At 45.9% G+C, this 288,358-nt stretch overlaps 5 protein-coding genes, 1 long non-coding RNA gene and 2 pseudogenes across 9 annotated transcripts in view; 4 read left to right on the forward strand and 4 right to left on the reverse strand.

The window, feature by feature from the left end:
* Nucleotides 1–55,342: 55,342 nt before the first annotated feature.
* Nucleotides 55,343–175,495, forward strand: RCAN1 (regulator of calcineurin 1). 3 transcript variants are annotated; one of them, XM_027538390.1, is made up of 4 exons: nt 55,343–55,719; nt 167,646–167,819; nt 170,380–170,539; nt 173,716–175,495. In XM_027538390.1, the coding sequence occupies exons 1-4, from the start codon at nt 55,474–55,476 to the stop codon at nt 173,886–173,888; spliced, it is 753 nt and encodes a 250-aa protein (XP_027394191.1). In that variant the 5' UTR covers nt 55,343–55,473; the 3' UTR covers nt 173,889–175,495. The 3 variants fall into 3 exon arrangements, with proteins under 3 accessions (XP_027394191.1, XP_027395542.1, XP_027394723.1); XM_027539741.1 differs by lacking the exon at nt 55,343–55,719 and adding an exon at nt 88,707–88,723; XM_027538922.1 differs by lacking the exon at nt 55,343–55,719 and adding an exon at nt 164,135–164,461.
* On the reverse strand, nt 77,346–77,928 carry LOC113892060 (annotated as a pseudogene).
* Nucleotides 154,685–155,780, reverse strand: LOC113892618. Its single transcript, XR_003511137.1, has 2 exons — nt 155,539–155,780; nt 154,685–155,186 (listed from the first exon to the last, which is right to left on the reverse strand). It is a non-coding gene; the product is annotated as an uncharacterized LOC113892618 (long non-coding RNA).
* Nucleotides 175,496–213,494: 37,999 nt separating the features above from the next.
* On the forward strand, nt 213,495–220,362 carry KCNE1 (potassium voltage-gated channel subfamily E regulatory subunit 1). 2 transcript variants are annotated; one of them, XM_027543576.1, is made up of 3 exons: nt 213,495–213,850; nt 214,829–214,923; nt 219,660–220,362. In XM_027543576.1, the coding sequence occupies exon 3, from the start codon at nt 219,706–219,708 to the stop codon at nt 220,093–220,095; it is 390 nt and encodes a 129-aa protein (XP_027399377.1). In that variant the 5' UTR covers nt 213,495–213,850; nt 214,829–214,923; nt 219,660–219,705; the 3' UTR covers nt 220,096–220,362. The 2 variants fall into 2 exon arrangements, with proteins under 2 accessions (XP_027399377.1, XP_027398746.1); XM_027542945.1 differs by having other exon boundaries at nt 213,496–213,850; nt 219,656–220,362.
* A 14,201-nt stretch (nt 220,363–234,563) lies between these two features.
* On the forward strand, nt 234,564–234,896 carry LOC113897409 (annotated as a pseudogene).
* Nucleotides 234,897–249,213: 14,317 nt separating this feature from the next.
* LOC113898348 (small integral membrane protein 34A-like) lies at nt 249,214–250,605 on the forward strand. The gene has a single exon (XM_027551383.1). It carries the CDS (start codon nt 249,338–249,340, stop codon nt 249,764–249,766), a length of 429 nt encoding a protein of 142 aa, XP_027407184.1. The 5' UTR covers nt 249,214–249,337; the 3' UTR covers nt 249,767–250,605.
* Nucleotides 250,606–271,937: 21,332 nt separating this feature from the next.
* FAM243A (family with sequence similarity 243 member A) lies at nt 271,938–274,262 on the reverse strand. Its single transcript, XM_027544706.1, has one exon. It carries the CDS (start codon nt 273,449–273,451, stop codon nt 272,696–272,698), a length of 756 nt encoding a protein of 251 aa, XP_027400507.1. The 5' UTR covers nt 273,452–274,262; the 3' UTR covers nt 271,938–272,695.
* A 1,984-nt stretch (nt 274,263–276,246) lies between these two features.
* SMIM11A (small integral membrane protein 11A) overlaps nt 276,247–288,358 on the reverse strand; it is a 15,509-nt gene continuing 3,397 nt past the window's right edge. Inside the window, exons 2-4 of the mRNA XM_027545742.1 lie at nt 285,509–285,607; nt 278,914–279,091; nt 276,247–276,429 (exon numbers count right to left, since the gene is read on the reverse strand). Coding sequence (XP_027401543.1) covers nt 278,927–279,091; nt 285,509–285,520 — 177 coding nt within the window. The 5' untranslated portion in view covers nt 285,521–285,607 and the 3' untranslated portion in view covers nt 276,247–276,429; nt 278,914–278,926. The remainder of the gene's footprint in view (nt 276,430–278,913; nt 279,092–285,508; nt 285,608–288,358) is intronic.

The raw sequence follows: 288,358 nt of genomic DNA on the forward strand, positions 1-288,358 counted from the left end.
GTTTTGTTTACATAGGTTAGGGGAACAATGTCTGAGTGTAACATACTGGTTTGTCAAGTAGGTTCTGAGCCATTAGGCAGAACCGACTTGAAGACAGAGTCTGGGGTAAATGCATAGTATATTAACATAGCTTAAAACAAACATTTCCATAAGAAAAATGCATTGGTTAACTCAAGGTTTGAGAATAGTTAACTTAAGGTGAAACCAGGTGTCATTATGGCAACACAGTATTTTAAGAGAAACCTTCTTTTAAATTTGTATAGAGAAGGAAAAAATATAGCTAGTTTGTTTCCTCCTGCCGCTTAAGAGAGATAAAAATGTCTGACACTTGCAGGCTATTTCCTCCATTTGGAGACCCCTGGCCTTCCTGCCTGTTACCCTCTCAGTGGGTCGGGAAGATCCGCTGAAGAAGGATTAGGCTACCCACTCCAGTATTCTTGGGCTTCCCTGGTGGCTCAGCTGGTAAAGAATCCACCTGCAATGTGGGAGACCTGGATTCGATCCCTGGGTTTGGGAAGATCTACCAATCCTGCATGCTGGCCTGGAGAATTCCATGGACTAAAGAGTTGGACAGGACTGAGCAAGTAACATACACACCCGCAATCACATTCTATTTCGGGGTTATAATAGAGCCACTTTCACTTTTCACTCTTTTAGAAACTTGAGTTTCTTTTAACTCTTTCGAACCCTGCGTTTGTGATCTCCTGTCTCCAGAACTTCAGAACCCTGTAATCAATGGTGACGGATGTGATCTGAAGAAACAGAGCTTGATCTTGATCACTGAGTTTTAACTGGGGGCAGTTTTGTCGTGGGACATTTGATAATGTCTGGGACACATTTTTTTGGTTGTCGTAGATAGGAGGGTGCTACTGGCTTCTAGTGGGTAGAGCATCAGGTATTGATAAGGTTTACTCCTTTATTTCAAATGAGCCAAGAAAATGACTTATTCGTTGAAAGAAGGAAAAGAGAGAGGAAGGAAGGACAGAGAAAAAGAAAGGGAAATAGGAAGGAAGGAAGAAAAGAAAGAGCCTCTATATGTGTGGCACACAACAAGCAAAAATCTTAAAAGCAAACTGGTGACTGTGAATATTGGGAGGAAAACAACAAAAATATTTTGCTTTATTTTATTACATTTACTTATGAATTAGCACAATAATATTGAGGCAAAGCCCCATATGTGAATATTCAGGCGGAATAATTTAATACAAATGAATTATATATAACTATTTATTATATATTACAACTACCCATATTGCAAATAAGGCACATGTGTGTGCCATGTCTGACTGTTTGTGACCCCATGGACTGTAGCCTGCCAGCCTCCTCTGTCCATGGAATTCTCCAGGCAAGAATACTGGAGTGGTTAGCCATTCCCTTCTCAAGGGGAGCTTCCTGAGCCATGGATCGAACCCAGGTTTCCAGCATTGCAAGTAGATTCTTTACTGTCTCATCCACCAGAGAAGCCCATATAAGGCATAACTGCATCAACTAGAAATTTATGTGGTCCTATAATTTCTCTTCTTTATACTTTCTTTATTGAAGTCTAAAGTAGGTTTCAATTCTTTCATAATTTTTTTTTCCTGGTGTGGTTTCCAGAAATAGTATTAAAGTTCTTGTTCATTTAAAGTTAGTTTTGCAGGAATGGCAGGGAGCTGACTCCTTGTCAGTGGAGTTAAACAGAAAAAACGCAATGAATAGATCCCAGCGCTGAAGGTGCTGGAGGGGAAGAGGCCCCCTGTCCCCAGGGATAGCACTTAAACTTTTGCCTGCCACTTTCCAGGCAGGTGTGTTCTAATGGCCAAGCACATGCTATATGTATAACAAGCGCACAGTAAAGATCTCACACCCGCTTAGAACACAAATCTTGAAAAGACCTTAAAGAGTACTCCATCTAGCTCCCTCTTGTAGATAGAATGTTTTGCATTTTGCCACTATAAAGTTCTTACACACAGGTATTATTTTTAAATCATTTAATGTTCTCTTTAATCCTGGGAGGTGGTCACTGCCCTGCAGCAAAAGTGGGGGATGCCGTAGAGTGAAACAGCATGGAATTGAACTGGATTCAGCGTATTAAAAAGCAGAGGCATCACTTTCCCGACAAAGGTCCATCTAGTCAAAGCTGTGCTTTTTCCAGTAGTCATGTGAGAACTGGACAATAAAGAAGACTGTGCGCCAAAGTGTTAAGGGAAGCACACTGATTGAATCTGCCCACCCTGGCCAGGCACCATAATAACCATTTGCATGAGTTGTTTTATGACAGGAGATCCTGATAAGGAATATGGAACTAATAAGCCGCCACCAACCAGAAGAGTTCGGAAAAGGTCGAAAGGAGACTCCGTGTCCATCCACTTCCCAGAATGCCTCTCGCTAGCATCCATCTTGGCTGAGCGATGCGTGCGCCACCAGGAAAGACTCTGAATTAGAATGATTGGCCAGAGACCACCCGGAAACGAATCCCATCACCATAAAACCTGAGACTGCAAGCCATGTGGCAGAGCTGTTCTCCTGGGTTCCCTTACCCTACTGCTCTCCACCAGGGTGCCCTTTCCCAGTAAAATCTCTTGCTTTGTCAGCACACGTGTCTCCTCAGACAATTCATTTCCGAGTGTTAGACAAGAGCCCAGTTTCGGGCCCTGGAAGGGGTCCCCCTTCCTGCAACAAAAGGATTGATGCTTTTGAACTGTGGTGCTAGAGAAGACTCTTGAGAATCCCTTGGACTGCAAGGAGATCAAACCAGTTAATCCTAAAGGAAACCAACCCTGAATATATATTGGAGGGACTAATGCTGAAGCTGAAGTTCGAATACTTTGGCTACCTGATGCAAAGGAGTGACTCATTGGAAAAGACCCTGATGCTGGGAAAGATTGAAGGCAAGAGAAGAAGGGGACGACAGAGGATGAGATGGTTGGATGCCACCACTGACTCAATGGACATAAATCTGAGCAAAATCTGGGAGACAGTGAAGGACAGGAAAGCCTGGCATGCTGCAGTCCATGGAGTTGCAAAGATTCAGACAGGACTAGGCGACTGAACAACAACAATAAATTGAGTTGTGAAAAACTCGTTTAACATGATTTTTTCCTGAAATATTTCCCATGAAGACAGCTTGATCACTTTTGGACCTTATGATAAAATGCTTATAGTAATAATCTCTGACAATCATGAAATAAGTTTTCATGCTCCACTTCCTTCCCTATTTTATTGAGTATGATTGACATATAACAACATGTAACTTTCAGGTGTTCAGTTACGATGATCTGGAACACATGCACATTGCAAAATGATTACAAGGAAGTTACTTAATCCTGCTATCCTCTCATATAATTTCCATTTTGGGTATGTTGGGAATATTTAGGATCTACTCCCTTGGGAACTTTCAAGTATAACAATCCGGTTTTGTTCATTATAGTCACCACATTGTACATTAGCCCTGAGGAACACTTTCATCTTGTAACTGAAAACCAGTACCCTTTGACCAACATCTCCCTGTTTCCTTCACCCCAGCCCATGACAGCCACCATCCTACTGTTTCTATGAGCTTACTTTTTTGGATTCCATATAGAAGTTACTGGGCTCCACTTTTACGTAGAACTCTATCCTGGAAGCCTGGCTCCCTCTGTGCAGGAGGCTGGCTTTGGGTCACAGCCTCCATCACCCAGGTTCACCTTGATGGCTACAGCCCCAGTCCCACCCCCACCCCTGCCATCTTCCCAATACTGCTGCTAAATTTTGTTCTCCTTTAAATTGGCTTTTCTTTTGTTGTTATTTTTTTCTTCTTAAAAACAGGGTCAACTGGTAGCCCCAGAATCTGAGGCCCTGTTCTTCAAGCTTGGTAACAGTTGCCCCACTCAGAGCAGTGATGAGAGGCTCCAGGGTTTTCCCCACTCCCCATACTGCAGCACTAAAAACAACAAAAAAATGCTGTGGAAAGATGCCCATGCCAGAGGTGTTCCTGGCAGGAGAATTTGAAAACCAAGGGATGTGAAGGTCTCCGTGGTGTCTGCACTCTTTACCTGTCAGAAAAGCAGCAGGTGGGGTTCTGGGGAACACTGACTCTGGTGTGTGATCTGGCTGCCTTCTTACCAGCTGTATAACTTGGGGCAACTCACTTCACCCCTCTGTGCCTTGGACTCATCTTCCCACCCCACAAGAGGGATGTTATGAGTCAATGGGTATAAAATATAGTCAACTTCGTTCTTCGAAGTTTCGAAGACTTGATAAAAAATCTTTTTATTTCTGTACACTTACAGTCCCACTTACATTGTAATTATTTGTAACCCCAAATCAACACACGCTAGTGGGGTTTTAAAACATTTTTATTTATTTAATTTTTGGCTGCACTGGGTCTTTGTTGCTACCTGCGAGCTTTCACGATAGTTCTATAAAGTTGCCATGAATACTGAATTAGGAAATACAAAACAGCTATGGGCGGGTGCTACTCTTTGTTGTGGGGCAGAGGCTCCAGGAATGTGGGCTCAGGAGTTGTGGCACGTGGGCTTAGTTGCCCCATGGCATATGGGATCTTCCTGGACCAGGGTTCGAACCCGTGTCCCCTGCATTGGCAAGACAATCCTTAACCACTGGACCACCAGGGGATTTCATTCCACAGGGCTTTTGTGGTCATCCTCAGATATATACATAGGGCAGCAAAAAATTAGTCGCCCAATGTACATGTTTCCAACTGAGGTTGTATAAAGGCTATGACTCTGCCTTCTTATTCCAAGTCTCATGCTATAAACAAGTGTCCTTTTGATAGTCTATTCAACGCCAAGGTTTTTGTGCTTTTTGTTGATTTTACTGTTCAAAATGCACCCAAGTACAGTGCTGACCTACCGTCTAGTGTTCCTTTGCACAAGAAGGTTCAGATGTGCTAGAGAAAATACATGTGTTAAGATTTGTTGAGGCACAATATATATGAAATAATGTCTTTGGTAGCTCAGACAGTAAAGAATCTGCCTGCAATGTGGGAGGCTTGGGTTCAATCCCTGGGTCGGGAAGATCCCCTGGAGGAGGGCATGGCAACCCACTCCAGTACTCTTGCCTGGAGAATCCCCATAGACAAAGGAGCCTGGCAGGCTCTGGGGTTGCAACGAGTTGGATATGACTGAGTGACTAAGCACACACAGAGAAAGAAACACACTTAAAACAAGGTTATTTATTTGATTAGCCTATGAAAAAGTTGTGACCAAAGACTTGTAGGAACTATGGCATCTGGTCCTATCACTTCATGGCAAATAGATGGGAAAACAGTGGAAACAGTGAGAGGCTTTATTTTGGGGGGCCCCAAAATCACTGCAGATGGTGACTGCAGCCATGAAATTAAAAGATGCTTGCTCCTTGGAAGAATAGTTATGACCAACCTAGAAAGCATATTTAAACGCAGAGACATTACTTTGCCAACAAAGGTCCATCTAGTCAAAGCTATAGTTTTTCCAGTAGTCAGGCATGGATGTGAGAGTTGGACTATAAAGAAAGCTGAGCACTGAATAATTGATGCTTTTGAACTGTGGTGTTGGAGAAGACTCTTGAGAGTCCCTTGGACAGCAAGAAGATCCAACCAGTCCATCCTAAAGGAAATCAGTCCTGAATATTCATTGGAAGGACTGATGCTGAAGCTGAAACTCAAATACTTTGGCCACCTGATTCGAAGAACTGACTCACTGGAAAAGACCCTGATGCTGGGAAAGATTGAAGGTGGGAGGAGAAGGGGACGGCAGAAGATAAGATGGTTGGATGGCATCACTGACCCAATGGACGTGAGTTTGAGTAAGCTCCGGGAGTTGGTGATGGACAAGGAGGCCTGGAGTGCTGCAGTCCATGGGGTCACAAAGAGTTGAACACGACTGAGCGACTGAACTGATCTGAACTGAACTCAACCCTGTATTTCTCCAGTGTTAGTTGTTCTGTATTTTCTAATTCAGTATTCATGGAAACCTTATAGAACTATCATGAAAAGTAAGAATCAGCTATACTTAGAAGGATACCTGACATAGCGTAATGCCCTGGGAGTATCACCATTTAATCCTTATTATTTGTAAACTAATACTTGTAAATTAATTGTAAATAATTCAAAATTATTGTTGTTGTTTAGTCACTAAGTCATGTCCAACTCCCAAGACCCCATGGATGGTAGCCCACCAGAGTCCTCTGTCTATGGGATCTCCCAGGCAAGAATACTACAGTAAGTTGCCAGTTCCTTCTCCAGGGGATATTCTTGACCCAGGGATCAAACCTGCATCTCCTGCATTGCAGGAGGATTCTTTACTGCCAAGCCAGTGGGGAAGACCTAAAAATTGATTGTTATTTGTAAATTCTTGTAGTCAGTGTTACTGGGTTAACAGAGATTGTCAGCTGTAAAAACCCCATAGAAATGTACTGTCTACACATCATCTAAAGGTTGCCTTGATTCACTTTCATCATGTAGTGAATGGCGCCACCTCCATCTCTATCCTGGAGCACTGCAGTAGCATCCTGACTCTTCCCCCTCATCCCCTTGGATAGATTCTCAATTTGGCAATTTAAGTCATCTTTTTAAAAAATGTTAGCTGAATAATACCACTCCCTTCAAATCCTTCCACTGGCTTCACTTTACACCTAGAACAGATCTGAAGCTCTTCTGGAAACTCTGACGGTGTATGTACAGTCATCTCCACTCCTTCTCCAACCTCCGTCTCCTGCCTCGCCACACGAATCTAAACCAGGACCCCCACATGAAACTCTCTGCCTTCAACTCACATAGCTCACACTCTGACTTCGGTAAGGTCCCTGCTGAAGTCACCTCCTCAAGCCCATCTCCCCTGATTGTCCTGTGCAAAACAGCTTCACTCCCCTCCCTTCTTCTCCATCCTCTTCCTCAGCTCTGTTCTATTTGTCTGATTTCTGTCCGCCCCCCCGCCCCGCCCAAGACAGGAAGCTCCAGGAGGGCAAGGAGCCTGCCTCTTGTTCCTTAGTGTTTCATCAGCACCCAGAATGGCGCCTGGAGTCCAGGACGATCTTGATCATCCTGTGTTAGGTGAACGAATGCTACTTTGACTGAATTGACTTGACTTGCTATCCAAGTTGACTGGATGGTTTTGGACTGTTTGCACAGCCAGGGCTTTTTCTAGGGGAATAAATGTCCTACTCAGTCAGCCAGCCATCAGATATGTTTTTTAATAGATTTTTAGAAAAATTTATTTTGTTGCACAGGATCTTAGTTGTAGCACGCAGGATCTCAGATCTTGGCACACGGGATCTTCAACCTTTGTTGTGCTGAGGGCACTCTTAGTCGCGTCAAGTAGGTTTTAGTTTCCCAACCAGGGATGGAACTCAAGCCTCCTGAAGTGGGACCTCAAGTGTGGAGTCTTAGTCGCTGGACCTCCAGGGAAGTCCCTCAAACATGGTTTACTTGGCAGAGTTACTCTGTAGTTCCTGCTCAGGTTCAGTTCAGTTCAGTTCAGTTTAGTCGCTCAGTCGTGTCCGACTCTTTGTGACCCCATGAACTGCAGCACGCCAGGCCTCCCTGTCCATCACCAACTCCCGGAGTTCACTCAGATCCATGTCCATCGAGTCAGTGATGCCATCCAGCCATCTCATCCTCTGTCGTCCCCTTCTCCTCCTGCCCCCAATCCCTCCCAGCATCAGAGTCTTTTCCAATGAGTCAACTCTTCGCATGAGGTGGCCAAAGTGCTGGAGTTTCAGGTAGAGGTGAACTAGTAACTTGGTGAACTGTCTATAAAGTCAAGATTGAAATGTAACCACCTCATTTTTCTTCCCACAGACTCATTTGCCTCATTAAAAGGAAGCCAAATGTCTTCCTCTTGAGACCATCTGCTTCTTTTGATTTGCCCAGAACCCCAGACATTTCTTCTTGCCAACAGGGGGCAAAAGCATCTCCGGTTTCCCACCTTCACCCGGTGCTGATGGTCAAGCCAGAGGCCCTTCTCCTCTCTTCAGGGAGGCCTCATCCCAGTTCCCACACAGCCCCAGGGGCTAAAGCTTGGAGAGGAGACAACTCCAAGACCCCGAGTTCTCCCGGATGAGTTCGTACATCCCAGCTCACAGCTAGTCCCCAACAGGTTCACCCCCAGCGGGTTTCACTCCCAGCTCCCATCCGGGGAGCTTCCCAAGTTGCCCCCAAGAGCCTGAGGTTGGGACACTGTTCAGTTCCACCCTGCCTCGCTAGTGTGGGGTAACTTCTTCTTTAGCCTCAAAACAGAAACATGCCAACTCTACTCCTTCCCTGGTAACCCAGGGCAACCCCGCCTGCACCTGGCTTTTGATGAGTCAAAAACAATTGACCAGACTGACCAGCCCTATGTCTTCTGACAGGTAGATGGTGGCTTCTCTCACCAAGAAAAATAAAAGAAGCACACTTTAATTTCCATTGTGACACCCCTCTGGAAGGCTCCCAACCACATTTGTAAATGAAAACTTAAAAAAAAAAAACAAAAAACCTCCATTTCAGAGTAGCCTGGTGGCTCAGTGGTAAAGTATCCACCTTACAGTGCAGGGGACCCGGGTTCAATCCCTGGTCCCAGAAGATTCCACATGTAGCTGCAACTAACACTAAATACAGTCAAATTAAAAAAAAACAAAAACAAAAAAACTCCGTTTCATACTTACATCCCTGATTTCACAGATGCCACTCATGACGTTTATGAATATAGAGGACTGAGTTCAATAAAATTTTAAAACAAGCCAAGGGGAGGTCCAGCCCTTCCATCTGTCTCCTTTCCTTGCCCTTGGTATCTGGGTGTCTTTGGATATGTCCCCTAACACTTTCAGCCCTTGGTTTCCCAAGCTGTACTTTTGGGAAGTGATCCCTGTCCTGTTCTTACAAGGGTATCTAAGGACTGAACAAGGCGTCTGTGTGAATGGAACCCATAAACCGTGGACACACAAAGGTAATGCATCTTCATTAGACCTTCAGTCCATGAAGGCAGTGGAGTCGGACCCCAGCGTGCATCAGAATGACAGGGGAGAACTCCAGGAGACAGTGGAGGACAGAGGGGCCTGGTGTGCTATAGTCCACGGGGTTGCAAAGAGTCGGACATGACACAGGGACTGAACAACAACAAGTTCTATCTCCAGAAAGGATTTTTTATGTCCATCAGACTTGAAGTCCTGGTGTCTGTTCCATAGATGCTGAAGGGATATCTCATGCTCTTCCAGGTTTCGAAAGATCCAGGCTCAAAGATCAAGCATCATACTTTCATGGGAACTTGGATCAATGAGATACCACTCCAAAGAATATTTGTACATGAAGTCCTATCTCTATTTGAGAAATAAAAGCTTTATGCTCATTGTCATTTTGTCTATACCCACAACTCAGTGAGAAAGCTATTTTTTCAGGTAGTTCCCTGAAATTAACCTAGGTGGGACTTTTGTCAAAAGAATATAATGTTATATTTGAACCAGATATCTTTTCATTGGTTTCATTACTATTTTATTTTATTTATTTTGCTATACAATAGGTCCTTGTTGTTAATCCATTTTAAATACAGCAGTGTGCACATGTCCCTCCCAAACTCCCTAACTATCCCTTCCCCTCATCCTTCCCCCTGGCAACTATAAATTCATTCTCAAAGTCTGTGAATCTCTGTTTTATAAGTAAGTTCAGCTGTATCATTTCTTTTTATACCTGGTGGCTCAGTGGTAAAGAATCTGCCAGCACTGTAAGAGATCTGGGTTCAATCCCTGGATGGGGAAGATCCCCTGGAGAAGGGAATGGCTACCCACTCCAGTATTCTTGCCTGGGAAATCCAATAGACAGAGGAGCCTGGAGGGCTACAGTCCATGGGATAGCAAAGAGACTGACAGGACTGAGAACTAACAACACTCTCTGTTTTACAAATACGTTCATTTGTATCATTTCTTTTTATATTCCACATATAAAGGAAGTAAGTCAGACAGTGAAAGAAAAATAAAGAATCATATGTGTTTTCATAGTGAAGGAGCAATAAGGAAATTGGTAGGTCTAAAAACAATTTGGGCACACAGTAGCAAGGGGGAAAGTCTTATTTTTATTAATGGAAGTGTGACGAAAAGACTCCAAAGCAAACTTATTTGGAGATTTTTTAAATATATAGATTTTTTCTCCTTATAAATCTAATTGATTTTTAAGGCATTACTGGTCTGTATGTCTCTGGTGCACTTATATCCACTCCATTTGAAAATAAATCCTGTTGGGTGAGTGTAGAAATCATATTACATTTGATATATGTAAAAACTTGAAAGCTCTTTTGTAAGCCTGTCTTCAAACCAGGAAGTTGAATTTTCCCAGAATCAAACTGGCTCATGTTTCAACAGAAACTCAGAGCTTGCAAAATACTGGCTGTATTTTTCTATTCCTGGCTAAGACTTGTCTTGCCCTTTCCCCCCCTCCTTTCACTCTAAGTGTGTCACGTTGCTATAAATTCAGGTGGTGGTTCTCCTAGGTTGGGATAAAGCCAGACATTTCACCTGACTGAGGACTTTGGGGGCTTTGTTCAAGTTTCTGCCACGGGATTTGAAGGCATAATTGTTAGATGGCTGGAAGTAAGCTGAGAAGTTTCTGAAGTCACAGGAAAAGACCAAGGATCACATACCTGCTGGAAATAGGCAGGTTATGCACTAATTAACAGCTGTGAGTCAGCAGAGAAAAAGACCTGGATCTATCTTGGTGGATGTGAAAGTTGGCAAAAATGAGTTCCCACCTACCCTTTTAACCTAGGTGGGACTAGGTGTCAGCAACAAAATTGAGTTGGATGAATGGTCTAATTACAGCATGGGACCTTACTAAGTGGCTCAGTGGTAAAGAATCCACCTGCCAATGCAGGAGATGAGGGTTCAGTATTTGGGTTGGGAAGATCTCCTGGAGAAAGAAATGGCTACCCACTCCAGTGGGAAAATCCTATGGACAAAGGAGCTTAGCACAGTCGTGGGTTCACAAAGAGTCAGACACAACTGACCACATGCATGTGCACGCGCGCGCGCGCACACACACACACACACACACACGCAATCCAAGTCCTCAAAGATGGAGTTCAAGAGATTCGTGGGGAAAATTCCTATTTTTATATTCATGAAACTCAGATTGAAATTTGCATTTCCTTCAATTGTGAATGAGGGGGAAATGGTAATGATTGTATCTGTGACTGTGTCCCCAGTTAAAATCACAAATATTTTTACATCTCATTCCAGTTGTGCATGTGCGAGCTAAGTTGCTTCAGTCGTGTCTGACTCTTTGTGACCCCATGGACTGTAACCACCAGGCTCCTCTGTCCATAGGATTCTCCAGGCAAGAGTACTGGAGTGGAGTACTGTGCCCCCCTCCACGGGATCTTCCCGACTCAGGGATCAAACTTGCGTCTCATGTCTCCTGCAGTGGCAGGCGGGTTCTTTACCACTAGAGCCACCAGGTGTAACTGAGCTCAAAGTGTCACATGTGCTCCTCACAACTTCAAACTTTCAGTAGTTCTTAGATCTGTTTCTGGGCTTTATTTGATGTGTCCATAAAGGAATACAGATATTACTTCATTGCTTCTTAATATTTCTTCTTAATCACATATTTCTTTGTAATAATTGATAACTGTATTTCAGTTTGATAACTGGCTTTCTTTGATAATCCTATGCATTTTATTCTATATCAATACATTAACAACAGTATTCAGAGAAGAGTTCGCCTGACCAGCGAAGGGATCCATAGCTCAGTAATGGTTAAGAACCCTTGAATTAGAATTTATTTCACATGAAACCTATACATCCTAAAATGTTCTTATTCTTGAATTCTCTTCAACATCGATATGAGTTACACAGGTGTATTTAATTTGTCAAAATTATAGTGAATGAAAACAACTTAAATGTGCTTTAACTAGGGAATGGATAAAGAAACTGGTGTGTACATGCTTAGTCGTGTCTGACTCTTTTGCAACCCCGTGGATTGTAGCCCCTCCAGGCTCCTCTGTCCGTGGAATTCTCCAGGCAAGAATACTGGAGTGGGTTGCCATGCCCTCCTCCAGGGGATCTTCCCGACCCGGGGATCAAACCTGGGTCTCCTGCACTGCAGGCAGATTCTTTACCACTGAGCCACCTGGGAAACCCCAAAGAAACTAGTACATCCATACAATGGAATACTTCCGAAGCTACTGAAATAAGCTACTGAAACATGCAGCAACATGGATGAATCTCGAATGCATGGTGAAATTTGGAAGAAGCCAAACTTAAAAAGGCCACAGACTCCGTGATTCCATTTACATGACACTATGTCCAAGTCAAAAACAGACAAACACAAAACAGATTAGTGGTTGGCTAAGGGTAGGGAACAGAGTCTAGAATTGCTGACAAAGGGCACAGGAGATTTTCAAGGGCTGATGGAATTTTTGTAATTCAATGCATGTTAATTTACCTGCAATTAATAGTGCTGCAAATATAACCTAAAGCTAGTTTCATGAATATCCTCTATCTTCCAACTCCCCCCAAAGAGGTAGGTGGCTGGATACCCCATAAGCACAGAGTGCAAGCCAGCATCTCTTCCTCTGTCTCTGCCCCAGTTGCACATGGTCCCTTCTGGCTCTGAGTGCCTGTGTCTGTCCCACGTCCATCCCATTTCTACCTGCTGCTTTCCCATCATTTCCTCATCTCAGCCCAGCCTCTTTCCCTTGGTTTTTTCAAACATAGCAACTCACAGAAAGTAGTTGGCATAACTGGGACATAATTTATAGCCCAAACTTGGATACTTTTGAAAATGAAGTTTTTATGCTATGGCTACAGGTATATGGCTCCTTGGAAGAAAAGTTATGACCACCCTAGACAGCATATTAAAAAGCAGAGACATTACTTTGCCAACAAAGTTCCATCTAGTCAAAGCTATGGTTTTTCCAATAGTCATGTATGGATGTGAGAGTTGGACTATAAAGAAAGCTGAGCACCAAAGAATTGATGCTTTTGAGCTGTGGTGTTGGAAAAGACTCTTGAGTCTCTTGGACTGCAAGGAGATCCAACTGATCCATCCTAAAGGAAATCAGTCCTGAATATTCATTGGAAGGACTGATGCTGAATCTGAAACTCCACTATTTGGCCACCTGATGCAAAGAACTGACTCATTAGGAAAGACCCTGATGCTGGGAAAGATTGAGGGCAGGAGGAGAAAGGGAAAACAGAGGATGAGATGGTTGGATGGCATCACAGACTCAATGGACATAAGTTTGAGTAAGCTCGCTGCAGTCCATGGGGTCACAAAGAGTCAGACGCAACTAAGCAACTAAACTGAACTGAACCGAACAGGTATAAACCATGAGATTGTCCTGGCAATCTGGCTCCATGGTGTGGGAGATGTCTACTTAAGATGTACGGCTCATCATATGCAGTTGGTTACATCAGAACCACAAGAAGGAAATAAATGACAAAAACTGAAGATTAGACATATAGATTCTTAAGGCCCTTAGCAATTCCTGGTCCCAAGAATTACTCCTGTAACAGGGGTCCCACTCTCCGTCTCCACCTTAACTGCTCACACAGTGATTTAGCCATCCTCCTGTTTCATTCCTCACCCAATCTGCCTATGTCCTGAGAGCTATTGTTCCAACCCAAATGGCTCATCGGGGGTGCTTTTGCTAATCAGTTCTCTCCCCTGATAGGATCATCCCATCTGCTGGAGAATGAAACAGGGGCAGTAACATGAATAATGACACGTGAATGAGCTAAATTCTGCGGGTGGCTTATCTCGCTCCATCCTGTCAGAGCCTTATGAGGTAACTGAAATTATGATGCCCACTTTAAAGATAGGCAGATTGAGATTCAGGGTATCAAATAAATCTGTAAAGCAATGGAGCCAATGATCCAAGCCGGATCCCTCAGACACGTGGGCGACCCTGGGGACCGCTACAGTGGGTCACCGTCAGCCTTGCCTTGTCCCAGGTGCCTAGCACAGTGGTCAGGCAAATATTTGCTGTCTGCCTGGCTGCCTGCCTGTCTGATGTAATTGTTTAAACAACCAAATTAACTCAACAGCTCCCACCGCATTCTCAAGCTGCTTGAGCTCAAATAGTCAGTAAAGGTCAGCGTGAGCTGATGGGCTCACAATCGAGGGTCAAGAAAATGCTCCTGTTCTTGACTTCTCCTCAAGTGGAGATAACCTTGTTCAGAAGTTCAAAGTCATTTCCCCTTTAGACACCAAGACCCAGACTTAACACCACACCAGGTGACTTCTCTATGACTTTACACCTGTGAACGTAAAACTGAAAATACAGATGAAGAATTCATGCTTTGTAATATTGTAAGTCAACTACATACAGCTGTGCTGAGTCCCATTGGTCATGTCTAAGTCTTTGCAACCCCATGGACTGTAGCTCACCATACTCCTCTGTCCATGGGATTCTCCAGGCAAGAATATTGGAGTGGGTTGTCATTTCCTGCTCCAGGGGATCTTCCCAAACCAGGGATCGAACCCTTGTCTCCTACATCTCCTGCATTGCAAGCAGATTCTTTACCCACCAAGCCACCTATTGTACATCAACTACAGTTCAATTTTTAAAGAATAAAGATTCAGATTTTGGTTAACTAACCCATGGCATAAATACAAAACATTAGAAATATCCCCCAACACAGACAGGAAATTTCCATTTCAACCAAATGTTTGATAACAAGAAACTGCCATGGTTTTACATAATCGGTAGCCCCATCTTTTCTAATGGATGTGTTGACAAGCCAAAGGGAGGAGTTTTAGAAGCATTTTTCTCATGGACACGTTGTGATAAATGGCAATTAGGTATCCAGAGACAGTTCCTCCTGTGAGTCCAGGGGTGGGAGAGCTGAACACCAGAGGAACAAGTTAAGAAAGTTTCATTCTTCTTTCCTGGACCAAAAACTAATAGGCCATCAATTCTCACAAAATGAGTGAGTTTCTGGAATCCTCCCCACCTCTTCTGCTTCCTCTCTGAGGTCCTAGTGTCATTCCTGACAATTCCAGATTCTTGGTTTCCTCCTTTATTGACATGAGGACTCCAGAGCCTCTACGTCTCTGCCTCTATCTTCATTCCAATCAGCTACATCTCCTTCAAAGCAAAATCTTATCCCCCTTAGTGTGAGTGATTTCTAATAAGTGTTCAGAAACACTAACAGCAAGCTCTTATTTAGTGCTAACCGTCTGCTGCTGCTGGTGGTGGTGGTGATTTACTTGCTAAGTCGTGTCTGACTCTTGCAACACCCCCATGGACTGTATCCCTCCAGGCTCTTCTGTGCACAGAATTATCCAGGCAAGAATACTGGACTGGGTTGCCATTCCCTTCTCCAGAGGGTCTTCCCAACCCAGGGATCGAACCCATGGTTCTCCTGCATTGTGGGCCGATTCTTTACCCCCTGAGCCACCAGGGAAGCTCCATATTAACTCATAGCAGTAGTAGTAGTCGTATGCATTGGAGAAGGAAATGGCAACCCACTACAGTGTTCTTGCCTTGAGAATCCCAGGGATGGGGGAACCTGGTGGGCTGCTGTCTATGGGGTCACACAGAGTCAGACACGACTGAAGCGACTTAGCAGCAGCAGCAGTAGTAGTAGTAACAGTGTTAGTTGCTCAGTCATGTCTGACTCTTGCAACCCTATGGACTGAAGCCTGCCAGACTCCTTTGTCCATGGGATTCTCCAGGCAAGTATACTGAAGTGGGTTGCCATTCCCTTCTCCAGGGAATCTTCCTATCCAGGAATCCAACCTGGATTTCCCACACTGCAGGCAGATTCTTTACTGTCTGACCTACCAGGTATATGGTGCTTATAATAATTCTTAAGATAAATACTGTTATTACTACCTTGCACAAAAGAGGAAGAGACTAGGAGTGTGGCTCCTTCAGGGCTAAAGCTGTGTGGCTTTGTCAGCCACACTAGCCACACTCCTGCAGCCATGAAATTAAAAGATGCTTGCTCCTTGGAAGAAAAGTTTTGACCAACCTAGACAGCATATTAAAAAACAGAGACATTATTTAGCCAACAAAGGTCCATCTAGTCAAGAGGAAGGAATAGAGAGGGTAAGTATTTTGCCCAAAGGCACCCAGTTGGAAAGCAGCACAACTCAGCGACGCACCTAGACAGCCTGGCTCCAGTCAGTGAACTTAATCCTATGAACCTGACCCTTCCTAATACTTGGGAGGCATAGACCTGGTGCCAGTCACCTGTATGTATTGAGGAGATATGCCCTAAGACTTGCCGGCGTGCCAGTCACTGTGCTGGAGCTGGAACACAGGGCTGACAAAGCCACACAGCTTTAGCCCTGAAGGAGCCACACTCCTGGGAGGTCTCAGACTGTTAGCCCAGTAATGGCAAGAGCAGAGTCGGGGAGGGAGGCAGTGAATGTTGTATTAGGAGAGGGCAGCCCATCTAGGAGCACGTACGAGCAGTACCCGACCCTTACTTGGGGCTGAATAGATGTGCAGTAAGGCTTGGCAAATAGTTGGGGAAACAATGGAAACAGTGACAGATTTTATGTTTGGGGGGTTCCAAAACCACTGCAGATGGTGAATGCAGCCACGAAATTAAAAGACGCTTGCTCCTTGGGAGGAAAGTTATGACCAACCTAGACAGCATATTAAAAAACAGAGACATTACTTAGCCAACAAAGGTCCATCTAGTCAAAGGTATGGTTTTTCCAGTAGTCATGTATGGAGAGTTGGACTATAAAGAAAGTTGAGCACCGAAGAATTGATGCTTTTGAGCTGTGGTGTTGGAGAAGACTCTTGAGAGTCCCTTGGACTGCAAAGAGATCCATCCAGTTCATCCTAAAGGAAATCAGTCCTGAATATTCATTGGAAAGACTGATGCTGAAGCTAAAACTCCAATACTTTGGCACCTGATGTGAAGAACTGACTCATTGGAAAAGACCCTGATGCCGGGAAAGATTGAGGGCAGGAAGAGGAGATGACAGAGGATGAAATGGTTGGATGGCATCACCGACTCAATGGACATGAGTTTGAGTACGCCCCGGGAGTTGGTGAGGGACAGGGAGGCCTGGCATACTGCAGTCCATGGGGTCACAAAGAGTCAGACACAACTGAGCGACTGAACTGAACTGAACTGGAGGCTTGGCCAGGTGTAAGATTCACCGGAAAAAAGAACAGAAGTTTAACTGGCAAAAGCAAAGAAAAAAAAAATGAAGAGAAGAGAAAAGCAAAGGGAAAAAAGAAAGGAGGGAGGTGTCACTTGCAGGAGGTGAGTGAGTGTGAAGGACATGGCTGAGGCCCAGGGGAAGGCCCTGGCTCTCACTCCCTAGATCTCATGCAACTGCTTCCTGGAAAGTGGAGGGTCCGACCTCATGAAATGCAGGACTCTGATGGCAGCCCCAGGCTCCACAGCAAACAGTCACCGGGCAGGGGTGTGGTTCCTGAAAAGGAACCACCCAACTGTAGGGTTGTGACTTTCCAAGCAGTAGTTCTCCACTGAGGGGGACATTTGGCCAAATCTGGAGGTATTTTGGTTGTGAAAGCTTAGGGAAGTACCACTGGCATCTAGTGGATGAACCCCAAGGGGTGCTGCTAGACATCCTACAAGACACAGGACAGCACCCCAGGCCAGAGACTGCAAATGTGCCCACAATGAGAAACCACAGGCCAAAGAGATGACCCACACAAAGCAACCCGTGAGCAATTCACAAGTGTCCCATGGGACAAAGATGGAGAAACAGGGCTCTCTGAAGTGGCTAACTTCAATAGGAAATGAAACAAGGCTTTTAAGAAATTCTAACAGTGCTTTAAAAAAATAAAGAAAATAAAATGTTAGGAAGCCCCTGTGCCAGGCTCTAAGTCCTGGGTTCAGTTTCCTAACTCCCTAGAGTAGGTCTGCATAGGGGTGGGGTCACACCCTGGCCCAGCCCGTGCAGACTGGGTGATCCTGCACCTACCAGGGAGCCTAGTCTGATATATGAGAGGCTGATCCCTGGATCCAGGATGAAATGAGCTGATTGTGTGCTGACCAATGACGGCTGGTCAGCTTTAGCCTTTCCCCACTTCCCTTGCTCCATGAGTCTGGGATGGGAGATGAAGGCATCTGAGACGGGGATCTCTCATCTAACTCCCTTTCTCCCTCCAGGACCAGTGGTCCACAAGAGGGTAGGGTGTCTACACCCCAGAGACAAAGGAATAAATAAAAGCACATATTCAGAGTTTTTTGGTATTAACACTCTTAATACCTGCTTTTTGTGTATGTTTTAGAGTGTAATATTTTATAATTAATATATAAAATTTATTAGTAAAGCAAATATGCAAATATGTGGCTTATATCCAGAGAAAAACCATAATCAAAAACATAATTGTATCCCATTGTTCTTGGGCTCCCCTGGTTCCTCAGCTGGTAAAGAATCTGTCTGCAGTGCTGGAGACTTGGGTTTGATCCCTGGGTTGGGAAGATCCCCTGGAGGAGGGCTTGGCAACCCACTCCAGTATTCTGGTCTGGAGAATCCCCGTGGACAGAAGAGTCTGATGGGTTACTGTCCATGGGGTCACAAAGAATCAGAAATGGCAAAAGGACAAATATCGTATGATATTGCTTATACGTGGAATCTAAAAAAATGGGTTCAAATGAACTTATTTACAAAACAGACTCACAGACTTGGAAAACAAACTATAGTTACCAGAGGGTAAGGGGGGAGAAGGGATAAATTTGGAGATTGGGATTGACATAGAGACCCTACTATATATAAAACAGATAACTGATAAGGACCTACAGTACAGCACAGGTAATTTTACTCAATACTCTGAAATCACCTATATGGAAAATAATCTTAAAAAAAGAGTAGATATGTGGTGAAGGACAAGGAAGTCTGGCCTGCTGCAGTTCATGGGGTCGCAGAGTCAGACACGACTGAGCGACTGATTAACAACAAAATGTGTATGTATAACTGATCCACTTTTCTGTACAGCAGAAACTAACTCAACGTGGCATATTAACTATACTCCAATAAAAAGGAATTTTTTTAATAAAATAAATATGCAAATGCATGGCTATTTTTAAGTTAATATGCTTACATGAATTAGGATATTGGGAGTACAAAAGCTCATAAAATGTTTGAGGTGCATCATCGAACACTTTTGCTTTGGCTATGGTCTATTTGTTAGCATGGACTCTGAAATGGGGTGACTTGGGAAGTTGCTCTTTTTCTTTCAATGTTTTAAAAGTTTTAAATTAATTAATTTCTTTTTAATTTTTAGCCATGCCTTGTAGCACATGGGATCTTAGTTCCCCAAACAGGGATTGAAACCATGCTCCCTGCACTGGAAGGCAATTTTTTTTTTCTTAACCTAAACAGAACACAAAATTTCATTCACATGGTTTCAGACTCCACTTTGTAACGACCTTTAGAAAAACTACTTTCTGTCAAATTTGGGTTTAGTGTCAAAGAAGAATATCCACAGTAAAAAGGGTATGAAATTATTCCTCCCTTCTCTAACTATATAACTGTGGTGAGGCATGATTTCCTTCATAAACCTAAACAAAAATAGTATAGGGAGGCAAATTCTGAACTACTGGTCTGCCTGGGAAATCTTTAACATTTTTTTTAGACCAAAGGTTTCTACTCTCCCCAGATTGAAGTTCTTCTCTTGGGAACTTTTTCAGTAAAGAGGGTTCGAAGCGGCTGTGCATAGAAGGTAGGTTTCCAACAATCAGCCTGGGTCCGCCTCCATCACGGCCTTAGGGACTCACTCTACTTCGGCTGGAGTCTGCTCGGCAGACAGTGAGGGGAACCCTGTGCCCCCACCAGTGGAAGGGAGCCTGGGTTAAAGATGCTGTCTCCTGGCCAGAGATGGAAAGGATCGTTAGTTCATCAAGTTCTTCTCTTCTTTGCTTTCCCACATTCCCAGGGCTGGCTGGTGTCTCAGTGCAGGAAAAATAGCAATAGACAGTTACTAGATGAGAGCGTCAGGGTGGAAGTGAGTTGTTTCTCTGAATACTTGCTTGGTATGGCTTTGCCTGGACTTCCCAGTGGCTCAGTAGTTAAAGAACTTGCCTGCAATGCAGGAGACCCCGGAAATATGAGTTCGATTCTTGGGTTGGGAAGATTCCCTGGAGGAGGGCATGGCAACCTACTCCAGTATTCTTTCCTGGAGAATCCGCATGGACAGAGGAGCCTGGCAGGCTACAGTCCACAGGGTCAGCAAAGAGTCGGACATGACTGAGCATGCACTCGTGGTTTTGACTATTGACTCCTCTATGTTCAATTTATTATGTTTAAAATTGAAAATATTAAAAATTATGGTTGCCAATTCAGAGATTTTAAATTAGTTTTTTAAAAAGAGATAAGCAATTCAGATTGCCAAATTTCTATCCCTCTGGACTTTATTTGTAAAAGCCAGGTTTCTCTGAAGACCGTTTTTCTTTTAATAAATCGGTGGCATCTTTCTCAAAATATCACGCGGGCTGATATTCCCTCCCTGTGAAATTTACACAGTGCATGTGCTCCAAATTTCCTGTAAAAGACTCAACCTTTGGCTCAATCTTTCCTTAAGCCAAATAGTCTGGTTTCAGTGAATCTTCTTTTGTTTCAGGACTAACCTGTGAAACACATTTATTCTACAGGGAAGCTTTTAAATGAATCAATCACCGGATCCCTCCTGGGAAGCTTCTGAATGAATCAATCACCTGATCCCTCCTGGTACCCACAGGCGGCTGAGAGCTCAAGGCTCCCTGTTTTCCTCCACTGTTGCCTCTGTCCCTTCCTACGCCTTTTTAGAGGCCGCTGGCTCATTAGGAAGGTGGATCACGTATCTGAGCTGTGTAAGCCCTCCTTTCAGGACATGTTTACCTGTAAAGGGGATTTTGGCAGGTGATCAACTCCCCAAAGGAATTTGAAGCCTCTACTTGCTATCCGAAGTCCCAGATCAAGGGGCCCAACTCCCTGATGTGGAGGGGCAGCCCATGGAACTTATGACGCACCAGTCTGTATCAGACAGGCAGGCATGCCTCCACCACATCCAGATAAAAGGAATCAAAACCCTTCCCACAGTTTCAGCTGGCTGGACCTCAGCTGGCTGTCTTTGGAGGTGATGTGATCGAGGAGGATTCAGCGTGCTGGCTGGACCCATGGAAATAAGCACAGAGGGGACCTGATGCAGAAGGGAGTTCAGTGTCCAGAGCAGGAGAGCATCTCCTTTTTGTGTAGGACCTGAGGGACACATAAGGTGACTAGGGGACACTCTAGCACCAGTATCCTTCCCCCTGAAGACAGCATGAACTTTTTTTGTTGAAATAATTTCAGAGTGTGATAGTTTTTATGATGCTGAGACTATCAGACACTAATACTGGAGATATGGCATTAGGGCACCTTTGTAAGTACCTAACCAGGGAGTAGCCAAATTGGCTTGTTTTCATGCCTAGTAAAGACAATTCAAAGGGCTTCCCTGGTGGCTCAGTGGTAGAGTCTGCCTGCCAATGCAGAAGATGCGGGTTCAATCCCTGGGTCAGGAAGATCCCCTGGAGAAGGAAATGGCAACTCACTCCAGTCCTATTGCCTGGAGAGTCCCATGGACAGAAGAGTCAGGTGGGCTACAGTCCATGGGATCGCCAAGAGTCGGACACGACTAAACAACAACAAAGATGATTCAATGGACATGAGTTTGAGCAAACTCCAGGAGATAGTGGAAGACCCAGGAGTCTGGTGTGCTGCAGTCCATGAGGTCTCAAAGAATCAGACACAACTGAGCAACTCAACGATAACAACCACAACAATTTCACAGACATGCTGAAAAAAACCTGTAATGGAAACTGAAAGCTTACTTCCATCGCGTAATTTTTTTTTTCATTAAAGGGTGTGAAATAATACAAAAATACTGGTCGTTCACCCTGGTTCCTGCCTCGGAGCTCCTGAAACCCTTGTAATTTCCTGGGTGCTAAAAGTGTCTTTTGTTCTAATGAAGCAACTCTAAGTGGGCTCCTGGAGGCTCCTGGGTGACTGATGGTCATCACACACACAAAAAAAAACAAGCCATGATGAGAAGCTTGGAATTTTCAGCACCACTTCCCATTCTCTTTGGAAGGGAGAAGGGCTGAAAGTGAAATGAATGATTAATCATCCCCATATGATGCAGCTTCATGAAATCCCAATAGTAGGAGGTTTAGAGAGCACCTGAGCTGGTGAGCACGTGGAGGTACTGGGAGAGGGCAGGGACCCCGAGACCCCCTCCCCTCACACAGCTTTCTCTATGAACCTCTTCCATCCGAATGCTCATCTATATCCCTTATTATATCCTTTTTATAATGAACCAGTGCATGTAAGTAAGGGCTTCCCAGGTGGCTCAGTGGTAAAGAATCTGCCTGCCAAGCAGGAGACTCAGGTTTGATCCCTGGGTGGGGAAGATCCCCTGGAGGAAGACATGGCAACCCACTCCAGGATTCTTGCCTGGGAAATCCCATGGACAGAGGAGCCTGGCGGGCTACAGTCCATGGGGTCACCAAAGAGTCTGACACAACTTATCGACTAAACAACAACAAATGTAAGTAGACTTTTCCTGAGTTCTGTGAGCAACTCTAACAAATTAACTGATAGTTCAGAGGCGCTGGTAACAACCTAGACTTGTTATTAGCATCTGAGCTAGGGCAGGGGGAGGGAGTCTTGCAACACTGAGTCCTTAACCTGTGGGATTTTAAACTGTCTTTAGTAGATGGTGTCAGGACTGAGTTCAATGGTGGGACGCTCACCTCGTTGGGGACCCTTGGCATCAGAAACAATATTCTGTGTCTTATAATCATGGTACGTGGAAAAGAATATACATGTGCAGATAGAACTGAGTCACTTGGCTCTGCATCTGAAACATTTTAAGTCAACTATACGTCAATAGGAAAGTTTCTTCTTAAGTGATGGAGAAATTTGAGTCCTTCTGATGGTTAATCTTATGTGTGGGTTGACTCCCCATGGGGTGACCAGCTCAAACATTATTTCAGGGTGTGTCTGTGAGGGGGTTCCTGGATGAGATTAGCATTTCAGTGGGTGGACCTCACCCAGTCCCAGCAAACAGTCCTCCCCAGTGTGGGTGGACATCACCGGGTCCACTGAGTGCCTGAATAGAACAGAAGGTGGAGGAAGGAGCCAACATGCCTGGTTGCCTCAGCTGGGAGTATTGTGGGATTCCACCTATGTGAGGTACCGTGCATGTGTGAGTGCTAAATTGTTCAATTGTGTCTGACTCTTTACGACCCCATGGACTGTAGCCTGCCAGGCTCCTCTGTCCATGGGATTCTCCAGACAAGAATACTGGCGTGGGTTGCCATGCCCTTCTCCAGGGGATCTTCCCCACCCGGGATGAAATTGCATCTCCTCTTTTCTCCTGCTTTGGCAGGCAGGTTCTTAACCACTAGCACTACCTGGAAGCCCATGTGAAATACGTAGAATAGTCAAATTCACAGAGACAGAAAGGACAAGAAGGGTTACCGGGGTCTGGGGGGAGAGAGAGAGAGTGATTTGCTGTTTAATGAATACAGAGTTTATGTTGGGGTGATGAAAACGTTTAGGTGTAGACGATGCTGCTGGTGATACAACACTGTGCAATCATGTACTGCCAATGGGTTGTATAGTTGTTGCTGTTCAGTCACTAAGTCATGTCCAACTCTTTCCCCATGGACTGTAGCTCACCAGGCTCCTCTGTCCTCCACTATCTCCTGGAGTTTGCTCAGATTCATGTCCATTGAGTCGGTGATGCCATCCAACCAACTCGACCTCTGTTGTCGTCTTCTCCTTTCGCCTTCAGTCTTTCCCAGCATCAGGGTCTTTTCCATTGCTTACCTATCCATTGTTAAAGTGATAAATGCTACGGATATTTGACTGTAGTTATAAACACACAGAAATAGATTCTTTCAGAATTCTGGAGGCTAGAAATCCAAAATGAAGGTATTGAGGGGGAAAAATAAGGGAAAAAAGTAGGTGAGAAATTTTACTTTTTTAGTGAAGTTTATATAATCTACTTCCCTGATGGCTCAGACAGTAAAGAATCTGCCTGCAATGAGAGAGGCCCAGGTTCGATCCCTGGATCAAGAAGATTCCCTGGAGAAGGGAATGGCTACCTACTCCAGTATTCTTGCCTGGAGAACTCTATGGATAGAGGAGCCTGGTGGGCTACTGTTCCTGGGGTCGCAAAGAGTCAGACACGACAGAGTGACTTACACTTTCACTTTTTTTTGTATACAATCTACTGTGATAGAGCCAACATCTTAAATCCCATTGGAAGAAAGTGGGGTGTAAATACATGCATATCACTTCCTCTAAGATATGGGATAGATAAGACGTTCTCTTCCACATGCCGCTGTCTTCCCTTCACTGACTCATGCTCTCTGCCACTGAGTCTTCAGGGAGCACAGCACTGTGTAAACACGCCCCTCTGCTCCATCCTCCTCTCCTTCACTGGGCCATGCCCAGGTTAAGACACCCGGGGAAGGTCTTTGGGACCTCTAGGTCTTGGGTAGCTGTTCATCTTCCCAGATGTCTTTTGGGCAAGTGGTGTGAGAGTCCCCATCTGTTTCAGGCAGCGTCCCCTTGCAGTGGTAGGAACCAGGCTAGCTATTTTATGCAGAGATAGATCTATTAGCCGATTCATGTGCTTGTAGAACTTTCAGAATGGCTACAGAAGAGGCAGCAGGTGAGGTTCCCAGGAATGACTCAGAGAACTAACCCACCAAGGGAGCGGCCTCTTTGGCATCCAGCAGAAGTCCCAGAATCAGGAGGCTTCTCAGTATGGGAACCTCCGCCTCCAGGGACAGAGCACCCAATAGATAAATAAACAGGTGCACCCGACTGCTGCCTCTCTGTGCCTTTAGTCCTCTTCAAAATTCAACTCTCTCCCAGCCCCATCTAATCTGCACCTCATGAATCATGTTCATAGGCCTGTTGGCAAGGCAGGCTGGCAAAGGCAGCTTTAGCCTCTGCAGACTCTGCAGAAAAGAAAAGCCCAGTGGAAGCAGGGTGGGATGAAAGAATAAGATCACACCTGCCACACCACTTCATGGAGGTGTTGGGGGCAGTCTAGACAGCATATCCTGACATCCTCATCATTTCATTCATTATTTATTGCCATTTATTGTACCAAGGGAGGACTTCCTAGGTGGTGCTAGTGGTAAAGAACTTGCCTGCCAATGCAGGAGCCATGGTTTTGATCCCTCAGTTGGGAAGATCCCCTGGAGGAGGGGATGGCAACCCACTCCAGTATTCTTGCTTAGAGAATCCCATGGACAGAGGAGCCTGGTGGGCTACAGTCCATAGATTGCAGAGTTGGACACAACTGAAGCAACTTTCACTCCAATCCTAAAGAAAGGCAATGCCAAACAATGCTCAAACTACCACACAATTGCACTCACTTCACACACTAGTAAAGTAATGCTCAAAATTCTCCAAGCCAGGCTTCAGCAATATGTGAACCGTGAACTTCCAGATGTTCAAGCTGGTTTTAGAAAAGGCAGAGGAACCAGAGATCAAATTGCCAACATCCACTGGATCATTGAAAAAGCAAGAGAGTTCCAGAAAAACATCTATTTCTGCTTTATTGACTATGCCAAAGCCTTTGACTGTGTGGATCACAATAAACTGTGGAAAATTCTGGAAGAGATGGGAATGCCAGACCACCTGACCTGCCTCTTGAGAAACCTATATGCAGGTCAGGAAGCAACAGTTAGGACTGGACATGGAACAACAGATTGGTTCCAAATAGGAAAAGGAGTATGTCAAGGCTGTATACTGTCACCCTGCTTATTTAACTTATATGCAGAGTACATCATGAGAAATGCTGGGCTGGAAGAAGCACAAGCTGGAATCAAGATTGCTGGGAGAAATATCAATAACCTCAGATATGCAGATGACACCACCCTTATGGCAGAAAGTGAAGAGGAACTCAAAAGCCTCTTGATGAAAGTGAAAGAGGAGAGTGAAAAAGTTGGCTTAAAGCTCTACATTCAAAAAACAAAGATCATGGCATCTGGTCCCATCACTTCATGGGAAATAGATGGGGAAACAGTGGAAACAGTGACAGACTTTATTTTGGGGGGCTCCAAAATCACTGCAGATGGTGATTGCAGCCATGAAATTAAAAGACACTTACTCCTTGGAAGGCAAGTTATGACCAACCTAGATAGCACATTAAAAAGCAGAGATATTACTTTGCCAAAAAAGGTCCATATAGTCAAGGCTATGGTTTTTCCAGTGGTCATGTATGGATATGAGAGTTGGACTGTGAAAAAATCTGAGCGCCAAGAATTGATGCTTTTGAACTGTGGTGCTGGAGAAGACTCTTGAGAGTCCCTTGGACTGCAAGGAGTCCCAATCAGTCCATCCTAAAGGAAATCAGTCCTGGGTGTTCATTGGAAGGACTGATGCTGAGGCTGAAACTCCAATACTTGGCCACCTCATGCGAAGAGTTGACTCATTGGAAAAGACTCTGATGCTGGGAGGGATTGGGGGCAGGAGGAGAAGGGGACGACAGAGGATGAGATGGCTGGATGGCATCACTGACTCGATGGACGTGAGTCTGAGTGAACTCTGGGAGTTGGTGATGGACAGGGAGGCCTGGCATGCTGCGATTCATGGGGTCACAAAGAATCGGACACGACTGAGTGACTGATCTGATCTGATCTGATCTGATTGTAGAATATGAGCTTCCCAGGTGGCTCAGTGGTAAAGAATCCACCTGCTGATGCAGAAGACATAAGAAACGTAAGTTCGATCCCTGGGTCAAAGGAAATGGCAATCTGCTCCAGTATCCTTGCCTGGAAAATCCCATGGACAGAGGAGCCTGGCGGGCTACAGTCCCTGGGGCCTCAAAGAGTCGGACACGACTGAGCGACTGAGCACAAAGTAAAATGAGGTCATGAGAATAGAGCCCTAACTTTCCAGAGTCAGATAGCATGATCCAGCCACCTCTTCTTCCCCAGACTGAGGGGGACAACCATTCTGGTTATCAATGATGTAACGGGAAAACTGTACAACAGGCTGCAGACAAGCAGACTTTCAGCAGCTGGCCCTTGATTGGGGCAGAAACAACTGAGCAGAGACCCTCCCTAACTTAATGGAGCCCAAAGTCACAGACACACCGGACCAAATGCAGCTCTAGTGCACAGGGCAAGGATGTCATTCCTGATGGGCTGTTCTATAAAGCAACTCAGGCAGAGTGCTGTGGACTGAAAGATGACCTGTTCCCAAAAAGCGCAGGTTGAAGTTCTAAGTCTCCTTCCCTGTGAATGTGATCTTATATTCGGAAGTAGGGTCACATTTTGCAGGTGTAATCGAGTTAAGGCCAGGTCATAAGGCCAGGGCTCCGAACGCAATGACTAGTCAAGGCTATGGTTTTTCCATTAGTCATGTATGGATGTGAGAGTTGGACTATAAAGAAAGCTGAGCACTGAAGAATTGATGCTTTTGAACTGTGATGTTGGAGAAGACTCTTGAGAGTCCCTTGGACTGCAAGGAGATCCACCCAGTCCATCCTAAAGGAAATAAATCCTGAATGTTCATTGGAAAGACTGATATTGAAGCTGAAACTCCAATACTTTGGCCACCTGATGTGAAGAACTGACTCATTTGAAAATGCTGGGAAAGATTGAAGGTGGGATAAGGGGACGACAGAGGATGAGATGGTTGGATGGCATCACCGACTCAATGGACATGAGTTTGAGCAAACTCCAGGAGTTGGTTATGGACAGGGAGGCCTGGCATGGTGCAGTCCATGGAGTCACAAAGAGTCAGACACGACTGAGTGACTGAACTGAACTGAATGCAATGACTGATGCTGAACTGAAGCTCCAATACTTGGACCACCTGATGTGAAGAGCTGACTTACTGGGAAAGACCCTGATGCCAGGAAAGACCCTGATGCCAGGAAAGACGGAAGGCAAAAGGAGAAGGGGCAGCAGAGGATGAGACTGTTAGATAGCATCACCAACTCAGTGGACGTGAATCTGAACAACCTCTGAGAGAGAGTCAAGGACAGGGGAGCCTGGCACACATGGGGTCGGACATGACTTAGCAACTGTTGAACAGCAACAACAATGCAATGACATTTTTTTACAGTATTGTGTTGGTTTCCGCCATACAGAACATGAATCAGCCACAGGTGTACATACATCCCCTCCCTCTTGAACCACCCTCCCACCTCCCAGTCCATCCCCCACCTCTAGGTTATCCCAGAGCCCCGCTGTGAGCTCCCTGCATCATACAGCAAACGCCCACTGGCTACTCTACACATGGGACTGTATGTGTTTCCATGCTGCTCCAAAAGGGAGATGCAGAGACAGACACTCAGAAGAGAAGGCCAGGTGAAGACGGAGGCAGAGGCTGGAGAGACACGGGCAGTCACCAAGGAGCGTCTGGAGTCACCGGTAGCTGGAAGAGGCAGGGAAGACTGTGCCCTTAGAGCTTTCAAAACAAACACGGTCCTACGACAGCCTGATTTCTGGCCTCCAGAATGGTGAGAAAGCACATTGCTGGTGTCATAAGCCTTCGTGTCAGCAGCCCTTGGAAATGGATACACAGGGCAACCTGGAAAAGAGCAACAAAAGATGACACTCTTCCTGCAGTCCCTTCATAACAGGAGTTTTCCTCCACTAAAAGCCAGGTTGCCTAGAATCAGCCTCCCATTCACCAGCTAAAACGTTTCACTGGGGCTGCTGAACTCTGCTGCCTGGAAGCAAAGCCAGGGAGTGGCTGACTCGTATTCGCACTGCCTTCCTGCTTCTTACTGTGTGGGTCTCCCCTGCCCCTGGTAACTGGGGTCCCTCTACACTTCCTCTTGGCCAGAAGTCCTGGTTCCCCTTCATCTAGCTTCAGAGTCTGGTCCAGGGGGTGCTCAGTCATGTCTGACTCTTGGCAACCCCCTGGACTGTAGCCCACCAGGCTCCTCTGTCCATGGGATTCTCTAGGCAAGAATACTGGAGTTGGGTGGCCATTTTTTCCTCCATGGGAATCGTCCCAACCCAGGGATGGAACCTGGGTCTCCTGAGTCTTCTGCATTGCAGCCAGATTCTTTACCACTGAGCCATCGGGAAGCCCAGCTCCAGAACATCCCACCAAAGTCTCCATTCCTACACCCCCTTTGGTAGTCAAAGGGACACATCTCTTGGCACCAGAAAGGTACCTGCTCTCAGATGACACGGGACATCTGAGTTTAACATCTCTACCCCCAACAAGCCCACAAGAGTACCTGGCCCAGAATAGGTGCTCTAGAGATGCAGGTTTGATCCCTGGGTTGGGAAGATCTGCTGGAGGAGGGCATGGCAACCCACTCCAGTATTCTTGCCTGGAGAACTCCATGGACAGAGGAGACTGGTGGGCTACAGTCCATGGGGTTGCAAAGAGTCAGACACAACTGAAGCGACTTAGCACGCACACAGAGACCTACTGAATGAAGGGTAGCCCTGCCTCTTGGACTTCTGCACCTTGTGGGCATCAACATCAAGAGGTGCAGACAGCCAGGACTAAGTGGCAGAGATGTTTTTAAGCAAGCAGATCCTGCAGTGCCTTTTAAATCACTCTTATCTGTGTAGGGCTTCCCTGGTGGTTCAGATGGTAAAGAATCCCCCCACAATGCAGGAGACCTGGGTTTGATCCCTGGGTCGGGAAGATCCCCTGGAGGAGGGCATGGCAACCTACTCCAGTATTCTTACCTGGAGAATCCCATGGACTGAGGAGCCTGGCGGGCTATGGTCCATGGGGTCATAAAGAGTTGGACACGGCTGACTAACACTTTCGATATCTGTGCAGGAGCCTCTGGGTTCCCCAGAACTGATCCTTCTGCCAGGCTTCATCAGTCTGATGGAAAACGCTAGGTACCTGACCAGGTGGGCAGCCCTGGAGGGCCTCTTTGTCCTTTACATTTGCTTTCTCCCTCACATTTGCACTCTCCCTTCCCCCATTTCTTCTCTCTCCCAGTTTTTATAAAGGGGTGTGGGCCCTTGCCCAGTCAATGTTAGTAATATCATGGCAGAATCTGACCTGTGCAAAGCCCTTGGCCACGTTTTTGCAAGTCCATAACATAACACTAGGTGGCAGTGTTTCCACGGCTTGCTGTCCCTTACCCAGCCAGGGTCCTCTGTCCCTGGGATTCCCTAGGCAAGAAGACTGGAGTGGGTTGACATTCCCTTCTCCAAGGGATCTTCTTGACCCAGGGACTGAACCTAGGCCTCCCGCACTGCAGGCAGATTCTTTACCGTTTGAGACACCAGGGAAGCCCCCTTCACCTTGAAACTTGCTAGAAACGCTCCCACAGACACAGGAGGTTGTTTTCAGGTTAAGGAGGGAGAGACCCCCCCCTCACAATTAGCTACTCTAAAACCAGATGATTCCTTTGACCTATGTTTTCCAATATTATCCCAGAGAAGTACAATTTGCAACTTGTGTTTTGGCAAGTTTACTTGACATTCTTGCTTTAAATCAGGTGCTTTGTGTCCATATTATTAGGCAATTAAAAAAAAATGTTATTTTAAGATCAGTTTTACCTTTATAGAAAAGCTGATCAGAAAGGACAGAGAGTTCTCTCTTATCACTTAAAATCACCTCCACACAGCCCAGTCCCCCTATTGCTAACATCTTGCGCTGGTGAGGTACATTTGTTGCTATTGACAAGTCAATATTGACACATTATTATTAACTAAATTTAATATGATGATTAACATTATATGTTAATTAATCAACATTATAAATTAATCAACATTAATATGATGATTAATTTAACATGATGATTTCAACAGGAAAAGCAGACAGGACTTGGTGATTGGTCATCTGGAGTGAGGGATGGGTTAGGGATGTGTGTGTGTGTGTGTGTGTGTGTGTGTGTGTGTGTGTGTAACACAGAGCAGGCAGCCTGTGGGATTCCTGACTTCCTCCCTGGTCACCAGGAAGATTGCATGCAGGATGCAAATTAGAGCAGAGTAGGATGATCATGTTCGATGAGAAAGGGGAGGACTTAAGTTTTGGCCTTTTGAATTTGAAGTGTTTTGAAGACTAGCCTGTTTCTGACCCTCGGTGATGAGCTGGGAAGAGGGGTGAGGGTGAAGGGAGCAGAACTCAGCAGTAAAGCCCAGTAAGCCCCATGATCAAAAGTCACAGGTCCTGGGTCACAGAGACAGGGAGACGGTCCAGGTGGAAGGGGTCTTGTCCATTGTGCTGACTTGCCCTGCTGGTTCAAGACAACTCCCAGGGCTGAATGAAAAGTGTTAGAACTTTTGTTCTGTTGGTTTCTATCTTGAAAGAAAGAGAAGAAGGAAGGAAGGAGAGAGAGGGAGGAAAGAGCAAGGAAGAAAGGAGAGAAAAAGAAAAGTGTGCTCTGTCCATCTGCCATGTGGGTTGACCGAGGCGCACATTCTCACTGCAGGAGCCAGACTGGCAGGTGTCATGGGGTGCGCCAGGCACCTGGATGGGAGCTCCAGGTGGTGTGCATTGATGCCACTTCTCAAACCTTCCTTGTTCCAGAATTTTGCTGTTATTGAAGATTCCAAATTCCCATGAAGAGAATGTGCAGATTGTATTATCTAGCTTTTAACTAAATGAATCCTCATGAAAATGGACAAAGATGTCCACTGAACAAGGGCGTGAAGGCATTGCTAAGGCAGCACGCAGAGGTGGACAAGAAGGGGGAGGGCTGGCACTTTTCTACTCCAGGGATGAGCCACCGCCAGCCAACTTAGAAAGTCTGAACCTTGACAGGAGTTTTAAATAAATGAACAGGTTTAACCCATACATTCAAGGTCAAGGTGACACTTCACTGTGAGTGAGAAAGTAACCACTGCCAGAAACACGTGCTAGGATGAGAATACTCTGAAAAAGAAATTGGGAAAGGTTTCTATCATTAAGTGATTTTATTGCAGACAAACGAAGTGTGAATCTATAAAAGCTCTCATATCTCACATTTTAAAACTTGGAAACACGACTTTCTAATATGTTAAAAAGCTTCTGAGGGATTCTCTGGGTTTTAAAACCCATTTGTGAAACATATAAAAACAGAGTTTCCTATTAATTTGCAAGAACCATTCTCTGATAGCAAAGAGCATGGAAATATACTAACTGCACCTCAACAACAATAATAATAATAAACTTTTGCATACTTGGGAGATGGGGTTGAAAACTGAATATTCTGAGTTAACAAGCAGAGCACACAATACCCACTATGGTTTTCCAAAAGGATGAAGCATGTTCAATCACACTGAAATGAAGCAGGGCCCTGTGGTCCTTGACCCCAACCGTGTCTCCTGCCTGCCTTTTGTCTGTGCAAAGCTTTAGTCACAGAGCAAGTTTGATCAGAGGAGTGAGAAATGCAGAAACGAAACAGTCAAAAGAGACTAAATGATAACAATGTAGTCATTAAGCGCAGTCAAGGACCTTTAGTTCCCTCTCAAGGGCTGTAGATAATATTCTGCGCCACATCCTGGGAGCTGTCTTATAGACACCAAAACACCGGGTGGGGAAGCTAACTACATGACGACCAGACGGTACCCAGGAGACGAGCTGCCGCAATTCCGAGAACTGATCGCATCGTAAAGAAATGGGGGGAAATGCACCCTGGAACTGAAGATTAGCTGTACCTGAAACGAGCTGATGCTGGTGAGACCACTGATGACCGATTTAAAGATGACTGCTAGAGACGACTGTGTGTTTCTGCACGTAGCCCCCTGCCCCCTCTGTCTATAGGAGCTCTCGCCTCCTGCTTGTCAGGATGGGGGAGTGGGCCTTTGGACAGACATCCCCCTGCCTCAGTTGCCAGCGTCTGAAATAAAGCAAACCTTCCTTTCCACCAACCTGGCCTCTTTATGGGCTTTTGAGCAGCAAGCAGCCTGACCCACACAATCCTTTTGGTAACAGATTTTGGTGCCCATCTCTTAGACATTATTAAAAGTAACTGAAAGTAACAGAAGATTTTTGAAAAAACAAAATCATTTTGATTGTTGGTAAAGGCTTTGCCTTCGTTTATCTTCCAAACTAGAGGAGATGAAGATGAAAAAAATATAATAGACATTTAAACCTGTGTTTATCACTCCTTTTTTCATACTTTTAAAATTTCTATTTCTGTGTATATTTTATGATATGCATAACATGTATCATGGATAGAGTTGGGGAGACAGATAATTCACAAATAAATGTTTTTAAATGTATATAACATACAGCTTTGTTGTTGTTTAGTTGCTATATCATGTCTGACTCTTGCGACCCCATGGACTGCAGCCCGCCAGGCTCCTCTGTCCATGAGGATTCTCCAGGCAACAATCCTGGAGTGGGTTTGCCATGCCCTCCTCCAGGGGATCTTCCTGACTCAGGGGATCGAATCTGCATCTCCTGCATCTCCTCTGTTGGCAGGTGGGTTCTTTACCACCAGCGCCACCTGGGAAGTCCATACACAGCTCAGTAACACATTATTATGCACATTGTCTGCATGTGTTTCTATATGCATAGATGAAGGAACATATATTCACATATAGTATTTCATATAATATATACTAGATATTGATTGTGATAATTTTATATTACATGTTACATTATATATTAGATATAAATACTACATTTCTTTATATTAACACATATTATAATTGTCCATATGTATTTACATACTGTAATTTACACATACTACATCTGTGTGTATGTGCAATCCTCCTACATTTTCCCAGTCCATTCATTCTCCCACCTAGAAGAATTCTCCACCTTTTCTTAACATGCCTTAAACTCTCCATGCCTCATCCTCATCCTCACTCTCAGCTGATGGCATTGCTTCCTATTTCACAGAGATCAAAGCATCCACAGAGAACCCTCACCATCCCCATCATCCTCACCATATCACATCACCAGCCACCAGCCACCAGGCATCTGTGCTGAGCTTGCTGCCTTCTTTCCACAACAGTGAACAGAAGCAAGTCTTCCATCCAGGGCCTGCCTCTACACTCCTGTTCCAGGTGCCCTCCCCTCCTATCTGCACAGAGAAAGCTTCAGAAACCCTCCCATCCCATGCCACCCAGTCAGTGTACAAACCTGGGGTTTCTTCTCCCATGTGTAAACGTACAACCAAAACCTCTTCCCCTCCTCCCACTTCTTCCAGCTTCTGTCCCATTTCTCTGTGCCCCTCAACAGCACAACCTCTTGAGTCACTTAAAGTCATTGCCTCCAACTCTTCTTCTCTAGGGCATTTGTGCATGCATGCTCGGTCGCTTCAGTCATGTCCAACTGTTTGTGACCCCATGGACTGTAGCCCGCCAGGCTCCTCTGTCCATGGAACTCTCCAGGCATGAATACTGGAGTGAGTTGCCATTTCCTTCTCCAGAGGATCTTCTAGACCCAGGGATCGAACCCTCTTCTCCTGCATCTCCTGCCTTGCAGGCGGATTCTTTACTGACTGAGCAACCAGGGAAGCCCATTTACTTTCCACTCTTTAGGGCATTTACTTCCCACTATTTTGCCAAAATTTCTCTTGCTGAGGTCAGTAATGACTTCCAAACTGTGAAATCCAAAGCTCACTCACTTCCCAGGGGTTCTCAAGGTCAGCCAGCAAGCCAGCTTTGGACACGGAGGACCTTTCTCTGCTTGAAGCCCTCTCTGGCTTGGTTGCCAGGACACCCCACCTGTGGGTGGTTCCTGTATCTCTGACCAGCCTCCCTGGGCACCTGCTGACTGATGACTGAGCTCTCACTTCTAGCCTCAATCTGAGGCAGTCTCTCTGGACAGCCTCATCCTTTTACCTTCCACCTAGAGTTGCATTCCCCAGTGCAAGACCTCAGCCTTTCCTGCTGAACTCCAGACTCACTACCCAACTGCCTCCTTGACAACCTTCCCTTTCAGGTCTAAGTGGTCTCTCAAGGTTAAGTTGCCCCATTGTGAGCTCCTGATAAATGTTTCCCTCCCTAAGGTTGGCTGGTTCACTGGTGGCTCAGATGGTAAAGAATCTGCCTGCAATGCAGGAGATCTGGGTTCAATCCCTGTGTTGGGAAGATCCCCTGAAGAAGGAAATGGCAACCCACTCCAGTATTCTTGAGCTTCCCTTGTGGCTCAGCTGGTAAAGAATCCACCTGCAATGTGGGAGATCTGGGTTCGATCCCTGGGTTGGGAAGATCCCCTGGAGGAAGGCATGGCAACCCACTCCAATATTCTTGACTGGGAAATCCCATGGACAGAGCAGCTTGATGGGCTACAGTCCATAGGGTTGCAAAGAGTTGGACAGGACTGAGAAACTAACACACTCGAGGGCTAGAGCTAGTTCCTTCCTGATGGTTGGGCAATCCACACCACAAGTCTTATGGTTGAACTTGACTCCCTCCTTTCTCCTAGTGTGGTAGATATAATAACGGTCCCCCCAAAAGATTTCCAGATGCACAAACCCAGAACCTGTGACTATGTTATCTTTCAGACAACAAGGACTTTGCAAATGCAATTAAAATTGGGAGAGGATCTGTATAGATAATTCAGGTGGACACCACAATGTTATCACAAGGGTCCTTGTAAGAGAGAGACCAAAGGGTGAAGGTCAGAGTGGGAGATGTGATGGTAGATACAGAACTTGGAGTGACACAGGGTCAGAAGCCAAAAAGTGTGGTCGCCTTTAGAACTGGGAAAAGATAAGAAAATGGATTTCCTTCTAGAACCTACAGAAGAAGCACTCATTTTAGAGGTCTGACCTCCAGAATGGTAAAATAATTTGGGGGTGTTGTTTAGCCACCAAGTTTGTGGTGTTTTGTTACAGCATCAATAGGGAAGGAATAAACTAAGGAAATTCTGTTGTGGTGTTGGAGAAGACTCTTGAGAGTCCCTTGGACTGCAAGGAGATCCAACCAGTCCATCCTAAAGGAAATCAGTCCTGAATGTTCATTGGAAGGTCTGATGCTGAAGCTGAAACTCCAATACTTTGGACACCTGATGCGAAGAGCTGACTTATTTGAAAAGACCATGACGCTGGGAAAGATTGAGGGCAGGAGGAGAAGGGGACAACAGAGGATGAGATGGTTGGATGGCATCACTGACTCAATGGACATGAGTTTGAGTAAACTCTGGGAGTTGCTGATGTGTAAGGAAGCCTGGCGTGCTGCAATCCATAGGGTCTCAAAGAATCGGACATGACTGAGTGACTGAACTGAACTGAAGTTTTAAAATAAAGCAAGAATCTTACTACTTTTTCACCACTTCAGGTCTCCTACCCTTATCCAAATCCCTATCACTTCTCACCTGGATTATTGCAGTAGCCTCCTGACTAGTCCCCAGCTTCCACCATTCTCCCCACACAGGGAACTGGGTATGTAACTCCTGAGCGAGCCATTCTGACAGTCAAAAGAAAGTCAGATCACATTAGTTGTTTTCTGTTCAAACTCTTCACCAGCTCTCTCTCTCAATGGGAGTGAAAGCCAGAATCTTCACTGTGCCCAACAAAGCCCTTTAGAATCAGACCCTTCCACCTCTCTGACCTCAGTGTTACTCATGCCCCGACCACTCACTCCAGCCACACTGGCCTTTGAATGATCCCTTCAACAGCCTAAGCAGCCACTGCCCCAGGGCCTTTGCACTTGCCCCTCTGCCTGGCATGCTTTCTCCTAGAAGTGGGCATGGCATCTGTCGCAGTGAAAAGTAAAAAAAAAAGAATGAGTTTTTCTCTCTCCCTTTCCTAAGAACAAAGAAGACAAAGTGAACAGTGAATTGGCCTGAATATTACTAGTTTTTTTTTTACTTTCAGTTCAGTTCAGTCATTCAGTCGTGTCTGACTCTTTGCGACCCCATGAATTGCAGCATGCCAGGCCTCCCTGTCCATCACCAATTCCCGGAGTTCACCCAAACTCATGTGCATCGAGTCGGTGATGCCATTCAGCCATCTCATCCTCTGTCATCCCCTTCTCCTCCTGCCCCCAATCCCTCCCAGCATCAGAGTCTTTTCCAATGAGTCAACTCTTCGCATGAGGTGGCCAAAGTATTGGAGTTTCAGCTTCAGCATCAGTCCTTCCAAAGAACAACCAGGACTGGTCTCCTTTAGAATGGACTGGTTGGATCTCCTTGAAGTCCAAGGGACTCTCAAGAGTCTTCTCCAACACCACAGTTCAAAAGCATCAATTCTTTGGTGCTCAGATTTCTTCACAGTCCAACTCTCACATCCATACATGACCACTGGAAAAACCATAGCCTTGACTAGACGGACCTTTGTTGGCAAAGTAATGTCTCTGCTTTTGAATATGCTATCTAGGTTGGTCATAACTTTCCTTCCAAGGAGTAAGCGTCTTTTAATTTCATGGCTGCAATCATCACCTGCAGTGATTTTGGAGCCCAGAAAAATAAAGTCTGACACTGTTTCCCCATCTATTTCCCATGAAGTGATGGGACCAGATGCCATGATCTTTGTTTTCTGAATGTTGAGCTTTAAGCCAACTTTTTCACTCTCCACTTCCACTTTCATCAAGAGGCTTTTGAGTTCCTCTTCATTTTCTGCCATAAGGGTGGTGTCATCTGCATATCTGAGATTCCAGCTTATGTTTCTTCCAGCCCAGCATTTCTCATGATGTATGTAGACATAGAAGTTAAATAAGCAGGGTGACAATATACAGCCTTGACGTACTCCTTTCTCAATTTGGAACCAGTCTGTTGTTCCATGTCCAGTTCTAACTGTTGCTTCCTGACCTGCATATAGGTTTCTCAAGAAGCAGGTCAGGTGGTCTGGTATTCCCATCTCTTTCAGAAGTTTCCACAGTTTATTGTGATTCACACAGTCAAAGGCTTTGGCATAGTCAATAAAGCAGAAATAGATGTTTTTCTGGAACTCTCTTGCTTTTTCAATGATCCAGCAGATGTTGGCAATTTGATCTCTGGTTCCTCTGCCTTTTCTAAAACCAGCTTGAACATCTGGAAGTTCACGGTTCACATATTGCTGAAGCCTGGCTTGGAGACTTTTGAACTAGTAAATTTACTTTACTAGCGTGTGAGATGAGTGCAATTGTGTGATAGTTTGAGCATTCTTTGGCATTGCCTTTCTTTGGGCTTGGAATGAAAACTGACCTTTTCCAGTCCTGTGGCCACTGCTGAGTTTTCCAAATTTGCTGGCATATTGAGTGTGTCACTTTCACAGCATCATCTTCCAGGATTTGAAATAGCTCAACTGGAATTCCATCACCTCCACTAGCTTTGTTTGTAGTGATGCTTTTAAGGCCCACTTGACTTCACATTCCATGATGTCTGGCTCTAGGTGAGTGATCACACCATTGTGATTATCTTGGTCGTGAAGATCTTTTTTGTACTTTTTTTTACTTTAACTGCTCCTAACTCAGCATGTCTGTAATGAAGTTTACTTTTCTGCCGCCTAACTCTGCAGGAGCTACACTTCACACCTATTTTCCTTTGACTCTATGCTAAATACATCCCCTATCTGGTGTTTACCCTTACATTACCCTTCTCCTTGTAGTTACAGATCAGAAAGAAGGCTGCAGAGCCACTGAACTGCCAGACTCCATGACCGGGTTGCTGATGCCAGTCTATGACTGTCTTTGAAACTATGCAAGAGGAAGAAATCAAGATCCTATCACCTTTGTTCCTCATCACCGACTCCTGACTTTGAGCCCTCTTTTTAAATAAGCCCGTAGACTCCTAATGGGCGGTGTGTGTGTGTTGGGGGGGGGGGGGGCACAGTTCTTGAGGCATGAGCCTACTGTATTCCCCTCTCTGCTGGCTGAGAATTAAAGTCACCTTTCTATTTCCTCCAAACTCTCTCTGAATTTTTTATTCCTCTTCAGTAGGCAGAGAAAGCCAAGATTTCGGCCATCAACACACCCTCTTCCTTTCTTTACTCATGGTTTTCCCTGGCTGACCTAGCTGAGGTCCTTTCCTCTGTCCCCCATCTCTACACACAGTTTCTGATCCCTCTTCCTGCTGCATTGTTTGCTTCTTAGTACTTATCATTGGATGGCTTACATGTTATATTTATAACCAACAACTACATGTTTTCTCTACATATCTTCTTTACTGCCCACCCCTCCCCCTAAAAAAAAAAAGATCACCACTAGAAAGTACATTTCATGAGGGCAGAGGGGTTTTTTGTCTGTGCTGTGTGCACCCCAATGAGAATGGGAGCCCCCAGAGTCAAAGTAAGGGTGGGACTGGGCCTGAACAAAGATGGCTTGGTGCTGTCCCTCTAGCCCTCCTCCTGGTGAGCTCCTGAATCCTGAACACTCAGTTGCTTTATGCTACACTCCAGGCACTGTTAGATGTCACAGGCAAATATCATATGGCTCCTACAGTACAGGGAACCCATCACAGTGGTTAAAACTGTTGGGGACGTTTGTAATTTCCTTGGTTTTGTCCCATCGCAACAAAAATTTGAAGTGACAGATGGAGCAGTGTTACAGCCCCGTGTTACAGCTCAGTTTTATTTAGAAAGTTAAGGAAAAATACTGTTGGTAGCTTGATAGGGATTGCACTGAATCTATAAATTGCTTTGGGTAGTATACTCATTTTCACTATATTGATTCTTCCAATCCATGAACATGGTATATTTCTCCATCTATTAGTGTCCTCTTTGATTTCTTTCACCAGTGTTTTATAGTTTTCTATATATAGGTCTTTAGTTTCTTTAGGTAGATATATTCCTAAGTATTTAATTCTTTCTGTTGCAATGGTGAATGGAATTGTTTCCTTAATTTCTCTTTCTGTTTTCTCATTATTAGTGTATAGGAATGCAAGGGATTTCTGTGTGTTGATTTTATATCCTGCAACTTTACTATAGTCATTTATTAGTTCTAGTAATTTTCTGGTGGAATCTTTAGGGTTTTCTATGTAGAGGATCATGTCATCTGCAAATAGTGAGAGTTGTACTTCTTCTTTTCCAATTTGGATTCCTTTTATTTCTTTTTATGCTCTGATTGCTGTGGCCAAAACTTCCAAAACTATGTTGAATAGTAATGGTGAAAGTGGGCACCCTTGTCTTGTTCCTGACTTTAGAGGAAATGCTTTCAATTTTTCACCATTGAGGATAATGTTTGCTGTGGGTTTGTCATATATAGCTTTTATTATGTTGAGGTATGTTCCTTCTATTCCTGTTTTCTGGAGAGTTTTTATCATAAATGGGTGTTGAATTTTGTCAAAGGCTTTCTCTGCATCTATTGAGATAATCATATGGTTTTTATTTTTCAATTTGTTAATGTGGTGTATTACATTGATTGATTTGCGGATATTGAAGAATCCTTGCACCCCTGGGATAAAGCCCACTTGGTCATGGTGTATGATCTTTTTAATGTGTTGTTGGATTCTGATTGCTAGAATTTTGTTAAGGATTTTTGCATCTATGTTCATCAGTTCGAATAGCCAAAGCGATCCTGAGAAAGAAGAATGGAACTGGAGGAATCAACCTACCTGACTTCAGGCTCTACTACAAAGCCACAGTTATCAAGACAGTATGGTACTGGCACAAAGACAGAAATATAAATCAATGGAACAAAATTGAAAGCCCAGAGATAAATCCATGCACATATGAACACCTTATCTTTGACAAAGGAGGCAAGAATATACAATGGATTAAAGACAATCTCTTTAACAAGTGGTGCTGGGAAATCTGGTCAACCACTTGTAAAAGAATGAAACTAGAACACTTTCTAACACCATACACAAAAATAAACTCAAAATGGATTAAAGATCTAAACGTAAGACCAGAAACTATAAAACTCCTAGAGGAGAACATAGGCAAAACACTCTGACATACATCACAGCAGGATCCTCTATGACCCACCTCCCAGAATACTGGAAATAAAAGCAAAAATAAACAAATGGGACCTAATTAACCTTAAAAGCTTCTGCACATCAAAGGAAACTATTAGCAAGGTGAAAAGACAGCCTTCAGAATGGGAGAAAATAATAGCAAATGAAGCAACTGACAAACAACTAATCTCAAAAATATACAAGCAACTCCTACAGCTCAACTCCAGAAAAATAAATGACCCAATCAAAAAATGGGCCAAAGAACTAAATAGACATTTCTCCAAAGAAGACATACAGATGGCTAACAAACACATGAAAAGATGCTCAACATCACTCATTATCAGAGAAATGCAAATCAAAACCACTATGAGGTACCATTTCACACCAGTCAGAATGGCTGCGATCCAAAAGTCTACAAATAATAAATGCTGGAGAGGGTGTGGAGAAAAGGGAACCCTCTTACACTGTTGGTGGGAATGCAAACTAGTACAGCCACTATGGAGAACAGTGTGGAGATTCCTTAAAAAACTGGAAATAGAACTGCCTTATGATCCAGCAATCCCACTGCTAGGCATACACACTGAGGAAACCAGAAGGGAAAGAGATACGTGTACCCCAATGTTCATCGCAGCACTGTTTATAATAGCCAGGACATGGAAGCAACCTAGATGTCCATCAGCAGATGAATGGATAAGAAAGCTGTGGTACATATACACAATGGAGTATTACTCAGCCATTAAAAAGAATACATTTGAATCAGTTCTAATGAGATGGATGAAACTGGAACCTATTATACAGAGTGAAGTAAGCCAGAAGGAAAAACACCAATACAGTATACTAATGCATATATATGGAATTTAGAAAGATGGTAACAATAACCCTGTGAACGAGACAGCAAAAGAGACACTGATGTATAGAACAGTCTTATGGACTCTGTGGGAGAGGGAGAGGGTGGGAAGATTTGGGAGAATGGCATTGAAACATGTAAAATATCATGTATGAAACGAGATGCCAGTCCAGGTTCGATGCACGATACTGGACGCTTGGGGCTAGTGCACTGGGACGACCCAGAGGGATTGTATGGGGAGGGAGGAGGGAAGAGGGTTCAAGATGGGGAACACATGTATACCTGTGGTGGATTCATTTTGATATTTGGCAAAACTAATACAATTATGTAAAGTTTAAAAATTAAATAAAATTGAAAAAAAAAAAAAGAGAAAGTAAAGGAAAATACATTTTCGTGGTGAGGGGAGAGGGGCTGACCCAAGAGCTGGGAAGAGAAGAGAAGCCCCCCGGCCCAATTTTGGCTCCTCTTCTTATATGTTCTTTTCTTCTCTCCCTGGGCCTGCCCTATGTAAATTGGGCTAGCCAGGAGGCTGCATGTTTTACCTGAGGTCCTCACTCCAGTCCTCGGACCTTCCTTTGTTCTATTCTCCCAGGCTTTTCCCTTCTTTGTCTTTTAGCCACAGCCATTCTGAACTTCTTTTTCTTATTCTAACTACCTAACAGACCAGCCCAGAGAAAGGGCACTGGGGAGAGACACCAGTGATGTCCTACCCCCACCACTAAAACAAAAAATGATGATGCCAGCTAGATCTCAGGACAGGCTTGCGCACACAGGTGGCTTCCCAGTAAGGCAGGGGGCAGATGGGCTCCAGGCGAGACATTTATAATCAGCCTCCTGTTTACATTTCCTGAGGAAGGAGGCAGGTGGGCTCGAGGCTGGGTGTTTACAATCAGCTACCTGTTTTGAACTTCAAAATAGAAATAACAACAGGAACAGGGTGAATAGCCAGGCTTTGTCTCTTGAGGACACTTGACGATAACAGTCTTAGCAGAGACAGAGAGGCTAAACCCTGTTTGAGTAGAAGATAAAGTGGTCACATATTTCCCCTCCTTGGGGCAAGTGAGACACTGCACAGGTACAGGAAAGGCTCCTTGGGGGTCAAAAAGGAGGGGGCACCATCCCATAATGTGTGATGCTAGGGCCATCCCATAGGCCTCTGGGCTGGCATTCATCTCAGGAAAAAGTTGTACACACATGTTGGGGAGGGTCCTAGGGCCAGCAGGTATGGAAAAAGAAACCACAGAATTGGCCAAAGGTAAACAAAGAGCCAGAAAAACTGCCCTATATAAACGACTTAATCGCCTCTTTACTGCTCTCCTCATTAGCGGGGAGGCCCATACCCTTTCTCTCTGGGTGTGCATCTCTGTCTTGTTTCTGTCTTAACTGTTTCTCTGTGTGCTCTCCCACTTGTGCTGTGTCTCTAATAATAAACTTTGTACCTGCTTTTACAGTTTTTGCCTCCTTAAGAAATGCATTTTTCAATGAGGACAAGGGTCAGGGGGAGTTTGCTTCTAGCCTCTAACCCCTGGTGGTCTAGTGGCTAGGATTCCTGGTTTTCATCCAGGCTACCCAGGTTCAATTTCTAAGCAGGGAATTAAGATCTCACTTCAAGCCACGGCTCATAGCTGCCTCTCCAAGATCACCAGGACAGGCTCTCGATAGACTGGGCATGAAGTGGAACAAATCGTTAATGTACCATCCGGTTCCATCCAGTTCACGGTCTAAAGAAGGACTCATAACAATCATAACAGGTAACTTGTCCCTAGACCCAGCCCCTGCCCTGATTTCATACCCTAGAAGCTGGCCAGAGGGGAAGAGTGATTTACCTGTTAGCCCTTTGTTAAAAGATTTTAACCCAGAAGAGAAAGGGGTCTCCAAGTGGGAGATCAAGGGTAAAACGATGATCTTTCCATGTGTCAGGAAGAGGCTGCACAAGATATCTAACCCATGCAACACTTCTGAAAGGAAGCAATTTCCATTGCTTTTCTATACCAGAGAATTCAGAGACTCCAACAAGTCAGGTGACTTCCCCAGCACCATGGAGATAATAAATAAAGGACAGAACTGGAATTTAGACCAGATCTACCTGGTGTCTGGAGCTATAGAGGAGACTGTGTGATATTATTACAGGAGTGGTCATTTTACATCAACACAAAGGGAGACATTTTGAACCATGAGTGCTCACTGAAAATGCACAACATGTGAACTTTCAAAAGTGGACACACATTTGCTTAAGTGTCCATCCCCCATCTCTGATGGCCTCAAGATGGCCCCCAATGGCAGCCTGGTTTCTGGATAACCACTGCGGTCTGGTTTCCAGGACCTTCCCAGGGCCTGGCTGCATTTTTGCCTTTGGCTACCCTGAGATGCCCAACATCCTGAATTTAAACCAGCTCCATGGGTTTTGGTTAGTTGCAACCACAAGAATCCTAAGTCACATAAAAGGCATACGAGTGTCAGTACTTCTAAAAGAGAACTTAGACTCTTGAGAGTCCCTTGGACTGCAAGGAGATCCAACCAGTCCATTCTGAAGGAGATCAGCCCTGGGATTTCTTTGGAAGGAATGATGCTGAAGCTGAAACTCCAGTACTTTGGCCACGTCATGCGAAGAGTTGACTCATTGGAAAAGACTCTGATGCTGGGAGGGATTGGGGGCAGGGGGAGAAGGGGACGACAGAGGATGAGATGGCTGGATGGCATCACTGACTCGATGAACGTGAGTCTGGGTGAACTCCAGGAGTTGGTGATGGACAGGGAGGCCTGGCGTGCTGCGATTCGTGGGGTCGCAAAGAGTCAGACATGACTGAGCGACTGAACTGAACTGAACTGAAAGGCCACTGAAATTTCTTTCTAAGCTTGGAAAGGCAAAGTAACCAAATTCCTTTCTCCAAAACATGATTTATAACTCTGGCTTTCTGATTTAAAAGGCACTTAGAAGACCATTAAAAAAATAAGGATTTTTAAGGGATTAAGAAGTACAAACTATCTTGTACAAAATAAGCTACAAGGATATATTGTACAAACCAGGTGCACATAACCAATAATTTAAAAAATAACAGATTTTTAAGAGGGGATTTTAAGAATGAACCTTGAGTAGGAAAAACATTCATTTCTCTAAAATAAACAACAACAACATATGTATTTTCATTCATTTGACAAGACATAATAATAAAACAGACACTTTCAGTTGGGTTATTTAAAGTGTTTACTCGTTTGAGCAGTCTTTGGAAAATTGTATTTTTTGTAAAAGCAAACACTCAGAAAGTCAGCTATTTGCCTTCTATCTTAAGTTTTGAAGGGCTTTCCTGGTGGCTCACATGGTAAAGAATCTGCCTGCAATGTGGGAGACCTGAATTCAATCCCTGAGTTGAGAAGATCCCTGGAGAAGGGAACAGCTACCCACTCCAGTATTCTGGCCTAGAGAATTCCATGGACAGAGGAGCCTGGCAGGCTATAGCCCATGGGGTCGCCAAGAGTCAGACATTATGGAGCAACTTTCACCTTTACTCTTTTAAGTACCTGTATGTAATTTCCCAGAATGTGCAGAAATGCCTTTGGTTCATTTAATAAGCATTCAGCAGGTGCCTCCTGCACAGAGCCCCCTTCATTTTCCAGAACAGTATAGAAGCCATCTCAAGCAAGTGTCCTACAGCTAAACTTTCCCACATGGCAAATGAATAGGCTGCTCTGTCTGCCTATAAACACAGGCATCTTTGCGTAACCAGTCTGCAATCAGAGATAAGAGACAGGTACTAAGAACACAAAGAACCAAAGGTGGATTTCTCAGCACCTCTTCATCTTCTCTGTGTTTTGTAATTGTGAAGGCTGACATGAAGGAAGTGTGAGGGGAGAAACATGAGTGAGAGGTGGTGGGATACACTCATTGAAACATGCACCCATTTCAAAAAGACAAAAATCACTAAAAACAACTCTTTACTCATGTTGGTTCTCCTTGAGAAATGGAATATTGCCTGCCAGATCAGTAAACAAAGGATGTCACAGTTAGCAGTGATTGCAGCCACCCTTGGACGAGCTGGTGAGCCCTGAGGGAACTCAGGAAGGAAGGAATACCTGCCATCTAGCAGCCATCAGACTGCAGCCACTCCCAACGGTGAGCTCTGATGAAACTCAGGATGTAAAAACACAGGATGTTGGGCCCTAGAGAGCTGAAGTGCTTATCAAAGGGGATTTCAGTGAGCCCACACATAGAAAACTGCTCAATTCCTTAACTTGGGATATCTGGTTTTCTTTAACTCACAATCAGCTTTTTGATGCTCAGACTACCTGCCATTTGTTGCAAAAATTCTATATAACCTGGCTCCTTCCCTCACATCCTCGGAGCAGTTCTCTCAGGGTTACTTGAGATGCTGCCTCCCAAGCTTGAAGTCCTAAAAATTCCTGCCAAATGAAACAGAACTCAACTTTTCGGTTGTGAAAATACTTTTTAGTCGACACCTTCCTCTCTGGGTATCTGAAGATTTGGATCAAATCTGCTCCTTCTGTTGCAGGAAAGGGGAACCTCTTCCAGGGCCCAAAGGGGGCCTCCTGATTAACACTCGGAAATGAACTGCCTGAGGAGACACACATGCTGACAAAGCAAGAGACATTGGGAAGGGGCAGGAGGGAGAGCAGGAGGGTCAGGGCATCCAGGAGGACTGCTGTGCCACGTGGCTCACAGTCTTGGCTTTTACGGTGACAGGATTAGTTTCTAGGCTGCCTCTGGCCAATCATTCTGACTCAGGGTCCCTCCTGGTGGTGTGTGTATTGCTCAGCCAAAATGGATGTCAGTGAGGAGGATTCTGAGAGGTGGTAGGACACTTGGTGTCTCCATTTGACATTTTCTGAACTATTCCAGTTGATGGTGGCTTATTCATTCTGTTTTCATTATCAGGACCTCCTGATGTATAATAACTCATGGGAATGGTTACCATGGTACATGGTCAAGGTGGGTGGTTTCAGTCAGTGTTTGCCCTAACACTTTGAACCCATGAGGAGGGAAGTCTCCCTAGTTACAGTCCAAAGCAGGAGGCAAGGATAGATCCTAGATTCCACTGCCACTGCTCAAAAAAGAGACACAGCAGTGAATTCCCAAAGGATACATTAGGAATTTCATACTGGCTTTATGGTGAAATAGCTTTCAAAAGATCACTCTCAAATTTAATTGATTTCATCCTTATAAACATCCACACTCATATGTAAGCAGCCTGTTTTGCTTAGTTTCTCCCTGTGCTGTTGGCAGCTCACGTTTTCTGTTTTTTTCCCTCCTTGGGAGAGACCATTGATCACTGTTAATTTTTAGAGTTGGTGGTGAAGGGACAGGCAGTGTCTACCTTTCTTAAAGATGTAAGATACTATAAATTTTTATTTTCTAGACAGAAAGAAGTATTTGACCTTTTATTACTAAAGATGTCACCTGCAAGAACCTTCAGTACCCAGATGTGGAAGGCATGACAGTAATCCTGTTTGTGGAGAGTGTCAATGAAAAAAAGTTGCCTGTCATATCAGTAAACAAAGGATGCTGCAACCACCAAGCCACCAGCTGACACCCACCCCAAAGGTGAGCCCTGAGGAGACTCAGGATGAGAAAGCACAGTACACTGGCCCCAGATAGCTAAAGTGCATATCAAAGGTATGATCTTAGGGAGCCCAGAGTCACTTGCATCTTCTCATACACAGAAAAATGCTCAGCTCATTAACTTAAGAGGTCTGGTTTTCTTTCTTCAACAGCAGTAATCTTTTGATGTTTCAACTGAGGAAGGAGGTAGATGCCCCCCACCCCCAACCCAGGGTAAAGCAATTGGAGAGTCATTCCCTGTGGATCAAAACTCCAAGATGAGAATAGTAGGACAGTTAAGGCGAGAAGGCTGGGCCCTACTCGGACCACTTATTTCTTGTTCTCGAAGTCAGGAGACCTCCCTGACCACACATGGGCAGAAAAGGCTCCTTGCAGGTCAAAGAGAAGTTATGTCAAGGGGTGTTCTATTCAGATGCCTTTTCGGTAAAATCCATCTTGGCTAAGAGACGTGTGTGCACACATGGAAGAACCCTGAGACATACCAAATATGGACTGTGAACCAGGTTAATTATAATGATTGACCAAAGGAAAACTCAGAGGAAATGCCCCATGAGAGTAACCCAAACTGCCACAAAGGCAAGACTCAGCAACTCAGGAACTCGCCCTCTGAGTCTGCCCATGTGTCTATCCACATGTACTGTACTCTTTTCCTCTTAATGAATACTTTACCTGCTTCACTACTTTCTGTCTTTGTGGAAACTCTTCTCTGTGGAAACTAGAAAATAAAAATTTAAAGTATCTTACATCTTTAAGAAAGGTAGACACTGTGCCTGTCCCTTCACCACCAACTCTAAAAATTAACAGTGATCAATGGTCTCTCCCAAGGAGGGAAAAAAACAGAAAACGTGAGCTGCCAACAGCTCTGCTTACATAAGAGTGTGGAAGTTGAAGGCCAGAACCTGAATCTGTGCTTTCCCCACTGTGACCCAGCTCAATCTCTGGCTGGGAACCCAAGCCCTGCTCCAAGTCATTGCAAGTGGAGGCCACTTGAGATCATATCTCTCTGATCTTTTTTTTCAAAGACTCCTTTATATTCTGGTTCCTCCCTTATCTCTCATCAAAACAGTCTCTCAGAGCAATCTGAGAGGCTGTCTCCCTGGCTGAAATCCTTAGTATGTTCACTGAATAAAACGTAATTCTCAAGTTTTAGGCTGTGCTTCCCTCCCGCCAGCCCCCTCCCGCCCCCTGCCCCGCCCAGTAACACAGAGCTTCCATTATTTCACTCTGATATATTGACAGCTCTCTCAATGGACATGAGTTTGAGCAAACTCCAGGAGATAGTGAAGGTCAGGGAAGCCTGGTGTGCTGCAGTCCATGGGATCACAAAGAGGTCAGACATGACTTAGCGACTGAAAAACAATAAGAACAACTTCTTGCCTCAACCAGCTCTCCCAATGCTGGCCCTGCATCTGTGAGAATGGGCCCTGCCTGGCCAGCTCTCTCTGGCATCATTACTTTGAACTGACACCACCTCTTACTTTCTATTCTCAACCTCCTTTCCTCTCTCTTTCCCCTTCTTTTTCTCTGTCCTTCTCTTTATTTTCCATGTCCTCTACTTTTCTCTGCCATGTTTCTTTGGTTCCTTTCCTTTTTCTGTAGTCCCTACAGCACAAGCTGAAATCAAGATTGCCGGGAGAAATATCAATAACTTCAGACATGCAGATGACGCCACCCTTATGGCAGAAAGAGAAGAAGAACTAAAGAGCCTTTTGATGAAAGTGAAAGAGGAGAGTGAAAAAGTTGGCTTAAAACTCAACATTTAGATAATTAAGATCATGGCATCTGATCCCATCACTTCATGGCAAATACACGGGGAAACAATAGAAACAGTGACAGACTTTATTTTGGGGGGCTCCAAAATCACTGTAGATAGTGATCGCAGCCATGAAATTAAAAGACATTTCTTCTTGGAAGAACAGTTATGACCAACCTAGAAAGCATATTAAAAAGCAGAGACACTACTTTGCCAACAGAGGTCCATTTAGACAAAGCTTTGGTTTTTCCAGTAGTCATGTATAGATGTGAGAGTTCAACTATAAAGAAAGCTGAGTGCTGAAGAACTGATGCTTTTGAACTGTGGTGTTGGAGAAGACTCTTGAGAGTCCCTTGGACTGCAAGGAGATCCATCCTAAAGGAAATCAGTCCTGAATATTCATTGGAAGGACTGATGCTGACGCTGAAACTCCAGTACTTTGGCCACCTGATGGGAAGAAGTGACTCATTGGAAAAGACCCTGATGCTGGGAAAGATTGAAGGTGGGAGGAGAAGGGGACGACAGAGGATCAGATGGTTGGACGGCATCACTGACTCAAAGGGCATGAGTTTGAGCAAGCTCCGGGAGTTGGTGATGGACAGGGAGGCCTGGTGTGCTGCAGTCCATGGGATCACAAAGAGTCAGACACAACTGAGCAACTGAACTGAACTGATAGTCCCAAAAGGCAGAGGCAGTGCTGGGATGGGAGAAAAGAAGCTCGTGTCCTGATTTGCCATTTGCTGTGTATTTGCTTGTGGGAAGGTCATTCCATTTCTTTGAGCCCCAGTTCTACGAACCTGGAGTAATAAAAACTGTTTGTGAGAACCTGGTGAACTGGCTTAGGTTCATCTCATTAACTATTTAAGATCCACCCAAATAAAATTGATGTCATTACTGGAGTCATATAAACAACTCCACAGTGATACCCTCTTTACAAGGGAGAGGAGAGAGAGAAAGACAGGAATCTGAAATCACCGAAGGATTGGGTGACATCGTATCTTAGTGATGATTCACCACATTCCATAGTCAACTACAGGTAACTTTGTCTTCACCACTTGCCTGAGGTGGAACTTGCTCTTTTTGTAACAGGGAAGAGTGAAATCTGACTCCAGGTTGGTTCTATTTCTCTTACTTTAAACCTTGCTTTTCCTTGCTTTTATTATAATCAATGGAAGGATGCTGTCTATAGCTGCAAACACTCACAATGGCCTGTGTGGGTGGGAGGGAACCTGCCCACCTGTGAATGGCTACAGAAAAGAAGGAATTAACAGATCCTCATCCCAATGCTGGCCAAGCCAGGAGATATTTTGCAAGACTAATGGTCTTTTTACTTTACTTCCTCACCTCCTCCTGCTCTCTGTTCTATAAAAGAAACTGGTATCCAGACCCCAATAAGATGGTACTCTAGAGTGCCATCTTCTCAGACACCTGGCTTTCTAAATAAAGTGGCTATTCCTTGCCTCAATATCTCATCTCTCGATTATTGTGTGGTAAGCAGTCAGAGCTTGAATTCAGTAGTTTCCTCTTTTAGTTTCTTTCCTTTGCACTTGTTGTCCAGAAGGTCCAGTTTGCTTGCCGTCAGTGGTGCAGGTAAGGCAGGATTGAAGGAGCTTGCTGTCCTAAGGGTAATGACCACACAGACCTAACCACAACTCAGCTGGGTGTAATTTTTCAAAACTGGTGTCTCAGCCACTTTGTTACCTTTTTCCTCATATCTGGCTGAGTTTTCAGTGGGTTTTTCACTGTGATGTCACCCACTCTGTGACACTCCATCTCTTCCCTCATGGCCTTTATCACAGTCTCATTTTGTAAATATCAGCTTTATTGAAATATAATTTATGTACCATAAAATTCTCCCTTTCAAGTATAATTCAGTGATGGGTGGTATATTCATGAAGTTGTACACACATCATCACAATCCAACTCTAGAGCATTTTCTTCACCCCACAAAGAAAACTTGTGCCCTTTAGCAGACTTCTGTCGACTTAAAAAATATTCACAACTGAAAGTTATCCACAGCCTAAAAGTTGAGAATCTTTATACAGCAGGAATTTTTACAACTTCAAGCCTGGGAGGCAGCACCTCATGTATTTCTTGGAGGACTCATCCAAGGAGGTGAAGTCAGGAAGCCAGAGTTTTGCAACAAAGGGTAGGTAGTCTAAACATCAAAACGTTACTGCTAATTAAAGAAAACCAGATATATCAAGTTAAGGAATTTAGCATTTTTTAATATATGAGAAGACCAAGAGTCTGGGCTCACTGAAATCATTCCTTTGACATGCACTTCAATTCTCCGAGGCCAGCCCCTTGTGTTTTCACACCCTGAGTTTCCTCAGGGCTCCGTGTAGGGAGTGGCTGCAGTCTGGTGGCTGTTAGACGGCAGGTATTCTTTCTTTTCTGAGTTCCCTCAGTTCAGTTCAGTCACTCAGTTGTGTTCCACTCTTGGCGATCCCATGGCCTGCAGCACGCCAGGCCGACCTCCATCACCAACTCCTGGAGCTTACTCAAACTCATGTCCTTTGAGTCAGTGATGCCATCCAACCATCTCATCCTTGTCATCCCCTTCTCCCACCTTCAATCTTTCCCAGCATCAGGGTCTTTTCCAATGAGTCACTTCTTCCCATCAGGTGGCCAAAGTACTGGAGTTTCAGCTTCAGCATCAGTCCTTCCAATGAATATTCAGGACTGATTTCCTTTAGGATGGACTGGTTGGATCTCCTTGCAGTCCAAGGGACTCTCAAGAGTCTTCTCCAACACTACAGTTCAAAAGTATCAATTCTTTGGTGCTCAGCTTTCTTTATAGTCAAACTCTCACATCCATATATGACTACTGGAAAAAACCATAGCTTTGACTGGATGGACCTTCATTGGCAAAGTAATGTCTCTGCTTTTTAATATGCTTTCTAGGTTGGTCATAACTTTTCTTCCAAGGAGAAGTGTCTTTTAATTTCATGGCTGCAGTCACTATCTGCAGTGATTTTGGAGCCCAAGAAAATAAAGTCTGTCACTGTTTCCATTGTTTCTCCATCTATTTGCCATGAAGTGATGGGACCAGATGACATGATCTTAGTTTTCTGAATGTTGAGTTTTAAGCCAACTTTTTCACTGTCCTCTTTCACTTTCATCAAGAGGCTGTTAGTTCTTCTCTTTCTGCCATAAGGGTGGTGTCATCTGCATATCTGAGGTTATTGATATCTCTCCCAGCAATCTTGATTCCAGCTTGTGCTTCATCCAGTCCAGCATTTCTCATGATGTACTCTGCATAGAAGTTAAATAAGCAGGGTGACAACATACAGCCTTGATGTACTCCTTTCTCAATTTGGAACCAGTCTGTTGTTCCATGTCCAGTTCTAACTGTTGCTTCCTGACCTGCATACAAATTTCTCAAGAGGCAGATCAGGTGTTCTGGTATTCCCATCTCTTTCAGAATTTTCCACAGTTTGTTGTGATCCACATAGTCAAAGGCTTTGGCATAGTGAATAAACCAGAATCAGATGGTTTTCTGGAAATCTCTTGCTTTTTTGATGATCCAATGGATGTTGGCAATTTGATTTCTGGTTGCTCTGCCTTTTCTAAAACCAGCTTGAACATCTGGAATTTCACAGTTCATGTATTCCTGAAGCCTGGTTTGGAGAATTTTGAGCATTCCTTTGTTAGTGTGTGAGATGAGTGCAATTGTGTGGTAGTTTGAGCATTCTTTGGCATTGCCTTTCTTTGGGATTGGAATGAAAACTGACCTTTTCCAGTCCTTTGGCCACTGCTGAGTTTTCCAAATTTGCTGGCATATTGAGTGCAGCACTTTCACAGCATCATCTTTTAGGATTTGAAATAGCTCCACTGGAATTCCATCGCCTCCACTAGCTTTGTTCATAGTGATGCTCCCTAAGGTCCACTTGACTTTGCATTCCAGGATGTCTAGCTCTAGGTGAGTGATCACACCATTGTGATTATCTGGGTCATGAAGATCTTTTTTGTATTCTGGTTCATGAAGATCTTCTGTGTATTCTTGCTACTGTTGTTAATATCTTCTGCTTGTTAGGCTCATACCATTTCTGTCCTTTATTGTGCCCATCTTTGCATGAAAAGTTCCCTTGATCTCTCTAATTTTCTTGAAGAAATCTTTAGTTTTTCCCATTCTGTTGTTTTCCTCTATTTTGCTCAGGACTCACCAATTCACTGTCAGGTGGTGGTTGCATTCCTGATGACTGTGACATTCTTTGTTTACTAATCTGGCAGGTAATATTCTATTTATCACTTCCCCTTCTTTATTCTCCCATTCCCTGGCAACTGCTACCTACTTTCTGTCTCTGTCAGTTAGGCTATTTTGGACATTTTATGGGCTTCCCTGGTGGTGCTAGTGGTAAAGAATCTGCCTGCCAATGCAGGAAACATGAGTTCAATCCCTGGGTTGGGAAAATCCCCTGGAGAAGGAAATGGCAACCCATTCCAGTATTCTTGCCTGGAGAATCCCATGGACAGAGCAGCCTGGCGAGCCACAGTCCACAGGGTCACAAAGAGTTGGACACCACTGAAGTGACTTAGTACGCATGCATGGACACTTCATATTAAGGGAAACATAGAGTAGCTGGACTTTTGTGACTGGCTTCTTTCATTATCATGTTTCAATGTTCATTCATGTTGTACATGAATGTACATGAATCAGTACATCTCTTTTTATGGTTGAATAATATTCCATTGCATGGATCTACATCTGGTTTACCCATTCATCATTTGATGAACATTCAGGTTATTTCTACTTTTTTTGCTATTGTGAATAATAGGGCTATGAACCTTCCTGTGTAAACTTCTGTGTGGATACATACTCCCATTTTTCATGGGTCTTTACACAAGAGAGCAACTACTCGGTCAGGTGACAACTGTGTGTTTAAGTTTTTGAGTAACTGCCAATTTTTTTTCTAAAATGGCTACATCATTTTACATTCTCACCAGCAATATGTGATCGGTCCAATTTCTCGAGACCTTCAAATGCCATTCTATTTTATAAGCTGTCTCTGCATGTGTATCACTGTTCCTCTTGGATTTAAACTCCTAGAGGGCATGAACTGCACTGAGGCTGTAAAAATAGCAATCACAGCACAGGCCAGGTTCTGAACAAATCTCACTTGTCAGTTGGATGAACTTTTTTAATTATAATCACTTACAGTTTCAAACTAGAGGGTAGGCTTGCTTTAGGAGAAAGTACAGGTCTAATTTCACATCTTCCAAAGACCTCTACACAGAAACCCCACTTATTGCGCCCTTACAGGATACTTGCCATATATGATCTTATTTTTCAGATGAGGAAACTGAAATCCAGGCTACTCTTCCAAGTAATTAAGGGCAAAGCTAGACTTTGCTGCTGCTGCTGGGCTGCTGCTGCTAAGTCGCTTCAGTCGTGTCCAACTCTGTGCAACCCCACAGAGGGCAGCCCACCAGGCTCCGCCGTCCCTGGGATTCTCCAGGCAAGAATACTGGAGTGGGTTGCCATTTCCTTCTCCAATGCATGAAAGTGAAAAGTCAAAGTGAAGTCGCTCAGTCGTGTCCGACTTTTAGCGACCTCATGGACTGCAGCCTCCCAGGCTCCTCCGTCCATGGGATTTTCTTTAGACCCAAATTTTCACTGAACCACATTGCCCTTTACGGTGAAGAAATTCTACCTATTTTGTAATAAAGGGGGAGGGGGCAGGGGGGAGAGGGAGAAAGAGACTTATTTAAAGACCTTTTTTTCCCGCGTCCATAAACTCCCCAAAGGCAAGGACCAAGATTTTGTTGCTTTTGTTATCTCCTACTGTACACCTGGCTTCTCAGGTGGCGCTAGCAGTAAAGAACCTGCCTGCCAATTCTGGAGACGCAAAGAGATTTGGGTTCCATCCCTGGTTGGGGAAGGTCCCCTGGAGGAGGGCAGGGCAACTCACTCCGGTATTCCCGGTATTCTTGCCTGGCCAATCCCTTGGACAGAGGAGGCTGGCAGTCCATAGGGATGCAGTCAGACACCACTGAAGCGACTTAGCACGCACGCAGGAACTCGGTTCATAGCAGTAATTCAAAGACTACTTCTGTGAACAATGATATAATGACTAATAAGCTAAAAATCTAAAAGGAGGGTATTGTTAATAGGGGTCTGGTTCAATACCTTATTGCGCCTATATCTGACAATATACGGTAAGCATTTAACCACTTGCCGACGGCAGCAGCCAGGGCTATATCTCGCTTAAATCCCCCAAAGTTGGCCTCTGAGCCTCAAAAACGTCACCAGATGGGACCCACAGAAGCGCTGCCGCTCTAGCTGTCATCCCTGTGCGCAAAACACTGCCCGGCGCCTTGGGCTGGCGTCCGCTGTCAGAAAAGCGGAACTGGGGAAGGAGCTCTTGGCCCCTAACCAACATGGCCTCTCTGAGGCTTCAGACTGAGGGCGGCAGCCTGCGGATCACGTGAGGGAAATCGCGCTCTTCTATTGGCTTCCTCTGCTGGACGGCCACCGGGACAATAACCCACGTGGGCCGGCCTTAAAGGGCCCGCGGCTGTCTCCGCCGTAGCTCTGCCCTCGGTGGCCGGGGCCCCCGAAAGGAAAGGCGGCGGGCGGGGCCGGGCGCGCTCCCGGAGCCGCGGTGAGCGCCGCCGGCTGCGACGCGAGCCCCGAGGCGGCGGACCAGAGAGGCGCGCGAGGATCCCGCGTGGGGCCGCGCGGGCGCGGGGTCATGGAGGACAGCTCCACCGGGCCCCGGCTCGGGGCGGCGGCCGAGGCGGCCGAGGCGCGAGCGCAACCAGGGTACACGCTGCGGCCCTTCGCGGCGTTCTCGGGGGCGGCCGGGCCCGACGAGGGCGGCAGCGACTGGAGCTTCATTGACTGCGAGATGATGGAGGAGGTGGACCTGCAAGACCTGCCCAGCGCCACCATCGCCTGCCACCTGGACCCGCGCGTGTTCGTGGACGGCCTGTGCCGGGTGAGGGCCGGGCGCGGCGGCCCGTCGGGCGGAGGGCGGACACTTGTTGCCGGGACGAGGCGGCGCCGAGGTCCGGGGCCGGCCCGGGGCAGCCTCTTCCAAGCCGGGTCGCCGGCGGAAGAACGCAGCGATGTCCCCGGCCACCCTGCCTCGGTCCCTCTCTGTCCCGGCTGGGGTGGGAGCGCCCTCCCCGAGATCCCGGGTCCCCTAGCACCTGCCGGGCCGCGCGCTGCCCGCCCAAGGTGGGGATCTTCATAGGGGTTTGCCTTTCACCTAGGCTGGCTGGTAACCACCTCCCAGCGACGCCCCTGCCCTTCGCCCCCGGGTGTGAACTGGGGTGAGTTAGAGGGGCGACATAGCAGGAGACGATCGGAGCATGAATTAGCTGCCCAGATGGCCGGGGATGCGCGTACCCTCACCCTGAGGCTGGGGTCGTTCCGGGCACTTTACTTAACTCCTTTGAGGAGGGGTCGCTTCATTCATAGGGAGGAGGAAACAGAGACATTTATCCGCGCGTCGTTGACTCACTATACATAAATAGGAAGGTGTCTCCGCATTCTCAATCTGTACGCCTAGGAAGGAAAGCCAATGTTTGGGTGAGGAGCCGCGGTGGCTCTTTATCCAGCGCTTGGCCAGTTTTGGTCGAATGGTGCTGGGGGGAAGGGGCCATTTGCTAGGCCTTGAGGATAGTTAGTCTGGAATCCCGCTCCCTGAAGGGGGGTGGGGGGCGGGCAGGGGACAGTCAGTAAAGGGGGAATTGGATTTTGTTCTCTGTTTTTATTTTCCCCTCCAGATCCCCACATTTTAGACACGTTGGAGAGTGAGGGGGCAGGTATGAGTAACAGATGGTGGTAGGGAGGAGGGATTTATTTCTGATCTGCAATCAATGTGCAGAATAAAATGTGTACCTCGGCCAGCGTTGCAGGATAAAGTCTGCCTTTGAGAGAGATGCCCCATTAGGGGAGCAGCTATCAAAGAAAGTGCTGCTTTCGGATGCTTGGCTCTGAGTCCGCAGTTAACTGTCAGTGAGCTGGAGTTGAAGGCGGCTGCCAAGAGGGACACCATTGGAACAGAGAATGGTGCCCTTAAGACCCATGTGTTTATCAGGTACAGGCCCATCTACTCTCAGAAAGGATGTCCAGTGTTATGTGCTTAGATAAGGGTCCATGCATGGTTTCTAAAGCTACAGTTGGCACAAATACAGGGTCTAACTCCTTTTACTCTAAAACCTTTTCTCTTGAGGCTGAGGTCTGTCAGCATATGGAGTCTCTTTCTTACCGGTTCTAGGCTGTCATGCCAAAGGAGCAAGATTAGATCATACAAGATGCCGCTTGTGTGCCTAGCAGTCTCATAGTTTTGCAGTCTTCCCTGTGTCAGAGACCATCCTCAAATTGCTGCATCTGAAATGTTGCCCACCTTGCAAGCTCTTCACTTTAACAAATGGGTAGAGATTCTGCTTTGAGCCAGGCACTCACTGTTCTAGGCTCTGAGGGCACAGCAGTGAAGAAAAGAGCCTTCCTGCCTTCAGGACTGGCATTTTTGTTGGGAAAACAAGACAATAAACAAATATATATGAAATAGGTCAGGAGGTGATGGTACTATAGGAAAAAAATTGGCCTTAGGAGATGGGGAGGGGAGATCGTTTACCAGAAAACGATTGGAGAAAGGCTCACTCACAAGGTACTGTTTTGAGCAGAGACACCATTCATTTATTCTTTTACTGTTTAGCGAATGCTTCCTGTGCTTCAGGTGCTGTTTTAGGCCTAGTGTACAGAGTGGCGAACACGATGAGCTTTCTGCTTATGTTCTAGCAGAGGCTGAGGAAGGGGGAGACAGTTTTAAAAAGGGGGTGCACAGGTGGGAATCAGGCTGATGTGATAGGGAGTGGCCGAGGAGAGGACAGGGAGGCCGTGCCAACCAGAGCCTAGCAGGGACACTGCGGTGGTTCCGGAGGTGTAATGAAGAACCGGTTGGTGGGGGCAGGACTGAGGCAATCAGCAGAGAGTGTTGGATGGAGGGAAGTCCTGTTGCTGGGACCTTAGGGGAGGAACCTTCTGGCAGGAGCTACAGACATAGAGGGATGGAACTGAGGTGGTGAAGCAGCGAGCTGCAGGTTAAGAAGTACCTCAGCTTGCCCCAGCTTTCTGATCTCATCATTGGCAGAACCAAGCTGGCAGCCAGGAGGCTGGGGACTCCAAGCAATGCAGCTGGTAGGTGGGGTCAGGCTCAGAGAAGGTAGAGGGGGCAGAACACAGCTCTGGGATCAGTGCCAGTAAAGAGGACCTGCAGAGAGAGTCAGCCTGCAGCCCATTTTACACCGAGTGGCCCCAGAAGGCCACTCTGCACTGCTTGGATGTGGCTGGCAGGAAGAAGCTCCTCATGTAGATGTTGTGTGGTGGGCATCCAGGCAGCGGGCATAGCAGATGTGAAAGTTCCAGTGCAGGGATGGACGAAGGCCTTTCCAGGGCCCAGTGAGGGTGGTGGTGGTGGCCGAGGTTGGATGCAGCCAGGGAACGGTTCTTTGGGAGCCTGGGAAGCCCTGGGAGGGTTTCGGGTCCTGTTCTAATTAAAAGCTAGCTGGAGAATGGCTTTGGGGAGGAAGGTTGGGTGGGCAGGAGAGGCAGCAAGGAGGCCCCTTGTGAGGATCTTAGCTTGGGTTGTCAGGGGAGCTGGCCAGGTGTTTGCACTAGGTTGGTGGGGTTGGAAACCTTGCTCTCTTCTCCATTCGGGGCTCAGGAGCCTCCGAATGTGTGCTGGGGGAGCTCTGTGCCTTGGTTGCCCATCTACAGGGTCCTTCAGACCACTGGAGAGCCTTCCAGTAGAAAGCTAGTCTCTCATTTAGCCAACACCACCCCTCCAGGTGGGAAGATGCGGCTTCTGAGATTTCAGTTGGACAACTTTATCATTTTGGAATGTCACCTTGGGATGCTGTAGTGAAAATGTGATTCTACTTGAGGTCGGCGGTGTCTGACCCTTGAGTAGGCAGACTGTTAACTGTGTTGCCCACAGAGGTCCCCTTTGTGCTGGTAGTCTGGCCACATGGGTATCTTTACCTAGTCTGTTGGAGGGTCACCTGGGTGAGTGACAGTGTCTTAACCCGTTAAAGCTACTGTAACAAAATACCACAGACTGGTGGCTTCTAAACAACAGGAACTTATTTCACACAGTTGTGGAGGCCAGCATGGCTGGCTGAGGGCCCTCTTGTGGGTTGTAGGCGCCTCGGTGCCTTCATGCGGTGGAAGGGAGGAGAGAGCTCTGTGGGGTCTCTTACAAGGGCACTAATCCCATTATGAGGGCCCCACCCTCATGATCCTTAATGACCTCGCAATAGCTGATACCATCATCTTCGAGGAGGAGGACATCAATCTATGAATTGATTGGGGGAAACAGGCATCCAGAGGGTGGCAGGTGATGTGAAGGAAAAAGGCTGTGTCAGTGTTTTTCCCATGTGTTCATGTCATTCTCTGACCTTCATCTTAAAGGAAAGAAAGAAATTGACCTGAACTATCAGTTCATTTCCTGGTGGCACAGACAGTAAAGAAGCCACCTGCGATGCAGGAGATCCAGGGTTTAGTCCCTGGGTTGGGAAGGTCCCCTGAAGAAGGGAATGGCAACCCACTCCAGTATTCTTGCCTGGAGAATTCCCTGGACTGAGGAGACTGGCAGGCGACAGTCCATGGGGTTGCAAATTGTCAGACAGGACTGAGCAACTAACATCATTTCATTAGCGAGTTAATATTGGAAGCCCATTTTCTAGCTATCACAGTTGGATCTGATGTGTAAAATGTATTTTTGTTAGCTGGATCATCATCCAGTATTGTAAATTATTTATAATCAACATGTTCATTAATTGTTTATCTAAAAAATGAAGCCATATCATCATTAATTTCAAATAATATTAGTCACTTCAAGTAATATATTAGAGAGATTCACACCATTACAAATAAATGAAAACTTTTATTAAAATAAGATTATTTTTCTGTTGTACAAATGTTTGCTTAGCATATTCCACTGCCATATTCTTTTTGTGAACCTTTTTGCTTTTTACTGAGAAAGCAGAGCTGTGCTTTGCACCAGTAATTACCTGTGCTTTGGATTGTTGGCAGCGGTTGGCTGGTTCCCTGGAATAAGAGTTCAGTTAGTTGTCACCAAGCTAACCAGAGGTTTAGAGTTCTCACATAATATTGTTAGTTTCCAGGCAGTAGAGATGGTTCCATAGAGTAATGGAAACGAACACCATGTTGTCTGAGCCATGAATGTATATTTGATCGAAAGGCTAATTTGGATAATGCTAATCATAGAAAAATTCACTCTCCTAGTGAATAAACTCACCTTTCTTAAAACAAATGCCCATGTAAGATTTGTGATACTGCCATGCTGCTGCTGCTGCTGCTAAGTCACCTCAGTCATGTCTGACTCTGTGCGACCCCATAGATGGAAGCCCACCAGGCTGCTCTGTCCCTGGGATTCTCAAGGCAAGAACACTGGAGTGGGTTGCCATTTCCTTCTCCAATGCATGAAAGTGAAAAGTCAAAGTGAAGTCGCTCAGTCGTGTCCGACTCCCAGCGACCCCATGGACTGTAGCCCACCAGGCTCCTCTGTCCATGGGATCTTCCAGGAAGGAGTACTGGACTGGGTTGCCATTGCCTTCTCCGGATACTGCCATAACTTTCCTTTAAAAACATGAAATATCCTGATGGTCATGAAAGGAGTTGGAGTGGTGTCCTTAAATTCTTTTTATTAGTGAAAGCCCCTGAGCAGCTCGGGAAACGCCTGTGCCCAAGCCCCTCCAGACCAACTCCAGTCTCATCCTGGGAGTCTTGGCCTGGGAGACTCCCCAAGGTGGTTCTAACTGGGAGACAAGATTGAGGATCATTGTCTAGCCAAAAGGGGTCTAGCCTGACCAGAATCGTTGTCATATCATGAACATATCCTTGAGTCATTGATCACTGGTTCCACTCTCAGCCAGATCTGTGCTTGGTCTCCTCCAGTCCAAAATGAGAGTCAGGGCCATGCTCTGGGGCCTCCCTTCTCCTAAGCGCCATTTGACCTCGTGGCTGTAAAGCAGGGTGACTGGTCATCAGCCCGAGAGCCCAGCCTTTGGGACAAGAACAAGAACACCTCCTTGAACATGGGCTTGCCTTGCCTGGCCGCCATCCTCATCCACTTGTGCTGCTCCTCGCTCTCCTGCTGCTGCTAAGTCGCTTCAGTCGTGTCCGACTCCGTGCGACCCCATAGAGGGCAGCCCACCAGGCTCCTCTGTCCACAGGATTCTCTCCACCAGACATCAGATCCCAGACTTGTCCTCCCAAAGCCTGTAGTTTGGTAGTAAACAAGTTATCACTCAGCAGTGATCTGATGATTGAAACGTTGGGGAGATCCCAAGTGGCACAGCTGAAGTGCGTGGTTTCCACTTGTGCGGCTGTTATGTGCTTGGCCATGTAGCTGTCTGTGCCTGTCCCGAGTCAGTTTGTGGCAGCGTGCTGTCAAATGTGACACTCCGGAAGCAGAGTTGACAGTTGGGCTCCGTTGCAGTGTGGCACCCCCACCTGCACAGACCATTGGCACTTCTCAGCCTAGTGTCATCGGCTTTCTCAGACTTGAACCGACCTCACCTTTCCCCGTAAACCTCCTCAAGTGTGGAGAGATCTTAAGCCAATATGGTATGCTTTAGTTTATTTGGGAAAGTTCAGAATGTTCTAAGTTTAAGAAAAGCCCGCCTATTACATACGTGCAAAGTTTACAGTTATTCACCGTTTCCCTAATTTCAGAATTTCTGGCTCATGTATAAACAAACAGAGAGTATATTAACATCCACAAGGTTCTTTTGATCTCTCCTCCCTGTTCCCCTCCCTCGCAAGCATTCGATCCCCTTTTCAGCTCAACCCGTCAGCACCCTTCATTCAGTGCTCAAAGCACGTCTTCTTCAGTGCAGTCGTTTTCAGGACTCTTGTCAGCAACTACAGACATTTCAAGCCCCAAGACAATTACGTAAGAGAACCGGAAAAAAAAAAGGCTTTGTGATAGAACAGCTAAAGCAGAGGCTGTTTGATTCCAGTGTTTATATTTCAGGCTCTACTCCTTTTAAAAAGGCCAGCAGATGACACGGTCCATTCTTTTTGCCTACAGGCCACCCCCTGTTCTGTGCCGGCCCCTCTCCTGTCATGGTGATGGTGCTTGTGCACGTCAGTGTGTGTTGGGGGTGGGCTGGGGAGTCGCCTCCTCGGTGTATGTTTTCTGCACACAATTGTTAGGACCCGTTTCAAGGGCTGAGGAGTGCTAGTCATTCAAAATACAATTCAGTTGCGACAGAGAATTTTGTCCTTTGTAAATACTAATCAGCACATGGAGACGCTGGCACTTAATGAAACTGTAAGTGACTCTGCTCTGTCCTCTGAGCTGCTGCTGCTGCTGCTAAGTTACTTCAGTCGTGTCCAACTCTGTGTGACCCCATAGACAGTAGCCCACCAGGCTCCCCTGTCCCTGGGATTCTCCAGGCAAGAACACTGGAGTGGGTTGCCATTTCCTTCTCCAGTGCATGAAAGTGAAAAGTGAAAGGGAAGTCGCTCTGAGCAGTGATGGGCTCTACCATGGCCATACCGGAGTGGGTTGCCATTCCCTTCTTCAGGGGAATCTTCCTGATCCAGGGATCGAACCTATAATACTATAAAAGAATGCGATTTTAGACTCCACTACTTAATGTAAGTAAAATACCTGATTGATATGTTTACAGCAACAGCTGTCAGTCCATATACTTCTGAACTGAATGTTCAGGAAACTAAAGCTTTTTTTTTTTAAACATTGGGAAGGCTCAGTACTTTTCCTTTCATTACTGATTTCACCAGGTGCAATATGTAGTTCCCATGTGTAATCATAATTAACACCAGAGAACAAGGTGTTTGAGGTTGGCCTGAATTCAGAATTAAAAGACAAAAATGTTATTGGATTCAGAAAGCTAATATTGGAGTTTTTTTTTTTTTTTTTTAATTCAACAATAGCTTGTTTTACTTTGTCACCTTTATCATTTTTGTTAAATTTTCTGCTTTACCTTACTGATAATAAAATAGTTTCTGTTCATTTACGTGAATTGCTTTCTGTGTAATATATACCATTTCATCATTTTACAAGAACTCTGTGAAATTGGTACTATTATTCCCATTCTACAGATGTGAAAACTGAGGCCAGGAGAGGCCAAGTAACCTGTCCCAGGTCACATAGTAAGTGCTGGCCCTGTGATGCAAACCTGCTTTCGTGTTAATTGCTCAATCATTTCAGACTCTTTGCGACCCCATGGACTGTAGCTCACCAAACTCCTGTCCATGGAATCCTCCAGGCAAGAATACTGGAATAGATCCCCTTTTTCAGGGGATCTTCCTGGCCCAGGGATCAAATCCCAGTCTCCTACATTGCACAAAACTGGTTTTAGCCAACTCCAAAGCCTGTTCTGGAATCATCTTACAGTATGCAGTAATGCACGTGAATTTTTCATATCTTTCACATCTTATTTCATCCCTAGGATAGCTCTATGAGTAAAGTTCTTTTATCCACAGGAAACTGAGGTTCCGATGAATTACAACTCTATTATTCTCTCAGCCATTTATGTTTAACAGATATATTTGAGTGCTTTTGGTACATCAGTTGCAGCCCTGATGACATTCATGGGTTCAAGCAGAAGGCAGTACCTGGGTGCTGGAGCCAGACAGACCTGGATTTAAATCCTGGCTCCATCACTTCACTCATTTATTCATTCATTCAACTCATTCACTCCTTCCTTCAGTCATTCATTCATTCACTCGTTCAACAAGTATTTTTTTAGGTAATATATTGTTTGAATTTTATTTTTATTATTGTCATTGAGTTTATACATTTTAATACATTTAAAAAATTTTTTTGAATGTAGTAATACATTCACATTGTTCAAAACCCAGAAAGTATTAAAAGGTATATAGTGAAAAGTCTTTCTCCAATCTTGATAGCCAGTCCTCTAAAAATTAACTATGATTTTTGGTAAATTTTCTGCTTCCAGAGTTTCTATATGCATATTTGAATATAACATAGGTATTTCACTAGACTTTCATCTCTTTCCCCTTGACACACTAAAGTTGCATATTTGCTTACTGTTCTGTATCTTTATGTTTTCCCCACATAACGGTATAGCTCAGAGATGTTTCTATAATGGTACACAGAAAGGTCTCATTTTTTCCTGCTGCATAGTATTCCATTGCACACATACTATACTTTGTTTGACCAGCCCCTATTGGTAGATATTTGGTTTGTTTCCTTATTTTTCCTGTTACACATGACTTTTCCATGAGTCACTTCAGATGGGTGGCAGAGAATTCGTCTAGTCAAAGGGCATATTCATTTTAACACGTGTTTCTCAGGGCCTGCTGTGTTCTGAGCACTGTGCTGGTGGCAGGGCCCTCTATAGGACCCTAGATGAGTCAGTCAACCTCCCCAGGCCCCCAGTCTGCCCAGTTGCAGAAGGAGGACAGTAACCCCCCCCCCCATAGTCTCGGTGAGGTCAGTGTGAGAGGTCACAGCCCTCGGTGAATGACAGACAGCAGCCTTCCTCCTGGTGCTCACAGGCCAGCAAGGGAGGACACGTGATTGTTTTTTTTAATTGTATATGCTATGTAAGTCGGAGAAGGTGATGGCACCCCACTCCAGTGCTCTTGCCTGGAAAACCCCATGGACGGAGGGGCCTGGTAGGCTGCAGTCCATGGGGTCGCTAAGAGTCAGACACGACTGAGCGACTTCACTTTCATTTTTTCACTTTCATGCATCGGAGAAGGAAATGGCAACCCACTCCAGTGTTCTTGCCTGGAGAATCCCAGGGGTAGGAGAGCCTTGTGGGCTGACGTCTATGGGGTCACCCAGAGTCGGACATGACTGAAGTGACTTAGCAGCAGCAGCATGCTATGTAAATACAGCCTAAGGGCTTCATGGGCTTCCCAGATGACTCAGTAGTAAAGAATCTGCCTTCCAGTGCAGGAGATGTTGGTTCGATCCCTGGGTCAGGAAGATCCCCTGGAGAAGGAAATGGCAACCCACTCCATTATCCTTGCCTGGAGAATCCCATGGAGAGACGAGCGTGGCGGGCTACAGCCCATGTGCTCGCAAAGAGCTGGGCACAACTGAGCACACGTACACACACACACGTGCAAGGGCTTAACAGATCCATAACAAACCACCTGCCCTTGGGCAAGATGTCCACCCAGACCTCCGCCGCTTCATCTATGAAGTGAGCAGGTTGAGCTGGATCAGCTCAGTGAGGTTGCTTCCAGCTCTTCCGTTGGTGGAGTGCGGCCCCTTTGCCCCTTGCTGCCCCATAGGATTTCCGCAGCAGGAACTGGCTCAGCAACAGAATGTTCCCTAGTGTGACCGTGACTCTACTTCTCTTCCATCTGGCTTTCCAGCCTCGCGCCTGTAGGGGAGACAGAACTCTGCCTCTGCCTGTCCTAGGTTTTCAGCTGTGACTCTTTAAGAAAAAGATGGATTTCAAGAGAAAAACAGTTATTAATGAGTGCAGCATGCATCAGGGGGGAGAACCCTCAGCACGACAACGTAGAGACTTAGAACTCGGCTTGTACAGCCTCTTCAACAAAGAATAAATTGATAAGAGAAACGGTAGGAGGGAGGGAAGCCGTTTCAGGCTTCCAGCTCACTGCAGGGAAGTCAGTTCATGGGAGGAAGCTGATGGGCACGTTGGCACACTCCTCCATGAGAGTCTGGAACATCTCCATTAAGAGGGTCATTTATGTCCTACCTTCAGGCAGGAAAGAGAGGGAAGATGGAGGTTTCCGGCATATGTGTTTCGTAACTGCCTTCAGCTCCAAATAACTTTTATGTTGAAGAGGCATACTTAGGGGGTGACATTCTGGCTTCCCCATCCCCACACTCCTGCCTTACCCTGCAGTGGTCCCTGGGAAGCCTGTCTGCCGGTTTGTGGAAGAGAGAAGGTCAATTTCAGTCACTTAAGGCTTGTGTCTGTAATTGGTCTTGGAAATTTCATTGCTCCAAGAGGAACCTGTGTCAGAGACACTCTACTTGACCCCACAGCCAATTCTGTCCAGTTGCCATTTGAGAGTTTGCCAAAGGTTTATCCTTACAAAGCCAGAACACTTGAGTGGAACTTTTCTTTTTTTAAAAGTTTGTCCATTACTAGGGGCTTTTCCAGATCCCCTGATAGTCATTTATTATTGACAGGGTGACCGTATGCTCCAGTTTGCCCATCTCGTCCCAGGAAGGTTACTAGTAGTCCCTTCTTTCATCTGAAGTTTGAGTGATCTATTATATACGTACTTAGTAATTATACAGTTTGTGATAAACACCCTGTTAGTGCTTACTGTTGGCCAAATATTTTATGTACATCATTAAATTTCATCCTTCTTGAGCCTAGTTACTCAGTTGTGTCTGACTCTTTGCAGCCCTATGTCCTGTAGCCTTCCAGGCTTCTCTGTTTGTGGGATTCTCCAGGCAAGAATACTGGAGTGGATAGCCATCCCTTTCTCCAGGGGAATCTTCCCAACCCAACATTGCAGGCGGATTCTTTACTGTCTGAGCCACCAGGGAAGCCTACTCATCCTTCTTACAACCTTCTGTGATCGATACTGTATTTGCCCATTTTATAGATGACAACATCTTTCTGCTGCCTTTGTGAAGCTTAATCAGCACATAGAATCCTGTGGCAACTGGGCATCAGATTCTGGGCACAGCTACAGAACCATGGCAGAAAGAACCTTGGGCTCAAGCTTTCTTCATTTCTGCAGGGAGGAATCAAGGCTCAGAGAGGTGCTGAGGTTTCCTAAGGGGGAACTCACTACATACTGGCAGAACTAGAATTTTCTCCCAGCCTGCCAGTTACAACGCTTGTCTGATTTCCTGTGCAGTGATGTCCTCCCCTGCTCCATCCCCCAGCTCTCACTGAGCACGCAGAGCTGTTGTTTAGTCGGCTGAGTCATGTCAGAATCTTTTGTGACCCCCTGGACTGTAGTCCGCCAGGCTCCTCTGTTCCATGGGATTTTCCAGGCACAAATATGGGAGTGGGTTGCCACCTCCTGCTTCAGGGGGCACCCAGGGTATGTGGATAATGAGGTGGACATCCAGAGTCTCATCAGCAGGAACAAGAAGAACTGTCACCGCGCCACCGTTAGGGGCCCCCAAAGAGCAAGGTATCTGTGGCCGGTCCTGGTGGAGGGACAGAGGAGATGGTGTCCTGAGAACTAGTCCCTGGGCTGTTCGAACACCAGCGCCCACCACCAGGGGGAGGTCACCTCACATAAGTTCTGCCATAGAGACTGGTGGTTGCCTTAGACTTTGTTTCTGGCATCAAAGATTGAAAGTGCATTTTCAGAGGGGGAACTCCCTCCTTGTGCTGCAGAAGAAGCTATCGTAATCATCAGTGTGTAATTGAAAGCTGGCCAGGGGAGGAGACCCTCCCTGCTGCTGGGCAATGGGACCCCCTTTGGTTCCAACAGGGAACAAGGATGCTGTGCCTCAAGGAGTGACCCTCCTCTTCCAGCTGCCCCGAGTACACGCTGTGACGTCCTCCGCCCCCTCCTCTGATCTGTGGTTACTTGTTCAGACGGTGACTCAAACTATCAGCGTAAAGAAATACAAAGAGAGCTCACTCAGATGAAGCAGGCACTTCACTGCAAAGATAAGGGCAATTTTCTGAGCTGGCTTCTGCCATTAGGTTGCTACAGAGATTCATTTTCAAAGCAAAGCTCGAGCTGCTGCATAGGTTGCCAGACCCCTGTGGTGACCCCTGTCCTCCGAGGAATTATCTGCTGCCCAGGCGACAGGGTGACAGTATTGTTCTGGGCTGAAGTCAGGATTTGGGACAGTTTGGGTAGATCTCAGCTCTGCTCACTCAACCACCTTTCCATCCTAAGGTGCAGATCTCAGATGGTGATGGAGAACCCTCAGGTCGGAGTCAGCTGTTGTTGTTCAGTCGCTAAGTCGTGTCCAACTCTTTGTGACCCCATGGACTGCAGCATGCCATGTTTCCCTGTCTTTCACTGTCTCCAAGAGTTTGCTCAGACTCACGTCCATTGAGTCTGTGATGCCATCCAACCATCTCATCCTCTATCACCCGGTTCTCCTGCCCTCAATCTTTCCCAGCATCAGGGTCTTTTCCAGTGCGTCGGCTCTTCCCATCAGGTGGCCAGAGTATTGGAGTTCAGTTTCAGCATCAATCCTTCCAGTGAGTATTCAGGGTTGATTTCCCTTTGGGTTGACTGGTTTGATCTCCTTGCTGTTCAAGGGACTCTCAAGAATCGTCTCCAGCATCACAGTTCGAAAGCATCAATTCTTCAGCACTCAGCCTTCTTTATGGTCCAACTGACTGTAAACTCCTAAAAACAGACCACTCACCAGCAAAACTCACTGGGTTACAGTTCATGAACTGGCCAGGAAACCCTTGCAGACGTCTGGCAACATCTCTCCCTCTCTGGAACAGCCCCAGTGTAGATGTATCCTTCAAACTTAACCACCTGTTTGACCCTGACACAGCATTTCCAGAGCTGTTCTCATGTTTCACATCAACTCTGAATTTGTGTATTTCTTCCCAGTGATTTATAGGTTTTCAGGGCACGCTTGGACCCCAGTGTGTTCTGTTACTTGTAATTTCCTTGATATAACTTGGGAAATACCATCATTGAATGGTCAGGAAGTCTGTAACCTCCACGTTCAGAGTAGTCCCATTATTTGGAACACATTTAAGATAATGACCTAGTTCTCACTACTGTGAACATGCCTGAGACAGTGGCATAGATGAGTTGGCTGGGCGTAGAGAGGTTATATGTTTGGGGGGTGACTTCCTACATTTATTGGAGGGTAGCTAGCTATGCAGAGGACCAAACAGAGTCCAATGTGCGTATATCCGTGGCTTGGAATGAAGCAGTAACAGCCAGCCTGTGGCTGAGATTGTGAGCACATTCTTTATCTTATATCGTAAAACAAGGGCTGGGTGATCCTTTACCCTACTAGGATACGGTGAGAATGAAATACAGCAAGGCCATGTTTGTGATAATACTTGAAGGCAGAACATACCCTGAAATGATCTATTTAGTCTTTATCAAGGACTTTATTACTTACTTTATGATAGAGGTTTTGTATTGAATCAGTTCAGTTCAGTTCAGTTGGTCAGTCGTGTGCAACTCTTTGCGACCCCATGGACTGCAGCACGCCAGGCCTCCCTGTCTATCACCAATTCCCGGAGCTTACTCAAACTCATGTCCATTGAGTCGGTGATGCCAATGTATTGAATAGCCATTTCATTTTTATTTCATTTTCCTTTCTTTTCCTCCTCTGTTTTCTCTCCTAGACAGCACAGGGACCACACTGGCAGGATCACCTACTTGCAGGCTTTCTTCTTGCCTGTTGTTCACTTTATTTTAATGGCTTAGCCCAGAGTGAAAGTGTGTAAAAGAGAATGCACGCATTACCCCGAGAATGCCCACCTTCTTTATGGACAAATGCCTATGTTCCTTTAGGGCTTCTCTGGTAGCTCAGTGGTAAAGAATCCTCCTGCCAATGCAGGAGACACAGGTTCAATCCCTGGGTCGGGAAGATCCCCTGGAGAAAGAAATGGCACCCCACTCCAATATTCTTGCCCGGGAAATCCCATGGACAGAAGAGCCTGCTGGGCTGCAGTCTACGGGGTCGCAAAAGAGTCGGGCATGACAACAACCTACTTTACTTTGGTGTTGTGTGTGTTAAAAAAAACCACGAAGAGTCAGACACAATTGAGCAACTGAGCACAGCACAGACATGTTACAGAAGCAGTAAGATTCAGTAGTTACAAGGGTGGACTCCAGAGTAAGTAGGTCTGAATTGTGAGAACTTGGTCAAGGAAGTTATCTTCCCCATGCTTCAGTCCCTTTGTGAAATGGGGTAATAAAAATATAAGATGAAAAGAGCATATAAATAAAGGGCTAAGAATAATACCTTCTAACTGTTAGCAGTTTTATTTCAATGATTACTAAAATGCAAAGACTATTGTATCTGGGATTGCTCACTGCTGTAACCCTGTGCCCAGGACAGTGTCTGCCACCAGGTCTCCTGCATTGCAGGCAGACGCTTTACCCTCTGAGCCACCAGGGAAGCCCCAATAAATATTTGTGCAGCAGTGAAAATAAGACATTAACATTATAAGGAAAGTATTGCTCTTTTAAGTTCATTAAATGTTAAGCCTTATTTTCCCAGGAGTAATTTTAGGCACCTCCAGATGCTGCCTACATTATCTTAGCCCAGTAGACTCTGCTGGGCTTCCCAGGTAGCTCAGTGGTAAAGAATCTGCCTTCCATGCAGGAGACTCAAGTTCGATCCCTGGGTCAGGAAGATCCCCTGGAGTAGGAAATAGCAACCCACTCCAGTATTCTTGCCCGGAAAATTCCATGGATCGAGGAGCCTGGCAGGCTACAGTCCACGGGGTCTCAGAGAGTCAGACATGACTGAGCAGACTGAGCACAGAGGCTCTGCAGCTTTAAAATTGTTGCACGCGCACGTGTGCATGTGCTTGTACGTGTGCATACACACCCACGCCTGTATGAAATTGACAAGCTTAGGTTTTCCTCAACATTTAGGCTACTGTTCTGAAATGTATTACACCAGAAGACTACCCTGGCTTGTTATCACTTGTAATGCTTAGGAAACTATGTTTTAACGTGAATGAGTGTCACCACAATGTTGAAAACAAAGAAAACTATAAACACTTAAAAAAAATAAGTCAGTAAGATACTGGACATAAAAACCATCAATTTTATCTGAAACAAAATCATTGATGATGAAAAGAAATCCTAGGCTTCTCCACACACACACATACAATCCTGTAATTGAAAAATATATTGTCATCTTTGCTGGTGAGGTTTTCCCCCCTCCCACCATCCCTCCCTTCTTCTTTCTCTCTTTCTCTCTGCTTCCCTCCCCTCCCTTCTCTCTCCTTGTTCATAGAATGCCTTTTTGAGGACACATAGATCTTTTCAGAAATTCATTGTCATCTGCTGAATCCCATGTGCTAGCCAGCCTCTGGCCTCCTTGATAGAAGGGAGCAGGTCATTCTTTGCCAAATCTCGTCCGAAGGGGGCAAAGTCAACTTGTGAGCTTCTTATCTCTGAACGCTGCTGCCCTGGTTTCCATCAGATTGTGCCAGGAAAGATGACCTTCCTTAATGAAATGCATGCTGTTTGCTTAGTACTCAGAAGCCTGCTGTGCTTTTAATTAAATGAACCAGTCTTTAAAAACTTGAGTCTTATCCCCGGAGCAGCATGGCACCCACAGTCTGTCCCCAGGTCAGCCGTTCCAGATGGTTACGTCATAGAGTGGCACCCGTGGGGACTGAAGATTGGATCGAAGGGCTGTAGCATGGTGTGATCTGGGCTCATAGTTCTTGGAGCGCTTTCTTTGTGCTTTCAGTCCAGGATAACTCAGCCTTCATCCAGCCTTCCAGTCAGACTTTAGCAAGAAGTTACTCACCATTGTATTTATGTCTACACCTGTGCCCGGGTGTTGTTGTTCAGTTGCTAAGGCGTGTCTCACTCTTTGCCCCTGCCCCCTGCCCCCGTGGACTGCAGAATGTCAGGCTTCCCTGTCCTTTACCATCTCCTGGAGTTTGCTTAGACTCATGTCCATCGAGTCAGTGATGCCATCCAACCATCTCATCCTCTGTCATCCCCTTCTCTTCCCACCTTCAATCTTTCCCAGCATCAGGGTCTTTTCCAATGAGTCAGTTCTTTGCATCAGTTCTTCTTTGTGCTTTGAAGACTGCTGCTGCTAAGTCACTTCAGTCGTGTCCAACTCTGTGTGACCCCATAGACGGCAGCCCACCAGGCTCCCCCGTCCCTAGGATTCTCAAGGCAAGAACACTGGACTGGGTTGCCATTTCCTTCTCCAATGCATGAAAGTGAAAAGTGAAAGTGAAGTCGCTCAGTCATGTCTGACCCTCAGCGACCCCATGGACTGCAGCCTTCCAGGCTCCTCCTTCCATGGGATTTTCCAGGCAATAGTACTGGAGTGGGGTGCCAGATTAATTCTTTATAAAATTTACATTTGGTCATTAAAAGCATTAATTGAAAATATCTCATCCTTTTCTCTCATTCTGTTTCTTAGAAATAACCTCTAGGTTTTATTGTACTCTTTCGTATATAGTCTATATACACCATGTGCATGTATTTATAAATATCATATTATATACACTCTTTTGCTACTTGCTTTCTTAAAATATTGGACATCTTTCAATAGACTCAATGCATTTCTTTTGATAACTGCCATTTCTTAGTAAGAATGCAATGTAATTTAACCAGCAATTCTTTTTTCTTTTTTTGTTAGACTTTTGGCCATGCCATGTGGCCTGACCAAGGATCAAACCCATGCCCCCTGCAGTGAGAGTTCGGAGTCTTAGCCGCTAGAGCCCTCAGGAAGTCCCAGCAGTTCCTACTGATAGACATTTAGTTTGTTTCTAGGTTGGATGTTTTGTTTTTGTTTTTTCTTATTATGAGGAGCATCCTTACACAGACCTCCCTGAGTGTCCAAGGGGGACCCATTCCAGGACATACGGTTACCAAAATCTACAGAAGCTCGAGTCTCTTATGGTAAATGACATCATATTTGCACGTAACCTTCGCAGTTTACATGCTCTGTGCATGCGTGCATACTTAGTCGCTCAGTCGTGTCCAACTCTTTGCAACCCTTTGGACTGTAGCTCGCCAGGCTCCTCATTCCATGAGATTCTGATGAGAATAAGGAGAGTACTGGGGTGGGTTGCTCTTTTCTTCTTCAGGGGATCTTCCAACCCAGGGGTCGAACCTGGGTCTCCTGCACTGGCAGGAGGATTCTTTACCCTCTGAGCCACCAGGAAAGCCCCTATAAAGAATGAAACCAAAACGCAACGACCAAACCTTGTTGGTATTTTGAGTGATTCCTTTGGGTTGATAGTTACTTTGGGATAATTGACATCTTTATATATTATGTTGTTATAATGTTGTACTGGGCTTCACGGATGGCTCAGATGGTAAAGAATCTGTCTGCAATGCGGGAGACCCAGGTTCGATCCCTGGGTTGGGAAGATCCCCTGGAGGACGAAATGGCACCCCACTCCACTATTCTTGCCTAAGAATTCCATGGACAGGAAGCCTGGCAGGCTACAGTCCATGGGGTTGACAGAGTGACTGACACACAGTGTTGTTCTACTTCCCGAAGCCGTCTTTTATGCCATACGTGCAGGTTTGGCATTTTCCATATGCATGTATATGTTCTTCACATAAAGCGCCTATGTATTTCTTTAGTTTGTTTTTATGTTTTAGGTTTTTCAGTGTAAATATTTTCATGTAAGCTTAAGAAATATATTAAAATATGAGATCTCCTTTTCCATTATACTTCCTTTTCCTTTCATGTAAAGGGATTGTTGTTTCCTGCATATTGATTTTGTAACCATCTGCCATACTAAAGCCTCTTATGGTTTCTTCTGCATTTTGCAGGTGTTAAATCACATCATCTGCAAATAGTGACAGTCTTGCCATCCTCTTCATAATACTTGTGTTTTATTCTCTTATCCACACGGCACTTAGACACTAGATTACAGGAGCAGCAGGTGTCATCTTTGTCTTGTGGCCAGCCCTTGTGGGAAATGTGCTGGTGTTCCACCATTGACCTTAACCTTGGCCAGGCAGTGTGGTATTTTAACTCACCTCTGGTATCTCTGACAAATACTTGCCTGTCCTAGACCTGGTTACATGCAACAGACACACCCAGCTGTCTCATTGCTTTTCTCTTACCTAGCACTCAGTTCTCCTTCTAAAGAAGTGACTTCAGCCTTTTGGCCAAAGTCAACATCTTCCAGTAGTTCACCAGACTGACCAACAATGCAAAGGAGAAGAGGAAAGGCACCAGCTTTGTGTTCTCTAGGTCTCTTAGAAAACATGGATCCGTTCCTTTGGCCACACATGTGCCAGTTTACAAAAAAGGTAATATTGTAGACATCAGGGAACTTGATACTTGTGGGCACTGTTGACAATGGAGTGCCCCCAACTGTTCCCACGGCAAGACTGGAAGAGCCCACAGTGTGACCTGGCGCACTGTTGGGATCGTGGCAAACAAGCAAGCTATGGGTATGGTTCCTACCAGGACAATTTATGCCCACACTGAGCATATTAGGCTTCCTAAGAGTCTAGATAGCTTCCTGAAACATGGGAAGGGAAATGACTGGAAAAAGAAGAAAGCCAAAGGGGAAGGTACTTGGGTTCAACTGAAGCTCCAGCTGGTTCCACCTGGAGAAACACACTTTGTAGAAACCTGCAAAAAAGGAGCTTGAGCTGCAGGAACCTATTTGCTATGAATTCATGGCTTAATAGGTGTAAAAAAATAAAGGTCTCTGGACTATAAAAAACAAAGAAAAAGAAGTGACTTCAAGAACATTAAAAGCATTTTTATTGTAGTATTGTTGATGTACAATATTATGTAAGTGTACAATGTAGTGATTCACAATTTTTGATGATTATACTCCAGTTGTACTTACTATAAAATATTGTAATTTTTCATGTTGTATTCCTATATTTCTGTATTCCTCATGTTGTCCAATATATCCTCATAGCTTATTACTTTTACACACAATAGTTTGTGCCTCTTAATCCCCTATTCCTTTATTGCTTCTGCCTCTGTCCCTCTCCCCGCTGTAACCACTAGTTTGTTCTCTATCTGGGATCGGTTTCCGTTCTGTTATATTCACTAGTTTAACTTTCAGATTCCACATGTAAGTGATACACAAGTATTTCTGTCTGACTTAATTCACTTAGTGCTAAGTGACTTACCCTGCGAGTTCATCTGTGTTGTTGCAGATGGCAAAAATTTCCTTCCTTTTTATGGCTGAGTAGTATTCTGTTGTATACACACGCACCACATCTTTCAAGAACACTCTCTGAACCCTGTGTCTCTGTCTGCACAGTCTGGATGCTGCTGATGGAGCGCCCTGTGTTGATGGAAATCTTCCGTGTCTGCTCTGTCCCGCGTGATAGCCGCTGAGCATTTGAGACGTGGGTGTGCCTGTGAAGCTAAATTTTATTTCATTTAAATTAATTAATTTAATTAAAATTAATTTAAATCATGATCAACTATTGAGCACTTAAAATGCAGCTAGTGCTGCTAAGGAACTGAGTTCTTAATTTTGCATAAGTTTATTTTTTTATTTTTTTTATGTTAAGACTATGCTGCATGGCACATGGGTTCCTAGTTCCTCGACCGGAGATTGAACCTGTGCTCCTTGCAGTGGAAGCACAGGGTCTTAATGACGGGACCACCAGGGAAGTCCCTTAGTTTAGTTGAAATAGCCACATGTAGCTATTAGCTCCAGCACTGGGCAGCACTGGCTCTTCAGCCCTAAATAACATGAAAGCCTAGGACGTGAACACAGAAAGGACCTGGCGGCTTCCGCTGTGCCCAGAGAGGTGGAGGCTGGCCTCACATCCTCGCACGGCAAGTTCATGATTAAACAGAAGAAGCCAGGCTCCCTCTTCTTGTCTCTGGCTTTTCTCACTGTGCTTGACCCTCCTCTTAACTCCTCACTTCCCACGTCCCTTCTTCAAATGACAGCCGAAGTCCAGGTGTGTACCAACTTACGCACCTTTGATAAACACGTCTTAACCCACTGACTTCTCCACTAAGTCTGGAGAAGTCTGGCTTTGGGGCTGGTGCAGATGTAGAATTTTCAGCTGTGTGGTCTTGCCCTGCAGGGCCAAGGCTCTCTTGTGAGAAGGGCAGGTGCAGTGGGTCCAGGCGTTGTGTCTGGCCTCTCTGCCAGTGGGATCAGAATATCCTTAAACACCTGAGGATGTCTAAGATGCCAGCATCCTCAGGAACACTCGTTCTGTGCCCTTTCAGTTCACGTTGTCTTCTGGTCCCATCCTTAAACGACTGTAAACATCGGTGCTTCCAGCATGACAGCAGGGCATTGCTTCTTGCCCCTTGGCTAATCTAAACCTTAAGAGAACTCAGGTCCTGCAAGTCAGGGAGGGGGATAAAGAAAGCAGAGCCTTAGAGAAGGCCCTCAACTGGGGACACCAGGGTAGAGGGAGGACCCTGAGTCTTGAAGGACCCCACGGCCTTGCTCTTGAGGCCCTTGGAATTCTTCCCGCCTCTGCCAGCCTTTTCTTTTCCCTGGGGGTTCCTGGTCAGTCACTCAGGCTCACTGCTGGGGTCCTCCTTAGATGGCCCCTCTAGCCACTCTTCAACAGAGGCAGGAGGGACCCACCCAGGAAGGAACTCTTTAAAAAAAAAAAAAATTGTTGACATAGTTGATTTACAGTGATGTGTTAGTTTCAGGTATATAGCAAAGCGAATCATATTATATTATATACAAAGCTATATATATTATATACATACATGGAAGTGGCAGTTTAGTCACTAAGTCATGTCTGACTCTTGCAACCCCTTCGACTGTAGCCCACCACACTCCTCTGTCCATGGAATTTCCCAGGCAAGAATCTTGGAGTGGGTTGCCATTTCCTCCTCCAGGGGATCTTCCCGACCCAGAGATCAAACCCCATGTGTCCTATATTACAGGCAGATTCTTTTATTTTTTTTAGAAAAGTTGGTTCACTCATTTATTCCTGTAGATCGTAAACTGCCAATATTTTAAAACTATCTGATTAGGTTTCCAAGAACAAATCTGAGACATCCCATGTATCACAACCTTTCCTAAATATTGCACAGAGACTTCAATTTCTTGTAAAACAATGGTTCACCAAAAGGAGCCATCAAGTGTCCATTTAACTAAATTTTGCTTTGCTATATTAAAACATACCAGAATTTTTCTACTTTTTTCATTTGGTTGGGAAGGTTGTTGATAGTGATAAAAATTTCCCTTCCAGGGTTTCTGCATATAAAACTGCATTTATATGCAGATATGGATGCAGATTCTGATAGGGATGCTTTAAAAAATTACCGAATTTAAACTCCTTAATTTGTCTAATTAATTACAAAATTATTTAACTTGAAAGGTTAAGACTTAAATTTTCAATCTAAGTTGAAGTTATTTCTTATATTGCTCAAAATGATGTAATTCCAGAACATGGGCTTATCCATGGTTATGAAAGGCTGTTGTTTAAATATATTTACCAAAACAAAAACCACAACAAAAAATTAACTCCTAAACCATTTACATATGTCTTTTATGTATACACATATAAAAAACTTAGAATGGTCCTCAGGCATATGTGAGTTAAATGCAAATTCTAAATTCTGATTGAGTAATGACTATGGAGATTTCCTCCAACATTTAGAAAAACTGTTCTGTAATGCTGAGGAAATAATATACCATGGTATCAAATTCTTTCCTACTGAAGGAGGCAACTACAGAAAGCTTTTATTTGTTCAAAGTAACCAGTGCTACAGATGGAAAAAAAAAACAAAACAAAAAAACCAATGTAACTTCCCCAATATTACTTCAAAGCAAACATATCAAACCTGATTTTCATTCAGTTCAGTTCAGTTCAGTTCAGTCGCTCAGCAGTGTCCGACTCTTTGCGACCCCATGAATCGCATTAGAATGTAGTTATTTCTTCACACTAATAAATAAAAAAACCAAGACCCACATTTTATATATATATATATATATATATATACATATATATATATAAAAGGCAATGCAGACAATTATTGAGCCTCATCTTCTGGACAACAATGCCAAGTTAGTCTCTCTTCATAAAAAGCAATTACAATTTGAGGACACTTCATATTTGCCTCTTTTGCCAGTACCAAGTCTGCCTCATCAGAATCTTTCCATTTCATGAGGAACATTAATTCTCCACTGCCGTCTGTGGCACCAATTATTCGTTCTGGATCAAGACCTCTGACAAAACCTCTCGGTTTATCAGCAGCATCTCTTTTCTTTGATTTGCTATCATGAGATTCACTGTCAGACAAAGATTTTCTTTTTGTTCCATCTTTTTCTTTACCAGCTTTTTGAGGATTAAATGCTTCAGTTAACTCTGGACAATCTAAATTTTCTTCAGGTTCCCGAATACTGTCTGCATCTGTAAACCCCTTCCACTTAAGGAAATACTCCTCCTTCCCGTTCACTACACGGTGGTCCAGTGCTTTTTCTACTACAAATTCTTCTGGTTCTGCCTCTTCAACTATTTTACTCTTTCCATTTTGCTTCTTTCCCATTTTTTGCAATGTAGTTTTGTTGGAGGCCATTTTTTAAATTGCAGACTTGAAGAGCTATTATTCACTGCCTCTGAGCTGCTCCAGGTCCCGGGTCTGCGGTGTCTCCGGCCCTGCGAGCCTCAAGCTCCAATCACACCCGAGGGGCTACAGGTGGATTCTTTACCGCTGAGCCCCCGGGGAAGCCCATACATACACATATATCCACTCTTTTTTTTTTTTTCTTAGATTCTTTTCTCATATAGGCCATTACAGAGTATTGAGTAGCGTTCCCTGTGCTCTACAGCAGGTCCTTATTAGGTACCTCCTTTATTTGTAGTAGTGTGTACGTGTTGATCCCAAATGTTCCAATTTATTTCTCCCTGCCCCTTTACTGGGCTTCCCCCTGGTGGCTCAGACAGTAAAGAGTCGCCTGCAATGTGGGAGACCTGGGTTCGATCTCTGGGTTGGGAAGATCCCCTGGAGAAGGGAAAGGCTACCCACTCCAGTATTCTGACCTGGAGAATTTCATGAACTGTGTATAGTCCATGGGGTCGCAAAGAGTCAGACACAACTGAGCGACTTTCCCTTCACATGTATATATATTATCATCTTAGAAAGGCTTCCCTGGTGGCTCAGCTGGTAAAAAATCCTCCTGCAAATGTGGGAGACCTGGGTTCGATCCCTGGGTTGGGAAGATCCCCTGGAGAAGGGAAAGGCCACCCACTCCAATATTCTGGCCTGGAGAGTTCCATGGACTGTATAGTCTTGGGGTCACTGGAAGGAATTCTCCCCTTTCTCTGGTCATGGTAGCTTAGCCGTTAAGAGTGCAGGACTACCTGGGGTCCAGCCCAGCTCCGCCCCTCCTTCCACGAGGCCGGGCCACGCTCCACCCGGTCTGTGCCTCGACTTGCCTGCCTGGAGAATGGGGGTGGTCACCCTCAGGGCCCCTCCCAGGGATCCCAGTGAGGAGCGTGTGAGTCCCTAGATGGAGCAAACTCAGAGGGCCTGCCTTGCCAGGACACCCTCCACAGAAAGACATGACAGCTGTCCCCATCCTGAGGGCAGGTGACACCCCCCCAGGCCCGGTCCTCCTCTGCCCCTCAGGGAAGCTCTAGATGCCGACAGATTTGGGGAGTGCTGCCTGGATGTACATGGATGGCTGAACCCCGTGGCTCCTTTCCTGGTTGCATCACACATACAACCCGGCTTGGCAGAGGGGTTGGCTGGTGTATTTGACCGTGGGTCCCAGGCCCCTTGGGGTGGTTTGTCCTGCCCCCATGACCCCCGTTGGAGTTGTTGGGGTGTCAGCTCCTCAGGCGGGAGGAGGGCCTGCCTCCCGGAAGCCTGATCACACCCCCCCACCATGTTTCTCTTTCTTGGCCCAGGCTTCCATGGTGGCTCCGATGACGGCACCCACCCGCAGAGCCTGGCCCCCACATGCTGGAATTTGTGATGAATACATGGCTTGTGTACACTGATCGCAGAGTCAGTAATTTGCTAAAAGGTCAAACTCAGCTTGATCAGAACACAGCATATCTAGGATTCTAGTCCTTCTGTGGATGTTGATACATTTTTTTTCCCCCATGATCAGGGAAAAATCTTGGAGAACTCTCTTAAAGTCTGGGTAACTTTTCCTCCCTCTGGGATGATCTTTTCCCCTGCCTCTCAGCACCATCCAGAGAAGGGAAATGGAGCTCCAGTGACTTGAGCTCCACTGTCTATGCAGCACCTACTCTATGCCAATGCCCAGGGCAAGGGGCACACCTGGGGGCGCTGAAGCAAATGCTTGTGTGGTGTGTATTCCATGCCAGGCGCTGTCGTACATGCTTAGCAACATGGATGGATTTCATCCTCACACAGACCCAGGCGGGAGATGCTGTTCTTGTTCCCATTTGATGGATGCAGTTGCTGAGGCCAAGGAGCCTGCTCATCACTGCACAGCTAAGTTGGGGTGGGGGCAGGACTTGAACCCAGAGTCTGGGTTCTTAACCACTCCCCCCTTACCCTGACTGCCTGTCCGCTCTGGTTCCTCACTTTGGCTAAAGCCAGCATCCCTGGGTAGTAGTCACTTGCTGTGAGTACTTTTTTTGTGTGAAGATGCTGAGGCCTGGAGAGTCAGTGTACAGGCCAGTAGCCTGCCTGGGGTTCGGACACCACACCCAACGCCCTGACTGCAAAGCCCACTCTTCCCTGGCGCCTAGAGGCTTTGCCAGTCCCAGCCCCTGGGCCCTGCCCTCCTGCCCCTTCACATCACCCATCAAGCCGAGTGACTTCAAGGGGCTCCAGGCTCTCCTAAAGGGAGTGCCTCTCCGCTCCTCTATCCCACAGAACATTCTCATATTCTTTCTTTTTTTCTTTAGCCGCATCTCTGACTACAAAATTGTTCTGTCTCCCACACGTGTGTTGGCTGGTCATGTTTCCTCTAGCTTATTGCCTCTGGACAGCTCTTATCGTTTGCCTGTTCAGCTGCTGGACTGTTTGTTTTAGGCAGGCCCACTGTCCGACTCAAGGGAATTCCGACCGAAATTCACCTGAGTCCATCAGTTGATACATAACATCTCTGCCCCTCTTCTGGCCTGCAGTGACTCTGAAAACAATCACGTGTCCTTGGCGCTGAGTAAGGGGATGAGAAGGTAGACCATGTCCATCCCCCAGCCATCCAGCCTCAATCAAAAACCAAGGGTAGGAACTTCCCTGGTGGTGCAGTGGTTAAGACTCCATGCTTCTACTGCAGGGAGTGCAGGTTCAATCGCTGGTTGGGGAGCTAAGATTCTGTATTCCACGTGGTGCAGCCAAAAAAAAGGCAACAACAAACAAAAAAACAAGTGTAGAGTGGCAGTGTTTTCCTTGCATGGAGGGCGAGGCTGCACCTGGTTCCTCCTGTCTGGGGCCTGGCGTGCAGGAACCTTCCACAGGCATCCATCAAGGGGACAACTGGGCAGCTCCCATGTATTAGATGGGAAGACCCAGGAAAACAGAAACTTCCCAGAACTTCCACAAGAGAGAACACCCACAGCAGTTTTCTTCACGGTTTCCCAGACATTTCCCCATTTCTGTATTCACTGAACCCTATCTCCTGTTCTGAAAACCATGCACACCTATTCTCTGGGTACATCTCACTGAGGCCCAGTTCCTCCAGTCTCTGGGAGGCTCTGTGTCCATGCCTACAAAACCCACACAGTTATTCCAGTTCAGGCCGCCTCTCCCCGCATCCCTTGTCTAAGAGAAAAGCCAAGTGGGTTCACGCACAAGGACCTTCCCATCTATACAAGAGAGCAGTAACACCAGCTTGCTTAGCATCCCTTCAGAACTTCCCTGAAAGGAAGCTCGTGATTTGAGGTCGCTCCTCAGCCCATGTCACCAGCTGAATATTATTCGTAATAAGTGTTTTATAATCTGTGATGATGCATCCAGGGATCTGTCCAGCGAGGGTGAGCTTTGCATGTGGTAAACACAGGTTGTGCCTTGTCCAATAGCCATAGGCACTCTGCAAGCACACAGTTGACGGGTGGAGGGTTCATTCGCTTTGTGTCGAAACACACGAAATCGCCAGTATCTGAGCATTTTTTTTAATCTAAAATTGTTGATGTCACACCTCCCTCTAGGATCAGGTTTCTCGTATGAAACCGTCTCAGTGACCTTCTCTGAAACTGGAGCAGGATCGAGGTCCTCATATGAAGACCCGCTCCATATAAACTCGAGTTACGTTTTATTGAAATCTAGGTGAGGGAAAATTTAGCTCATTTTGGAGAGAAGGCCAGCGCATCCAGCCCTGTCACGTGACTGTGCTTGTGGGCCCCCTGTGTGCCGAAGGCCCCTCTGCTTAGAACCCAGGGCTCGATCCTGTCTTCATGCTCCTGTAAAGTGTGTGCTCAGTCCCTCAGTCTGTCTGACTCTTTCCAGCCCCATGGACGGTAGCCCACCAGGCTCCTCTGTCCACGGGATTCTCCAGGCAAGAATACTGGAGTGGGTTGTCATTTCCTCCTCCAGGGGATCTTACTGGCCCAGGGATCGAACCTGCATCTCCTGTGTTGGCAGGCGGGTTCTTTAACCACTAGGGCCACCAGGGAAGCTGCTCTTCATGCTCCCAGATGCCCTTAAAAGGAGCAGCACCACGGCCCCTTCCCAGGTCTTCCTGGCTCCCAGTCAAGTCAGGCCGGTGAGGTTTTCCTGCGATTGAAGACTGACGTTGCCTAGTGATCGCTAAGTGCATAGAAGTCACATAGGAAAAATTGGTCAGGGACAAGACAGCCTCAGCCCAGAGAACGTTCCTACTTGGGATCAGGAAACACAAGGACAAGACGATTGGGTTGGGTTCTGTTCACTTTTTAAGGCTCTGGATGGCCCCAGAAAGACAGCTCAGATAGAAAAAGCTGGTTGGGGATCTGGTGGATGGGTGTGGGAACAAACTGTCCCACTGTGTTGAAAGTGAAGTCGCTCAGTCGTGTCTGACTCTTTGCGACCCCACAGACTGCATCCCATGGGATTCTCCAGACGAGTACTGGAGTAGGTTGCAATTTCCTTCTCCAGGGGATCTTCCTGACCCGGGTCTCCTGCACTGCAGGCAGATTCTTTACCATCTGTGCCACCCGCACCCCCCCAGCATTGTGTTGACCTGCCAACTAATCCTGGAGCTGGGAAAATGGGACTTACCCCTCCCCTCCCCCCCACCCCAAATGTTCATCACCTTCTAATGCGGTGTTGCATGCAGAAGAACAGCAGCCTAAAGACTGATCCTTGGGTTTTATCAAATCTTTTTTTAGCCCCTCAATCGGGGGACAGTGCCAGCTGGGTGTGGCCATGTGCTTGGGTATTATCAGTTCAGTTCAGTCACTCAGTTGCAACCCCATGGACTGCAGCACACCAGGCCTCCCTGTCCATCACCAACTCCTGGAGCTTACTTAAACTCATGTCCATTGAGTCAGTGATGTCATCTAACCATCTCATCCTCTGTCATCCCCTTCTCCTCCCACCTTTAATCTTTCCCTGCATCAGGGTCTTTTCAAATGAGTCAGCTGTTCCCATCAGGTGGCCAAAGTACTGGAATTTCAGCTTCAGCATCAGTCCTTCCAGTGACTATTTAGAACTGATCTCCTTTAGGATGGACTGGTTGGATCTCCTTGCTGTCCAAGGGACTCTCAAGAGTCTTTTCCAACACCACAGTTCAAAAGCATCAATTCTTCAGCACTCAGCTTTCTCTATAGTCCAACTCTCATATCCATACATGACTACTGGAAAAATCATAGCCTGACTAGATGGACCTTTGTTGGCAAAGCAATGTCTCTGCTTTTTAATATGCTGTCTAGGCTGGTCATAAATTTCCTGCCAAGGAGTAAGTGTCTTTTAATTTCATGGCTGCAATCAGCATCTGCAGTGATTTGGGAGCCCAAAAAAATAAAGTCAGCCACTGTTTCCCCATCTATTTGCCATGAAGTGATGGGACCGGATGCCATGATCTTAGTTTTCTGAATGTTGAGCTTTAAGCCATCACCCTGCACTAATGAAGGTGGGGCTTCTTGGGGAGGGAAGCCCGTGCTGAGTGGCTGAGTGGGAGAGAGCTACCTGCAGGTGGGGCTGGCAGGGGTGGGGTCCTGGCTCCTCCTGACACCCAGGTGCCATGCCAGCCTGGCATTTTGTCCCACCTCCCTCCGTGCCCACCCCGCTCCCTGGCCCCCATAAGCAGCACTTCTCTTCTGGATGAAAGTTGAGACATTTGGGTGAACTGGGTTGTTTTTCTCGGGTTTCCCGACTCCCCATCATTTTTCTTTCATCTGTTGACACAGGAAGATTAGGTCAAGATGATGAGCTCTGAAAGCCTGGCAGAGGGAGCAAGGGGGTCAGAGAGAGTGTTCCCCACTCTTGATGGTATTTTTACATCTAGATTCCTGGTCTGCTGCAGCTTGCTGTGTAAACCACCTGTGTTGTAGTGGGGGTGAAGGGGAGCAGGTGGGTTAGATGAGATGGTGGCTTTTTCTACCAACTTGTGTCCACTGAGGGCCATTTGGGTTTTCATTAAAGACCTTGATGCTGGGAAAGATTGAGGGCAGGAGGAGAAGGGGACAACAGAGGATAAGATGGTTGGACGGCATCACCGAGTCAACGGACATGAGTTTGAGTAACTGGGAGTTTGTGATGGACAGGGAGGCCTGGCATGCTGTGCTCCATGGGGTTGTGAAGAGTCGGACACGACTGAGCGAGTGAACTGAACTGACCTGACCTGACCATCGTTAAGATCCAAGTTGTGGGATTGAACCCTTTAAGTAGATTAATTAACTGAATTGGAATTCAGCAGCATTTAAATGACTTAAAACTCTGTTTGGTCTCAAAGTAGTTTGTGTTTGAAGCTCAACTTTGATTTCCATCCCTTTCTTCACACCCTCCAGGGTTCCTCTTGTCCCCCGCATCCAGGGGCGTCCCTGCGTTGACCGGTCCATCTCTGCTGCTCCATGGGTCACCAGGTCTTTGCTCTCGCTCTTCCCTCCTCTTGGAGGAGTTTTCTTCCAGAAAGCACAGCTGGCTTCTCACGTCCTCTGGGTCTTGGCTTACCTGTCATCATCTCAGAGAGCAGGTCCCTGTCCATCCTATTTCAACTGCACAACCCCCGGCCCTGCACATCTTCTGTTCCCCTCACTTGGTTGTCTTTTGTCCTGCTTCTCACTCGCCATGTGTCTTACTTATTATTATCATCTACTTCTTCCTACCTGCCTGTGAACTGCGCGTGGATGGAGGTTTGTTGCAGGTGGTTCACCACTATGTCTGTGTCCCTTGCTCCTAGAGAGCTGTGCAAGGTACACTGTAGGTGCCTACATCAGTACATATCAAATGAGGAAAGGAATCCTCCAGACAGATTTCCTCTGCCTGGTGTCAGCTGGGCAGCGTCCAGGAGGTAAGCCCTGGGCTCGACTCACTATTGATACCCTGCGCATCGTAAGGAGCTTCCCTGGTGGCTCAGATGGTGAAAGGTCTTCCTGAAGTGCAGGAGACCTGGGTTCAATCCCTTGGTTGGTAAGATCCCCTGGAGGAGGGAATGGCAGCCCACTCCAGTATTCTTGCCTGGAAAATCCCATGGACAGAGGAGCCTGGTGGGCTACAGTCCATGGGGTCGCAAAGAGTTGGACACGACTGAGCAACTTCACTTTCACTTGTTCATAAGGAGATAGCTTCTGTGTGTCCTGGTTTCTTCTTCTGAGCCTGCACAGGTGTCACCTGGACACACATTGTAAGCGTGTAGCTTGATGAGTTTTTTACTAAATAAGCAAATCTTTATCATCACCTCCCACCCAGATCATAACAGAGAATATTATTGTGCCCAGAAATTTCTAGACCATCCAAATCCAATGGTCCTGATCACTGTATTACACAGCTGTAATTGGCTAGATAGGCTTTATGTCCTCATGAGGACTCAGTTTTTCTTATCCTTGAGGTTCCTAGCTTCTCAAGTGTAGGAGATGAGGCCTCTGGTCCTTTTGTAACCCTCCTCGAGGACTTGCCCACAGGGACAGACCAGCCTTAGGCCCTGGCTCTGCCATTGGAGGAAGCGTTGGCTAAAATCCTGTGGTCCTGGCATACCAGAATGCTTTTGGGTACTAGGTACTGGTCAGATGCTGGGTAGGGGGAGGTTTGTTAACCTGATAAAGCATGTGTCAGGAAAATGTGGAGAAAAGACTCCGTTGAAGGGTACAGTTTAGAAAGGGAATTGAGAACATTTTTCCTGGGTTTGAGTTCTCAGCCTCTTTTAGATCAGAGTCCTCAGGTTGCTCTCCTGTGTGGCATGCTCATCAGACATTCATTTATTCATTTGCCCAGCCAATATTTTCTCAACTCTTCTGGCCATGTCCTCAGACCCAAGGGAAAACTGAGCCATGCTTTGGCCATCAGGGGATGGACCTTTGCATGGCAGAGACAGCTCATCTTTTTTATTTATTAAGTATTCTAAAAGTCATTTATTTGGCTGTATCAGTTCTCAGTTGCATCATGCAGGATCGTTCATTGTAGCGCACGGGTTCTCTCGCTGTGGCTGGAGGCTTCAGAGCACGCAGGCACAGTAGTTGTGGCGCATGGGCTTAGTTGCTCCACTGCATGTAGGATCTTAGTTCCCTGACCAGGGGTCGAACCTGCGTCCTCTGCATCTCAAGGCGGATTCTTAACCATTGGACTACCAGGGGAAGTCGTCAGATCATTTTAAAATGTCTTAGTTATAGATTATGATTTCTGTTAAAAGTAAAGCAAATGGGGAGCTGTGAGGAGCAGGGACAGGAAGGATTTAATGGGGGCCCAGAAAGTTCTCTGAGGAGATGACGTCTAAACTGAGGTCTGAGGGTGCAAATAGTTCCAGGCAGGGGGGTGGCTGGTGTGGAGGCCTCAGCAGAAAGAACGGGGGACCTTCACACAGGAAGCGGGTGTGAACAGAAAGTGGTAAGCAAAGGGAAATGGTTAAGTATTGAAATCCTGAATACTCATTGGAAGGACTGATGCTGAAGCTGAATCTCCAATACTTTGGCCACTTGATGAAAAGAGCCGACTCATTAAAAAAGGCCCTGATGCTGGAGGATTGAAGGTGGGAGGAGAAAGGGATGACAGAGGATGAGATGGTTGGGTGGATCACCGACTCAATATACATGAGTTTAAGCAAGCTCTGGGAGTTGGTGATGGACAGGGAAGCCTGGCTTGCTGCAATCCATGGGGTCGCAAATAGTCGGACACAACTGAGCCACAACTGAGTCGGAACAACAGAGTACTGAAAAGTGTTTGCTGGACTTCTGTATTATTTAGGGCTCTGCAGAGAAGCAGAACTCAGAGGAGAGATCAGTATCTATAGGAAGACCTCAGACAGTGTGGGTCCCATTCCAGACCCTTAGATGTAAAGTGAATTATTGCAGTAAAGCAAGTCACATGAATGTTTTGGTTTCCTGGAGCATGTAAAAGTAATGTTCACATTTCTTTGTAGTGGTAATAATGGTAATAACTGTGCAATACCATTATATCTAAAAAAAAATCATACCCTAATGAAAAAATACTTTTTTGCTAAAAAATGCTAACCATCATCTGAGCCTTTGGTGAATCATAGTTGTAACAATGCAGGTCACCCATCACAGATACTATAACAAACATAATAATAATGAAAAGTTGGCAATATTTCAAGAATTCCCAAAATGTGACACAGAGACACAAAGTGGGCAAACGCTGTTGGAAAAATGGCACCAGTAGCTTGCTGAAGGCAGGGCTGCCACAAACCTGCCATTTCTGAAAAAGTGCTGTGCTGTGCTGAGGAGCTTAGTCTTGTCCCGTTCTTTGTGACCCTGTGGACTGTAGCCCGCCAGGCTCCTCTGTCCACGGGATTCTCCAGGCAAGCATACTGGAGTGAATTGCCATGCCCTCCTCCAGGGGACCTTCGTGACCCAGGGATCAAACCCAGGTCTCCTGCATTGCAGGTGGATTCTTTACCATCTTAGCCACCAGAGAAGCCCTCCCCCCCCACAAAAAAAAAGTGCAGTCGCTTCAACGTGAAGTAAAATGAGGTCTCCCTGCTCCTGTATGTAGCTTATGTCTGTATGTGAATAGAAGCAAACTAATTTGCATATTCATAGTTATAGCTACTGCTGCTGCAAAGTCGCTTCAGTCGTGTCCAACTCTGTGTGACCCCATAGACTGCAGCCCACCAGGCTCCCCCATCCCTGGGATTCTCCAGGCAAGAACACTGGAGTAGGTTGCCATTTCCTTCTCCAATGCATGAAACTGAAAAGTGAAAGTGAAGCCACTCAGTCATGTCCAACTCTTAGCAACCCCATGGACTGCAGCCTACCAGGCTCCTCTGTCCATGGGATTTTCAAGGCAAGAGTACTGTAGTGCGTTGCCATTGCCTTCTCCATAGTTATAGCTAGCCATGCCCAGATGTCAACTCCACAGAGAGCTTCCTTGAATCTCTAGGTAAAGCAGCACACAGTCCCCCTGCCCCTTCCCATCTGTCCTCACAGTTGTCTTCAAACAACTGTATAAGAGTCTAAACCATTGCCCTTTCAGCTCACACCACTGGTATTCACTAAAGGCATATCAAAGCATGACCCTCAGATAAGACCTAATGTCACATATCTACACGAGGCTCTGGGGACTCATGCTTGGTGTGTGTTTGATTTTTGTCATTGGCATTCCGGATGCTCTTATGAAGTCTCTGGTGAAAGTTGGGCTTAGAAATCATAGAGGTTTCTTTTCAAAGCAGACTGTATCCCCAGGCAGGCAGGTACTTGCTTCTGCAGTGGTTTGAGGAAGCTTGGCCTGTGAGCATTTTTAAAAATTTCTAAGCACATGATCCAAAGCTAAAAACAACTTATGATCTTTTCAGTATTTACCTCCTCTGGGCTGATGTCCTCTGCATCCTTTGTAATTTTCCCCCTGCCTGTCCCTAATTACGCCAGCTCACCTAGCAATTTGATGAACATCTTAACGGGTGTTCATATCAACGGGATTATATTTCGTAGGGGAATGTAATTTTCCACTGCAGTCAGCGATGAAAGAAGAGGAGGTCAGTAAAAGAAAACCTTTTACAAGAAGGATGTATTTGAGGAGTTTTTCAGAAGAACACACTATAATTATGAAGTTTTATTTTTACTGAGTATAATTTTTTAAAAAAAAACAATGTCTGTTTTCTTAGATTTGGTAGAAGCATCAGGAAAGAGAAATACTTTTGGTATTGAAAGGCTTGTTTTTCATCATTATTTTGCTGTGAGGTTTTTTTGGTGCATTCATCCTGAACAAGAGAGACATTTGGGATATTTCAGGCTAACTGAGTTTCTGATTTCTCTTTAGGTTCTTAATGTCCTCTGAGAGCCCAGCAGGGATATAAATTGAGATTTCTTGAAATAAGGTATGACTTTTCTACGTCTAGAATTTGTGCAAAGGTGATGTTGCTCAGTTGCTAAGTCATGTCTGACTCTTTTCAACCCCATGGACTGTAGCATGCCAGCCTTCCCTGTCCTTCACCCACTCCCAGAGTTTACTCAAACTCATGTCCATTCAGTCGGTGACACCATCCAACCATCTCATCCTGTCATCCCCTTCTCCTCCTGCTCTCAATCTTTCCCAGCATTAGGGTCTTTTCCAATGAGTCGGCTCTTCACATCAGGTGGCCCAAGTGTTGGAGCTTCAGCTTCAGCATCAGTCCTTCCAATGAATATTCAGGAATGATTTCCTTTAGGATTCGCTGGTTTGATCTTCTTGCAGTCCAAGGGACTCTCAAGGGTCTTCTCCAACACCACAATTGAATAACATCAATTCTTCGGTGCTCAGCCTTCTTTACAGTCCAACTCTCACATCCATAAGTGACTACTGGAAAAACCATAACTTTGACTAGACGGACCTTTGTCGGCAAAGTGATGTGCCTGCTTTCTAATATACTGTCTAGGTTTGTCATAGCTTTTCTTCGAAGGAGCATGTGTCTTTTTTCATGGCTGCAGTCACCATCTGCAGTGATTTTGGAGCCCAAATATAGTCTGTAACTGTTTCCATGTTTTCCCCATCTATTTGCCATGAAGTCATGGGACTGGATACCATGATCTTCGTTTTTTGAATGTTGAGTTTTAAGCCAGCTTTTTCACTTGGCAAAGGTGAAACTCAATAAACTGTTGCCTGGGGGTGGGCAGCAGGCTGGGCATTCCAGAGGATTCTTGCAAGCTGTCTCAGAGCAGCCCTGTCCTTGGGAATCCATACAGGAGCTGGGGCCACTGCCCCCCTCAGCAGGAAGTTCAAAGAAAAGTTGTCCTGAGGTAATTGGGAATAAACAGGTAGCTCTTGGTTAGACTTCTTAATCTATTTAGCTTTGTGTGTGTATGTGTACTTGTTTTGTTTGTTTGTTTGCACCAAGCCCCATGCAAGATCTTAGTTCCCCGACCAGGGATCGAACCTGTGACCCCCGCAGTAGAAGTTCAGAGTCTTAACTCCTAGTTAAGTCCCTGGGAAGTCCCTGTAGTTTGGTTTTTTAATAGTCAGCCTTCAGGTCTCCACAGTGGCTCACCCGGTCACTGTCTATAAAGTGTGGTTAAGTTTATCAACCTACAGAGATTCAAACAACACAGAGGCTCTGGGTATTTGCCAGGGCTGCTGTATCCAAGTGCCACAGACTAGGCAGCTTAAACAATAGGCGCTTACTGTCTCACAGCTCTGGAGGCCGGAAGTCCAAGCTCAAGGTACCAGCAGCTTTGGTTTCTCCCGAGGACGCTCTCCGTGGCTTGTAGATGGCTGTACCTTCACATGGCTTGGCCTTGTGCATGGTCTATGTCCTAATTTCCTCTTCTGATAAGGACACCAGTCAGATTGGGTTAGGGCCCACCCCAAAGGTCTCATTTTACCATAATTACCTCTTTAAAGGCCCTATCTCCAAAGATAGTTACATTCAGAGGTACTGGGAGTTAAGATTTCAACATATGAATCTGGGAGGTAAGTCACAGTTGAGCCAATAACGCTATTAGTGTGTGTGTGTGTGTGTGTGTGTATATTTCCCCGATGACTAAGTGGTAAAGAATCAGCCGGCAACGCAGGAGACACAAGAGATGAGGGTTCGCTCCCTGGGTCAGGAAGATCCTCTGGAGAAGGAAATGGCAACCTGCTCCAGTATTCTTGCCTGGAAAATTCCATGGGCAGAGGAGCTTGGTGGGCTACTGTCCATGGGGTCGCAAAGACTTGGACACGACTGAGCAACTAAGCACCCACACACACTGTTATTGTAATCTTCAGTCTCCAGCTGAAACAGAGAGTAGGATGGTGGTTGGAGGCTGTGGAAGAAATGGGGAGATGTTGGTCAAATGTACACACTTTCAGTTATGAGATGAGTGAGTTCTGGGGACCTAACGCACAGGATGGTGACTGTGGTTGATACTCCTGTATTTTTTGAAATGTGCTAAGAAAGTAGACCTTAAGTGTTCTCATCAAACACATGAAAGGGGAGAGGGTAACTCTGTGACGTGATGGATGTGTTAACAGACTTCATTTTCAGTGATCTTTGTCACGTGTAACAGGATTGCCATCTGGGAACGACTGCTCATTTTCTTTGGGGCTCTTGGCTTCTAGGTTCAGAATTTAGCAACTGGCGAGAATTGGGGGAGAAGCAGGGACTGGCAGGGGAGGGAATTTCCTCTTCCTCCTCTTCCTGCTTGTTCCTCTTATTTTTCTTTTTCCTTTTGAGGAAACTTTTCAAGTAAGAGAGAAGAAGGGGGTATCCTTTCTCAGATTGACAAGATCTTTTAAGTGGTGATACCAATGCATCTTTTGACTTTCTGAGATATTCATTTTTATTTCGTTCTGTTTTTAAGAAGTCTTTATTCCCTGCCTCCCTTGCTCCACCCCAGTCCCGAGCTCTCCGAGCAGAGGCAGTCGGGATCCTAGAAACAGCACCCTGATTTGAGTGGGACGTTAAAACCACCGGCACCTTTCAGTTCTAAGATGCTCTGACGAAATGGTGAAAGTGTTAGTCGCTCAGTCGTGTCTGACTCTTTGCGACCCCGTGGACTGTAGCCCACCAGGCTTCTCTGTCCATGGAATTCTCCAGGCAAGAATACTGGAGTGGATTGCCATTTCCTCCTCCAGGGGACCTTCCAGGCCCAGGGATCGAACTTGGGTCCTCCTGCACTGCAGGCAGATTCTTTACCGTCTGAGCCACCAGGGCAGCCTGACAAAATGACATGGGAGGCACAAACACACTGGTTCCTTAGACTCTCCAGCCCGGGTGCATGTCTAGTTGCTGTTTCCCACAGAGACCGAGACAACTCTGGGAGAGCTCTAGGACAAGACGTCTCTAGAAGGGTCGAGAACTCCAGACTCACTGCTCAGCGTTTTTTTTTTTTTTTCCTCTGTCCTTCTAGTACTGGCTTAAAAGCTGTATTTGAAGTTCTAGCCTAACACTCCCCTCCGTCCTCCTTCCCTGTCCTGTTCACAAATGTCCCCTGTGTCGCTGGCCTTTCTCTGCTCTTCCATGGCTCACAGTGATGTTTTAGACCCGTGTAAAGGTGATGCTAGCAGGGTGGTGGGAAGCTCCCAGGTCTCAGGCTTCAGACCCAAAAGGCCAAGGCTTGGGGGTCTCTGCTCTGTACAACCTCAGTCAAGACATTTAGTCTCTGTGCCGTTGGATTCTCTCATCTGTTGTTCAGTTGCTCAGTCATGTCCGACTCTTTGCAGCTCCATGGACTTGCAGCATGCCAGGTTTCCCTGTCCTTCACCATCTCCCACAGTTTGCTCAAACTCATATCCATCGAATCGGTGATGCCATCCAACCATCTCATCCTGTCATCTGCTTCTCCTCCCACCTTCAATCTTTCCCAGCATCAGGGTCTTTTCCAATGAGTCGGCTCTTCCCATCAGGTGGCCAGAGTGTTGGAGCTTCAGTTTCAGCACCAGTTCTTCCAATGAATATTCAGTGAAAGTGAAAGTCATTCAGTGGTGTCCGACTCTTTGCGACCCCATGGACTATATAGTCTATGGAATTCTCCAGGCCACAATACTGGAGTGGGTCGCCTTTCCCTTCTCCAGTAAATATTCAGGGAGTGGGGCAAATACATTACATCTCTTAGGATCACAGTGAGGCTCTCACAATGGTGAGCGGCCTTAGAGAAGACTCCAGAGCCTAGCTGGGTGCTTGGGACCATGAGGAGCACAGGCGGTCACCCTCATCCCCACCCTGCACCCCTCACCTCCCCGACCTCAGTTGTTGGGAGCTCGCCCCCTCCCCCCGCTGCCTGCCTTTGCAAACGCTGTCCCTCCAGCTGCCTCGAGCCGCAGCCCATAATTCCTGCAGCCCAGGAGGACGTGTCTGGATGGGAGCCCGTCAAGTGAGCTGCAGTGATATTTGAACATGAGCCCCGATCTGATTATTCCTCAGTCATTCAACCCCAGGCAAGAATGGATTCATACTTTCCACTGCCGCCTGCGCCAGCCGGTTTCCATATCAGCTGGAGCCTCAAGAAGACGGAAGGACACGCTGTCATTCTTTCCATCCCCGCTGACCCGGCCTGCTGTCGGGGCGAATGCCAGCACGTTCGGCCAGAGGAAGTTGCATCTGCTGACCTGGGTCGGGCTGACCGGCCCCCACCGTGTCCAGCACACTTAAAGAGAGATAAGCTATCTCTGGTTGTTCTAAAGCTGGACTCTGCCTTACCTGGGAAATGATCAAGGCCTTCTCCTTGCTCCTTGGGAATTCTCAGTCAGGAGCTTTCATTTTGAGCCATCGACACTTTGGGTCTGACAATAATGCAATGTGACATTTCACCCCGTGTCCTGTGGTGTTAGTTGTAAAGAATGAGCTTGATAGCAAATTCCATATGGATTCTTCCCAAGAGCCCTGGGAGATAGATGGATGACTGTTATTTCTATCTTACAGAGTAGAAAGGCAGTTTAAAAGGAAAAAAAAAAGGGAAAAAACATTCTCCTGCTTGCTCGGGGTCATGACTGCAAACCAGTAGGCCCGAGTGGAATTAGAGTTTACAGCCCTGGACTTGCCAAACCCTCACCTTCCTGCTCCGAGCCCAGGGACATTCGTTGCGGACATTCTATTTCAGTTTTAGAAAATTTCTTCAAGGGAAATGAGAGATGGGTCTATTTTAGGACCCCTGATTAAATTTCATTTCATTCCATTTTCTGAAAAGCAAAGAGTTATTCATCGGCAAGCATTAAGCGACATCTGAGTAATGCAAGACCACTGTTAGGCCTGGGGTCACGGTTGTTGAATTGGTCATGAGCATTTGTTAAATGTATGCATTGAGTCATATGTTTTAAGAGCTGGGAGGGACTTGGTAATCATCTAATCCACTGGCTTCCAAATCAGGCTGCTTGCTAGAATCATCTAGAGGGCTTATCAAACATAGAGATGCCCCAGAACTACTCAGGGCCTGGGTCAGTAACTTGCCCTCTGTCTTTAGCACTGAATTTCTTTTGCTTGTCTATTTTTTTCTTTTCTTTTTTTTTTTTACTTTTTTGCTGCACCTTGAGGCATACAGGATCTTAATTCCTCAACCAGGGATCCACCCTGAGCCCTCCTGGACCCCCAGCGAAGTCCCAGCACTGCGTTTCTAACAAACTCCCCAAGTGCTTCCTAAACAGCCAGCCTGAAAGTCACTAAAGAACCCACCTTTGAGAATCACTGAGTACAAATCTTTCTTTTTCGCATTTGCCTGTTTATTTTTCTGCTCATCTGTTTTTGCTGTCCTTCAGGTAAGGAATCCAGGGCCCAAAAGCTAAGCAACCTTGCTTGGGGTCACACGACTAGGCAACTGTCAGAGTTGGGACTGGAAACCCTGTTGTGTCATCCCCAGGGCATGAGCATAAACGTGGCCCGACAGCATGGCTTGCCCAGGGCAGGTGGCCAGGGCACTGTCTGCAGAGCCACCCGGACCTCTTCTGGTGACATGTGCCCAGGCTCCTGCAGAGTCACTCTGGCCAGGACAGGCCTCTCAGAGGACTCAGTGGGTTCAGGAGATTCCTCCCCATCCCTCTAGGAGCGTTGCTTGTGGGGCTGTCCAGAAAGCCTTCTCTGTCTCCTGGCAAGCCCACCTCCCTACGGCTCAGACGGGACCCACCAAGACCAGAGCAGGTGCCGGGGCTTCGCCTGGAAACAGAGCTGGTCTGCCCAGTTCACCTGCTGCCCTGTGATAGCAGCCTGCCTGGGAACCCTCCTGTTACACAGTCCATTCACCTGTCATAGACCATGAGTATCACTTGTTGGTGGCTTCCATTATATGGCCCATTTTATTTTATTAAAAACTTTTTTTCTTCCAATTTTTTTAGAATAGATAGATCTACATTTTTATTTTCTCATGGTATTTAATTCTACCAAAGCCCATTCCCATAAATAATTAAGACCTAGCTGTCTATGATGGTGAGATTATTAAAAATCATCAATATACATTATTTGGTTGTCTTTCCCACACTTTTTAAAAATAATTAAATGCATTTATTTTAAACTGAAGGATAATTGCTTTACAATATTGTGTTGGTGTCTGCCAAACATCAACATCAATCAGCCACAGGTATATACCTATGTCCCCTCCCACCCACCTCCCTCACCATCCCACCCCTCTAGGTTGTTCCAGAGCCCTGGTTTGAGTTCCCTCTCTATTTTGTTGAGATGTAATTGGCACACAGCACTGTCTTAAGTTTCACCTGTACAGCATCATGATTTGACTTAATACATCATGACATGATCACCAGAATGTTTAGTGACCATCCATCATCTCATACAGATACAAAAGAAAAGAAAAAAAAATATTTTTTTCCCCCTTGTGATGAGAACTCTTAGGATTTACTCTTCATATATAACACGAGACAGTATGGATTATATTAATCATGTTGTGCATTGCATTGTACTTGAAATGGCCCACGTGTAAATGATTGTCCAGGAGACTTCAGATAGGGCGCTGGCTATCTAATTGCTTTTTTGGCTCAGTGGAGAGGTGATAAGAATACATAGTGTGGTCTGTCTCAGATTTCTAGGGGGTCTGGCTAATTGTTACTCACAGCGGGAGACCTCCTAACCTATGATGTAATACATTTCTTAATTTCCTCCTGCAAGAGAATTCTGATGTCTTTCTCCCATCCCTCTTCCTTCCTGGAGTTTCTCAATCTAATATTCTAACTTATTTCCAGATCAAATCAGTGCAGTTCAGTTCAGTTGCTCAGTTGTGTCCGACTCTTTGAGACCCCATGGACTGCAGCACACCAGGCTTCCCTGTCCATCACCAACTCCTGAGGTTGACTCGAACTCATGTCCATTGAGTCGGTGATGCCATCCAACCATCTCATCCTCTGTCATCCCCTTCTCCCTCCTTCAATCTTTCCCAGCATCAGGGTCTTTTCAGATGAGTCAGTTCTTCGCATCAGGTGGCCAAAGTATTGGAGTTTCAGCTTCAGCATCAGTCCTTCCAATGAGTATTCAGGACTGATTTCCTTTAGGATGGACTGGTTGGATCTCCTTATAGTCCAAGGGACTCTCAAGAGTCTTCTCCAACACCACAGTTCAAAAGCATCAATTCTTTGGTGCTCAGCTTTCTTTGTAGTCCAACTCTCACGTTCATATATGACTACTGGAAAAACCATAGCTCTGACTAGATGGACCTTTGTTGGTAAAGTAATGTCTCTGCTTTTGAATATGCTGTCTAGGTTGGTCATAACTTTTCTTCCAAGGAGCAAGTGTCTTAATTTCATGGCTGCAGTTACCATCTGCAGTGATTTTGGAGCCAAAAATATAAAGTCCGTCACTGTTTCCATTGCTTCCCCATCTATTTGCCATGAAGTGATGGGACCGCATGCCGTGATCTTAGTTTTCTGAATGTTGAGTGTTAAGCCAACTTTTTCACTCTCCTCTTTCACTTTCATCAAGAGGCTCTTTAGTTCTTGTTCACTTTCTGCCATAAGGGTGGTGTCATCTGCGTATCTGAGGTTATTGATATTTCTCCCGGCAAACTTGATTCCAGCTTGTGCTTCATCCAACCCAGTGTTTCTCATGATATAAGTTAAATAAGCAGGGTGACAATATACAGCCTTGACGTACTCCTTTCCCTATTAGGGGGAAATTTATTTTCCAGATGGTACTCATTTAACATGGATTCCAGTATGATGTCCGTATTGAGCTTACCTAAATTATATATATATTGAGGAGGGAGGATCATGAGGTAAGTAGACAGAGAGATACAGGGTCAAGGGCAATGTAAAATTGTCTGTTTCCACCGCACACATCTTTTTTTTATTTTTGGTGTCTCTTTATTCCCATCCAGATATAAATGCATTTTTTCTGTTTAATTAAGAGGAAACATGTCAGTATATGTTCATAACAGAAGAGTCCAAGGTGTAGGAACCATGTGACCTGAACTCTATCCTTACCATTGTGTGAGCTTAGTGCCAACTCTCAGTTAGCCTTTGCCCCTGCCCTTCTCTGGATTTTAAATTCTCCATATGTGGCATGAATGGCTAATTAAGCATCTGCTAAGATTTCCTCCTACTCTAGCATTTGATAGTTGCATCTCTCTAATGATGCAGACAACACTGCAAAAAGAAAACCACACACACTTTCAATTCCCGTTCAATTGTAAAAAGAAAATTGCCCATTCCAGTAATAAGACAATGAAATCAAATCCAGAGATATGTTTACAATTGTCTGTTGGAAATTGCCAACTCAAATGTCTACAGGTGACAAGCTTGCATATAAATAGGTGAAGCCAACCATGAACAAGCATTTTTAGGGACCAAGGAGCACATGCCCTGTCTAAAGAAGGCAACTTAGCTCTGGTCTCCTGCAGGAATGCAAGTCGCCCCGTCGAAGTGCAAGTCGCCTTGTCATCCAAGAGAAGTCAGAAATCCAGACTTTTCTGTTCAGTTTCCTGATATTTAAATCTCCACAGCATACATCTTACTCTTCTGCCTCTTTGAATCCTCAGCTCCATGTTGGTTGTCCTCAGCACTCTGACCTTAGCTGGCTCAGCTTCCTTACCCTACTTGCCACTCCTGGTGGTCTGCTCATTGGTATGTCTGGACCTGTCTGGAGAGCTGCAGACCAGGCTTGCCACCTTCCTAGGGGACCTTCCACTCCAACACTCACAGACATTTCAAGCTCTATGGGTCCGAACCTTGTTCACGGTCTTTACTCCTGAACTTACCACCTCTCCTTGGTTCCCTCCCAACCACTCAGTTGTTTGAGCCAGCAACAGGAAAAATGCTTCTGCCTTTTCTTTCATCGTCGTTTATTCAGCCAAAAGGTTTGTAGATTTCACATCTCAACATGCTTTCCATCTGTTTCCACTTTCCCATTCTACCTGCAAACTGTCTTGGTTCTCAGAACACCTCTTGCCTTAGTTACTGCATCAGCCTCCTACCTGGGTTGGCGCTACCAGGTGGCACTAGTGGTAAAGAACCCACCTGCCAATGCAGGAGACATAAGATATGTGGGTTTGATCCCTGGGTCAGGAAGATTTCCTGGAGAAGGGAATGGCTACCCACTCCAGCATTCTTGCCTGGAGAATCCCATGGACAGAGGAGCTTGGCAGACAACAGTCCATGGGCTCACACAGAGTTGGGTATGACAGAGTGACTTAGCATGCACACACAACCTCCTATCTAGCCTTCCTGTCCTGCTCCAGCAACCTCCAGTCTACCTCTGGTCTGTTTCCCAAGGGCTTGTTCTAAGACCCATTCCATCATCTCTTTTTTTTTTTTTTCATCTGCTTTTACCAACTCTTCTACACTTATTGGGCTTCCCTGGTAGCTCAAACGGTAAAGAATCTGCTTGCAATGCGGGAGACCTGGGTTCGATCCCTGGGGTCGGAAGGATCCCCTGGAGAAGGAAAATGGCAGCCCACTCCAGTATTCTTGCCTGGAGAATCCCCATGGACAGAGGAGCCTGGTGGCTACAGTCCATGGAGATAGCAAAGAGTCAGACACGACTGAGCAACTAAGCACAGCACAGCACATTTTGTTGTCGGTCAGTTGCTCAGTCATGTCCGACTCTTTGGGACCCCATGGATATATATGTTGTGTATATATATATATTGTTTTTCAGATTCTTTTCCCATATATGATATTACAGATCATTGAGTAGCATTTCCTGTGCTATACAGTAGATTCTTGTTGATTATCTAATTTCTATATAGTAGTTAATGTTAATCTCAACCTCCTAATTTATCCCTCCTCCCCCCACCTTCCGCCGCCTTTCCCGTTTGGTAACCATAGGTTTGTTTTCTAAATCTGAGTTGTTTCTTTTTTGTAAATAAGATAATTTGTATCATTTTTTAAGATTACACATAAAAGTGATATCATGTGATATTTGTCTTTGTCTGTCTGACTGCAGGGTTCACTCTTGGTGTTGTACACTCTACTGTTCGGTTGCTAAGACATGTCCAGCTGTTTGCAACCCCATGGGACTGCAGCACTCCAGGATCCTCTGTCCTTCACCATCTCCTGGAGTTTGCTCAGATTCATGTCCGTTGGGTCAGTGATGCTGTCTAACCATCTCATTCTCTATAGCCCCCTTCTCCTCCTGCCCTCAATCTTTCCCATCATCAGGATCTTTTCCAATGAGCTGACTCTTTGCATCAGGTGGCCAAAGTATTGGAGATTCAGCTTCAGCATCAGTCCTTCCAGTGAATATTCAGTGTTGATTTCCTTTATGATTGCCTGGTTTGATCTCCTTGCAGTCCAAGGGACTCTCAAGAGTCTTCTCCAGCACCACAATTCGAAAGCATCACTTCTTCAGCGTTTGGTGTTCTTTACAGTCCAACTCTCAGATCCGTACGAAACTACTGGAAAAACCATAGCTTTACTATGTGGACTTTTGTCGGCAAAGTGATGTCTGTGCTTTTTAATATGCTGTCTAGGTTTGCCATAGCTTTCCTTCCAAAGAGCAAACGTCTTTTAGTTTCATGGCTGCAGTCATTCTATGAATTTGGACAAATGGATAATGATGTGTATCCACCATGATGGTATCATATAGAGTAGTCTCACTCCCTAAAAATCCTCTGTGCTCTGCTTATTCCTCCCAAATAGGCTTTCTCCTCCCAAGTAACCTCTGATCTTCTTAACAAAGAAACTGCCTAGCATTGCCAGTGCCTAGCACAGTTTCCTGCCATGTTGTGTATTATTAACAAGTATTTGACAAATGAATGAGTGTTAACAAGTCACTTAAAAACTGAGTCATAGAAGTGACCCAAAAGGGAAAGCATGGTTCATTAAGTATCTCTGCATTGTCTTCTCCCACGATGCTCTTGAGTATGATAAAAAATCATCCAACTGCAGTAGATTTCCTGCCGAGCAGCAATTAGACTTCATGGAAATCTGCCCAGTTTAAATTTTAAAACATTCATGTGCATTTACCAAAACGTGCAGATTTCTTTAGTGTTTCTGCATTATTCTCAAGCTGCCCTAATGTCTTTCTTCTAAAGATGATACTTGCTGGCTGGTTTGGGTTTTGTTTGTAATAAAATGTATTATTCTTCCTTTAAAAGGAAGGCTCAGTTTAAGAGCACAAAAGGCAGTCAGAGACAGAGTTAAAGTAAGAAGACTGAACCCCTAACAGCCGCCCACCCGCCGCCACTCTCTGATTTGGAACTGGATGGTGGCCCAGGGGCTCTTTTTCTCCTTGTTACGGGCTCGTCTGGAAGGTGGCCAGGCCCCTGCCCTTGGAGAGGCCCTGTTGCTGGAAAGAACGGGTCAGGGAGAGGGCACGGTTGAGGCTAGGGGTGCACATGTGAGCCTGCGGAGCTTGTGGTCTTGGGCATCATCCTTCTCGGACAAAAGTGGTGCAGAAGGAGGAACACTGAGCAACAGAAGGAAGAACCTGGGGCCATGTACTCGAAATCATGTTTTTTATCTTTGGGTGATTCCTAGGGATGTCTGGGCTTCCCTTGTGGCTCAGCTGGTAAAGAATCCTCCTTCAACGCAGGACACCTGGGTTCGATCCCTGGGCTGGGAAGATCCCCTGGAGAAGGGAAAGGCTACCCACTCCAGTATTCTGGCCTGGAGAATTCCATGTACTGTATAGTCCATGGAGTCGCAAAGAGCTGGACACGACTGAGCGACTTTCACTTTCCCTGTGGATGTCTACGCTGCTGAGTTCATGGACATGAATCAAAGTCTTCCTCAAGCTCTCCTACACATTCTGTTTTTTCTCCTCCAGTCATCCCATCTGGGATGCAGGATTGTGGAAATGTCTGGAGGGCCTTGGCTCACTCACTCACCCAAAATAACCAAGACTTAACCATCGCCAAGAGCGCCGTGGAGAAAACCGCAGCTCAGGTGCTATACAAGCCTTGTAGGGCCAATTCAAGTCCTCTGAGCTTGTTTCTTCACCAGTAAAGCAGACCTCAGAGAACTGTCCCAAGGATGAGTGAGCTGGCTCATTTGAGGGTCACATAGTGGCTGCTGTCTCATCTACCCTTCTGGGTCTCAGTTGGTGATTTTGGGGGGCATGTCCTGGGTTCATGGAGTTATGCTTTGTTGTTTTTCAGTCACTCAGCTGTGTCTGACTGTTTGCAACCCCATGGACTGCAGCACGCCGGGCTTCCCTGTCCTTCATTATCTCCTGGAGATTGCTCAAACTCCTGTCCATCAAGTCGGTGATGCATCCAACCATCTCATCCTCTGTTTCCCCCTTCTCCTGCCCTCAGTCTTTCCCATCATCAGGGTCTTTTCCAATGAGTTGACTCTTTGCATCAGATGGCCAAAGTATTGGAGCTTCAGCTTCAGCGTCAGTCCTTCCAATGAATATTCAGGACTGATTTCCTTTAGGATTGACTGGTTTGATCTCCTTGCAGTCCAAGGGACTCTCAAGAGTCTTCTCCAGCACCACATTCTGAAAGCATCAATTCTTTTGTGTTTAGCCTTCTTTATGGTCCAACTCTCATATCCATACATGACTACTGGAAAGACCATAGCTCATATGTTTATCTGTGTGTGTGTGTGTGTGTGTGTGTGTGTGTTTGTCTTAGCACACACCAAGTCCATCCATGTTGTTGCAGATGGCAAATTTTCATTCTGTTTATGGATGATATCTTTATATGTTTTTATGACATAGGTAATTTTGGCAATTTTCTATTAGTTGGAGAATTATAATATACAATGTCTGTCATAACAGGAACAAAGAAAATTACAAGCAGCAGAAGTTATAAGATGTACTCGGGCCTCAGAGGAGACAGGAGGGGACAAAATTGAGGGAATGAATGAAGGCTTTCTGTTTGGGAAGAAGGAAGGATGCTTCTTATTGACATGATAGCAAAGGAGCCAAGTCAAGACACAGAAAAATGTTGCAGTACAGAGGGGAGAAGTTGATCCAAGTGTCTTGGGCTTGATAAGCATATAAAGTGGAAGTGGAGGGTATCTACTTAGATGGAACACTCAAGAGTACAAAAAGGGATGAGACATCAGCGGAGGCAACATCCAGTGAAGTTTGACCTAGAGGCCTTGAAGATCCAGCTGAGGTACACAGGATGTATTTGTGGTGGGACCGGTTGGCCAGGTTTTGTAACATCCAGGGCTCTGAGCAGGAGGGAGACTGATGTTTGGTGGCAAGCATGGTAACAGGACTTTGATGAGAGAACTTGATCGAGGCAAAATATTTTCATCAGTGCTGTTAATCAAGAGATGAGCTCAGTAATCCTGACTTTATCTGAGTCCCAGTGTTCTCTGTGTCCCTCCCCCAATCCCCATCCCCATCACCATGCCAGAGTTCGTCCCAGGAAGAACAGAGACCCAGAGGAAGCTGGGAACTTTCAGTCCCCAAATCTGAGGGTCTCTGCTACTATCTTTCCATTTATATCAAGTTCAAACATTATCCTTGGATCCCCATCATAAGACCAGCCATTTCTGTTTGCCCACAGAATTTTCAGCTTGGATATAGGGCTGGAGTCCAGATAAGCCAAATGCACCCACTTTCATGGACTTTATTTATTTTAAAAAAACTTTTTTTTTTTAATTATGTTTTTGGCCGTGCTGGGTCTTCGTTTGATGCGTGGACTTTTCTCTGTTGCAGAAAGTGGGAGCTACTCTCCAGTTGCCGTGCACAAGCTTCTCATTGCAGTGGCTTCTCTTGTTAGGGAGCACAGGCTCTGGGTGTTGGGGCGTCAGCAGTTGCGGCCCCTGGGTTCTAGAGCACAGGCTCAGTATTGTGGTGCACAGACTTAGTTGCTCCCAGCATGTGGGATCCTCCCAGATCAGAGAGTGAAAACACCTTTGTCCTGCATTGGCAGGCAGATTCTTTACCACTGAGCCACCAAGAAAGCCCTTTCATGGCCTTTAGAATGTTGAAGCAGGGAAAAACCTTAGAGATCAAGTGTGTTAGTCACTCTGTCGTGTCTGACCCCTTGGGACCCTGGGGACTGTAGCCCACCAGACTCCTCTGTCCGTGGAATTTTCCAGGCAAGAATACTGTATTGGGTTGCCATTTCCTCCTCCAAGAAATCCTTCAAGAAGAAAAATGACTCTTTGCGACTCCATGGACTATACAGTCCAGGGAGTTCTCCGGGCCAGAATACTGGAGTGGGTAGCTTTGTCCCTTCTCCAGCAGATCTTCCCAACCTAGGAATTGAACTGGGATCACCCTCATTGCAGGCAGATTCTTTACCAACTGAGCTATCAGGGAAGCCCAAGAATACTGGTGTGGGTAGTCTATCCCTTCTCCAGGGGATCTTCCCCACCCAGGAATAGAACCAGGGTCTCCTGCCTTGCAGGCAGATTCAAGAGATCAAGCTCAGTGGTTTTATACTTGTCTCATTTTTGCGGGGGTGGTGTTGTTTTTAATGAAATGTTTTCTTAAGATGGACTCTTCCACTGAACACAGAGCAAAGTGCAGCTGCCCCCCTCGTGGGGCACTGTGGCCACAGACCCGCTGGATTTCCCCTTATATTATAATTGATGAAAGGGCAGGCAAGGTCAGAGCTTGCCCGCGGGCCCCCTGTGTTCTCTTCTCTGGGCTGTCTTCCTGCCACCGAGAAGCAGCAGGTTCTGGACCTGAAAGGGCCGTGGACAGATCCAGATCTTTGACATTCTAGCCTCACAGGGATGAAAGGAGATAGATATCTCAGGAGACTTTTAATCCGAGGTTCTTTTACTGCAGCCTCTTATGAAATCCCTTGGTTAGAGGGGTGTTAACTGCTCGTGTTCTGGCCCCACAGATGCCTATATGCCCTTCAGATAAAGGGCAAGCTCACCCTGAAGATTTTCCAGCCTCTCATCCACAGCAACATGGGGTGCCATATTCCCCTTATGATAACGAGAGCTCTTCTTGCAATAGGGTGATGGTTCTCTGCCTTTCCTTGGTCACCAATTGTGTTAATGATCATTAAATTAGGTCTTTGATAGGCCTGCCAGTAAAAGCAGTTTGTTGTAATTTACCAAATTAAATAAAGTGTCTTAATGATTAACCATAAAGTCATTTAAAAATTGTATCAGCCGGGACTTCCCTGGTGGTCTGGTGGGTCAGACTCCGGCTCGGACTCCACACCCCCAACGTGGAGGACCCAGTTTCCATCTGTGGTCAGGGAACTAGACCCCACATCCCTCAACTAAAGATCCTGTGTGCCACAGCTAAGACCTGGTGCAGTCAAATAAATAAATTAAAATAATAAATGTTAAAAATTTTATCTGTATTCTCTGTTGCTCTCATTGTTCAGTCACTCAGTCATGTCCGACTCTTTGCAACCCCATGGACTGTAGCACACCAGCCTTCCCTGTCCTTCACTATCTCCCAGAGTCTGCTCAAACTCATGTCCATTGAGTTGGTGATGCTCTGTGTAGTTTTAACTTAAAATGAATTGGTTGGCAACATTTGATTTCATAAATTAAAAGTGCATTTGAGTTTGACATAATACTTATTGTTAAGTAGATGTATGCTTAATTTTTATAGAATACATTAATCACTTTTTAAGTGGTGATTTATTTTTATTTTTTGAGGAGAATTTTGTCAGAAAATCAAACTATGTTTTAGCATAGTTTTAATGAAATGTTTAAACACATTTCAGTCATTTATAAAGCAACTTCCCTCTGAGAACACTTCAAAATCATGGTTAATTTTTGTGGGTCTCTGTCAAAGTTTGCAACTTGCTTGAGTCTGTGATGGGGAAAAGGATTTTTGAAAATATACATAGTTTTATATAAACCCATGTAAATCTCTATAAACAGGCATTTTCTAGTGCTTTGCTAAAAGTAATTTGTAGGTCTTCTTTTCAAATTGCGTTTGGAGCAAGTTCACTGAGTACATGAGAAAATTAGAGAGAATTGTGATCACATTCTAAGGGTGTCCCTGGTTGCTCAGACAGTAAAGGATCTGCCTGCAATGCAGGAGATCTGGGTTCGATCTCTGGGTAGGAAAGATCCCCTGGAGAAGGAAATGGCCACCCACTCCTATATTCTTGCCTGGAGAATCCCATGGGCCGAGAAGCCTGGAGGGCTACAGTCCATGGGGTTGCAAAGGGTTGGACAGGACTGAGCGAGTAACATACACACCCGCAATCACATTCTATTTTGGGGTTATAATAGTGTTATTAGGTTGATAATGTACTTCACCATACCAAATTTCGGTTTCAAGTGTTCAAAAACAGAAAGAAAAGAAACCAAATCCACTACCCTTAAAGGGTAGAGATGTGTCATCAGAAAGATGTGTTACAGATGATGCAGAAAATGTGTTATGGATGATACAAGCAATATGGAAAGTGATTTCCAAAAAAGTTTTGAGCCATAAAGCACGAAGTACGTGGACAATGTGCTTTACATATTTCAGTAGCAGAGTGTTGATTCAAGATCCAAGCCAGCCAGGCTGCTCTGCAGTCTAAACTTATTGTTTGAGAAGTTGTCATTTGCATCCTTCTCATCCTGTTCTTAGAATATTTTTGTCTATTTTCACAAGGGCTCTTACACCACTGGTACTTAAATTAATGGAAATTATGTGTGGAATGGAATGTAGTTAATGGAAGAAGCAAATCACCTAGTCTTTTGGAGAATTCTTGAGCCCAAGAAGAGCTGGCTGGATTTCCCTCCCTCCCTCCCCCAACTTCCTCTCTCCCGAACCTCTTACTTTCTTTCCTTCTTCCTTTCTTTGTTCTTTGTTTATTCCTTCTTTTTCCTTCTTTAAATTATTATTTCTTTACTTGATTTATTGTCATTTATCTTCTCCAGAGCATAATTTACCTATACCACCTTTTTCTTTTTTTTTAACTCTTCATGTTTAGAAAGGAAGAGGTCTTTTTCATGGTCTGGGATCCTCTAGCTTGATGGGTTTTCTTTAAAATCTCCTCAGTCACCTGAGATGAAGAGCTGACTCCTTGGAAAAGACCCTGGGAAAGATGGAGGGCAAAAGGAGAAGGGGACGACAGAGGATGAGATGGTTGGATGGCATCACCGACTCCATGGACCTGAGTTTGAGAAAACTCCAGGAGACAGTGGAGGACAGGGGAGCCTGGCCTGCTGCGGTCCATGGGATCGCAAAGAGTCAGACACGACTCAGCGACGGAACAGCAACAACAGGCAGCACACTTCCTGAAATTCCACTCAGATGGGGGCATGTGGTTCTCCTGGTGGGGCCTGGAGGACACAGGCCCTCCCTGCCCTGTGTCCTCTCCCCCAGGCTCGGTCTGTGGTTGGACCGTGCTGTGCGCTCCCGGAGAAGCAGTGGGGACCTGCCTCCCATCTCCTCCACGCCCTCAAACTCCCTTAGAGAATGTGCCCTGAGCCCAGTGACCTTTGGCTCCAGAAAGGAACTAACTGATGAACCCAGACAAGGCTGTCACCTCTCTGAGATTGTTTCTTCCCATGTAAATGGAATTAACATGTACCCAGATAAGAAGTTTTAAAAGATAATATGTACGAGCACTGACATACCGTTGCCAGCACATAGGATGTGCTTACCTTGTTGGTTGCTTTCCCTTCCTTTTCTTTCCTTTTCCCTCCAGCTAACCCCTCCACTCCCGTGCCTTCGTGTTCCATCCCGGAGGCTCGGCCTTGAGACGCCCCTGCTCCAAGCAGTGCCCAGAGGGCACACAGCAGGAGGCGCTCTGGGGTGGGGAGCAAGGGGGGGTCCCTGCCTTCTGTCTGCAGCCCAGGAAGTTCTTTCCCCCCAGATCATGGTCAGATTGGGTTTCTAATCCAAGATATATTAGCGTGCACAGAGTCACCACAAAATAAAGGCAACAGTCATTTTTTTTACCGACTCAATGGATGTGAGTTTGAGTAAACTCTGGGAGATGGTGAAGGACAGGGAAGTCTGGTGTACTGCTGTCCATGGGGTCGCAAACAGACATGACTTAGTGACTGAACAACTACAACATTTAAAATGATGACTTCAGGGAAATGGGCTCTCTTTTTTGACTGGGCTCTCAGTCTTTCAGGATTAAGGGAAATTCTTACACAGCAATTTTCCCAGCTTCAAAAATCAGTTTTATTCCAGAAGATTATAAATCCCGTTTGGGATTTGGAAGGTATTTTCCCATGTGCCCCTGAAAAGGCAGGTGCAAATATGTTCTATTCTGTGGGTTCCATTCCAGCTGTCCATGAGCATAGTAACTTAGAGAAGCAAAGTTCCCTTCTGCCTAGACCCCCTCATCCTTAACAGGCCATCAGTATGGGATTCCTCCCATTAAGGTGAAAAGTGAAAGTCGCTCAGTCGTGTCCGACTCTTAATGACTCCATGGACTATGCAGCCCATGGAATTCCCCAGGCCAGAATACTGGAGTGGGTAGCCAGCCGTTCCCTTCTCCAGGGGATCTTCCCAATCCACAGAGCGAACCCAGATCTCCCACATTGCAGGCGGATTCTTTACCAGCTGAGCCACCAGGGAAGCCTAAGAATACTGGAGTGGGTAGCCTATCCCTTCTCCAAAGGATCTTCCCAACCCACGAATCGAATCAGGGTCTCCTGCATTGCAGGCGTATTCTTTACCAACTGAGCGATCAGGGAAGCCCACCTCCCACCCCCCACCCCATTAAGGTAAGGAGATCCATCTAAGGAGCTCCGTGTACCATAAACATCAAGGAACTAAGATGGCACCAACACACCTTTGCTCCCTGGCATTCCTGCCATTTCCCACCATCAGATGCACATTTTAGACTCAATTGCAACTTCACATCATTGTAAAGATGGAAAACAGAATTCTCAAAATTAACCTTAAGGCTAAAACACACTCTACTCAAGGTCAACCTTTTAACAGCCAATCGGATTATGTTGGCAAGGTCTCTCCATGGATTTGGTGTCGGGGAGGAAGTGCATCCAGTCTAGAGTGCCTTTCTCCTGCCTAACAGAAGCACAGAAAAGTGTCTAGGTTTCAGGACAGAATTCTGACTTTGGGGGTGGGGGTAGGGGGACGATGAGGCATTAGATAAGGCGTCAGCAGCCAGCGGATGTGCTGAAGCAGGAGTCAGCTTTCAGTGTGCATCTCAGACTTCCAACAATAGGACCTCGGTGTGCTTGCAAAGCTGGGGCTCTGGTCCTGAGTGGAAGGCTCACGTCCGCGTGGACGCTGCATAAGAGCACGGCCACACAAATCGGCAACCCCTCTCCTGTTTTCAGAGCCAAGCCCCTTTTATCCATCATGAGAAATTTGGTCCTGACCGTGAGACCAACCGAATGCACGCGAGACAGGCCAGTATCTAGTTCACTCTGATTATCTTCTGCCCAGTAGCAGACGGAAGTCTGGAATCTAGACAAAAGAGAGAGCTGCTTTCCCTCCCCTCCCCCTTTTCCTGTTACGTTACTATTCCATTACACCAGCAAGAGCAGCAAGAAGTAGGAAATTCCAGTGGAGCCCATACTTGCTAGACATGTCTCTGGTTGTTAAGTTTATATCCTGCAATGATTTCCCTAAGCATTTTCTCTGTCAGTAACTGGGCTGAAGTTTTCCATTTCAAAGTTGATTTAAAATTAGTCCAAATGGCTGGTTACCTTTATCGAAGAGAGGGATACCTCCTAGAGCTTGTGTTCTCCATCTTTCAAGTATTCAGGGTTTCCTTTTGCTTTAAAGCCCTTGGTTTGTGCCCACACAGCCTCAAATTGCAAAAACAGGCAGAACCATAACGGGGCTTGGGGGTTGCACGGGAGTGGGAAGATGGCAAAGCTATACCGTTTATCAGATTTTTAGTTTAAAGCCTTCAAGTCAAAGAACACTGACGTGAGGGTGCCTGGTGTGACTCTGACCTCTCCTCAGCTCCCCTTCCAGGTGAGGACGAGGCTCAATGGTCCTGGATATCTCCTCGGGGCCTGATGCACTCTTACCTCTTGGCCCAGATCTGTGTGCGTGCCCTCATGCACATGAGTGCCTGGCATGTGCACATGTGCAAGGTGTCTGTGTGTGCCTTGTGCACATGTGTGCACACACTGGGAAGGGAAAAAGGAAAAGGAACAGGGAAGCAGAGGCAGGGAGGGCTTGGTTCCTTGTAACTGAGAAGCTAGAGGACAAAGGAACCGTGTTGGTTTGGGAGTGGGGTGCGGAGGCAACCTGGCACTGCTTGTCTCGTAATCAGGACCTCCGCAGACCCCGGCAGTGGGCACTGGCCCTGGGCCCAGGGCTTTCCCACAGTAGCTCTCCTTCATCCACATCCACACGCCCCTCAAGGGGACATGTCACCCAGACCCTCCACCCCTCCATTAATGCCACATTCTGGGTACTCGGTTCAGTTCAGTCGCTTAGTCGTGTCCAACTCTTTGAAACCCCATGGACTGCAGCATGCCAGGCTTCCCTGTCCATCACCAGCTCCCAGAGTTTACTCAAACTAATGTCCACTGAGTCAGTGATGCCATCTAACCATCTCATCCTCTCTCGTTCCCTTCTCCTCCCACCTTCAATCTTTCCCAGCATCAGGGTCTTTTCCAATGAGTCAGCTGTTTGCATCAGATGGCCAAAGTATTGGAGTTTCAGCTTCAGCATCAGTCCTTCCAGTGAATATTCAGGACTGATCTCCTTTAGGATGGACTGGTTGGATCTCCTTGCAGTCCAAGGGACTCTCAAGAGTCTTCTCCAACACCACAGTTCAAAAGGGAACTCAGGACCCTGCAGTTCCCTCCCCAAGTGACCCAAATCCACTTCCAAGCTCTGTGTGAGCCTCTTTCCCCAGACCGTGGACTGAGCCACAGGTGATGCCCTGCTGGGCCGGAGGGTGGCTGGGAGACCCAGTCTCCAGGGCTGTGGACAGAGCTTCACCACGTCATCTTCAATTCCCAACTGGCATAGGGAAGTCCCCTTGAGGTGTCACCCCAGGGTGTGGGGAGCAGGCAATGGTAGGAGAGGTCAGTATTCTGTCAGATTCCAGTGAGGGACACCAAGGAGTCTGAGATCTTAAATTGGAGCCAAGTACTCCTGAACTCTGTGACTCTCTCTGTCGACTCAAGTTGCAATAACACAACCCCATAGGCTGGGTATCTTATAAACATCAGAGAGGTATTTCTCACAGCCCCAGAGGATAGAAGTATGAGATCAGAGTGCCAGAAAGGTTAGGTTCTGGTGAGGGCCCTCTTGTGGGTTGCTGGCTGTTATCCTTACGTGGTAGAAAGACTGAGTGACCTCTTACCTCTTCTCATGAGTGCACTAACCCTATGATGAGGGTTCCACCCTCTTGACCTAATCACTTCCTTAAGGCCCCACCTCCAAATACCATCACACTGGGATTAGGGCTTCCACATCTGAATTTCAGGAAGAACATTCTGTGCATTGCAATTTTTTTTTTCAAGGCAGTGATAGCTTATGGTGAATGATGTCGGATTCCTGATCTCCAAAGAAGATTTAGCTTCAGGGTGATAGCTATGGTGAATGATGTCGAATTCCTGATCTCCAAAGAAGATTTAGCTTCAGGACCAGGGACCAGGTTTGATCCCTCAAGAGTGTTTGTGTAGCAGAGTTTTATTAAAGTATAAAAAGGGACAGAGCAAGCTTCTGACACAGACATCAGAAGGGGGATGGAGACTGCCCCCTCACTAGTCTTAGCAAGGGAGCTATATGCAGTTGGTTATTAAGTGAAAGTGAAGTTGCTGAGTCATGTCTGACTCTTTGTGACCCCATGGACTGTAGCCCACCAGGCTCCTCTGTCCATGGGATTTTCCAGACAACAGTACTGGAGTGCGCTGTTGTTTCCTTCTCCAGGGTTGGGTCCTTCTCAGTTGGTTATTACAGTAAATTAGAAGAATGTCTCAAGGTTGTAAATGAAACCTTAGCTCATTGAAACTAAGCCATGCCATGTAGGGCCACCCAAGACAGATGGGTCATGGTGGAGAGGTCTGACAGAATGAGGTCCACTGGAGAAGGGAATGGCAAACCACTTCAGTATTCTTGCCTTGAGAACCCCATGAACAGTATGAAAAGGCAAAATGATAGGATACTGAAAGAGGAGCTCCCCAGGTTGGTAAGTGCCCAATATGCTACTGGAGATCAGTGGAGAAATAACTCCAGAAAGAATGAAGGGAGGGAGCCAAAGCAAAAACAATATCCAGTTGTGGATGTGACTGGTGATAGAAGCAAGGTCCGATGCTTTAAAGAGCAATATTGCATAGGAACCTGGAATGTTAGGTCCATGAATCAAGGCAAATTGGAAGTGGTCAAACAGGAGATGGCAAGAGTGAACGTTGACATTCTAGGAATCAGCTAACTAAAATGGACTGGAATGGGTGAATTTAACTCAGATGACCATTATATCTACTACTGTGGGCAGGAATCCCTTAGAAGAAATGGAGTAGCCATCATGGTCAACAAAAGAGTCTGAAATGCAGTACTTGGATGCAATCTCAAAAACAACAGAATGATCTCTGTTCATTTCCAAGGCAAACCATTCAATGTCATGGTAATCTAAGCCTATGCCCCAATCAGTAACATTGAATAAGCTGAAGTTGAACAGTTCTATGAAGACCTACAAGACCTTTTAGAACTAACACCCCCAAAAGATGTCTTTTTCACTATAGGGGACTGGAATGCAAAAGTAGGAAGTCAAGAAACACCTGGAGTAACAGGCAAATTTGGCCTTGGAGTACGGAATGAAGCAGGGCAAAGGCTAATAGAGTTTTGCCAAGAGAATGCACTGGTCATAGCAAACACCCTCTTCCAACAACACAAGAGAAGACTCTACATATGGACATCACCAGATGGTCAACACAGAAATCAGATTGATTATATTCTTTGCAGCCAAAGATGGAGAAGCTGTATACAGTCAGCAAAAACAAGACCAGGAGCTGACTGTGGCTCAGATCATGAACTCCTTATTGCCAAATTCAGACTTAAATTGAAGAAAGTAGGGAAAACCACTAGACCATTCAGGTATGACCTAAATCAAATCCCTTATGATTATACAGTGGAAGTGAGGAATAGATTTAAGGGACTAGATCTGATTGAGTGCCTGATGAACTATAGACAGGGGTTCGTGACAGTGTACAGGAGACAGGGATCAAGACCATCCCCATGGAAAAGAAATGCAAAAAAGCAAAATGGCTGTCTGGGGAAGCCTTACAGATAGCTGAGAAAAGAGAAGTGAAAAGCAAAGGAGAAAAGGAAAGATATAAGCCTCTGAATGCAGAGTTCCAAAGAATAGCAAGAAGAGATAAGAAAGCCTTCCTCAGTGATCAGTGCAAAGAAATAGAGGAAAACAATAGAATGGGAAAGACTAGAGATCTCTTCAAGAAAATTAGAGATACCAAGGGAATATTTCATGCAAAGATGGGCTCGATAAAGGACAGAAATGGTATGGACCTAACAGAAGCAGAAGATATTAAGAAGAGGTGGCAAGAATACACAGAAGAACTGTACTAAAAAGATCTTCATGACCCAGATAATCACGATGGTGTGATCACTCACCTAGAGCCAGACATCCTGGAATGTGAAGTCAAGTGGGCCTTAGAAAGCATCACTACGAACAAAGCTAGTGGAGGTGATGGAATTCCAGTTGAGCTATTCCAAATCCTGAAAGATGATGCTGTGAAAGTGCTGCACTCAATATGCCAGCAAATTTGGAAAACTCAGCAGTGTCCACAGGACTGGAAAAGGACAGTTTTCATTCCAATCCCAAAGAAAAACAATGCCAAAGAATGCTCAAACTACCGCACAATTGCACTTATCTCACACACTAGTAAAGTATTGCTCAAAATTCTCCAAGCCAGGCTTCAGCAGTACGTGAACTGTGAACTTCCAGATGTTCAAGCTGGTTTTAGAAAAGGCAGAGCAACCAGAGATCAAATTGCCAACATCCGCTGGATCATGGAAAAAGCAAGAGAGTTCCAGAAAAACATCTATTTCTGCTTTATTGACTATGTCAAAGCCTTTGACTGTGTGGATCACAATAAACTGTGGACAATTCTGAAAGAGATAGGAATATCAGACCACCTGACCTGCCTCTTGAGAAACCTATATAGAGGTTAGGAAGCAACAGTTAGAACTGGACATGGAACAACAGACTGGTTCCAAATAGGAAAAGGAGTACGTCAAGGCTGTATATTGTCACCCTGCTTATTTAACTTATATACAGAGTACATCATGAGAAACGCTGGGCTGGAAGAAGCACAAGCTGGAATCAAGATTGCCAGGAGAAATATCAGTAACCTCAGATATGCAGATGACACCACCCTTATGGCAGAAAGTGAAGAGGAACTCAAAAGCCTCTTGATGAAAGTGAAAGAGGAGAGTGAAAAAGTTGGCTTAAAGCTCAACATTCGGAAAACTAAGATCATGGCATCTGTTCCCATCACTTCATGGCAAATAGATGGGGAAACAGTCTAAACAGTGAGAGACTTTATTTTGGGGGGCTCCAAAATCACTGCAGATGGTGATTGCAGCCATGAAATTAAAAGGCACTTACTCCTTGGAAGGAAAGCTATGACCAACCTATATAGCATATTAAAAAGCAGAGATATTACTTTGCCAACAAAGGTCTGTCTAGCCAAGGCTATGGTTTTTCCACTGGTCATGTATGGATGTGAGAGGTAGACTGTGAAGAAAGCTGAATGCAGAAGAATTGATGCTTTTAAACTGTGGTGTTGGAGAAGACTCTTGAGAGTCCCTTGGACTGCAAGGAGATCCAACCAGTCCATTCTAAAGGAGACCAGTGCTGGGTGCTCATTGGAAGGACTGATGCTGAGGCTGAAACTCCAGTATTTTGGCCACCTCATACGAAGTGTTGACTCATCTGAAAAGACCCTGATGCTGGGAGGGATTGGGGGCAGGAGGAGAAGGGAACGACAGAGGATGAGATGGCTGGATGGCATCATCAACTCAATGGACATGAGTTTGAGTGAACTCCACGAGTTGGTGATGGACAGGGAGGCTTGATGTGCTGCAATTCATAGGTTTGCAAAGAGTCTGACATGTCTGAGCGACTGAACTGAACTGAACTACCAGACCCACTCCCACAACATACATTTTAAGATCATAGGATTAGAACTAGCAATAGCAAGATCTTACTGGACCCACTCCCACAAAATACACTTTAAGATGGCAGGATTAGTCTGAAGATTCTTAAGGTTCATGTCCTGGAGCAGGATACAGTGTTGTTACATAATCATTGGTTCAGAGTTTAAGGAAAATCATATCCTGGAGTAAGATGAGTTGTTTTGTTGTGTAATCATTAGCTCTGCTTAAAGAAAATGATGTTGCATATGACTGAGATGTGGGAATGTAGAAAAAAAAAGTTTGTCCCTGTCTCCTCTTTGAGAGCCCCAGACCCCTTTCTCCTCCTCCTCAGGGGCACTGGATTTCTCATCAACCTACCTAAGAATTAACTCTCTCAGTGAGAAGATGGAAAGTATTTAAAATTTATTATTGATGTATAATTTCTGGCCGTGTAGATACATGGTATGTGGGCCAGCATTTATTCATGGAAGCAGCCTGCTTCAAACCCCTGCACTGTTAATCTTGGGCTGCTCTGGAATTCACACAGGATTTGGGGGCTAGGGTCTGGGAAGGACTTTCCGTGTCCAGGAGCCATCTGTGCGTGCCACCTTGCTGTGCCCAGGCCCACCCATGTCTATGCCACATGGCTGCCCGGCCTCTGCACCTGGGAAAGGGCAGCTTCCTCTGTCCCCAGGCTTCTCGTTTCATCTTTACACAGCTCTGAAAGTTTCCCCATCTTTGAAGCCAGCTCTCCCCATTTACACTGTGGAATTATCTAGAACATTCCAGAAAGGTGGAAGGTTAGGCAAGAAACGGAAAGCTCCCCAATGAATGCAGTAATCAGCCTTCGCTGCCCAGGAGACAGGTTGCAGCTCCCCTGAGACAATAAGCTTGGAAAGCCTTAAAAATAAATTGCTAGGAGAATGAAGTGGAACATGAAGACATACAAAACATAAGCTTTAACGTTTTGTTGTTAGATGCAGCATGCAATTTTTCTGATAAATTGCTTTAAAAGTTTGTGAACGCTCTCAGTTTCTGTTGTGACCTCATTGCAGACGTGCGCTGTCCACAGACCACACATGCCAGTCAACATGAGGTCATGTCACTCACTCTGTGGTCCTGATCAGTGCCATGCATGCATGTACAACAGTGAGCAAAAATCTAGACACGAGCCCGCCCTTACGGAGCATCAGTCGCATGCGAGTACACAGGCATTGTGGAGGGAGACACAGTGAAGCCCTTGGAGTAAAAAGTCCTGTCATCTCTCTGCGGCTAAGATTTATTAAACATAAGTGGCAAAACTTTCAGAGAGCACGTAGAGGAAAGACCATTGGATTCATCTAGCGGTGCCCTTTCTTCAAATGGCAAAAGTTAAGGTGTCAGCCAGGAAGAGGTCCTAGTGCTATGTGATGGGGTCCTTTCTAGTGCAGGCAGTGTTTTCTTTTTTTAAAATTAATTTATTTGGCTGCATCAGGTCCTAGTCGCAGTTGGTAGGCTTTGTTGCCCTGAGACATGTGGAATCTTAAGGACTAGGGAAGTCTTAGGCAGTGTTTTCTGATCTGTTGTAATATGTGACACACACACACACTCATGTAAGTGATCACTATCAGAGTGTCTTTCCCCAACTATGACTGTCTAACTGGATAATATGGCTGTTTCCCAGCTGCTAAGCCCCAGCATCCCAGTCACCATGTAAATGGCACATCCGTACAGATTTGGGGCGGGGGCTAGGCCGAGAGGCACTGCTAGCCGCCTCTGGGAGACCCCAGCTGTGCAGTGTTTTTCAATCAGCGTTTCTCAAACTGTCTCTGAGGATGACCTGCTTTGTTTCAACCTTTTGCCAACTAATAAATAGAATATAATAAAAATGAATTACTAGAAGTATGCATGGGAAGATAGACAAAACACAAGCCGTAATGTTTTATTGGTAGATGCAACAGATGGGCAGTTTTTCTGATAAGTTGCTTTAAAAGTTTCTAAACACTCTCAGTTTCTATTCTGACCTCATGGCAGACGGGTGCTGACCACACTTGGGTTGCACTATCCTAAATGGCAAGCAGGGGTCAAAGCTTGGACTCAAAATTGTAAACGTGTATTTATCATTACGAGGTTTTCATAAGCTTCTCAGAAAAAAGAAAATCAATGAGTATCATATTCAATTTGCATTACTCTACAAATTTCTTTGAAAATCTTTTCCGATGAAAAAAGGCAGCGTTTTACATAGTTGTGATCCTTAACTGGGTTTTTGTTCTGCTTTTATTCACTGGCCATTTTCTCACGTGTGTGTGCCCGGCACTGCTGCTTGGGTCCTGGCCCTCCTCGCCTCCCACCTGGTGGCTGTCCTAACCTCCACGCGGCTCTCCCCTCTGACCCCTGTTCCCCGTTCAGGTCAAGCTCTGCGAGGTGCCTGGAGTGGTCTTCCCAAGGCTCAGGCCTCATCTTGTTCCTTCTAGTGGCCTCCCAGGTCTTTTAGGATGGTGTCTATGTCCCTCCAAGGCCTAATCTGGCCCCCGCTTGCCTCTCCAGCTTCATTTCCTTAGACATTTCTCTATCATGAACAGCTCTGACCTAAACATCATCATACCATTTGTCTTTTTTTTTTAAATACACTAATTGTGCGTAGTTGTGTCTGATGCTTTGAGAGTCCATGGGCTGTTAGCCCACCAGGCTCCTCTGTCCATGGGATTCTCTAGGCAAGAATACCGGAGTGGGTTGCCATTCTCTTCTCCAGGGGATCTTCCCAACCCAGGGACTGAACCTGGGTCTCCCTCATTAAAGGCAAATTCTTAACCATCTGAGCCACCAGGGAAGCCCAATATACTAATTATTTCTCCCAAATGAAACCATAGAGTCCAAGATCATGGACCTTATAAACACAGTTGGTTTCATATTGCCAACTTGTTTTCCAGAAAGGCTGAGCCCCTTTTCAGCGAAAACACCATGCATCCTGAATTTCAACTCAAAAAGGTGGGGCCAATATTGGCACCAAATTAAGTTTCACACCAGAGCGTATAGTGTGTTCTTAGGTTTCTAGTGAAGTGTGAAGTGTTAGTCGCTCAGTTGTGTCCGACTGTTGGTGTGTGTGTTTGTCACTCAGTCGTGTCTGACTCTCTGTGACCCCATGGACTACAGTCTGCCAGGCTTCTCTGTCCATGGAATTCTCCAGGCAAGAACACTGGAGTGGGTTGTCACTCCCTTCTCCAGGGATTAGCCTGGGTCTCCTGCGTTGCAGGCAGATTCTTTACCATTTGAGCCACAGAGAAGTCTTAGGTTTCTAGTAGCTCATGTCAAATGAAGTGCCTTTCTGCTTTGGCTGTTAGTTCTGAAAAGGCAGGAGCCTGTTCTCCAGCTTTCTTTTCCCCTGAAAACAGTGGACACCCAGTCAATACATGATGGCAGTGGTGATGACCGAGTCTGAGGCTGAAGTGAGTAGAAGTTAAGATCAAGGGTTTGTTGAAGAAAAATGCCCTTCCCTATGTGTCCAGCAGAGGTGAAGCTGGAAAGTAACAAAGGTAGCCGGGCATGCTGGTGCCAGAAGGTTGACAAGGATGCGCCATCAACAGCATCTTTGATTGTTTGGGTTAAGAATATCAGATTAATGTGTGTGCTCATGATAATAGTTCCAGCACTGTGAGCACTTTACACATCTCCTATTGAATCCCCACAACAACTGTGTGAACTAGCATACCTTTTTATCAATGAGAAACTCAAGCCCATAGAGGTGAACCCGCTTGCCTGAGGTGGCAGGTGCACAGTCCCGAGAGTGAAGCTGGGGTTCAGTCCTGGGTGGCCCCAACACTACCCTGAGACAACGCTGTGTTGAACTTCTCCATATGTCTGCCTTGTAATTCTTTTTTGTGTTTATTATTGTTGTTGCTGTTATTCTTATAGGAAAGTCACAAATTCAATACAGGCAGCTTTTTTTTCTGAGCCATTTTAAAATAGTTGCCAACCACGTCCACCATCCCTGCCTACAGTAGAATATCCCCTAAAACAAGGACATGCTGCCGAATTATCACAATGAAACTGTAGGGATCAGGACATAAACACTGATATATTGCTGCCGTGTAATCCTGAGACTCTGTTCAGAGTTCTGCACTGGTCCTCCGTGGCAGCCTTTGGATCCTGGTGGAGCTCACATGTGCCCAGTTGGTTGTCTGAAGTCTTGAGTCCACTTTCGGTTTAGAACGGCTCTCCCATCTTTCCTGGACTCTCAGGACCTGGACACTTTTGATTTGTCATTTCATTGAATTGCCATCAGTGTAATGTTTCCTCATGATTAGATTTCAGGTCTCATATCTCTGTTTTGGGTTTTCTTTTAAGTACAGCTCAGCAGTGTTCAATATACTGACGTCGCTGTGCAGAGACACTGCTGTCCTAGACATTTCGGGTGTAAGAACCCTGCAGGAGGGTGCGGGCTGTGCTGGCACCGCCGTCCCCCCGGCCTGCTCTCCCAAAGATGCGCTCCCTCTAAGCTCCGTGGGCCTCCCAAGGGCCTACCCTGGACCTTTCTTCCTGTGCCACCCGGTTGTCTAGCCTCCCCTAGAAAGTATGCTTTCCTAGGAATGCCTGGCCCATAGTAAGCATTCGTTCAGTGATGGCCAAATATTCAGAATGCTCGGGGGTAATTATGGCGTATAGAGCCATTGGATTGTTCAGAAGCACGAGCGTGTTCCCAGACTGCTGTCGCTGCGGACGTGATCAGGGCTCCAGGAAGTCTTTATTGATTTACAACTAACATGTGACCTTCAGAGGTTACCCCAGTGGGAAACAGAGCAAGACGGTTGTTTTATGTGACTTCATAATGGAATTCACAGAGCGCTCAAGATTTTCCTGAAGCGCTGGTTCTGCCTGACATCACAGAAAATATGAGGCCGATCTGGGAGTGGCCTGCTTTGGTTAATGCAGTCACATTTAAGAGGATGTAATGGAGTGTAACACTAGTGTACTGGAATGACACACGGTGTGGAATTTTCTGGGTAGATCCTTGAATTGAAGAAGATAGGATCTTGAGCCTGTGAAGGAACCAAACCCTGAGCCTGTGGAAAATTCAGTGGGCCAGGAGCCAGTCCGGTGTGCCCCAGCTAGTTTGAACAGTAAGACCATTGTACCCCTCCCCACCCACCACCAACGTGGGGCCAATGTTGACAGAATAGTTCCGAGTTAAAATTCAGCTTTTATTGGTGTCGACACTGTATGAATTCCTGTTTAGCTTCTTTTCATAAATAGATGACTCAAGTAACTAACTTTTATGTAACCTAATCCAGGAAGAGGTAAACATTTTCCAGAGAGAGCTCATTCTTGAAGTTCTGCTGTCAAATATTCAAACTAGCCACGAAGCACTAGCAACAGTATTTTATTATACTCCTAGAGGACAGGAAAACTAGTCCAATGCATTTTGTTTACATACAGAGCATCAGAAGGGTACTCAAATAGGATACACAGGCAGATCACTGTTTTCTTTCTTTCTTCTTTTTGTAACTTTTTTAGTTTTTTTTTTTTTTTTTCTTACTGAGTGGCATGTGGGATCTTAGTTCCCTGATGAGGGATCAAATCCATGCCCCGTGCATTGGAAATATAAAGCCTTAACCGGAGTGCCAGGGTAGTCCCTAGATCATTATTGTTGACATCAAAAATAGTCCAGCCATGACTTACAAATACACTTTAGGGATTTTTTTTTTTTTTTTTGGTACTAAAAATAAAAGTTTTAAAGTAACCAAGAAGAGTTTCTTGGTGCTGGAGAAAATGGCATACGTTTTATCCCATATTTACACCGATCATGATTTCAGCACAGCATTCATTTAGAAGTATCCTCAGAGAGGCTTTGCTGGATATTACTCTTTTTTGTTTCATCATTTCACCATTCTTATTCTCCATGTAACTTCACCCAGGCTCTCCCTGTGCTCCCTAAACAGATGTATCCTTCTGATGTCTTTGGGAAATGATGTCAGTTTTTCTGATTTTTCGGACATCTTGTTTTTGTTGTCACTTCAACCAGATTTTCTTCTGGTACATTTCAAATTATTACATTAAGTATTAAAATTATTAAGGAATTGCAAAATAGTTTCCATTATAAAACCTTGTTTTCATTATTTAAAACTATTCGACAACCTTCCTTATGGAAAGATGGTTTTTAGTAAGTGTATGTCCTGTGAAAATCAACAGCCTTGAGATGAATATCAATATGGACCTTGTCTGCCTGCAGCTGTTCTTGCTCATCAGTTTTTATTCTTATTCACTATTACGTGTCTCTTCTAAGTACGAAAGATGGAGAAATGGTAAGGACTTTTTGAATTCCTACATAATTCTAGGTTGTAATCCTTATATCAAGTAGTTCACAGAGGTTTTTTAAATTTTTATTTAAATTTTTATTTTTATAAAGGAATATATATATATTCCTTTTTAGATTCTTTTCCATTGTAGGTTATTACAAGATGTTGAGTATCATTTCCTATACTCTACAGTAGTTGGTTATCTATTTTCTGTGTAGTAGTATGTGTATTTTAATCACAAACTCCTAATTTATCCTCTTTCGTAATTGTAAATTTGTTTTCTATGTCTCTGAGTCTACTTCTGTTTTGTAAATAAGTTCATTTATATAATTTTTTTTAGATTCCATATATAAGTGATACCATGTATTTGTCTTTCTCTCTGACTTAATTCACTTAGTATGGTCATCTCTAGGTCCATCCATGTGCGACAAATGGCATTATTTCATTCTTTTTTGTGGCCAAAGAACATTCCTTTGTGCATGTACACCACATCCTTATCCATACATCTACCAGTGGACGCTTAGGTTGCTCATGTGTCTTGGCTATTGTAATTAGTGCTGCTACGAACGTTGGGGTCACGTGTATCTTTTCGAATTAGAGTTTTCTCGGGCTTTATGCCCAGAAGTGGGATCACTGGATCACATGGTATCTCTATTTTCAGTTTTGAAGGAACCTCCACTGTTCTTCACAGTGGCTGCACCAAATTACATTCCCACCAACAGTGTAGGGAGGGTTCCCTTTTCTCAACACCCTCTCCAGCATGTATTGTTTGTAGCCTTTCTGATGATGCTGTGAGATCTCACTGTCTGGTGTGAGGTGATACCATGTTGTAGTTTTGATTTGCATTTCTCCATAGAGGAGTTGTTTTGTTTTTAATTAATTTATTTATTTTAATTGGAGGCTAATTACTTTACAATATTGTGGTGGTTTTTGCCATACATTGACATGAATCAGAGACACACATGTCCACAGAGGAGTTTTAAAACCAGCCTTCATCACAGAAACTTCCAGCTCCTTCCAGTGTGGGTGCTTCCTCACTAGCCCCTTCATGGGCAGCTTGCATCTGTGCTGACATGTGCCTTTGATGAGCCAGCACCTTCAGACTAAAGCATGCTTGTCAGGATCACAAATCACGCACCTCTGTTAACAGTTTAGGCTGATTTGGGGTTTGTGCTAGAGTGCTCAGAATGCCTAGAACCTGACATCTTGGATTCTAAAATAAATTTAAGGAAAATGTTTTAATGGTCTTAACTCTTACCTCAGTTCAGAACCTGACATGAATGAGCTCACCAACCAACGTCACCTTTAAGACATGTTTACTGACTCACCACAGAAATCTGAGGACATGTGTATATACCTCAACTAGGCCTTTTTTGGTACTGTCTTAAGGATTTACAAGAACGTGTCTTTGGTTACAGCCATCCTGGGTAATAACAGTCAGAGGGCATGAACGTGCATGTTACATGTTGCCAGTAGGAGCTTCATGACCTTAGGCAACCGATCTGAGCTCACTGAGCCTCGTTTCTGCAAAAGCTAGAATAATAAAATCCTCCTCTGTATCACTGGAGGATTTCAGGCAACTCAGATGAGTTGGTACCTGTGGCGAGGCTTGTGAAACACCAAGCGTGGGTTGAATGTAACTTAAAATTGTTATTATTCAGAGCCGGCATAATAAACCGGAAGTGGGGAACTGTGTTCTCAGAAGGTGGTCAGGCCCTTCTATGGGACCCGGTTCTGGATGTTTCAACTGGCTTAATCTCTGGAACAAGGGAATATTTGACAGAGTGGCATCTGAAGCATTAAGCTAACTAGACCATTACCAGCAGGACCTTTGTGCACCTTACAAACAAGTTCTTTATCTTCTCCCTGCCTACAGAAGTTATAGAACCGCGTACATAATAGGATTCAGTGTGGAGCTTATTAGCTTGAACTTGTCTGAACTTATGTTCACAAGCCTACCCACCCCTATCTAGATCAAACAGGGTCAGATAAAGAGTTCTTACGAAAGAATCCTGTGCTGTGAATCAAACACAGATCACGTTAAACTTCCTGACACTACTTAATTTTTCAGGCAAGTTTTCTTTCTTCTTCCCCCACCCCCTTATCCTGACCTTGGATGAATTTTCCAATGGTTCCTGGAATAAGAAGGCTACATTCATCCATCTTTGCATCCTCACAATTTCCAGTGACTCTCAATAGAAATTTCATGCAGCTAGGCTGACAGTAACTTATGTTCTTTTTTTAAAAAACCAATGATGAGTACTCGGAAGCCTATTTTTAGTATTCAGGTGAAATGGTTTTACAGTGCTCCATTAGCATAGCTATTAATACACTTGAGTGTTAATGTCTCTGCTTCACTTCCCCACAGTTTGTCCTGTTCTATAAGCTGAATTATGTTCCAGGTGATGGATGATCTTTCCTGTCCCTGCTATCATCCCCCTGGAGCTCCTTTACCATTGATTTTGCAACAGGTGGGCCAGATCCAAGGAGGTGAAATGTGCTCCCCAGCGTGGCATAGCTTGTTTTTGCCAAAGCTGGGGCCAGAGACTGAAAGTGACTCCTGGACCAGTGTCCTAAGATGCCATCAGTTCAGTTCAGTGTCCAACTCTTTGCAACCCCATGGACTGCAGCACACCAGGCCTCCCTGTCCATCACCAACTCCTGGAGCTTACTCAAACTCATGTCCGTACAGTCAGTGATGCCATACAACCATCTCATCCTCTGTCATCCCCTTCTCCTCCTGCCCTCAGTCTTTCCCAGCATCAGGGTCTTTTCAAATGAGTCAGTTCTTTGCATTAGGTGGCCAAAGTATTGGAGTTTCAGCTTCAACATCAGTCCTTCCAATGAATATTCAGGGCCGTTTTCCTTTAGGATGGACTGGTTTGATCTCCTTGTTGTCCAAGGGACTCTCAAGAGTCTTCACAGCTCCCTGGAAAACCAGAATAAGACCTCGGCTCTTCAAAATCCTTACAACAGCCAGGTTTTCTGTAGGAAAAGGATATAACATTCTGATTGTTAGAAGTTTGATGTTTAACTATTTGGAGATCCTAAAGGAAAGCAACACTGAAGGATTGATGGCATCAGTGGCTATGAGTTTGAGCAAACTCCAGGTGAAGTTTGCTTCAATGTTTGCTTCAAGTTCACCTATTCATGGTGAAGGATAGGAAGCCTGGCTCGGCGCAGTCTATGGTGTTGCAAAGAGTTGGGTACGACTGAGTGACTAAGCGACAGCCATTTGAAGATTAGTGTCTAATGTTTCACAGTCCGTCCTGCCTTAATCTTAAATAGAGATGAAAGGATCTTTTTTGTTTGTTTGTTTTTGAGAATTTCCTTTCTTGGTAATTCTTCTTTTTAAAAAAAAATATATTTGTTTTTTGGCTGAGCTGGTCTTTGTTGCTACCGTGCAGGCTTTCTTGAGTTGCGCAGAGTGGAGGCTGCTCCCTGGTTGCAGCATGCAGGCTTTCATCGTGGCTTCTCTTGCTATGGAGCTTGGCTCTAGGGTGTGCAGGCTATAGCAGCTTCGGTTCCTAGGCTCTACAGTGCAGGCTTAGTCTGTGGCACGTGGGCTTAATTGCTCCGCGGCATGTGGGATCTTCCCAGACCAGGGATGGAACTCATGTCTCCTGTATTTGTAGGTGAATTATTTGCCACTGAGCCACCAGGGAAGCCCCTTTTCTCAACAATTCTTGATAATGCCTTTCCTAGCTGACTCCAGCTCATCAATCAGTCTGAGATTTATTTACTGTGTGTTGCCGTAGGTGGAGGTGATAAGATATAAAATTTTATATAAGATATATAAATTTTATCTTTTATAAGATAAAAAATAGCAAGCCCGAGGCCTGCTTTCTTATAGAAGGTCACTGGCCTTGCAAACTTTTTGATGATTTTTTTTTTTTTTTGAGCATGTTCCTTTGTTATTCTGTCAGGGCAGGGAGCCAGCATGGGATAACATCTGCCCTGGAGTGGCCAGGTGTCTTGGTGAACTGTCAGTGGCATTAAGAGAATTAGGCTTTTTCTGTCAGTAGTTAGTGGGGCCACAGGCATCTCCTTGATGGCTTGATCTTGTCAACATGGTCTGCCGCCGGGTATAATGGATCAGTCTCCACTATTTTAAGAATTCGTGTCAGGCCGGGTAAGATTTCATTGTCACTTTGCTTCGGATCCTGATTCCAAGTCAAATACCCAAGAGAATTACGCCTGATGTTGTAGCCTCGGTTCCTCATCTGTGAGAAAGCAATCTCGCTTTCTGTCCTGGAGAAGCCTGAGGAGAGCAGGGGCCAAGTACCTGCCCACTAAATCTGGTCGGTAGGAAGCTGCAACTTATAGGAGCTGCTGTTTTCCCGCCTCTTCATCATCACCACGGTCGCTGATGGGTGCCAAGGTGATCAGCATCATCTTCTCCTGTGAAAACCAGACACCGCCTTTCTCACCTTTTAAGTACATCCAAGTGTCAGTCGCTCAGTCATGTCCCACTCTCTTCGACCCCATGGACTGTAGCCCAACAGGCTCCTCTGTCCCTGGGATTCTCCAAGCAAGAATACTTTAGTACCCAGTATTCTTTGTCAACATGGTTTGCCGTGTTGACAAGAAGTACCCAGTTCCCTTCTCCAGGGGATCGTCCCAACCCAGGGATTGAACCCAGGTCTCCTGCATTACAGGTAGATTCTTTACTGTCTGAGCCCCCAGGGAATCCAGTGTGAAAATACATCCAACGTGAAAGTTGTTTTAGTGTTTTTTCTTTTAAAAAATTATTCCGGAAATTAAAAAACTCACCACTTGATCCATTCTAATATGCATCTTAATATGTCGCTCAGTTCAGTATCTTCTCCAAGCTTGGAACAAAATTTATTGTGATTTTTAAAGCTGTGTGCCGGGCTTTCCGAGTGTTGGGTTGGGTTTGTTTTTTTTTTTAATAGTTATTTGTTTATCTCTTTGGCTGTGCCAGTCTTAGTTGTGGCACTCGGGATCTTCAGTCTTTTTTGTAGCATGTGGTGAGTGCGGTCTTGTTCCCTGATCCGTCCCGGGGATCGAACCCAGGGCCCCTGCATTTGGGGTTCAGAATCCTAGCCAGTGGGCCACCAGGGAAGTCCCTGGGTTGGGTTTTGTTTCCAGGTCTCTTCGTGAGTCTCTCTCTGACTTGGGCAATCACATGATCTGCATCAGTCTTTCCATAGGTGATATAAAAGCAGGTTGCCCCTGCTTACCTCAGTGGATTGTTGTGGAGGTTATGAGTTAATGTCTTTGAAGTGGGTGGCTGGAATGAGCCATGCAGGTATGAGGTGTCCACGTGGCTTGATGGTCAAAGGGATGTCGCCCTTACCCGTGGCTCTGGTTTGGTCCTCACAGCTTTGAAGTACCATAAAGCATCCAGTGTTTGACCAACTGTGCAGTAATAGCATCCTTCTCAGCATTGACCTGAGACCTTTTGGGTCACATGGCTGACCTGACCCAGTTCTGATTGAACCCAGTTCCTACACAGTAAGAAACAAAAACTTTGGTTCTGTTATGTCCTACTTCAAAAAATGAGCTGAGATATTCCCAGGTGCCTATTTTCCAGCATTTTGAAAATTGCTCTAAATCTTTACCCTATTGTCTGTTTGGGGCTGCTAGGTCAAGTTGTGTCCAAGAAAGTTCTGTTGTATACTTTGTGTCAGAGTCTGAAAATTTTCACTGGAGACCTCACTATCTTGAAAAATTGCTAAAAATGTAAAATTATGTATTTTCAATTTGTATGAATTATACATTTTATTATGAAAGCCATCTTATACCATGTCAGTTTACAATAAGTGCATGTGTGCTTAATCGCTCAGTCCTGCCCGACTCTTTGCAACACCCTGGACTGTAGCCCACCAGGCTCCTCTGTCCTTGGGATTCTCCAGACAAGAGTACTGAAATGGGTTGTCATGCCCTCCTCCAGGGGATCTTCCTGACCCAGGGATCGAATCTGCATTGACTGGCAGGTTCTTTACCATCTGAGCCACCAGGGAAGCCCCAGGTAATGTGTCCTTATCTTAAATCTCTTATCAATTCTTTGCTACTTTCTAAAAATAACTTTGTATTTATGAAGATTTTCAAACACGTGCAGAAACAGAGTAAATAGTCTAATGAACCCCAAGGAGTCAACTCATCACCCAGTTTCAGCAGTGATCAACACATGGAATCCCCCCTTCCCATCCTTACACCTCGGGGTAGTTTTAAACACACCCCCTAGTGTCTATCATTTCAAGGATATGCATCTCTAAGACATAAGGAGTCATAAAAGTTCTTTCTTAATATCAAATATCGATTCTGTATTCGAATTTCCCAAACTGCCTCAAGAATCTGTTTTTGTACTTATCGTGTTTGGATCACAATTCAGATAAGACAGACCCATTCACTTGGTTGATACTTCGTAACATCTGTTAATATCTGGGTTGTTTGGTAGAAAGTCCCTTTTTAGACACTTCTTGGCAATAGCACACTGTCAGCACATCCCTTTATACACCTATTTATCGTGAACTCATAGATCTGAAAAGTGGTCAAGTTAGAGTGTTTTGTTAGTTCCGCTTTCATTTACGTGAGCTGTCCTGTTACTGCTGCCCGTCAAGAGGCGCGCACTGTCTTGCTGTCTCCCCTTTTGTGTGTCAGATCAGTCCATCCCTGAATCGCTGTGTGGTCAGTCTGATCCAGCTTCTAAAATTCCCCGTCAGCTTTTCACCTCCTGGTTTTAGCTGCCATTCTTGACCCTGGCCTCCTGAGTCATCGTTTCATTAGCGCTTCAGCACCCAGTACATAACTTTGAAAGATTTTTCCAAATGTGTCCTTCAGTGGGTATTAGACACATTGAATGATTGTCAACATGATTTTTTTAAAGAAAAAGTGATTGCCTGATTGAAAATGTTTTCACATCTTTATATAGAAATATACATATTTTTCGGGTTGTTAGCTAGAAAAATAAAAATAATTCTAAGTCTCAAAGATAGGAGATGAGTATGGGCTTCCCCAGTGGCTCAGTGGTAAAGATTCCCACCTGCATATGCAGGAAACGCAAGAGACTTGGGTTCAATCCCTGGGTCGGGAAGATCCCCTGGAGAAGGAAATGGTAACTCACTCGTGTATTCTTGCTGGGAAAATCCCATGGACAGAGGAGCCTGGTGGGCTACAGGGATCGCAAAGAGTCAAATGTGACTGAAGCAACTGAGCACAGCACGGGGCCTGAGAAATAATTAGTAAAGAGTTGGCTTATGTAGTACAAGCCATAAACTCCAATTAAAGAGTTGAAATGTCCATTGTTTCTGAGGGTTTTTTTTTTTTTTTTAGAGAACACAAGTGATTTTAAAGCATTTATCTTCCTTAAAACACAAGGAAATCAATTTAAAGTACTCCACATTCATGTTGATGTATGGCAAACACCAACACAATATTGTAATTATCCTTAAAAAAGTTCTAAGTGCCAAAAAAAATAAAAAATAAAGTTCTCCACACTAAAGGAATAAAAAATAAAGTACCCCATGTTCCTTCTGTTAATAATGTAAAAAAAAAAATTAATGATTAAATAGTGAAGTTTTCTTTAAACAAAGCATAATGGTGATCCCATTTTACAAAACATAAGGGTCTATACTCCTTCTAAGAGCTGACTCATTGGAAAAGACCCTGTTACTGGGAAGGATTGAAGGCAGAAGAAGAGGCGACAGAGGATGAGATGGTTGGATGGCATCACTGACTCAATGGACATGAGTTTGAGCAAACTCTGGGAGATACTGAAGGACAGGGAAGCCTGGCATGCTGCAGTCCATGGTGTCACAAAGAGTCAGACACAACTTAGTGACTGAAAAACATGGGCTTCCCAGGTGGGTCAGATGGTAAAGGATCTACTTGCAGTGCAGGAGACCCGGCTTCAATCCTTGGGTCAGGACAATGCCCTGGAGGAGGGAATGGCTACCCACTCCAGTATTCTTGCCTGGAGAATTCCATGGACAGAGGGGCCTGGTGGGCTGCAGTCCATAAGGTTGCAGAGTCGGACACAACTGAGCAACTAACACTATACTCCTTCTCATTCTTTTACATCTTCATCTTGATTTCAGACCTCTTTTTGGTGTGAAAATATTTCTGCTTTATAGCTTACTTGTTTCATAGAAAGTAGATCCGATTCTAAATTGAATTCAGGAACTTTTGATCACGAGCCCAGGACTGTGTTACAGCCTCATCTCCTGGAGTGTGTGGTGTCCTTGTGAAGCCCAGAAACATGGGTCCATCTGATGAATTTATGACCAGAAGTTCATCTGGGTCTTAGACTTAAGATTATTAAGTTGTACCTAGGTCTCTGGATTTTATATATTATTCCACTTTTTATGTGGAATAACCTTCATCAGAATCATTTCAGGAAATGAGAAAAGTAGGATATGGTTATGAGTCAACCTTGGAAAACTACAGCATGGAATGAATTAGTCAGAAGAAGGGTTTCAGTGGCCAACATGAGCTGTGTGCTATCAGGAAGTGGCGTGACTTTCCATGATTTTATGTTCTGCAAATCACGTGGCATAATGCTCCAGACACCTGGAATCTTTTTTTTTTTTTTTAAGCCATAAGTTTTGAGATAAAATTGAAAAATACCCTGGAGTGAAAGCACAGCCCTTCAGTAATTGGGCCTCCCTACTGACAGCTCGAATGGGTTTCCACCCCAGTCCCACTCCGTGGGGGATATAGACATCCACCTGGAAGCCCTTTGGGTGAAGCCCTTTTGGGTCAAGTCAGAAAAGCAGTCAGTCTTGACAGAGTCACTGCTACTGAGGGGTGACCTCTGTCCTTTTGTCTCTGATACTTTTTTTCATACTTAGTGTAGCTGGTTATTAAGCAACGTCATTCATGGTCAGCAGGAGAGTTGCTCTCCCGGTGCTGTTCTGTGTTTTGGAAGGGTGCTCTGAGGTTCAGAACCAGGCGGTGTGATCTGGCCTTCGGTCATCCTATTTAAGGGCAAAGGGAACCTTGAGGAAATGGAGTGGATTAAAAGTTTGGATCTTGTAAGTTTCGTAAAACTACCTCGCTAGAGGAAACTGTTGAAAACGGAGTCAACCAATAAAACTAAACACAGAGAGAAGTCAGTTTGTGGTTTTATTGGCAATCAGATCAGATCAGTCGCTCAGTCGTGTCCGACTAGAAGTCAGTTAAAGACAGTCGAGAGTAATCAAGTCACCTCTGTCCTCTCTGTTAGGCTTGGTAGGTACAAATAACATTCAGTAATTACAGCTTGGGAGATAGATATATGGAGAGATAGAGATTCAGAGAGAAATAGAGATATCTGTATCCTCCATTAGTTGCTCATTCATATTCGACTCTTGCGAACCCATGGACTGTAGCCCGCCAGGCTCCTCTGTCCATGGGTTCTCCAGGCAAGAATACTGCAGTGAGCTGCCATTTCCTTCTCCAGATATATGTACATATATTTTAATCAGCTGATCTAGTGGAACAATTCACTAAGAATAGAGCCTACGCCTGACTGCTCAGCTCCCATTGAACATCAGTGAGAGTCCAGTTGACTCTGTCGCCCTTGGCAACCTGAATGATAAACATTCCTCTGGACAAACCCTGTTAACCAGGTTTGCCTTGTTTGCCATGCGTGGCCACCTGGCAAGATTCCTGTGGAGAATCACCTGACCCACGTTAACTCCAGGACGGCTCCATGTCCCTGTCATGTGGTATCGCTGGTAACAATCAAATCCTCTCCCTCCCCTTCCAGCCTGGACCTTGCTGTGTGCCACAGATGGATACTGAACAATCTCCCCTGAAATTCACACTTGAAAATCCTAGACCCCACCCCCATGTGACAGGATTAGGAAGGGGGGCCCTTGACGAGGTGGTCAGGTCAGAAGGCAGAGCCCCCATGAATGGGATTAAGTATTGTTGCTGCTCAGTCATGTCTGACTCTTTGGGACCCCATGGACTCTCACCCCTCAGGCTCCTCTGTCCATGGGGTTCTCCAGGCAAGAATGCTGGAGTGGTTTGCCATTTCCTTCTCCAGGGGATCTTCCGGACCCCAAGGATCAAGCTCACATCTCCCTCCATTGGCAGGCATGGGCAAGCAGATTCTTTACCACCCTGAGCCACCAGGGCAGCACAAATGGGATTAGTGCCCTTATAAGAGAGACCCCAGAAGAGCTCCCTGCCCCGTCTACCACGAGGACACACTGACAAGATAGCCCTCTATGAACCAAGAATTGGGCTGCCACCAGACACCAAACCTGCCAGCACCTCGATCTTGGACTTCCCAGTCTCCAGAACTGTCAGAAAATAAATTTCTGCAGTTTCCAAGCCATCTAGTCTATGGTATTCTGTTTTAGCAACGGAACAGACTAAGTCAGCAGGTGTGGGTGTCACCCGGGGACCTTGTGAACAGGCAGACTCTGCTTTGCTGGGTCTCAGGTGGGGCCTGGTGTTCTGCATGTCTCATGGGTCACAGCTGAGGCCAGTGCTGCCCACTCGGGGCCACCCCGTGAGTATCCAGGCCATCCAGGGCAGCATTGCATAAATGAACTCTGTCTGCAGAGTTAGCAAGAAGCCCAGCCCCGAAGGGTGTCATACCCTGATGCTAATACCTACAGAGCCCTGTGTGTCCACGACCTCAAGTCTCTTGACATGACATTCATACCTCCCCCTGCAGGACTGGGAAACACCCCAGGATGGAGGAACTTCACAGGCACGTGGCGGGCGTTTCCTGCTGGCCCTTCAGCCAGCATCACGTACTGCGAGCCATCCTCTGAGCCACACGCATGGTTGTCTGCCCCAGACTCTGCCTGTAAAGGCCTGATAATTCCTTCCCTTTCTCCAGTGACCATACTCTTTCTTAGTATGAAGAAGATTTCTAGAACAATTGGTTGTCTAAGTCTTCTCATGGGACCCATGAGCCCTACTCTTTTTTTTTTTTTAATCTATTTTTAATTGGAGGATGCTTTACAGTGTTGTGTTGGTTTCTGGCGCACATCAGCATGAATGCTGCTGCTGCTAAGTCACTTCAGTCGTGTCCGACTCTGTGCAACCCCATAGACGGCAGCCCACCAGGCTCCCCCGTCCCTGGGATTCTCCAGGCAAGAACATTGAAGTGGGTTGCCCTTTCCTTCTCCAATGCATGAAAGTGAAAAGCATGAATGAGCCATGTATATATGTATATGGTATACATATGGTATACCTATGTCCCCTCCCTCTTGAACCTGCCTCCCACCCACCCTGTCCCACACCTCTAGGTTGTCACAGAGCACCAGGTGGAACTCCTTGCATCATATAGCAAATTCCCACTGGCTGTTTTACACATGGTAATATATATGTTTCAGTGCTCCTCTTTCGATTCGTCTCACCCTCTCCTGCCCCCACTGTGCCCACGAGTCTGTTCCCTGTGTCGGTGTCTCCTTTGCTGCCCTGCAAAATAGGTTCCTCAGTACCATTTTTCTAGATTCCATATATATGCGTTAATATACAGTATTTTTCTGACTTCTCTCTGTATAACACAAGCTCTACTCTTAATCTTCATTCTAAGATTTTTTTTTTTTTTTTATTACACCCGCCTTGTCTTCATCCACCAATGTGCAGGGCTCAGAAAGTTCAGAAGGACGAGAAAGCATTTCAACTTTAGTGGCCAAGGGAGAAACGCTGGACATTCTACCAGTGACGATTTGAGAGGTGTAAGAATTCCTTAAGGCTGATTTAAGAAAGAAAGAAGAAAGAATGGTCTCCAGGGAGGCCCCCACCCTAGGCCCTGAAGCGCTTGCTGTATTTCAGAGCCACCCATTGTCAGAAGGTGGGTTTTGTGTTTTGGACTTGCTGAGGAATCGTTAAATCAAAGTATCAGAGCTGCTTTCAGCTGCCTCTTTCTCCCTTGATTGCTCCGATGGAAATAGATTGAATCTTTCATTGGTTATTTTATGACCATGGAATTTTCAAATAAACCAGCAAATCGACATCATTATTTTAAGATCCTAGGAAATATGATTCAGGGTTTGTCATTTTTTTCCAAGGAAGAAACTGTTATAGATATTTTCTGCAAGGGTAAATTTCTGTGACTTTTCCAGTTAGAAGCCGGCCAGCAACCTTTCACACAGCCCGTTTGAAAAGAAACAGTGTTCAGAATGTAGGAGTAAAAATAGTTACTCTTGGCTTGCTCGCACCCTCATGGATGGCTTCCCTTGGTGTTGTGGGTGCCTTTGAAAGCCATGCCTCTGTTTTCCTTGGATCTTTGTTTAGGGAAAAAAAAAAAAAGCCCCATTCCAAATGATTGCCAAAAATGTGGCATTTGAAAAGGCAAGTGTAATCACTGTCATCAAGTTGCCTGTCTTACTTTATCAACATCACAGAGTTCTATGGTTTTGCGTGTATGAATGTCTTGACTTAGGGCTTGGTCCTGGATGATGGCACGATGTGAGTTCCATCAGATACACAGCAGAGCTTTGCACACACCACTGAGTGTGTCAGAAGAGAGCTGGCTGTACATTCCAGTGGTGACATTCCTGTCCAAATGGTTTTCTTCCAGTGCCTTTTCCTTGAAAACATTCAGGCAAACTGTAGATAGGAATTTGTGCTTCTAAAGAGACTTTATATGAGGATTTTTGGTAAGAGTGGTTATATGGTTGTGTGTGCACGCTCAGTCATGTCTGACTCTTTGCAACCCCCTGGAACTGGAGACCACCCGGCTCCTCTGCCCTTGGAACTTCCCAGGCAAGAATACTGAAGTGGGTTGCCATTTCCTCCTCCAGGGGATCGTCCTGTCCCAGGGATCGAACCACATTTCCTGAGTCTCCTGGGCGGATTCTTTACCACTGGCCTGGGTGACTCAGACAGTAAAGAATCTGCCTGCAATGTGGGAGACCAGGGATCAATCCCTGGGTCAGGAAGATCCCCCGGAGAAGGGAATGGCTACCCACTCCAGTATTCTTGCCTAGGAAATCTCATGGAGAGAGGAATATGGAGGTCCTACAGTCCATGGGGTCGCAGAGTCAGACATGACTGAGCATACATACAAACACACACACACACACACACACACACACACACACACCATATCCCTAGCTCCCTGAAGGCCCCATCTCCAAATACAGACACATTCTGTAGGTTCTGGGGGGTTAGGACATCAACACAGGGATTTGGGAGGGAATCCAACTCAGCCCGTAACTAAGGTCTTTGAAACTGCAAAATTATTTCTTAAACTTGGATTCTTTTGTATTCTGTCCATTCCTTTTCAAGAATGGTCCTATCAGCATCTCAGCAGGGGGACAGCAGATCTGGGATTTTACCATGGAAGTAAGAATTGCAACAGCAACCTCGTTCTCCAAGTGGTACTTCTGGTCCCTGAGGAGGGCTTTACTCTGGAGAAATGGATTAGGATAGACATCCTGAATGCCCCATGTGTAACAGCATGGGCCTCTGCCGTTTCGGAGTCCCAGCTGTGCTTCCTCCCTGCTCCCTGGCCCACCTCGCCATAGAGGCTGCAGGACTTCTGGGGGTCAGCCCTCAGACGAACCCCTGGCTTCTGTGTCCAGGAGCTCTTGGGGTCAGTGCGGGGGGTCAAGTCTACCCTGGGGGCCCTGCCAGCTCCTCCAAGAACCACAGTAGAGTCATATCTGGGCCCCCGGCAGTGCCTGGCCTGTGGCAGATATTCCCCAAATGGGTGAATTTGAGAAACATGTCAGCCATGGGGGCTACTGACCTCCTTGTCCTCCGTCACGCCCTCCACGCCGCCCAGTCTGTTTAGCGGCAGAGGATCCCACTCGTGGAGTTAACCATCACCCTTTGCTTTGGGTAAGTTGGGAGCAAGGCGGTATGGAGCAGTCCTGTTTCAACCTGGGCTAGAGGAGAGAGTATTCATTTTCCAAATCTACCTCCACAATGGGTCCTCTGGGGGTTTAGCTGCCCACCACTAACACTGATTTTGAGCAACCACAGCCCGTCCTATAACAGTTACATCTTTAAACCACCTAAACCACCAGGTGCCAAAATGAACACTGTTTTGAAGAAATGAAGATAATAATTACACTGAGTTATAGGCTGTCTGAGAAAGTGCCCTAGGGGCAGATTTCGCCGTTTTGAACATAGGCTACCAAAACCATGACTGCTGGGCACCTGACTCTAGCCTTTTGCCCAGCACCTTCAACAGCCACTGACAGCCTGAGTCAGAAAACGCCAGGACCCAAACAGGGCAGGCATGAACACGGCGCATTAGTCACTGGCCAACACGGCTTCCTTTCATTACATAGGATGGATACCGTAACGCGCATGCGTAACAGAAGAGATGCGTCAGACACACCTAGTGGGTCATATCACCGCATCCGGCAAACGAAATCTCACAGTCCCCCTCCCGGCTGTTGACAACAGGGCAGTTCATTTGGCAGTGCCTGTCAGCAAAATCACCGAACCTAGACGAAATAAGAAACAAGCTCACAGAATAAGCACAGGGAGGAAAAAACATGCATTTCTTTGCAATCGCTTTATCCTGTGATTGAATTTATCCTTTGCTTGAATTTACAATATAAAACTTGGAAGAAAGTTTTCTTTAGATGACACCTAGACAGAATTTGGGGCTTCCCAGGTGGCGCTAGTAAAGAACCCTCCCGCTAATGCAGGAGACCTAAGAGATGTGGGTTCGATCCCTGGGTCAGGAAGATCCCCTGGAAGAGGGCATGGCAACCCACTCCAGTATTCTTGTCTGGAAATCCCATGGACAGAGGAGCCTGTCTGGCCACAGTCTATAGGGCTGCAAAGAGTCGAATAGGACTGAGGCGACTTAACACATACACAAGACAGAATTTAACTTTCTTCTGCCAGCCCACAGCATTAGTAGATTTACTAAAAGATACAGACATTCATAACAGCTTTTTAAATTATTATGAGTAATATTTTTCAGTGAAAACTTTTATTTCTCATCATGTTTAGCAAAATATCAATTGTATCACACTATAGTTAAAGACAAAGATTCTGATGCCGTAATAGTAATTAAATTATAAATACATAAGTGTTGTGTTCAAATGTACTGTGCTTGACTCGCTGATGTAGAGCGTGAGCTAGTGGTAACCGGGGGGAGAGGGAAGGGGAAGCAGAATATAAAGGTAGGGGAGTAAGAGGTACAAACTATTAGGTATAAAGTAAGCTACAAGGATATATTGTATAACACAGGAAACAGCCAATATCTTATAACAACTATAAATGGGATATAAGCTTTAGAATTGTGAATCACTATCTTATACACCTGTAACATATAATATTGTACAGCAACTATACTTCAGTTTAAAAAAAAAATACTATGCTCCTCTTTCAAACGTTTCAATAGTGCATAAAATGTAAATCCTGAGCGCGTACTGACTTAACCTGTTTGACCACTTTTATCCTTTTGAAGTCTGCACTTTCCAAAGTTTACATTTGAAATCTCAGCTTTCCCAGTCTTAAGAGGTCACTTCAGAGCTTTTGCAGGAATCAGATGTCATTTTATTAAGAGAACTGACTTGACTATTGTATGTTTTCTCAGAAATCTGAATCATCCAGCTCACATCTAACCTTGCAAAACAAGTTTCCTATGTAGTTTTGAAAGCAAACAGTACCCTGTAATTAAAACACATTGAATGTCTTAATCCAGTGTTTCTCACAAAGTGGTAAAGTGTAGTTCTTAGGAACGTGAGCTTAGAACTCATAGACTTCGGTTCACAGTCCTGGTTCCAAAGCTGACAGATAGGGAGTCTTCTTAGCTCAGTTGATAAAGAATCTGCCTGCAATACAGGAGACCCAGGTTTGATCCCTGGGTTGGGAAGATCCCCTGGAGAAGGAAAAGGCTACCCACTCCAGTATTCTCGCCTCGAGAATTCCATGGACTGTATGGTCCATGAGATTGCAAAGAGTCAGACATGACTGAGCGACTTTCACACTTCACATAAATTAATCACCTGAAGTTTCTCACAAATATGACTGACTTAAACTAGACACCATGAAAATGCTACCGAGTCCACTCCAAATAATTAGCTCATCTCCCCAAGTAAAGAACTTCTACAGGAATATGGTAGTGAACTGTACGTACTAATTTGCTTCAGTCATGTTCAAGTCTTTACAACCCTATGGACTGTGGCCCTCCAGGCTCCTCTGTCCATGGGATTCTCCAGGCAAGAATACTGGAGTAGGTTGCCATGCCCTCCTCCAGGGGATCATCCTGACGCAGGGATTGAACCTGTGTCTTTCATGTCTCCAGCACTGGCAGATCATACTGCTGAAATGAAATTCCACAGTCTGGATGCCTTAAATAACAGACATGTATTTCTCACAGTTCTGAATTCTGGGGAGTCTGGGGTCAGGTGCACACATGGTGCAGGTTCTGGTGAGAACTCCCGAAAGCCCGCTGGCGAGGCTTGAAGGTGATTATCTTCTTGCCATGTCCTCACGTGGCAAAGAGACAGCAAACTCTGGTCTTTGTTCCTCTTGATAGCTTTTTTTTTTTTTTTTTCTTTTTTGGCTGCACCACATATATTGTCACTGTGCTTATTTAACTTACATGCAGAGTACATCATGCAAAATACAAGGCTGATGAATCCCAAGCTGGAATCAAGATTGCCAGGAGAAATATCAATAACCTCAGATATGCAGATGACACCACCCTTATGGCAGAAAGCAAAGAGGAACTAAAGGGCCTCTTGATGAAGGTGGAAGAGGAGAGTGACAAAACTGGCTTAAAGCTCAACATTCAAAAAACTAAGATCATGACTTCCAGTCCCATCACTTCATGGCAAATAGATGGGGGAAAATTGGAAACAGTGGCAGATTTTATTTTCCTGGGCTCCACAATCACTGTGGATGGTGACTGCAGCCACAAAATTAAAATATGCTTGCCCCTTGGAAGAAAAGTTATGACCAACCTAGACAGAGTATTAAAGAGCAGAGACATCACTTTACCAACAGAGGTCAGATCAGATCAGTCACTCAGTCGTGTCCGACTCTTTGCAACCCCATGAATTGCAGCATGCCAGGCCTCCCTGTCCATCACCAACTCCCAGAGTTCACTCAGACTCACGTCCATCAAGTCAGTGATGCCATCCAGCCATCTCATCCTCTGTCGTCCCCTTCTCCTCCTGCCCCCAATCCCTCCCAGCATCAGAGTCTTTTCCAATGAGTCAACTCTTCGCATGAGGTGGCCAAAGTACTGGAGTTTCAGCTTTAGCATCATTCCTTCCAAAGAAATCCCAGGGCTGATGTCCTTCAGAATGGACTGGTTGGATCTCCTTGCAGTCCAAGGGACTCTCAAGAGTCTTCTCCAACACCACAGTTCAAAAGCATCAATTCTTCGGCACTCAGCCTTCTTCACAATCCAACTCTCACATCCATACATGACCACAGGAAAAACCATAGCCTTGACTATAGACGAACCTTTGTTGGCAAAGTAATGTCTCTGCTTTTGAATATGCTATCTAGGTTGGTCATAACTTTCCTTCCAAGGAGTAAGCGTCTTTTAATTTCATGGCTGCAGTCACCATCTGTAGTAATTTTGGAGCCCAGAAAAATAAATTCTGACACTATTTCCATGGTTTCCCCATCTATTTCCCATGAAGTGGTGGGACCAGATGCCATGATCTTCGTTTCTGAATGTTGAGCTTTAAGCCAACTTTTTCACTCTCTACTTTCACTTTCATCAAGAGGCTTTTGAGTTCCTCTTCACTTTCTGCCATAAGGGTGGTGTCATCTGCATATCTGAGGTTATTGATATTTCTCCCGGCAATCTTGATTCCAGCTTGCGCTTCTTCCAGTCCAGCGTTTCTCATGATGTACTCTGCATAGAAGTTAAATAAGCAGGGTGACAATATACAGCCTTGACGTACTCCTTTTCCTATTTGGAACCGGTCTGTTGTTCCATGTCCAGTTCTAACTGTTGCTTCCTGACCTGCATACAAATTTCTCAAGAGGCAGATCAGGTGTTCTGGTATTCCCATCTCTTTCAGAAGTTTTCACAGTTTATTGTGATCCACACAGTCAAAGGCTTTGGCATAGTCAATAAAGCAGAAATAGATGTTTTTCTGGAACTCTCTTGCTTTTTCCATGATCCAGCGGATGTTGGCAATTTGATCTCTGGTTCCTCTGCCTTTTCTAAAACCAGCTTGAACATCAGGAAGTTCATGGTTCACATATTGCTGAAGCCTGGCTTGGAGAATTTTGAGCATTACTTTACTAGCGTGTGAGATGAGTGCAATTGTGCGGTAGTTTGAGCACTCTTTGGCATTGCCTTTCTTTGGGATTGGAATGAAAACTGACCTTTTACAGTCCTGTGGCCACTGCTGAGTTTTCCAAATTTGCTGGCATATTGAGTGCAGCACTTTCACAGCATCATCTTTCAGGATTTGGAATAGCTCAACTGGAATTCCATCACCTCCACTAGCTTTGTTCGTAGTGATGCTTTCTAAGGCCCACTTGACTTCACATTCCAGGATGTCTGGCTCTAGGTCAGTGATCACACCATCGTGATTATCTGGGTCGTGAAGATCTTTTTAGTACAGTTCTTCTGTGTATTCTTGCCATCTTTTCTTAATATCTTCTGCTTCTGTTAGGTCCATACCATTTCTGTCCTTTATCGAGCTCATCTTTGCATGAAATGTTCCTTTGGTATCTCTGATTTTCTTGAAGAGATCCCTAGTCTTTCCCATTCTGTTGTTTTCCTCTATTTCGTATATCTAATCAAAGCCATGGTTTTTCCAATTGTCATGTATGGATGTGAGGGTTGGACCAAAAAGAAGGCTGAAGTCTTCAATATATGAAATGGGGGTGGGGGGCGGGGGAGATACAATTCAGTCCATAGCAGAGGGAGAGATACTTAGTTTTATCTCATTCTCCTGGCCCTTTCATGACAAATTTTTACTTTTTCTGCTGGGACTTTTCCCAGATTTTCTGTATCTGCTGGGGGTGTTTGCCTACATGGCAGGTAAGGGTCTAAGTGTGGAGATGATAGATCATCCAGGAAAGCTTTTCTTTTGGCTCCCCTGGAAACGTCCAGATCTCTCAGGGTCCCTCGTGCCTGGCTCAGGTCCTGAGATGCCAGCTGCTAGGGACCCTAGTCCTTCCCTGACACCATGGCCCCTTGGTTCTGGGAGTGGCCTGCCTGCAGCCTGGTGGCAGCCTTTCTGTGACCCTTTTGGTTCCAAACAAAACACACCACCCAAACCCACTGTGCTGCTCACTGTGTGGATGTTTTGAAGCAAGGATCCCAACAGAGAAGGCTGTGGGAGGCGTTCATTCATGCAGACATGTCCCTGTAATCCAGAAGGCCATTTTCACTAAGTCACGCACTTGTGACTCATCATTTCTCCACCTTTTCAATTTTCCAGATAGGACATTGTAATGGGGCAAACGATTTATGCCCTTCCTGTTTCCCCTCTCAGTGGGAAAAAAGACACTCTCTTTCCATATCTAAAATGGAATCGAACACTTATTGTAACATGTACATCTCAAGGGAAAACCCATTGCTATTTTGAACCTGCTTCCTCCTATTCTTCAGTTCCTGAAACAGTGGATGTTGCTTATGTCCCCTGACTTCTACTTACTGAAGTGGTGGGTTACAATAACTTAGTTGCTTATTAGTGTTTGAGGACCCTGTGTTTATCTTCAAACTTTAAAGACAGTTTTAAGCTACAGGTGGTTTTTATTTCATGTTCATGTGTGGGCCACCTGCAGACAATTTGTGAAGAACTGACTCATTGGAAAAGACCCTAATGCTGGGAAAGATTGAAGGCAGGAGGAGAAAGGACAACAGAGGATGAGATGGTTGGATGGCATCACAGACTCAATGGACATGAGTTTGAGCAAGCCTCGGGAGTTAGTGATGGACAGGGAAGCCTGGTGTGCTGCAGTCCATGGGGTCACAAAGAGTCAGACATGACTGGGCGACTGAACTGAACTGAACTGTAGACGATATATTGGCATTATTGGGATTCTTTTCAAATCTTTTAATGCTCAATTATTGCAGTAAGTGCTTTGTAAGTGAAAGCGTACTTAGTTTGAAGCAAATAAAATGGTTTTTATGTTTAAAGCAAAACCAAACCTAATGGAAAGGAAGAAACAGTGAACAAGTTACTGAATCAGGATTTTTATGTCATGTCCTGTTAGAGCCAAAATTTAGTAAGTTCTCCGCCTGCTAGCAAATGTTTGGAGCTGGAGGTTGTTATTAGGCAGAGTTTTGGGGGATTTTTGAATGGAAAAAAGTAAACTTTTGCCTGATGTGATTTCTAGGCATTTTCTGAGTCACAGAAATGTTTGTTGTTATCCGTTTTATTTCTATAAGTCACTTTCTTTTACCACTCTTCCGATGATCCAAGAGCATGTTGTATCTCTGAGGGATGTCATCTTATTCAAGACACACTGAAATCTCCCAAGTTTTCCGTGTGTTCAACCAAGCAGTTGAGACTTGGACAATATCTCCTTTGGACCCATTTGAAATGACATGTTCCAAAGGAACTCTCTGTTAAAAGAGGTCATTGTTTCCTGTTGGACAAGACATTAAATGAATGTGTTTGGCCTGCTGGGGCTGTTCTTAGAACATTAGAACAAATCTGCTTGAGTTTAGATCCCAGAGTTATTATCCTTCCAGGAACGTTTGTAAATCGTGGGCGACATCGGGCTTGCAGAGGTGTCAGGGAGTGGGGCGGGGGCGGGGAGAGCTGCTGGCCTTCAAGGAGGAGTCCCTGAAACAGTCTAGAATGTAAAGAGCAGGACCACATGGGAAAATTCATTTCATCCAAAACACCCTGTTTCATGGGCATATACATTAGTCAAACTTGTCAAATTGTACATTTCAAAGATGGGAAGTTTATTATATGTCAATAAAGTTGTTTATTGTTGTTGGTCAGTTGGGTCTGACTCTGCTGCCCCACAGACTGCAGCATGCCAAGCTTCCCTGTCCTTCACTATCTCCCGAGGTTGCTCAAATTCCTGTCCATTGAGCGAGCGATGCCATCCAACCCTCTCATCCTCTGTTACCCTCTTCTCCTCCTGCCCTCAGTCTTTCCCAGCATCAGTCTTTTCCAAGAGGTGGCTCTTTGCATCAGGTGGCTGAAGTGTTGGAGCTTCAGCTTCAGCATCAGTCCTTCCAGTGAAAATTCAGGGTTGATTTCCTTTAGGATGGACTGGTTTGATCTTGCTGTCCAAGGGATTCTCAAGAGTCTTCTCCAGCACAATACAATTCTTTGGCATCCGTTCTTCAGCCCTCAGCCTTCTTCATGGACCAACTGTCACATCTATACATGACTACTGGAAAAACCATAGCTTTGTACTAAAAAAAAAAATGAGTGTAAAAGTCCTGAGAAATGCTGAGACAAGCCATAGGCTCCCTTGACTCTTAGGACATAAAGGATCTTCCCACTCAACACCCGCCGCCCCCAAGTCCTTCACAGGGGGGCAGACTGAGTGACCTCATCTCTTTTCTCAGTGTTCTTTCACCCATGTCCCACATTGCAGCAGCTTTCATCAGAAACCACAAGGAGCCCAAGATATACTTCCTCATTTGCAAAATGACCTTCTTAGTCAGGACTCAGATCGGTTCTCAGTGGGACCCACACTCACATATGTCACCAGCCCAGCCTTTTGTTGGAAAATATGAAGTTGCAGTTCAGATAGTCTTCCGGCTGGGCTTCGGAAGGGTGGGTGACATGTGCTGACCAGGCCTGCTGCCCACTGTGCAGTGCTGTGGTCTCCCCACCCCAGAGCAGGAAGCAAACTTGAGGAGACAGTGAAACAAAGCCAGGGTGTAGGGGAGGGGTGCTGGTCTTGTGACTTTGCTTAGCTCTTGCCTCCTGGTTAATTTGTGCTCCACTGAGAAGTCAGGGGGTGCTGCTGAACCAGATTGCAGGCACCCCGGTTGCAGGTGCAGGGCAGGGGAAAGGTGGTCCCAGCAGCTCTCACACCATTGACGGGGGGCCGGAGGAGAAGCTTCGTCCACATATCAAGTGCCTCCATCTTATCTCACTGCCCCCTGGCCTTCAGGGATGCGCCATGGTGTTCACATGGCCCAGCCTTATGAGGCTTCCCCACTCCCACCCAGTGGTACCCTGGGCTCGCCTTCTGCGCATGTCACTGGTGCTGCTGTTGGCTAAGACGTAAAGGATAGTTCCAGGGAGTGAGTGCTAAGTCGCCTCAGTCATGTCTGACCCTTTGTGACCCCATGGACTCTAGCCCTCCTGGCTCCTCTGTCCATGTGATTCTCCAGGCAAGAATACTGGAGTGGGTTGCTGTGCCCTCCTCCAGTGGGTCTTCCTGACCCAGGGATCTAATTGGCGTCCCTTACGTCTCCTGCACTGGCAGGCAGGTTCTGTACCACTAGAGTCACCTGGGAAGCCCCCCAGTTCTAAGTGAAAGTCAAAGTGTTAGTCGCTCAGTCATGTCCAACTCTCTGTGACCCCATGACCTATAACCCACCAGACTCCTCTGTCCATGAGATTCTCCAAGGAAGAATACTGGAGTGGATTGCCCTTCCCTTCTCCAGGGGATCTTCCCAACCCAGGGGTTGAACTCAGGTCTCCCACCACTGCAGGCAGACTCTTTACTATCTGCGCCACCAGAGAAGCTCTTATGGAAAGTGGATGTTTCCAGAGAGCAGGGCAGTGTCTCCTTCACTTGCTCTCTCTCAGGGACTAGCATGTCTCCTCCTCAGAAGATGCTCAGCGAAAAAGCTTGATGAATGACCGAGGAAAGGAACCCCAAATCAGATTTTCCTCCACTAATTTACAAGTTTTAAAAGTGCCAGGTATCTTTTTCTTTCCTTTTTTTCCCCTAAATTCCTCTTTTCAGTTCAATATTTTGGAGTTTACAGAGAACACGATCATGAATTCATTCAGTCACTCAGTCCACAGAGAATCTGAGCAGTCTCCCAGGATCCGGGACCTGGGCTGGATGTGGCAGGCAGCAGGAAGATCACTTTCCAGTCCTAAACTCCAGACCAGTTACCGCTGTCAACGTGTGCTAGGAATGAAAAGGAGTGCTTAACAGAGGACTCAGCCATGTCCAAGGGGCAGCAGCTCTGAGGAGTCGGGTTTCTGTTGTTTTTCACGTGGGACTCAGACTTGGAGCAGACATGGGAGGCGGCCCAGCAGAGAGCTGCCTGGATAAAGGTCCTGAGACGTGAAGACCTGACCGGGGCAGCAACCATGAACCAGGGCAGTGGCCGGAACTGGCCTGCGTCGCGGGTGGGACTTGCCCCAAGAGATGGCAGGAACCACTTGTCACGAGGCTGGGTTTTTCTCCTGAGGGTGAATGGAGGCCATAGGAGGGCTCACAAGGAGAGGACAGGTGGGTTCTTAACACCTGGCTTGGGAACATCTCAAAGAAGAGTGAGCCGTGGTGCGTTCTCTGAGGCTCACCTTCCAGCATCCTTCCCCCATGCTTCCTCCTCCCTGTGCTCCAGGTCCCATATGCAAAGCATCCTGCAGCGAACTGGGCGGAGCTTCCAGCCGTCCCTTCAGATAAGCAGGCTGCCCTTTTTATTGTTCAGTCACTCGGTTGCATCTGACTCTTTGCAACCCCCATGGACTGCAGCATGCCTGGCTCCACTGCCCTTTGCTATCTCCTGGAATTTCTTAAATTCACTTCCATTGAATAGTGATGCTATCTAACCATCTCATCCTCTGCCACCTCCTCCTTCTCCTCTTCCTTCTGCCTTCCATCCTTCCCAGCATCAGGATCTTTTCCAATGAGTCGGCTCTTTGCATCAGGTGGCCAAAGTATTGGAGCTTCAGCTTCAGCATCAGTCCTTCCAGTGAATATTCAGTCAGTTTCCTTTAGGATGGACTGGTTTGATCTACAACATGGCCAAAATGAAATAAATAGGTTAGAGAAAGATAAACCATGTGAACACTAATCAAAAAAAGACAAATCAGAAAAGCTGGGAGAAGTGAGAAGGGTGCAGAAGGATGAACTGGGGGAAGATGGAACCAGGGACAGAGGCAGGACAGGTGCCCCCACCTCTGTGTCCCTGTGCCAGGCCCTTTCCTGAGCCCTGGGGTGTGGCTTTAACAGCCTCACAGCCACCCTAGGAGGTAGGCCCTGCTTTTATAGTTTTGGAAACTCAGGTCAACCTGGCCCTGCTTGCAGCCCCTCGGAAGATGATGTGTGGTCCTGCCTTCCCTGGCCCCACTTCCCTTAGGACTTGCCTTCTGTGGCTGTTTTATGGATAATAGTTCCAACTGCCCTGAACTGTTAGGTTGAAGGAGGAAAGGGAAGATTGCATGGCCCCCCTTGTCTGGTATTTGCAGAATGTCTAATGATCTGTCTGATGTTCCACCTGAAAAGGGCAAGTCTGGAACATTGTGTGTGTTTGTGTGTGTGTGCTTTTTAAAACTTTTTCAAATGCAGCAGAGGAGCAGAAAGACTCTTGGAATATATGCTAGGACAGCTGCAGCTGATGCTTACCACATCTGAAGTTGCCCAATCTCTGCTGGGTGGGCCCCTTGTGGACACCAGAGGTGCTCAAACTTGCGTGTGCATTCCAGTCACCTGGAGGGCTTGTTAAAACCCAGAGCTTCTGATTCAGTAAATATATTCTCCGCTGTGTAATGAAATACCACAAGTGGAATGGCTCAACTCAACACCCACTTATTAGCTGGGAGGTCTGGAGTCAGAAGTCAGGGTGTGTAGTCAAGAGTCGGGGTGTGGTGTGGCCAGTTTCTCTGCTCCAGGTCATGCAAGACTAGCATCAAGTCACGGGTGGGGCTGCCTTCCTCTTTGGAGGTCTGGGGAAGAATCTGCTTCTGCAGATGCTCAGATCCCCATTTCCTTCCAAGGCCACCCTCTCCTCTTGAGGCAACTTACATCCTGACCCCTTCCTCTGTCAAGCCAGTGACAAGGGATCTCTCTCACATGTCAAATCTCTGACTTCAGAAAGAGCCTGGTCTCTTCTAAGGGCTCAGCCTGGCTAATCGCCTTTTCACAAACTGTGTGGTGTGACACTGGAGAGGGAAATGGCAACCCACTCTGGTATTCTTGCCTGGAGAATCCCATGGACAGAGGAGCCCAACAGGATACAGTCCATGGGGTTGCAAAGAGTCATAAGCCAGTCATGGGTAAAACCCATCGTGGCCATGGTCCTGGAGACAATGTTATGCCTGGCATGTCCACCGGGGAAGGGGGACAGTGGGCCATTTTAGAATTCTATCTGGTACAGTAGGTGGGGCAAAACTGTGCACTTCTAACACATTCCCAGGCAAAGAGACGCTGCTCCTTTGAAAGTACATTGTGAGAGCTACTTACTTAGGCTAATTGTACCACCTTTGACTTTTGTAGTTGTTGTTCAGTCACTAAGTCATGTCTGACTCTGTGACCCCATGGGCTGTAGCACACCAGGCTCCCCTCTTCTTCACTGTCTCCCAGAGTTTGCTCAGACTCATGTCCATTGAGTCGGTGATGCCATCCAACCGTCTTATCCTCTGCCACCTCCCTTCTCCTTTGGCCTTCAATCTTTCCCAGCATCAGGGTCTTTCCCAATGTGTGGGTTCTTTGCATCAGGTGGCCAAAGTAGTGGAGCTTCAGCTTCAGCATCAGTCCTTCCAGTGAATATTCAGGACCGATCTCCTTTAGGATGGACTGGTTGGATCTCCTTGCAGTCCAAAGGACTCTCAAGAGTCTTCTCCAGCACCACAATTCAAAAGCATCAATTCTTCAGCGCTCAGCTTTCTTTATACTCCAACTCTCACATCCATACATGACCAATGGAGAAACCATTGCTTTGACTAGATGGACCTTTGTTGGCAAAGTAATGTCTCTGCTTTTAAATATGCTATCTAGGTTTGTCATAGTTTTCCTTCCAAAGAGCAAGTGTTTTTTAATTTTATGGAAGCAGTCACCTTTGACTTAGATTGTGCCTAAGTTACAGAAGAGAAAATTCAGTTTTACATCTAGAGGTAATGTTCAAAATTTATAGCAACTAGGACCTTGTGGGCACTGACCAGTCAGAAAAGATATCCACTAGTCAGGGCAGATGCTGTCAGTGTATAACCACTGTGGTCTTCCTGGGTGGCACCCACTGATGGAAGAATCCCAGCAAACGAGGGCTGGAGTCTGTGCTTATATCAGAGCTGGGACTTTGGCTACTCCACAAGCTAAGATTAAAGAGGAAATGTCCCAACAATGCTAAGACAGGAAAAGAGGAATCAAGAGATGTCTTACTGATTCCAAAATTGATTCATCTTCAGTTGATTCATCTTCTTTTCATTCTATGTACTCCATGTTCTATAATCTCCCTCAAGGTTAAAATCTGGATTTGTTTCCTATTTCTGCTGTAACAAACTACTACAGTTTTAGTGCCTGCAACCACACAGGTTTATTATCTTACAGTGCTGGAGGTCAAAACGCCAAAATCACTCAGTGGGCTAAAATTAGGAGTTGGTTTCCCTGCCTTTTTTCAAGTTCTAGAGTCGAAAGCATTGGTTCACAGGCTCACATCACTTCGACCTTCTTCCATCATCATATCAGGGTCCAACTCCAACCTTCCTGCCTCCTTCTTACTGTCCCCGGACAATCTCAAGGTCATCTCCCATGTCCTCAGTTTAGTCACACCTGCAAGGTCTTCTATTATCTGTAAGGTCCTGTGTTCAGAGTCCCAGGGATTAGGATGTGGATGTCTTTGAGAGGCCAGTCTTCAGCCTGCCTCACTATGCAAGGCCCAGAGTTACGTGGATCACAACAGCAGACACTTTCCTAGAACTTCCTCTGCGCCAAGCCCTTTTTAGACGTTAGGTTATGACCGTCACAACTTATGAGGATGGTTCTGTTGTTATGATCCTTCTTTTACAGACAAAGAAACTGAAGCACATGGGAGTGAAGAACCTTGTCCAAGGTCACACAGCTGAGAAATGTCAATGCCAGGGCTCCAACCCAGACAGCCTGGCTCCAGAGTCCATGCTCTTTCCCACTCTGTTACATCCTTCCTGTCCATGGCCAGGTAAAAAGCGGCCACTTTATATAAATGACGAAAAACCAGAGTCACCTTCCCAACCTCAACCTCTAACCTAACCATCCATCCTCTGCCTCTCCCTCTGCCTGTGAAGGATCCTACTCTCAGTGGGAAAGCAGTCCATCGGTTCAGTCTTTCCTTCCCTGCCATCCAAGTCTAATCAATTACAGAGACCTGGCCATTTCCACACATCTCTGAAACATTCTTCCAGTTCCTATTTCTGGGAAACAAACCACCCCACAGTCAGCGGCTGAAAACAGCGGCAGTCATTTATTTTGCTCAGGATTCTGCAGTTCCGCCGAGGTGACTCTTCTCGCCTCCACATGGCGTCTGCTGGGTTTGCCTGGCTGGATGCCGGGGAAGCCACTCCAGATGCCACACTCACACGGTTGGCAAGTTGTGCCAGCTCTTGTTTGGTAGCTCAGCCAGGGCTTTGGGCCAGGGGCCTCAGTTCCTCTCCACGGGCTGCCTGGGCTTCCCGACAGCATGGTGACTGGTTTCCAAGAGAACAAGGCATGAGTGCATGGCCTTTTATGCTCTAGCCTCAGAAGTTATGTGATGCCATTTCCACCCTATCGCGTCTGTGGTTGGTGTTCATTCACTACGTCGTGTCCATCTCTTAGCGGACTGCAGCCTGCCAGGCTCCTCTGTCCATGGGATTCTCCAAGGCAGGAATACTGGAGCAGATTTCCATTCCCTTCTCCAGGGGATCTTCTTGACCCAGGGATCAAACCCAGATCTCCTTCTTTGCAGGCAGATTCTTTACCATCTGAGCCACTAGGGAAGCCCCTAGTGTCTGTTGAGACTCTCACAAAGGCTCACCCATGTTCAAGGCCAGAAGAGACGTAACTGTCCTCTTGGTGGGGGAATGACAAGGTTCTACAAGAGCATGTGGGAAGGAAGATTTGTGACAGCTCTCTTCAGAAAATTCCATCTGCCAAAAATGTCTTTATAGTAGCTCTCTGCATCCTCCCCACATTGATGGATACTGTATTCAAAAACCCCAGATTGGGTCTGTGAACTAACAGAAGATCTTGTCTAATAAGTTCATTTATTTTGATATTTTTACCAAAATATTAAAAATGTAGCCACATGTACTGCATGGTTGTTTTGTATTTTAGAAATAAATCAAACTAACAAAAGTAGGATTTCCCGAGAAATCCAGGACATCAGACTAATAAATACCAACACTTAACCAATGCCATGCCAAAATACAGGCATTCAAGTTTCTTCAAAATCACACTGTTTATGTCTTTAATAAAAAGCAACTCCTTTTTTGAGTTGGCATGATTGTGGATGAAGAAAATGTTAACTTTCCTAATACCTTTGATGCTTTCAAACTGTGGTGCTGGAGAAGATTTGAGAGTCCCTTGGACAGCAAGGAGAACAAACCAGTCCATCCTAAAGGAAATCAGCCCTGAATCTTCACAGGAGGGACTGATGCTGAAGGTGAAGCTCCAATACTTTGGCCACCTGATGCAAAGAGCTGACTCACTGGAAAAGACCCTGATGCTGGGAAAGATTGAGGGCTGGAGGAGAAGGGGACGACAGAGGATGAGATGGTTGGATGGCATCACCGACTCAACGGACATGAGTTTGAGCAAACTCCGGGAGACAGGGAAGGACAGGGAAGCCTGACGTTCTGTAGTCCATGGGGTCGCAGAGATTTGGACGCAACTGAGCCACTGAACAACAACAGTACCTTATATTCAGGTAGTAATGAGAAAATACAGGGCTATATCCTTTTCCTTCTCATTTAAAAATCTAACCCTATTTTTAAGGCCTTAACCCACAGGACTTTCCATAGCTGGGCTAATTGGGTATTGAGACAGGATCATCACTGATCCCTACCTCCACCTCCAATATCCTGAGCTTTCACTGCCCGCAACACAGATGGCTCATGTATATTATCTCATCACTAGAGTTGCAGTCTCATCTCACAGGCTATAATATTAAGCCCCTGTGATGGCAGGAACTGTGTCTTAGGCTTCTGAACCCCTCACAGAGTACTGTGTCTGTGTGTGTGCCTGTGTGTTGGTCGCTTAGTCGTGTCCGACTCTTTGAGACCCCATGGACTGTAGCCCACTAGGCTCCCCCGTCCCTGGGATTCTCCAGGCAAGAACACTGGAGTGGGTTGCCATTTCCTTCTCCAATGCGTGAAAGTGAAAAGGGAAAGTGAAGTCGCTCAGTCGTGTCCGACTCTTAGCGACTCCATGGACTGCAGCCTACCAGGCTCCTCTGTCCATGGGATTTCCCAGGTAAGAGTACTGGAGTGGGGTGCCATTGCTTTCTCCATAGTTTAGTGGAGGAAACCAACTAAAATGTGATTAAGTGAATTCCCTGGCAATCCAGCGGTTAGGACTCCAAGCTCTCACTGCCGAGGGCCTGGGGTTTGATCCCTGGTGAGGGAAATAAACTACCAGAAGCTGTGAGGTGCGGTCAAGGATATGTGATAAATACTAAACACTGGAGGTTCTCGGTGTTATGAGACTATGTGGTAGGTGTAATTTAACCCAGCCATGGAATCTGAGAAGGCTCAGGGCAGATCCTTAATAAATGGTGGTTGAACGATCAACAAATGAGGAGTTTTCTTCAAACAAGGAAATCTGTTCTTAACTCCAAACAGCCCACACAAGATGCTGCTCAGCGAAGATGCTTGAAAAATAATGTCTTATCTGCAGGTAGGGAAACACCTGCTGCTGCTAAGTCACTTCAGTCGTGTCCCACTCTGTGCGACCCCATAGATGGCAGCCCACCAGGCTCCCCCGTCCCTGGGATTCTCCAGACAAGAACACTGGAGTGGGTTGCCATTTCCTTCTCCAAAGCGTGAAAGTGAAAAGTGAAAGTGAAGTCGCTCAGTCGTGCCCAACTCTTAGCGACCCCATGGATTGCAGCCTACCAGGCTCCTCCATCCATGGGATTTTCCAGGCAAGAGTACTGGAGTGGGTTGCCATTGCCTTCTCCAGGGAAACACCTAGCTCTGGGAGAACCCACCTGTCCAAGGAATTTTACGCTGTAACTGACTTGTTGCCTGGAATTTCCCTGTTAGTAATGCATTCACTTCTGACTGAGACTTTGATCTTCAGAAGTTGATGATTAAATCCAAATTCTCGGGCAGGTCTTATACATTAAACAGTTGTCACTGTGAACACAGTCACGGGGAAAGGTTTATTACGTAATTCCAGTCAAAGCTATGGTTTTTCCAGTAATCATGTATGGATGTGAGAGTTGGACTATAAAGAAAGCTGAGCACTGAAGAATTGATGCTTTTGAACTGTGGTGTTGGAGAAGACTCTTGAGGGTCCCTTAGACTGCAAGGAGATCCAACCAGTCATTCATAAAGGAAATCAGTCCTGAATATTCATTGGAAGGACTGATGTTGAAGCTGAAACTCCAGTACTTTGGCCACCTGATATGAAGAACTGACTCACTGGAAAATACCCTGATGCTGGGAGAGATTGAAGGTGGGAGGAAAAGGGGATGACAGAGCATGAGATGGTTGGATGGCATCACCGACTCAATGGACATGAGTCTGAGTAAGCTCCAGGAGTTGGTGATGGACAGGGAGACCTGGTGTGCTGTAGTCCATGGGGTCACAAACAGTCGGACATGACTGAGCAACTGAACTGAACTGAGTCTTGTTAGAAGGGAGATGCAGAAGGCAGGATTGTCTCAAGAAGAAAGGAAAAGATTGGATGTGATTCTGGACAAAAGGACAGAGGGAAAAAAAAACAAAAACGCAGCTGAGGAAGCAATAGGTGTGGAGACTTGGCAGGGACAGGAAAGAGCTCTGTAGTTTTGCTCTGAGAAGACATTGCCCTGGGGGACATTTGAATGACCTGGATGGGAGATCTTTGCCCCACAATCAGATATTCTGTGCTGACCATACTGTGGAGCCTACAGAACGTGTGAGGTCTGCTCAGCCCAGCGACTCACACTGTGGAGCCAAATAGAATCACAGGACCCTGTTCTGGCCAGTGCATGGCCTTGATTCCGGGGAGACAGGCTCAGTCCACACACTTTGGACATTTCACCAGCTAAAGAGGGCTGGCTGGAGACCTTACCAAAGGTAAACAAAATGAACATTTTCTGGTGAAATCTGTTTGTTAAAGATATTTAGATTAGAAATGGGATTCTTCCCACAGTTGAAACTTCCAAATATTAATGAGGTAAAAACACAAGGCTTGGGAATAATGAAGTAAAGGTCATGACACCAGTGCATGCATGCATGCTCAGTCACTCAGTCGTGTCCAACTTTTTGTGACGCTGTGGACTGTAGCCCTCCAGGATCTTCTGTCCATGGGATTTTCCAGAAAATGGGTTGCCATATCCTCCTCCAGGGGATCTTTCCAACCCAGGGATTGAACCCGCATCTCCTGCATCTTCGGCATTGGCAGGTAGGTTCTTTACCACCGAGCCACCTAGGAAGTCCCAGGACACCAGACTGCTATGTTAAAAAAAATAAAAGTAGATTTCCTCTCTAACCTTCTGCCTTACTTAGTGTATCTGTTAACCATGGTCCTTGATCCAATATTGATATAGAACAGATAGTGGGGAGTGGGGGAAGAGAAAAGCCTTTTTTTGTTACAAAAATAATAAATGTGCATTGTAGAAATTCTAATAAGTCCGAAGAAGGAATAAAAGAAAGCACTGCAGTCTTTCTTTTCATCAAGATGAAGTCAAAACAGTAAACACTGCTTTGAAAACTGGGTTTTTTCCCTCCTCTAAATAGCAAGTTGTGAACATCTTTTTTATGTCGTTAAATAGTTTTCACTTCCTTCCTGTGAGGTATGAGTGGCTCTGTAGTGTACTGCTGTGGCTGCTGCTAAGACACTTCAGTCGTGTCCGACTCTGTGTGACCCCATAGACTGCAGCCCACCAGGCTCCCCCGTCCCTGGGATTCTCCAGGCAAGAACACTGGAGTGGGCTGCCATTTCCTTCTCCAATGCATGAAAGTGAAAGTGAAGTTGCTCAGTCGTGTCCAACCCTTAGCGACCCCATGGACTGCAGCCCACCAGGCTCCCCCGTCCCTGGGATTCTCCAGGCAAGAGTGCTGGAGTGGGCTGCCATTTCCTTCTCCAATGCATGAAAGTGAAAAGTGAAAGTGAAGTCGCTCAGTCATGTCCAACTCTTTGCCACCCCGTGGACTGTAGCCTACCGGGCTCCTCCATCCATGGGATTCTCCAGGCAGGAGTACTGGAGTGGGGTGCCATTGCCTTCTCCGGTAGTGTACTGATACAGCATATTTATTAGCTGGTTTCTGATCAAATGATTAGTTTGCTCTAGTGTGTTATTTGCATAAAGAGCAGTGCAGAGAATGTATTTTCATCGAAATTTTTTCCCACAGCCCTGAGGATTTCATTAGGACAAACTCCTGGGAGGGATTCAGGGTTTTGGTTGACCTGGTTTATACTCAAAGTTTAAACTGTTGGGTTTACTTGTGGCTTCCCAAGTGGCGCTAGGGGTAAAGAACCTGCCTGCTAATGCAGCAGAGATGCATACGAGATGAGGGTTCAATCCCCAGGTCCAGAAGATGCCCTAGAGGAGAGCAGGGCAGCCCACTCCAATATTCTTGCCTGAAAAATCCCATAGACAGGGGAGCCTGACAGGCTACAGTCTGTAGAGTTGCAAAGCACTGGACATGACTGAAGGGACTTAGTTCATACAGTTCACTACCATATTCCTTCAGAAGTTCTTTACCTGGGGAGATGAGCTAATTATTTGGAGTGGACTCAGTAGTATTTTCATGGTGTCCAGTTTAAGTCAGTCATATTTATGAGAAATTTCTGGTGATTAACTTATGTGAAGTGTGAAAGTTGCTCAGTCATGTCCGACTCTTTGTGACCCTGTGGACTATACAGTCCATGGAATTCTCCAGGCCAGTACACTGGAGTTGCTAGCTTTTCCTTTCTCCGGGGGACCTTCCCAACCCAGGGATTGAACCAGAGTCTCCTGCATTGCAGGCAGATTCTTTACCAACTGAGCCACCAGGGAAGCCTGGTTTGTTGGTGGGTTGAGGGACACAGTTACACACCCAGATCCCTTCAGGAGTGATGGATTTGTCCCCGAGCTGCCCTTGTCAGTTGCCCCCTTTTGGGGCTGAGTTCAGCTGAGAGCCACCTCCCTAAGTCCCCTCCTTCTCAAGGTACCTCCCATCCCAGAGCTGACCAATGCAGAGGGTATCATGGCCCAGCCCTTCTGCTCCAGTGAGGGTCGTCCCATCTTCAGAACTCCCCACAGGGTCTGCAAGGCTTCCACTGGGACCACCTGGTAGCTCCACCCTCCCTCTGCCCAGTCTCTCTTTCTCCCCTGCCTTTCCCCTCCCCTCCCACCCCTCCCATCTCCTTCCTCTCCCTGGGTGTTGATCACCAAAGAAAGTGAAAGCGAAAGCCGCTCTGTACTATCTTACTCTTTGTGACCCCATGGACTATACATACAGTCCATGGAATTCTCCAGGCCAGAATACTGGAGTGGGTTGCCTCTCCCTTCTCCAGGGGATCTTCCCGACCCAGGGATCAAACCCAGGTCTCCCACATTGCAGGCGGATTCTTTACCAACTGAGCCACCAGGGAAGCCCAAGAATACTGGAGTGGGTAGCCTATCCCTTCTCCAGCGGATCTTCCCAACCCAGGAATCAAACCAGGGTCTCCGGATTCTTTACCAGCTGAGCTATCATACTCCCTAACAAACCTCCTGCACGACAACCTGTGTCTCAGAGTCCAGGAGCAGCCAGTGACTGTTGGGGTTTTGGTTGGTTGTCGGGGGGGTTGGTTACAGGAGCAGAAGTAGGGGCTCAGCCAACCCTGGCCACAGATCGCTGAATGTTTCATGGAATTTCACCCCCACAAGGGGAGCGCTAGCAACACCACAGCCTCTGGGGCAGCTCACACTCAAGGATGAAGTCAGGCTCCCTCTTACTAAGAGTCCTTTTCACATAAGAAGATGGATCAAACTGTATCGGAGAATCTTACAAGACCACTTTAAAACACTGTCTTCTCAAAAGGATCTTTTGAAACGTATCTTTAAAAGCCTCACCCTGAGAATACCCGGATCTCAAGCTACCTCTAGATCATCTTTCTAACTCGTGTTGCCGAATATCGGTGGTAACCAAAACCTTCCGTCTCCATTCATCTATAAACCAGTTCTGCAGAAATCCATCAGTGCTGATTCTCAGCTGTGCCATGCACCTCCCTGGTATGTCCCAATCCTGTCTTCCCTAACAATTGCTAAAGAAACCAACTGTGGTTTGTAAACGTTTGCGCGGAATCTAGGTCATCTCCATACTAGCATCCCCACCATTCACTTGCATAAGAGTATAATTTCAGGAGTGAAGAGAACATACTGCAAATGCCCAGGGAGTCACGCCTAGAAATGCGATATGTGTCAGTAAAAAATAAAGAATTGCTGTATAAGGAGGAAGGGACGTGTTCTCACTGTGTATTATTTGGAGTAATTATTTGACATAGAACATTTTGAGCCTGGGGATGTGGACGGGTAAGCTGCTTTGTGTGTCCCTACCTCTCAGTGTCTGGCTCAAAGCAGGTGACTAATCTATTTTGATGACTTACTAAATTAAGCCAGAAGCCAAAAACTCATGCCTCTGGGGTCTGGAGCATGGAGCCGTTGGTATTTGAAGAGCAGGGGCTTTGCCACGGGTTCGGCCATTGCTGCATGAGTGTCTGGGCTCTGAATTGCCACATCTTCCTTTTTTTAAAAACAAAAATGTTGTTTTTTATTTTTTTAATACCAAAAACATTTTGTGTTGAGTATAGCCAATTGACAATGTTGTAATCGTTTCAGGTGAACAGTGAAGGGAATCAGACATACATATACATGTATCCATCTTTCTTTTTTTTTAATCCCCCCCCAAAAAAGAAATTATATATCTCTGTGAAAACTCCCAATTTTTTAATATTGGCAACTAATAGTTTTATTTTGGGGAAGGGCACTGCCAGTTCACAACCAGCAAACTAACCTGAAGGAGAAAAAGCAGCTCTTTTCAGATGCTCTGGTGTAAGGGGTGTGCACATTTCAAGTCACTTGACATAAACACCCCAGCCTTCCTAATGAACAAGGTTGGCATGACTGTCCTTGTTTTTTCATGGTGACTGGCAATAACCAAGATGCGATGTCTTGTTTGTCCTGTGTTTATTGTTGTGAAGTCTGTTTCGAATCATTGTGATACCCACACGGAGGTGACAGGATAGACTTCCACAGGCGACTTATCGTCAGATTTTAAAATAATCCTCGATGATGAAAATTCGAAGTGTGAAAAGACAGCATGCTCTGTGGTCTCCTGGGTAACTTCCCAACAAAGTCGTGGAAATGGGGCCTGTGGGTGGTAATGGAAAGAGTAGATAAGAACACATAATGCTTTTCTCTTCTCCCTCACTTGGCAAAACATGATTTCTGAGCTGAGATCCTGAGATTTAAAACCAGGTGCGGATACAAGTTCTGCGAAGCCAAGTTATTGAAAACTGAGTTTTGTCTCTGTTGTTAAAGATTGACAGATTTCGGTCTGACCTCATTCCTTCCCCCTTAGTCTCTCTTGACCTTTGATTCAGCCAGTCAATCACCCAGTACTGATGGGGTGTCTGTGGGCCCGCAGACCTGTGCCAGGTACCCTGGGAGAACTTACCAGAACCAGAACAGGATCCGGGCCGGCCTTGAGGCAGCGTACTTACCAGCCAGAGTTTGAGCTGTGTCAGTTCTTCCAAGATGAGTGTGGAACATAGAATGAGACAAACAAGGCTTTTCCACCAGCATTCACACGACAGCGTCAAACTCATCATTTGAATGTAAAGGGATTTACTGGGTGGGAATGAAGTAGTCTAAGGTTGTAAAAGCCATTTGGAGCTGGAATGGAAAAAAAAAAAAAAAACCAGGTCCTGGGGACTGAAGAAGGCTTCCCGGGTGGCTCAGTGGTAAAGAATCCACCAGCAAATGCAGGAGATGCAAGTTTGATCCCTGGGTCAGGGAGATCCATCCCCTGGAGGAGGAAATAGCAACCCACTCCAGTATTCTTGCTGGGAAAACCCCTGGACAGAGGAGCCTGGCAGTCTGCATTCCAAGGGGTCACAAAAGAGTCGGACACAACTCAGCGACTGAGCACACACGCATGGTGACTGATGGACACAAGAGCAGCCTGTCGCCAGCCCACCCCTGCACAACTGTTCTGTCCAGGTTTCTGTCACCACGGGGTTGTGCCCTGGCTTGAGAACAGCCTCAAAGCAAAAGTGAAAATCAATCATTAAAGCAAGGTGTGTCTGGAAAGGAACAGACTAAAGAGAGCAAATAAGGAATGATTAAGTTAGTGTGGCTTGGGCCCCAGTCATCTCCAAATAAACGCTACCTCCCTTAATCCAAGTCATCAAGTGTAGTTTAGATTTGCCTATGGCTATTTCTCCATCTCAAGAATTGCAAACAGTAAGTTTCCAAGAAATAACAGAGGGGTGGTTAATCTTCACGTCTTAATGCTAAGGAAAGATTGAGGTCATAAGGGAAAAAGTTAATGGGATTTCAAGTGCACATGGAATTTAACAAGCAAAATGAAATCTGGGATGAACTGTGACCTGTCTTTTAAGGTATAGGTTTGAACATGCTTCTCTCTACTTTTCCCCATCGGTTATTTTATTTTACTTTATGTCTTTCCTTTCTTTCTTTTTTTGGGGAAGGGGTGACTGCATGCTTTTCTTTATTTCCACATAAACTTTAACAGAGCATGATTGCTGTTTGGCTAAAACACACCTCTAGCATTTTCACCACTGCAGCCATCACTTTTGGCTAAAAAGAATAAGAAGTTCTATGACATCCCAGAAATACAATTTATTTGTACACTATCTTATACTAATCTATGAAGAGCATCAAATGATATTTCAGGCTTTTCGAGTTTTTTCCCAAAGTATCAAAAATGACCAAAGCTGAAATTTAGTTTTAACACATTACTGACTGGGGGATTTTGGCAGAAACTAACACCTGTGGTGTGAACGCATCTCCAGTCAATAATGTGTTATTGTTTCTTCGTGTTGTCGTACAGATTCAGAAGATTAATGGTTATGAAACATGAAGATGATTTTCATTAAAGAGGGTTTTCTTGGCCCAGATTTAGAATTCATAGGTGTCATCCTCTGCAGAGGGAGGCGAGCACACCCTCTGGTCTAAGGGTTTCTGTCTGTGTGTGTGTGTGTCCTCGGTTACTCAGTCATGTCCGACTCTGTGTGACCCCATGGACTGTAGCCCTCAGGGCTCCTCTGTCCATGGGATTTCCCCAGCAAGACCACTGGAGCGGGGTGCCATTTCCTTCTCCAGGGGATCTTCCTGACTCAAGGATCAAACCCATGTTCCCATGTCTCCCGCATTGCAGGCTGATTCTTTACCCAGTGAGCCATAGAGTAAGTTCTCTTGCCTAAGGGGTTCTGGTTAGAGCCTTCCAAGTCCATCACAAAAACGGCTATCAGTATCAGCTCTGTCTTACATTTCCTTTCTCGCAAAGGCCCCTCGCTGTGGCCAAGCAGATCTTACCAGTCACAAAGCAATTCCATGAGCAATAAATTTCTGAGCCGCATCTGGCTCCTCCCCCCTCCCCTACCCATCCCCCCCATTACCCCTCAGAGATAACAAAAATGGAAAGAAGAGAAGTTTTTGTTCTCTTTTTCACATGTGATCATCACAAAAAAAGCAGGTTGGGACTTTAACCACACTACGTGGAGACAATAGGTCTCCAAACATTTTTGATCATGAACCTTGTAGATAAAAGATTTTTTTTTTGATAAAAATTTTTGAGTGCAACTGCCAGTAAAAGCATTTAATTTGTAAATTCTAGACAAATTCTACTCTACACTGTATACCTTAACAAAACACACCCTAAAAACTGACATTTTAAAAAAGACAAGTGAACATCTATTAAATTGTTCACTTTCCACCCAAATGCCAAAGGTTGGTGAGACCCTGTCTGTAGACCCCTAAGGAGAGTCACATGCCTCTGGGAGTGTCTATGCAGGGGCCTCAGTCTAGAGCTGGTGGTGAGCTGGTGGTGCAGCCCCTAGCCCAGACACCCAGGAGCCACTAAGCTGCAAGGAGGGAGGAAGAGCACCCCAGAATGTGAGCGACACCCACTGAGCAAATGTGTGCCTTTACCACCTCCTGCAGTGAAAAGGAATGGCATGGTCTTTGTTTAAACCAAAGACACGGGACACCCTCCAGTTAGGAACACAGATGGCTGTGGCTTTTTGATGGCTGGTGGATGCTTGTGTCAGATGGACCATCCCTGGTGAAGTCTTGTAGGGCTGCCAGGTAAGAATATAACTAGGGTATCAGGCTGACTGCATGGGGTGCCTGTTGTGGGGCAGGGGCATCACCAGGATTAAAGGTGGGAGAGAACATGAGCCCTGGAGGGGCACCTCCTAGAGAAGGGGTGTTCAATGATGGGCTTTGAAGGATAAATAGGAATTGGTAGGCAGAGAAGAGACGAGGGGGGAGCTCACTGAGGGACCCGAGGAAAGCAGGCAAAGCTGAGGGCTGCCTAGAGGAGTCATGAGCTCCGCAATCAGAGAAGGCCTCATGCCTTAGGGGCAACTTTGCCCCCCAGCCTACATTTTCTGAACCCAGACACTGGAGTGGTTTTGTGGCATGGAAGTCCCTTCATGCCTCTCCTCTGCTCAAATCCTTCTGATATCACCATGCAAGCCAGAGACCTTCCAGTGGCTAAATTCTCACGTGGCCTCACTCCCAACCACTTTGTCCACATTCCTCCTCTGTGGCCCACCCTGAGGCTCCTGCTGGGTCTGGAATGTGTCAGGGGACTTTGTGCCTTCTGTTCCCTCAGCCTGGAATACTGCTCCAAGCATTCCACCACTTCACTCCACTACTTCCTTTAAGTCTTGGTGTACCCACCTGCCATCTTCTCAGGAATGCCTTTCCTGGGGAGTCTGTCTGTTTTCTCTTTCTTCCTTCCTTCCTTCCTTCCTTCCATCCTCCCCACTTCTTTCACACTCCTCACTTTCTTTCTCCCTTTCTCAACTTTAATTATTCCTCTTACCACTATCAAAACACACTATGTATTTTACCCCTTTATCTCATTTCTTTCTCTTTTTTTTCATCTAGAATATAAGCTTCATGAGGGGAGAGAGTTTTGTCTGTCTTCACCTTTGAACCCCCAGTACCTGGAACTGTGCTTGGATAAAATATTGGTAGATGGAACAGATGAATACCAAGCGAAAATCTTACCTTTAACCTACAGAACAACAGGAAGTCACTGAAATCTCTATAGTCTTAGTAGGAGAGGAATGTGAACAAGCTCAGCTTCGGGAAGTTTTTTGTTGTGGGAATTACACACTATCTGGGAGTAGTAAGAAATTGGCCACAGCGAGGCCAGTTAGAAAGCTACCGAGGTTGAGGAGGGCTGCCTGAAGCGGGGTGCAGGAGGGCCAAATTGGGGCAGGGGGTGGTCCAGAAAACCTAGAGAAATCTCCCCTGGCCAGCAGGGCACCTAGGAGAGGAAGCCATGCAAGATGCCAGAGACTTAGAGAACGTAGATGGGGAAATACCAAGGGGCAAGGCTGCAGTGCAGGAGTGGTTCCATGGAACAAGCAGGGACTCCGCTGTCACAGGATCAGGGCGAGTCCTGACTCTCCCCAGCACGGTGAGCCCCTCTGAACCTCAGGATCATTATGGATGAGACAGGAGCTAGAAGCTCAACACATCAACCACTGATAGTGTTTTGGGCACTGTCCTGGGCTCTCTGCCTATGTCACACGGTTCAGTCTTCACAGCCACTTGGAGTTTGACATGAACCTGGTTGACAAGGTGAGCACAAGAACGTCCCTTCGGTGAATAACACCTCTTAGACTGGGGAGTGATTAAGATGAGTCAGCGGCCGCTGTGCTTGTCTTTTGCCCAATAACTTAAGTTGGGGGAACCATGCTTCACATCATAGTCAGAAGGACTGTGAATATTAAACAACAGTGAACTAGTCCATTATCTCAGAAGCTGAAGGCGCCACTAAAATGTGAGTTTCCTTGCCATTCAAGATATACACTCTGATATCTTTGATCTCAGTTGGGTGTGTCATTTTCCCTCCCAGGAGATCTTTGGCAAATGTCTTCATCCTCTGCTCTGCTCTGCTTTGTGAAACACAGTCAGGACTCAGTTTCTCTCTCTGGTCATCCCGTGGAAGGCTTCACAGGTGGTACATTCTTGGCGTGGTTGTGAACCCCTTGGGGTGTGTAACAGGTGTGATGAGGTCATTTTCACTCGGCTTTAGGCGTGCTGTAATGGGAATGATGAATTTCAACATAAACCTCATTTTTTTCCTCGCTGAAAATAGAAACTTCTTAATGAAAATATGTTCTGACTGCTTGGAGCCAGAAATGCAGGTTGAAGAGCTTCATTTCAAATTTTGAACGGTATGAATGGAAGAAATGCAAACCATCTAAAGCGTTCAGTAGACAAAAGCATTTCATTGTGCTTCTCTAACTTCTGGTTGCAGTTTTACTATTTTAAGTGCAATTTTTAGCATGCTTTTCGAGAGTTTTAATGAGACATTTCAGTGGGCACTGTTTACTTCAAATCACTTACATCCAACTTGAAAACAAGAATTAAGAAGGTAGTTGAGTTTCCAACCACAAGAAATATACAAATACCATGTGTATTAGTCATTCATGTCCAATGCTTTGCAACCCCATGGACTGTAGCCTCTGTCCATGGAATTGTCCAGGCAAGAATAATGGAGTCGGTTGCCATTCCCTTCTCCAGGGGATCTTCCCAACCCAAGGATCAAACCCAGGTCTCCTGTGTTGCAGGCAGATTCTTTATTATCTGAACCAACAGGGAGCTCATACAAATATCATAGGACATTTAGAAATGCAAGTTTGTGTGTAACAGACATACAGTCCAAGATGGGCATTCCTAACAAGAACTTTCAGGTGAGCAAATGAAGTGCCAGCTGGGGCTTCAGAACAGCACGAGGGTACATGCTCTGTACCTCTCATACCATGGGGCACTTCTGCTACTGGACTCTAGGTGGCTTCTCTCCTGGGTCAGGGCTCAGGGACACTTTGTGACCCCGTGATTTTTGCCAGCATCCAGTCTAGCCTTCCTACAGTCAGTGCCACTTTGAGCCCCTTTCCCTGATCTAGGAATGGAAGCACTCAAGTTCCCTAAATATGATTCAGATGGAAGTGAAAGTGTTGGTCGTTCAGTCATGCATGTCCAACTCTTTGCGACCTCATGGACTATATGCAGCCTGCCAGGCTCCTCTGTCCATGGAATTCTCCAGGCAAGAATCCTGGAGTGGGTCGTCATTCCTTTCTCCAGGGGATCTTCCCCACCCAGGGATCAAACCTGGGTCTCCTGCATTGCAGGCAGATTCTTTCTTTACTGTCTGAAATTCAGATGGAGCTCACTATCAATTCAAAGGCAGGTACAGAATGGCATGTGTTAAGAGGCTTTAGGGACGGCCTAATGATAAATCTATCACTTAGCACTGATTTCTTTGAGCAAAGACAGTTACCATCTTCAAATACCTCACGAGAACTTTTTTTTTCCATCCATATAATGAAACCATGGACTTCCCCCACTCCCCACCCCCATAGCTCAGAGGGTAAGGAATTTTTCCCTGCAATGCAGGAGACACTGGAGATGTGGGTTCAATCCCAGGGTGGGGAAGATCCCTTGGAGGAGGGCATGGCCACCCACTCCAGTATTCTTGCCTGAAAAATCCCATTGACAAAGGAGCCTGGCGGGGCTACAATTCAAAAGGCTGCAAAGGGTCAGACACCCCTGAGCACGCATGCCGTGAAACCACAGTTATAAATTTGAGTGAGTTCAGTGCTGTTGTCTCAGATGAACAGAAACGTTCCAGGTTTGCCCACACAATTGAGCTGGAGCTTCATGTCATGACTTTTAATAGGACGGGGAGGCGAGTGAGAAGGAGATGGAGAAATGAACCTCTTCTTTCTCCTCTGATCCCCCTGTAGCTCTTGTTCACCGAGGCAGACTCCAGGAGAGAGAGGAGAGGAAGGACAGGCGCACTGGGAGAGTAGAGTGCACCTGTGTCTTCTACCTCCTTGTCCCTTTTCCCCGTTGCCTCCCTCCACCAACGCCTCCCATACCCACGCTGCCACCAAAGCCTTCATGTGCCCCCAGGCCCCCCTGCGGCCTCTGCGCTGAAAATGCAGCCAGTCCAAGTGCACGGCCCCTGGAACCAAGCGCCACCCAACGTGGCCCTGTCCTCTTGGTGTTTGATGCATCCCATAAAGAACCTGCCTGCTAATGCAGGAGACACAGGAGACACAGATTTGATCCCTGGGTTAGGAAGATCCCCTGGAGGAAGAGATGGCAACCCACTCCAGTATTCTTGCCTGGAAAATCCCATGGACAGAGAAGCCTGGTGGGCTATAGTCCATGGGGTGGCAAAGAGTTGGACACAACTGAGCAGACACACACACACACACACACACACACACAATTTTACAGCATTCAAAACATTTCTAGATCTTTTGCATTTAAATCTCCTGGGTTGGGAGTTACAGGTAATTTGGCAAAGCAAACACCATAACTGGTCTCTTACATAACCCTACAACTGGCAGCAGGGAACCACGCATGGAGATTAAGCAACCCTCACTCATCCAGGAAGACTTTGCGTTTCCTTTTATGGAGGAATAAATACTCAGCTTGCTCTTTCCTGTTGCATATATTCTTTTCATTATTGGCTGACTTTAATGAATCTTTGAAGTTAATTTTTACATGTGAACAACAGGATTCCACTTAACTTTTGGAAGCTTAAGAGGTGTCCACGTGTGCCTCTAGACTAGAGAATGTTTTTCATAAATAACGTGACTGCGTTTAGGTGATAATGAAATTGGAGAGAGTGGGAAGAACCTAGCACTCAGACCGCCATAGGGACCTAAACTGACAAAGTACTTGGAGTTCAAAGAGTTGCAGCATTTTAATGGGAGTAAGGGCTTCCCTGGTGGCTCAGCGGTAAAGAATTGGCCTGTCAATGTAGGAGACTCGGGTTTGGTCCCTGGGTCAGGAAGATTCCCCTGGAGAAACAACTGGCACCCCACTCCAGTATTCTTCCCTGGGAAATCCCATGGACAGAAGAGCCTGGTGGGCTACAGTTCATGAGGTTGCAAAGAGTTGGACACAACTTAGTGAGTAAACAACAATAACATTTAAGAGAGACAAGCAACAAGGACCTGTTGTATAGCACAGCGAACTATAGTCAATATCCTGTAATAACTGATATGAGAAAAGAACCTGAAGAGGAATAGATACACATACACGTATAACTGAGTCACTTTGCTATACACCCGAAACTTACACAACAGTGTAAACCAACTGTACTTCAATTAAAAAAATAATAGTAAAATGAAAACTTGGGGGAAGTTGCAGCCTTTTCAAAAAACTGGTACCCTGCTATTCCAGTGTGCTTCTAGACCAGACCTCTTACCTGCAAAAAGGCCAACTGAACTAGCTTTTCAATTGTGCTATCCATTCTTTCTATTTCTTCATCCTTTCCTATTTAAAACAAAACCAAAAACAGCCTCTGAGTCTCCAAGCAGACAGCCTCTTAATGTTTTCTTTCTCAGCTTCAGAGGTTCAGATTACTCTAAAATGTTTTCGTATCTTTTTTCCGAATTCAGTAGGCGTTAGGAAATGATCAAAGAGCTACCTATTCCTAGTTGTCCAATTACAAAGTTTTCCAACGAAAATCCTAGGACCGCTTCCCACATTCTCACTATGAAATACTAGTGAGAATTAGGACATTGATCCAATAAAGTTTCATCAGAAAAAAAAAGGGGGGGTGGGGACGGGGCACATTTCGTAACGAATTCTACTTTTTTTCTTAAAAAAACAGAGGTCATTGACCAAGACAGATTTCCAAATGTTTTCTCTAATATCCCAGTATATGAAACTTTGATTTAAGTGTTCAGGAAATTACAGGGATCAAACCATTCCCCAAGACTTCGGTTTCCAGGTTTCTCCAAGCCTTGAAAGTTCCCTGCAGGCTAATTACTATTTACTGCTGTACCCCTTCCTGCTTCTGTCTGTAACATTTTCCATCCTAAGAAGGGTCGTCCCATTCAGCGGCGGAGCCTGGTGACTGAGTGGCTGAATGGAATTACTACCAGTGGAAACTATGCTGCAAGAGGGAGAGATAAAACAGCTGCAAAGCAAACCTCGGCCGTTTTTTCCATCCTCCCCAAGCGAAGTTAATTAGCATAGGGAAAATGACTAAGGTGTTGACGTCACCTCTTTCCAGTAGAAACTTACACTCTGTCCCTGTCCGCCTGCAAGTCAAGCAGGGCTTGACTCAGGAATTTGGTGTCCAAACAGGATGCCCTGGAAGCAGTGCTTTTTTTTACCCCGGGGTTGGGGCAGGGGCGGGGGGAGCCAGACCTCATTGCTTTATAAGCGCCAGCTCGAGAAAGAACCTGACAGCTTCTGGTAAAGGAACTCCATCCACTTGGGGCTCGACTGCGGGAGTCGCTGTAGCTCTCACTGTAAGAAAGCAAGATGCACTTTAGAAATTTTAACTACAGTTTTAGCTCCCTGATTGCCTGTGTGGCAAACAGTGAGATCTTCAGCGAAAGTGAAACCAGGGTAAGGCTTCTGATATAATGTAATTTTTTTTTTTTAGAGAGAGTTTTCAAAGCATGATGTTATTTGGTACTATTAGCTGAGATAGTTGGTGGGGATGTGTGGTTCTCTGCGGGTTTGGGGGGTTTTTGAAATGCATCCAGAATGCTTTGAGCCTTCAGAATCAAAAGGTATTGCCTGAGGAATTACCTCTGAAAGAATTTTTTAAAGCTCAGTATTTAAAAATGTCTCTGTCTCTTGGCCAATTAGTAAGGCAGGGTTCAGCATGGTGTTTGTTTGTTTGTTTCATTCTGTGTAGATTGTAAGTAAACTTTTGGAGGGAGGACTTTTCTTACAGTGCACAGAATGTTTCACTTTGACATCTCGAGTTCAGGATACTTTGATTGTATCTTAGGAAATCACTATTGTAGAGATATTTGAATGTTTGAAGTAATTATAAGGGCCTATCTTCAACTTTGTAGGTTTTTCCAGGTGGAGAAAATGCACCCATAGCAAATAATAAATAGATAGATAAGTTAAATATCCTACCTCCTGGAAAGCAGCTGTCATCAATGGTTATTAATATAACTAGTGATTTTAACTACCATGCTTTACTTCTTCATTTGATTAAAATGCCAAGATTTCCATCAGTAGCTATGAAGCTATCTAACTGATCTCTAAAACAAGACTGTATATGAATGAATTCTGTGTGTTCTCTTTAGGGGGCAGTGATCATGTTATATTCTTATGCCTAAAGCTATACTGAGTCTTGGGAAGTTTTCTTTCTTTCTTTTTTTTAAATCAAATTTAACTCCCTAATCATGTAGTCTGCTTACAAGCCAGAATCGTAGTTTTTTAACTAGATATTAGAGAATAGTCTATGTGTACGTGGGTGCTTGTTAAGTTGCTTCAGTCTTGTCCAACTCTTTGCAACCTTATGGACTGTATGTAGCCTGCCAGGCTCCTCTGTCCATGGGATTCTCCAGGCAACAATACTGGAGTGGGTTGCCATGCCCTCCTCCAGGGGAACTTCCCGACCCAGGGATCAAACCAACGTCTCTTAAGTCTCCTGCATTGGCAGATGGGTTCTTTATCACTAGCACACCTGGGAAGCCCAATCTATGTGTAAACGTTCTACAAAATCTATGTATTTAATATTAGCCTTATGTGAGTAAAATCACTTTTTACTCATTTCAGTAGAGATGCCATCCAACAACTGGAATAACAAATAAGATTATTTTATAAAAGAACGGTAGGAGAGCAATACGAAATTAACAAGGTAGTGTGGGTTCTCTTGCACTCTGGTCCTCAGCCCTGACTTGCCGTCTAAAAATATCCATCAAAGTCATATCTCTTAAGTTATGAATCATAACTCGAAACAGTTGGTCACAATGCCTACGGATGAGGTCGTGTGAAATTCCAAATCCGCGCAGACACCCTCACGCCCCGGACTTACCCGTGCTCCGCAGAGGGGCAGAGACCAACCAAGTCACTGCGCGGCCAGATAAACTCGAAGCTGGACCATCTGCTGCGCATTCGCTGTCCTTCTGTTTCTCTGCGACACCTCTCGTGGGAAAGTCACAGGCTTTTACATCAACTAAAGAAAAGCCAAGGAACTGGAAGAGAGAAACTCTGTGAGCTCTTCCCACTCACCTGGTAGAGATGCCAGCCAGGAGGGAAGGCAGGCCCTGACCAACCATGCATCCATCCGGAGGACCATCCCCTCCTCCACTCCCTAGCACCAAAAAGTCTCAGGGACGTTCTCCTCTTCTGCTGGAATCCTCTCTCCACTTTGCAGAAACAGCATGCTCTCTATAGATTTCCAGGGTCCTTCCAGGCCTCCTCATCTCACCAGTCACCTGGGTAGAGGACACGCTGTCTGCCCCAGCCCCGCTCTCAGCCAACCCCATCGGCCTCTCACCATCCCCAGAGTTTAGTCTGCAAAAAAGATTCAGAAATCTGGTAACTGACAGCTCCTGCACAATCTTCCTACAAATTTCAAGACTGTCCATCAACACCTTCCCCTCTGGTTGGAAAAGATGGCAGTGGTCTCCCAGTTCCCCAAAACCACACCCCATTCAGGACCCAACCCTGTGGTGGTGGTGGTGGGGGTTGCTTCTGCAGAACTTTTCCCAGGATCTGATGAAACATTGTCCTGAATCTAGGCTTTTAATCATTGAACTCAGGCATTTCAGTTCTAAGATCTCATGCTGCTTCACAATGTTCACTAGTTCTTAAACACTCGAGCTAAATGCATACGTGTATTAAAGCCAGTGTATAGAAACAGGTTCTTTGACAGTACATTCATTTTTAAAAACCAGTATTATTTTAGAGAGTTAAAAAATGACAGACTGAGAAAATACCACTGGGAATTTTTTTTTTTAACTGCTTCCTTTATGGTAAGAAATGCAAGGCCTTTTTATACAGAGTGAAGTAAGTCAGAAAGAGAAAGACAAATATCATATATTAACGCATATGTATAAAATCTAGAAAAATAGTACTGACGATCCGATTTGCAGGGCAGTAAAGGAGACACAGACATAAAGAACAGACTTGTGGACATAGTGGGGGAAGAAGAGGATGTGATGATTTGAGGGAACAGCATTGAAACCTATACATTACCATATGTAAACTAGATAGCCAGTGGGAGGTTGATGTAAGGCACAGGGAGCCCACAGTCAGTGCTCTGTGACAACCTAGAGGGGTGGGATGGGGAGGAAGGTGGGAGGAGCTTCAAGAAGGAAGGAACATATTTACGGCCAATTCATATTGATGTATGGCAAAAAACATCGCATATTGTTAAGTAATTATCCTCTAATTTAAAAAAAAAAAAAAAAACATAAAAAAAGGCAAACAACCATAGGTAAAATGTACCTTTACCACCCATAGGGCAGAAAAAAAAATAAGAAATGCAAGCCTTTTAAAATTAACTTTATTGTTTCCCAATTCAATTAAAAAATTTTTTTTTTCAAACTAGCTCCAGTGTTTGAAAGCCCTAAGTAATATTTGATGGACAGGGCATTGTCCTAAGTGGAGTGGTGGGACTGAAGTTCGCTGGATTGGGGAGGATCATGGAACAATAAGATCTGAAGTTGGAAGTTCTTGAAACAATGAATGATTCAGTTTCTCCATAAGAATAGTAATGAAGCCATCCAGTCAAAGGTCATGTGCAGGTAGATTCCAATTCCTTTCATTTTTTATTTTTCAGGCCAAATTTGAATCCCTCTTTAGGACTTATGACAAAGATATCACCTTTCAGTATTTTAAAAGCTTCAAACGGGTCAGAATAAACTTCAGCAACCCCTTATCTGCAGCAGATGCCAGACTCCAGCTACATAAGACTGAATTTCTTGGAAAGGAAATGAAATTATATTTTGCTCAGGTGAGTGGATTTCACTGATACCCACACTTCCCCCTTCTCCCTCTCACCCTTAAAGTGAAAGAAAGTGAAGTCGCTCAGTTGTGTCTGACTCTTTGCAACCCCGTGGACTTTAGCCTACCAGGTTCCTCCATCCATGGGATTTTCCAGGGAAGAATACTGGAGTTGGTTGCCATTTCCTTCTCCAGAAGATCTTCCTGACCCAGGGATCAAACCCAAGTCTCCCGCATTGCAGGCAGACGCTTTACCATCTGAGCCACCAGCTTTCCCATAAAACAGAGTATATATCCATTGTTGTTGTTACCGTCACTAAGTTGTGTCCGACTCTTTTGTGACCCCATGGACTGTAGCCCACCAGGCTCCTCTGTCCATGGGATTTCCCAGGCAAGAATCCTGGAGTGGGTTGCCATTTCTTTGTCCAGAGAATCTTCCCGGCCCAGGGATCGAACTTGGGTGTGCTGCATCGTGGGTGGATTCTTTACCACTGAGCCACCAGGGAGGTTCCTAGACACCCATTACCTATATGTTGATTGAGAATGCCAAGAAATCGTCTTCAGAGGGGCAAAATTCATACTATAAATGTATCACATCCCCAATTTTGAGATAGCGGGGTATAGTTGATCCCTGACCTCATAGATGACCTTCTTGAGTTGAGTGATGATGGGAAAAAGAGTCTTTTCCTGACTCTGGAAGGTAGAGGACCACAGGGTGGTAGACGTGACTTTGCTAGAACCCCAGACTAGAGAGGTTCTGGCTTTATGCAGGTTCTGAGCAGGACTCAGTAGCCCACTTACTTCTGGAGAGCCTGTATCTGCAAACCCGCCCTGCACATCAACATGGGGGCTGCCAGGTCCAGTCTGAAACAGGGGAAAGAAATGGGTTCATTAGGCAGGTAGCAAAATGGTAAGAAATCCTTTTAGGAAGAAATCCTTCTGGTAAGCGGGGGTCTGCGTGCCAGGGCAGTCCCAGGTGGGGTGGGGGGCTCCAGGGCAGGTTTGCTTTTCCTCCTGCCCATCACCTCCTTCCTGCCCCCTCCCCTCCTTGATGGTAGACCACCCATCTTCCAGGCAGCTCATAAATTTCCACTTGACGATGTTATAGACGTCTTAACAGCTTGGCAAGAGGGCAAAAGCCCTTCAGCTCCTGCTCCCTGGTGAAAGAGACCCCCTTGGGGGCCCTGAGTTCTCGGGGCAGACCGTGTAGAGGGGCTTCCGGACCCTGCGGGGAAGGCGAACTTGCCAGCCCTGCCTGGGTAAATTGGAGCCGGATGCCCTGCCCCCTGGTGGATCCAAGCCTTAGACCTCGGATCCTTGGGAACAAATGCCCTTCTGCATTTGGTACCATTCCATATAAGTGATTGCTTAGACCCTCCCACGACCTTTTCTGGTTTATTAAAGATATGTTCATTGTGAAATTTTTAGGCGGGGGGTGGAGGAGGGGCGGGATACTAAAGAACAAAGAAAATACAAAGTGGCCAGATTTGAATGTAAGATGACTCGAACAGCCCTCCATTCACTGGCATAACTTTTAAGCCCCCAGAACCAGGATCTTGGTTATTGTCCCTTATCATTATTTTTTTTCTTAAAATATGTATCCTGGAAGCTGGGCTTCCCAGGTGGTGCTAGTGGTAAAGAAACTGCCTACCAATGCAGGAGACAGAAGAGATATGATTTGATCCCTGGGTTGGGAAGATTCCCCGGGAGGTGGACATGGCAACCCACTCCAGTATTCTTGCCTGGAGAATCCCCATGGACCCAGGAGTCAGGCTGGCTATAGTCCATGGGGTGGCAAAGAGTCATACACGACTGATGCACCTTAGCAGGCATGCACACATCCTAGAAGGTGCATTTATTTTTTCCTTCCTCCCTTTTGGCATCTGATTCAGAGCCCCAAAGGGGGAGGGAAGCCTGAGAGCATGGCAAGACCCCATCCCTGCTTTGTCCTCCTGAAAACTGATGTTGGTCCTGGAGGTGTTGCTTAGCCTTTGGAGCGTCTGTGATATGATGTAATGCCTCCGTAACACGAGGAGCTGCAGGCAATTGGTTCTGAGATCCCTTCTGACCTCGGCCACAGCACTTTATTTTTTTCCATCTGTACTAAAATTACCTGTATATATTTTCTATCAGTCTCAGTTCAGTTCAGTCACTCAGTTGTGTGTCCAGCTCTTTGCAACCCCATGGACTGAAGCACGCCCGGCCTCCCTGTCCATCACCCACTCCCAGAGTTTACTCAAACTCATGTCCATTGAGTCGGTGATGCCATCCAACCATCTCATCTGTCGTTCTCTTCTCCCGCCTTCAGTCTTTCCCAGCATCAGGGTCTTTTCCCGTAAGTCCAGGTCAAGCATCCTTCCTCATGCCAGGAGGGCGCTCTACTCACGTTTGCACGGTGATCTAAGTTCCCTCTCTCCGCCGCTTGTGAGCCGTTTGGTGGTTCACCCCGGACTGAGCCTGTGGACGCGGTTGCGTCCCTGAGCGCTGTCTTCCGCAGGCGGTCGTGAGGTGCCCTCACGCTGCCTCAGTCCTTCCCCCTTCGAGAAACATCTCCTCCCTCTCTCTTCCAGACTTTACACATAGGCAGCTCGCACCTGGCCCCTCCGAATCCAGACAAACAGTTCCTCATCTCTCCTCCCGCCTCGCCGCCGGTCGGCTGGAAACAAGTGGAAGACGCTACTCCCGTCATAAACTATGACCTTTTATACGCTATCTCCAAGCTAGGGCCAGGTAAGCCGTGCCCTCGGGTAAGGACTGGGGGTGGGGGGAGGTGAGGACACATGCAGAGGTTTGCCCAGGGCGTCCATCAGAGCACCCCTCTCACCCCGTCACCAGATGGATGCCAGCGCGTGCTGTGAATTGTCTCTGTTTGGCTTTCTGCCTCTGCATCAGGGTCACCCATTGCCGGGGAGCGTGCACACCCGCCCATCTCTGGCCTCTTCCCTTAGGAAGAGGGGCAAGCTGGCCCTGGGGACCCATCACCGTAATCTCTCTGCATCTCATCACGTGACTCCGTCCCCTCACCCACCGAGCACAGCCCATGACCCCCCCTCAGAGGTCCTGTCGCTCCAAGCGGGGATGAGCTGTTGGACTTTGGAAAGGGGAAAATGGGCCTTTCCCCACTTCCGTTAAGTTTTTTTTAGTCAAGGGAATTTTGTTCACCAACCTGGTCCTCACCTGCCCATTTGAAGGTGTGAGCAGTCAGAGACCCAGAGGTCACAAGAGGAGAAGGAGCCCCAGACACACAGGCCCATAGGCAGGTGCTCACCCGCTGAGCTTGCCAGGGAGGGAGGGGGTCGCGGGGCGGGGGGGGGGGGGGCGGGGTGGAGAAGAGATTCTGTGCCTCTGAAGGGACAAAGGTGTGAGCATTTGGGAAGAAAGGTACTCTGGCCTCAGGCTTCTCATCCAGAAAATGGGTATTCCCTGGTAGAGTTGTGAGCAATATACAAGATCATCATGTAAAAAGCACTTCATACAATGCCTGGCTCATCGGCAGAGCTCAATACCTGTTTTCTGGAAACAGTAAAATGTTGGTGGTTCCCGTCCTGTCGATAGGGTTTGGGTGAGCTGGAAGGTGCAGGCAGGGGTCTTGGGGTGACCAGGTTTGAGCCCCACTTCTGCCCTATCCATGGGGCAAATGCAATAAACACTGAGGCCATCAGCTTTCTCCTTGACCAATAATCTGACTGATGTTCCTCTGAGTGGAGAGTTTTGTTTTCCTGGACCATCAGCAGTTTCATATGAAAAAGGTGACACTGCTGTTAACACCTCTCAGACAGAAAACTCCCGCTATGGTAGAAGCAAAGATCACATTACCCACTGCTCACCGTGGCATTAAGTTCAAGTTGGAAGTGCCAGCGTTCCTCAGAGCAGCTCCAGGCTAAGGTGCATTAGCAGAGCCCAGGGTTGGAAACTTCTGGAATGTTAGAGAGGGGAAAAGGGAGACGTCCTCCTAGAGAAAGGACTCACACTGTCCCAGGGGCAGGAAGTGCTGTTAATGAACATTCTTTACACTCTAGAACCTACCACTTTTTTTTACAGACGTCTTGTTTGAGAAGCCCTTTTAGAGAATAGACATCAATTTGCTTTCAGTTTACCCAACAATGAGCTTGAATAGTAATTCATATTTCAGCTGTGCTTTTCAGCCAACAAGACTGCAAAGATTTTGCAAATGTGATCCCGTCCCCTTGCTTTCTGGATTATGCCTCCTTGGCAGGAGATAAAGATTTGTAAAGAGGATCATGACCAAGATTTTGAGTGATATATCTGACCCTCTGCTTTAACTTTCTGCCCCCTGAGAATATTGAAGCTCGTTCACCCTTTCAGTACTCAGTCATTCAGTCACGTTCAACTCTTTGCAACCCCATGGACTGTATGTAGCCCACCAGGCTCCTCTGTCCATGGGATTCTCCAGGCAACAATACTAGAGTGGGTTGCCATTTCCTCCTCCAGGGTGTCTTCCTGACCCAGGGATCGAAGCCCTCTCTTAGGGGTCTTCCTGACCCAGGGATCGAAGCCCTCTCTTATGTCTTCTGCATTGGCAGGCAGATTCCTTACCACTGGGCCATCTGGGAAGCCTTCACCCATTCAGTGAAATGAAAGTTGCTCAGTCGTGTCTGACTCTTTGTGACCCCATGGACTAATACAGTCCGTGGAATTCTCCAGGCCAGAATACTGGAGTGGGTAGCCATGCCCTTCTCCAGGGGATCTTCCTGACCCAGGGATTGAACCCAGGTCTCCTGCCTTGCAGGAGAATTCTTTACCAGCTGAGCCACAAGGAAAGCCCTTTCAGGGGCAGTTACAATAACATTCCAGTCTCCCGTGTGGGCTTGAGAAGAGGCAACACTTTGTTTATGAGTAAAAGCCCCTTGACTGAGCCTGATAAATTTCAGGCTGCCGTACAACAGCAGGACACTCCTGGTTTGAGGGGGTTGATAATTGTGTGAAAAAGGATGCTGTGATCAAAAATGCTTTTGGAGCACCTGGCTCAGAACTCACATCTGTTTCTTTTGGGCAAAGAGGCTTCCCCATGCTTCCCGTCTCTAGCCTGGGCTGTGAACTTCAGTGAAAGCCTTCAGTGGGGAGAGATGCCCAAGAGGGCCTTACCTGATGCCTTTATTCATACAACATCTTTTCCTGAACAGGTGCCACTTTCACCGTACCAGGGAAGTCCCCTGGGTAGTTTAGAGACAGTCTAGTGTACACGCTAAAAAAAGTGAAAGTGTTAGTTGCTGGGTTGTGTCCGACTCTTTGTGACCCCGTGGACTGTGGCCTGCCAGGCTCCTCTATCCATGGAATTCTCCAGGCAAGAATACTGGAGTGGGTTACCATTCCTTCTCTAGAGGATTTTCCCAACTCAGGGATCGAACCTGGGTTTCCAGCACTGCAGGGAGATTCTCTACCCTCTGAGCCACCTGGGAAGCCCATACATGCAAAGAGTAATTAAATACACATTCCTTCCATGCCTTTCATATGCCTGGACTCAGAGTGTTTGAAAACAGAGTCATTTGCAGTGTTGAGATGTGTAAAGAAAGTGAAATTGAAGTCGCTCAGGCGTGTCCGACTCTTTGAGACCCCATGGACTGTAGCCTACCAGGCTCCTCAGTCCGTGGAATTTTCCAGACAAGAGTACTGGAGTGGTTTGCCATTTCCTTCTCCAGCGGATCTTCCTGACTCAGGGACTGAACCCCGGTCTCCTGCACTGCAGGCAGATGCTTTACCCCTGAGCCAAGGAGCCACCAAAGAAATACCAATCCAGAGTGTGTCTAGCTGTGTCCTTTGGTCCCCAGTGGATGCACACAGAAGCTTGGTCGAGCTGACTCCTGCCTGCACATCCCTTTGCTCTTGCTTTTTTTTGGCCCTTACCTCCTTGCCTGAGTTACCCTGCAATTATTCTCTTTCTCCAGGGGAAAAGTATGAACTGCACGCAGCCACCGACACCACCCCCAGTGTGGTGGTCCATGTCTGTGAGAGCGATCAGGAGAACGAGGAAGAAGACGAGATGGAAAGAATGAAGAGACCGAAGCCCAAAATTATCCAGACCAGGAGGCCAGAGTACACACCCATCCACTTAAGCTGAACCGGCGCCCGGACAAAGACGTGCTCCAAACCATGCTCGCAAGAAGGCATCTTTTACTGTGGAAGCAGCCGGTCACAGCTTTGGAGGCGGCAGCCGTGACCGCTGTGGCGGAAATTCCAGTTCACGTTGCTCAGAAGAGAATCGAGGCTTCGTCCCCTGGTTCTAACGCTGCGCCTCAGTCAGTGTTCGTGGCTCCTGGCCATGCCCCGAGCCAATCACTGAGTCTGGGGTGATCGCACAAGGACATCTGGGAGCATCGAGAGAAAACCAATAACGATAGTATTTTGTACTTGTTCTCTTCTGGTAGGTTCTGTCTTGGCCAGGGGCAGATTGATCCGTGGGCCCCGGGGAGAGTCTTTGTGTCTGATCAGTCTACAAGGTAGACTCACTCTCTCTCCTGGTGGGAAAAGGCACCATGCGAAGCCACAAGGCATCTGGTGCAGAAAGGTTGTGAGAGCAACACTGCAACGTGGAAACTGTAGCGTTTCATTTTCCCCCTTCATGTTCTGATGTTTGTGCATGTATATTACTGATTTCTCAGAACTAACCTTCGTTCCTATGTAGAGTTGCGCCATTGCTGTTTTACATCTTTCGGGGAGATAAGAAGGCATCTGCGAAGTCTGTCACCTTTCCAGATTCATGACTGTCTTTGGAAGGGCACCCACGACAGGGTGGAGGGGATTCTACACGGAATACACACACCATTCCACATCCTGTCCGATGCAACCAACAACTTGTGCTTTTGCAAAAGAAGTCGATCTGAAATTCCTGTGTAGCATTTCGCTTATAAAATTCAGAAAATAGCACTTTCACTGCCAACTTATAGTGGGTGAGAAATTTTAGTTTAGATGTTTTAGATCAGACAATACGTGGGTTTCATTTCTTTCTTTGACGTGGTAGTTTATATAACATGAATCATAGCCAAAACCCTTTTCGGGGGGAATAGTCAGTTGAGATCATTAATTTTTTTACCCCCACTAAAAAATCAAGATAAACTTGTAAATAAAGCCGATAGTATATATTCACACCTGTTGTGCACTTGGGTGAGACATATATGGCCATGGAAGACTAGTGTCAGATGTGTTAACCTCCCCGTGAATTGTATGTTGTAGAAAACGCCTTTCAGATGTTTGATGGGACTTGACTTCAAAGCACGTGAAGTGGATAGTGGGTATAAGAAGGGTGCAGTGCCTTTCCCATTAATTCCTGGTGGAGTCGTCACACTAGGTTAACGTTTGTAATTTTTTTCTAGTGTCCTGTGTATGTCTGGTCGATGGGTACTCCCTTTTGGCCTTACGATACTGTAACAGTGTTTGTCCTTTTGAAATACCTAATGCCAAGTGACAGTGCATGCTTTGGAAAAGGGGAAGAGGGCTTTCTTTAAGAAGCAAAGGCATTTGGCTGTTTCTGTCAAGAAACTGACTGAACGGTCTCCAAACCCTGTTTACAGGATCTGGTGAGGCGTGGGGGACAAATGAGCAAGAGACGCTTGCATAGCCGTTCAAGTGTTCCTAGTTCAGTGCTTTTAAACTGGAGAGGCTAACCTCAAGATATTTTTTTTAACTGCATTCTCTAATAAATCGACACAATATGCTCTTTATGGAAAAGCTTTCCGTTGTTTTATTTCTAAGGGTCAGCCTGTGAGCCCTTTGACTTCTGCAGTCTCAGAAGGATGCAGTCCTTTATCAGTCTGGGTTTGAAAACTCCCAGTTCCTTGCCACGGTTCACTGGCTGCCGGCCACACTAATGGGGCATCACGTAGCAGAGAGGAAAATGGATAAAACTGAAATCAGAAGTCTGGAGTGTTTCCTTTGTCCAGGGAGAGGATGCTGAGATGAACATCCCTTTTGCTATCAGCTCGGCTAAACAATGGCTTCCCGGGTGGGGGAGTGGTAAAGAACCCACCTGCCAATGCAGGAGGCACAGGAGACACAGGCGGGTTCCATCCCTGGGTCGGGAAGATTCCCCTGGAGTAGGAAATAGCAACTCATTCCAGTATTCTTGCCTGGAAGATTCCACGACCAGAGGAGTCATGGTGGCAAAGAGTCGGACATGACTGAGTACATGCCCACACACACATACACACACCCCTCTAAACAATGTTTCTGATTGTTAATTTGAGGAATTTTCCTTCCTGTAGAAAATATGCCTGTGGAACATACTAAGTTGCAAAGGCCAGTTATGTTCAGAAAGTCTATCTGTAAGCCTCCTATTTGAATTTCATCTGGAAGTCTGATCAAAAATGGTGGTGTGCTCCTGGCCAGCCCTCAAAGGTCTAAATAATGTCGTGTTTATTTGCAAATGATATATATATGTGTGTACACATACATATATATATCTTTTGGGCTCAGACGGTAAAAGAATCCATCAACAATGCGAGAGACCTGGGTTTGATCCCTGGGTTGGGAAGATCCCCTGGAGAAGGAAGTGGCTACCCACTCCAGTTTTCTGCCCTGGAGAATTCCATGGACAGAGGAGCCTGGCAGGCTACAGTCCATGGGGTCGCAAAGAGTCGGACACGACAGAGTGAATTCCACTTTCACACTCTTATTTGCGAATGATATCTGCTTCTTTTTCAAGATGAACATCAGGCATTTTTCCATAGAAATTCACGTGCTCCTCTGTTTTCCATTGAAGAGCAGCCTCATTCTGTCATTCCTCAAGAGCACGTGCATATTTTAAATTTATGTATGTTAGAGGTCTAAGCGTGTAGGAAAATCCTCATTTGCATCAAGTTGGTTGAATCTGACTGTTGAGAAGATTCACTAATTAACCACCAGGGAAGGAGGGTGAGGCTGTTTATTGTCATCTTGTTGAATAACTAGGAGCCACTGCAGAGCAGAACTGGATTGGGAAGTGTGCTGGTCCAGAGTCCTGTTTCATAAATAACCCTGGAATAAAGTTGAATTGTGTTGTCAGTTAACTCAGATTTCCAGTGGGTCCCCTTACATATAACTGGAGAAATATGGGTGGCTGGTCCCATTGCCCGGGAAGCCTTCAGATCCTAGAGTAGAAATCCACACATCAACAAAGAGCCTCACTTCTGATGGACGATGTCTGATGAATGGTTCTGAGTTCAGGTAACTGTGGTGGCCTCAGCTCAAATCCCAAAGCTAAGAGTGCTCACAGTCTAGTCTCCAGGCAGATGGCTATGTTGTTATTGTCCAGTCGCTAAGTTGTGTCCAACTCTTTGCGACCCCATGAACTGCAGCACGCCAGGCTCCTCTGTCCTCCACTGTCTCCCGGAGTTTGTTCACACTCATGTCCATTGAGTTGGTGATGCCATCCAACCGTCTCATCCTGTGCCACCCCGTTCTCCTCCTGCCCTCAATCTTTCCCAGCATCACGATCTTTTCCAATGAATGGACTCTTTGCATCAGGTAGCCAAAGTATTGGAGCTTCAGCTTCAGCATCAGTCCTTCCAAGGAATATTCAGGACTGATTTCCTTTAGGATGGATGGGTTTGATCTCCATGCAGTCCAAGGGACTCTCAAGAGTCTTCTCCAGCACCACAGTTCAAAAGCATCAGTTCTTCAGCAAAGGCCCCTAAATCATGAACGTGCCCAGGACTCAAGCATCTCTGTAGCCCTCCTAGTGAGTGGGCTCAGTAAAAGGCAAAAGGACAGACACCAAACAGGCAGAGTCGTGCAGAGCGCATCCTTTGCCATTGATTGGATGTGTTCCTTAAATAGATTTTGATAGAATATATTTCTCATCTGATGGCAAGTAGCTTAGAGCCATCCATCCCAGAAAAGAAAATCAGCATACTCAAAATGTGTGCTAAATCCAAACAAAGGGTGGTAAATGATGAGAGAAGTATAACATTTCATGCAGCTATTAATACTCAGGCTAAAAACATTGATTTGCAGTCAGCGAGCATTTTAGGATTTGTCATTTCCAGAATATTGTGAGATTTAGTGCCCAGAGGAGGTTTGCTTTTTTGCAGAGCTTTAATTTTACGTGAAATTGTACAGACCTCATCACTAACTAAATACATCTTCTCAAATGTTGCAAAGGATCAAATACACTCTATGGCCATGTTATGACCAAAATTGAATCAGCAGCTGGGGTATGTCCTATTTTATAGCATTTAAAGAATCCTGTGGAATATTTGCTCCAAGTGCCTATCAAATAAAGTTCATCTAAAGGTCAATAATTCAGATGGAAACTACATAAATAATTTACATTAAAATGATTTGAGCAGTTAGAATACAAATAAGAAATACATTTTTTTTTTCTTTCCCAGTTCTCCTGTCTTCTGATTCTAAAGTAGGACACAGGGAATTTCAAATATGCCAGTGCTTTGGCAATCTTAATTCACATCTGAAATTCTCACTTTTGTGACTCACCAAACGTTACATGGCAATCAGGTAGATGGATTTTATTCTCACATACCTCATTTTCTTCAGCACTCCCTCCCCACTGTTCGTGAAAGGTCATTTTAATCATGACTATGCTTGTGAAAGACAGAGAAGATTATTTGCAAGTGATTGAGATGAGGCGCCTACAGTCCTCGTCTCTGTTTAAAGATTCTGATTAGAGATTAGATACCGTTCTACACAGCAACTGAGAGCCCAGTGATTGCTATACCCCCTGCTCAAAGTTGTACTTCCTGATTGACTTTCATGCTCTGGTCATGTGGAATTTGCAGTGTTTCTAACTTGCTCTGTCCTTCCTCTCTTCCCTGTGCTCCACTGAGTGTGTCTCCTAAAACATCACTCCACGGCCCAGCCCCACCTGGGCTAACCCCACAGTGATGTGAATCCCATGAGACTGGTCCCATGTCTTCCCCACTCACCTGTGTCTGAGTCTCTCGCAGCTACCACCAGGCCCAGCCTGCAGGGCTCAATAAATAGGCCTGAAATAATTAACCAACTCAACCGTCCTTGCCCTCCTCTCCATTATTAATGTCTCCCTCTCTCCGAGAATCATTCCCAGCCACTCCTGCTATGTCACCCATTGTGCCCCATACTTCCAATGTATGGCCTTCTCAGCATAGTTGTTAAATTGTCTGGCTTCCCTGTTAGAACAGAAATTAAGTGGAGGTGGGATTCCTGGTGACCCATGGCTCATGGTAGACATTCAACAAAAAGTTGGATGGATGGATAGCTGGGTGTGTAGGGGAGGGATCAATGGATAGGTGGCTGGTGGGGGGTGGGATGGATGGATGGATGGAGATTTCAGAGGATGTGTGAGAGGTCACTGAGAACAAAATAGAAAAATAATAAGGCATATTCCCCTCTGCCTAGTCAGTAGAGCCAATAAGCAGATCCCTGTTTGAATCCAACAAACTGGCAGACTGCTAGAGCAGCAATAATCAAAAGGAAAGAAAAGGAGACACAAGTGTGTTGGGGTAGATCCATAGATGAGAAAAGAAAAAAACTTGTTTTTAAAATTTCTTTTCAAAATAGGGTGAGTGACTGAATCATGAAAGAACTTTTCAGGACAATGAAAAGGATCTCTATCTGGATGGAGCAGTGCAGCAACAGAAGCAGTAACAACAGCCCAGTAGTTGTAAAGCAAGTACATGCATTTGTCCAAAACTCATCAAGAACTGCAGACTTAAAATGGGTGTGTTTCGTTTTATGTAAAGCATGTCTCAAAGTTAATTTACTTTTTAAAATTTTTAAATCTTAAGACAAAATCTTAAGGAAAAAATTTTTAAATCTTAAGACAAAGGACAAAAGTTAGGGGAAGGCCTTAATGTTCACCATATCTTTGTCATTTTTCACGTGTGTAATGCTTTGGTAACATACTCAGGGCTTCCCTGGTGGCTCAGTGGTAAAGAATCCGCCTGCCAATGCAAGAGACATGGGTTTGATCCCTGGGTCAGGAGGATCCCCTGGAGAAGGAAATGGCAACCCTCTCCAGTATTCTTGCCTAGGAAATCCCAAGGAGAGAGGATACTGGAGGATTACACTCCATGAGGTCACAAAGTTGGACACAACTTAGCAACTAAACAACAACAGCAACATTCTTAAACACAGAACAAGGCAAAGCAGCTTCCCAAATTAGAGTATGTGCATTCTGATTAAGCTTTCCTAGAAGAACTTGATATGTCCACGACAATCTGTTAACTTTAAAAATCAACTTGGGTCATATTTCTTAAAGTTTAATAAATGACTAATTTTTCACCTGTTCAGAACCAACCAATTGCTTCTTCAAGAATATAAGCATCCACAAGTAACCAGTGGTATACGAAATTCATTTTAGCAGGTCTCTAATTCATGTATGGATGTGAGAGTTGGACTGTGAAGAAAGCTGAGTGCCGAAGAATTGATGCTTTTGAACTGTGGTGTTGGAGAAAACTCTTGAGAGTCCCTTAGACTGCAAGGAGATCCAACCAGTCCATTCTAAAGGAGATCAGTCCTGGGTGTTCATTGGAAGGACTGATGCTAAAGCTGAAACTCCAATACTTTGGCCACTTCATGAGAAGAGTTGACTCACTGGAAAAGACCCTGATGCTGGGAGGGATTGGGGGCAGGAGGAGAAGGGGACGACAGAGGATGAGATGGCTGGATGGCATCATTGACTCGATGGACATGAGTTTGAATGAACTCTGGAGTTGGTGATGGACAGGGAGGCCTGGCGTCCTGCATTCATGGGGTCGCAAAGAGTTGGACACGACTGAGCGACTGAACTGAACTGAAATGAATGTCAGTGTACAGTCTCATCAGGCCTCAGGTAGGAGTGACATACTGGACCAGGAAAATACTTCCACAATGATGCATCTGAAAATAATGAGCTATTAGAAAAAGAAGCAAAGTAGCAACAACAAAAACGAAACCCAGTATGTTTCTGCAAGGTCAACTTTCTTTCTGAAGCTTCTAAAACATTTTTCCTGCAAATTATACAAAATATGCGTCATTCTTCTTCTTATAAAAACAGTTAAGCACCACGAGACTTCCTTGGTGGTCCAGTGGCTAAGACTCTGCACTTCCTATGCCTGGGTTCGATCCCTGATCAGGGTATTAGACCCCACAAGCTGCAACTAAGAGTTTGCATGCAGTCAAATGCACAAAAATAAATACTACAAAACAAAGAAAAAAATACTTGGTGAACTTGAGAAGCCCATTTGTCATTAACAAAATTTTAAGCACTGTGAGTATTAGAGAAATAACTTTAAAAAGCTATAGAAGATCCTCAACAACCATTACAAGTAGTGGCTTTTGTCATATTATGCAGTTTTATTATAGGATAAGTTGCCAAACAACTCCTCTTAACTGTGTTAACTTGAAGGTGTGCTTCAACTAATGAGGCAAATTAGTCCAAATGCCAAAACACTTCTCTTAACTGTGTTAACTTGAAAGTGTGCTTCAACTAATGAGGCAAAATTAGTCCCAGCTTCAGTTTTTTGTCCTTCTAGCAGCTCTTTGGTGGCAGAGGTACTAACAAGTAGGTGCATACGTGCTGTCTGTAGCAGAAAGCCCACACGCCTACGTGCAGCTAACTTGCTTCAGTCGTGTTCAACTCTTTGTTACCCCATGGACTGTAGCCCACCAGGCTCCTTTGTCCATGGGGATTCTCCAGGCAAGAATACTGGAGTGGGTTGCCATGCCCTCCTCCAGGGGATCTTCCCAACCCAGGAATCTAACCAGTGTCTCTTATGTCTCCTGCATTGGCAGGCAGGTTCTTCAGCACTGGGGCCATTTGGGAAACCCAGCAGAATACATACAGTCCTGCCAAATCCAGGAGATAGATAGAGAGGAAGCAAAAGTCGCTCAGTCGTCTCCAACTCTTTGCGACCCCACGGACTATACAGTCCATGGAATTCTCCAGGCCAAAATACTGGAGTGGGTAGCCATTCCCTTCTCCAGGGGATCTTCCCAACCCAGGAATCAAACCCAGATATCCAGCATTTCAGGCAGATTCTTTACCATCTGAGCCACCAGGGAAACCAAAGAATACTGGAGTGGGTAGCCCATCCCTTCTCCAGAGGATCTTTCTGACCCAGGAATCAAACCGGGGTCTCCTGCATTGCAGGCGGATTCCTTGCCAGCTGAGCCACCAGGGACAGACAGGAAAGGGGTCTTAAAAGCCACCCCAAGATGTGGTGTATTTTCATTTGGATCTGACTGCCCATCTACTGTCTCCCTAACTCTAACTGGGCAGCATCTAGACCCTAAGTGGCTTCAGCTTCCAGTCAGTTACTTCAAGTTCTCTCTGCTGAATTTCATAAATGATTTGCCTTTCAGTTTTGTTGAGACCTGATTCCAGATTCTTGATGGATTTAACCCTCATACTGTTTGTGGCCTCACCAAAGCGGATGTCACATGTTCCCCGAAGTTATGCAATATAACTTCACTGAGTCTAGTGTCATAACTTATTGAGAAGTTATCCTTTGCATGGATGTTTTTTCCTTGTTTTTTTAAACCCCTGTAGGCTTATTAGGAAAACTATGGGAAGAATTTCCCCTTCCAAAGTGTTGAACCAGGATAATGTGCTCCTAACCCTGGGCTCCATGAGCCCCTAGATGATGTCAACAGGATCTCCTGGGGTCCTGGGGTCTGGAGATCCCGTCTCTGAAAGATCAAGGGCTTCCTGGTGGTCAAGCTTCCAGTGCCTGAGAAAAGAGCCAGAGTGAAGAGTCTGTGCTCAGAGCTGGGAGGGGGCACAACTGGTTGGAGTTGGGGTGGGAGAAACAGAAGGGGCTACAAAAGGAGAGAGCTGACACTGGAAGAGCTTGCTCATCCTGGTGAGGGTTTTAGCTCCAAGTGTGAAGCTAAACTTGGCAAGACTGGGAGTCAGTGACGGCTCCCACTTTAGGAGCCTCTTCTTTACCTGGGCTGTGCACGCCCAGGAGCAAGGGCAGGGGTCGCCCCTGCAGAGAAAGGACTAGACTCTCCCATGGCACAGCGGGCAGGGGTAGGGATGGGGTAGGTGTAGGCAGAGCCTCAGGTTTCCTGTGTTCACCCAAAGAGCCCCCAGCACTGACCTCCACTGATGTGCCAGCCAACCTCTGAAGGCAACGTCCTGAGTGAGTTTCCTTTTACCCTGTTCTTGGGGTGTCTGGGGTTTTTTCCATTATTTTCAGTCATTCAGTTGTGTCCGACTCTTTGCAACCCCATGGACTGCAGCATGCCAGGTTTCCCTGTCCATCACCAACTCCCGTAGTTTACTCAAACTCATGTCCATTGAGTTGGTGATGCCATCCAAAAATGTGCCCCAATCCAGAGTTTCACTTTATTTTTTTTCTCTTAATTTCCACACAGAACCCTTAGACCTGTCCCTCCTCCCGTGTTCCTTATCTCCCGGGCCCAGAGCACAACCCGCCTCTCTGCGCAGAGAGCCGGGAGGTGGCACTCAGCGAGATGCGGTGGGCTTGGGTGGCTGACACCCCCGACTTCTGGAGCTGCCCTCCAGCCAAGGCCAGCAGCGCCCCCTGCTGCCCGTGTTGAGCTGTACACACTCCGGGAGTAGGGAGCAGAGAGACCACAACCAGTGCGGACAGGAAATGATGAGGTCTGACGACGAGAGGAGCGGAGGCAGAGAAGGAACCCAGGCAGGCAGGGTGCCCAGCGAGAGGCCACCCCTGCTCTGATGAGACATCTGCATTGTCCCCAGTCGTGAAGAGAGTTCTCAGAGCTTAGCAGAAGTTGGCTTAAAACGCAGCATTCAGAAAACTAAGATCATGGCATCCGGTCCCATCACTTCATGGCAAATAGATGGGGAAACAGTGGAAACAGCGAGAGACTTTATTCTGAGGGGCTCCAAAATCACTGCAGATAGTGACTGCAGCCATGAAATTAAAAGACACTTGCTCCTTGGAAGAAAAGTTATGACCAACCTAGACAGCATATTAAAAAGCAGAGACATTACTTTGCCAACAAAGGTCCGTCTAGGACCTTCAAGGCTGTGGCTTTTCCAGTGGTCATGTATGGATATGAGAGTTGGACTATAAGGAAAGCTGAGCGCCGAAGAATTGATGCTTTTCAACTGTGGTGTTGGTGAAGACTCTTGAGAGTCCCTTGGACTGCAAGGAGATCCAACCAGCCCGTCCTAAAGGAAATAAGTCCTGAATATTCATTGGAAGGACTGATGCTCAAGCTGAAACTCCAATACTTTGGCCACATGATGCAAAGAACCTACTCATATGGAAAGACCCTGATGCTGGGAAAGACTGAAGGCGGGAGGAGAAGGGAACGACAGAAGATGAGATGGTTGGATGGCATCACCGACTCAATGGACATGGGTTTGGGTGAACTCTGGGGGTTGGTGATGGACAGGGAGGCCTGGCGTGCTGCAGTCCATGGAGTCGCAAAGAGTCAGACACAACTAAGCGACTGAACTGAACTGACAAGGAGGAGAGGAGGGGAGGAGAGAAGGAACCCGGGCAGGCAGGTGGCCTCATCAGAGAGGCCACCCCTGCTCTGATGAGACATTGCATTGTCCCAGTCATGAAGAGAGTTCCTGGAGCTTAGCAGAAGTCCGGCAGAGACTGTGCCTCCTGGGTTTAGAAAGAATGGAATCGGTGAGAATGCAGCTATGAATCTGGGTGGAGGGGTTGTGGTTGGCAGACTGGCCAAACCGGCCCGCAGGAGTCCAAGCCCATCCCCCACCCCCACCCCAGGGGAACAACCCCCTCCCCATGAGTCTGGGCAAGACCTGTGACATTATAAATGTCCTCCAATTGGTGAATATCCACAATTAAAATTATGTGCCCATGAATTAGTATCAGTACTTGACAATATCTATCTATGTGAAAGGGCATTTTTAAAGATGAAATTGGTAAAATCTCAGTACAAATCAGCATTAACAGATGAACATTTGCAACTGATTTTTATTGTAGGGTATACTAACTTTGAATTCCACTTAAGTGAAATGTTATCCCTCTTTCAAAAGGAGAGAATTCCATTGGCAGACCTCTATTACAAAAAATATACTCAGTAGTTTCTGAATTTTGTAAAAAGTGTGTAAATTTGTTTTTTCCTTTTGTTATATTACTGCCTCCACAATGTTCTTATTTTTGCCTGTGCATTTACAGGGCCCAAAATATTTACTATGATGGCCATCACCCCCATGATGATAATCACTTGTTATGGCAAAAGGGATTTCGCAGCTAGAACTCAGTACCCAACTCAGTTGACTTTGAGTTAATCCAAAGGAAGATTCTCCTCCCAGGTGGGTCTGGCCTAATCGGGCGAGTCCTGAAAGGCATCGAGAGCCTCAGCTGGGCTCTTCTACTGGCCAGGAAGATGCAAGGTGTGAGAGGAGGGCCATGTGCCAGGCACCTGGGGACAGCTTCTAGAAGCTGAGAGCAGTCCCTGACCAACAACAGCCAGCTGGAAAGGGGATGTCAGTTCTACAGCTGCGAGGAGATGACTTCTGCCAACAACTGCATGAGTTTGGAGGAGGACTCTTGAGCCTCAGGTGAGACGGCAGCCGTGGCTAACACCTTCACGCCAAGGGGGTCTCACCTGGGGAGAGGCCCTGAGCAGAGGTCCCAGCTGTCACAGGCCTGGATCCTGATCCACTGAAACCATAAGGTGATGAATGTGTTGTCTAAAATGTCCATGCTGGTAGCAATGCATTGTGCAGTGATAGAAGGCTAATACAGAGGTGTAGGATGTAACCTCAGAGATGAGGTGTGATGTCTCCATTTGGCTAGATGCACAGCGCCACACGGCATGTTCAAGGCCGGCATCTCTGGGGGAGACCTGTGAGCTGGCAGCCTCTATGGACCTGAACTCTCCCCAGACCATCCCCTCACTGAATGCAGCAGCCCATGTTGACTTCAACACTGACGTCTTGTCTCCTTTATAATGATGCATTTGTAAATATATTGTAGTAGTTACATTAAGCACTTTTCTAAGCAATTTTGCAAAAAAAAATGTTTTCCCCAAGAATACAATATTCTCAGTACAAAGCATTGTTATAAACTGTGCCAAATAATGCTACTATGATCTTAAGAATCAAGCTTCCCATGATTATCAGAACCAGTGGAAGGGTAAAAGCCCAGAGAAGGCCACACACAGGCCGTTGCACTATTATCATGTTTCACTCAAGGCTCATTCAGCAGGGATTTATCCAGCACCCAGATATTCCAGGCGCTGGAGATGAGGTGATAGAGACCAAACACAGAGCCCACTCTCACAGAACTTGGTAAGAGGAACTAGACAATAAATGTATAAATAAATTAATTAAATAACTTCAGATAGGAGAGATGCCTGGAAGATAAACATGATATTTTTGTTCTCTATGGCAGCTGGTAACAAATTACCACGAATGCAGTCTGGTGGCTCATTGGTAAAGAATCCACCTGCAATGCAGGAGATGGCAGGCTTGATCCCTGGTTTGGGAATATCTCCTGGAGAAGGAAATGACAACCCACTCCAGTATTCTTGCCTGAAAAATCCCATGGATAGAGGAGCTTGGAGGTGTTCAGTCCAAAGGATTGCAAAGAGTAGGACATGACTGAGTAACTGAGCATGTAGTCCCTTGACACCACACCAACTTATTATCTTACAGCTCTAGAGATCAGATTTCTAAAATCAAGGTGTCCCAGGTCTACATTGTTTCTGGAAGTTCAAGAGGAGAATCCTCGCCTTCTTCAGCTTCCAGAGGCCAACAGCATTCATTGGCTCATGACCCCTTCTTTGTGTCACTCTCAGTTCAGTTCAGGCACTCAGTCGTGTCCGACTCCTTGCAACCCCAAGGACTGCAGCATGCCAGGCTTTCCTGTCCATCACCAACTCCTGGAGCTTACTCAAACTCATGTCCATAGAGTTGGTGGTGCCATCCAACCATGTCACCCTCTGTCATCCCCTTCTCCTCCCGCCTTCAATCTTTTCCAGCATCAGGGTCTTTTCAAATGAGTCAGTTCTTCGCATCAGGTGGCCAAAGGATTGGCCAAAGGCTTTAGCATCAGCTTTAGCATCAGCCCTTCCAAAGAATATAAAGGACTGATTTCCTTTAGGATAGACTGGTTGGATCTCCTTGAAGTCCAAGGGACTCTCAAGAGTCTTCACCAACACCACAGTTCAAAAGCATCAATTCTTTAGCACTCAGCTTTCTTTATTGTCCAACTCTCACATCCATACATGACTCCTGGAAAAACCATAGCTTTAACTAGACAGACCTTTGTCAGCAAAGTAATGTCTCTGCTTTTTAACATGCTATCTAGGTTGGTCATAACTTTTCTTCCAAGGAGCAAGCATCTTTTAATTTCATGGCTATAGTCACTATCTGTAGTGATTTTGGAGCCCAAGAAAATAAATCTGTCACTGTTTCCATTGTTTCTTTTTCTATTTGCCATGAAGTGATGGGACCAGATGCCATGATCTTCGTTTTCTGAATGTTGAGTTTTAAGCCAACTTTTTCACTCTCCTCTTTCACTTTCATCAAGAGGCTCTTTAGTTCTTTGCTTTCTGCCATAAGGTTGGTGTCATCTACGTATCTGAGGTTATCGACATTTCTCCCAGAAATCTTGATTCCAGCTTGTGCTCATTCAGTGCTTCATTTCCCATGATGTACTCTGCATATAAGTTAAATAAGCAGTGTGACAATATATAGTGACAATAATATGTGTTACTCTAGCCCTTTGCTTTTATCATCTGTTTTAACCACCTCCCCGTCACACCATTCACGAACGAGAGATTCCTGCCCCAGGGTTATGGCGATGGATAAACACACCACACCCAACATAGGACAGATGAGATGAAAAGAGGTTTATCAATCACAAAAATTCACAGCCCAGGCTTCCCTGGTGGCTCAGATGGTCAAGAATCTGCCTGCAATGCAGGAGACCCAGGTTCAGTCCCTGGGTTGGGAAGATCTCCGGGCAGAGGGCATGGCAACCCACTCCAGTATTCTTGCCTGGAGAATCCCTAGGACAGAAGAGCCGGGAGGCTATAGTCCATAGGGTCGAAAAGAGTTGGACATGACTAAGTGACTGACACACACTACACTCACGGCCCAGGAGAGGGGATCACTGCTTACTAGGCAAGAGCACATGGGGATCACACAGAACAGGGTGAAAAAGCTGGGCTGTGGGATGCAGGCTCTGTAGTGACACGAGAGTGCAGTGGCCCCTGGTTCCCATGGGAAGATGTAATGGCCTTGTTTGGTACTTCTACCAGCCAGGAGGGCAATGAAGCCCACTGCTCAGGGGGTAAGCAGAAACTGAGCCCTGTCTGTTTGATGAGGGACTGGTGTTTAGTTGGGGGACTTTAGCCACAGGAGCAGAGTGGGGAGGGGAATTTGCATTTGGGTCATAAGAGGGCTTCTAGTTTCATCAGATGGCAAGATCACATAATCGCGAGTCTCATTTTATGTCTTACACCACATGGTCACATCTGGTACTCTCAGCAAGAAGTGGTCAAGTCAAGATTTCAACCCATATTAACCTGCCTCCAGAGCTGCAGTTCTAACCATCTCACTGCACTTCCCTCCTCCACAGTGAGCCACGGCAGCCGGTGTGCAAAGCCGGCCCCCAAGGAGCCACAGCTGCCAGCATCCGTGTCCTGGCGATGTCCTCTCCCACACTGAGTCTGCACTGGCCCCCAAGACTTGGTTTAACCAACAGAACATGGGGGGAGTGACCCTCTGCCCATTCTGACCCTCAGAAGGCCTGGCAGCCTCTGTTTCTGCCCTCTTGGCAGCCAGCTGTTGGGTAAGAGACAGCAAGTACCAAGAGAGGAGCTGGCAGGCACAGAGCCTCGGGGCAGGGGAGACCCCTAGGACAAATGCGAGCCACCTGGCTACACTCTGGCACAACGGGGCTCCACACAGTGGAACGCTACATGCAATGCAGGCTGAAGGTGGTGCAGAGGCAGGAGTGCCAGCTGTGGGCAGGGAGGGAGGTGAGGATGGGCGTGTTATGTACTGTGCTCTAAGATTCTTTGGAAGTCTTTGAAAGATCACTGCAGGTCCTTATGAAAACAAGTTTCTTATTCCATCATTCTTTTTTTTTTCTTTTTAATTTTTACCCATTTTAAACAATTATTTATTTATTTGGCCACGCTGGGTCTTAGTTGCAGCATGCGAGATCTCCAGTCTTCATTGAGGCATGTGGGATCTAGTTTCCTGATAAGGGATTGAACCTGGGCCCCCTGCACTGGGAGTGCAGAGTCTTAGCCACTGGACCACCAGGGAAGTCCCTTATTCCATCAGTCTTGAAAGACCCTTTACACCGTTTCATAAGGGTTGGCTGTGATGAACTGGAACAGACAGCAGGCCAGCAGCATGCCAATCCGCTGAAGGAATGTGATTCCAAAAGTCACTTCAGCGATGATTCCCATCTTGGTCTACAGGAAACTGGTCACCCAATCATAACAACCGTCTGGTTCACGTTAGTGGCAGCCATGGTGAGGTTGTGTAGATGCTGGGGATTATAATCAATTTTGTTCATACAGCAGTTCATAGGGCTCCCCTGGTGGCTCAGACAGTAAAGAATCTGCCTGCAGTGTAGAAGAACCGGGTTCGAGCTCTGGGTCAGGAAGATCCCCTGGAGAAGGAAACGGAAACCCACTCCAGTGTTCTTACCTGGAGAATCTCATGGATAGAGAAGCCTGGCAGGCCACAGTCCTTGGGTTCACAAAGAGTCAGACACGACTGAGCAACTAACAGTTACTTTTTACTTGTTCATGCAGCAACTCAAGGCGATGCCATGGTCCAGGAAGTGGAGGCTGGAGCTTCGGTTGGTGTAGTTCTGCACGGCCACAGCATCTCAGCTGTTAACAGGGAAAGGAAAAGAATTAAGTGCAGCAGATCAAAGGCTTTGTGGTCCTGCATTCCTTTTTCTTGGACTCTAAATGGAGGCAGGTCCCGCAAACACAATTGAGAAAGCCATGTTGGGGGGTAGAACCTAATGAATATGAACATTTCACACAGGTGTTTTCTCAATGCAGCCTGTGTGCCAACATGGAAACACAGGCCTGGCTTTCCCCAGCTGTATCCAAGAGAGGCCAGTTCCCATCTCCTCACCCCGTGGCTGTGTTCATATTATCATCTGCCCGATCGATCCAACCAGCAGAGTTAAGCTAAAGCAAGAAATCACTGAGTGATGAGAAAACATGATTAGTCTAGACGCTCAGCAGTTTTCTGAAAGGTTTTCCCCTTGGGATCTATAGAGCCAACCATGAAGAGTTGGGACGGAAGGGATGTCCCTGCATCTTTGATCCTGACCTGCAATATGGAACCACTGTTCAGTTGATTGGTCACATCCAATTCTGTGACCCTATGGACTGCAGCATGCCAGGCTCCCCTGTCCTTCACCGTCTCCCAGAGTTTGCCCAAATTCATGTCCATTGAGTTGGTGAACCATTGCAACCATATAATTCTGAACCTAAAATAGTGATTCATTCCTGAGGAATTCTCTGTAGCACCTGAAAACAAAATAATCTCCAAGCATAAGGCATCTTACATACAATCATTCTACAATTCAACTGACAAAGAGTATATGTTGAAATGACTTCTAAACAATGTTCCATTAAAAAATTACTCCCATTAAAAACTTTTTTTCTTTCCCCTAGAAACTTCTGTCTTGTCTCATGAAGCTCAAGAAACGGGAATTTCTACCAACTTGGAGGTGGAAACTGGGTGTGGAAATGACTAGGAGACACCCCAAGCCGGGGCCTTTGCAGGGGTGTAGTCTGGCCTCTTTTAAGCTGGAGTGACCAGTGCGAGTGTTTGCATGCACTGGACTTTTTATCAGAACAGAGGGGAGATGAAGAATCTGTATGGTGATGCTGAGTAGTACTCAGGACACATCAGCAAAATGAGTACAAGGAAACCAGTCCACTCCCAGCTCCTAGGAGTTGCGGTGTAGATTAGAGGACAGGTTTGCATCCTCACATGTCAACTGGTCCTGCTTGAATCTCTAAGACCCCGGAGAGGTCAACCCCCAGCTCCATAACTTAGGAAACCCTGAGCCTTACATGATGCCTGCGGCTTCCAGTCTTACTCTCTCCACATCCACCTCTGCCTCTCTTTGGATCCACACCTCCTAGGTCACAAAGTGTGCCTCAGTCATCAGCTGCCCAAAGAAACCAAAAGGGCGGAAAGAAGGTCTTTGATTTTGTTTTGCTTGTTTGTTTTAAATGTGTTTGCTATCAGTCACTCAGTCGCGTCTGACTTTTGTGACGTCATGGACGGTCGCCCACCAAGCTCCTCTGTCCATGGGATTTCCCAGGCAAGAATCCTGGAGTGGGTTGACATTTCCTCCTCCAGATCTTCGTGGCTCAGGAATCGAACCCACATCTCCTGCATTGGCAGGCGGATTCTTTACCACCTGAGACATTTTTCTACCACCTGAGACACAGGGAAGCCCTTTTATGAGATATACAGATGTACAATTCACCCATTTAATGGGTACAGTTCGGTGGCTCTTGGCATATCACCACAGTCAATTTTAGAGCATTTTCATCACTTCAAAAAGAAATCCCAAACCCTTTAGTATCACCTCCCTTATCTCATCCTTCCCCTGCCCTGCCCCCTGCCCAGCCCAAGCAAGCGTGGATCTACTTTCTGTTTGTACAGATTTCCCTATGCAGGAGCTTCACAGGGACAGAATCATATATGTGGTCCTTTCTGACCAGCTTCTTTCACACAGTGTAATATTTATGAGTCTCCCACGTTGTAATACGTATCAGCACTCTGTTCCTTTTTATGGCCAACGACTATTTCATTGTGTGCATATATAGCATTCTGTGCATCCGTTCATTGGCTAATGGACATTTGGGCTATTTTCCTGCTCTTATGAATAGTGTTGCTGCTACTGAAAGAGTCTGTGTGTGGGGGTCCTGCTGCTCGCTACTCAAAAGCCCATAAACAGGCCAGGTTGGTGAAAGGAAAAGTTTGCTTTATTTCCAGTGCTAGCAACTGGGGTCAGGAGACAGTGGCGGACATCTGTTCAAAGGCCCACTCCCCCATCCTGAGAAGCAGGAAGCGAGAGCTCTTATAGACAGAGGGGGCAGGGGGCTACGTGCAGAATCACACAGTCGTCTCTAGCAGTCATTTTTAAATCGGTCACCAGTGGTCTCACCAGCATCAGCTCGTTTCAGGTGCAGTTAATCTTCAGTTCCAGGGTGCACTTGTCCCCATTTCTTTACGATGCGATCAGTTCTCGGAATCGCGGCAGCTCGTCTCCTGGGTACCATCTGGTCATGTAGTTAGCTTCCCCACCCGGTGTTTTGGTGTCTATAAGACAGCTCCCAGGATGTGGCACAGAATATTATCTACAGCCCTTGAGAGGGAACTAAAGGTCCTTGACTGCGCTTAATGACTACATTGTTATCATTTAGTTTCCTTTGACTGCTTCCGTTGTTTCCATGTTTCTCACTTCTCTGATTAAACTTGCTCTTGACTAAGGTTTTCCACAGGCAAAAGGCAGGCAAAGGATGTGGTTGGGGGAGAGGGGCAAGGACCATATGGTCCTGCTCTGTTTCATTGCTGTGAACATGGTAGCAGTTTTACACAGACAAAGTGAAAACGTGCAGTAAAACGTTCAGTTTTACGTGGACAAAGTTTTTATTTTTCTTGGAAAGATACCAAGCGTAGAATGGCCAGGTCATATGGTCACTCCATGTTTAATCATTGAAGAGCTGCCTTTCTGTGTTCCAGAGCAGCTGAACCATTCTACACACCCACCAGGAGCATGTGAACGTTCCAGAGTCTGCAAGTCCTTGCCAAAACGCATTGTTTATTGTTACCTAACTCTTTTCTTCTGGTCATCCTGGCAGGTACGAAGTGGCATCTCATCGTGGCATGTTTGCCTGTCCCTGATGGCCAGTGGTGCTGAGCATCTTCTCCTGTACTTAATTGGCCATACATTTTGACTCCAGAGGAGGTGGGAGGGCCTCATCTTCCACCTCACTCTCCCTGCCCCCTTCCTCACCCTGTATCCTCCTGAATCCCACTCACCCTAAATGCTCACCTAGGTCCAGACTACACGGAGTGACATCCTCTTCCTCTGAAAGCCCCTTTCCAGTCAACACAAGGGCCAAGACTCAGAGCCTGCCACAGTGGGCTCTCCTGACAAAGGGAGGACTCCTAACATCCGTGGCTTAGATGAACATCCCTCCATTTTCTTGTATCTGTGTAACTAGACTATGGGAGGGAGATCACTAGGAGATAACTCTTAGTATTGACATGGGCTCAAATGTGTGCATGTATAAAGTTGGAATGTGACTAGTTCACAAGGAGAGGAGCTATTCCAAAATGTCAGAAGGAAGAAAAGAGTTTGGTGGCATATGTTGAAATGTTAGACCCTCAAAGAACTTGCTTTTCCTAAGTATGTACTTCCCTTAGAGTAAAGCAGGTGGTTTTTCTAAAGAAGGAGATTTTGGAAGACAAGAACTCACCCCTGCCTGATGGTGGCCATGGTGAGATTTGTGTGGAAAGCTCAGAAATTCTAGAGCCGCGCCTCTTAAGAGAAACAGCCGTGGCTTAATAAGGAGTATTGTGGCCTCTGATCACGTGCTCATCTGACAAGCTTTGGCTCCGTCCCAGCCTTGGATCTGTGCCCTGAACGACTCAGCATTTCACCTGTCTTGGTAGCAAAAAGTTGACAGCATGTCCTCAATGCACTCTTGTTGACTGAAGGAAAGACAGAGTTGTTGGGTGGGGTCAGGTGACTTGAGTGCAGGGGGTGGGATGGGGTGGGGCATGGGCTTTCCTTCTCTTCGAATAATATGAGCTCCATCCAGGAAGCACTAGGGTTTATTCAATAATAAACTCCTATTTAACAATAGGAGTAACCACCAACAAAAACTCCATGGTATGTTTATACCAGTGTGAAGGATAGGGCATGAAATGAAATGGAATAATGAAATGAAATGATATTTCACCCTGAAATGAAAAAGTCAATATGAGTTTTGGTGTTTATTCCTGGTTGGTACAAAGAGATGAGAAACTAACAAGCTGGGTGACTTGCTCAAATGGGCAAACCACCCTTAGGCCAGTTTCTTCACCTGTTGAATTCATTCAGTCATTCATCTCTGAAGCTATTGACACCTGCTTGGTGCCTGATACGGGGCAAAATGATGGAGCTAGAGCGATGAATCTAAATCCTTACTATCTAGCCAGGAGGAAACCAACCAGGACACTGTGGGGCTCTTCTGAGTGCAAAAGCTTTTCTGTGTCCCCCATTTCTTCTCTGTAGGAAAATGGTTTCAGCCTCCTAGACCTCCCCTGAGTCCCAAAGGCCAGACTGAAACGGTTACTGGTTAGAGGAATGAGGTAAGGCAGAAACAAAAGAAAGGCAATCAAGAAACAACAGGGCAGGGTCCTGATGCTCAGCAGGGCTCCACAAACCTTTCCATGCCCCCCATTTCTTTGATCATAGGAAACAGCCTTCACTGAGCCTCTGTGACCTGCCCTGAGTTCCAGTGGGCAGACTCAAGCAGTTGTTAATTAGGGAAGGGAGGGGATGAGAGACCAGGAAGAAACAGCTAAGAGCAGCCTTGGGGCAAGGTTCTGTTTCCATCAGTGGATACACACAACAATGTCTTTGAGCTGTTTTGTGGTATGCTGCCCATGAGGATGTAGACCGTAGACCAGTTGGACCTGAAGGTTGCCTACTTACCTCACTGCCAACTCCCAGAAGAATGTCCACGAGCTGATCACACCCTCTTTTAACAATTACTATAAAACTTCTCACTCTCTTCCCCAAGTTGAGACACATGGTTTTAAGGTCAATAGCTCACTGTGACCCCCTTTGCCTAGCAAAGTAACAAGGTTGTCCTTTTCCACTTCACCCAAAATCTGTCTTTGAGATTCACTTTGGCAGCGGTGTACAGAGAAGCTGAGTTTTCAGTATCAGCCCTAGTTCCTCCTGAAAGATATACTTAATGATATATCTCTGAGTTGTTCTACAGGAACCAAGGCCCCCACATAGGAAGAGGACTCCAAACGGGTTGGGATCAGAACGCTGAACATCACCCTATTACTTCACCACCCACCAATCAGAGGAAGGTCACATACCCTGCAGCTCACCACCCCCACCCAAATTTTGCCTATTAAAACTCTTCCCCCAGGACTTCCCCAGCAGTCCAGTGGTCAAGACTCCATGCTTCCAGTGTAGGGGGCATGGTTTCCATTCCTGATCAGAGGACAAGGATCCACATGCTGCATGGCATGGCCAAGAAAAAGGAAAAAAAAAAAGTCTTTTCCTCCAAAATTGTTGGGGACTTTGGGCTTTTCAAGCATGATCTGTCTATTCTTGCTCGACCTAGCAATAAGCCTTTCTCTGCCTCAAACTCCTACGTTTTGGTTTGTTTGGCCCCCCTGTCCATCAGACACACAAACCTGGGTTCATCAGCAAGGACTGAATGCAAGAGGAAGGGTTGGTCCATTTGACCTGAGAGGACCCAGGAAAGATTCCTGCAGCAGCTTGATGCTAATGGTGACACTTGGCACATAGGAAGGACTGCCATATGGATCAAAAAAAGGAAAGGTATTTTAGATGGTTGGCACAACAGCGAACTCATAGCGGTGGAGTGTTTAATCCTGTCTGTTCCCAGTTCCCAGGACATCAACATTCACACCCTTACTGAGGTATGCGACTTCGAGGTCTACACCCGTAATTGGTGATAACCCCAAGTCAAAGCCCACCTTGGGATCCAGTGCACCCCAAGGCTTACAGAGGTTCTGGGTTACTGTTGAGCTCACTGTCTCTGGAGTTCAGAGTGCAGCTGAAATGTACCTTGACCGGAGAGTAACGGGTGCTGGCCGTCATTAGCTTGTACAAATCACGGACACTCCAAGTGCTGGGAATGAGCTCATCATTCAGGGGTGGGTCCTCCTATCTGGGCTTGTTCCTGGGGCACTGGCATGGGGCCTATGAACCCATAGCTTTCTTCTGTGTACCTACCTTTACACTTCAGGCTCTAATGACTCTTTAATACTCCCATGTTCTCACCGACCACACCTCTTGGACCAAAAGACTGTCTAACCCTTCTCATTCACCTCCACCCAGCCCTCTGGGTCCTGAAACCTATTTTGTAGGGCCTGAAACCTGCAAGGTCTCATGACCTCATCTCTGTCAAACGGTTGAGTATCTACCTCCAGGACAATAACAAGAGTGGAGTCCTGGGCACGTCCTTCCAGACCAACAAATGCTTGTCCCCACTTCCATCCTAGGAACCCTGTCTCCATTCCCAGAAGAGCCATGAGCAGCAGTCATCAAGGTCTACCTTGATGGTAGTCGCTCATATCTTCTGTTTGGAGCAGGCAACTTCTGTGTTTCAGTATATGGGGACCGTTTTTTGATCACTTTTTCTTTGGGCAGCAACTTACTGTATCAGATAACTTTGATGTGCCTAGTGCCACTCTCCACTGTGATATGTACATGAGTTCCCAATCCCCCTTCTGTATTTGGGGTGGGCTCCATCGGTCAGCTCCTGTGTGCTTCCTGGGCCATCCACTTTCCATGGTGGTGCAGCTCCTTACCTGGCATTCACATATGCGTATTCCTCCTTGTCTACAGTCCGTGTCTCCAAAACTCAGCAGTCAACCAAGGCGAGTCCTGTAGCTTTAGGCCGTGGTCAGCTGACCCTGGAGCCATGTCCCATAGCATCTCACCTTCCTCATCTGCTCCAAAGGGCAATTTGGCAGGTGACACCTCATTTTAAGGAAACTTATAATTCTCATATCTTAGTGAAAGCAAGAAGTTACAACTTGGGAGTCAGGCACCCAGGCTCACTTCCAAAAGAGACCCAGACTCTGGGTACCATTACTTCACTGTTCACATTTCCAAGTCCCCAAGAAAGATGCTTGCAGGATGCCAAATTGGTAAAGAGCTTGTTTAGTTTTTTTAAAAAGATTACATACATCTCAAAGAGACAGATAAAAGATTATTATTTTTTTAAATCTATGTATTTTATTTTATTTTTAAATTTTATTTTATAAAATAAAATTTGTATTGTATTGTAGTTTTTTATTTTATTTTATATCTATGTATTTTATTTGTCTGCACTGGGTCTTAGCTGTGGCATAGCACAATCTTGTTCCCTGACCAGGGATCAAACCTGGGCCTCCTGCACTGGGAGCCCAGAGTCTTAGCCACTGGACCACTTGGGAAGTCCCCAGAGAAAGGATTCTAAAGGAAATACCCTAAGAAAGGGAGGGAGGGAGAGAGTTCTCTTTCTCTTCTGGCATCAGGGAAAATCTTTTCCTTTCATTTGTAGTCACGATTATGCTGCCCAGGGATGTCAGGAGCAGAGAGGATCCACTGAGGGGGCACAGCTGCCTGGGAGGATGGTTCCCCAGCTGGAAGTGCCCCTTAGACATGGGGGCTCCAGTGGGCTGGCCCTCCTTTTCCTGTTGGCTGGCTGCCTTCATTCTCAGGCCACTGGCCAGTCCTGGGACCTCTTGTCTCACAAGCTGCCTCACCGATCCACGTTCCCACATTTTCTTTCCTCATCTCCACTCTCTTCTCTTCATCTGAAACATACCATAGACCACATGGAGTGACCTTGGAAACACAAAAGTCTTTCTTATTTTTGAGCCACCGGCATCTGCAAATTCCAGAAAGTGTCACCAGGTCCTGGGGAAATGAACTAAAATCCAGATACCTGGGACCCTGCCCAGGCTGATTAAACCAATCACTGGGTGGTTTTTAAAGCTCTCCAGGATTCTAAAGTGTAGCCAAAGTGTCAGTTGAAAACCACTGACGGAGAAACAACGTGGAAGGATGTTTGTGTATTAGTAGGGAGTGTGGACTGCACCCTTTGAGAAGGGAGAAGGATAGTAGATTGGAGACTTGAAAAGACGCTCGGCAGTATCTGTCTCTCTGGGCATCCTGGGGAGGGTACCCAGGAGAAGAACAGGTCAGGGACCAGGTAGGAGACTGGTGGATGATCCTGGTGAGAGTTGTCTGAGCCTGAGCTTGGGTTGAAGCAGCAGGACCAGGAGGAAGAGTCAGAGAAGGATTGAAGAGGGCTTTGAGCTTGCTCAAGCTCATCCTTTCCCTGTCTTTCTACTCTTAGATTTCTGCAGCCTCTAAGTCAGTTTCCAGAATAGGAGTTAGCGTGCACATCAAGAGGTGAGGCAAATGTCCCCTCAAGAAAGGGCAGACATATCTGCTTTGGTCATCCATCAAATTCAAGTACAAGGTGATTCTAACAGCACAACAGTAGGAGTGAGAGATTCTGGATAATTTTATCTGTACCCATTTTTGTAACATGGTTACATCACGTGGCTAAAGGAAAACCAGATTTATGACAGTAAAGAGCATCATTAAACTATTTCTGTTTGTGGTTAACATTATTGTGGCAGATTTGAAGTTCCTGGGATGGGATGCTTGGAATCAAATCCAGGATTGCTGTCTTCAGTTTTCTTCACCTTGTTTCCAACAGTCTGTGAAGGAAAAGGACCAGTTTCCCAACCTACTTGTCAGAGAAATTTTCTAAAATGGAATAATAGAGGCTTTGTGCTCAGTCCCTCAGTCGTGGCCGACTCTTTGTAACCCCTGAGACTGTAGTTCGCCAGGCTCTTCTGTCCGTGGAATTCTCCAGGCAAGAATCCTGGAGTAAGTTGTCATTTAGTGTGGTGTTTAAGTCTTGGGTGCCTGTTGAGGTTCATGGAAATCGCAAGTATAATCTAATCAATCACTATTTCTGGCTAATTCAGTTCAGTCCAGTCACTCAGTCATGTCCAACTCTTTGTGACCCCATGGACGGCAGCACACCAGGCCTCCCTGTCCATCACCAATTCCCGGAGCTTACTCAAACTCATATCCATTGAATCGGTGATGCCATCCAACCATCTCCTCCTCTGTCGTCACCTTCTCCTCCTGCCTTCAGTCTTTCCCAGCATTGAGGTCTTTTCCAAGGAGTCAGTTCTCCGCATCAGGTGGCCAAAGGATTGAAGTTTCAGCTTCAGCATCAGTCCTTCCAATGAACACTCAGGACTGATTTCCTTTAGGATGTACTGGTTGGATCTCCTTGCAGTCCAAGGGACTCTCAAGTCTTCTCCAATACCAGTTTTTTTCTGGCCAGTAGGGGGAAGTGTTTGCTGCTCAGTCCTCCTTGCATCCTTACATCCACTAGGATGTGAGATGCCCCCCTGCAGGGATGGACAGTATCTTCTCTTTCTAATTCATCCTCCTACTTTCTGTTTCCAACCACTGCCATAAAAAATGTTTCTCATGTGTGAGAATTCAGCAAGAATGATGGTTGCATTTCTTTTTAACCTGGAAAACCTTGATTTACTCTTGCATCTTTGTCTTATCGGACATTTTAGCAACACTTGCCAGTTAACCACCTGCTCCATCTTGAGATGTTTTATTTTCATGACTCTGAGGATGGTACTCTTTCTCGCTCTTCCTCCTACCTCTTGCGGTTCCCTCTCAATCTCCTCTCTTGCTTTCCTCTCTCTCCTCCAGAGAGACTGAATATACAACGAACAATAGTCAGATCACGTATAAAAAGAGAACCCTGATTCACAGCCTGAGCAACCTGTCCAGAAAGCCAACCCCTTGTCTACAGTAACCAGCCCAGGAAGCCAGCCCACTGTCGGTCAGACATGTAGGCAGTCAGACCACCATCTCCACTAACAATACAGTAAGCTCATTGATAACTTCCGCAACAATGGGCCCCAAATAGCTGGGACTTAATAACTGACAGCTTTCCAATTTTTGTCCCCACTTCCAACTTAAGGTCAACCAGAGAAAGCCAAGTATACACCCTAAGCATTCACATAGGAGGCCCTGCTGTAATTACCACCATTCCCCACCCAGGTACTTCTGGCTTCCTTAGTGGCTCAGTTTAGTTCAGTCGCTCAGTTGTGTCTGACTCTTTGCGACCCCATGGACTGCAGCACATCAGGCCTCCCTGTCCATCACCAACTCCTGGAGTCTGCTCAAACTCCTGTCCATCAAGTCCTTAGTGGCTCAGAGGTAAACAATCCACTTGCCAATGTACGAGACTTGGGTTTGATAGATCCCTGGGCTGGGAAGATCCCCAGGAGAAGGAAATGGCAATCTGCTCCAGTATTCTTGCCTGAAGAATCCCATGGACAGAGCCTGGGAGGCTACAGTCCGTGGGGCCGCAAAGGAGTCAGACACAACTTAGTGACTAAAGAGCAATGATAACCAGGTACTTCCTTGGTGGCCCAGTGGCTAAGACTCCGTGCTCCCAATGCAGGGGTCCCAGGTTCAATCCCTGGTCAGGGAATTAGATCTCACATGCTGTAACTAAAAGATCACACGTACCCCAACTAAGACCCAGCACAGTCAAATAAATGAATAAACTATTTTAAAAATAATAATTACCCCCCCACACACGTGACCCCATAGCTCTCCTAAGCCCATAGCCTCAAATTAGGGCACACTGAAGCCTTCATTTTTACCACTCTGAGGTTTTTGCAGTCTTTGGCCTGCCTTTGAATCTCTGCCAAAGTGCAAGTGATGGTGGCCAACTCTCTTGCTGCAGAAAGCTCTGAGTAAATAACCTTTGCTTTTCTCATCTGGTTGGTCCTCATTCATTTCCACACTCCTCTGAGTAGCTCAGATGGTTAAGAATCTGCCTACAATGCAGGATACCCAGGTTCAATCCCTGGGTTGGGAAGAGCCCCTGGAGCAGGAAATGACAACCCATTCCAATATTCTTGTCTGAAGAATTCCATGGACAGAGGAACCCGGAGGGCTATAGTCCATGGGGGTCCCAACGAGTCAGATATGACTGACTAACACACTGTGAAACTCGAATCCCTGGAGTGTCTCCAGACTTGAACAGCAGACCTCTCTTCTCTAGCTACCCTTCCTCCGGGGCGGCGGGGGCGGGGGGGCGGGGGGGGCGGGGACGGTCTCAGCAGGTCCCCTGACATGAAGCATTGTTGGAATACTAATGACATCCCAGAGTGTATATCTCTGAGCTCCACACTCAATACACAAGTGCCCGCTTCTAGACTTGGACTTGGAAAGGCATCCCTAACTCTCATGTTCAAAAGACAAATTCTTTCCCATCTTCCTCATCTCAGTTAATGAGACACAGCCACTCAGCCTTTGCTGCTACCCCGACTATCTTAAGCTCCTTTTCTCACTTCTTGGACTCTTGGGCTCCGCCACTTTATTTAGAACCATTCAGTGACTTCTGGCAGGTCAGCCTCGGAATGTTTCTATTTATTTAGTGTCCCCACCCTTCTCTGTCTCCTCTGCTACAAGCCCAGTTCAGACCTCACCGTATCTCACATGGCCCATGGTGTTGAGTGAAGGAACAAGTAACCGGGTTGGTCTCTCACTGACCTCCAGTATCTGACTGTCCCCAGGGGTTCTAAAGAGCCTTGTCAGCAGATGTAATTTATCTTCCAGGAAAATTTGTGATTACATTTCATGAAAGATGTGATATTAACAAGGGGTTGGTGAAATGTCAAGGTAACTAATCTTTGAGTTGGAACTCTCGATAAAAAAGAAGCCAAAAATTTCCATATTGCAAAGGTTCTATGCATCCATTCCTCCTTAGAAACACCAAGGCCAAGGACTGATCATAAAACACTTATTAATTCTCCTAGGTTATTATTGTTCTATATGGTATGGGTTGCTTGTTCTTATAGAACTTTCTCTCTGTATACATATGTACATATATGTGTGTGTTACTAGGAAAAAGAATAAAGTTATGATTAACCACATAACTGAACCCAACTATATGACAACTTTACATCTTGCAACATGTATTCCTGACGTTTCGTATTTATAAAATATTATAAAAACCCTCTGCACCCCCAACTTGATTCTATTTCCTTGCCTCTCTCTGTAGAGGCAACTGCTATCGTGAGTTTGCTACTTATAATTTCATGTGTGTTTGTATACTCAGATTACATTTTATGTCTGTAAGATATAATTTGTTTTACTGTTGGTATATTTCTAAAATTGGTATATTTTAGGTATTATTTGGCAGATTACTTTTCAAATTCAAATTGTTTCTTATGTTTACCCATGTGGAAATATATTCCGAGTCATTCTTTATGCATCCCTGTTTTCTTTCCATCATTGAGGTTTATTGACTTGTACAGAAAAGTAGATAAATAATGAACACCAGCTCAATCAATTTACGTAAAGGGAACATATCCATGTAACCACAAACTGGATGAAGAAATAAAATGTTAATTGCACCCCAGAAGCCCACACATGATCTCATGTAGCCATCATCTGCTGAACTTCCCCAACGGAAACATATTTTTAAGTTCTCATGCCATCAGATCAGATCAGTCGCTCAGTCGTGTCCGACTCTTTGCGACCCCATGAATCACAACACGCCAGGCCTCCCTGTCCATCACCAACTCCCGGAGTTTGCCCAGACTCACGTCCATCGAGTCAGTGATGCCATCCAGCCATCTCATCCTCTGTCGTCCCCTTCTCCTCCTGCCCCCAGTCCCTCCCAGCATCAGAGTCTTTTCCAATGAGTCAACTCTTCAAAAACTCTATCTGGGGACTTCCCTGGTGGTCCAGTGGCTATGACTCCTTGCTCCCAGTATAGAGGACCTAGGTCCGATCCCTGGTTATGGAACAAGATCCTGCATTGCTGCAACTAAAAGATCCCAAGTGATGCAACTAAGACCCAGTGCAACCAAATAAAATATTTTTTGAAAAGAACTTTATATGGAAGGAATCAGAGTCTATATAGCCTTGTGTGTGACTTCTTTGGCTCAACTTTGTATTTAAAAAATTCATCTATGTTTTTGCATAGCAGTAGTTTGTCCATTTAAAATTTTCCCTTTAGTAGAGTTTGTTTTTAGAACCATGTTAGACTGTCAGAAAAATTGGAGAGATAGTATAGAGAGTCCCTATATACCTGGTTCAGTTTCCCTTGTTACTAACCTCTGAGATTAGTATGTACATTAAACGAACCCATATCGATACCTTATTTTAAAAGTTTGTGATTTATTTAGATATTGTTAGTCTCTGCCTAATGTCCTTTTTTTCCCTGTTCCAGGGTCCTGCGTGACGTTCAGTTGTCAGGTCTCTTTAGGCTCCTGGTTGGCGTGGCAGTTTCTCAGACATTTCCTTTTTTGATGCTCTTGAGCGTTTCTGTGAGAACTGCTCAGGTATTTTGTGGAGTGCCTCACTATTGGGATTTGTCTTGTGTTTTTCTCCTGATAAGACTGGGGTCTAGGTTGCTGGGAGGCAGACTAGGAGGTGAAGTGCTCTTCTCATGACACCATACCCAGCACACGTACTGCCAATACGACTGATGACTGCGGATGGTGGCTTTAGTCTCCTGCCTGAAGTAGCGTTTGTCAGGTTTCTCGCTTGTAAAGTGACTCCTTTTCTCTCCCTGTGTGTTGTACGGTTTGGAAGAAGGTCATTCTGCACAGCCCTCACCTACAGAGTGAGGAGTTCATTCCCTCTCCTTGGAAACAGAATATCTACATAAATTCCTTGGAATTCTTCTGTATGGAAGAGCTGTCTCCTTCCTCATTAATTAATTTATTCAATCACTTATCCACATCAATATGGACTGGTAGACATTTACTTTATATATTCTGGGTTACAATCCAATACTATTTTATTTTGTTGCCCAGAAGTTCCAGCTTTGACCCCTGGGAACTCTTTCGATCGTCTCTGGTGGTCCTTTGGCCTTTGACATACCCATCAATGCTTTGTTCTGAGCTCTTCCTTACTTTCAGGGACTACGAGGTTATCCAGGCTCATCTTGTATATTTCCTGCCCCAGTCTTAGAATCATCCATTTTTCCAAGGAGCCTTGATTCATTCGTCTTAATAGAAAATGGTGTTACAAACAAAAACCTGGCTACTAGACTAAGCTTGTTGATACTGGGGTGTCATTTTTTATAAGACTTCTCAGATGACAGAGCAAAAAATATATGTGTTTGTACTAAGCAGTGTACATATACTTAGCTATAAACATGTGTATATGTAAACCATCTGTATCTATTTTAAGCCAAACATGAGTTCATATGAATATCTCAAATCCATTACTACATAGATCCTACCCTTGTTATAAACTCCCACTCCAATAGTGAGATACCGGCCATCCATTAGCGTGAATGTTCCAATCCAGGGTATATATGTAACAGTATCAGAATTGTTAACCAATACCCCAAAGGAAACAACTTTATCAACTAGGGTACAGAGTTCCTTTCACCTGTCGTCTTAGAGATCTCACCCATTTCCACAGACACTTAGGGTTACACCTCCTCCTGCCTCCCCTATCCATCCAACCCTTTCAGTGAGGTTGTTTTATATGTTTTGAATACAGTTAATTTCTCTTGTCACAGTCTGCATTCCTTTTAGATTTCCCCCAACTTCTAAAATGATTTTTTAAAAACTTGCAGTCATTAAATTTCTCTCTTTGTTCCATAGCTTTTGACAAATGCATACTATCTTGTATCCACCATTACAGTCATTTTATTGCCCTAAAAGCTTGCTGCTGCTGCTGCTAAGTCACTTCAGTCGTGTCCGACTCTGTGCGACCCCAGAGACGGCAGCCCACCAGGCCCCGCCGTCCCTGGGATTCTCCAGGCAAGAACACTGGAGTGGGTTGCCATTTCCTCCTCCAATGCAAGAAAGTGAAAAGTGAAAGTGAAGGCGCACAGTCGTGTCCAACTCTTAGCGACCCCATGGACTGCAGCCACCAGGCTCCTCCGTCCATGGGATTTTCCAGGCAAGAGTACTGGAGTGGGGTGCCATTGCCCTAAAAGCTTACATTACAACAATTTTATTGCCCTAAACCGCCCCCCATGGTATTCACCCTTACCCTCTTCCTCCTGAACCCTGGTACCCACTGATCACTTACTGTGTCTACAGTTTTACATTTTCCAGAATGCCATATAACTGGAAGCATACTCTGTGCACTCTTTTTATACAGACTTCCTTTACTTAGCAATATGCATTTAAGAGGCAAAAAATTAACCACCACATCATAATGTTAATATATACTAATATGTTAATTATCCCCACTGATTTTCTCATATTATACTGTGTTAAACCAACCTGGCATTCCTGGAATAAACCTACCTCTACTATGATACAGTGCTTATTTTAGAATTGCTGGATTCCATTTGCTAATATTTCACCTAGCATTTCTACATCTATTTTCAGAAGTAATATTGGTTGTGATTTTCTTTTTTCCTTTACTCCCTTTTTCCATGTGGTTTGGCATTAGAATATTCGAGGTTCATAAAATGAGTTGAGTTGAGGATTTTTGACTGTTCTTCATTTGAGATTTCTTTACATGTTTCAGAGTTTTGATTTTTAGGTTTGTTTTTATTCTTTTCATTTTTCTGCCCACCTGCCTCCACCCCATCCAATGAGGCTCTCCCTGATGATCATTCTGTGATAGCTTTTCCCTGGACTCTGGGACTTCATCCTGGATTTTATCAAGGTAGTTTGGGGTTTCTGACCCAAGAGATTGTAGACATTTGCACCATCGTGAGACCAGTATATGACTATGCTTAGTTTTTAGCTAGGGTTCGAGTCTTCAGCCTCATTGCCCCAGACCCTCATTCTTCTAAAATCTTGGGCTCCAGAGAGTGTAATCCATGATTTCTTTTTTCAGGGCTCCCCGGAGTTCCTGACTTAAGCCATGTGCCTGGTTCCTGTCTGCCCTCTTGGGTGTGTTTGTCTTGTGTTTGTCCCCCAGGGTTTGCCCCATGAGTTTGTCTCGTTGATTTTAGACAAAGAGCCCAGTGAGTCAGAGGCTTCTGGCAGTTTTCTTCTGCCTCTGTTGAGCCAGACATCTCTTTTTAGCTTTCTATTTTTACACCTTATCTGTCATGGCTCTGTGTTCAGAGCAAAAGGATGGATCAAAGCAAGAGCTCATTGAGCTGTCCTGTTCAAAACACTCTTCCCTATCTTTCTTATTTTCAATTTACTGTCTTGTGGCCTAGGAATTTAAAGAAGCTATTTGATTTCATGACACCAATACAATGAGTCAGGTATTCTTATCACCTTGAATGACAAATGAGCAAAGCAAGAAACAGAGTTCAAGTGCTTCACTTCAGGTTGAGTGAACGGATGGTTACCTGTGAGCCTGTGCATCACATTTTATCAATACTTTCTATCACTCTTGCTATCAAGAGAAGGAGAACACTGAACAATCACGGCATTCATTAAAGACAACTCCCCTGACTGATTTCTCAAAGCTTTGATACCTTGAGCATTTTGTGATTTCAAGAGTAGTATCAGAGGGGAAAACATCCCAGCTGCTGTCACAGCACTGGATTTTAATTTAGATACTGTCATTTCCACTTACTCCACCCATTTATCTGTCTTGTCTGAATTTCCACGCTCCAAAATTCTCTTCTATTCCATTCAATTCAGCAAATGTTCACTGAAGCTCTGTCATGCTCAAATACTACCAGGTGATATGGTCTGGTCTGTGACTGGCCCAGAAAGAGACATCCCCCAAATCATGGATAGATGTTGATGTTCAGTCACTAAGTGGTGTCCGACTCTTTGTGGCCCCATGGACTGCAGCACGCCGGGCTTCCCTGTCCTTCACCATCTCCCAGAATTTGCTCAAATTCATGTCCACTGAGCCCGTGAATAGATGAATATCGAGTCCACAAATAGATGAGCAACCAGTTATCCATTCAAGAATTATCTAGGCATCCCTCTTCCACATGCCAAGCTCCTTGCTGGTTGCAGTAGAGAACAGAAAGGCAAGTCCATCGGGAGAGCCCATCCTTCTGGAGCTTGTTGCTGGAAGAGAACTGGTAAGGTCATTGATTACTGATGAGGGAGGCAGAAAATGACAAGTGGCAAAGTGGACCTTGCAAGGACAAAGGAAGAGGGGTCAGATTCGACCAGGAGATCAGCCCAGAAACTCTTGCGAGATTCCCGGTAAAAGTTGATACAGGCTGGCCTTTGGTAGAGGCTTCAGAAATGAAAGGAGAAAAAAACAGTCCCGAGATCATTAAGAGGGTGGAGGACCATGGTCAGAGGTGATGCTCTGTTGCTGCTGGAACCTTCAAAGCCATCCTCAGCAAGGAGAGAAGACTGTTTCTGCTGGGAAGTCTTTCTGTGTGTTTGGGGGGGATGTGGGGAAGGTTAGCAAGAGAAAGGATATTTTCACTCTAATCTGCAAGGTGAGTGGATCTGAACATACCGTTGACTGAATGCCCTTCAACCTACCCATAGAGGAACTCAGTAAATACTGAATTGAACTGACTAGTCATCCAAGGAGAAGATTTGGTTATTGATAAAAATTGTAAGGAAAGGAGTCTGAGTTCAGACTAGGACATAACTTAGAATAATGATTCAGTTTCAAGATCAAGATTGTTATCAACCAACAAGGACCTACTATACACCACAGGGAGCCATACTCAATATTTTGTAATAACCTATAAAGAGAAAAGAATCTGAAAAATAATATATAAATACAACTGAATCACTGTGCTGTATACTTGAAACTAGCATAATATAAATTGACTTTACTTCAATAAAAAATATTTTAAATAAAATGAACAAAAAGTTTAAAAGTTAATAAATGAAAGATTGCTATCCAAATCTTTTCACTGTTTACAAAGCTTGCACTTAAAGGTATTTTGGAATTTGCCTTTCTAAAGATTTCCTTTGAATATTTTCCCTCTCATTCCCCTTTGAGTCATGCCAGATACCACTCTTGACTTCTTCACTTATTCCTTCAATTCCCATGGAGGACCCACAGAAACCCACATGAATCTAGACTTCCAGGCTGAGGTCCCGGTTGAAATAACACAGAAACCATGACAATGGCTGTGTTAGAAAGGACAGATCACTTCTAAAACAGTGACCTTCACACACATCCCCAGAAAGGCTGCCTATGCTGATTTTAAATTCAGGCTTGCCAATGCCCTTCCATTTCAGGCACTTTGGCCACAAGAGTGCTTCTGTGTTATCAGGAATTGGAGGTACACCAAAATAATCTCTGACAGGCAAAGAACTGAAGAGATGCTAATCTCTCTCCTGCATCTCCTTGTTCTTTGGCTGAGTAAAGCAGCCAGCACATTTCTACCTTTGTGATCTTAAATCCACAACATTTAAAAGGATTAGACATATGTCAGTGTAAACTGGATGGACGGAGTCTTAAAAAAAAATAAACACGAGGGAAATGTTTGTATTCAAATGTCAAACACTTTATGTGTCGATTTAGTGCTCTTTCTTAGCCATAAATAACATTCCAGGCTGTAATTAATTTATCCATGTTCCTATCGGCCCAGCATTATTCCAGGGCATAAAGGGGTGGAGAAAGGCGGGGTGGGGGTGGGGGGTAAACCAATACTGTTATTTCTTTTGGAAAAGCTTTCTTAATTGGACTTGTGTTCTTGTCATAATGAGGTGAAGGTCATTATTTGTCAAATGCAAGGGCAGCTGTGCTGCCTGGATTCGTGGGTCTGTAGCCAGACGTGTCGTCCTGTTTGGATGACTCAAGGGTGACAAAAATTAGTGCAGGTGCCCCAAGACCTGGACAGCTGCAGCTTAGTGAGTGTTTTAGTGGACGATCTTGCCATCCACCCATCAGGCAACATTCAGTGGAACCAGTCACAGTACCACCCCACAGAATTAATGCTATAGAATTGAATTTGTTTTATGGAAGAGGCAGTCCCTGCTCTAAATCCTAATGTAACAGCCACGAATCACCCAGCATATCAGGGGTCCATAGGTCTGCAGAGGTATAGGGAAAATATTGCCCATGTGTGCCTTTGGGGTGAGGGTTGGGGAGAGTCATAGCTTTTCTCAGATTCCCAAAAGAATCATGAAAATTCAAGAACCATTGCTCTGAAAGGATAAACAGAACATACACATCAGTTCAGTTCAGTTCAGTCACTCAGTTGTGTCCAACTCTGCAACCCCATGGACTGCAGCACACCAGGCCTCATGTCCATCACCAACTCCTGGAGTTTACTCAAACTCATGTTCATCACATCGATGAGGCCATCCAACCAGCTCATCCTCTGTCGTCCCCTTCTCCTCCGGCCTTCAGTCTTTCCCAGTATCAGGGTCTTTTCCAAGGAACAGCCAGAGAAAAGGCTTTTGCAGAAACTTTGTTCTGGAAGGACCTAGAACAGAAGAGACAAACTGAATACCCACAGAACTAGGCAGGACATTCCATAATGTCCTGGAAGCAGGCAGGCCGGCTAAGTGTCCTTGTTAGTAAAAGTGTTAGTCAGTTCATGTCTGACTCCTTGAGACCCCATGGACTGTAGCCCTCCAGGCACCTCTGTCCATGGAATTCTCCAGGCAAGAATACTGGAGTGGGTAGCCATTCTCTTCTCCAGTGGATCTTCCTGACTCAGGGATCGAACCCGGGTCTCCTGCATTACAGGCAGATTCTTTACTGTCTGAGCCACCAAGGAAGCCTCAGGGAGAACACAGAGTTTGCATTTTTCTGGAAAGGGGCTGTGCCATTAACTCCTGTCACTTGCGGTTCTGATAAATACGGGCATGAAGTTTCTAGATCCATTGGGTTTGATGAGAGAAGCCAAATGTCTAGATCTTTAGTATAAGAGCTCTCCATTTTTTTAATTTGAAAAACCAATTCAAAATTAAAGCAAACAAACAGACCCTCTGCCTGGAGGCTTGAACTGGCCCGCATTCCCTCCTCTAAGGCCTTTGCAGAAGATCTGGGATTTGACCAAGTCCTGAACCCCAGTTGGAGGATGATCATCGACCTGTGGTTTGGGAAGCTGGAAGCAGAGGGCTGAACCCGAGGAAGGGTGTGAGGCAGGGGAAAAGATGGGCCATGCACAGAGGGGCCACGTCTGCTGCTCCAGGAGCTCAGAGGAGCAGAGATGTGGGAAATGAGGTTAGGGAGCTGCAATGGCCTGTAGGCCCCAAGCAGGCTGGGGATGGTTTCTTTTTGGACCAGGAGCATCCCTTGAGAGGGTGTTAGGAAAATGCTGCCATTGGGAAAGATGCATCTTATGCGCAGGACTCCCAAAGAGGAACCCCAGGGGAAAACTGAAGCTGGCCTCCTGTGACCAGATGAATCAGATGGGAGATGTCGGCTACAGGAAGAGGGACAGATAAGATGTGAGCGTCTAGTGGCCCGCAGAGGAGACACAAACAGGTTCACTCATCTGTGAGGGATGCTGACATGGCTGGAGCAGCTCTGGGTGGGTGGGGGGGAGTGGTGTCAGGTCCCAGATGGCATCACCAGGCTCTCTTCCACCATTCTGCATCTCCCCACCTGTCACCAGAGGCAGGAGAGGGACTTCAATGTCCTCCTCCTCCTCCTTGTCCTTCTTGGGGGGAGGAAGTATTACAATTTCAGCACAATGCAGCACCCAGGTTATGCCCTGCAGCTGCTCAAGAAAAGTTGCTGGCTTTCCAGGCGTTCTTATTGAGAGGTGAGAGCTGCACCTGGGGATAGTAGCAGCCCTGGGGGAAGGGTCAAAAAGCAAGAAGGAAGGGGGCCTCAGGGGAGGGAATGTCCCCAGGTTAATGCCGGGGCATCTGGATGCCCATGGGACTGCAGCCAGGGGGAACAGAGCTGTCTGCATGATGCCAGGCTCCATATGTGTATCCAGGGTGAGTTCCAACGAAGACGGTCCTCTCTGGTGAGGGTGGCAGTGTGTGGAAAGTGTTGGGAATGTGACCAGGCTCTCCAAGCTGTGATCTTGCTCAGAAAGAATGAGAAGTGGCCGGAGCTCTGGCCTCGGATGTCCTCTGCATTGAGGTGGAATGCAGGAAGAAGAGGAATAAACCCACTGAAAGGAGAAGGCTCAAGTCTGTAGACCTTCTTCCTGAGACCAAGAAGAAGGGAGGAGGTGAAGAGCCAGAGGAAAAAAAATAACGAAATGACTCAAGGACTCTGCAGCTCTGTTGTTAAGATTGTTTAAGGCCAGTCACACCTGTTAAATGGGAAGAGGCAAAAATGAGAGCGTAAAAGAAGAAGGAAAGAAAAGAAGCCACTTCAAGTTCGCCAAAGGCGACAAAAGACACTCTTTCTCATCCATAATCATGTTTTATCATTACAAGCAGGAAATGACAGCAACAGCATCACCAGCAATAAAATGACTCATCACAGGTGGGATGGAGAGAATCGGAGTGAGAAATAAGGACGTCAGCATTCATTAGAACTCTGCGCTTGCCTCCACACACAGCGGAGCCTACTGTGCAGCAGAGAGAACTCACCCATCACCCAGCTACTGTGCAGACTCTATATTTGTATGTTTGGAAATGTCTTCAAAAAGGTATTCTGTGAATGGCAATATTTTTTTTCCCACGACTCTCAGCATGCAGGATCTTAGATCCTCCACCAGGAATTGAACTTGGGCTCCCTGCAGTGGAAGCAAGCACAGGGTCCTAATGAGTGGGGATGTTCTTATTTCTCTCTCTGATTCCATCCCACGTGTGAGGAATTACTTTATTGCTGATAATACTGTCAAAGGTTGAGACATCACCCCAATCCCTGACAAGGAGGGGTCTCTGTAGATGTTCTGGGGTGCTCCATCCATGCATGCTTACCTGGTCCACAGGTTATTACTGAAAAGGGGAGCATGTAAGTTCAAGAGGACAAAGAGTTTTGCTTCCATGATCCATTTTTTTCCTTCTTGGTATGGAGTTCTTTGTGAAAAGGTAAGCAAAAAAAAAAAAAAAAAAAATACTACGTACATACAGCATGACCTTGAGGGAGTAGAATCTAGGGAATTTTCAGATATAGTTTATGTTTTTTCCTAAATATTAAAGAATATAGTTGCTACAAAAAAAAAAGGAAAGGAAAATACAGAATGGTATAAATATGAAAATGAATCCAATGGAAGCCATCAGTAGCAGATAATAAGATTGTGGTATGCTATCTTACAGTCTTTTGAAATAATGCAAAGAAAGTAGGGAAAACCACTAGACCATTCAGGTATGACCTAAATCAAATCCTTTATGGTTATACCATGGAGGTGATGAATAGATTCAAGGGACTATATCTGGTAGACTGAGCGCCTGAAGGACTATGGACAGAGGTTTGTAACACTGTACAGGAGGTGGTGACCAAAGCATTCATAGAAAAAGAAATTCAAGAAGGCAAAATGGATTTGTGATGAGACCTCACAAACAGCTACGAAGACAAGTGAAAGGCAAAGAAAAAATAGAGAGATATGGCCAGCTGAAATATCAAGGAGAAATAAGAAAACCTTCTTGAATGAACAATGCAAAGAAACAAAGGAAAACAATAGAATGGGAAAGACTAGAGATTTCTTTAAGAAAACTGGAGATACCAAAGGAACATTTCATGCAAAGATGGGCTCAATGTACCATTTAGGGTTTGCATTTTTCACTTAACAGTACAAACTATTTGTAAACATTGTCCCCCACGTTGTTACCAGCTATTTGTAAGTATTATGCTAATGACCACATACAATATTCCAGTGTGTAGGATAACATTCTAAAATACCTACCATAATGCAACCACTTTTCTATTTTGAGACACTTAGATTCTAGTTATTTAAAGTAAAACTGCAAAGAACTTTTCTAAGCATAAAGCTATTCTACAATTCAGATTCCCACCATAGAATAGATTTCACACAATATAAGTGCACATCAAGGCCATGGACCCTTGAGGGCTTTCCAGAGTGGCTGTATGGGTTTAGACTAGCAACCATGGTGCAGGGTAGTGCCAGCTTCACTTGTACCCACTGGGCTGCATCCTAAGGTGCCACACCCATTGGACCGCTTACCAGAGCCTTCAATGGGGTCCTCCCCAAGAGAATTCCCAGGTGGAGGCACAAGAAGTGACTGGCATCCCTGAAGGCTTTAGGCGCAGGAGAAAATGTCTTGTATCTCTAGGTCAAGAATCAAATTTCTCTGCTTCCTGCCTGCGGACTGCAAGCCTGGACCTTGTTCCCTAGCACTTTCAAGGGACTGTTATTTAGGAACTGCCCCTCTCAAGCTGGTCTCCCCCACCACCTCCAGGCTAGTGGGCAGCTGCTGGAAGATTTGCCTGGAGGTTACTGGGGCCGTGGCTTAGTTTTTGCCCCTGATGGCCCTAAAGTCTGTTGCCCACCACCTCAGGAACTTTGGGTCTGGGCTGCCAAGGCATGGATGGCTCCAGTCACACCTGTGCACCCTCCTACACTGCCCTCCTCCCATCTGTCTGATCCACAGCTGCACCCCGAACTCAGGACAGGACACCTGGTCAGTGGGTGCTCAATAAAAGCTTGCTGAATAGGTGCATGGCCACTAGTGGGTTTCAACTGATGCTTTTGAACTGTGGTGTTGGAGAAGACTCTTGAGAGTCCCTTGGACTGCAAGGAGATCCAACCAGTCCATTCTGAAGGAGATCAGCCCTGGGATTTCTTTGGAAGGAATGATGCTAAAGCTGAAACTCCAGTACTTTGGCCACCTCATGTGAAGAGCTGACTCCTTGGAGAAGACCCTGATGCTGGGAAAGATTGAAGGCAGGAGGAGAAGGGGATGACAGTGGATGAGATGGTTGGATGGCATCACCGACTCGATGGACATGAGTTTGAGTAGGCTCTGGGGAGTTTGTGATGGACAGGGAGGCTTAGCGTGCTGTAGTCCATGGGGTCGCAAAGAGTCAGACACGACTGAGTGAACTGACTGGGTACAGTTAACAAGGGTCAGCTGGAGTTTTGAAAAGCGTCCTTGAAGTGATTGTTTGGAGCTGTTTGCAAAGGAGTTTAGTGAGTGCCTGGCCGAGAGTAGGGGGGGGTCTCTGGGACTGACTTCTCTTGGCCACTGCGGTTTCTTGTTTGCCAACTCCACCCCCAACCTCCCACCCCCAGGAAGGTCTAGCCGTCTGGCTGTCCTGCTGGCTGGCAGTTCTAATACAAACTCTCGGCGGACTCTGCGCCTACTCCGAGTGCCAGAGCATTTGCTGGGGCTAAACGCAGGGTGAGGAGAATCGGGGTGACCCCGGGGCTGGACCGAGGTGTCCTGGGGGCCGCGGGCTTGGCCGGGACGCTCGGGGGATGGGGCGGGGCGCCCTGTGACTCCGAAGGCCCCGCCCGCCCCGCCACGCGCTCCCTGGCCGAGCGCGCTGCCTGCCGCGCGGTTTTCTGTGCCCTGCGCTCGTCCTGCGCGGACCCCGCTGCGCACCCGGCTCTCTCCGCGCCCCAGACCCGGTAAGTCAAGGGCTCGTGCCTCCCGGTTTCTCGCCTGGCGGCGCGCGATGCCCTAAATCGGGCGACCCTGAGGGGAGAGTCCAGGCACAGGTCTCAGCCCCTCTGGGCTGCTGCGGGTGCCCCAGGCAGGGGGCACAGCGACCCCCTTGGAAGGCAGAGTAGATGACCCTGGCTCATGCCTTCTTCCCCTCTGTCCTCTTCACTTCTAGAACGCATGCAGAGAAAAATCATCTCAGGGCCAAATAACAACTTTCCCCCGTTGTTATTAAATGACAGTCGTTCCTGTAGAAAGTTGGGGAAATACTTAAAGACATCCAAAGAAAACTAAAACTGCCCACGATCTTAGCCCCCGCTTGGGTTCAGAGACCTCCAGATCAGGCAAGACGCATACACACCGGCCTCAAAGGGGACTTTTTCCTTTTGGGGGACCAGAAAAGTTCTTGGGCCTTGGCATGTCCCCAGGGAAAAGGCATGGGACACGGAGAACATTACTGATATCTGATCTTGATTTTAAGTGGGGGAAGCCTGGAACTTTTAGAAGAAAGTTGACCTGGTACCAATCACCTGTTATGTGCCCAGGCTATCAGGTGCTAACCCACCCACCCAATCCCCATCACTCCCAAGCTCCACCCTCGATTTTTTTAGACTGCTGTACCTGAACTGACCGTTTGAGTCCCCTTTCAGGTTAATAAAGAGCTTCCAGCTCCATAAAGGAAGGGCTTGTCAATAACCACAGCTGTTACTTATGGTCAGGATGATGGGGAACTTTGCTGTGGTCGGCCACTGCTTTAAATCATGTGATCAATAAATTGCCAGCAGGTGCAGTGGACTCTGATCTATGGGCTTCTAACCGGGGTGCAAAACCCTTCGGCTTGCTCTGGTCTGTTTCATGCTGCCCATCAGAGATGAGCTGAGGTTGGGTCTGAGGAAGTCAACCTTGGTTTCCAGAATATTCAGGTTATCTCTGGCTTTTGATAGGTTCTTAGGAAGTGGATTGTTTTGAAAATAAAGTACACCGTGAAGACCTCTAAGGGACTCGCTTTTGTCATCTCAAGTCTCTGAAGGCAGAGCTGGTGAGACAGTTTCTGTGTGTTTGGGGCTTTCTGGGAGTTGAATGTGACATTTACTTACACAGGTATTCACACATGCATGCCTGCATCTGTGAATATTTACTCTGTTCCTGCCGTATGCCAGACATCGTTCTAGTCTTTGGGGTACATGGGAACAAGACAGGCAAAGATCCTGGCCCTCCAAAGCCCTCCAAAGATAGGGAAGACAAATGATAAACAATGAACACAAGAAACCAGAAAACTATACTGAGTGCAGTTGATAAGTGCTATGGAAAAAGGCAGAGTAAGTTACGGGAAATGGAAGGGAGGAGTAAAAATTTTGCTGTATTGACAATTACTGATGGTCTTAAACCTTTTTAGGAAAAGAAGAGTTGCATATATATATATATATATAAAGCTATATTAATATTATATATAATGCATGCTATATATAATATAAGATACAACTATATTAACATCAAGTTTAATATATAAAATAAATAATGCTAACTAACTATACATAAAAATAATTTAAATTTTATTACATAAAAACAGACTACATTGAAAGAGGTTTTCCTTGGGTTACCCACTAAGCTCTTTCCAGTGTGAATTCTACTTTATTGATTATTTGCTCTTCACATTCATGTCGTAGTTGATTGCACTTTCCTATTTAATTCAGCAAACCCTTACTGAGTCATTCTGGAGATGTGAGTGAGGTCAAGGTGAACAAGACAGTCTCTGACCTTACTGAGCCCCCTGGAAATGCACAGAAATGTCTACAAAGGATTGCAACACAACTTAGAATCCGGGCAGTAGAGACAGAGCACTGTAAGGGCCCAGAGTAGAGGAGGGGACTTCTTAAAGGGGCTTCACCAGTTGGCTCAGACATGCGCTTATGGTGGACTCATGGAATTTTGACAATCAAACACGGGGGTCTCACCTTTTTTGCAGAGAAACCAGCGAAAGTAAAAGACAGGAAAGCTGTGGGCTCATTCCATGCCTCCTTTAAACCCTGTAGTACAGTCAGGGAGAATCCCATTAACCTCAGTTTTCAGATGAGGAAACCGGGGCTCCCCGAGTTCATTTAATTTGCTGCAGGTGAGATTCTTCCTTCTCTGTGACTTCATGTGTCCTCCCAGAGAATGCCCTTCCATTCTCCATGCCAAAAGGCTCGTCTTTTTCACACACACAGTTTGACCCAGTCCCTCTCATCAGCTCCCTGGTTCCCATCTCCACCCTTCACACCTCAGAGTTCCTCTCTGTAACCCACAGAGAGGTCTGAGAAGCTCTTGGTCCTACGACCAGACTCAAGAGCCAGCAGGGAGTCCTTTTCCGATCTTTGAGGGCAGTCGGATGTCATGCCTCTGTACAGGTTTCATCCTGATTTTTTGAGACTATGCGAGGGAAGGAGGTAAAAAGCCCAAAACAAAGCCAGCTGACTGCCTGGAAGGGTCTGAGCCCCTGTTGGCTTCTTTGCTGCCGAGAGGCAATTTGGACATTCCGTGTTCAGCCACCCAGTCATGTCTGACTCTTTGTGACCCCTATAGACTCCAGAATGCCAGGCTTCTCTGTCCTTCACTATCTCCTGGAATTTGCTCAAATTCATGTTCATTGAGTTGGTGATGCCATCTAACCATCTCATCCTTTGCCACCCTCTTCTCCTCCTGGCCTCAATCTTTCCCAGCATCAGGGTCTTTTCCAATGAGTCAGCTCTTCGCATCAAGTGGCGAGAGTATTGGAGCCTCAGTTTCAGCATCAGTCCTTCCAATGAATATGCAGGGTTGATTTCCTTTAGGATGGACTGGTTTGATCTCCTTGAACATAGTGTTGTGATAAAGATGAAAACAGTTGACAGTTACTTCCAAGGAAAATTGGAAATTTCTCACCGAATTCTTGACTCAGTAAGATCCTGTTCACCCAAATGAAGCTTATCCATAATTGTTTGTCCCTAGTTCTGCTTCCTGAAGCAAATAATATTGATTTCAAAACTGGTTGCTCTTTCTAGGAAAGGCTTAGGGAATGCTGTCAAGCGTGACGGGAATGTCACCCCCATCCCACCGCTATGGTCCCCGGGAGCCTCCTGGTTTCACTAGAACTGAGCCAGGGCTGGAATTTGTATCCCTGACCTTCCTCCTTCCTGGACTCCACCCCAGAATCTGGCCCTTTCAGCAGAGAGCTTGGAGTCAGCCACAAAAGCCCTTTCAGTAAACGCGTAGGAAAGGGTGAGAGGTGCAGTGCTGGGAAAACTGCTCTAAAAGCCTGTTATCAGTGCTGATATGTGACAGAGCCGGAACTCCAGGGAAAAATGCAGAAGGTGAGGCCTGTGCTGGGAATACAGTGACATCACTTGCTGCCCCCGCTTCCCCCTGCTACAGGGGGGCAGTGCCGGAGGCCTGCTTGGTCTCCATTTGCAACTGTTCAGCTCATCCCAGCAGCCCACAGTCATGAATCCTGAGTGAGTCAGTGGACCAGAAGCCCTGGGACTAAGCTTTGAAAAAAAAATTGCACTAACCTTAACTGGACAGCAAGGAGATCCAGCCAGTCCATCCTAAAGGAAATCAACCCTAAATATTCATTGGAAGGACTGATGCTGAAACTGAAGCTCCAATACTTTGGCCACCTAATGAGAAGAGCTGACTCATTGGAAAAGACCCTGATGCTGGGAAAGATTGAAGGCAGGAGGAGAAGGGGGTGACAGGATCGGATGTTGGATGGCATCATCGACACGATGGACATGACTTTGGGCAAACTTCAGGAGATGGTGATGGGCAGGGAAGGCTGACATGCTGTAGTCCATGGGGTCTCAAAGAGTTAGACATGACTTAGCAACTGAACAACAAACCTTGATTAGGGGCAGTGAGACCCTATGAAAGGTCTCAAACCCAAGCAGAAGCAGAAACTTCTGGAACCAACCCTCCCCTCTTTCTGGGCCCAATAAGGCCAGTTTGAAAATGTTCAGCACAAGCTGAGCATCAAGCTGGTTGTGTTTGGAGTTGGTTCCTGCTTCCTGCTTCCTGCTTCCTGCTGCTTCTGCCTCCTCCAGCCCCATATTCCCTGAGCGAGATACAAAAACCTGTGGTTCTCCCTGGTCCAGGAGAGGGTTCATCTGTTGCCTATTTAGATCAGAAGCCAGTCCCCACTTGGGTAGACCCAGTTTTATCTGATACAAGTGGCTGGCTTCTCAGTTTCTTTGAGCCTAAATACAGATCCACCGTCTCTCTGCAAGATCCGGAGAACTCCTTTTCTGTGCTAATAAAATGTGAGTCCATGGCTAAAAGATTAAAGTTTATGGGTGCATTTTTAATAGGAGACATGACTTCAAGCAAGTCAGCTCACCTCTATCCAGCCCAGTTTTCTATAAAGTTAAGGTCGTTGAATCAGCTGGTCTCCAAATCCACTGGAGTCCAGCAGTCTTAACTGTGGCCACCAGGCAGTGCTTTGGCATTATAATGGATGTGAACTTAGGGAATGGGCCACAGCCCCCAGCTGTCGTGCAGATTAGGTTCCGTGTCATTTGTACCGTGCTGATTATTAGAGGATGTTGCCAAGCTCATCGTGTGACTCATTATGCAAACACACCATGAGACTCAGCAGGCAAGCCTTGGGGGCACAGAATGCATTTAGCAAAAGTGATACAATAAGTGTAAAGTCAGAAGAGACTTTTCGTTAAAAATAACAGCATTGTTATTTGAAAGGCAGTTAATTCACTTGGCTTTTCTGGTTTGCCACCAAGTTCTGACAGGCTCAGCAGAGATGCCAGCGTGAGTTCAGATGGGGGCAGCTGAGGTCACGGTGATGACTTAGGAATTTTTCTCCAAAACTCCTGTTCAGGTTGTATGATGGATGCACAAGACTGAAAAAGAAAATCTGAAAAGCAAACAAGATTAGAAAATTATGCTATGAAATTTCTATTTCTCTTCTTAGAAAGTTCTTCCAGGTATTCAGGGAGCACAATACACTGATTGGTCAGTTTCCTAAGGGTTAGGGTTCTCAATCACGGCTACCAAGTAGGATCACCTGGGAAGTTTGGGAAAGTCACAGTGCCAGACAGGAACCCAGGCCAAGGGTCTCTCTTTCTCTTCTTTACAAGGCCACTGCCTTGTCAGATTAGGGCCTTACCTTCAGGACCATACCTAGGTGCTTCAGTGGTAAAGATTCCACCTGCCAATGCAAGAAACCCAGGAGACGCAAGTTTGACCCCTGGGTTGGGACAATCCCCTGGAGTGGGAAATGGCAACCCGCTCCAGTATTCTTGCTTGGAAAATTTCATGGACAGAGGTGCCTGGCCAGCTGTAGTCCATGGGGTTGCAAAGAGTCAGACACAACTGAGCGACTGAGCATACATGCACAACCTTAATTAGCTCCTAAAGACCCTACCTCCAGCCACATTAGGGGTTGCAGCTTGAACATATAAATTGAGGGGGACACAGTTTGGTCCATAGCACATAAACTAAAAGATACACCTATCACAAAATATGTGCATTCAAGGAGCTCTTCCTGCTGATCACCTGCAGTGACAGGGGCTGGAAATGGTGAATAGAAATAAACGTGAATCAATTAATCATTTGACCCATCAAGAGAGGGCACTGTGCAGATCCCAGGTGGCACATCCCATAACAGATGAGTGTGGTTAGGGTACGCCGTCACTGGGATTTTTAAAAAATCTGTGTGGTGTGTGTGTGTGGTGGTGGTGGCTGGGGGGGTGGGTTTGGGGCCAGTCCATATTTTGTGATTTCAGGTTGCACTTTTCTTTAAGACAGTTTTCCTGGGAAGTTCACCCTCCCGGAGTGAAACCTGACTCTCAGGATGATCCTGTCTAACGCCACAGCCGTGACACCTGTGCTGACCAAGTTATGGCAGGGGACGGTTCAACAGGGCAGCAACACGACTGGGCTGGCCCGCAGGTTCCCAGGCCATGAGGACGGCAAGCTGGCAGCCCTCTACATCCTCATGGTCCTCGGCTTTTTCGGCTTCTTCACCCTGGGCATCATGCTGAGTTACATCCGCTCCAAGAAACTGGAGCACTCCCATGACCCATACAACGTGTACATTGAGTCCGACACTTGGCAGGAGCAGGACAAGGCGTACTTTCAGGCCCGGATTCTGGAGAGCTGCAGGGCATGTTACGTCATTGAGAACCAGCTGGCTGTGGAGCGACCCAGTGCATACCTTCCCGAGATGAAGCGGTCGTCCTGACCCCAGGACCAGTCAAAACTGGACAGAGCCTCCCTGATGAGCTGATTTTTCTAATCACATGTTCCTTTTTTCTTTATTGTATGAGTATAATTGGGGTTTTTGTCTATCATAAGGGGTGAAAGGGTGATTTAATGTCACTATATTTCTAAAATCACATTCCTTCTATAATAGATTGTCAGTCATTCCCCAGTATCCATGACTGCCTTGTTAATTGCAGCAAAATCCCTGCAATCATGGCCTCTGAGAATAAAAGCCATATTTCCCTGACTCCCTTGCAGCTAGCAAGGTCATGTGTATGAAATTCTGGCCAGCAGAAGGGGGAGTGATGAGTGCAGTTTCCCGGTGAGCCTTGAAAAGGAAAGGATATGTCCCCCAGCCCCCTTTCTCCTTTACCACTGGCTGGGACATGGATGAGGTGGTGAGCCAGCTTTGAGTCTGGAAAAGGACTGTGTTTTCACAGATGGCAGAGCAACAGGAATCTGGGTCCCTGGGCAATGGCATGGGCCAGGGTCTGGTCAATCACCAGCTCAAACTTCACAAGAATGGGAAACCAACTCTGATCTTCCTTAGCCACTGTCATTTTGGTTTCTGTTAAAGTAACAGAATGAGCTTCCCTAGTGGTTCAGTGGTAAAGAATCTGCCTGCAGTGCAGGAGCCTCAGGAGATGCAGGTTTAGTCCCTGGGTTGGGAAGATCCCCTGGAGAAGGGCATGGAAATCCACTACAGTATTCTTACCTGGAAAATTCCATGGACAGAGCAACCTGGTGGGCTACAGTCCATGGCAAAGAGTGGGATATGACTGAAGCAACTTAGCATGCACACACAAGTAACAGAATCAACATCCTGATGAACACACCTTTCTTATGGAACTGAGACCAAAGGCATAACACTTCCATATTTGTCACAAGCATGCTTTCCCCCTTGTTACAGGACATCCTTTTCCCTTTTTACTTGTACCCTCACTACAGAGGCTCCATCCTCTCTATGCTTTCCTGCTTCCCACTCCTCCCTTATGACCATCCTACACACACACAACCCCCTTCCAAAACACACAGACACAGGCTCACACCCACAGGCACACACATGCACACAGAAACACACACAGATACATAAGGACACACACACACACACATTTCCTACTCACGTAACTCAATCTCAGTGCTGCAGGATTGAGATGCAGGAAAAAAAAATAATCCCACTTCAGAATGTGTACCAAGGGGGAAGGTTCTCAGGTATCATGGTAGGAGGGATGGTGGCACCCACGACCTCAAGATCCCTGGGAGGGACTTCCCTGGTCATCCAGTGGCTAAGACTCTGCATTCCCAAGGTAGGGGGCTGGAGTTCACTCCCTGGTCAGGCAACTAGATCCCACATGCCACAGCTAAGACCCAGAGAAGCCAAATAAAGAAATGAAAAAAAAAAAAAAAAAGACCCGGGGGAAGGTGTGGGTGTGGGCAGGGGGCAACCCAGGGGACTGGGGTGGCAGGGCCTTTTGAGATGATGTGCCCACCACAGTTGAATTGTGTCCCCCTCCCCCCTCCAAAGACACCTTCAAGTCATAACCCCTGCACCTGTGAATGAGACTGTACCTAGAAATAAGGCCTTTGCAGATGTGATCAAGGAAGGTACGGTCATTGTTGTTTCATCACTAAGTCGTGTATGGCTTTGCAACCCCCACAGACTATAGCCTTCCAGGCTCCTCTGTCCATGAGCTTTTCCAGGCAAGAATACTCGAGTGGGTTCCCATTTTCTCTATAGAATCTTCCTCAACCCAGGGATTGCACCCTTCTCTCTGCATTGGGAGGCGGATTCTTTACTGCAGAGCCACCAGGTGGACCCTAATCCAATATGGCTGATGCCTTATAAAGTGAAATGAAATGAAGTCACTCAGTCATGTCTGACTCTTTGCAACGCCACGGACTGTAGCCTACCAGGCTTCTCCGTCCATGGGATTTTCCAGGCAAGAGAACTGGAGTGGGTTGCCATTTCCTTCTCCAGGAGATCTTCCCAACCCAGAGATTGAACCTGGGTCTCCTGCATCGTAGGCAGATGCTTTCCCCTCTGAGCCACCAGGGAAGTTTTCGATGTCCTTATAAGAAGAGGGAAATTCAAGCAGAGACTGGGTGATGCAGCAGCACACCAAGGCCAGCCAAGGACTGAGGGTCATGCCCAGAACCTGGGAGAGGCAAGGAAGGACTCTCCCAGACAGCTTTTAGGGTAAACGTGGCCCCTAGACACTGTGCTTTCACACTTCAGGCTTCCAGAACTGCAAAAACAAGGGTTTTGTACTGATTGAAGCCCCTTAGGTGGGGTTAGTTTGTTCCAGCAGCCACCCCAGCTCGGGATAGCGTGTTCCTCTTGGCTCTTCACAAGACAGAGATTCCCTTGGACACTTCCCTCCCAACTGGAGGATAGGGAAGGAATTCAGGGGTAGGGGCAGATGGTTCCAGGGACTTGCTCATGGCAGCAGAAAGATACTCATGAGCCTAGCTGAGAAATTCACAGGACATACACCCTTGGTCTCAGCCTTCTTCCCCAGAGGTCCTGGGTCACCTGCCCCGTCCTGAATACTTGCCTGCCTGGGCATAAAGAGGATGGAATCCTTACAGAAAACATACTTGTTAGAAACCTGCATATAAAATAATAAAAATAATATAAATATTTATGTTATAATAAAAATAAATAAATGCACATAGTATAAATTCGAAGCAATACCCAAGGATTGCAGGTCATCCTCAGATAGACCATTGGTACCCAGTCCTTGCTTCATGTAATAGACAGTGATTTCTTCGTGAGCTTGAAGGTGGGGTTCCTGACGGAGCATCTCTGAGGCGGAAGCCTGGCAAGGTTACTAGTCTCCAAGAGGAGTGGTTATTTGCATCAGAGTACTTTGAAAATCTAATGAAAACCATGATCACCCCCGTCCCCACCCCCCCGCCAAGTTGCACACAGACACATTTTTACCCACCATCTTGGGGTTCTTGGGCTGCTGGAAGCCCACCTGTGATGGCTGGTATCTCCAGCCCCATGTGACCGCCCTGCTGTGACAGACACAGATGACCCCTAGTGCAGGAAAGCAGGCTGAGTGTGCAGGTTTGGAGAGGGACCCAGAGCGCACGTGGTCCACAATGTGACCCTCAGCGGCAGGCAGACTCGGGGATTCCAGGCACACAGAATAGTTGTTTATCACCGGTTCACGTTCCCCAACTGAGATTCCTGCCCCATTTAAGGCAGGATTCCTACCCCATGAGCTATAGTCCTCCCCGTCCTTGAAGGACCAGGCGTTTCACTCACTTCCCCATGTCCATCAAACCTCTTATAAGCCACACCGTGTTCAAATGCTTGTTACCAAATTTAAAATTTTGCTTTAACACGCATGGAGTGCTAACTATGAGCCAGGCACTGTTCTGAGCTCTTTAAAACCAGAATCTCAGTGTTTCATATGCAATAGTTGATGTGTCCATTGGATAGGACAACAGGTGTTTTGTGATAACAACATCTTTTAAAAAAATTAGAGTCTTTTAGCATGATCTGTGGTGTGTGTTCTGTTAATAGCATTCTGATACTTTTTAAAAAGTCAATGTGGGTTCTTGGGGGTCTCTGCCCAGGCAGCTCAGGGGCTCTGGAATAAGGAAGTGTGATTGCCTATGGATAAATTCCCATCGACACCCCTGATCCTACAGCGAGAAAGCAAAGGAGTAAAGTCCCAGGTGGAAGACTCCTTTGAAGGGAGGGTTGAGGCTGTCACTGGGTCCCAGGTATTCTCAGCCAGCCAGAAATTCAGGCAGAGTCTCTCTCTCTTTCTTTTCTTATTGTAGTTGATTTATAATGTTGTGTTAATTTTGTTGTACAGCAAAGTGATTCAGTGTTTATATATATATATATATATATATATATATATATACATACATACATACATACATATAGACATTCTTTTGGACTTCCCTGGTAGCTCAGCTGGTAAAGAATCCGCCTGCAATGCAAGAGACCTGGGTTCAATCCCTGGGTTGGGAAGATCCCCTGGAGAAGGGCATGGCAACCCACTCCAGTTTCTGGCCTGGAGAATACCATGGACAGGGAAGCCTGGTGGGCTGTAGTCCATGTGGTTGCAAAGAATTGGACACGACTGAGCGACTAAACACAGCACAGCACAGACATTCGTTCACATGTTGTTTTCCATTATGGTTTATCCCAGGATGTTGAATATAGCTCCCTGCATCTATAGTAGGGCCTTGTTGCTTATCCATTCTATATATAAGAGTTTGCCTCTGCTAACCCCAAACTCCCAGTCCATCCCTCTCCCACCCTCCTTGCCCCTTGAAAACCACAAGTCTGATGTCTACATCTGTGAGTCTGCTTCTGTTTTGTAAAAAACTTCATTAGTTTCATTTTTAGATTTCATATAATAAGTGATATCACAGAGTATTTGTCTTTCTCTTCCTGACTTCATTTAGTATGATAATCTTTGGGTACCTCCATGTTGCTACATGGAATGAAAGAATGCCGCTTAATTTCTTTTTAGTGATTGAGTAGTGTTCCATTGTATATATGTACCAAATCTTTATCTGTTCATTTGTTGGTAGACATTTAGCTTGTTTCCATGTCTTGGCTCTTGTGAATAGAGCTGTTATGAACACAGGGGTGAATGGGTCTTTTTGAATTATAGCTTTGTGTATGAGTTTTGGGCAGAGTCTTGGTGGACTAGCTGGTTTTTAAGAGAAGTTGGAAATCTGGATACTATTTGAAATCTCCTGATTTTTAAAAGTTGGCAACTAATTCAATTTTTTAAAAAAAATGTGTAGGCCAAACAAAATGTGCCCTTGAACTGATTCTGCTCAAAGACCCGCTGACGTACAACCTCTGCTTTGAGGAGCAAGAATAGCCCCAGGCCAGCCCCACAGCACACTTGATAGAAAGCTGAGTCAAGGAGACTATCCTGCCTCTGCAGGGCTGCCCGCCTGGGTGGCAGAGGCAGGCAGGATCACTGGCGGCAGCTGACGAGGCGTGGTCCTGGCCATGGACCCTCAGAGCCCGGTCCCCATAATGAGGGACACTGCATCGAGCTGTCTTCACTGACACCTCCCATTCGGATGCCAGGACCCTCACTCTCTTTGGTATATGGTGGTGGTTTAGTCACTAAGTCATGTCCGACTCTTGTGACCCCATGGACTGTAACCTGCCAGGTTCCTCTGTCCGTGGGATTCTCCAGGAAAGCATACTGGAGTGGGTGGCCATTTCCTTCTCCACTCTTCTGTATAGAAGAGGGCATGATCTCCAGCTTTGCTCTGTAGACTGGGAACCAATTGTGGAATTCGCCCTGAAGAAGTGGACCCACTCTATGAGCAGACAATTCAGGCTTGTGAGCCTCCTACAGGACTGAGGACTGACCGTGAGCTGGGCTGCACTAACCAATTCAAAGAATGGCAGGGCATCTCACCTCTGCAGGGGGCACCCGGTCTGGCTGGGCAAATGGCCCCACATTAGGTATGACGTGTGGTTCACTGGACAGTCGGCTTCGGAGAACAAGCTCCCTGGGGCTTAACTGGACCACAGTTCTCACTTCCATGCTGGGGAAACCGAGCCTCAGCGAGGTTCAAGGACACACCAAGGCCAGCAGGAGGTGTGTGCTTTCTTAACTTCTGCCCTCGCTGACCAGTCAAGGGCTCCTAGGAGCCTGTGAGGTGGGGAAGGAACAAGGGGCCTCTGACTTTATTCTTTTATATACACTAACTCTACTCTATCATTTCTTTATGAGATATCATTTGGTAATATGAGACAATTTACTCTCAAAAATAACCCCAATACCATCTGTACAGTATACCTAAAGGTCTGCTTAGACAAGACAGAATATAGTCCAGCATGTGGGTTGGGACATTAAAAAAAAAAAAAAAAAGCAGACTGAGCCCCAAAGAAGGCAATTGCAAATTCTGATAATATGACTTGAAATATTATCTTTGCACTGGCTTTGAACTTCAGCCTCCCCTGAGGATACTATAGTAATTCAATAGCAGCCATCATAAGAATTAGAAGCTGACAGGCAGAGAAAATTGTTATGGATTCCACAGTCTTTGAATCTCCAGGCAAGGCTGTGTGGAGAACAGGTTAATGGCTGTGACTCTCTCCCGGGGGACGCCAGGTCTTAAATCCACATCAGTAGATGGGTTCGCTCTGGGCGCACAAATGCTGGAAAAAAAAAAAAAAAAATGAGACGTAAATACTAAGTCAGATTAAGGGAGGTAACCAAAGGCTATGAGGATTTGAGAAGAGAAGAAACGTACCGAAAGTGAAGGATGGATTAATAATGGGTAAACTGGTAAATTCTTTAACTGATTCCTTGGATATACAAATCTAAATGCAAATACCAAAAGGAGTCAGGGAGTTAGAGTCACTGGGCCCTCTGTTTCCTTGGTTGTGTCTACGTAAGGCCACAGGTATCCCAGTTATTTCCAGAAATGCTGGGTTTTGTCTGCGGGCCGTGGAGGAGGGCGCTCTGGGTGTGGCTGCCCCCTGGTGGACGCCTTGAGAATTTCTCAACGCACCGGGATCCCTGAGCGCCGGGAGCCAGGTTGGGGGCCAGCTTGGGGCCCGCTGAGGTCCTCCAGGTGGGCTTTTAGACATCTGCAGGAAGCTAGATGTCCACTCATTTGTCAAGTCCAGCGGGACGGGCCTACCGTGGTCATTACTATGAAACAAGAGGGAGAGAGACAGAAGCCAGCCTCCGGAAGGGCTTTCCGAGCAGGGGCCTGGGGACCCAGAATCCTGAGAAGCCGCTAAGACCCACTTCTCCCTTCCTTGGTGCTAGAACTTCACCCACGCCTCCTCTCCCACAATCACATCACGTCTTTTCCAGCCCTTTGGAACCACCTCTCATCCAGACCTAAGGCCTTTTAATGGTCCAGGCCTGTGGCCGCTGGTCTTCGATAAAGATGCAGAGCAAATGTGGGTGCCAGTCACCCAGGTGACTGGTTCAGAAACTCTCACGGTGGGGGAGGGGGACGGGGAAAGTGGCTGCTTGTCTAGGACCCCGCACTGCTCGCCCACCCCGCTACCCTCACTGGGCATTATCCTCTCACTCCCGACAGTCCCCAGAAGCAGCTCCTCTCAGAGTACAAACTGGGAGGGAGTGCGAGGAGGCCGGGTCTGGGGGCTGGGCTCACCCCCGGGGCGGGGCAGGGGGCTTCCCCCAGGATGAGAAGAGCTCTGGGGTAACCTGGCGATGAAAGACCTTAAGGAAGCATGAAGAATGGAGAATGTGGCTTCTTTGGGGACAAGCCAGGAGATCCATAGGAAGGAACCCAGGTCTCCTGACTGATTTTTAAAACTTTGTTGTTGTTCAGTCACTCCGTCGTGTCCAACTCTTTGCGACCCCATGGACGGCAGCATGCCAGGCTTCCCTGTCCTTCACTAGCTCCCGGAGTTCACTCAAACTCATGTCCAAACGGTCAAACTTGTGTCAATGATGCCATCCAACCTTCTCATCCTCTGTCGTCCCCTTCTCCTCCTGCCCTCAATCTTTCCCCACATCAGGGCCTTTTCCAATTAGACAGTTGTTTGCAAATTAATTAATTTTTTATGTTTTTGTCTGCACTGCAAAGCATGCAGGACCTTAGTCCCCTGACCAGGGACTGAACCCACAGCCCCTGCAGTAGAAGCACAGAGTCTTAGCCACTGGACAGCCAGGGGAGTCCCCCTCACTGCTTTTTAAAGATAGCTTTTCTGGGAGAATTCAGGGAACCATCATGTAACTTCCTGTGGCTGCCGTGAACAATGGCCACAGAATTGCATCTTGAAACAACATAAATGTATCCCCTCATGGTTCTAGAGTCCAGAATCCAAAATCTGGTGTTGGCAGGGCCCTGCTCCCTCTGAGGCTCTTGGGGAGGACCGTTCCTGCCTCCTGCAGTTCTGGTGCGTCCTTGGCTTGTGGTCACACCACTCCAGCCTCTGTCTCTCTCTCACTTGGCCTTCTGCTCTGTGTGTACCCACCCCTCTTCCTATAAGGACACCACCTTCTTCCAAGATGATCTCATTTAGTTCCTTACCTTAATTACACCTGTAATGACCCGATTGCAAAATAAGGGCATATTTTGAGATTCTGGGTAGACATGCATTTTACTCAATCCACTGTAGTGATTCTGGGCTTCCCTGGTGGCTCAGATGGTAAAGAATCTGCCTGCAATGCAGGAGATTCAGGTTTGACCCCTAGGTCGGGTAGATCCCCTGGAGAAGGGAATGGCTACCCATTCTTGCCTGGAGAATCCCATGGACAGAAGAGCCTGGTGAGCTACAGTCCGTGGGGTCGAAAACAGTCAGACACGACTGAGCGACTAACACTTTCACTTTGCACTTTCACAGTGATTCGAGGCCATGGGTGTAGACAGTGCCTGCTGCTGCTGCTGCAGCTAAGTCGCTTCAGTTGTGTCCGACTCTGTGCGACCCCATAGACGGCAGCCCTAGGACATAAAAAACTCTCAGCATGTGTCAGTATCACCTGTTTTCACCAGCTGAAAGGTGCTACTATAAACCCAGGTGTGATTTTTGTCCAGTGATGTTATCACTGCATATTTTCCTTCCTCCACCATGGGCCTTATCACTTATTTGTGTCTGATCAGTCAGGGTCCAATCAGGAAAAGAGAAACCCTACTGTTTGTTTTGGCAGAGAAATTAATGGGAAGAAGTGGTTAAGCAGGTGTGGAAGAACTGAAAAAGGTGAAAATGGGAAAAGAGACTGAGAAAACAAGGAGGTATTAACAGCACGCAGCAGCCAGCAACCAGAAAGAGTACCCTGTCTCTTCTTGGAAGGCGATTGCCCTGTCAATCCTCACACAGGCTGCCTGACACAGGGAATTGGAGGGAAGATTGATTATTTGGTGCTAAAATGTAAACTGACCCATGGGGACTGCTGCTGCTGCTGCTGCTAAGTGGCTTCAATCACGTCCAACTCTGTGTGACCCCACAGACGGCAGCCCACCAGGCTCCCCCGTCTCCGGGATTCTCCAGGCAAGAACACTGGAGTGGGTTGCCATTTCCTTCTCCAATGCATGAAAGTGAAAAGTGGAAGTGAAGTCGCTCAGTTGTGTCTGACTCTTCGCGACCCCATGGACTGCAGCCTAGCAGGCTCCTCCATCCATGGGATTTTCCAGGCAAGAGTACTGGAGTGGGGTGCCATTGCCTTCTCCACATGGGGACTATTCCTTGGATGTCAGAGGCTCCATGCTGGATATATACTAGGTGAAACTTCTTGCCTGCTTTACTAAAGTAAATGGTGGCCCTTCTGATATTTGTGGACAAAAGGAAAAAAAAAAAGAAAAGAAAACTCCAAAGTTTCAGCTGTTAAACAACCCCTTCAGAGCTGGCAGGACTGACCCCCTCCCTGTTAGGGATGTGTGAATTCAAGGAGCAGCTAAGGACACACACACAGTGACTGTTGAATTATGCACTTCACAATTTTTTTGAGTGCTTTTGTACACGTCATGTGTAAAATTCACATATCTAACCATTGTTCTAGAAAGCATGGAGCAGGCCCCACAGTGAGCAGGGCTGTCTCATCAGTGGCCTCTGTTGAAAACCCTCGGGCCTGCCACCCAGAGAATCCTTTTTGGACGGTGGGCTTCCCTGGTGGCTCAGAGGTTAAAGCATCTGCCAGCAATGCAGGAGACCTAGGTTCAATCCCTGGGTTGAGAAGATCCCCTGGAGAAGGAAATGGTAACCCACTCCAGTATTCTTGCCTGGAGAATCCTGTGGATGGAGGGGCCTGGTGGGTTACAATCCACGGGGTCACAAAGAGTCGGACATGACTGAGTGACTTCACTTTCACTTTGCGGGGATGGTCTGGTTGCTATAGCAGCCTCTCAGCACAAGGTGGCAGAGCATCCATGGGTACCCTGGAGCCCTGGCCCGCAAGAACCCCTGAGTCCAGAGTCCTCAGGGGCCTCCTGGAGTGCCCTTGGAGAGAGCTGGCGGTGGTCAGGTCAGGAGAGCTGACACTGAACTACTGAATCAGCAGTTACTGACGGTGCCGAGTCAGAGGGAGAATGAATTACTGCATTTCAAAGGGCCTTTGCAATAAAGTCAGGGCAACCTGACTTTTCATCCCTCTTCTGAGTCTCCCTCCCGTGAGGCAGGCTGTTTCTCTTACACAGTGGGATGTTTCTACAAGAAGATGGAAATCAAGGGCATAGATGGACGTCTAGGGCATTCGATTTTAAAATGTTTGAAGGCTAGTATTTCAAACATCTTTAGCACAGAAATGGCTGCTTCCCTGTAACGAGTTAATATGTTCACTGAAAATTCTCCACTCTTAAAAAATGGATTTGCCTTTTTAATCGGTAATAGAAACATAGTGAAAAAAAAAAAAGTATTTTAAAAAGAAACTGCCTAGAGGACAATACCAGGATTCTTAGGTCTTTTCAGAAATACTCTTTGCATATACAAGAATATCCAGCTTTTATATACAAATGGTGAACAGCATGCCAATCAGCCTCTTGCTTATTTTCTTCCTACATATCAAGATGTTTCATATACAAACATCTGCCTCATTCCTTGACTAGGATCCCCCATTGTGTGGATTTCCATACCATCTTTTTTTTAAGTTTATTTTTAATTGGGGGGAAATTGCTTTACAGTATTGCATTGGTTTTTGCTGTACGACAACGCAGCCCATACCATTTTTACCCCTCCTCTCTTGATGGACATTTAGATGGGTCCCAGTCTCTTGCTTGCAATGACCAGACCTGCACATATGTCCTGGAAATACTCTCAAATCACACCTAAGTCCCCCGAACTTTCTGGAAGATAACTGAGTGGTCAGAAGTTTATAAAATTTTGTATTTATATTTTATAAAATTTATGTCATAAAATGTGAATAGCACCCTTTATCCTCAATAATGATAGTAATAATAACTGACTTCTATGATCTGTCACTGGGAGTCAGACACCATTCAGACGGTTTTGTATACTGTAGTGAACACACTGTGGATAGACCCACTTTACAAGTGGTTTTTACTCTCCTGTGTGCTAAGTTGCTTCAGTTATGTCCAACTCTTTGCAACACTATGAGCTGCCAGGCTCCCTTGTCCATGGGATTCTCAAGGCAAGAATACTGGAGTGGGTTACCATGCCCTCCTCCAAGGGATCTTCCTGATCCAGAGGTTGAACCTGCATCTCTTACATCTCCTGGCATTGGCAGCCAGGTTCTTTACCACCAGCAACCCCTGGGAAGCCCTTTCCTCTTCTACTAGAGGTAAATGAGATCACTTTATAATTTGAATTTGCATCGATATTATTATAAGTAAGAACGAGTATATTTTTTCTACTAAGTCATTTGCATTTGTTTTTCTTTGTATATTTTTAAATCTTTTTTTTTTTTTTGTATTTCTTTTTCTGTGAATAGCTGTCTGTGTCCTTTGACCATCTTTCTGTTGAACTGTTGACCTCTGTTTTTAATGTTAGAAACCTTTTAAATGTTAAGAAGCTTGATATATTACCTTGTATGTTGCTAATGCTTCCCCCAAGTTTATCATTTACTTTTTTGTCTTGACTTGGTTGATAGTATTTTTTTTTTAGCCACAAAGAAATTTTCAGTTCTTATGTAGTTGGATTTATCGGTCTTTTCTTTTGTGAATTTTGACTTTTGTGTCATGTTTGGAAAGATTGTCACAATCTGGGATTACAAAAATAAATCTCCCATGTTTGTTCCAGCTCTTTTATAGCTTTATTTTTAAAAATCATAATTTAACTCCATCTGGAATTTATTTTGATATACTAAAGTAGAGATCCAATTTTACTCTTTCCCAGATGTTTACCCAGTTATCCCAAGCATTTATGAGATAACTGATCTCTTCTCCACTGGTCTGAAACTTCCTCTCTATTTTATACTCTTTTCCTGAAAGTTTTTGAGTCTGTTTCTGGAATTTCTTCTATTCCTCTTAGAATCAAGCACTTTTAATTTCTGTGGTTTTACAATTTGTTTTGTTTTCCCAGGTAGCAGATGTGGTAAAGAACACGCCTGCAATGCAGGAGACATATGACGTGTGGGTTTGATCCCTGGGTCAGGAAGATTCCCTGGAGAAGGGCCTGGCAACCCACTCCAGTGTTCTTGCCTGGAGAATCCCATGGACGGAGGAGCCTGGCGGGCTATAGTCCATGGGGTCACAAAGAGTTGGACACGACTGAAGGGACTTAGCTTGCAAGCCCACAATATGCTTTAACATATTGCAGGGATGTTTCATTACTTTTTTTCCACTAGAAAATTCTTGGCTATGCTAGCATGCTCAATTTTCTGTATAAAATTTAGCCTTAACTTATCTGCGTGAATGTGAATGTAGCAAGCCCCTCAAAGTCTTTGTTTACATAAGAAATTTAGTGGATTTGTTTATCTTATGCTTCAGGTGGAAGAAGAGGAAATCCAAACAAAGAAAGATAACAATGCTTATAGTGACACTTTTGAGGAAACAGTTATCCATTTTTATCTTTGCCAGTGTCGACATAAGTTAAGTAAAGTGACCAGCTTGAATTATAGCCTTTGGGAAATCGAGTTTACTTTTCTCAGGGCACAGAGGCAGCTTTGGGAATACAGGTGATTCGTCTGTTCCTTTGTTGCAATGATCCCTGCAAGGATGTGTGTTGAGGATGAAGGATGCTCTCTGCTGTTCTCTCCAGCTGCAGGGGATGAAGGACCGTTTGCTCCTTTAGATTTTGCTGAGATTTTGCTGTGATTTTTTTCAGGCCAAAAAGCTGAAGTTCCATTCATTGACGCTGAAAAAAATGATGGGCCTGAAAACATGAAATATATCATTGGAAAAGAAAAGAGAAGAAAAAGATCATTAACAAAGGAAGTAGGGCTCTGAAAACTTGACATTCAGTTTAGTTCTGGAAAACAAAACAAGAACAACAAAAACCCAGAAATGTCCATTGATATTTTGCTGGGATTATACTAAATCTACAGAAGAGTCGACTCATTAGAAAAGACCCTGATGCTGGGAAAGATTGAAGGCATGAAGAGAAGGGGATGACAGAGGATGAGATGGTTGGCTGGCATCACCGACTCGATGGACATGAGTTTGAGCAAACTCCAGGAGGTAGTGAAGGACAGGGAAGTCTGACATGCTGCAGTTCATGGAGTCGCCAAGAGTCAGACACCACTTAGTGACTGAACAACAAAAACAACAGACGAATTAGAAAAGAATTGTCATCTTTGCACGTCAGTCTTTCTAAGGATAAGCAGTATTTGCATTTAGTCAAATCTTCCTTTTTGTCTTTCTTTTCAAAGATTTTGTCCGTATGAATCTTCCACATTCATTCTATTCATGGGTGTTTTATCTTTTTTGATTCCAATTGTAAGTAGAATCTTTTCTTCCGTTATATTTACAAAGTTACTGCTGTTAACATAAACTCTCAGATATTGACTATTTTAGAATTTATCTCATGCCCACTCAACTTATTGAATTATCCTCCTGTTTCTAACAGCTTTGCAATTGATTCTTTTTATTTTTCCAATCATACAATCAATGATAATTTTTTGTCTTTTCTTTTCCACTTTTAGTACCTCTTATCTAACTGAATTGAATAATTCTTCCAGCATAATATTAAATGACAGTGGTGATAATGGGTGATTGGAAAGGAGTACATCAAGGCTGTATATTGTCACCTTGCTTATTTAACTTACATGCAGAGTGTGTGTGTGTTAGTATCTCAGTCGTGTCCGACTGTTTGTCCACAACTGTTTGTGGGCCATAGACTGTGGCCCACAGTGCTCTTCTGTCCATGGGATTCTCCAGGCAAGAATATTGGAGTGGGTTGCCATTCCCTTCTCCAAGGGATCTTCCAGACCCAGGGATTGAACCCAGGTCTCCCGCATTGCAGGCAGACTATATATGCAGAGTACATCATTTGAAATGCCAAGCTGGATGAAGCACAAGCTGGAATCAAAATTGTCAGGAGAAATATCAATAACCCCAGATATGCAGATGACACCACCCTTATGGCAGAAAGCGAAGAGGAACTAAAGAGCCTCTTGATGAAAATGAAAGATGAGAGTGAGAAAGCTGGCTTAAAACTCAACATTCAAAAAACAAAGACCATGGCGTCTGGTCCCATCACTTCACGGCAAATAGATGGGGAAACAATGGAAACAGTGACGGACGTTATCTTTTGGGCTCCAAAATCACTGCCGATGGTGACTGCAGCCATGAAATCAAAAGACACTTGCTCCTTGGAAGAAAAGCTATGACCAACCTCAACAGCATATTAAAAAACCATGAGCGAGCTGTCGGCAAGCAGCCTGCTTCACCCGGACTCTGGTGAAGAAGTAACCTGGAAAGTGAAATTGCTCCTTTCAGTGCTTGGGGTGAAGCAGTGTATTCACGCTCCGTAACTTCAGTCGTGTTGCACTCTTTGCAGCCCTACGGACTGTAGCCTGCCAGGCTCCTCTGTCCATGGGGATTCTCCAGCTGAGTCAGTGTGTTATGATGCCGTCTCACACCAACCTGGCTACTGGAATTCCCAGTAGCAAAGTGAAATACTCAAGACTCTCTTGTACAGATGATGGCTACATTGACCTTCAGTTTAAGAAAAGCCCGCCAAAGATCCCATATAAGGCCATTGCGCTTACAACAGTGCTGTTTTTCATTGGTGCCTTTCTCATTATTATAGGCTCCCTCCTGCTGGCAGGGTGTATCGGCAAAGAGGGAGCAGACCGGGCCTTTCCTGTCCTGATCATTGGCATCCTGGTGTTCCTGCCAGGATTTTACCCCTGCTACTGGGGATACTCCTACAATGATGTTCCAGACTTTGATGACTAGCATTCACCCCAGGCCTGAAGAAAAGAGTCACAGATGGAACTGAGCCCAGCTTTAAGACATTGAGCAGAAACTATGACTAAGGGCTAAAGAGTTCTCCAGTTTGCAGATGTTTAATGAAACAGTGGCCAGATTTTATGGGTTCATCCTAAAAGATGTTAACTAAGCTCACAAGTAACTGTCATTAGGGCATTCTCTATTTTTAATTTCTTGGCCCTGGAAAAATCTCCTGACAAGTTTTTCCATATGAATATGCCAGATTTCTTATTACTAAGTAATTTATTTTGAAAATATCTAAGTGTCTTATCTCCATATTCTAACTTTGTGTTCTAGTGGAAGACCTTGGCACAATCAAATATAGTGTGGTGCATCTATAATATTTCCTACTTGCTTTCTTATAACAACAACCAGGAATTTTTTAAACCTCAGAGCAAATTTTCAAAATGTAAACACTTTTCTCTGTTCACCAATCCTTGGCCAGCTCTGATGTGGCTCACTGATAGGTTGGCCAGCATATAATTTGGATCATTTTGTCCTGTGTAGATCAAGAAGTTCTATATATCATACCTTTACTGACTAGACTTTTAGCTGTTTCCTAAGGAAAAAATAAGCAGAGACATTACTTTGCCAACAAAGTTTCGTCTAGTCAAGGCTAGGTTTTTCCTGTGGTCATGTATGGATGTGAGAGTTGGACTGTGAAGAAGGCTGAGTGCCGAAGAATTGATGCTTTTGAACTGTGGTGTTGGAGAAGACTCTTGAGAGTCCCTTGGACTGATCCAACCAGTCCATTCTGAAGGAGATCAGCCCTGGGATTTCTTTGGAAGGAATGATGCTAAAGCTGAAACTCCAGTACTTTGGCCACCTCATGCGAGGAGTTGACTCATTGGAAAAGACTCTGATGCTGGGAGGGACTGGGGGCAAGAGAAGAAGGGGACGCCAGAGGATGAGATGGCTGGATGGCATCACTGACTCGATGGACTTGAGTCTGAGTGAACTCCGGGAGTTGGTGATGGACAGGAAGGCCTGGCGTGCTGCAATTCATGGGGTTGCGACGAGTCGGACATGACTGAGCGACTGATCTGATCTGAAGGAAAAAATGTAGATGAATGGTTATTATTTAGAGTTTATAACCCTATTTTAGCACCTTGTTTTATGATGTAATTCTGCTGAAGATTTTAAGAATTGACCTGGATCTCTGGAGGACTGGACTGCCTTAGCTTGATCTGCCTTCTAGCTTGCAAAAAGTGACTTGTATTCAAAAGAAGTTAAAATGTCAAAATCTAAAAAAAAAAAAAAGCAGAGATTACTTTACTGACAAAGGTCTCTATAGTCAAAGCTATGTTTTTTCCAGTAGTCATGAATAGATGTAAGAATTGGACCATAAAGAAAGCTGAGCACTGAAGAATTGATGCTTTTGAACTGTGGTGGTGGAGAAGATTCTTGAGAGTCCCTTGGTCTGCAAGGAGATACAACTAGTCCATCCTAAAGGAAATCAGTCCTGAATATTCATTGGAAGGAATGATGCTGAAGCTGATGCTACAATACTTTGGCCATCTGATGTGAAGAACTGACTCATTGGAAAAGACCCTACTGCTAGGAAAGACTGAAGGCAGGAGGAGGGGATAACAGAGGTTGAGATGGTTGGATGGCATCACTGACTCAATGGACATGCATTTGAGCAAGCTCCTGGAGTTTGTGATGGACAGGGAGGCCTGGCATCCTGCAGCCCACAGAGTCACAAAGACTTGGACATGACTGAGTGACTGAACTGATGTCTTTTTCTCTTTTTCTCCTTTCAGTTTTATTCAGGTATAATTGACGTATTATGTAAGTTTTAGGTGTACAGTGTAATAATTAGACTGACATCATAAAATCATCATGGGCTTCCCTGATAGCTCAGTTGGTAAAGAATCCGCCTGCAATGCAGGAGACCCTGGTTCAATTCCTGTGTTGGGAAAATCCCCTGGAGAAGGGATAGGCTACCCACTCCAGTATTCTTGGGCTTCCCTTGTGGCTCAGCTGGTAAAGAATCCACCTACAATGCAGGAGACCTGGGTTTGATCCCTGGGTTGGGAAGATCCCCTGGAGAAGGGAAAGGCTACCCACTCCAGTATTCTGCCTGGAGAATTCCATAGACTGCATAGTCCATGGGGTTGCAAAGAGTTGGACACGAATGAGCAAATTTCACTCACATCATGACATGATTACCACAGTAAGTTTAGGGAACATCCATCATGTTATATAAATTCAAAATAAAAGAAAAAAATTTTTCCTTGTGATGAAAACTCTTAGGATTTACTCTAAACTTTCATATACAACATATTAAAGTATCGGTGTTTATTGTATTTGTCACATTGTACATTGCATTCATAGTACTTACTTACCTTAGAACTGTAATTTTGTACCTTTTGACTGTCTTCATCCATTTTGCCTTCCCCCCCCACCTCTGGTAATCACAAATCTGATCTCTTTTTCTGAATTTGTTCTTGAAGCATAATTGGCCTGTGACTAGTTTAGTTCCTGATCCAGAAAATAGTGATTTAATTTCTCTATATTTCAAAATGATCACCATGATAAGTTTAGCTGCAATCTATCACCATACAAAGCTGCTATGTATTATTGACTCTATTCCCCACACTGTGGTTTTCATACCCATGACTTGCTTATTTTGTAATTGGAAGTTTGTACCTCGTAATCTTCTGTCCACAATTCCCTCATCTCCGTATCCCCCTCCCCTCTGGAAAACACTTGTCTGTCCTCTGTATCTATGACTCTGGTTCTGTTTTATTATGTTTGTTCATTTGTTTTGTTTCCTAGATTCTGCATCTAATCAAATCATACAGTTTTTTCTTTCTCTGACTTCTTTTACTTAGAATAATACCCTCCAAGTCTGTCTATTTTGTCACAAAAATAGAACGATTTCATCCCTTTTATGGCACAAATATACTCCTCTGTGTGTGTATGTGATCACATCTTCTTTATCCACTCATCAGTTAGTGTGCACTTAGGTTGCCTCCATATCTTGGCAGTTGTAAACAGTGCTACAGTGAACACAGAAGTGCATATATCTTTCAAATTAGTGTTTTCATTTTCTTTGGATAAATCTCCAGTGGAATTGCTGGATTGTTCAGTTCAGTCACTCAGTCGTGTCCAACTCTTAGAGACCCCATGGACTGCAGCACGCCAGGCCTCCCTGTCCATCACCAACTCCCGGAGCTTACTCAAATTCATGTCCATTGAGTCGGTGATGCCATCCAGCCATCTCATCCTCTGTCGTCCCCTTCTCCTCCTGCCTTCAGTCTTTCCCAGCATCAGGGTCTTTTCCAAGGAGTCAGCTCTTCGCATCAGGTGGCCAAGTATCCTGTGGCCAAATCCAGTGGAATTGCTGGATTGTATGGTAATTTTTTGAGGAACCTCCATACTGTTTTCCACAGCGGCTGCACCAAATTAATTCCCATCAACAGTTCACAACGGTTTCCTTTTCTCCACATCCTCACCAACACTTATTGGTAAATTTATACAATTCTGTGCATTGCATTCAATACAAATGATATGAACAGGGATATTTCTGCCTTTACATTTGCATTTTCTTTGTGTGTCTATGCCCATTCTTTGTCTTTTGATATAATTAAGTGATTTAGATTAGTTAATAACTGGAAGCTGGCTGCGAACATGCCTAGCATGTAGCAAGTGCCAATTGTTTGCCAAAAATAAAAAATAAAAACAAAGCCCTTTTGTATCTCTGAATAGGAATATAACTGGCTATTGTTTGTGTTGATTCTTTTTTTTCTATGTGCAATATATAGATAGGACAAGTATATTTAGTCTTGGTTTATTATCTGGTTTTAGATCATGCTTTTTTGTTGTTAATGTTTTTTCTTTTTTTTTTTTCTTTTCTTTTATTTTATTTTTAAACTTTACATAATTGTATTAGTTTTGCCAAATATCAAAATGAATCCGCCATAGGTATACATGTGTTCCCCATCCTGAACCCTCCTCCCTCCTCCCTCCCCATACCATCCCTCTGGGTCGTTTTTTCATTTTTTTAAAAATTTGTCCTATTTTCTTCTTTAATTCTTCTCTGTGAGCTCTAATGCAGGGTGGGGCTTGATTTCCCCGCCCTGTATTCAGGTTGGGGAAACAGTCTTGATTCAGTAATTACGATGTGCAGTCTCATGTCATAATCAAAATTCTGAGCTCGCTCTCAGGTTGGGGCTCCCCCGGCTCCAGCTCAGGCTGCAGGGACAGGAGAACTGCGGTGGGAAAGTGGGGCGGCCTTCTTCCCCCCATCACTGCTCTTCCGCTTCTCTTCTCGGCTTGTGACGGTGGCGTCTGACCTCAGCAGGCCTGAAGCTAAGGAACAAGAGTGGGAACAGAGGAGAGCAGTCTTAAGTGTCAGTTTTCCAGTGTGGGATTTGGAGCATGACAGATCATTTTTTTGCTGCAGCATGTGAACTCTTCCCTGGAGAAGAAAATGGAAACCCACTCCAGTATTCTTGCCTGGAGAATCCCATGGACAGAGGAGCCTGGTGGGCTCCTGGGGTCATAAAGAGTCGGACACGACTGAAGTGACTTAGCACATGTGAACTCTTAGTTGGGGCATGTAGATTCTATCACAGTTTCCCTGACCAGGGATCAAACCCAGGCCCCCTTGCATTCTGAGCCCAAGGTCTTAGCCATTGGAGCACCAGGAAATCCCTTGGGTTCATTTTTTTTTTGTCTTTGAAGATTTGCTCATGGTCTTCTATAACTATGCCAGGACTGTGTTCAACAGTGGCGCCATGTGGCAGCTGGAGGCAACAGCAGCAGAGGTTGTTTCCGGGTCCTCTGGGCTTGGTGGAGGAAGTCAGGCTGCCCTCTCCCTACTCTGGACAAAGTTCCTGGGACTCCTGGTCAACCTGGGAGGTCTTAAGCGGGAAAGAAATATGGGAGTTGCTGTGAACCAAGCAGCTGAGGACTGAAGGAATTAACTGGGAGAAGATGAGATGGGACTGTATTTGCCCCTTGGAGTCCCTCATGGCATCACAATTTATCATCCTTTGTTTACAACCGAGGTTCAGGGCAATGAAGTAACTTGCCCGGAGTCCCTCAGTTAGTAAGTGACAAAGCCCCAGCTAGAACCTGGGTCCTCCAATTCCGAAGGCTTTGAGCTCGTCTCTGCATCTCCCTGGACACAGCAGTGACCTCCATGCTAGAAGACACCAGTGAAGGTGAAAGGAAATGCAGGAGTGACCTATACATTCAAGATTTTTTAGAAACACGCAAAACATCTTTTTAAAATTCTCTGGGAGGCTGTACCCCCTGAAAAGGCAGACACGTCTGGAATCTGTGTTCTTGGCCATTGAACTCAGGCATCAGTTTTAATGTTCTCTGGCGGTGCTGGATGTCAGAACTGGTTGGTGGGCTCTTCTTTACACCCTCAGAAAATACTGCTCAGAAAGAAGGTCAAGTGTGGATATGGGTGTTTATTTAATGACACTTTTAAATTCTCCTTCTGGTCTCCTGAAATGCAAAAGCATTGGTTTGTTTTCTTTTTATTTTGGAGAGTCAAATACATGTCACCGCCACCTTGGCTCCCAATTTAGCCATCCTCTGATCTGACGGGTTCTGTGAGGGACAAAAATAAAAAGTCATGGCCCACTGAGAGGGTTCAGATTCTAATGTCAAAAGAGCTAGAGGGTACCGGGGTCCTTCTCCCCAGATCTGTAGCTCAGATAAACATTTACTGGGTGAGTGGTTTCACTTGATTGCCTTGAGGTCAGTATTCAGCTAGACTGAACCAGAAGGCCGGAGGAGACAGACCCAAGAGGGAAGGAAATTCTTGGCCCACGTTGGGGTATGTTTTGCTGTTATGTAAGCATTTGGGAATGAAAAACACTGCCCAGACCCTGTGACCGTGATCTTGACCACCCCCTGCCCCCAGGCACAGGGCACTTTTTCCTTAGATGGTATCATGTGCCCATAGCCATAATGGAATATAGAACCCTTTTTAAAAAACAGCATTTGCATTTTTCTAGGTAAACCTTCGAAACTTTCAACTTTATTTTCCCATCGCCTATAAAGGCTTTCCATGTTAAACAGCAAGGTGAGGTTTGCAATGAAGTATAACAAACATGGACATGAATTTGAGCAAACTCTGGGAGATGATGACGGACAGGGAAGCCTGGCGTGCTGCAGTCCATGGGGTTGCAAAGAGGTGGACACGACTGAGTGACTGAACAACAACAATATAACATACATACTGAAAAGTGAACTCAGTTCTAGGAAGTGTCCCAAATCGAATAAACCCCTGAAACCAGGACATGGCCAGCACTTTAGAGCTCCCTTTCTGCCCCTTCTAGTCACCTTTACTGAAGGATATACATTACCTTGACTTTTAACATCATAGTTTAATTTCAGCTAACCATGGGAGGGCTTCAAGGTCATGGTTATATCTCAGCAGGGACCATCTACAATTCAACCTATACGGCAAGCAATCAGGAGAATTCTTGGGACTCTGGGTCCAGCTTGAAGGTGGGATTCAGGGTGTGGAAGGAGATTCCTTTGGTGCCAGACTACCCACCTCTGGCACTCAGGAGCTGTGTAACATCAGGCAGGTCTCTTCTCTGAGCCCCTTTAAATGAGGATGGTACTCCTGCCTCTCATGGGTTCTAAGAGGGGGACTCAGGAGGAAAGTGCATGTTGTTCAGTTGCTCAATCCTGTCCAGTTCTTTGCAACCCCATGGACCGCAGCACGCCAGGCCTCCCTGTCCTTCACTATCTCCCAGAGTTTGTTCAAACTCATGTCCATCGAGTTGGTGATGCCATCCAACCATCTCATCCTCTGCTGTCCCCTTCTCCTCTTGCCTTCAATCTTTCCTAGCATCAGGGTCTTTTCCAATGAGTTGCCTGGCACAGAGCTGTTTCCTAATGTAAGTGCCCCTTGATGGCATGGATGAGACCAAAGCCCCCCCTTTCCTTGCACCTCCCCTATTTTTCCGGAGTTCATTTCTTCCCACATCCCATGCCAACATCCTGCCAAAACTTCTGACTTCCCAGCTGATGCACGCTCCCAAGCCTCCACCTCTTGGGCTCCAGGGGCCTGGATGTGTCCTCCCTGTCCTGGGGCAGCCGGTGCTGGCAGCCTTCCTGTTCAGACACCTCCAGGAGGAGTAGCTCTTCCCTACGCCCTGGGCTTCCTCCCTGTCTCCCTGGGATCAGAGGTTATTGATCCTGCTGATTCTCCACCTTGCAGGTGAGTAATCTACAGGGTGGGTGGGGACTTGCCCAGGGTTACACAAGGGTGCATCGGGGACCAGAGCACTGACTTACATCCCTCGTCACTGCCATTAGCCCTTGATCATGAAGGATCTCCAGCCCCTTCTCACCTCTCATGGTCGGTGTTAAAAACCCTGAACTCTGGGGCAAAGTTGGAGGTGCCAGGGTCCAGGCATCCCACAGCCAGGACAGCAAGAGCAGAACTTTGACCAAGATTTACATGAACTGAAATGAAAGTCGCTCAGTCGTGTCCGACTCTTTGTGACCCCATGGACTGTATAGTCCATGGGATTCTCCAGGCCAGAATGACTGGAGTGGGTAGCCGTTCCCTTCTCCAGGCGATCTTCCCAACCCAGGGATCGAACCCAGGGTCTCCCGCATCGCAGGTGGATTCTTTACCAGCTGAGCCACCAGGGAAGCCCAAGAATACTGGACTGGGTAGCCCATCCATTCTCCAGCGGATCTTCCTGGCCCAGGAATTGAACTGGAGTCTCCCTCATTGCAGGTGGATTCTTTTACCAACTGAGCTATGAGGGAAGCCTCAGATTTACATGAATGGGTGTGTTTAACACAGTTGGAAAGTGCGTGTGTGTGCTTAGTCATTCAGTTGTGTCCAACTCTTTGTGACCCCATGGACTGCAGCCTGCCAGGCTCCTTTGTTCATGGAATTCTCCAGGCAAGAAACACTGAAGTAGGTTGCCAGGGGCTCTTCCTGGCCCAGGGATCAAACCCGAGTCTCCTTCATTGGCAGGATTCTTTACCACTTGTGCCCCCTGAACTTCTTTATATTCATAAGGAATATATAGTAAGAATTCTTCTTCCCAACCTGCCCTCCCTCTAGCCAGTTCTCAGCTCCGCAATTTCCTCCTGCTCTTACTTTCTCAGGCATCCTTAAAGGGGCTCTTCAATGCCCATATGAACAACAACAAAAAAACTGCATGATTTTTCCTCCTACTTTGTTACATAGGTGGTAACATACTCCCTTCTTGGCTGTTCTCATTCAGCAAAGCATCTTGGAGTGCTTCAGCTTCCCAGGGACTCAGTGGTTTAAAAAAAGAAAAAAAATCTGCCTGCAAATGCAGGAGATGCAGGAGATGCAGGTTTGATTCCTGGGCCAGGAAGATCCCCTGGAGGAGGAAATGGCAACCCACTCCAGTATTCTTGCCTGGAGAATCCCTTGGACAGAGGAGCCTGGCGGGCTACAGTCCGTGGGCATCTCAAAGAGTCAGATATGACTTAGTGACTCAACAACAACAACACAAATAGCTTCCTCATTCTGTTTCACAGATGCATAGTATTCCATTGTTTACCTATATTATAGTATTAAAATGCAATTCATATCCCACAAAATTCACTCACTTAAAGTCCAGGGTTCAGTGGATTTTAGTATGTTTACATATTTTCACAAATATCACCACAATCAACTATAAAACACTTTTATCACCCCCAAATAAGCTATCCCTTAATTATCATGCCCCAGTCCCCTACATCGGAGAAGGCGATGGCACCCCACTCCAGTACTCTTGCCTGGAAAATCCCATGGACGGCAGAGCCTGGTGGGCTGCAGTCCATGGGGTCGCAAAGAGTCGGACACGACTGAGCGACTTCCCTTTCACTTTTCACTTTCATGCATTGGAGAAGGAAATGGCAACCCACTCCATTGTTCTTGCCTGGAGAATCCCAGGGACGGGGGAGCCTGGTGGGCTGCTGTCTATGGGGTCTCACAGAGTCGGACACGACTGAAGCGACTTAGCAGCAGCAGCAGCAGTCCCCTACATCAACCCAAGGCAACCACTAATCTACTTTCTTCCTTTGTAGATTTGCCTGTTCTTGACATTTCAGATGCACAGAGTTGTGTGACCCGTCCTTTGTAGCTGTTTTCCTTCATTTGGCATGGTGCTTTCACGGTTCGTTGCTGTTGCAGCATGTGTCAGTACTTCGTTCCTTTTTATTGCCAAATAATATTTCATGCCACAGATAGATCACATTTTATTTTTCTGTTCACCAGTTGGACATTTGGACAGTTTCCACTTTTTAGCTATTTTGAGTCATGTTGCTTTGTGCATCCATATGCAAGTTTTTTTTTTGTCTGGATGTACATTTATGTTTATCCTGAATATACACCTAGAAGTGGAATTGCTGGGTTCTATGGCTTATTTCTGGGGAAGGAAATGGCAACCCACTCCAGCATTCTTGCCTGGAGGACCCGTGGACGGAGGAGCCTGGTGGGCTACAGTCCGCAGGGTCGCAAAGAGTCGGACACGACTGAGCAACTTCATTTCATGGCTTATTTCTAAACTGACTTATCTAGTCCCCTATTGATGAAAATATGATAAAATTACATCTTAAAAGCCAGCGAGCCTCATGAATTAGGCAGGTCAGGGCCACGTTAGTGAGGATTCAGGAACAGTGGCAGCATCAGAGAACCTGCCCAAGTCTTTTAACCTTTCCTCCTGGTGTTCCTATTTCTCCTAGACACTTCTCCTCTTTTCCAGTTAACTTTAATTTCAAAGTGGTCCATGACTCAGGGGTGTGGGAAAGAGCAGCCCCATTCCTCATGGCCTGGCTCATGAGTCCATCACCCACTGATCCTGAGGGAACCCCGGCTCTCAGCTGTGTCCTCCTGCACAGACTCATTCCTGTCTGGGTTTCTGCATCCAGGACAGTCCAAGAGGAAGCTGGTGACTTCCTCTGGCCCTTGACAGTGGGTCTCTGCCACACCTGGCCATGAGCATACTGGCTACAGGTGCAGAACAGGGAATTTCAGGAACCATCCAGGCTCTAAGCCAGCCTCGGAGAGCTTCCTGCCCCCGCAGCCCCAGATGGGACCTGCAGGAGCCGCCGTGTCCTTGGTACTAGCGTGTGTCTAAACAGATCTTCTCAACAGGCCAACAGCAGGAGGTGCTTTTTATTCTGTGCCGGTAGAAGACAGATCAACTTTTGATTCTCTGATTCATCGAATGAGACAAAATGAGTCCAGTTTCTCTCTGCTAAACTTCTATTAGATGCTGCCCTAAGAGTCTTCGGATATCAAGTTACTCTCTGCTCTTGAAACCTCAGTGTTGACTTCAGAAAGACTGTGATCATTTGCAAAAAGAAGTTGCCCTCTTTCCATGGCAGATGTTTAAACTTGCCTCCCTAAGGGTCAAGAAAAACACCACCTCATGGAATGTGAGTATTCTGCTCCAACACAAGGATGAGCAGTTCTAGGATTTCTTACATGTTTCACATTATTGATGAAAAGCTTGGTCTCTTCTACAGGATATAGAAGATACCATCTAATTTATTCTTCCCTGTTTTTTTAAAAGGTAAAGAACAATGTACTGCCTTAATTAATATAGTGAAAATCTTTCATGTGACAAATGGACTGGTTTTCAAATAATTTTATGCTCTGTTGTTCTTGGCTTTGTTTTATATATATTTGAACATAGCACGTCATTCTGCAACAATTCACAGAAAGGTCTATGAGTTTATCCATGTATTCCAAGTTTAAGCAAGTTCTCTTACTCTAATTAAAGTTTATGATGTTCTTGTTGAGTTGATTTGTTTTTAATAATTATGGGAACATTTTTCTCTTCCTTATTTAAGTTCTCAAACCATGTTATCAACAGCAGTAGGAAAATTCCTGATCACTGTACTGTTTCTTATGAGTGACCAATTTTATATAATGAAATTTGTTAATTGGGACTTTGTCACATGTGGTTTGCACAGTTATTTTTAAATGTTCTCCCTAATCTCAAAGTAATAAGATCATTCATTCATTCAACAGTTAATTATAATAAAAAAAAAAATACTGGTCTCCCTGAGCTTTGCATTAGCAAAATGAATTAACAAGCAGATATGAAATAGAAAACACTTAATGCAGCGCCTTTGGGGTCCTCAGCAGATGATGGGATTTATCCTATGACATGTCTGGACACATCTATATGCACATAGAGCAAGAAATGAGAATGTGAACCTATAAAGCTCAGCTGGAAAATGTCTCACAGGATTAGGTACTACTTCTCTGACTTTATCATTGCATTTTCACCAGCTCTCCTAGTAGAGAAAACAGTTTTGAGGTAAACAGCAATTAAGATCTTAATCTTCTGGCCTTAGAAGGGCACACAGTGTCCTCACCCAGGGGCACTTCACCAAGGAGACCAGAAAAGTGCCCACTTGCACGCTTCCATTTTTTAATTAATTTCTTTTTGAAAATAAATACCCATGGTACAAAATGTACGAAAGGGCTTCGGTGAAATGTATACCTCCTTCCCCCAGTTCTCCTCCCCATGGGCAACCCTAGACACCAATTCCTTCTGTATTCTCCCAGTGGTATTTTAAATATGCTCAAGTTTCAAGCAAATAGCACAGCCCACTTTATATATAGGATTTTTTTTCATTTGTTATGATTTAGCACAAGAAAGCTCTTTGTTACTTTTTTTTTTGGCTGCATTGTATCCCACTGCATGGAATTTCCAAAATGGATTAAACCATCTCCAAGTTGACTCTATTCAGGCTGTTCTTAAACGTTAGTCATCACAAGAGTGCTACAAGGACTAATCGTAAATATACATCGTTTTGGACTTGTTCTGGCATATTTTTAGGATAAATTTTTACAGGTAGAATCACCGGGTCAAAGGTAAACGTGTTACTAATGTCAATGCTAAGTCGCTTCAGTCGTGTCCGACTCTGCGACCCCATAGACGGCAGCCCACCAGGCTCCCCCGTCCCTGGGATTCTCCAGGCAAGAACACTGGAGTGGGTTGCCATTTCCTTCCCCAGTGCATAAAAGTGAAAAATGAAAGTGAAGTCGCTCAGTCATGTCCGACTCTTAGCGACCCCATGGACTGCAGCCCACCAGGGTCCTCCATCTATGGGATGTTCCAGGCAAGAGTGCTGGAGTGGGGTGCCATCGCCTTCTCCAACTAATATCAACAGATCTTGTCAATGTGCCCTCCATATTGGCTGTGTAAATTTACACTCTCACCAGTCATTAAGCAAAAGCCTGACAGCCCCATGGACATATCTAGACTGTCTTCTGAGACATCATGAATTTGCAAACCTGATAAATAACAAAATATTACCTTGCTGTAGTTTTAATTTGCATTTCTCCTATTATGAGTGTTACTGAGAAGCTTTTCTTATGTTCAAGGTCCATTTCTTTTCCTGAACTAATTGTCCATATCCTTTGCATAGTTTTGTACTGAGGTTTTGTACTTTTTCTGATAGAACTGAAGCTTATGAAGAAGTTCACTGGCGTAAGTATCTATTTTTTCTAGTTTGTCATTTGTCTTTTGTATGCCATCATTTAAATTTTTTTGTGTAATTGGAGTTAACATTTTCTTTCTCCTTTTTTTCCACCTCTGAATTTTTGTGTTATGCTTAGAAAGGGATGTCCCACTCTGAGATGATAAGCTTAGTGCTCAGTCGTGTCCGACTCTTGCGACCCCATGAGCTGTCATGTGAACAGGCTCCTCTGTCCATGGGATTCTCCACGCAAGAGTACTGGAGTGGGCTGCCATCTCCTTCTCCAGGGGGACTTCCCTAACTAGGAATTGAACCCAGGTCTCCCACGCTCTGGGCATATGCTTTACCAACTGAGCTACATAGGAAGCCCTCAAGAGATGATAAGGGGGAAAAATCTACCATGTTATTTTCTAGTATTAAAATTGTTTTTATTATTAAAACTTTTAAACTATTTTTAATATTAAATTTTTAAAATATTAAAATCTTTCATTTATCTGGACTGTTTTGGGTGAGAGAGATGAGGTGAGAGATGTAGATTCATTATTATCTTGTTTTAATGCTATTTATTGAAAACTCCATCTTTTCTCTCCTGATCACAAATGCCCCTTTATCTACCAAATTCCGATTCCTACTCTACTGATGTTTTACTCTGTTTGGTCTGCCAGTCTATGTATCTTGTCGCACTGTTTGAGTTATTGTAGTTTTACAGGGAAGACTTTTCAAGGAAAAGTTGCACCTGGTTTGGAAGAGCCCCTCATGCCCTTTGCAAAGCCCAGTAAGCCCCAGCTGGACTGTGGGCAAATAAAGCACTCGTTCGTTCAAAAAAACAGTAAACTTATTTTTCTGGCTAGCTAGTTTTAGATTTCTTGCTAGACTAATTTCCACTCATTTCAACTCTTCCTTTCAGAGGTCTCCTAATTAGTCTTGACAGTTGCTTTTTCAGTATGCATAGCTTGTTTATTTCACAAAGAAATCCTATTGATGTTTTTATTGCAATCATGTTAATTTGTATAGATTATCTTAGGGAAAATGGATATCGTTATGATGTTGTGTCTCCTCTTCAAGAACTTGATGTTCTGAACTCTAAACAATGATACAGATCAGCCTATTTGCAGGGCAGGAATAGAGATGCAGACACAGAGAACAGACATGCAGACACAGTGGGCAAAGGAGAGGGTGGGGAGAACTGGGAGATTCGGATTGACATACATACACACTGCTGCTGCTGCTGCTGCTAAGTCACTTCAGTCGTGTCCGACTCTGTGCAACCCCATAGACAGAAGCCCACCAGGCTCCTCCGTCCCTGGGATTCTCCAGGCAAGAACACTGGAGTGGATTGCCATTTTCTTCTCCAATGCATGAAAGTGAAAAGTGAAAGTGAAGTCGCTCAGTTGTGCCCGACTCATAGCAACCCCATGGACTACAGCCCACCAGGCTCCTCCATCCCTGGAATTTTCCAGGCAAGAGTACTGGAGTGGGGTGCCACTGCCTTCTCCATACATACACGTACTGGAGTGGGGTGCCATTTTCTTCTCCGTACATACACACTACTATGTGTAAAATAGTGAATACAGTAAAATAGTGCTGCGGTCCGTGGCGTTGCAGAGTCAGACACGACTGAGCAACTGAACTGAACTGAGTGAGAAGACGCTGTATAGCACAGGGAGCTCAGCTCAGTCTCTGTGATGACCTAGAGACATGGATGGCAGGGGTGGGAGGCAGGTTCAAGAGGAAGGGGATGTAGGTATGCATACAGCTGATTCGCTTCATTGTACAGCAGAAATGAACACAGTGTTGTAAAGCAATGATGCTCCAATTAAAAAAAAATTTAAAATATATTGACATGTGTGTTGTGAGGCTTCTACCTATTGAGCAGAAAAAGCCTCTTTCAGCAGTCCCATTTCCCCACTGACACGAACACACTGCCACTGGCTTGGCCAGGCAGCCTTCAGCCCAGAATGTGGGTCTCACACAAACATCTCTGTTTCTCAGGGCATTGGGCCAACCAGACCCAAGCCAGCCGCATCCTGGGGCACCTGCTGGGGGACCACATGGAGGGAAGAAACAGCAGCAATTCCACCAGGGCCCTGAAGCTTTCAGATGGGACCAGAGCCGCTTGGTATATCCTCACCGTCTTTGGCATCTATGGGCTGATTTTCCTCTTCCGATTGGCCAGCAACATCCTCAGAAAGAATGAAAAGTCCTTGGAAGACATTTATTACTCCAATCTGACATTTGAACTTGAAAAGAAAGGGCTCCAGAGCAAGGCAGCCAGATGCTCTTCACTGACCATTAGCCACAGAGCTGTCCTGCGGCCCAACCAGGCCAGCCCAGAGACAAAGGGTGGGAACAGCAGCCCCCACGCTGAAATCCAAGAGATCCCTTGAAAGTCGAGGCAAGGAGGCCTTTACAGCTGAGGTTCAAACTTCTTGCTTGAGGGAGCAGCTTTGGGCTTACCTGGAACCTTGGGAGGTGAGTCGAGCCCTTGAGCGGGGCCGCAGGTGCATGGGGGTGGGCCCAAAAGCCAGCATCCTGTTTCCTTCTCAGGCTTCCTGATGCTCTGAGATGAGCAGGAGTAGCAGCTTTCAGCCCTACTCACCCTTCACTGGAAAACTTTATGCTCCAGACAAGGACATGGGACATCCACTGTTCTCAAAGGAATCTGGTAGGCTCCTGGGGCATGTGTGAAGGTAGCCTCTTGTCATACAAAGAAGGCTGAATTTGGAGTCAAATGCCTTGGATGAAATTCAACTTCTAGATGGTCATATGAGCCTGACTGGCTGGTGGCTCACATGCAACATGTGAGGGTTGGGATATATGGTCTCAAAGGGCCATTCATTCTAAAACTCTGTCTAAAATATCGAACCAAAATAGTCAATATCAACATCCTAATTTTCAGAAGTTCTTCATTTTCATTGAGAGTGCAGGATCCATTTTTAAAAAATGTATTAGTTTTGGAGTCAGAAGAATCAGACCCTACTCTGAGTTAGACTCTTGACCACTTTGATGTTCTTGCACACACCACTCACCTCTCCCAACCTTAGTTTCCTTACAGATAATGAGGATAACGATGCCAGTTTTCTGCCAACCTTGCAAAGCAGATGAGAGCTCATGAAATCATGTATATGAACGTATTTTGAAAAGTAAAATAAATATGCAAATATAAACCTCATTGTGGTGGTGGTGATGATGGTGGCTGATGTTAAATTATGGTGATGGTAGTATTGGTGGTGTTAATGATTGTGGGGTTGGTGGTGGTTGATGGTCAGGGTTGATGGTGGTCTTGGTGGTTGACAGTTGAGTTGATGATGGTGATGGTGGTGGTGACTGGTGTTGTTATTGATGGCATCGGTGGTGGTTGATGGTCAGTGTTGACGGTGGTCTTGGTTGTTTATGTTGATGATGGTGGTCGTGGGGGTTGTTGATGGTGCTGGTGTTGGTAGTTGGTGTTGTTGGTGGTTGATAGTGTTGATGGTGGTCTTGGTGGTTGATGTTGATGATGGTGGTGGTGGTGGTGGTTGTTGATGGTGTTGTTGGTAGGGGTTGGTGCTGTTGTTGATGGTGGTGGTGGTAGTGGTGATGCTACTGTGGTCCAGGAAATGACTAGCCTACTGGTAATAGCTGTAAGTAATGGCTGCATTACTTGATTCTAAAGGAGAACCCATCTGCATCAAAGTTGATGATGTGTGCTCTAAATCAAGTCCATGAGATTCAAGTTGTACACATAGACAAAATAGTCACTTTTAGTTTTCATTACTGTAGATATCATATGATTCATTCAAATGTTTCACAAACATCTGTAACTTATATTCTTGTCTCTGCTTCAAAAAGAAATAAGATCTTGCCTACATGACTGATTCATTTAGAGAGATTGTGATTAGCTGAATTTCTACAAGTGGCTTTCAGTAGGCAGAGAGAAAAAGTATGTTTTGTACCAACCTCTGTGAAGTTTATCTGGCTGGGCTTTTGGAGGGGTCCCCTGAACAACAAATAAAAAAATTTTCCCCTGTCTATGCGCAGTGGTCTATAATCAACTGCATGATTTCATAAAGGTTAAATTAAATGCCATGCTTTTTTTTTTAAAGGATGAGATAGACTTCCAACTATTTTTCTTTTTTTCATATTTTCCACATGATCATCTTACAGGCTCTCCAGCAAAAGTGTTTGTTGGTTTGTTTATATAGTTAGGGCTGGGCATCACCCACGTTTGAGACTCTTACGGGGCAGGATAAAACAGTAGACACAAAGACAGACAAAAATGTAATCCACAGTGAATAGGAATGTGTGTGTGTACAGTCGTTTCCATCATGTCTGACTCTGTGTGGCCCCATGGACTGTAGCCTGCCAGGCTCCTCTGTCCATGGGATTCTCCAAATCAAGAATACTGGAGTGGGTTGCCCTGTCCTCCTCCAGGGGATCTTCCCAACCCAGGGGTCAGATCCATGGCATCTCCTGTGTCTTCTACATCACAGGTAGATTCTTTACCACTGAGCTACCCGGGAAGCTCGAATAGGAATGCAGAATGCACTAAAATGGGAGCACAAGGTCAGAACTGAAGTGAATTTGAAGATAAAATACATACTCTGTCTTGTTGGTTGCTTCCTTCTAATGGATCTTCCTCTTCCTCAATCCAACATCTCCTTAATTTGCATTTGGGAATGCATATGGCTCTAATCTAATCTAAATATCAATAACCTCAGATATGCAGATGACACCACCCTTATGGCAGAAAGTGAAGAGAAACTCAGAAGCCTCTTGATGAAAATGAAAGTGGAGAGTGAAAAAGTTGGCTTAAAGCTCAACATTCAGAAAACGAAGATCATGGCATCCGGTCCCACCACTTCATGGGAAATAGATAGGGAAACAGTGGAAACAGTGTCAGACTATTTTTCTGGGCTCCAAAATCACTACAGATGGTGACTGAAGCCATGAAATTAAAAGACGCTTACTCCTTGGAAGGAAAGTTATGACCAACCTAGATAGCATATTCAAAAGCAGAGACATTACCTTGCCAACAAAGGTTCGTCTAGTCAAGGCTATGGTTTTTCCTGTGGTCATGTATGGATGTGAGAGTTGGACTGTGAAGAAGGCTGAGGGCCGAAGAATTGATGCTTTTGAACTGTGGTGTTGGAGAAGACTCTTGAGAGTCCCTTGGACTGCAAGGAGATCCAACCAGTCCATTCTGAAGGAGATCAGCCCTGGGATTTCTTTGAAGGAATGATGCTAAAGCTGAAACTCCAGTACTTTGGCCACCTCATGCGAAGAGTTGACTCATTGGAAAAGACTCTGATGCTGGGAGGGATTGGGGGCAGGAGGAGAAGGGGACGACAGTGGATGAGATGGCTGGATCGCATCACTAACTCAATGGACGTGAGTCTGAGTGAACTCCGGGAGTTGGTGATGGACAGGGAGGCCTGGCATGCTGCAATTCATGGGGTCACAAAGAGTCAGACACGACTGAGCGACTGATCTGATCTGATGGATCTAAGAAAGATGAAACTACTCCCAGCTCACGACCTGATCCCATTAGTGCATCTTATCTCCAGCCTCACGAATGTGGACCAAGCTGGACCCATGACCCATAAGCCCACCCCATTAGAATGATGGGAAGGACTTCCATGGGGAATTATGGAATACAGAAGCCCTCTCTTGTGCTGGATGGTGTTAAATCCAGAGCTGAGTTTGAAATTGCTGGAGCCATTCTGTCACCATGGGCAAAGCCAATGTGAGGGCAAAAGCCAACATAAAGTGGAGACATGAGGAAATTACAGAGGCTAGACTTCTAATCAGACTGTGCCCAAAGGCTTCATTTCCCCCTGGACTGTTTTAGTTAATGAGCCAATAAATTTCCTTTATTAAGTCCTTTAGAGATAAGCTTCCTGTCCCCCTCAACCAAAAATATCCTTAATGATACCACTGGGGAAATCATCTCCTGAGGGAAGTGGACCTTGGAGTGGAATTAGATAAAAGCAATGTGATGTGGTAAAGTGGGATCACGTCTTTCACCAAGATTTTTTATATTTATATGATTTTGTGTTTACGGGGAAAACACACTATGCTTATGTCAGCTCACTAGTTACTTGCAAGTTCTTATAATTTGACCTCTCAAAGGGCATTCAGTGAGATTTCATTCCATTTAATCCCCATCCCTGACTCTTGTCATGGAAGCTCCTAAGAGGGCCTGTCATGTTAGACGTGAGGTCAGGACTGGCTCTAAGGGTATTTCCTAAGAACCAAAACCACTGTCTTCCCGTTGACACCCAGACACAGGTACATGGGATCCAAGCACATCTTCCCTGGCCACTTAACTCCTGCCTGATCCAACTTCATCACTCTCTGGGGAGCTGGTCTGAGTGTTTGCCAGGGAGACGTGTTCTTGGATGGGAATTGTGTATGCTCCATTTTAAGCTAGTCTGGTGGGAAAGAACCTCAGGTATTAAGGATATTTTGTGCCCAGTCCCTTAAATCTAAACTGTTCAGGCTTATAGCAATTAATCACTTTCTGTGCAAAGCCTATGTAGTTGAACCAGTAGGGAAGGGACCCGCACCATAGCCTGTGTTCAAGTCAGCGAGTGGGGAAGAGATATGCATGTTTCATCAACCCTGGTGGAGATGAAAGAACAGCAAACTGAGTCCCAATATTCTAGACACTTTTGCTTTCATTGTGCTATGGTAAATTTCCCCCAAGATCAGCAAATCAGGTCAGATGAATGTCTTCCTCTGAAATGGAAATTATTTAAAACTGATGTAGAGTGAATCTGGTTCACTGTCTCCAGGAATGGCTTCCTCTTGGATTTGTGGCTTATGGTCCTAGTGAAGTGAAAGACTCCTGTCTGACTCTTTGTGACCCCATGGACTGTAGCCCTCTAGGCTCCTCTGTCCATGGAATTCTCCAGCCAAGAATACTGGGATGAGTAGCCATGCCCTTCTCCAGGGGATCTTCCCAACCCAGAGACTGAACCCGGGCCTCCAGCATTGCACACAGATTCTTTATAGTCTGAGCCAGGGAAGCCCTGATTTGTACCAAATCAAAAATCGAGGTTACCAGAGCTTCCCTGGTTGATTGGAACACATTGATTCATTTTTTTCCCCCACTGTGTCTTGTGGGATGTGGGATCTAGTTCCCCAATCAGGGGTTGAACCTCTGCCCCCTGCATTGGAAGTGCAGAATCTTAACCACTGGACCACCAGGGAAGTCCAAAACACATCTATTCTAAATAAAAGTCTAATAAGCTCTGCTGCATTATGACTTACCTGGTGTGACATAATTATCACAAGACAAGTATTAAAAAAAAATAATGTAGAGGGGAAACGTTTGTTAATAGTTACCTGACTCTTCATATAATGGCAGGTGGCTCTGATTCTCAGAAATGATTCTGATTGTCTAGACCTCAATCAGAGCAGAAATGTCAACTCGCCCTTCAATTAAAGTTAGAGATCTTCTCCTGGCGAAATTGAAACCAATTTTAGCTCACTCATGAAAAAAAAAAAGGTGGTGGGGGGGTGGGGGTGGCGGATCTGTGAGAAGGCAGCTGAGCGAGCTCACAGAATCGAGGGCAGCAGCTTTCCCAGGCCTAGGGAAGAAGAGAGGTCAGTCCACCCAAGGTCCTCACTGAGTGGCCCCAGCTGAAGGGCCTTCTCTCCAAGGCCCTCCCAGAAGATGGCGAGCTCCCATGCCGTCTCTTTGTGCCTCTGCTCATGTTTCAAATGTTAGAGGAGAGCATTGCATGGGGTCAGGTATACCAGGTGTCTGCCCCTTAGACCAAGGAGGACCCAGGGAGTGCAGAGCTCTGATTGGCTGAGGTTGGGTCACGTGCTCACTCACAGGACCTGCAGGGGCACTATGTCTATGAAGAAAATGCCAACAAACAGAGCCATTGCTCAAGTATCACCCTCTGAAACTTTCTTGACCCCAAAGGCAGATTTGTTTGCTCCTCCAGGGCTTCCATAGCACTTGGTAAACACTTGGATGGGTCAAAGAGAAAAGTTTACGCAACAGAATTTCTCCAAGGAGGGAACTGCGTTTGTTTACCGAGTATTTGGTACAGGAAGTGAGGCCTCAGAGCCTCCCGAGTATGGGTGGGACTATTCTACAGGAGACAAGGAGTGGAATTTGCTTCTCAAGAGAGATGGGAGGAGGAAAAGACGGCGGAGAGATTTAGGGATCTCGCTGGATGGCAGGACAGCTGAGAAAATGTCTCCAGCGACTGGCCCACCATCATGCCCACCAGTCCTGATCTACAATGATAGGAAACTCCTGAGACGAATGCTTGAAGTGAGTGGTCCGGGAGACCGTGACGGGACTTGGTGATGGGTTGAGTCTGGGGCAAGCAAAGTTGAGGCAGCAGGCGGACATGGATGCTGGGGACAGAAGCACTTTAATTCCAGTTTAGCTTTAGTTGAAACATCAAGAAGTAGCAAATGGACTTGTGGACACACAGGGGTAAGGGGAGGGTGGCACAAACTGAGAGAGTAGCATTGCCGTATATTGTATATATGCTACCATGCGCGAAGTAGATCGTCAGCCTGAAGCAGCTCTATAGCACACGGAGCCCAGCTCGGTGCTCTGTGATGAAGTAGAGGGGTGGAATAGGTGATGGGGGAGGGAGGCTTATGAGGGAGAGGATACGTGCATGTATATATAGCTGATTCACATTGTTATACAGCAGAAATCAACACAACATCATAAAGCAATTATCCTCCAATTAAAAATAATAAGTTTTTTTTTTAATAAAAAAAAAAGAAGAAACAAAAGTCATGGGGAAGCTGGTGTCAAATTTAACCAAATCCCTGTAGAGTGGGTGCAGGGAAGCAAGAGGGTGGAGTGAGTGCCTTCAGGGGGGACCCGAAAACTCAGTCCATTTTTAGAACACGAATCGTGTAAGACTGCAAATATCGGTCCCCAGTCTGTGTCCCTTAGTGGCCCATGAAAACATGACTTTAAGAACAAGGACAACATCTTATGAATTTTGACATCACCCACTCCTTCCAGAACACACAAGAAATACTTGCTGAATGAGTGAATGATTCATACATGAGTGTGTCAGCTTAGTTATTTACAATGAGTGCTATTCCCTTTGGGACAGTAGGTACAATTTTTTCTAGGTACTTTCTTCTGGTGGAAATGTCCAGTCCTCAAAATATAATGAGCCTGGAATTTCTACAAGGAGGCTGGTTGTTGTTTAAGGCCTGCTTTCAATAAGCAAAAGGAGTTGGGTTATTATTGTTTATAATTTCTATGTTGACAAAGTACACTTATCTTTCCAATCTCATTTTAGTCCTTAGAACAAAAATGGGAGGTGGGTTATCCTCCTGGTCTTGGCCCTGATGGCGCCCTTTCCACCCATACTCCAAACTCATACGTCCAAACTCTTCAAACCAGCTCAGACATCCTCTCCTTCAGAAAGCCTTTTCCCTTTACCCAGTATCATACTGATCTGCTAAAAAAAAAAAAAAATAGCAATACTTATTTAAAAATAGCAGCTAAAATGAAAGGACCTGGTGTATACCAGGCATTCGTGTTCTACGTGTATTATTTCATTTGCCTTGTTATCCATCCTCTGCATCCCAGGTCCTATACCGCCTCTATGTTAACACCCACAAATGAAGCTGGAGATAAACCACACAGTCATTTGATCAGAGGCAGTTTCTATAAAGAATGATTAAATGATGATAAGGAAGAAACTATAAAAATGCAGAGAGAATACTAAAGTATACCTTAGAGGTGAGGGAGAGTGCCCAGGGAAGAGCCAACTTGGAAGGGGGTGGGGGTCACTTCCCCAAGGCTGGGGTGCAGATCTTGTTATAGCAGATGTAGCTGCAGCCACTGGGCGGTGGACAGGCTCACAGGGTTGACTAGTCCACAGTCTCTAAGTAGCAGTTAACAGTTTCTCTGGCCCGGGAGAGTCAAGGCTGAAGGATGGGTGGGTATGGAGAATCAGAGTGTAGGGAGCCCACTCACAGGCAGGTTCGCACACAGTCTGGTGTGCACTGCACCCATGACGGGAAGACTACAGAAAACAGCTGTCTAGGACAGAGGCCAGCAGAGGCTAGTGGATGGCTGGTAGGGAAGTGGGTCATTGGTACTGTGCATGGACTGAAAATTTGTGCCACCTCCCACCAAATTCCTGTGTTGAAGTCCTAATGCCCAATGTGATGATATTAGAATGCAGGGCTCTGGGGATAAGGGCTTTTGGATGTAGGGCTTTGGGGTGATAAGCCTTCCCAGCTGACACAGTGGTGAAGGACCCACCTGTCAATGCAGGAGATACTGGTTCAATCCCTGAGTTGGGAAGATCCCCTGAGCAAGGAAGTGGCAACCCAGTCTAATGTTCTTGCCTGGATAATCCCAAGGACAAAGGATCCTGGAAGGCTACAGTCCTTGAGATAGCAAAGATTTGGACTCGACTGAGCACGAACACACACAAGGTTTAGACGAGGTCATGAGGGTGGGACCTGCTACCATGGGATTGTGTCTTCATAGGAAGAAAGACACAGGCTATGCACTCTTTGTAAGAGAAGCATGTAGAAAGTGTCAGTGATTTGGGACAATGTGCTGCAACAGAACTGAAAAGCGGCTAAATGAACCTCAGGTCAGAGCAGAAAAGGGAATTTATGTCATTCACCATCAGCATTAGCAGTATAATTCGACACACTGGCAAATTTAATGAAATGAAACCAACCAGCAGGCTGATGTTGATGAGCCTCCAATAAAAGTCGCAAATGTCAAATTAAGCCACATCATTTCCATGACATGGATTTTCCGCTCTCATGTGTGCACAAATCCTGAAGTTCTTCAGAGAGTTTTGTAATTATTATTTGCCAGGGAGATGCTGAGCTATCTGCCCCCGAGTCGTGTTCCTCCTGGGTTGTTTGAAACCCTGACTGCCTTGTGCCTTCTGCGCTCAGCTAACCCAGAGCCCAGGCAAGCACTTTCATGCATGCGTGTCTTCATTAGCAGAAAGTGCAGAGGAGAGCCCCTCTAGGCCAGGCAGGGTCCTTTATCACACACCCCCTGCTGTGTAAACCCACTTAGCACGAGTTGTATTAGAAATTTTAATTAGCAGAAAACAAGTAAGTGTGTGTGTGGGGAGGGGTGGGCGGGTCCCAGCTAGATCCCAGGCTGTGTCCCCTGCTGGGTTGGATGTGTCTGAGCAAGTGTTGGTGAGGATCTTTGTGCAAAGGACAGAGAACAGATCTCCTCCTGGGGAAAGAGAGATGCAGGGAAGTAAGTGTAGGACTCTCTTGGGTCCTGAGGGCCCAGAAGCCCTAGCAAGAACCCTGAGATTTACTGGGGGCTACTAACATCACACCTGGAGAATCAAATGGCAACCCACTCCAGTATTCTTGCCTGGAGAATCCCACGGATAGAGGAGCCTGGCGGGCTACAGTCCATGGGGTCGCAAGAGTTGGACATGACTTAGCGACTAAACCACCACCACCACCCCCACCACTAACATCACAAGCACTCCCTGAACCATACGGTGGCCGGAGGCATGTGGTGTGCTGACTGGCTTCTGTCTGGAGCGGGAGTTGACACAGCCTCTTCCGAAAGAGCCTGCATTTCATGGGAGACAGGTGAACACTTCAGCTGAACTCAGGGCACTCAGTAGAGGGGGTTTGGAAAGATGGGAAGTGGGCGGCGACCACGTGTCCTTTAAAGGTGCCAGAGGAAGAGAAGAAAACGAACATGTAATGATCACTACCAAACACTGGGCACTTTGATGCACACTAGCCCAGGTGGTCCTTTCACAAACATCATGAGGTGGGTGCTATTAGGGAGCTGAGGCGCAAAACGGGTAAGAAACCTTGTATCTTGTCAAACAGCAGGCAAGAGACTCAAAGCTAAGTTCATGCAATGTTTTCCCAAATTATTTGTCCAAAACATGCCTTAATTTTCATCCAAGGTGAGGAATGGGAAGACTACTGCTTCAGGCTAGGATCATTTCTCTCTCAGGTCCTGTGCACACAGTGGGCTGGCTGGGGCTCTGCTCTGCACCCTGCTGGCCTCGCTCTGAGACGTGGGTTTCTGAAGCAATCACTGTCTCTCTTGATGACTAAATGCTCCAGCCCAGGAGAGACACACATCACATGAGCCCACCACTCACAAGCTAAAGAAGCTCTTGGTCCTCCCAACCGCAAGGGGGAGGGCAAGTGCCCTCCGGGAGTTTGTGATGGACAGGGAAGGCTGGCATGCTGCAGTCCGTGGGGTCGCAAAGAGTCGGACATGACCGAGCAACTGAACTGAACTGAACTGATCATTAATCTTAAGCCCATACAGCTGGTCCATGGTACAATGGTCAGAGGGCATGAAAAGATTAAAGGCAGGAGGAGAAGGGGACGACAGAGGATGAGATGGTTGGATAGCATCACCAACTCAATGGACATGAGTTTGAGTAAACTCTGGGAGATGGTGATGGACAGGGAAGCCTGGTGTGCTGCAGTCCACAGGGTCACAAAGGGTCAAACATGACTTAGCAACTGAATAACAATTCCCGGTGCTGAGTGTTCAGAAACATTACCATCATCCCCAGTGGCCAACAGACCAGGGGTTTCGTGACCTCATATGAGAGATGTGTCTCACTGGGGGTAACACCTCAACAGTGGGTTGGGGGTAACCCCCAACAGCAGGCTGGAGGAGGGTGAAAAGTGAGACACGTTCATGTGTGTGCATGCACGCGTGCACACACACACACACACACACACACACACACACACACACACACACAGAGTGGTGGATCATCTGCTGGGCAGTGAAATTAGGTTTCTTCCTAACAGCGCTTCCTTCCTGCCATTTGTAGGGGGTGCTGGACTCATTGCCCTGGAGGAGAATAAAGATGCCAGGCCATAAACCTGAGGGCAGGCCCTGTTCCTGTGAAGCCCAGGCTGAGCTACTTTCCTGCAGAGGGAGGCAGAGGACAGGGCCGACTAGAGGAGAGCATGCGGGCAGAGGTGTTCCCATGCCCGGGCCCAGAAAGACCTTCTTTCGTTGGGGGAACAGAGGGTCCTCGGCCAATTCACTCTTGGACCCCTCAAGGTGGCTGGGGCCTCCTGGGCCAGTGGCCTTGGGGCACACACCTCTGTGGGCCAGATCCTGGCCTTGAGGTTGCTAGCCCCAGCAGGACTCCCAGCAGGACTCCAGTGCCCAGGAGCTGGGGCCACAGGGTCAGATGTGGGCACACCCATAGTTCTGCACAGTTAGCATAGGAGAGTGGTGGCCTCAGCGTCTCACCAACACTCTGGCCTTGGAGGTGGGGTAAGGAGCCCCAAACAATGCCGGAGTCCAGTGTGATTGATTTAAAGCAGTAAGCCTAATGTTTCCTGCACAACCAACTTTGTGGAATAAGACTCAAGATAGCGCACATAAGCACACATCTATTTATATATATATACATATATAGATATATGGTGACTGTTTTAGTTTAGGGGATCTTTCTGGAGGCGGGGTGTTGTGGTTGGTAAAACCAGTTACCAAAGTTTCCTCCTTTTGTTGATGACAAGCACGATTTGTGCCAGGTCTTAACCACACTAATACTTACAAACTGAATTCAGATTTCTGCTACTATCAATCTTTAAACTGACAAGCTTGATCTCCCAATTATACAAAATTCATTTCAGTGAGTTAAATGTGACAGCCAAAAATAAAAGTACAGAAGTATTTTCTAGAAAAGCACATAGTGGTAACTCTTAAGGCCCAGGGAGCAGGCTGAGATTGGGTAGGACTGTGAGGCTCCTGAGAAACCAAGGTTCTATCTCCAGTTCTGGGAGATATTGACAGGGTGTGCCCTAGTAAGTCATCATGGAGACATACACATACTGCCCCCTGGTGGTCCTTCTGCCACCCTGCAAAAATCTTCAAAGGGTCACTAACTCTAGCAAAGCCTTGTTCTTTCTCCCAAGCCCTTAGTATCCCCCAGTGGAACTTGAAGTAAAGAAGAGGATATCCACAAGGCTCCCATCAGGAGAAGGAACGAAGGGAAGAGTTCTATGAGTTTCTCTAGCCATCCATGATGCAATACTTTGCTTCAGTCCAAGCTTGGACTGCAAGGAGATCCAACCAGTCCATCCTAAAGGAAATCAGCCCTGAATATTCATCCGAAGGACTGATGCTGAACCTGAAACTCCAATACTTTGGCCACCTGATGTAAAGAACTGACTCACTTGAAAAGACCTTGATGCTGGGAATTATTGACGGCGGGAGGAGAAGGGGACGACAGGGGATGAGATGGTTGGATGGCATCACTGACTCAATGGACATGAGTTTGAGTAAACTCCAGGAGCTGGTGATAGACAGGGAGGCCTGGCGTGCTGCAGTGTTTTTAGCATATTGTTTTCTAGCATATTGTAGAGATCACTGTGTTTTAGTTGTTTTTTTTTTTAATGTAAAATGTTTACATTTTCTAGTCAAAGCTATAAAACAAGGGGTCGCAAAGAGTCAGACACGACTGAGCGACTGAACTGAACTGAACTGAAGCCCCACATTGCTGCCTGGCAGGCTACTTCTTGGTCCTGCCTGGATGCAGGCTTGACCCCTCCCTGGGCCAGTGAGGGTGGATCCTGGTGGTCTTTGTTGGCTTCCTTGTTGTCAGGCTGAACAAGATGTCCCAAGCTCATCTTGTACATTTCCTTCCCCAGACCTAGAATCAAAGGGTCCCTGATTCTTCCAGTAGGAAATACAATGTGAAAGCCACTCAGGCAAGTCTGACTCTTTGCGACCCCATGGACTGTACAGTCCATGGGATTCTGCAGGCCAGAACACTGGAGTGGGTAGCCGCTCCCTTCTCTGGGGGATCTTCCCAACCCAGGGATCGAACCCAGGTCTCCCGCATTGCAGGCAGATTCTTTACCAGCTGAGCCACCGGGGAAGCCCAGGAAATACTATAAATAGACTGTAATCTGGAGGGTAGGAGTATACTTTGCTACTGGATTTGTTTCTTTCGTTTACTGACATGATAAGCAATTAGGTTCATTAGCTTCATTTTTCTAGCATATTGTAGAGATCACTGTGTTTTAGTTGTTTTTTTTTTTAATGTAAAATGTTTACATTTTCTAGTCAAAGCTATAAAACAAGGTACATTCAGAAAAGACTTCTTACTTTTTTCCTCCCTCCTGTTATGTCCCTTCCCCTATAGGTAAGCATTTTTATTTAGTGTTAGGTTTATTCTTCTGTTGTTTATATTTGAATATGCAAGCAAATATGCATATCATTTATCATTTACACACATGTATTTACACAAAGGTCACATTATACAGTCTCTTCTATATTTCTGAGCATGTTTCTCATATCCATACATAACTGAAGATTGGATGAGAGAGAAGAAAATAATTATTGTCTTAGAATTGACTTCATTGTATTAAACAATGTTTTCACATCACTCCAGGCCACAGGGCCCTGTTGGGTAGAGGGGAGAAAGGGGTGGTTGAACAGAGGGGAGGCTCTAGGATTACCATGACCGCTTCACCCAAGCAAACAGACTTCTCTTCTCCATGTTAAGCAACCATATCAATTTTGATCTGAAAATGGTTCCTGTTACTAAAATTCTAAGAGAAAATGGCCACAATTGTCAACCCAAATCTGCTGATTCTATCCTCTGAGAAAGGTGCTTGGAGAGCACAGGATTCAATCCTATTGTCTGGTGTTGCCTAAACTTGAGTCCCAAGAAAACCTTCTTGGGAAGAAAATCCCCATCCATTCAACCGTCAAGTAAAGGACCTGCTAAATCATTTTGTCCATATCTTCATTTGACAGAATCCATTATGCACATTTATGAAACATCTTTAGCTCTAAGGAGATAAGAAAATACAAAGGAAAAGCAAGAGGCTGCTGGAGTTTGAAGTGAACTGTCATTTTGCCTCGAGTGTACAAAATTTAAGTCTTTGCAGGCAGGGTATTGAATTAGCTCAAGAACTGCCGCCCCAGTGAAAGACAGGCACACAGGCTGACTTTCTTTTGCTATTCACCATACCCTCATTATGCCACCTGGAAAAAACACTCTTGATTGTTAAAGTGGGCAGGCAGTGGGCACAAAGTCCATATGTTCAGTTCAGTTCAGTCATTCAGTCATGTCCGACTCTTTGCGACCCCATGGACTGCAGCACGCCAGGCCTCCCTGTCCATCACCAGCTCCCAGAGCTTGCTCAAACTCATGTCCATTGAATCAGTGATGCCATCCAACCATCTCATCCTCTGTCGTCCCCTTCTCCTCCCACCTTCAATCTTTCCCAGCATCAGGGTCTTTTCCAATGAGTCAGTTCTTCTCCAGGGTTCTTCCAATGAATATTCAGGACTGATTTCCTTTAGGATTGACTGATTTGATCTCCTTGCAGTCCAAGGACTTTAAAGAGTCTTCTCCAATGCCACAATTCAAAAGCACAAATTCTTCAGTGCTCAGCCTTCTTCACAATCCAACTTTCATACCCATATATGACTACTGGAAAAACCATAGATTTGACTATTATACAGACCTTTGTCAGCAAAGTGATGTCTTTGCTTTTGAATATGCTGTCTAGGTTTGTCATAGCTTTCCTTCCAAGGAGCAAGTGTCTTTTAATTTCATGGCTGCAGTCACTGTCCATAGTGATTTTGGAGCCGAAGAAAATAAAATCTGTCACTGCTTCCATTTTTTTCCCTATTTGCCATGAAATGATGGGATCAGATGCCATGACCTTCATTTTTTGAATGTTGAGTTATAAGCCAGCCTTTTCACTCTCCTCTTTCACCCTTATCAAGAAGCTCTTTAGTTCCTCTTCACTTTCTGCCATTAGAGTAGTATCATCTGCATATCTGCGGTGGTTCATATTTCTCCCGGCAATCTTGATTCCAGCTTGTGGTTCATCCAGCCCAGCATTTTGCATGATGTACTCTGCATAGAAATTAAATAAGCTGGATGACAATATACAGCCTTTTTGTACTCCTTTCCCAATTTTGAACCAGTCAGTTGTTCCATGCAAGGTTCTAACTGTTGCTTATTGACCCACATACAGGTTTCTCAGGAGACAGGTAAGGTGGTCTGGTATTCCCATCTCTTGAAGAATTTTCCAGTTTGTTGTGATCCACACAGTCAAAGGCTTTAGTGTAGTCAATGAAGCAGAAGTAGATGTTTTTCTGAAATTCCCTCGCTTTCTCTATGATCCAACAAATGTTGGCAATTTGATCTTTGGTTCCTCTGCCAACATGTTCATCTGGAAGCTTTCAGTTCACGTACTGCTGAAGTCCAGCTTGAAGGATTTTGAGCATAACCTTATAAGCATGCGAAATGAGTGCAATTGTATGGTAGTTTGTACAATTAATCACTTGTTGGAGTTACTGATACTATTCCAATCTGTATACATGAAGTCAGTAGATTTTTAGTTTGACTTTAAATAATTGGTTAGACATGAATGCACAGAGATGTCAGTGGATGGAGTGACTGGTGAAGCCCACACTCAGGATCCCATCTGATTGCATTTATCCAGCCCTTCTCTGGACCATAATGGAGAATGAATCTGTAAGAAGAACACCATCCCTGGGCAGCTGGAAGGTGTTTCAAAGAGCATCAACTGAAATCTGTGTCCTCCACATACAGGAGAGTGTAGGATCCTATGTAATCTTATTAGACGAGCTCCTAACACATTTGGAAGGGGGGGTTGGGTTTCAAGCTTAGGTTGTACTAGACCTAAGAAATGAAGAAAGGCTGTTAGCAGCAGACATACCTTAGAGCAAGAGAGACAGTCTGTGAGCAGCAGACCAGGCTTGAGACCTCGTCTGTACAATCACCGAGCCCACATCGTGAACACCACTTATTGTTAACCTGCTCGGGATGAATCTAGTGGTTAAGAAAAGGTGAAAGTTTGCTTAACGAGGCAGAGACATCCATAATGTATTTCGGCAGCTAAATATTTCAAACAAAAAGTCTGGGGTGCTTATTAAAAGGTCACCTCTCGCCAGTCTATCTCTGAAATTCTCATCTCAGGGAAGCGCACCTGCCTGAGGACATCTTCCCAACCACCTGCTGGGGCCCAGGATGTGCTGAGATCCTGCAGGTCTCCTCCACCCCGGAGGGAAGTCAGGGGTGATGGAGCATCTGCAGGGAAAAGAGGATTGAGGCTGGGTTCTCACACACAAGAGGCTGTTTAAAATGCAGGTTCCTGGGTTGGGCTCCATATCCAACGTGTCAGAACCCTTGTGGGGGAGACTGGTAATCCGTGTACAAATTTGAACACCCCCTCAGGGGATTCCAAGGAGATGGTCCTTGAACTTCCTTTGGGGCTTTAAATATGGGGAGTGGGAGGTGAAGCAGAAGCCAGGCTGGGAAAGAGCATCTGGAGAGGTAGAATGAGGAGTGAGTGACAGAAGGGAGCCGCGAATCCTCATTCAGCCCTTCACTCGAACACCCGCTTGACATCGATGACCCCCAACAGTTGTCATCTTCCCATCTCACAAATAAGGAAGCAAAAGCACAGAAAGGCTGACCTCTCTGTAAAAGGCAGAGAGGATACGGTCCTCTAGATCAGCTCTGGGGCTGCACTTATCACCCCCGAGCAAGGACCGGGCAGGCAGTTCTTGGTCTTTGAAATCGTGGGTCATCAGGTCTTCAAGAGGACACGCTGAGAACAGAGGCCAGGCTGTGAAGAGTGGGGAGGGCGTGAGGAAACAGAAATTGCCCATTTGGGGAACTTCTCTGGTAGTCCATCAGTTAAGAACCCACCTTTCAAGGCAGGGGACGTGGGTCCCATCTCCAAGCAGGGAGCCTAGATCCCACATGTTGTGGGACAACTAAGCCCAGGGCAGAAGACAAGATCCTGACACAGACAAAAATAAAATGAACAATTAAAAAAAAAAAAGAAACAGTGCTATTTGCATTCTTATTTCAAGTGTGTGTGTGTGTGTGTGTGTGTGTGTGTGTGTGTGTGTGTGTGAAGGGCAGTGTGTGTGTGTGTGTGTGTGTGTGTGAAGGTGTGTGTGTGTGTGTATGTGAAGGGGTGTGTGTGTGTGTGAAGGTGTGTGTGTGTGTGGTCTGCAAAGTCAGGAAACCAATTATGCCTGAGCAATAGGTTCATTGTTGTTCAGTGGCTAAGTCGTGTCCAACTCTTTAGTGACTCCATGGATTGTAGTTAGCCAGGCTCCTCTATCCACTGAGCCATGTTAGTTACAAATAACTAGTTAGTTTTCAAATATTGGCCCAATATTTTCCTTGGCCCTGCTAGCTCAGTTGGTTAAGAATCTGCTTGCAGTGCAGGAGACCTGGGTTCGATCCCTGGGCTGGGAAGATCCCCTGGAGAAAGGAAAGGCTACCCCACTCCAGTATTCTGGCCTGGAGAATCCCAAAGAGTCAGACACGACTGAGTGACTTTCTCTTTCACTTTTCACTTTTCTTGGCCCAATCCTTTCTAGATGTGTTGAACACTAATATATTGATTTTTTTTTGTACTGTACTTCTTTTTTTTTTTCCAAATTCGCAATTAGCCCCACTGAATTAAGTTTGGAGGGACTTCACCTGAAAACACAGCAAGCTGGTTATTTGAAAATTGTAAAGAAGTTCTCCCAGCTTTGCTGCCTGCTGCACACCTCACAGGAGGGGACAGAGCCAATGGGAGCCGGCGGGGAAGGCAGGGGGCAGGGAAAGGATTTTCCAGAAGGAGTAAGCTTGCATTGGGTCACAGGGTGAGGGAGACGCAAAAGGAATGGTGGGGGAGGGAAGCTGGCTGGGTGGGGGTGGGTGGCATCCAGGTGCCTGGGCACTAAAGGCCTTGCTAAATGTGGGCCAAGGGGGTGCCCAGGGGAGCTGTGCTGGCGGCCTCAGTTTCCACTTTGCTTGAGGCAACATCTTCGGCTCCAAGCATAGGAGGGGTGCCCATGGCCCCAGTGGGCAGAGGCTGGGGGCCTGAGGTCTGCAGTCCCCTCTCCCTGCAGGCCAGGGGGACGCTGAGTCCTCGACTACAGCTCCCTGCAGAGACTGCAGGGTGCGGCTGGTCTCCAAGTCTGCTGGGGGACGGCAGCCTTTGTCCCCATGAGCCCTGCCGGGTGACGCCTCTGTAACTGCCGCCGTTGGGCCTGGAAAACCACACAAGGGTGTTTAACCAGGAGCTGGACTCCTCACTGGGCAAAGTTATGCTTCCCCACCATAACCTGGAAACCATAGCCCACCGCCCTGCTCCGTACCCTGCGGTGTCTTCCTTTCCTTCTAGAAGAGCCCAGACTTCTTCTCATGCAACGCGTTGTTTCCTGTTTCCACCCTGTCCTTTCCACACTTGCATTCTTAATTCATTCCATTCACACTGCTCCCCACTCTAAATATGCCCCCTTACACACACACACACACACACACACACACACACACACAGCTTCATGCTCACAGAACCCACGACTAAGGAAGCTGGTAGCCTGGGCACACTTGACTTTCTGCCTGGGCAGGCAGTCCCTTCCCTCTCTCCGTGATAAGCCACACCTCTTCCTCTGCGCTCGGCTCCAGCTTCATTTCTTCCTGCCACTCTGCCCACACCAGCCCTGGACTCTGACGCCTCACTTCCCTCACCTCCAGTGTCTCACTGACCAAGAGGTGCTCCTCACCACCAGCCTGACTGCCCCCAGGACCCGAGCTTGCTCTCTTTGGACCCTTATCCAGGGCACAGACTGGAGGCACATAGAAGTTGCTCTCATTTTTGCTGAGTGGACGACTGGTCACATCCAAAGGAAGGAAAGCAGGGATGCTCAGCTAGCCGCCTCACCACCCAAAGTAAAGACTACCTTTCCCAGCTTCCCTTGAGCCTAAGTCTGGTTGGTGAGACTTCCTGGAAAGTCCCTTAAAAGAAAAAGGATAGGTCCTTCTTTCCACTTTTTCTCCTTCTCTTCTTCTGGAAATGCTAATGCAATGACTTGGTCAGCAGCCATTTTGGACTAGGAGTTCAAGGACGAAACCAAGTCTAGGACAGTGGAAGAAAAAGATAGGACGCTGAGCTCTTTATGACGATGGATCCATCCTATTAACCGTGAACTGCCACCTTAGCACCTTAGGACTTCTTGTGTTGGTTGCGGGGTTAGGGGGTTATCTCCTACTTTGTTTAAACCTCTGTGGTTAGGGCTCCACTACTCGTAGCCTGGCCTGATCCTGGCTGACCCATACAGCCAGCTAGAGAGGGATGTGAGGACTTCCTAACAGGAAGACGTGGATTCTAGCTTTGACCCTCCTGTCCCTACAGGGGTGTGTGCATGCCCCTAGGTGAGTCAGTTACCACCTGGCCTCGTCTTCATTTGTAAAATAAGCTTCAAGATCACTGTCCTGCCTATATACAGGGTGGTTGTCTAAACTGAATGAGGTCAAGTATGTAAAAATGTTCTGTAAAACAGTCACAGATGGAAGGAGTTTGTACTGCCTGGGGTGGGGGTGCAGCTTGGTCCGTTGATTGGCCAGGTGTGGGCTCCATCAACCCAGCTGAGCCTGGACCTTCCTTGAGTGGTCAAAGCCAGAGCCAGGAGGCATCTGGCTCCGTGTTCCTATTTACTTCTGGGCTCATCCCAGGGCAGAGCCATTTTCCAACATCCCACCTCCTAGAGTTGGGGCCGTGTGGGGGGAAACACTCTGGCCTGTGGAAAGGGAGTGGCCACATGGTTGTTAGTGCTGGTGAGGACCAAACAGGACAAGAGGGTCCATCAGCCAAGCTCTCGGAAGGAATCAGTGCCACCAACATCACAGAGTCCCCTCCAGGGGACGTGTCCATGCGCCCAGGGCTGCTGTGTCTTGACACCCACTGTTTACTTCATACAAGCGCTGCCCCCCCCAAAAGACTCCAGGCTATCCTCACCATCCCTTCTGGTCCACCCCACCAGGAGAAACTTTATTATCCTTATTTCCCTAACCTTTCACAGATGGTCTGAAAAGAAATGCCAGTGAACATCATTTCCTTTGATTAAAGTATCTTAAGATGGCTGTGTCTACCCTTATTACAACCAAATGATAAAAAGCAGTGAGAGTTTTCCTAAAAGAGTGGAAAGGAAATGAGGTCAGTGACAGTAGGGCTAACTGTGGATGTGTTTCTGGAACCCCAGCCTGTACTGTAATAACGGGAATTCTTGAGGTTGTGGCATGGCTTGTGCTAAGCATTTAAAGCCCATAACTCTAGTTTACAAATGAGTTAACTGAGCCTCAGGGAAGTAAAGTAACTTGTCCAAAGTCTCCTAGTTAACAAGCTGGAAACTTGAGCTTCTACTGAGGTCCATCTGATTCCTGAAGCCCAGTGTGTTTCCCATTCTCTTCTGCTGGGAGTTCCCACGCTGGGCATAAAGCAGCATTTCTTAATGACGAGTCTGATGTTACATACCCCAACAGCGCATTGACAGTGGCCCTTTGATCTCCAGTTACACCAATGTTCTCTTTCCCCTTCTTGTTTTCCTAATGATTGAACAAATCCTCGAAGGAATACAATCCTAATCTCACTTTATTTGATCATTTTGGCTTTCAAAGAAAAATAACTCCCGTTGGTCTATCTTGTTCATTTGATAACCTAAAACCTCCTTTTTTCTGTTTTTTTTTCTCACTGCAAAATCATGTGTCTTGAAAAGGCATCTCCTCTGGCTCGATTGTGTGCTGAAATACATTTTACTGGGTGTCCAGTTGGAGGCAGTTCTTTTGTTGGTTGATGCCTGTCTGATGTCAGAGAGCCTTACGCCTTGTGAATTGTGCGGTGAGAAAGAAAAGGTGGGCTTCATTAACCAAGCCAAGCATGCAGCTGGACACGTAGGCTTTAGAATCTGACTGATCCAAGTGTCTGCTTAAGGTCTCAGTTTCCCCATCTGTAAAATAGAGGGACTGTTATGAGAATGAATGAATGCTCTGTGTGAATAATGACTCTTAACTAGGAACTCTGGATTTGAAACTCAGCTCCTCCACATTGGAGCGAGTTATGTATATTTCTGTGCTTCAGTTTACCCTTCTGAGAAAGGGAGACAGTGGCAATTCCTACATCGCCAGCTGTTGTGAGGATGAAATGAGATAAGTTTGTGTAGCTCTTATTGCTTGTCAATACAGAACTCTGGACAGGGTGAGAGAAATGTGAGGTGGGGGCATTCAACATCCCCACACTCAGGCCCCTGACACTGAAGTCACCAAGCAGGTCTGAGTCCTATTACTTGTCCTCAAGGAAAAAAAAAAAAAAAAGGGAAACAAAGGAAGATTTGACACAGAAGAGAAGAAAGTCATGTGACCACTGAAGCTGAGTTTGGAGTGATGTGGCCACAAGTCAAGGAATGCTGGCAGCCATCAGCAGCTGAAAGAGGCAAGAAATGTATTCTCTCCTAGAACCCATGGAGGGATGGTGGCCTTGCTGACAACTCGATGTTGACTCAGTGGAACTGATTTCAGACGTCAGGCCTCCAGAACGGGGAGAGAATAAGTTTTTGTTTGTTTAATCTAACAAGTGTGTAGTCATTTGTTACAGCTGTCACAAGAAACTCATACAGCACAGTAGGCTGTAAAGTTGGGGGTGCAGCTGAGACTGCCTGGTTCCAAGTGACTGGCAGTGCTGGGTGAAATTCATCCCAGATAAAATGCATGAAAACAAAATGCTGTGGGAGTCCACCACTTAGTTGCTGAAAATCACTGAACATCTCTTTTCTGACAGAATGTTTCTGCATAATCCAAAGACTTTTAGGAAGTGAGTAGGGCAGGGCAACAAGCAAATATTCAGATTTGGAGCTGCTGTTGATGGTAGTTGTAAGGATTAGTGGTGGCATTTTTCACTTTTATATTGGCTAGCAGAAACCTAGTCTCACCATCTGACGTATAGGCAAGTCTGTTGGGAGTTGGGTAGCAATTTTCAGATGTTGTTTTCAACATACCCTAGCATAATCACTTCAATTGTAAAATTAATGCTTGAACATACATAAACAAGAGTGAGTTTTTTGATATGTTTAATAGGAGGCAGGTGTTTTTCTATAAAAGTGAAAAATGCCACTACTAATCCTTACAACTACCATCAACAGCAGCTCCAAACTTGAATAGGATGCTGTTGTATCAACCACAGGTGGCTCAGCAACCAGGGTCCGAAGATGCAAATGCATGATGCTCTAATGACCTCCTGTTGGGATTCTGCAGATGGTGAGTGCAGCCATGAAATTAAAAGACGCTTACTCCTTGGAAGGAAAGTTATGACCAACTTAGACAGCATATTAAAAAGCAGAGACATTACTTTGCCAACAAAGGTCTGTCTAGTCAAGGCTATGGTTTTTCTAGTAGTCATGTACAGATGTGAGAGTTGGACTATAAAGAAAGCTGAGTGCCAAAGAATTGATGCTTTTGAACTGTGGTGTTGGAGAAGACTCTTGAGAGACCCTTGGAATGCAAGGAGATCCAACCAGTCCATCCTAGAGGAAATCAGTGCTGAATATTCATTGGAAGGACTGATCTGAAGCTGAAATTCCAATCCTTTGGCCACCTGATGCAAAGAACTGATTCATTGGAAAACACCCTGATGCTGGGAAAGATTGAAGGCAGGAGGAGAAGGGGATGACAGAGGATGAGATGATCACCAACTCAATGGACATGAGTTTGAGTAAATTCATGAAGTCCATGGGGTGGCAAAGAGTTGGACATGACTGGGTGACTGAACTGAACTGAACTGTTTGGACTCTTGCAGTTGGAATAGGAGATGAATTGGATAAGTAGGTGCTGTAGACACTCTTGTTTATGTCACCCAGTTGCCCACTAAGTCCTACTTGAACCAACTACTGTCATAGCTTCCCAGGTTCCTCATGGGGACCACCAAGTTGCCTTGGGGGATCTGCATGGGATTTAATTTCCTTGGGTGTCTCTTGCTCACCCCTCTGCCTCCTTGCTTTCAAGCAATGGGAGGAAAAAGCCAGTTCAGCCACCACTTAGACCACAACTGTCAATGGCAAACTGCCTCCCCATGGATTACTCTGGTGGACTGAAACCGGTAGGCACGCTAGTTAATTTCAACTTTTTGTGACCACACACTTGGTTCTCTTTTTCTCCCAGACCTAAATTTTGACCATACAACCTTTAGCTCTGTTCACCTCAACTCACCACCAGGCTCCTTTGAACTGGGTTAACCTGAATCCTCCCACGGACATAATAGCCCTCAAAGTGGCCTTGACGAGAATGAGAGTCAAGATTACTAATTTACCAACAAGATTTAATGAAACCCCTCAGCAACCCATCAGCACTTTACCAAAGCCCTTAGGAACCTCAGTTCTCCCAGGATCCCTGTGAGGTCATTACTAGAGTGTCTTTGGCCACAGTGGTCCAGAATCAAGACCAACAGAATCAGTAAAGATCATGCCCGCAGCACCGTCCTACCACTGGTTGGAGGGATCACCACCCTTAAGAAAGTTTACCAAGATAGTAATTTTCCCATCTTCGTACTTTGGTAGTTATTGTCCTCCACTTGCTGAGGTTTATCCTTTCAATTCCTTTGCTGATTAAATCACTGAAGAGTATATACTGGTAAGAATAGACACCATCCACAGACTGCAGACAAAACTCCTTCCTATTATTGATGATGAACCATTTCAGAGAAGACCAGGCTGAGTCTAAAGGGTTCAGGTAATTGTAAGGAGAAGGCAGAGTGAGTAGTTTATGGCCATAGGACTTGGCTACCTCAGGACAACATGTGACGCTTGTTAAGTTAACCACCGAGGGGACATGGGCCTGGGCCTCAGTCTCTTTGCCCTCCTTCGGCCTCGTCTCGTCCTGCCGCCTTCTCTCTTTGACCACAATGGCGCACTTGCCATAGGCCTTCTTCACCACATCACAGAACTCGAAGAAGAGGTTGTCTTCCTGTTTGATGCATAACTCATCCCTTAGGAACATTCGATATTTCCACGGCACCCATCCTTGACTACCACCAGCATGCACAACACACCAGGTTGGAGTCGGCATGTAATAACCATCACTAAAATCTTCCCCAGTTACAAGACTCTCAGGGATATCAGTTTCCCCAAAATATACTGTTGTAAACCCATCGTATTGCAGTGTTCTCAGTGTTTGCAAATACTGGAGACATTGCTTCTTCTTGATGCTATTGAATAGATTTCTGGTAATGATGTTTCTCAAAAGAGGTTTTGCAAAGTGAGGCATGGGAGGTCTTCAAGAGTTTTTCAAAACTTGCCTGCCTCCCTCTGGCCAGAGTAGGATGATGACCTCATAAAGGGCTTTCTTACAGCTGAGCTGGTCCCATGGATACACTTTGGATTTTAAAGCATCATGGAACACACTGAGAACAATTCCTGTCTGGCTTCTATGATATGGGAATGGGAACTGCTGGCTATCCATGATGGTACATCACATCTGCAGTAGGTCTGGAGAGAGACTCACAGTTGTGTTAGTTTGCTAAGGTTGCATAACAAAATAGCTGAAATTAATTTTTTTGCAGTTCTGAAGGCTGGAAGTTCAAGATCAAGGTATCACAGGTCTGGTTTCACCTGAGACCTTTCTACTTGGCTTGCACATGGTCACCCTCTTGTTGTGTTCTTATTTGGACTTTCCACCTGTCTCTGTTCTAATCTCCTCTCCTTATAAGGTCACCAGTTCTTTGGGATTAGGGTCCATCCCTTGAACCTCATTTTACCTTAATCAGCTCTTTAAAGACCCTATCTCCAAATATCATCACATTCTGAAGTGCTGGGAGTCAGGGCTTCAGCATGAGATTTGGGGGAGACACAGTTCAGTCCCTGACAGCAACCTGTTAACAGTGATGAGCCAAGTTCCTGACTCATTTCCACGTGGGTCATGAGGGTCATATTTATATTTATTCGTTCATCCATTCTGAGCACCAGTGGCACAGTCATGACACATCTAGTGAGGCCTGAACATGCATATGGTTTCTGTCCATGTAAATAGCAGAGACATTGCTTTGCCCACAAAGGTCCTTATAGTCAAAGCTATGGTTTTTCCAGTAGTCACACATGGATGTGAGAGTTGAACCAAAAAGAAAGCTGAGCGCCGAAGCATTGATGCTTTTGAACTGTGGTGTTGGAGAAGACTCTTGAGAGTCCCTTGGATTGCAAGGAGATCAACCAGTCAATCCTAAAGGAAATCAATCCTGAATATTCATTGGAAGGACTGACGCTGAAGCTGAAACTCTAATACTCTGGCCCCCTGATACAAAGAGCCAACTCATTGGAAAAGACCCTGATGCTGTGAAATATTGAGGACAGGAGGAGGAGACGATAGAGGATGAGATGGTTAGATGGCATCACCGACTCAATGGACATGAATCTGAGCAATCTCCAGGAAATAGTGAAGGACAGGGAGGCTTGGAGGGCTGCAATCCATGGGGTTGCAGAGTCAGACACGACTTAGCGACATTACAGTGATTAATTATCTTCTCCTAGTGGGCTGCTGTCTATGGGGTCGCACAGAGTCGGACACGACTGAAGTGACTTAGCAGCTGTAGTGGCAGAAGAGAGTATCAGAAAGAAGGAGTTAAACCCCCAGCAGTTTACAGAAAGCCCATGGGCATGGTCAGTGGTTTATTCCCATGCTCAGGTCATCTGCTACCCAATTTTTCAAGAAGATGGCAAGATGTTCCACAATTTCCAAAACTGAGATTTAAACCCCAAAGTCTAGGCAATCACCTGTGTTTAAAATAAACCTGAACTAGATTCATTTCGATATTTGGCAAAACTAATACAATATTGTAAAGTTTAAAAATTAAAAAAAAAATAGCTGAAGGATATTTTCCTAAAATAAACCTGAACTAGGTAGGCATAGATTCTCCATGAAATGTCAGGGCAAAGTCCCCCTCTGATTATTTTGGGATTTGTAGCTTATAGAGTCAAAATCTCCCATATTTAAAACTCTGTGTGTGTGTTGTGTATTCAGTTGCTCAGTCGTGTCTGACTTTTGCAACCCCACGGACTGTTGCCCGCTGGGCTCCGCTGTCCATGGCAAGAATACTGGAGTGGGTTCCCATTTCCTTCTCCCGACCCAGGGATTGAACTCATGTCTCCTGCATAGATAGGTGGATTCTTTACCACTGAGCCACATGGGAAGCCATTTAAAACTTTGATTCTCTATAAATTCTGTTTTCTAAGTTGTGACAAGGAGCATCCAGCACTCATAGCAAAATGGAAGAAAAATGTAATTCCTTTTATCCCTCATGCTTAAAAATCCAAGTTCTACCAATCTGGGCCAGGGTGGCGTGGGGGTCAGGGTGGAGATCTACTAATATTGCAAATTGCAAATTGCCCATGTGGCTGCAAGCAATGAGACCAAATATTTCACCATATCTATGGCTTTGGTTACTGTGTCCTCATTCCCCATCCTCTCCGGTATCTTGAGAGAAGTGAAAAAACAGGAACTTTTTAGTAGAGACCTCAGTCTGTTAGATGCAGAGAAAAATACTTACGGGCCCTGCTATCTCAAATCTGAAAGTCTTCTTGGCATCCTGTCCTTCATCTCATGCCAGCAAATCCCAACAAGCAAACTGGTGGGAAAAGGACAAAGCACACGTGGGCCCCTCTTTCTTCTTCGCAAAGGGATCCGATAGCCTGACCTAGACTTGGTACCCACCCTTGCAGGCAGGTCTCACCCCAGCTCCTCCCTGCAAGGACCTCACAGGCTCAGCAGAGGTGCCAACGCTGCTGGAGGGGTGAACAGCCTCCCTCCACCCCAAGGATGCAAACATGAGAAAGGGCCACAGTGCTTGCAGGAGGAGCTAAAGAGGAGACAAGGAGTGGATGTGCCAGGGAGCAGATAAGAAGGATGGAGGGCTGGGTGATGGGGACCATCTACAGCCCAGTCCTCTACAGAGGGGCACCTCTGATCTGGCGCCAGCGGCAAGGAAATGCTGGAAACGCAAAACTCCCTCCTCCTCTGACTACACAGAGGAGAGCGAGGGGAGGGAGAAGACAGGCACACGTGTACTCTGGCTTATTCTACAAAGGTTATTTTATTTTAGCAAACAAAATACTGGTTCTTCTAAAAGCATATAAAAATTCACATCATTTTCAGTTAGACTAGAGGCTGCGAGTTTGTCTTCTGACATATTGTTCAATAATTAAGACTTTCTTCTCAGCTGGAGTCCACTTGAGCTGACAGTTACACCACAAAATCTAGAAAGGAAGACCAGAGGGATGACGATGAACTGTCTGGCAGAATAACTGTGAATGTTTTACTTGCTCAGCATCTACGTTTATGCTCAGCTATTTAAACTGAAACAGAAACCGCGGAGGCTTGTCTATCGATCATGTATTTTTAGCATCACAATTTCCTTTCATCTAAAAATCCCTTCGGTGTAAAACAAGGCTCCAGGCTAAACGCTGATAAGCCCCCTACCTGGGAGGGTAACCGGAGCCCCCTGGTCAGTTCTGGGCTGGGTGGGCAACCAGGCATCTCTCCTTCACATTGGGCTGCCATGGACATTTGGGGAAGGGAAGAAGTATCTGTGATCTCACATCTAATCTCTGCTTCCTCTCTGCAGTTAACGCACAAAATGATAACTCTGTCTGGATTAGAAGTCCAGGCAACACTTCAATGGAAACTGCCTTCCCTCACCTTTTCTAATTTCCAAGTACTCCCCGTTTCCCTGCTCTAGTGTGTGCTAGGTTGCTTCAGTGGTGCCTGGCTCTTTGTGACCCCATGGACTGTAGCCCGCCAGGCTCCTCTGTTCAGGGGGATTCTCTAGGCAAGAATACTGGAGTGAGTTGCCATGCTCTCCTCCAGGGGATCTTCCTGACCCAGGGATCGAACCCATGACTCTGCTGTCTCCTGCGCTGGCAGGTGGGTTCTTTATCACTTGCACCACCTGGGAAGCACCCCCCCCCCCCCCACTCTAGTGCCTGCTCCTAAATTTCAGTCAATAAAAATGTTGTTTTTTTCCAGAAGGCAAGGTTTAATAACAGTAACTTCCTTTGCCTGTAACGTGTACAGTTCGCCAAGGCCCAGGGAGCAGTGGGCGATGAGAGGACTGCCCCTATCCTAGAGGGAGGACCAGGAGCCCAGTGTTTCCCACGGCTCCATCCTGAGGATGGACACAGTGCAGCCAGGGGTGAGGCCCTGCGGTTGGATGTCCGACCTGGGTTCAATTCTGCTTGTCTGTCCTTGACCGTGTACAGGGTGGGCCATGTTCTCAGTCTGAATGGACCACACAGGGCTGCCAGGAGTGGTCAGTAACATGGCTGTCTGTGAAATGCTTAGGAAAATGCTAGCACAGATCACTCAAGACATATTGCAATTATTATTAATGAAAAATCTATGAGTCCTGTAAAGGAAATCATCTCTACAGAAGCCTATCTCAGGGTTAACAGGGCTTTTGGAGGTCACCAAACCCAGCTGCTGAGAAGACAGTGGAAGAATCAGCTGAGAGGTTTTCGAAAGAACAGGTGCCCAGATCCAGCCACAGATGTAACGGAGTCACTCTGAGGCTGGACCCTGGGAATCTGCATTGTAACAAAGAACCCAGGCAACCTGATCATTAATCAACTTTGGAAACCACTGATCTAGGATTCCCTGCTACCATATGTGAGTCCTCTCATTTTTTAGAGAAAAGCACAGACCTCAACCTGAAAAGTGATGAAACTGGGCGAGCACAGGAGAATGAAGGAAGCTGCTGACCGTCATTAGTCCAGCCTGTAAGCTGGGGGTTGAATAACTTCCTCCTGGTGCCTTAAAAACAAACACGTTCTGGGCAGCCCCTGTGCTATGGGGCAGCTCCCAGATGGCTCAGTGGTAAAGAATCTGCCTGCCAACGCAGGAGACCTGGGTTTCATCCTTGGGTTGGGAAGATCCCCTGGAGTAGGAAATAGCAACCCCCTCCAGAATTCTTGCCTAGAGAATCCCAGAGTCAGAGAAGCCTGGTGGGGGTCACAAAGAGTTGGACACGACTGAGTGTGCACGCGCATACACACACAGATGAGCTCTGAGACAGGCACCAGGCTATAGCAATGAGGAAGATTTTGTGCTGGTGGAGTGGTCATAAGGAAGGCGTTCTGGGCCAGGGGACTAACAAGCAAAGGCCAAGAGCGTCTACTGTGGTCAAGGTGGTCTGCAGGAGCATGGAGAGAGGCAGCAGCGGGGGACACGTGACCTGGGTGAGGACGAGTGGAGAAGGACTTACATGCCGAATCTAGGAGTCAGACTTCATTTTGAGGTCAGCAGGATTTCTTAATCTTAGGTACAGGTAGGGGTCTTATGTGACCTGCGATCCCACATCCTCCCCATCCCTGTCTGCAATGTTAGGTCCAATTTAGGTGTTTCTAGTATGTGAGCTTCTCCAGGGAGAAGGTCCACAACTTTCCTGAAAGTATCAAGAGTCCTGTGACCCAAATTCTGTCAAACACCCCTGCTCCTGTGAAAGGAGAACCATTGCAGGCTTGGAGCAGAGGTGAGGACTTGTCCATCCCCTGTGGCCCCAGAGCAAACGGGGCTCAAAGGTCAGGACCTGCACTTGGACCTGACACAGAGCTGCCCGACCTCCGGGGGCAGGTGGGGCCCTGCGCCGTCCCAGAGCCTCAGGCCGGAGGGAGGCAGAGTTCTCATCACATCCAGGGGCAGGCCCGCCCTAACCTGCCGTGTAGTTCAGTCTGCAAAGCCCATACCTTTCACTCCCCTTTAGCTATCCTTCTTCTCCGCCTGCTTCCTCTTCTCAGCTTCCACCTTTTGCTGCTTTGCTTCCAGTCGTTTCCTCTGGTAGACTTTGACTCCGGCAAACGCCAGGCAGAGGATTAGTGTTTTCGCCGCCAAGATATACAGCAGCAGGGGGAAGTGTTCAAGCACCTTAAAGAAGAAAGAAAACTCGTGGAGCCGTTCGATCATGGATAAGGAATGTTCTTTCACGTCCCTTCACTCGGCACACGTCTCCTGTGCACCGTGTTAAGCACTGGGCACCAGGCTGGGTGGGGGCTCCCGGGTGCAGAGATGAGGGCCCGGTTCCAGGTTTCGGGCAGCCTGGTTTCAGGTGCCCTTCACCACCCCCTGGCTGTCGGCTTCACAGATGCCATGGCTGTGCTCTCTCACAACCTGACCATGCACTTTGCCCCTCACCCCCTGAGCCTGAGGCAGCGGCATGGTCTGCAGTGAGCAGCTGGAGCCGGGGGACTGGGCACAGCCCCGCTCGGGCCACTCACTGACCCATGCACAGCACGTGCGGCCCGCATCGGTCACTTGACTTTCCCCAGCTTCTGCCTGTTCACCTGCAAAGGGAGGCTGGACCAAATCTTCCTTCTGAATCCCCACCCTTATGGGATACCATGATTGGCTCTTGGTTCCAGCTACGCGTTAGCACTGGTATTTGAAGGTAAAATAAATATACAAGTAAAATACAGTAAAACTTAAAATGTTAAAGCTTAGCTACTTAATTCACTGTTGCTGTAATTCTTTTGTTGGAGGGAAGTTCTAACCCACTGGCTAAGATGAGATCTGGGGGATAACCAGGGGATTGGAATCACTCTGTTTGTGCATGAGCAGGCTTTATTATGAAATTCTATATATCACAAGTATCTCAAGGCAAACAGTATACTAGTCTGGGAAACACGATTAGTAGAACCTGAATAATAAGTATGACCTTTTTGTGTGTGATTAAAAATTCCTTCCCAGATAAAGTGAAAAGCTATGCCTTCATTGAGAGATCATTATTCCGGAGGACCAAGTAGGATTTAGTCCAGTGAACTCCTTAGGTGAAATGCCAAGCATCACTTAACTATATGCAGCACTGGGACAAGGAGACTCTTCCATGGAGACTGCATTTGTCCCTCCCTCTGATGGTTTAACTAAAGCTGATCTGAAATGGGTAAATGAAAACTTCAGCTGAGAACAGTCTGCTCCCAGATGTGGAGGGCTGTGAAAGGATCTGAACAAGGACTTGGTCTACACCTTGTTCTACAAAGGAGGACAGTAAAGCTCAGGGCGGTGGCGAGCCCCCCGCGTCACAGAGCCAATTCAGGAGGAGCGAGAGTTGGAACCGAACACTCTGACTCCTACGTCAGCCATCTTCCCACTGACTTTTGATTTCAATGAAGTGGAATTAACTGACATCAACAAATTATGTCCCAAGAACACTCTGAGTAACTAGATAATAGTTTTCAACCACAGAATCGGGTTAAACAGTAAAGAATAAGCATAACCTATATACTTCATGGGAAATAGATGGGTAAACAGTGGAAACAGTGTCAGACTTTATTTTTCTGGGCTCCAAAATCACTGCAGATGGTGACTGCAGCCATGAAAGTAAAGGACGCTTACTCCTTGGAAGGAAAGTTATGACCAACCTAGATAGCATATTCAAAAGCAGAGACATTACTTTGCCAACAAAGGTCCATCTAGTCAAGGCTATGGTTTTTCCAGTGGTCATGTATGGATGTGAGAGTTGGACTGTGAAGAAAGCTGAGCGCCGAAGAATTGATGCTTTTGAACTGTGGTGTTGGAGAAAACTCTCGAGAGTCCCTTGGACTGCAAGGAGATCCAACCAGTCCATTCTGAAGGAGATCAGCCCTGGGATTTCTTTGGAAGGAATAATGTTAACGCTGAAACTCCAGTACTTTGGCCACCTCATGCGAAGAGTTGACTCATTGGAAAAGACTCTGATGCTGGGAGGGATTGGGGGCAGGAGGAGAAGGGGACAACAGAGGATGAGTTGGCTGGATGGCATCACTGACTCGATGGATGTTGAGTCTGAGTGAACTCCGGGAGTTGGTGATGGACAGGGAGGCCTGGCGTGCTGCGATTCATGGGGTCGCAAAGAGTCAGACACAACTGAGCGACTGAACTGAACTGATACACTTCAGAAAGCTCACTTTGGCAAACAAGTATAAAAGACTAAAAAGGTTACAAAAGCAAAAACCTTCTACCCTGACGAATACAAGCTGTTTAGAACACTGACTTGGTGTCCAGGCCCTTCCTGCCTCAGACCTATGGCTAATCTCCCTGACTTCCCCCAACAACCCTCCAACCATCTAATTCATCTACTTTCTTGAAGGGTCACAGCTTAGAGGAGAGGCTTGGCTCTACATTCATAAGCCAGATAAGAAAGAAAAGATGCTAACTTTTACCTCCTTGGAGACAAAAGTCACCAGTGTGGAGATATAAACTTCATTTTACGTTCACTGGGACTTTCCCTGGCTGAGCCCTAGTTAGCCCTGCTGCTGCTGCTGCTGCTGAGTCGCTTCAGTCATGTCCGACTCTGTGCGACCCCATAGACGGCAGCCCACCAGGCTCCGCCATCTCTGGGATTCTCCAGGCAAGAACACTGGAGTGGGTTGCCATTTCCTTCTCCAATGCATAAAAGTGAAAAGTGAAAGGGAAGTCGCTGACGCTGGCAAGTCACTCCCTCCCAATTCTCTCCATCCCTATGGATGAGCCCCTGGAGTCCTGTCATAATCAGACCCCTATTGCAGCCCACAGTTCATGCCTGAGTGCTGAGTCGCTTCAGTCGTGTCCAACTCTTTTTGACCCCATGGACTGTAGCCCGCCAGGCTCCTCTGGTCATGGGATTCTCCAGGCAAGAATTCTGGAGTGGGCTGCCATGCCCTCCTCCAGGAGAATTTTCCAGACCCAGGGATCGAACCTGCATCTCTTGGGTCTCCTGCACAGGCAGGCAGGTTCTTGACCACTAGCACCACCCGGGAAAGCCCAGCCCACTGTTCTCCAAGATCTACACCCAAAACTAAGCTCTAGCAGTGACAGGATGTACATGGAAATCAGAAGCTAGAAACCCACTGAAATGGAAGCATGTCAACAAACAAACCCAGGGAAGTGGTTTTGGTATTTACTTTCTTTTTAAAGGCTGTGGGGAGGAGGTGGCAAGAGGCGGAAGTTTGGGACTGAGAGCGGGCAGTGCAGTGGGAGTCAAGGACACTACACGGGCTGAAGCGAAACTTTCAGGGCCACTGTTCCTGCAACTCTCAGGCAGGTGTGCTAGACCTTTCAGTTCAGTTCAGTTCAGTTCAGTTGCTCAGCCGTGTCTGACTCTTTACGACCCCATGAACCGCAGCACGCCAGGCCTCCCTGTCCATCATCAACTCCCGGAGTTCACCCAAACTCCTGTCCATCATTGGTGATGCCATCCAACCATCTCATCCTTTGTTGTCCCCTTCTCCCCCTGCCCTCAATCTTTCCCAGCATCAGGGTCTTTTCCAATGAGTCAACTCTTCACATCAGGTGGCCAAAGTATTGGGGTTTCAGCTTCAGCATCCGTCCTTCCAATGAATATTCAGGACTGACTCCCTTTAGGATGGACTGGTTGGATCTGCTTGCAGTCCAAGGGACTCTCAAGAGTCTTCTCCAACACTACAGTTCAAAAGCATCAATTCTTTGGCTCTCAGCTTTCTTTATAGTCCAACTCTCACATCCATACATGACCACTGGAAACACCATAGCCTTGACTAGACGGAACTTTGTTGACAAAGTAATGTCTCTGCTTTTGAATATGCTGTCTAGGTTGGTCATAACTTTCCTTCCAAGGAGTAAGCGTCTTTTAATTTCATGGCTGCAAGTACCATCTGCAGTGATTTTGGAGCCCAGAAAAATAAAGTCAGCCACTGTTTCCCCATCTATTTGCCATAAAGTGATGGGACCAGATGCCATGATCTTAGTTTTTAGTTGTGTGAAATCTCTTCTTTTGATTTCCCTTCTAACAAAACCCTCAGATTAACTCCCAAACCTTCAGGGAAGTGAATCAAGAAAACACAGTTGGGTGGTCTAGCTCTATATCAGTTTTTTAAATAAACGCCAATACGCGTGTAATGAGAATGACTGCCTTTTAAAATTTATTCTTGGCCACGCCCTGCAGCATATGGAATCTTAGTTCCCTGACCAGCGATCAAACTCCTGCCCGTGGTGGGAGCTCAGAGTCTTAACTACCGGACCACCAGGGAAGTCCCGCAAATGACTGACATTTTCAAAACCCCCAGTTGCTGAGGTACTAAGGCACTGGGTGCTTGCTGTCGCTGACTGCTGCTCATGGCCACAGGCTGATGGAGGTAGACAGGGAAGCACAGGATGTCTTGGGCGTCCCACAGTCCTTTATCTCCTGCAGGGGGCAGGGGGTGTCACTGCAGTTTGGGCAGAAGGCCATTCCTTTCAGACACTACCTGGCAGGGCTCCCTGGTAGCCCTGGAGCTGTGTGTCTGCCCGAATGTCACGAAGGTACAGGCGGTTTTTGTACAGTTTTCTATACAAAACTGTGTTCCTGACACAGGAAAGGACTTCTTCTGTGACAAGTCGGGTTGGCCTGGGCGGTCAAGTGCGTTGCTGTCGCTCCACAACTAAAAAGAAAGCTTTCTCTGTGCAGTGGCTCACCGGAATACATCAGCGCCACCCAGGAACTCGTTCACCCACAGGCCAACGCGCTCAAACTCCAGTAGGTGGGACCACAATTCATATTTTAACTTGCTGAGGTGGTTTTGAGACGTGCTCTGGCCTCGGAGCACCAAGCACACACGCTGGCCCTTGCTGACGCGGCCTCTGGTACCAGCTGCCGCCCCGTCACCAACTACTCGCTTCAGCCTCTGCCCATGCTACAAACCCTTCACTACGTCTCAGCACACGCTGAGCCCGGCCCCCATCGCCCCACATGCTTTAATCCCCCTGTCTTTCCTTCCTGGCCTTTCTATGGGCAGCTCTGGAACACCCCACACGTGCGACATGCGCGTTCCTACATCTCTAAGCCCTCAGAGAGTCTTCACTCCACCTCCTGAACCTTGGCCAGGCTCCTCCTGGAGAAGAGTCCCCAGAGCCCCACTGTGTGGCCCCCAGGCCCCACGGGGCTGGGGAAGGAGGGGGTCCGAAGCTGAGTGCCGAAGAATTGATGCTTTTGAACTGTGGTATTGGAGAAGGCTCTTGAGAGTCCCTTGGACTGCAAGCAGATCCAACCAGTCCATCCTAAAGGAAATCAGTCCTGAATATTCATTGGAAGGACTGATGCTGAAGCTCCAATATTTTGGCCACCTGATGTGAAGAAGTGACTCATTGGAAAAGACCCTGATGCTGGGAAAGATTGAAGGCAGGAGAAGGGGATGACAGAGGGTGAGAGGTTGGATGGCATCACCAACTCAGTGGACATGAGTTTGAGTAACTCCAGGAGTTGGTGATGGACAGGGAGGCCTGGCATGCTGCAGTTCATGGGGTCACAAAGAGTTGGACACGACTGAGCAACTGAACTGAACTGTAGTCTTCTGACTCCCTGATCCTACTTCCAGATCTTTCCATTTCCTGTGATGAAAGCCAGTGGCTGTTCTGAATCAGAAAATGCTTATGATAACTGAAAAAATACATATAATGAGATCCTAAGTTTGGAGATATACACATTACACATATATATATATGAAAAACATGGGTAGAAAATGCACCAAAATTGTTAATATTAATAGCAGCCATCTCTGGACAGTGAAAAGACATACGATTTTGACTTGATCTGATCCTTTTCAAAGCATCTATTTTCATGACTACCCTAGTAGCCACCCTGCACCTACCCCACGCCACTTCCTTAAAGGACATAATGTGACACCCCCCCCCCCCCCCCCCGCCCCTATAAGACCCACTGACTGTGGCCCACAGCCTTCTGCAGGCTTGCAGCTCACAGGACATTCTTTGGTTGCCCTCGAACTTCTACTTCCACCAGCTGTATTGAAGGTTTTACAGGGGTCAGCTGTGTTTATGCCGGTCAGTATATTTAAGTAGCACTTGATGTCATAATGGATAATCTATTTAAACATGGCACTCATGAAATATGACCACGGAAAAGAAAGGCTATTTCCATGAAAACTAAGGTGTCTGTTTTGAAAGACTCAACTTGAATTAGAAAAAAAAATGCTGTCGGCAACACAAATGGGAAAGATTAAGGAAGAAGAGTGTAAAAATCAGGAAGGATTTTGCATGTCGATTGCTTCTTAAGATCTTTTTCATCCATTTTGAAGAAACCAAAATGTGAGATTATAGGTGAAACTTCAAAGGGGTGGTTTTTGCAAGCAAGGTGAGGCACGTCTGAGGGAAGTCATTGTCCTCCCAAAGAAAAGGCCTTCCTCCAAAAGTCTGGTGAAAAAAATGTACATTTATGTGTTCACTTAAAGTATTATATAATTCCTGCATTTTCTTCTTTTGTTTTTTTCTTAGTCCACTTATCTCTACAGAACTATTCTGAACTTTTACAATTAGGAGAAAGAAAACCCGCAAGCCATAAATGTTTGGTGATATTCTTACCTTCCAGTTCATGCTGGACCAACTGGGGCTCCACTCCTGGTTGTGTGGGCCACGCAGACAAGGAGGGGCGGGAACCTGCTTGGGACAGGTCCCACTGTTCTGATGGGGAAGAGAAGAAACAGGTCAATTTGAGTTTTCTAGACAGACCGCCTTAGGAAGACTTTTCTCTGATGGGGAGAGAGGGCCCTTGAGCCAAGACAGCAAGCTCTGCAGAGAGAAGGGTTAGGCCACCCCAACTAGCGAGACAGCCTCGGCTCTTGCTGAGCAGAACGATCTCCTTGGCTGCTCTTGACCGGGGAAGGGAGCACAGCCAAGCAGAGGTGTTGGCCCTGCTCCTAAGGGAAAGCGTGCTCCCACTCCATTCATCTGTGGACAAAGGTGCCCAGGCGCTAATCTGACACTCTCCCCACCTCCTGCCCTGAACAGGAGCTGGTCCGTGGATGGGGGTATCATTTTATGTCTCGGGTCCTGTGAGTATTAATTAAAGGAATACTGTTTTGCTTTAGTATTCATTTAATTTATTGATTTATTTATAAATTTGGCTGCATCAGGTTTTAGATGCGGCATATGGGATCTTTTATTGTGGCTCTCAGGCTCAGCAGTTAGAGGTATGTGGGCTTGGCTGCCACATAGCGCGTGCAATCTTAGTTCTCTGACAGGGACTGAACCCTGCATTGGAAGATGAATTCTTAACTGCTGGAACACGAGGGAAGCCTCAAGGTAATATTGGTTTTCAAAAATATCTGGTGGGAAGGGACTCAAGGATGGGGGGAAATGGTATTAAGAAAGTCATTCCGATCTTAAAATTCCCTCTAAAATGTCAGGGAGACGGAGGGGAAGGTGAAGCGGAAGAGACAAGGCAGGGACCCGGCCGGGACACAGGATTTGCTCTGAGGCCTCCCACGTCACTATTTTAGGCCAGGACACACACCCCACAAGTCAGAAGACCTGAGCTCTGGATGAAGGGCCTACACACTCTGGTAAGTGACTCCCCTCTGGGGGCCTCCATCCCATCTGTAAATGAAGACAGGGAGTGTCAACTACACGGGCTCTGGGGGCCTCTACTTCTACAATTCGGAGACTTTCAGCGTTAGGAATCACAGCTTCACTTTACTGTACCCGGCCATGCTAAAGTGCACTGAGTGCCAGTAACTCAGCTAGTCTTCACACCTGTCCCAAGAGGTGTAGTTTATCGTCTATACTCTGGAGTATCTGTGTGTGCGCATGCGCATGTGCACAAAGTCCTGTCCAGCTCTTTGCAGCCCCACGGACTCCTCTGTCCATGCGATTCTCCAGGCAAGAACACGAGTGGGTCGCCATGTCCTCCTCCAGGGGACCTTCCCGACCCAGGGACTGAAGCTGCATCTCTTAGGTCTCCTGAACTGGAAGGCGGGCTCTTCACACTAGAGCCACTTCACGTGACACTGACACGTCCACAGTCACAGTAAGGACTGGGATTGTAACTCATCCAGTCCGGCCCCAGGCTCTGATCCTAACGCAGAGAGCTCTGCACTAAGAAATCATGGGGACGCCTTTCTTTACATGGACTTACAACTAGGATTAAGAAAAATTCACAGGCCTTTAGAATGGGGAAAATGAGATAAACTTCCGACATGTGTTTTTGAAAACTTTCACTTACAAAAGCATCTAAACTTCATAGCTAAGGTCATAGTATCTTGAACACAAGCGAGCAGCTGGCACAAGATAGCCAAGCTTTCCCCAGGACTTTTCAAAGTCAGATAAGCTCATGACAGGAATTTACACCATAAATCTGTTTAAATGAGATGACCATGATTGAAAGCACTCATGTGCTAAGTCGCTCAGTCGTGTCTGACTCTTTGCGACCCCATGGCCTGTAGCCCACCAGTCTCCTCTGTCCATGGGATTCTCCAGGCAAGAACAGTAGAGTGGGTTGTCATGCCCTCCTCCAGGAGATTTTCCCAACCCAAGGTTCAAACCCAGGTCTCCCACATTGCAGGTGGATTCTTTACCGTCTAAGCCACCAGGGGAGCCCGAAGGTGCTCATTACCTTCGTGTATCAAAGACTTATTTGTCTATAAGGAACAGTAGATTTTGACCCGCCCTGGAAAAATATGTTCCCAACAGGTTACAACCTGTTGCTGGAATTTTCACTTCGAATAATCTCTGATAATCTCAGGAATGATCCATGTTGTAAATTAAAATGTCTATGCTGGAAAAGATTGAAGGCGGGAGGAGAAGGGGAGGACAGAGGATGAGATGGTTGGATGGCATCACCGACTCGATGGACAGGAATTTGAGTAAACTCCGGGAGTTGGTGATAGACAGGGAGGCCTGGCGTGCTGCAGTCCACGGGGTTGCAAGGAGTCGGACATGACTGAGTGACTGAACTGAAGGTTGTATCAATTTTATTTTTCTCACCTCTATTTTTATTGAGTTGTCTACACATATAAGTAGACAGGTTTGGCTGTTTCCCACACATTTTCTGAGACCAAATGACTCCCTTAGTGAAGTCGGTTAGATATTAATTCCCAAGGTCAAGGACCACAAAAAGGTCCAAAAAACACTTATAGGAGGAAGTAAAAAGAATGCCTGGAGGTCTGGCCCTCTGGGAATCATGTGCTAAGTTTACCAGGAGTATGACCTTGGATGAGTCGCTGGGCCTCTCTAAACCTCAGCTCCCTACTCTGTAAATTATCCTTCAAAGACTAGATTATAAAAACATTAAGCACCAGGCTCAGCACATGAAAAGCACTTAACAAATACCAACCATAATTGTTATGATAAATGTCTTTCCAGTAACAGACATGGTAAGCTGATGAACATAAGCAAGTGGAGGTCAGGGCAAATCAGACAGCAGGGCATGGGATA

This window comes from Bos indicus x Bos taurus, chromosome 1 (assembly GCF_003369695.1).
Source record: "Bos indicus x Bos taurus breed Angus x Brahman F1 hybrid chromosome 1, Bos_hybrid_MaternalHap_v2.0, whole genome shotgun sequence".
Classification (NCBI taxonomy): Eukaryota; Metazoa; Chordata; class Mammalia; order Artiodactyla; family Bovidae; genus Bos; species Bos indicus x Bos taurus.

Coding starts and splice junctions, on each gene's coding strand:
- RCAN1 (XM_027538390.1), top strand. CDS start 55,474: ATGGAGGACAGCTCCACCGGGCCCCGGCTCGGGGCGGCGGCCGAGGCG. Junction 167,820..170,379: donor TGAAATTATATTTTGCTCAG/GTGAGTGGATTT, acceptor TCTCTCTTCCAG/ACTTTACACATAGGCAGCTC. Junction 170,540..173,715: donor TATCTCCAAGCTAGGGCCAG/GTAAGCCGTGCC, acceptor CTCTTTCTCCAG/GGGAAAAGTATGAACTGCAC.
- KCNE1 (XM_027543576.1), top strand. CDS start 219,706: ATGATCCTGTCTAACGCCACAGCCGTGACACCTGTGCTGACCAAGTTA.
- LOC113898348 (XM_027551383.1), top strand. CDS start 249,338: ATGTGGGTCTCACACAAACATCTCTGTTTCTCAGGGCATTGGGCCAAC.
- FAM243A (XM_027544706.1), bottom strand. CDS start 273,451: ATGCCTCACTTTGCAAAACCTCTTTTGAGAAACATCATTACCAGAAAT.